General features: G+C 34.7%; 3 protein-coding genes and 1 long non-coding RNA gene across 23 annotated transcripts; 2 read left to right on the plus strand and 2 right to left on the minus strand.

Annotated features, from left to right (window-relative positions):
• Positions 1–85,775: 85,775 nt before the first annotated feature.
• Positions 85,776–106,201, minus strand: ALX1 (ALX homeobox 1). Its single transcript, XM_035338151.1, has 4 exons — positions 105,627–106,201; positions 103,067–103,371; positions 99,342–99,470; positions 85,776–86,700 (listed from the first exon to the last, which is right to left on the minus strand). The coding sequence occupies exons 1-4, from the start codon at positions 105,856–105,858 to the stop codon at positions 86,380–86,382; spliced, it is 987 nt and encodes a 328-aa protein (XP_035194042.1). The 5' UTR covers positions 105,859–106,201; the 3' UTR covers positions 85,776–86,379.
• An 11,199-nt stretch (positions 106,202–117,400) lies between these two features.
• On the minus strand, positions 117,401–229,196 carry LRRIQ1 (leucine rich repeats and IQ motif containing 1). 19 transcript variants are annotated; one of them, XM_035338010.1, is made up of 28 exons: positions 228,903–229,193; positions 228,376–228,538; positions 227,028–227,139; positions 225,914–226,008; positions 224,547–224,652; positions 223,576–223,805; positions 222,731–222,805; positions 221,353–222,552; positions 220,293–220,445; positions 218,689–218,839; positions 213,755–213,948; positions 212,892–213,019; positions 206,711–206,784; positions 206,311–206,404; positions 199,299–199,475; positions 191,157–191,630; positions 188,912–189,050; positions 186,999–187,118; positions 173,885–173,974; positions 172,924–173,048; positions 172,092–172,226; positions 171,707–171,792; positions 164,070–164,171; positions 141,638–141,770; positions 139,964–140,024; positions 134,490–134,610; positions 120,538–120,659; positions 117,402–119,362 (listed from the first exon to the last, which is right to left on the minus strand). In XM_035338010.1, exons 2-28 carry the CDS (start codon positions 228,514–228,516, stop codon positions 119,219–119,221), a joined length of 4,782 nt encoding a protein of 1,593 aa, XP_035193901.1. In that variant the 5' UTR covers positions 228,517–228,538; positions 228,903–229,193; the 3' UTR covers positions 117,402–119,218. The 19 variants fall into 19 exon arrangements, 16 of the variants coding, with proteins under 16 accessions (XP_035194012.1, XP_035193943.1, XP_035193901.1 ...); XM_035337992.1 differs by having other exon boundaries at positions 120,529–120,659; XM_035338004.1 differs by having other exon boundaries at positions 120,529–120,659; positions 172,924–173,045; positions 228,903–229,191.
• Positions 137,500–155,441, plus strand: LOC118173530. Its single transcript, XR_004754265.1, has 3 exons — positions 137,500–137,510; positions 142,908–142,914; positions 154,936–155,441. It is a non-coding gene; the product is annotated as an uncharacterized LOC118173530 (long non-coding RNA).
• A 331-nt stretch (positions 229,197–229,527) lies between the features above and the next one.
• On the plus strand, positions 229,528–243,137 carry TSPAN19 (tetraspanin 19). Of its 2 annotated transcripts, XM_035338174.1 has the most exons (9): positions 229,528–229,555; positions 230,919–231,096; positions 232,694–232,766; positions 233,692–233,822; positions 235,111–235,185; positions 236,965–237,075; positions 239,649–239,792; positions 241,149–241,232; positions 242,588–243,137. In XM_035338174.1, the coding sequence occupies exons 2-9, from the start codon at positions 231,049–231,051 to the stop codon at positions 242,657–242,659; spliced, it is 738 nt and encodes a 245-aa protein (XP_035194065.1). In that variant the 5' UTR covers positions 229,528–229,555; positions 230,919–231,048; the 3' UTR covers positions 242,660–243,137. The 2 variants fall into 2 exon arrangements, with proteins under 2 accessions (XP_035194065.1, XP_035194054.1); XM_035338163.1 differs by lacking the exon at positions 229,528–229,555 and having other exon boundaries at positions 230,901–231,096.
• Positions 243,138–273,982: the final 30,845 nt, after the last annotated feature.

Below are 273,982 nucleotides of genomic sequence, written 5' to 3' on the forward strand. Positions count from 1 at the left end.
CCCTGGGCAGCCTATTCCAGTGACTAACAACCCGTTCAGTAAAGAAGTTTTTCCTAACATCCAACCTAAACCTCCCCTGGTGCAATTTTAGCCCATTCCCCCTCGTCCTGTCACCAGGCACGTGGGAGAATAGACCAACCACCACCTCGCTACAGCCTCCTTTCAGGTACCTGGTCCAGGAGGCCTGAGATGCATCACCGGTGTAACTGGTTCTGGTACTGTCAGATTTCTATTTGGCTTTCCTGAACTGACCTTGGACCTTTGTGTGAGGCTACCTTGACTTTGTCTGATTGCACTAGCCTGTCAATGAGACTCATTGCTGACACTGTCTTGCTGTGTTCCCCTGCACACTGCACCCTGGCCAGGGGGTCATTGCCAAGCTGTGCTGGGGACAGCCTTGGCTAACAGTTTGTCTTCTCTGTGGAGTAGTCTCACTCCTGAAAATCTGTAAAAGTTCCCAGGTAGTTGTGTCCATCTCTTGATGATATATACCAGTATATGTTCAGAGTCATGAAATAACATATCTTACATACAAAAATAAGGAAAGAAAGAGGTCATTGGGAATATCACTCCTTGCTTCACTTATGAAAGGCACCAGTGTCTTATGAAAGGCTTCAGTGTCTTCATTCTTCCATACCACTAATAAATTTTGAAACTTTCAATTTAAGAAGGCAAATGGTTGTAGCAGTTTATTTTTGTTTTTTTTCACTTGCTTGTTTCTTTTTAAGAGATTGTATATCACTACTCTGTCCCATAGCCAACCATTTTGCTACCTGAAGTTTTTCAGTTTTACTAATTTAATGTATTTGATAGGTTTCATATGTCAGCCAGCTTCCTGCCAAATGTGTTTGGTGTATCCTGCTTGTCGCTCACTTCATTTTCAGAAGAGTTTAAATTGTTTGCAAGGAATAATTCTGGAAACGGAAACAGATGATGTGTTGTACAGCCAGCCAGGAAGAACCGTTAGTGGACTCACTCACCTCACTCATCTGTCTCCTCATGCTCCTTACCTGGATTTGTGATACCTCATGCAGAAGTGAAATAAAAAATAAATTACAATTGTGGAAACACTGACCAAAAGTTCATTTAGGATATTAAATACAAATAATTGCTATGTTTTCACAGCACAATTCATCTGACATAGCATCATGTAAATTATGTGATGGGAGCAGTAGATAAGTAAATAAGAACACCATTTTCCATTTTAATGTAGGAGAAAGACAGTGTGTCTGCCTTCAGATTCAGACCACATACTTCCACCTTTCCCTTTTCCCTCTATTTCCCTCTTTCCCTCTCCTTTTTTTTTTTTTTTTTTTTTTTTTTTGTGGAGGAGAGGGAGGGTTGAGCAAGTGGGGAGCAGGGGATGGGTCTTTCTCATGTGGAGGCTTCTGTTCCTCTTTTGGCTTTTAGCTGGTCTTGCTGGAGCCTTAAATCCTTACCTGTGCACAGAGCTCTCAAGATGACCCACAGAGAAATGAGTTAATTCAATTCATCTAGGTAATAACCCTGTATTAACTTTCAGCTACTTCTGTTTTTTTCCTTCTTGTTTATCTCTGCTTTTTTGTTTTTTATTTTTTTTCCCTTTCCACAATAATGCTTCTGTCAGAGCTCAGCAGAAAGTAAGACCTGCTGGATGCATTGATGCCAAGGAAATAGTTTCCTTAGCAACAACAACAACAACAACAACAAGTGAAAGCTCTCAGAATTTCTTTCTTTGATCAATGTAACTTCTATTCCCAGCTGTAGACTAGGAAAAGGTAAAGAGATAGATCCATGAATTACTCTGCCACCACATCCTCTCACGTATCTCAAAAAGCTGCATATCAATGTTGAGATCAATTTCCTATATTTTAAACCCATTTTATTATACGAATTCACAGGAATGAAAATACCTGTTAAATTAATTTTCATTACTTTGCCATTAAAAAGGCTAACAAAACTATAATTCTTAATAAATACGCATATGTAACACACCATTCACATTCTGTCCAGATTGCCATGGGAAAGAAGAGGCCTACAGATCCTACAGGTAGTGAATGTTTCATACTTTACTGCTAGGACTGCTAGGAACTAACACAGTTTCTAGTATCAAGCTCTTTTATAATTGTTCAGCACAAAGCATGATGAATGTTATTTGTCTAGGGACACAAACACAGAGAGAGAGAGAGAGAAAAAAAAAAAAGAGAGAGAGAGAGAGAGAGAGAGAGAGAGAGAGAGAGAGAGAGACCTTTTGGGGAAAATATTTCCATTCCATCCCTTTCACAAATCAGTTGTGACAATTGGAACACATTTCCAAAATGAGAAAAGTTAATGAAAATCATTTTGTCACAGAAACCATAAGAGCCATGCATAAAACTAACCATATTTTTGCTTCCAAAAATACTCACTTACCATGTGTGCTTTACAACAGGAAAATGATCCTTAAAAATTACACCTGGTAAATTCACTTACACAAGATGCCATTAGACTGTAGCTGCTTACTCTGCTGCCAAAGCTGGATATGAGAGCTGATGAAGAACAATGTTCATTTTCTTCTCCACTCTAGCTCTGTCAACATAATATTTCTTCAACTCATTGCTGGAATATACCACAGGGAAAGCAGCCTGCTTTCAAGACAGCAGGTGGAACATTTTTTTTCTCATACATTTTGATGATTACATAATAGATATGAAGCATAGAGATCATTTCTAACATTTCCTCTAAGGAATCTAATCCTCTGATATAAATGCTGCTCTGAAATTGATACTTTAAAGTGCTGTGTTTTATGTGCTGTGATGTGTAATATAGAGCTGACTCCTGTGGATTTGAAGAAAAAAAAAATGCCAAAATACCTTTGAAAAGGAAAAATGAAAAGTAATACTCATTTCTACTGGTAGAAAACTTTAAAACTAGGGACTAAACTCTTTCAAAAATGAAGGTGTAAATCATATTGATATCTAGTTTTTCTATCTAAACTCCTTTATGAAATTAAATAAATTCAGCAATTTTAACATCATAGAAAAAATGGAAATGGAATAGAACCAGAATGTTTTGTTGGCAATATGAAACTTAGGTCCATCTCACTGCATTTTATCAAGATACAAGGTTTTGTTAAGAGTCACCATACATATAATTTAGTTAGAAACTAAGTTCTGGAGTGCATAAAGTGAAAACACACCTATGAAAAGTATGCTATTTCTGTAGTGCTTGCAGAATTTCTTCTTGCTATGGAAATTTATTTCTTCCCTAGTTAAGATTACAGTTATGCTCAAGCATGTCTAGCAAAATCTGTTTTGGATTTTTTTTCTCATTTTCTGCATAACCTAGCATGGAAATTTGCATTTGAGCGACCTGGTCTTGTGGAAGATGTCTTTGTCCATGGCTGGGATTTGGAACTAGATGGTTTTCAAGACTCTATCCAATCTAAACCATTGTATGGTTCTATGAAATCAATAATCTTACACAAAGAAGTAAGGCCAACAACATAACACAATGTCTATCAATATTTGCCATCGCAAGCAGTTATGAAATCAGTGCAGCTTCCTCACATGCTTAGACCAGGAATTAACTGTAATGTCTCGAGATATTTCTGAGTGTATTAGCATTCTTTTTCAGATCAGTGTGTTTCTAAAATGGACCTCTTAGTTGTTTCTCTCTGCTGTGCTTTGGGCTTGTGTCCTGGAGGGTCCTCAGTGTGATCATTGGATTCCTTTCATACTAAATAAAAGATACCCTTCAGTACCACATATAATATAATCCAAAAATTAATGAGCATAACAGGGTTAAATTAGCTATTCTGAAATAAATATACCTGAAATCCGGCAGATATAATGATCATCTGTTCCACTGCAGATCCTCTTCTAATGTGTTGTATTTCTTGCTAAAGACAAAACTTCAGTTTAATGTCATATGCATTTCATCAGGGAGAAAAGTTTATCAATTTATTTTATTCTCACTATCAGACTGTAGAGGAGACATTGATGGGAAAGTGAATTAGGCAGCACAGGAATTGTCCAGGACACTGTAATTATTGTTCATTATAGTCTTCAGTTTTGTTTGTAAACTGTTTTCAGTCATTAGTAAGGAGAATTCAATCTCAGGATTTAAACCTGGGAAAATAATTTTAAATGTATTTATTAACTTTCCTTTTCTCATAACTCTTACATTTATATCTGTATTTAACAGGATATTATGCCATTATTTTCTTGTTATAGTAATATCAAGAAAAGCTTGAAGACTTAAAACTTTAACAAAGATGAGACTCAATAAAGTAACTATAAAATGTGACCAGAACAAGATAAAAAAAAAAAGAAAAAAAAAAAAAAAAAAGACAGTTAAAAGGACACTTAATAGTAAGAGAATAACAGATATTAATGAATCAGCAAATCAATGGCTAGCCACATTAAAAGAATAATAGAATAAGTCTAGATCTGGAGAAAGTATATTAGGAGAGTAACAGTACTTTTTCTTAGCTTACTCTGTGTGATTCTGTGAGCATCAGAGCTGCTAAATTGGAACAAACTACACTTTGTTTGCCCCAAACTTCACTTGGTCTCATGAAGTAGTTCTGTACCTTTACTTAAGATTATATAGACTTGTATTATGAAGTCTTCCAAGGATAACTTCCACTTCCAAGGATAACCCCTCCCCCTTCCGCCCCCCCCCCCCCCCCCCCCCCCAAAAAAAAGAAAAAAGCCAATGAAAATAACTTTATCCAAACTATGTAGGAATACTCTTTCACTCTTTTTTAGTGCTTTATTTATTTCATTAGCAATTCACAAGATAAGTTTTGTTTGTTTGTTTGTTTTTGTATTTTACAAAATATTTTTGGTTGGGTTTCACATTTTTGTAACCAAAACACTCCTGAAAAAAATACAGTCCCATCCATCAAATTGAACAACTGGTGCAAACCTAATTTTAACAAGGTCTCTAGATGTGCATAAATACCAGGTGAAGAGATAAACCTTTTTAAAAGTGAAAAATAATATATTTACAGGAAAAAAGAACGAACGAACGAACGAACGAAAGAAAGAAAGAAAGAAAGAAAGAAAGAAAGAAAGAAAGAAAGAAAGAACAAAAATTTAATAATCCTACTTAACTCAATTATAGGTTATATTGTGATGAAGAACATACACATAAGTTTATTACTTGAAGCTAGATATGTCTGGATAGAAGCTAGAAATGTCTTTATAAAAACATTATAAGCTCTGAAAAAAAAAAATATATGTAATCTCCCTAGCAAAAGATGATAATGTTTCCTTGCATTTCACTTACATCAGGGTTGTTTATTTACTATAAACCTGTAGAAGCATTCTGGAGTTTGCTAATAATAAAAATAAGAATGTCAAGAGCTGGGCTGCTGCCAAATTCCTTTGTTCCCTCCTATGTCCATGCACCCAGACTGATTGAGATTCTGTCAAGGTACAGTTAGACTCCTGAGAACAGCAATGGCTATTTTTGGTAGAGACAGTGCCTCCAAAAAACAGGTAATTCTGAAATGAAAGATTTCAGTACAGATGTGATGATTCCTCAATTTTGTTTGGTTTTAATCGAAACCTCATGCAAGAAATCCTACTTTATTTTATCTTTTCTGCTAATAGAGGAACTTGCAAATTATCCTGAAACTTTTGATTCATATCCTGTCATGTGCATTAGAGAACAGTTTATATCATATCTAGTTATAAGTTTGTTTGTCAGGTAGTCCTAGGTTCTCATTATATAATGTCTCTAACTTTCTAATTTGTAATGCTTCAAATGCAGTACTGCCAAGAGGAACGCTCATCACAGATGTATATTTTTAAAAAGGTTTGAGATTTTCTTAAACAATTTCTCATTCAAAGAAGAAAAAGGGAAAAAGGGGGGGGGGGGGGGGGGGGAGGGGAGGGGGTGAAGAAGAAATATACAAGTCTGAACCTGAGGCTACATTTTCTCCTGTTAAGTTTTGTTTTGTTTCGTTTCATTCAGAAGATTGCCAATGTTTGAAAGTATTTTCTGCCTTTTGTGAGAGAATACTGAATATACTACTAATTATATGGGAAGTCTCTGATTGGTATTGTTTCCTTTCAAATAATTGATTCCTTGTTGAGAAAGTTCCCAAGGGGATATTGTATTAAGAAACTATTTAAGTCAAGAGAAAGTGATTTGCCTGTATAGATTTTCAAGGAGTGATAAAGGTGACATGGAAGAAGGCATACATACAAGTGCAAGAGAAAGACTCAACGGGCTTATTAAGAGAAATGTCATAAGAGCAACACACATAACAGTAGAGAGAAAAAAAAAAAAAAAAAGAACAGAGATGGAATTAAATAAGGTCTTGCAGATAGCTCCTAGTACAGCAAAACATATTGCACAAGAAAAATTGAGCTTATGTTGCCATAGTGAGGGAACAAAGTGATACAGAATATTAAACATCCAGAGCCTGATTTTAATATCTTGTTACATTCATGTAAATAAATCACTAGACCAGGTCAGGTACAGCAGTGGTAGCTTTTCTGAGAACCAAATCCTCTCTTCCTGTTCTCTATAAAAGGTAAAAATATTTTAAATTCTTCAGCAGTATCTTATTACTCTTCTAATAAGTACTTTTGATTTTTATAGTGTATGACTAAATGAATAATAACAGTCTACCAAGGGTTTTATTTTAATTTAATTTAGTGCTGATTGATCATTACATTTAACATACTGGGAGCTTTGTACTGGAAGAGAAAACAGTGGCTGATCTTCTGTAAACAAACTTTAATTTTCTGAAGAAACGGGGGCTTTTCTTAGATTTATTTTCGATTTTCATAACTGATATGGATGTGTTTTAGATCCTAGTCTGCGCATCTGGTGTTTGTGGCTCGCTAGATGGTGCTGTGTTCCAACGTGCAGGAGCACAGTCAGTAGCAATGGGACAAAAGCCCCATCAGGCATGCAGATGTGAGTTGTTAGCTGGAGGAGGTCAGCACACTGCTCTTATTAGGTGACCAGATCATCTAGGAGTATGAATTCAGGTACCTATTTAAAACAAAACAAAACAAAACGAGGAAAAAAAAAAAAAAAAAGAAAGAAAGAAAGAAAGAAAAAGAAATAAACTGCGGCCTAAACCTGGAATTTGCATTTTACAAACAGTAATTAAGGGTTAAGAAATCAGACCAGTTTCTCAAAACACAGGGAGAAACTCTTGTTTTGTTAGTTCAAGTCTGAGTTTTCACTTAGCTGCAGAAGCTGTCCAAAGTTTTGGCCCTTTGAGCTTACTGTATGCCATGTGCATACAAAATCTCTATTTTCCTTTTGGTCTCATGATGGCAGTGATTCTGAATGTATTCTGAATGTATTGCTGAGTAATAAACTTGCCAAGAAACTGTAGAGCTACCCCCAGTGTCAGAGTCCAGGGAGTACATATAATTGCTTTGTTTTGCAGGAAATATATTTCTGGAGTGTGTTCTGTTTATCAGAAATATAGGTTTCAGTTCAGCAAAACATTGACCCATGGATCTAAAAGTCATGGTAAATCAAAAACATTAGATAGAAAGATGAGTGAATGAACATCAGTACAAGGTGCTCTGTTACCCCTCATTGGGTGTGCTTTTATCTCTTTCCAGTCATGTGGCAAACAGCTACTATGAAATTTATAGCTAGACAAAGTTTTCATTTTCTGACTGAAAATTCTTTGATCAGTCTGTTTCAGTCTAGAAACATGGTACAAATATTTAGGATGTGACCTCTCTTAAAGTCTTTTATATCATGGTCAACTGTTTTAATTACTTTTTATCTAAAATTATTTTTGACATGGTTCACATGAAGCAAATTTGCTGGCAAGATATGTGACTTGGCAGGGCTGTGAAGGCCACATCTATACTATTCTTGTTACAAGGTCTCAAACATCTGATACTAATTTCCCTAGCTATCCACACCATCTAAATTTTGGCAGCTGTTATATTGAAGACAAAATCTTGGAGTTGCTTGGCTCCAAAGCATGGCAGCCATCTTTCTGCACAGATTATTGGTCAGATTATTCAGTTTGTACAGTCTGCTTAGCCTGGAACACCACTGAAAGACTGTAGTGAAAAAGACAAAGTGGATTTATACTTAGGGCTAGGTGGAAACAACTGCTTTCATGAGGCAGAAGAGGAAATCTTTGAGGGTGAAAAATGAAATTCTGCAGGTGGTCATCAGCAAAGAAACTACTGTATAGCAAGTGACTACTGATGACCACAGGGAAGCCATTGCTCATAAGGAAGAGATAGGGAAAGGAAGGGAGGCAGTGAAACAACTGGCACATGGACTCAGCTGTGTCTAATGATCCTCTCTTCATTGGTACATGAGCAGCAAGTTCCTGTGACTCAGTCATAGCTGTGACCCATGGCTGTGGCCCAGCAAAATTCATTACCCGAAGTCAGTAAGCTAGATTTACAACAGAGTTTAGCAGCAACACTGAGCTTCCAATTGCAGAAGGGATTCCTCTAGGCCCTTTCATTGCTTATTTGGTAACCACCTCTTAATATCAGATGACCTAAAGATGAGAATACAGAGGTGAGCTATAGACAGGCTTCTCTTATCTGGGACAGTGAGTTCTTGAACTTTATAATTTCTCATGAACCATATGAGGAAGAAGGAATTGTTTCTCCCTTCTTTTCAGAAATACATCCTTCAGAGGAGCACAGTTATTTCCTTTGTCCAAGCAGAACATGTCATCCAGCATGTTACGTTACCCCCTTACTGTGGGTCCCTCGTTTTCTTCATAGACAACATTCATGTTGAAGGTAGAGATCCAAAAGGTCTAGGTAATATCTAGGTAATATGAAATTTCTAATGTAAATGGGTCTGGAATTTCTCCAGTTTATCCTTGAAGAATGTCCCAAGGAAGGAGAATGATGATTTAGATCATTGTACTGATTAGAAAGTACTTCAATAAGCACTATTTACATGAAGAATATTGTCTCTCTTGACCATTTCAAAAAGGGTGGTTGGCTAGATTATATTATAAAATAGCAACTAACACCACATAAATAATGTTGTCACTGCTTACCAGGGTAGTGCAATTCCATACATACCCCCTTTTTGCATACCAAAACCCATTGTCTACTCTTAACACTAATATAACCCTTCAATGACCTCTTTCTATAACATACTGCTGGGGTGAGACCAGTGTGGATGCTTCAAGGTAGTGATATCACGACCACATCTATTACATCAAGAATAAGCATTAGATAAGCATACGAGTGATATCTGATATCCCAAGCAGCAAACCCATAGCCTACATGTAGAAATATCTCATAGGATAATCAAGAATAGATCCAGCCAGCACAGACTGGTTATTTTTCAGGAACTTTAATAGCTTGCTGTATCAGGTGAGGCACTCTACTGTGAAGAGCCCTAGAAAGCAATCTATTTAACAAAGTACCACATCCATCCTGTTGTTTTTGTTTATAAGTTTTGTTGATCCAGATTTTGCTTTGTTAATGAATACGCACTTGGTAGAAATTTTAAGTAGTTTATCTGGACTTTTTGAGAGGGGTAGATTTTTTTACTTAAAAAGCTTTCTTTTCATGTTTGCCATCTCAAAGTCAAGCTGGATAAATGTTTAGAGTCGTTTACACTAACACAGTGTAAAAAAGTATCCACTGTCTTCATAGACTCCCGTTTTATGGACAATGAGAGAGCAGATCATAACAGTATTCTGCCCCAGACTACACTGACTTCCAAAACAAATTTTAGGTGTTGCTTTTTGTATCCAGAACCAATTTCCAGATGAAACATACACTTACTTTCAAGGTTCATCTTTTTTTTCTTTTTTTTCTTTTTTCATTAGGATATTTTCCCTGGAAAAAATAGCAACAGCAAGCACATCCATAGACTATTATGGTGGGCCAACAAGATGAACATTTCATAGAAAGAAAATTCTGTGTTCAGTGTTGCATCTTCAAACAGAATCAGAGAATCATTCAGTTTGAAAAGTACCGCCAAGATCATCTGGTCCAACCATTACCCTCCCACCAATATCACCCACTAGACCATGTCCCTGAGCAAAACATCCAACATTTCCTTAAACACCCCCAAGGACGGTGACTCCACTGCCTCCCTGGGGCAACACATTCCAGTGCCTCACCATTCTTTCTGAGAAGAAATTTCTCCTAATTTCCAACCTAAACTTCCCCTGGTGCTACTTGAGGCCAATCCCTCTTGTTCTATTGCTAGTTATCTGCCAGAAGAGGCTGACTCCCAGCTCCCCAGAACTTTGTTTTGGGTAGATAGAGAGAGCAATAAGGTCTCCCCTTAGCCTCCTCTTCTTCAGACTAAGCAATCCCAGTTCTCTTAGTCACTCCTCATAAGGCCTGTGTTCCAAACCCCTCACCAGGTTTGTATCCCTTCTCTGGACACAGTCCAGGATCTCGACGTCCTTCTTGCAGTGAGGGGCCCAAACACAGTACTCAATGTGCAGCCTCACCAGAGTACAGGGAGACAATCACCTCCCTGGTCCTGCTGGCTACATTATTCCTGATACAAGCCAGGATGCCTTTGGCCTTCTTGTCCATTTGGGCACACCACTGGCTCGTGTTCAGGCAAACATTGATCAGCACCCCCAGATCCTTTTTCTCTGCACAACTTTCCAGACACTCTTCCCCAAGCTTGTAGCATTGCATGAGGTTGTTGTGACCAAAGTGCAGGACCCAGCACTTAGCCAAGTTGAACCTCATCCCAATGGCCTCTGCCCATCAATCCAACCTGTCCAGGTCTGTCTGTAGGGCCTTCCTACCATCTGGCAGATTGACACTTCGCCCCAGCTTGGTGTTGTCTGCAGACTTACCGAGGATGCACTCAATTTCCTCATCAAAATCATCAGAAAGATATTAAAGCAGTTTGGCCCCAACACCGACCCGTGGGGAACACCACTGGTGATTGGTCGCCTGCTGGATTTCACTCCATTCACCACCACTCTTTGGGCCCGGCCATCCAGACAGTTTTTAACCCAGCAAAGAGTGTACATGTCCAAGCCATGGGCTGCCAGCTTCTCCAGGAGAACACTTTGGGAGACCATGTCAGAGGCCTTCCTGAAGTCTAGGTAGCCTACATCAACAGCCTTTCCCTCATCCACCATTCAGGTCACCTGGTCATAGAAGGAGATGAGGTGGGTCAGGCAGGACTTGCCTTTCATGAACCCATGCTGGCTGGGCCTCATCCCCTGCCTGTCCTGCAAATGCTGTGTGATTGCATTCAAAATGACCTGTTCCATCACCTTTCCTGGGACCAAGATCAGGCTGACAAGGCTGTAGTTCCCTGGGTCCTCCTTACAAACCTTCATATATGTGGGCATCACATCAGCAAGTCTCTAGTCATCTGGACCTCTCTGGATGACCATGACCACTGACAGATGATGGTAAGCAGCCCAGCAATCACATCCGCCAGCTCCCTCAGCACCCTCTGGTGGGTCCCATCCAGCCCCATGGACGTGTGACAGTCCAGGTGGAGCAGCAGGTCTCTAATTACTTCCACCTGAACTATAGGAGGCTTATTCTGTTCCCTATCCCAGAATTTCAGGTTGGGAGGCTGAGTACTAATATGTTTTCAGTATAATGTTTGCTATTAACTAACACCTACAACATCACAGAATTTGGTTAATAAATATAATGCTCATTGGCAAAATTTAAATATCTATGACTGTGATCATTGCTCTCTGTGGGAAAACAATATTGCGAGGAGTAGCCAGGAATCATCAATCAGTCCGACTCAATCTGTTTTTTGCATAATCTTGAGTTTTGCAACATTCGGTACCTTGCAGAACAAGGGCAGAACCTTGCAGAACAATTCTTCTCTAGGAGGAAGGCCAGATATTGTTTATAATATGTCTTCATAGATATTGCAGGAAAGCATCCCATTGACTTCAGTCATAGAGAATTTGTAATCATTCTGTAAATTCTACTGTAAATTCTGCTGTAAAAGTTAAGAACCCCTAGCAGCAAAACTTCGTCTTTTTCAAAATCATTTATATATATGTGTGTGTGTTATATACAGTGAGTCAAATTCTGAGTAACTAACTACTGAAGCTAGGATTTTGTGTTATATTTAAAATATTTAGTAGTCTTATTTGGTCTACTTACAACCTGGCAGAAGATTTCAAGGCAAGACATCAAATAATTTTATAAAAATTAATTTTATTTTAAAGATAAATGAGATATTCAAACTAAAGTATCCCAGAATCCTATTTTGTGTTTTGAAGGCAAAATACATTGTCTGATGCTGTAAACTATTGCAAGAACTATAATGTGTCCGGTCATCTTAATTAGTATATTCAGAAAGTGCCTTTGGGAGTCAGGACACAGACCCACACAGAGATTAAATAAAAGAGAGCCAAAGTTCTCCAGATTGCTGCTATGTAATTGGAAAAGAGTGCACAGCAGTGTTAGTGTCTTCGTAAAGCTGAGGAATGATAAAGACTTTTATTCTAGAAATAATCTAGAAAACAAGTTTTCACTGAAGTCAAACAAACAGACCTAACTTTCACTCTATATTCAGCTTTTCTTTCTTTTTAGGCTTTACTACTAAAAACATTTTCATAGATGGGAACAGCACTAGCAACTCTTTAAAAATACGAAACATAAAAATGGATATGGTTATTTTATTCTTTGAACCAGAATCCTATGACTAGAAATTCAATCCTTTGTTGCAGCCTAAGTTTCCTCTACTTTTTCCACCTCCTAGTACATTTACTTGTTCTCAGACTTCATGTTAACTAAAGGAAATTCCCACAACCTCTTTTAGTTCAGGGTTACTTGGAGCTTTGTGCTGCATTACTATCCCCTTTCCTTGTCATTTGCATGGATTGTGTGGTATTTTTGAGGTCATTGGATTTTCAAATAACTGAAAAGATCAGACCAGTAGCAGTGTAAATCACAGTGCTTACAAACATCCAGTAATGATCTGTCTTCTAAGCTCAAAGTCTTGTGAATTATACTCCTGACAGTGCATTTCCTGTAAAATATTTGTATTTGAAATCAAAATCACGTTGCTGTGATGTTTTCAGATGAATTTCTCAATTGAGGTTTGCACGGATTGTAAAATTCCTTTGATCTTTCTCAACACCGACTATGAAAAGTCTGGTAACAGAGCATTGTGACACCCTTCTGCCACTGTAGTTCATTCAGTGAGTTAGGATCCTTTAAAAAACATTTATATATCAGTGTCATTATCTTATATTTTAAGGTGGCTGATATGGTTCTTCTCCAGTACAAAGGGAAAAGAGCTAACTCATATTTTTTTTTATTAGAGTAATGCAAATGGTATTTACGACTGTAATTGATTAATGAAAAAAAAAAAAATAAATGTTAATTCAAAGCTACAGAGTTAATTAGAAAAGTAAAATGCTCTCTACACCACCCTACCCATGCTCAAGACCAGCACTCTTTCTTGGCCATCCCTTAAGGCATATACACACAACAGCTTCTGAAAGCTGTTGAATGTAAACCGAGGGTATATGAAAAATACCTGAACAGAATAGATAGATAACTCCTTTTGTGGGGTTTGGAGGAGACAGGAACAAATTTCAGAACAGATATTTCATTCTCAGGCATTAGCTTTTCAGGTAGGGGTCCTGACTATTACCAGCATTTCCTTTGTTTGTTCATGTGTTTTTGTTTTGTTTTGACTGTTTGGGTCGCTTTATGATGAAAGGTCAACACTTTTAAAAAAATATTTTCTCCTGTTCCTCAAAACAGTTCTAAGGGAAGCCATTACCTGGTGCCCTCAAAAACAAAGACTGAAGAAAATCCGAGTCTACACAGAAAGTGTGAAATTGTATTTTGAATGGTAAAGGCAAAACAACATTGCCTACTTTACACTCAGTCTGTGTGTATTCAAATGTGTTCAAATGCATTTTATTTTTGTGTCCTCAGACTTCTAGAGTTAACTCACCTTCAGTATAAAGAACCAAAAAAGTAAAGTGCTGTGATAGTGTGGGATGGATGGATCAAACTACAAGTTATGCCTTCAAATTTGTGTTTTCATGACTTTTTCTATTTTTGAATTTCCTAATTTGACCAAAAGTGTGCAGCAAGGAATCAAACCACAGAAATGGGCTGTGCTTTTTGTAATTACAGTCTGGCTAAAATTCAAATGTGGAGAAAGTTTCACAAAAAAACTCAATATTTTTTTCATAAAGTAGACTAGAGGAATCCTTAATAAGCATCCATAATAATAAAAAGTGTAACCAATTAGTGTCTAGACTGTTTATTGTGGCATCAAGTATTACTGTGAAAAATAAGAAATAAAGAGGAATAAAAACAAGTTAAGTGAATACAGCACAAGGAAAAAAAAAAAATGTAATGATACCTGCCTTTCTTCCCTCTCCACCGCCGCCCCCCTCACCTCCATCAGAGATGTAGCCAAAGTCCATTCAGGTGGCAATGGGATTCATCTGTAACTGTTGCAGATGAAGGGGGCAATGCTGTGATTTCTGCGTATGGGTCACCTGGAATTCTAATAAATTGTTATTCCATGACAGATGAGTGACACTTTGGAGTTAAGGGTTTTAATGGAAAAGGGAAGGTTAAAATCTTATAGATGGGTGAAACAATTATAATTTTTATCTGAAATCAGGTGAAAAGCTCTTCCTTACAGGAAGTGCTCCAGCAACAGTTGAACTCTACTCTCTGTTCTCAAATAATTATTATTTTTTTTAATCAAATCTTCAATTTTTCATGAACACTAAGGAATCTTAAAACTCACTTACAGACTTTCATAGAAACAGTCTTTTTGTTTGTCTTGGTTTCTTTGTTTGTTTGGGGGAGAGGTTGTTTTGTTGTTTGTTGTGACTTTTTTTGTTCTTGGTGGGTTTTTTTGTTTGTTTTTTGATTTGGTGAACAGGCCTGCTCTGATGTTCAGTGTGGTGTAGGTACCTTTCTGTTGATCTCAATGCTGGACCGGGTTTTCTTCAGTGATTAGCAAGTAAAATTATTCAACTGCAGCCTTCAGGACTGAATATAAAGCCTCTGTCCTAACAAACTTTATTTCTTACATTTTCAAATCCAAAGTCACTGACTTATGGTGACACCTGGTGGAGGAAAGAAACACCAGAGCTTTCAACATTTGTTACCGCCTTTAACTTGTTTTTGAAATGCAAAGTGCATTAAACCGATGTAAACTGATTAATATAAAATACAGATTTTCAAAAAAATCCTGTCAGTTTGAATTTCAGTAGAAAGAAAAACTATATTCCAATTTAATCCTAAGATTTGTTGTTGTTGTTGTTTTATGGCTGACAACTTTATTGAAAGGAATATCTGAATACAGATCAAACTAAAAATGAACTGCTTCCTTCTTCAAGGACCATGGAAGGGAATAATGGTTTGTCTAAAACCATAGTAAACCTAGCAGTTATATTTGTTTTCTAACTTAAAAGAAGTGAACTTAATTCTAGCATTCACAAAATCTGGCTGACAAAAAAAAAAAATAAAAAAAAAATCTGCAGAAATCTAGATCTGCACCAAAACTGGATCAGAAAGTAGCACCTTCAACCTTTTCTGTAATTTGGTTCAAAGATGTAATCCCTGTGCAGCTGAAGTTGGCTACAGAATTTGTTGAATCCCTTGTTTTGTTTTCAAAGCCTTGTATTTTCAAGTTGCTTTAGTTGTGTCATCCATTGAAAAGTGATATCTATCTATTTTCATGTTCATAGGATGAAAATTTCCTGGTTCCAGACAGGATGCTATGCTGTCCTTTGCTTAGCAAGAAGACAAGAGATACATGTGAAATCAGTGTGATCATCTTGTGCCAACTCAAAGGCAGCGAGGGAGCAGCAAAATTGCATAAAGTAACTACTATAGCTCTATTTCCTGTTTGTATTCTTCACTGTTTGCATTTTAGCTTTTTTCCTAGGGTAAATTAGAATTTAATCATACATAAATTTCTACCAAATAGATACTATAACACCAGACAGGAGTTTCCACTGTAGCTTCATATGCTAGTTATAATGTTATAATATAACTCATGTTTTACCTAGCTCAAGTCAGAAGTAACTCATTATTCATTTTAGCAGGAAAACTTTTTTTTTTTTTTTTTTTTTTTTTTTTGTACAGAGAAGTGCTACAATTTGTGTTAAAGGTGCTTAAGATGCTAAAAATGCAAATGGAAAGGATCTCCTAAGGTTTCTGCTTAAGTGAGGTCCCACATTACTTTCTCACTTTTCCTGATCTGATTTCTTTATCTTGGCAACTTCTCTCCTGGATACTGCTGTTAAAATTATTTTTAACTTAGCTACCACATTCCAAATTTTTTTCTGTGAGGAATAATGGTTGGTATGTCTATGTATTCTCAAGGGAGTTCAATTGCTAAGAAGTTATGTAAGACCAACAAGAACAATTACATTGCTTTTGTTGGCTGTGCATGAGTATGGGTTTAAGTTAACCAGAGCACACAGCTTGCAAAAGCTGTGTTCATACCGCTAAGGTAGGCAGGAGCTGCGAATGTTAAATAATATGAGACGATCTGAGAATGATTGCCTGAAATTATCCACTTGGACAACTGTCTTACACTGAGGGTTAGCTGATTTTTATAATGTGAGTACCACTGAGGTACCTGGCTTTAGACTTGAACTAATATAATATACATAATAAGGGGAGACTTCAGTTCTTTTGTGCAGCTCCAGGTTTACTCACACAGCCTCTGGTTGCCTGACTCCATTATTAAAAAAAAAAAAAAAAAAAAAAAAAAAAAAAAAAAACTTTCTGTCAGAGAAACAAAGTACTTGAGCTTCAGGGAAAAAGATATAATTTGCTGCTAGTGATTTTTTTTTTTTTTTTTCTTCAAAAGACATGGATGTAAAAAGTTAGAGTTTGACAAAGGGATACAAATAGGGATATAATCATACTCTCTGCTGTCAAAAAGCAGCACTCCTAGTCTCGTTAGCCCTTCAGGACATACCACATGTCCAGTGTCTTCAAAAGCTCTTTTGTAGTGGTTTCCTCACAGTCTGAGGAGAGAAGGAATGATGCTATATAAGCCATTCCTTTCGAAGCCCAGACTCATATATGCATCTGGAGTCATGATCCCTAGACACTATAACAATATGTTTACCTTTTGTGCAGTGGTTTGAAGACAGGTGCTAAGTAAGTTCTGTTTTTATGACTGTTGTATACTCTTAATTCAGTGGGACCCTGAGGGTTCAACATGACTGTAAATCAGGCCATTCTGTTTTAAAATTGCAACTCTGTCAGAAAGCTTTTTAAACACTTCTAATTCAAAAACTTCTTTCCCAAACCAAAATTATGCTAGGGGACTGGATGAGTCATGGGACTGGGAATTGAATATGAAGTCTTTCATCTCCAGATCACAAGTTCAAATATGCCCTGGGTCACTAAAGCTTTGCCATGTACTGACTTTTCAGCACTGTGTGATATGAGATGTGTGATACAATGCATATGAGAATGGCAAAATTCCATTCTTGGGGTATGTGGTGCAATTGCATCAACAGGAAGAAAAGCCCCACGGCAATAAAATCTGATTGCTTTGCCTGTAAAAGCAGACTATTTATTTATTTATTTATTTATTTATCAAAGATAAATCTGTCTTGTGAGTCTGCAATATATATATGTATATGCATATATTCACTTTTTTTCAGTTAAAATAAAAGACAGTGTGACTATTCTACAACTTCATAGACAGTTGGCATGACAGCATCAGGGAGCATCAGACCAGAATAGATCTGGCAAACAAGAAGAGTGAAATTTAGTTAGAACTATGTTACTGTTTTATTCTCTCTTCTCTCTCTCTTTCTCTCTTTCTCTCTTTCTCTCTTTCTCTCTTTCTTTCTTTCTTTCTTTCTTTCTTTCTTTCTTTCTTTCTTTCTTTCTTTCTTTCTTTCTTTCTCTTTCTTTCTTTCTTTCTTTCTTTCTTCCTTTCTTTCAGTCTTAGAAGAGATCAGAATAAAACAAGAATGTTGATTAGGAGTGTTATTATAGTTGTCCACAATTTTAGTTATAAGTATTATTATTATATGTTATCAAGCCCTGCAGACTACATTTTTATATAAGTAAAAGTAAGTCATTATAGATACATTATTTCAGTCTCCTCTTCCTTAAACACTAAAATAGGGAATGAAGATCTAAGATGGAGGACAAAAAGTCAGGACACAATATTTATGATCTCATTCAACATTCAAGACGTTATCAGTCTGGAGGAGAAATTTAATCCCGAACATAAATTACATTTCCTAAAAAAAACATAATCTTGCCTTAAGACACCAAAAGCACTGATTACAGGGAATGTCTGTGTTTACACATTTGTACAGAGCATGCTGACTGTATTAGTGTCCTAGGAAACAAACTGTGTGCAGCATACAGACCTGCTCCAAGCACTAAGCAAAAAAAAAGAAAAAGAAATTTGGAAATCAGACCCTCCGATCTCTAAATCCTTTCAAATTCCTGAAGCACATTAGCTTTACTACTGCATGATGTGCGCGGTAGTATTTCCTCTAATGAAATCTGACTAAAAGTTTAAATGAGTTTAATGCATGAAATGTATAAATAAAATGTGGCCTTGATTAAATTTAGACTTGATACATAACTTAAACGGGTAGCAAAAGAGCAGCTTCAGTATCATGTGTCCAGGCTATTTTTGGCTGCACTTTTTTAAAAAGGGGGTGAATTTTAGCATTCCACAATACCTTCCAAAGAAAAAGCAATACAGGGAAGCTATATGTAAGCAATAATCTGAAACTCTTTTTTTTTCTTTGTTCTTTTTTCATTTTTTCCTTTTTCTTTTTTATTTTTTCCCTTTCTTCCCTTCTTTCTTTTCTTTTTTCTTTTTTTCTTTTTTCTTTTTTCTTTCTTCTTTCTTTCCTTTCTTCTTTCCTTTTCCTTTTTTTTTCTTCTTTCTTCTCTTTTTTTCTTCCTTCTTTCTTCTTTCTTCTTTTTTCCCTCTGTCCCCCCTTTTTTTTAAGGGGTGAGTATCCAATATTTTATGTTTTAGAAGGATTTGCTATGTCAAAAATGTGTGTTTTCTCCACCCTATAAAGTTAGTCTAGGGCCAGCTGTGATGCCAAACAGACAAATCTCCTACAACCATCACTAGAAGTAGTATCAGTGTAAGCTCTGCCACATTACCTCACTAATGTGTCTGAACCCTGACCTGCAGGATCCCCTTCATAGTGAAGAAGGTAATTCACTTTCCATATCTATTAAATCTTTGGCTCCTGTCCAACATCGTACATTGGTTACTTGTACAGTCTTCTGTCATAACCTCTGAGAAACTGACAGTTAATTCAATTAATCTTATAGTGATCACAAAGAAGATGTCATTTCATCATTATGCCTGTAACCTCAGTGGTACCATCACTAGTGGTTTACACTCTGGTAGGATACTGTAACCAAATTTCCTCCAACAGCCAATTTTGTGCAGTAAAAATATTCATATAACCAATTTTCAGTTCACAATTACCATTTCATTTGTTAAATTTATATTTGGTTTATAATCAGCTACAAATTTCCCTAAGGGAAGTATCCCAAAAAGAGACAGATTTTCTGGGAAAGGCAGAAGGGTAGTTAACGTCGACATTTATATTTTCTCCTACTGTCAAACACATATGTGACAATCACAGTCCTATATTTGGTAGTCATTTATTGCACTTATGAAAGCCCACTGCCAGGACTTGTATTCTTCAGCAAATAAAGTTTCCTTCTGGTCTCCATCAGCTGTAATTTGTGTGGACCCCCCAAAAATATTATTATTCACTCCAATCTTCTGTTGGTCTATAGACCCAGCACTGATTTTGAGTAACAGACCCACTTTTGAAGTCAATGAGATTGAACCTCAGAATTGCACTTATTATTCACTGAGGTGCAGGGAAGAACTTATAAAGCAAATCTTACCTGCTGGAAATAGCATAGCCATTTCTTGCTTAATGAGCCCTTGATCTTATTCTTATGATATTTTCTGTAGGGTCTGCACCCTACAGGCAGTGGAAACACAGATACTAATAATGTAATGGTGGCAGACTTGGTAGGACAGTGAACACATCCATACAGATTGGCTCAGATGGCAGAGGTTGCCCCTACCACATATTATAGAAGCAGTAGAGATTGTTGGAATCTTTTGTTGAGGTTGTTCTACTAACAGCACGCTCAGAATAAGAGATGATACTGTATCATTCAAACTATTGTCAAGTTGTAAAGGTAACCAAAACTGCTCAACCGATCCCAAGAGGAGGAAGAAACAACGGTGATATACCAGCTGCTGTGTACTTACATACAGATGCAAAGCAATTATTCTACAATCTGTTCAAGAGCTTTTTTTTTTTCTTTTTTTTCCTGATAGTTTGAAATACTGTCTTCTTGTGCACTAGTTTCAATAGATCTCATAGGAAGAAATACACACGTGCAAATATACACAAGGTTTTACTTCAGTATTTTACCTATTTTGAATTAGAAACAATTCTTAATCTCAGAGTTATTCCTAAACAACACTTTCAGAAGCTTTTATTAGGTTACAGCTTCATGCTAAAGCTATATCTTAAAATAAAAATAATAAAAGAATATACACACAGAAATGCTTGAGCTTTTCTTTTTTCCTCTCTCTCTCTTTTTTTATTTTAAGCTCACTTTGGATTCTACCACTTCTGAAACGATGAACACTGTAAAATTGGATTTGAAACCACAACATTAAATGCTTAAAATCTGATCCTTCTGTTGGGACCTGGGATAAATTAAACTGATGTACATTATTTTTAAAGAAAGGAAAAAAATATGGGAAGTGGGTTTTGAAGCCTGAAGGCAGAGAACAAAACAAGTTATGCAGGTGATATAAGCCATCTTATTTTCATTCTTTTAATGCTTTTCTTCTTCCATATGGTTACCCATACTGGAAATAATTCTCTAGAAAACACATTTCAATGTGATATCTAAAATGATACATATATGTCTTATGAAATGACAGCACCTATAGCTATTGATTAAGATAGACATTTTTTCTCTACATTCGTTTGACTTTTAGCACCTAGTGTCTTTTAAATATGTCTTTATTATGGAGATTAATCAGGTGTATATACTGACTGGTAAATAACATTTAGTGAGATATTTTAAACAATTTCTCATGGAGATAAATTCAAAACAGAATGAAATTATCTGTGGGTTTTTTTTGTTGTTTTTGGTTTTGTTTTTTATGATTTCAAATTTTAGAAACATAAAAGAAAATGTACCATGTCAAAAACTCTGTTGAATTTCTTGGTGAAGTGTATGGCAGTAAATTTTTGGTTAGCAACAATATTTCTGGCTCTGTAAAATAATATTTATTGAGTTATTATCAGAATTGATAATAACTAATTCTAATTTCTTAGATAAGGGAAGAGAAAAATAGATTGGCCAAATTCCTATTGGTTGTTTTGAAAAAAAAAAAAAAAAAAAAAAAAAAAAAAGATCTGTAAAAGAGCACATTCCTCCTCCACCTATATACTCTTAACACTATGAATCATAAAATCATAGAATGGCTTGGGTTGGAAGAGACCTTAAAGATCATCTAGTTCCAACCTGTCTGCCATGGGCAAGGATGCCACACAAATGTCTCAGTATTTCTCAGTTATCCCTGGTAATGTGGTTCCAAATCCCGTTCATGTGCATCATGTACTATCTATAGCAAATATGACCCAAAGCTTGAAGAATGCACATTCACATCTTTCCTTACCATAATATTTGGTTCACATTCTGAAGACTCATTAGTGTTCCAGACAACGTAACTTGCTCTATTTACAGAGCAACTCCTGAGAGATACAATAAGTAAAATACTTCATGAGGCTATTGATGTTCACAGTCATCTCAGCAACTGAGAAAATTAACAGCTTTTAGATAACTGAAAAAATGCAAAATTAGCCATAGGCTGGAAATCTTTGTAAAACCATGAGAATTAGTACACCAGCATTCAAAAGGCAAATATCTGAGCCTTGTGAACGAGAACATACTGCAGCAGTTCTGTACAATAAGGACAGTCAGACATGCTGTTGTGGTTCTCATTGATCCGTGTAAAATGGTTTGTGCCCCTAGTCTAGTCCCAATTCCCCAGTCAGCATCATTAACATGAATACATTTAGCAGCTGTCCATGAGTTGGCAGAACTAGAAAAGATGGCAACAGCCTCAGTAGGAAGTTGGATGAGGGAAAAGAGAAGGCATGAATGGCCAGGGACAGACAAGGCACAAGACTGGTCTGATCCGACCTCAGTGTCAGCCTAGATTACACCCTGGGGCATACACTGTTGGAAGGATATGGTGCTGGAAAGGACAAGACACTCACAAGTAGAGAAAAGGTTGTGAAAATTTCAGTTTCCATTGAATACCAAAGATACATCTGAGATAACGTGTAGTCCATGGCATATCTTTTAACTGGTTCCCTATTAAAGTGACATCTTTTATATTAGTTTGGGATGCCTCAGTTTGTTTTATTTTTTATTTTTCCTTGGATGATAATTTTACAAATATTTTCCAATTTTGAAGAGCTCTCAGAGTGTGAAATAGAAATGGGCTTTCTTTTCTCTTTTTCAAAATGTCTGGATGTGTGTAAGGAACAAGCAGGGAAAAAACAAACAAACAAACAAACAAACAAACAAAAAATGCATATATAGACTGAAGCTGATCTTACCACTAGTTAAAAAGGAAAAAGGAAACATTGCAATGTTCCTTTCTTTCTTTCTTTCTTTCTCTTTCTTTCTTTCTTTTCTTTCTTTCTTCTCTCTTTCTCTCTCTCTCTCTCTCTCTCCTTCCTTCCTTCCTTCCTTCCTTCCTTCCTTCCTTCCTTCCTTCCTTCCTTCCGTCCTTCCTTCCTTCCTTCCGTCCTTCCTTCCATCCTTCCTTTTACATATGTATTTGTATACATTTTTATATATTTGAATTTCACATTGTTGGGACCATTTAAAAACTATTGTAATTTTAAAATAGTGTTCTCCAAGGTTTGTACACATTACATGACAACAATGGTAATGTTATGTATCTTAATGGTCATGATGTTGCCTCTTTTTCATAATACAACCCACATAATGTAATCACTTATTCATTGTTTTGTAACATGATATGTCTAGATGGCAAAGGAATTATAAAACCTAAAGCCAATAAAGTGATTCTCTCTTCATTTGCTTGTAATCCTATAACTACAAGATATTTCCTACAAAGAGTTTTACAATGAGAATTGTAAATTCTTATCCTGAGGAAGGAGAAGTTAGTAAGTATACACCCAGCTGACTAAAAAGTTCTTCTGAAAATAGCTAGAAGGTAACATTGAAAAAGATCCATGAGCTATTGATACTGTAAATATTCTAAAAGTTACTTTAAGAGAGAAAGAGACAGGCAGACAGACAGATAAAAATATACAGTACAAAGAAAGCTCGAATGCAAGTTTGACAACAGGAAAGTATACCATAGCTTAAGGATTTAATAATTTCTTACATGTTTCTAAATAGCTTTTTATACACTATGACCAAATATGAACTGTAGAAAAACTTGCTACACATACAGCATTTCTGTGGAGTGCAAGAGTAAAGTTAAAACAAAATATCTAGTTTAGGAGCTTGAGGTTTGTTGCCTTTAAAGTATTGTTTGGCACTGAAGTCACTGAAGAGTTTGGATTCTATCACCATATTTACGCTATCACCGGCAGTTCTGAAAAAGCTATACAGAAATCTATTGGGTGAAGTTTAGTGTTGTCCTGTTTCCATTTCTATCACTAGTTTTGTCTTCGCAGTCATGAGTAAAGGGTATTTTTTAATATATTTTTGAGGAGTTCTTTACACAATTATATGTTAAACAAATGATACTCAGCAATTACTTTAGCAATAATAATAATAATAATAATAATAAGGAAATTAATGAAATGAATGATTGAGAAAACATCTAAAAAAGTATTCTACTATATATTATGCCTCCTCAAAGGGTTTCATTTTTCAAGACTATAGTTGTCTTTTATTTTTTTTTTCCCAAATAAAAGACTAAGGTTGTCAATAAAAAATTGTTAAATCTCTGCAGCTTTAACACTAGTGACAGGAGCCATTCTGTAATATTGATGCTTGAATCATCATCGTTTGTCTTTCCAAAAAATAAACTGAAGCATGTAGAATATCTCTGCACTTATCTTGGTATCTTGTATATCTGTGTAGAACTGGAAAACTGTTAAATTGGAATTAAACATTTCTGTTAAGAAATTCAGTTTCAATAAAATGTACAATTACCATCAATGAAAATTCATAGATTTCTATTAAGTTTTATGTCTGTCATCCTATGGTTTTGAAAAACCCAAGTCTGCTTTGGTTTTATAACAGAAGTCAGAAAATAAATTTAGCTAAATATTTTTATTTTTTCTTCTAAAAACACTTTCCAAAATAATTTCTGTTTTCTACTAGTTTGTTACTAGTTGGTTTTATATGACTCCTATAATGCTATATCAGAACACCAGAGCATAACTGAAAGCCAGAGAGTTGTGAAAGGCCCCTTGAAATGTTTCTAACATTTTCTTGTTAAAAAGTGCTGTGTATTTTCCTTTTCTGTGTAAGAAAATGAAGAATTTTCTTATCTCACCATCCAGCCTCCTCCTCAAATTCAAGAACACTTAGGAGTAACAGCAACTTTTAAGGTAATTAATGAAATCTAACAGATTCAGTAAATCAATACAAAGAACTTGAACTGTTTAACTGTGCTGGGAAATAAATAAATAAATGGATAAGGCATGAACAGATACCTAACTCTGACAATCATTTTTAGAGTTCAAGGCTGCATAGTAACAAAATCTTTTTTTTTTTTTTTTTTTTTTTTTTTCTGCTGACTTTGCTCATGCCCAACAGCAAAATCTCACCTCTTGGGTGAGACTTAGGTGAGACCTTTCAGTCTCCTAGAGTTTCATGGGTTTAAATGGCAAAACATTTTTTTTCTTTAATTTTTTTCGATATAATTCTATATGTGTATGTGTGAAATACATGTGCCAAAATGAATGATCCATGATATATAGCCCTTCTGCATAGTTTATCACTCTGCCTTCCTTCACCATTTTTCCCTAGCAGATTTTCTGTAGATCCCTAGGATCTTCCTTTGTTTTCTCCGTAAGTGCATTTCAAAGTTAAGTTAATGGTTGTTCATTGCTCCCATGAAAAATGGTTAGTGAAAAACAGTGTAAGTCCCTTCTCATATAGTTTCTATATTCCAAGGGAAACTACACAGACTGATTTGCCTTGCTGCCATTTGTCACATATGATTATCTTAGCTACACTATGGTAACTTACAGCAAGGATGTGACTAACAGTAACCACATGTAATGCTACACAGTACCATCTTTTCTACTAAGGAAATCTAACAAGGCATGGTTTCCAGAGATCAGGACCTTTTTTCTAATTGCAGATTTTAGTGGCTAGAACACAGAGGCAGGGAGTCTTTAACCCATTAACAATCATCTTATATGCTTCAAAGGGTTCAGAACTATTAAGCCTCATGTCCATATATGCAATCTATTTGTTTGATATGGCAAATTAACAGTTAAAATTGAAAGGAAATCTGGAGTCTGATCTTGATTTTTTCTCATTTAAGTCAACCTGTGCAACTTCACTGGAAGAATGGTATCTCATCAGTCTTAAAGCCAGAAGCTCTGTAAATCTAAAGTAACTGTTACTTCACGTCTCTGACTACAAGAGCCAATAAGGTTTGAAGCCACAACAGACAATATCTGATTCCAAAGTGGGAAGGCAAAGATCTTCAGATTAATTAAAATTTGCATTAGTAGTGTTATACTGATTTACACCATGTGTTCTCTAAATTAAATCTAGTTCCATGAGTGCGTGGGAAAGCAAAATATTAAGTATATTCCAATTCCTAAATAAATCATAGAATCATAGAATATCACAAGTTGGAAGGGACCTATAAGGATCATCAAGTCCAACTCCTGGCACCACGAAAAAAAAGTCACAAAAGTTTAGACCATGTGACTAAGTGCACAGTCCAATTGCTTCTTAAATTCAGACAGGCTGGGTACAGTGACTACTTCACTGGGGAGCCTGTTCCAGTGTGCAACCACCCTCTTGGTGAAGAACCTCTTCAGCCTAAACTTCCAGCCTAAACTTCCCCTGCCTCAGCTTAATACCGTTCCCACAGGTCCTATCACTGGTGATAACAGAGAATAGGTCACATGCCTCTCCACTCCCGCTCGCAAGGAAGTTGTAGGCTGTGATGATGTCTGAAATACTCTTAATATCTGTCTTCTAGGCTTGTTATTCAACGTTAAATTTGGTTGCTTGTCAGAAGCATAAAATCAGGACTAAATATTTTTCAAAAAGTCTTGTAAAATTGGCTTTAAGTCGCTTTGCTTTCAGTCGGAGTTAAATTATTGTTATTTGATGAGTAGAGAGGAACAAAAAGACAGCTCCTGTATTTTGGAGAGATGATGATTGACAATGAATGCCAACTTGAGAAGGAAATGTACTTAAAACAGTCAATAATATTAACTGCTACTTTTTCAGGGTACTGATTTTTTTCCTTGAGCACAATTTTCCACCGTACATAGATTTTTATTTATTTTTTAACTATAAAAAGAGAAGTTTTGTTATAACCCTTATATTTTATAGACAACATAAAATAATGAATTTCATTGCAAACCATTTTAGTTTCAAATGTATCATAGAACAAATCAGAGAATCATAGAACAACTTGGGTTGGAAGGGACCTTAAAGATCATCTAGTTCCAACTTCCATGCTATGGGCAGGGATGGCACCCACCAGAACAGGTTGCCCAGGGCCTCATCCAACCTGTTCTTGAACAACTCCAGGGATGGGGCATCCATGTCTTTGGGCAATCTATTCCTGTGTCTCACCACCCTCTGAGTGAAGAATTTCCTCCTAACAAACATCTAATCTAAACCTCTCCTCTTTTAGTTTAAAGCCATGCCCCCTTGTCTGGTCACTAACTGCCTGAGCAAAAAGTTGCTCTCCATATTTTTTATTAGACCACTTTAAATATTGAAGAGCTGCAATAAGGTCACGCCAGAGCATTCTCTTCTTCAGGATGAACATCCCCAGCTCTGTCCACCTTTCTTCCTGGGAGAGGTGCTCCAGTGCTGTTAGAAGGAGGTCCACATCCTTCTTGTGTTGGGTGCCCCAGACCTGGATGCAGTACTCCAAGTGAAGCTTCTTAAACGTCATTAGATTCATATCAGCCTACTTTTATAGCTTGTCATTTGTATAGCATCTCTTCATTATATCAACTGCATCACTCAGCTTAGTGTCACTTAAAAACTTGCTGAGAGTGCATTTGATCCCATTGTCTATGTTGTTGATAAAAATATTATATGATACCAGTCCCAAGACAGACCCCTGAGGGACACCACTTGTCACCAGCCTCCACCTGGACTTAGACCACTGACCATCACTCTCTGGGTGCAGCCTTCAATAGTAGTTATCCACTGAATGGTCCACCCTTCAAATCCATCTCTCAAACTGGAGATCAGGATATAATGTGGATGTCATGTCATGTGTCAAAGGCCTTACAGAAGTCCAGGGAGATGCCATTGGTTTGTCTTCCCTTGTAAACTGATGCAATCACTCTATCATAAAAGGACACCATATTGGTCAGGGAAAATTTGCCTTGGATAAGCCATGCTGCCTGTCTCAGATCACTTCCTTGTCTTGCATTTGCCTTTACATTGCCTCCAGGAGGATCTGTTCCATCACCTTTCCAGACACAGATGTGAGGCTCACCAGTCAGTAGTTCCTTTGTTCCTTCTTTCTACCGTTTTTTAAAATGGGAATGATGTTTCATTTTTTCCACTCAACAGGGATTTCACCTGAGTGCCATTACTTTTCAATATGACAGCTTTTGGACATACAAAGTTTCAGGGAAATGTCACCCAATAGTATAAATTATCAGCAAAAATTTAACTGTGAAATTGGTAAGCTCTTTGGAAAACTAACCCTGACCGCATAATGGGCTTCCTGCAACAGGTCAGCAGCAGTACTCTTCTTACTTATTTACTTCCATCACCTTTGCAGTATTTACAATGCACAGGGATTGCTTTTCACATCCTGTCACTCTACATTACATGTTAAATTCATAATTTGATTATATTGAGATTCATGAGATTTCAAGAAAAAAATAATGCTAATGAATGTATGTAGTAGGATCTTGTTTTAAAATTGTAAGGCTGTTGTTTTGCAATGAAATGGGTACTAAGAACTTCACCTTTTTATATCTCTAGATATTTTCTTATTCCTGGATAAATATCATTTGTGGTATCAGATAGTTTATTGACTGTATTTAAAAAGCATGAAAGCAAATTATCAGTAATTCATAGTAGGCGATATATCTCCATTTTAATTTCAGTAATAATTAAGACTTTTCTTACTATTTTTAATGTAAGATAAGTAATGGAAATTGAAAAGCTAAAAATAATAATAACAAAGGAGAGAAATCTAATAACATCAGACTTTTAGTAACATCAGAATTTTAGTAGTCTAGAATTCTATGTACCTGAGTAAACTCTAGTCCTTTAAAGTAACTGAGGGACACCACTTGTCACTGGCCTCCACCTAGACTTAGATGGCTAACCTCCCTAAACAACCTTTTTCCCCCTTTTATTGATAAACATGACATTATATGGTATGGAATATTCCTTTGCTTAATTAGGGTCATTTGCCTGGTTGTGTCCCCTTCCAACCTCTCGTGAACCACCCATTCTATTCACTGGGGGGGAGGGTGCAAGTAAGAAGCAGAAGTGGCCTCTATGTTGTTAGCAGTGTTAGCATAGCTATAACACTGGTGTGTTATCAGCATCATTTTAGTCACAAATTTAAAACACAGAACAATACAAGCTGCTATGAAGAAAATGAAATCCATCCCAGCCAGACTTAGTACAACTAATTTAGAAACCCTCTTAATTTTGGAGAGACAAAACTGAGAATTCCAATCCTATGTTGGCATTTTCTATCATTATAGCTATTTGAACTTCTGAAAGTAAGGTTTTTTTAATTGCAACTACATTAGCAAAATACTTCATTACACACTGTATGAAACTGTTGTCATATGGAATTTTTTTCAACTGAGGAGCCAACCTAAGTTTGGAAGAAAGGTAAAAGTATCATTATATGTTTATTTTTAAGTTTCTGAGACATAAACTGTAATTACAGTAGAAAGGTCTGTTCTGAGTGTAAAACTGGCCATGGTCGACTTGGTAAAGGCAATAAGAGAGTTAATCCCCTCTTAAATGCTGCTAATTAGAAACAGGGACCTTACAAGAAAGGACAAATTAAGAATTCAAATGAGTGAAAAATCCCAAACAATCCTATGCAGTTTTTGTTTATCCAACAATACTGCAAATAGGAAGCTGACACCATCAGTGTTACATTTCATCAGTTATCTGATAAACCTAAACAAGAGACACATTGGCACACTGGGTAGCCCTGTCAGTCACCACTAACTAGTTCACAAGTAGCTCCACAGGACACTCAGACTATTCTGATATATGGTTTAATCTCTATTGTGGGAAAGAAACACTTTTTTAATTAATCTTTTAAATAAGTGTCTTTAAAGAAACATTTCAGTCCATTAAGCTAGGCCTCAAATTTAACTCTGAATAGATCACTGAATATTTTCTAACCAAAAGTTAATAATACACAGACACAGACATGCAGAAAACTTTTGTTTTGTTTTAACTTAAAAAGTTAACAAAACTCCAGAAAACAAAACTCCAGGAAAAAAAAAAAAAAAAAAAAGTCTACAGAGAAATACAGAGTGAGAAATAAACACTTTTACCTGTGCTTGGGAAAAATAAATAAATAAATAAATAAAAGGGGGGAAAAAAGGAGAAAATTTTCTACTTAGTGGTATCGGTGGATCTTAAATCCTGACATTTAATGTAACTATACACAAAAAGGTGTTACATGTAACATGACAGGATGTCCACAGGATCAGGAAAACTATTCAGATTGCAGGTTTTTGTTTGTTTGTTTGTTTGTTTTTAAATGTCCCTTGAATTTCCATAGTTCTCTTATGTATAGTAAATTGCCTTGGTTTATTGGGGGTTTTTACATATATTTTCTTTCATGCCCTAAAATATACCTTTGCTATTTAATTCTAATAATTTTATTAATTACTTAGAGTTCTCCTTGTTAGTAAGGAGCTAGTGCTTGCTTTAAATCTAAAACCAAAATCCATATTATAATATTATAATATGCCAAATTATAATTGAAAGGTAACCAGAAGTCAAAATGTTTCTGACACTATAGCTAAGTAAATGCTAGAGAACAAAATGTCTAGACTAACTTCAAAACTGCATGCTTGATATACACTTTTCATATTTAGTCAACAAGTAAAAAAATTAGATACTTTCCACTGAGATTAATATAATCTGTTTTGGGGGTCCCTAGTTGAAGGGTAAATGTAAATTAAACACATGTAAATTAAAACATATTGTATGTATATATATTCTTGACACAGCCTTCTGTTCACTAATATTTCCCATCAATGAAGAACCACTGATGTAATTCAAGACAAACACAAACTGTCTTAGGGTGGGTTTTTAACTTTATTTTATTTTTTAAATGCTGTCATCTAACCTTTTACAAAGCAGGTCTACATGACACAAAACAGTAAAAATGCCAGAAGAGACTTGACACTAGCAAATTTACCATTGTTATAATCCGTGACTCAGTACTTCAGCAGAGAAATCTAACTGCAACTAACAAAATGAAGAAAAGTAATGACCTGGAGAAAAATGTTAAGAAAGAAATATAGCAGAAAACATGAATATATCTATATGTTTTGCTCTATCTAGAAAGTACTAATAAATTAGATCCCTCACATATAAAATTATATCATTTATTAAAAAAAAAAAAGATAAAAAAATAAGAGAGTTTTAAAATAGCTTTACAAATTATTAATATTTTCTAAAAGCCACTTTCAAACTTCTGGCGGAAAACCTACTGGATTAGACGAATGACTGCTTTTTTTAAAAAAATCTCTGGATTTAGTGGGTAATGAAGAGATTTCTGTGTTAGGGAGATTGACATTTGTGACATTTGACTAGTCAGGAAAAAACATTCGATGATGTATAATAATAATCAATAATATTGTATCAAGAGATTTGTATGACCTAGTAGGTTTATTTCATCCATAAAATCTTATTCAAAACTTAGAATTGCATGAAGTTTTATCTAACAACATTAAAACACTTTTCTATGAGCTCTAAAGATCCATCATTCTGCACTGATGTAAAAGTTCTGCTATAGTAATTTTTTATATCCTATCTGTATGTGTAATAATGTTAATGAAAGGATATATATTATATATATATAAAGTATGAATATTCATTAAGTTTTAATTACATTGAAGGATTTATCACTGTTTTTCCACATTAACAGTAAAACTAGAAATAATATTGTATTTTTTAGTGGTTTGTTAGTCCTGAATTTTAAAAATATATTTATGCAACATTTTATTTACTATTCTTTTTTATGGGTAATATATATTTCAATTCATAATTATCAAAAACTTACTAAGATTTCTTTATAATATTGGATATTGAGTTACTGGGCATAATAAAAAATTCTTTAAGTTGTGTTTCATTATGTTTCTTTCCCAAGTCAAATATGAACTTTTTTCTTTCATTTTTTTTTTCTTTTTTACTATGATTCTTCCTAGAGAAATAGGTAGATGATTTGAAATCATTAAAGAACATTTTTTCTCTCATTAGACCAAATAATAAACATAAAATGAAATTCAAGAATAACCAAAATAAAACTTGAGACACTTTACATAGGGATTTCATTAGATTATAGTACTGTAAACCCTGTCATCCTCTGTTACATTCTCATCCATAATGCTGTTAAGTAGGAATAATTCTACTAAAGGTCTTCTTGCAAATTCCACAGGGCTTTAGCCATAGCATGTGGTTTTGAGTCTGAGTAGACTATTCCCTCATTTCAAACTAAAATGCTAGATGGTATACATTTAGGACTATTACTGCTTACAGTATAAAACATATCTATTGTTTATAGCTAGGAATTGAATAAAGGCCTTTTCCATAATATATTTTTTATTATTCCATAAGAGTGATCAGTAATTTCACAGTCTAATAAAACAGCAATGGTATTCCACACATATGTATTACCCAACAATGTTGAACATGTTATTTTCCTGGCATCAGCTGAAATTAATTTGAATCTCTCATTAGCAAGCACACTAACATAAACCAAAAACATAATGTTAAAAATTGTTTTTCCAGAAAATAAAAAGGATCTGTTGCCCAGTGGTGATTAATATTCCCATTTTTTTCTGCATCTGAAGGGCTTTAAAAACTTACCACTGCTTTGGAACTTATTGATTATGTAGATCTTTTCACACCCAAACTATGAAAAACAACAAATATTGTTTTTAATCCAAGCCACATTTTATCTCCTTTTACGTTCTTCAAATTTCAGTAACACCATAGATTGGAACGGAATGTGGATTTTTATTGAAACAAGAAGTTCTGTTGGTTTTGTGTTTTCACTTAAGTAATCACAGTTATCTGTACAGGCTAAAGCAGGATATAGGCATCTGTACAGGCTAAAGCAGGCTATAGGCCAAAGTTTGGTTGCCCTGAGTGGGAAAAAAATAAAAAATAAATAGAGAAATGTAAATTACTGGTTTTGCACTTTTGCACTGTGATCCCTGGTCTGTGTGTGAACTCTGAGGTCACTTTCAGTGGTCTGCTGGCCCATGAGTCCATATTGTACAGCATTTATAGTATTTTTAGCCAGAAAAGTTAAATGTTATCCAAGCTGATATGTGAGAAAAACTAAAAATCAACATTGTTTTGAAAGTCAATGAAGTGCATAATACTGGGGGGGGGGGGAGGGGGGCGGGGGGGGGAATAAGTAGTTAGATTTTACTAGAGAAGGTCTGGAGATAAATTTTTGAGACAACTTCAGACATTAAACACAGAGCACGACCAGAAATGGTAAATCAATCAGTTGATTTGGGTCAGGTTATAGCTACTGTAATAACTACACTTGAACTAGCCAGAAGCCTGATTTTGTCTGTGGCATCATATTGATTGAGTTGTCTTGTCATTTACAAGAATTGAATATAGCATTTCCCTGCTCCATATAATACATCAAAAAGATATAAATGGTTCTTTATATTTACAAGTCTGTTACATCACATCGTGTCATCTCAACCCATTTCTTTTAGAGTTAAGTGGTCATCTGTTGGGTTGAAACAAAAAAATATGTTATTTTGCCTGAGGGGGTGAGGTAGGGAAGATCACAAAAGTTTGATGTAAACTCCCATGTCATAGTTGAAGTAAAATGAGTGCTGAATTTTTAACAAATGTATCTTTTGTCCAGAGAATCAGTCTGCAGAAACAATAGACCTAATTGCTTTTTTACCCACTGAAGATCAAGATGACCTATTAAAGTTAATTCATTAGCATGGTAGAAAACCATGGAGAATAAGTCTTGCAAAAGCCCTCAAATTTTCCAGTGTTACACTGTAATTTGGGCAGTAATATTTGTTAATAGCAGCAATATGAAAAGAGCTGCAGATATTATCTGCTCTTTCCTCCAAACACATATCAAGCCTTTGTCAAGCTTTATGACCTGTCACTTAATCCAAATATCTAGATCTATGTTAGGCATGCAAATCAGTGGAGAAAGGCAGAAACATATAGGCCAAATTAATTCCATCATAAAGTAGGAATAGGTGAAAAAAAAAACCTGTCTTAGAATTTCTGGTTTTAATCTGTTGACTATAGGAGAGGTTAATGTTACTAACCTCTTACACTTAGCCATCAACCATCAACTAAGTATCCACCAGTATATTGTCTTTTAGGAGGCCACAATAATTCCGGATTCGGGGTCTCTCTTTCTCTCTCTCTCTCTCTATTTTTTTCTTTTTTTAATGAACCCTACCTTACTTTTTCTCTTTAGTCTATGGTTAGTACCCAAGGAGCTATCTCTGAATTCAGAGACATCAAGGTTAATACCTTTCCTGGAGTGGAAAACTATTTTTTTATTATTATTATTATTATTTATTTCTGAATAAGGTTTCTAAGTCATATTATCAAATCAGTTGAAAATGTCTTAAATCCCAACCACTTTGATGTAGTTCTGTTCTGCTGGTAATTCTCTTCAAATAGTCTTTCCAGAACAGTTCTATCATTCTCACAAATTAAGAATGCATTGAAATAGATAGTGTCCTGTCATGCTCCTCTATGAATGGAAAAGGACTTTTTAATTCATTGGCAATACAGCACTGGATATTTTGTCCCCTGTTAGCTTCCCACATTTTTATAGCTACCACATGATTTATTTGACAGATCATCTGCCTCAGTGAAGGCATAGAGGAAATGTGTTATTAAATGACTTTGCTGCACTTATTTCTAGTGTGCAAGATTTGCTTTTTACAAAAAAGAAGGAAAAATATGAACTGAGAATCAAGAAGTTTCATTTTTAAACTTACGTCATCTAATTCTGGAACCTATGCATGTTAGAATGAGTAACTGGTTAACCTGAAAATGTACTTGTCATTAGCTGAAATGTGAAAGGTTTTTAAAGCCTAAAATGATAGTTGTTGAAATACGTATTTGAAACATAGTACAAACTTCACTTCAAAGTGCATGTTGTTAGAAGTTAGTTTTACCTTCCCTATTACAAAATAAATCCCCAATTCATTTAAATTGTGAAAACCACACTCATGCAGTTCTTTTAGACAGATGTGCATAACTACACTATGATCTGATTTACTACATTACCTTGATATTATGTATTGTAAGAACAATCTCAAACTACTTTTTAATTAAAAGGAAAAATATGCAGACATGAAATTGGTTGTGTAGATCAGATCTGTTTAATTTAACCTTATAGCTTTGTCACATCATTTTCTGTCTTTGAAGCATGCTGGGTATGTGTAGTTTTCCTTCTATAACAGGGGTGATTCGTAATAATAGAGTGAGGGAGATGGTTTTTGGACTGTTTCTTCCCTCAGTTCTGTCTGTCTTCACATCATCGCATTTCCAGGAAGAAGAATTGGCTGAAAAATGACTCTGAGTAAGCCCTGCTTAGTGCCTTTTCAGTGTAAAACTTAAAAGTGACATTAAGGTATCAGGCAGCTGCATTTTTTTTTTTTTTTCCCTCAGCCAGATGCAAGGGCAATGATATGAAACTGAAAGAAACCACAGCTCAGTCTTTTGCCTTCCACTTAATTTTTCATACAAATTTAAGGTCAGGTTGTGGCCTGGTATCCAGTGAGGTGTATGTAACATTAGAACAGTAATTCTCTGAAACTGATTATAAAGAGAAACCAAGGAAAATGGACAAGAAGCTGCTATTGGTTAAACTAAAATTAGATCAGCTCTATTACTGTATGGAGTAATGGACTTCTTCAGATTTATAACACTGTCAAAAAGTGCAGAATCTGTCAGTGGATAATTATAACACACTTTGATCATACTTTCAAGAAAACAATTTTTATGTACGTGTATGTATTTTTTATATATTTTACATATATATATGTGCTTGTGTATAAAAAAGACAGAGATAACTATATAAAAGCATGCTAATGTGACACATGTCACATGTTTCAGACTAGATAATAAAATCGTTTATAATTGAAAAGTTATTTACACAAGCAAAAGCATAAATATCAATAGACACTTAAAGAGCTTCCTTTGTTTTTACCTTTATTTGTTAAATGCAAGACCTCTCCATGCTTGTTCTTTGTTCACATATTTACATATCTTCTGTTTGAGAAAATACATGTGTGTCAGACCTAAATATTCTTGTATGTTTTAGTGTTTTTTGTGTGTTTCTGTTGTTTTGTTTGTTTTTTTGTTTGCTTGCTTTCCAGAATCATACCTGCATTGACAGAAAAGCTGTTTGAATAATGGAATAGGACTTGTCAAAGTCTACCTTCTGTCTACTATAGCTGCAACAGTGTAGTAATACATTGCTGAGTCTAAGTTGTAGGAATGTCCACAGGCTGGTAGGGACCCTCATTAAAAATAAGACTCATGGTGCAGAAACTAATCTCAAATCTTCAATGAACCAAATTCTTGTAAAGTCATTGAGATAAACAATAATATTTATGTCAGAATTGGTAAATTCCTGGGGGAAAACAAGGAAGCCTCAAAACAATTTTCATCCTATGCTTTCTTACTTATCTTCTCCAAAGCAAATCCTGTGAGCTTCCAGCTGTGCAGGCTTCCTCATCCTTTATATAGTGGCTATATAAAGAGCTGTATAAAGTAGTAGCTTCTTAAGATCCCTACCTTTCAAGGCATGAAGATACAGCTGACCCAGCAATCAAGAAGAACCATCAGTCTCATCTCAGAGATCCCAGCTACTCTCCAGTCTATGACCTGATCTGTCAAGGGCTTTGGTATTTTTGGATATCCATGTACCCCGGCTCTGTAAACCTGCCAGATCATTTATATGTTTCTTGTCAGTTATTTCCCCATATGAAAACTCATAATAAGTCTAAGCATGCTCTTAACAAGAAAAATCTGACAAAAATTTGTGGCTGATAATCAGAAATGACTAACTGATTTTTATGTGTGTCACCATCAGGGAGCGGTTACCAGTCTAACATGGTCTGACAAGCCACAGGGTGTGAGAAAAGGATGCAGAGGACAGACAGCAAAAAAATGGTGAAATTTACTTTTTCTTTTTTCTTTTTTTTTTTTTTTCTCCTATATCAGACAGGCCAAAAATTCTAAACATGTCATTACTTTCAGTGAAGTGGTGAACTGTAATCCAAAAGTCCAATGGGTAAAAATATCATTGAAAACAATAATCAAATCTATGTTGTTTCATTGCAGGTAAATAAAAGAGCCGTGATATTCTGCACTGATTTGGTTCATTTTTAAGATTTAACTCTGAAGATAACTTTGTTTAAAATTCAGTGTTAGTATGAGCTGTATAACAATTTCTGATTCTTCAGCCAGTAATGGAGGGAGACCTTTGAATGAATCTATTTTTTAAATCCTTTGATGAGCAGAAAATAATAAACTAGATCAGATTTCAGGAAACATTTTAGATTTGTGTCAGTTTAGGAAAGCCTTCTGATTAAGGCAGAGAGCTTCAAAAAACAGTGTTAACTGATTCTACCACCACTTTGTTGACCATATATTTAAAGCCAAAACATCAGAGAAAAACAGTGCAGAAAAATAGACCTTGATAATGCATAAGATGAATATTATGACTGTCTCTCTATTTATTCTATCCTGTTACATGCATTGCTCATTTGGCAGGCCAATTTTTGTAATGGTGTTAATTAAACACAGTGAAAAGCATATTTGACTAACAAAGTACCATGTTTTTCTAGTGTCTTCTCTGAATGAGTGTTCTGATGGCAGAAAACTGGTAGTGTTAGATAATACTCATTCCTCTGTCAATGGGCAAAGTGATGGTGGTTTTATTACAAACATATTTCCAACTTAGCAAACCTCAACTTTGCTGAAAGCATTTTTAATTTTCCTATTAATTTCAGTGGGGACTTAATGGGCTTTTTGTACAATGGGAATCTTGTTGACATTCACAAAAGGTGAAGATATCAGTAAAAAAAATAACCCTTATATTGCAGAAATTCAATAAAATAATGCATCACAGCTGAGTGGAATAGCTCAAAAAAAAGAGCAAATAATTTCCTGTTTAGATATTGACGGAAGATCTAGGATTTCCAGCACTTTAAACAATACTGCATATAAACTGTATAATTATACAGCATACCTACTTGTGAAAGTAGTGTATTTTATGTGAAAATAAATAATAATAAAAAAGCACTGATATTTAATAGGTCAATAGTATTTTAGTATACATTCTTACTATTGCACATTTCATTTCTGCATAATGATAACTTTCTTGTCAATCACTGAATGTTCAGGAATGAAAATAAGAAATTGCATCTGTTACTTGTAATTTTCCCAATCAGTCTCTGAACTCTTTGCTTAATGTTTTCAACAATTCTAGCATGTGGTACTTGAGATAATCCTGAACCCAGTATGTTTTCCTGATGGCTAGATTTGCCTGTCACTAGTGTTTGCTTACCAGCAGTATCATATGAATGAGGTGAATTTTCATTGGAAGAAGCATATTGAAAACGTGTGTGTATCCTGCTTTGTCACATCTGTGTAAAGTTTCTCCCTCCCAATGCAATTGTTTTTACTTTCTTTTAATCTTGCAAAGAAATGTAAAAGTGGAATAACTGACCCTATGTTCAAAGTCATTGTCAGAGACAATGAAGTCATAGGCTTCTGTTTTTAATAATGTCTTGCAAAACACAAAGCATCATTAATCATATTCAGAGGATAAAAGACACACAGATTTCCTAGTCCCAAGCTTTCCTGAAGCCTTGAACATTTCAGTGCTGTAGATTCACATAGATAACATCCTACCACTCTGCACAAAAAGCTCAATCAACAAAGGAAATGTGAAATAAAACCGTTTTTATTCTAATATATAGAAAACTGAGACTGTCTTTCAGGCAAAGCAAAATAGCTTAGGATGTCTATTGTGCAATAGCAGTTCCACACCAGATGATACCCTTAAGAAGATTCTCTTATGCATTCCTTCCCTTTGGAGATGGATTCAGTTAAACTACACCTAGGAACAGAAATAAGGGTGTCGATGTAAGAAATAAAATAGATAACAAACATGCTGTTGCAATATTCACATTCTTACTTCCTTCCCAAACACTTCCACTTGCAGAAAAGCCTGCGTTTTATGGGATTTAGATGAATGGCAGAAGAAAACTCAGAATACAAATTCCTCTAAATATTATTGCCTTATCCAATCATCCAGATTTTCATATCAAGCCAAATTCTGCCAAATCTATTTAACTTCAATTTAAAATAAATTTTGTCTTAAAATACAGTCTTAGTTCTTTTGTGCATTAAGACTTCAGGAAAATAATTTTGCTCTAAAAGGAGAGAAATATAACAGTGCAGTTGAAATTTGGCTCTCTCCAACCCAAAACATGCTAAACTGGATCCAAAAGAAGAAATAACCACAGTATTGTGTTTAAAGATGTTGGTCTCAGTTCAGCAAAATGTTTAAGAATTGGCTGCATTCTGGCTTAAGTTTAAACATGCGCTTAAAATACTATGATGTTAGGACTATATTCTCAATATGCATGTAAACCAATAATAAATATGAAATATGTATTGCATGTTTACATGAGTATGAGAAGCAAGAAAGAGAAGACTATTTCTTGCCTAGAGTTACAGCTCATATGGTCCCAGACAAAAGGAGGACTCAATGTAGTCTGCAGGATGAAATTCAGCCTCTGTGAAGGACATGGAACATTTGCCATTAATTTCAGGTTAACCAAGATTTCCCTTTCAGAGTGCTATCACTTTGCAGTAGAATAAAAAAATGATCAACACTGCAAATAGTCTAGATAACTGAACTTTGGGGTGGGGCTGAGTGATAGTGAAAGGATGGGAGTGATGAGTGGTTAAAAAAGACGTGAAAGATTCAGCATCGTTTTGAGCAGGAGGTAAGGTAAGGTTCCCCCTGTACTTGGCTCTGGTGAGGCCGCACCTCGAGTACTGCATTCAGTTTTGGGCCCCTCTCTACAAGAAGGACATGGAGGTGCTCGAGCAAGTCCAGAGAAGGGCTACGAAGCTGGTGAAGGGTCTGGAGAACAAGTCTTACGAGGAGCGGCTGAGGGAGCTCGGACTGTTTAGCCTGGAGAAGAGGAGGCTCAGGGGTGACCTTATTGCACTCTACCTGAAGGGAGGCTGTAGTGAGGTGGGGGTTGGTCTATTCTCCCACGTGCCTGGTGACAGGACGAGGGGGAATGGGTTAAAGTTGCGCCAGGGGAGGTTTAGGTTGGATATTAGGAAGAACTTCTTTACTGAACGGGTTGTTAGTCACTGGAATAGGCTGCCCAGGGAAGTGGTTGAGTCACCATCCCTGGAAGTCTTTAAAAGACGTTTAGATGTAGAGCTTAGTGATATGGTTTAGTGGAGGACGTGTTAGTGTTAGGTCAGAGGTTGGACTCGGTGATCTTGGAGGTCTCTTCCAACCTAGACTATTCTGTGATTCTGTGATTCTGTGAAAGGCTTCAGGGAGATTTGCATAGATGAAATCATTCTGCCTTATTCAGAGAGACCTTATTGCTGAGACCTCAACAACCTTAGCTTAGTACCTCTCAGTTCCCACAGAAAACAGCACGCTACCCCCCTTATTGTCTTTTGTCTGTTCTCCAGTGACATTCACAGACAGACTGATCAGTACCCTTACAGCAGAAAAGTGAACAGTAGAGACAGATCATTTAGGCTACAGCATCCTATCCACATCTCTTCGGAGGGAGGGGGGGAGGGTGAAAGACAATCCACTCCACACTGTAAGCTGTCAGCTGACCTTCTACAGTACTATCTTGAGCCAGCTCAGGAATATGTTTCTTCCATTTTCATGACAAAAATATTTTAACCACTATTTATAGGTTGGAATTATTTCCACGTGGACGGTTCATATGTAGAAGTGCATTGCAAATTTTATTAACAACTTGGTTGAAGTCTGTGCGTAAATTAATGTTAAATATATGTATACTAATACATACATATCTGTGTGACCTTTTTACACAGTGACCTGTGTGATCTCTTACCACATATATGAAAAAATATATATTTTTATTTTCCTCCATTCTTCATAACAGGAAAGTACCTATCGTCTATAATTTTATGTGACTGCTCATTTACAGAAAATATTTTCTTTATTAAATTATTTCATTTTAATGTTAAATGAGCCCTCTTGATAAATGATTTCTCTGTCTATATTTAGTATGACTACAACAAATTTGCAGAGAATGTTCATTGAAAATAAAGCTTACTGGCCAGAAGTACAGAAGTTAAGTGTAAAGATTCTATTTATTCCCTCCAAAGATGGAATGGAAAAGAAATGCAGTATATTTAGGCAACAGTGTGTGTAGTCATGGATTACTGATTGGCTGAATGTGCCTCTCGACATTTACAGTATCTTTTCTAAACAGTGAAAAGAGCCTGTGTAGCTGTCATCAGAAATCACAAACATAATGTTTTTATACGTTTTATGTTTATTCTAATAAATTATTGTTTTTTAAGTATAGTGTTCAGTGACTATTAAAGAATGATAATGGGAATAAAAATTTGAAATTTTTAATTGTGACTTTCCTCACTCAATAACCAATTAGGAATTGCCTTCATGCATTAACGTAGTCAATGAGCTGTGTGATCTTTTGTTGAGTCAATTTTGTATAATGACATCCTCTCAAGGTACCATAAGTCATTTAGTGTAATAAATTTGTTGCCAAGTTTTTGAGATATACAAAGTTATATTTGGAAGAAACAACTAATAATCTGCTATCAATAAGCTAGTCAAATCATTCTTAACAAGAAGTGGGATGAAATGCAAAATAAAACCAGATCATTGCTCTATGTTAGCTATGTAACAGTTTATTTTAAACTAAAATATATACTTGGGGGGGGGCTCAGTTTTCTTTCCTCCTGAATGAATGAAGATACAAAGAATATTGCAGGGTTATAACATCTAATTTACAAGGATGAGATCTTTAGATGTGATCGAGATTCAACAGCAGAAACTGCTTTTTTCAAAGAAAAAATAAATCTGTCTCTGAAAGCTGAGTTTCTGGGGTGCTCAGACTGCTCATATATGTATTAGGGAATTGGCTAATTAGGATGGCTAAAAGAGGGATGAGAAATACTTGAAAACAGTAAAATGTCATTTTGTTTCAAATGTTTCTTTCTGGTATTCCAAAAAGTTCTTGAGACATATTGCAAATTAGGTGTTTCTATTTCAAAATATCTTTACTATTTGAAAATTGACTGGATATTTTTAGATGGAGGCAGGGATTTCAGGTTTTAGGGTTGTTTTGTTTTGTTTTAGTCTTTGCTAAGTTTGCCAAAAACTTTTAAAAACCTCTTTCAGTTTTAGTCAATTTTTTTGTTAATTTGGTACTAGTGACCTTAATGGATAAACTCATTTCCTCTACTCTTCTGGCTAGCGTGTGCACAACTACATAAATTTTTGTGCTGTAATGATTTCTCTTCTGTACCCACCTATTCACACCTGTGATTGAAGTAAAAAGACAGCCCTTGTGAGGCCATTTCTGTGCTTCTCGTATTTTTACCTATATGCATGAGAATTTTCTTGTGATTTTTTGCCTAGGTACCAAGTGTTCAACATCATTTTAAGGTCCAGTATCAGTTCATACAAAATCATGCCAGCTGTCATATCAAGACTGAGAATCATTCATCACTGTTTACTTGTCATCACAATTACATCCCTGTGGGCTGAGTACCACAACACAGCGTGTATGTAAACATGATAGTGTTTCCCATTTGTATGTATACTTGTGTGTGAGGTGTTAAATAAACATGTCCAAACATCAATGTACATTTTCTTTGGAAAAAAATGAATATAAACCACCTTTCTATATGGCTATCCAAATGCACTGCAAGAAACAATTTTGATTATTGAAGGATTGTCCTTAATTAGTGTTTTACTCTTTCCGAATTCTATCAAGATGTCTTTGAATGTTTTAGACATAACACAGATTACAAAAAGGTTTCCTGGGTCTCTCTTTTTATTTATTTATTTATATATTTTTTCTGAAATACAACCCAAACTATGAATGTTTGTTCACTATAATCAAAAACATACAAGAAAAGATAGGAATGTTGGGAGGGTTTTTGTTGTTGTTGTTGTTGTTTGATTGATTTTTGTTGTTTGTTTTGTTGGAAGGGACCTTAAAAATCATCTAGTTCCACTCCCACCCCACACCCCCCCATGGACAGGAACACCTTCCACTAGAATAGGTTGCTTAAAGCCTCATCCAACCTGGCCTTGAACACTTCCAGAGATGGGGCATCCATAACTTCACTGAGCAACCCATTCCAGTACCTTACCACCCTCTGAGTAAAAAATTTCTTCCTGATATCTAAATCACCCTCTTTTAATTTAAAACCATTACTCTTTCTCCTATCACTACATTACTTAAAGAATCCATCTCCAGATTTCTTGTAGCTTTCTTTCAATCATTCAAGGCTAAGGAACATCAAAATAGACTCTATCAGAGTAGAGATAGGAGATATGCTGTCACAACATATTTCTTCACCTTATTGTCATATGCTACTTATGAATATTTAATAAATATACTGTAATCGATTCATTTTTGCTTGTGTAAAATGAAAAAACAAAACATAAAATAAAAACAACCTCACCTAGATGTAATACCTCTCTAGCCAAAAAAAATAATGAAAATATGGATGTGATTTTTTTAGTGTAGAGCAAACAAGTTTTCACTCACAATATATTTACCTTTTTATTATATGGAGGATTGCAAAAAGTACAAAGAGAATAGATTACAGAAGTTGATCATTCCTACCCTAATACGAAAGAACATTTTCATTTTCACATTATTAATTTCCCAAAAGCTGAACATAACTAACATTCAGTTTATTAGCAGTGTATTACAATATTGCATAATCTTATCCAGAATTAATATAAAAAGCTAATATTATATTCAATAAGGTTAGTACCAGACTTAGAGTGATAGAAAGCCAAGAGAGTAAATATTTCTGAAATATCAGATATCTTCATCTTGTGAGGTTAGCTGCACTTTTCTTTTTCACATTAAAAATAATAATAATAATGATTCTGAGGACCTTTTGTGTAAGTTTACTGAATTTAACTGTGGCAGAGGTTTTTTTGTTGTTTGTTTGTTTTTTAACATATGGCACAAAGGTGTCAGTCCATTACATTTTTTTCTATAAATGCTTGATTAATACTAAATAATTTATTTAACCTTGAACCACAGAAATCAGTAAATCCATTTAGAAATGCAATGTTGAACATCTGTCTTTAGAAAAACTGTATCTTTATTTTATAAAGAGGCAATTCAGTATAGCTAATAAATATGATTTCATGCTTTTGTCTTCCCAGCTGGTCCTAGGTTCTAGAGTACAATGAATTAGTAACTTCTGAAATCCATTGTGAAGGAATAAGCTACTAAGTGCAAAAGATGTCTCTGAATAATAACCTTGTACTTTACAGAAGTATTAAGGTGTCCATTCTCACAAGGGCCACTAATCTTTGAGGATCTGAGTTGTGCTATATATCATCTTGAAACTTTTTCTTAGCTGGTGTAAATTCAAAAGGCTTCAGTAACACTGAAGCCTTCAGTGCACACTTCAATGACTGAATATTTAGCTCTACAGCTATATTTTGAATAACAGTTGCCTGTATATAGCTCATATCTTTATTTACGTACCATCTTTCATAACAAAACCTGGTAATAGATTAGAAATAATGACTGAGAGACCACAGCTGAAATTTTTGTCCAGACTGTTATAATCAGTAGAGAGGAACAATATCCAAGGTGTGGAGCATCTCATTCTAGGGGAGATACATGAAACAATCTGATCAGTCATACCATATAAATCCCTTTTCATTCTTCTCATGGCAAGAAACGAGCACAACTAACCTAGATATATACCAGGACCAGAAATGTGGACACCTACAGTTAGAGAATATGGATTGCTCAGTGTGTTGAGAATGCAGCACCCTCAATCTAGTTTTGTAGAGGTGCTGCGCTTCAGTGAAGGAATCTAAAGTAATAATAACTTATTTTTACCTTAGTCCTCTGGCATTAACCTTTGGTTCTTTACTTAGACTTCTACCACAAAATATGTTCATTTTAATTTTATAAACTAAATATCCTTTGAACACAAGTCATTGCAAACATTATTGTTAGTTTATCTGATACCTCTTGGAAAGTACTTGTGATGTGTGATGGTATTGCTAAGGAATCTTAGCAATTTTTTCTCCTCCTATTATAGGTGCCGGTGTTTTGGGTTGACTGGGTTAATACATTTAGCCATGCCTCTCAGTCTGCCAGATCATTAACCTGAATTTGTTGTCTTTGTTTTCCCAGAGGTGAACTATCAATTAGATGCATACTAACCAGAATAAGAGGATGGACTGGAGGCATTAGCACTTCCTTGCTAAAATGGGAGCACCTGCTGAGTGCTCAGTGGTAAACCTGAAATGGAGGAAAGTGTCAAAATATTTGCTGGATGGATACTTACTCAAAGTAGCCTGGGCTGCTCATTAAGCTTAATTGCAATTAAAGGGTGAATAGCTATCACTGTTCTTAACTCACTAAGAAAACATGAATTCTAATTAGCTTCGAGCAAAGGTAGAAGTCTCCCCAGAGGGGTTCTAGGTCCATGTAGAAGCTCCCAGTAGGATACAGCCTGAACTTTCTCAAGTCTCATAGCAGGCTGGAGATGAAACTTTATTAGAAACATCTCTTTTAACCCAACTTCTGTTCTTTCAATATCACAAATAATAGCACATGGAGTCCATTTTTTTATAAATCCTGGTTTCTGCTTGTAAAAAATCCAAAGGATATTTTATGCTAATAGCAACATCATGGGCTCTGTCTTCTCAAGGGTACTTATGACTTACACAGGCAAAATTCCCATAGACTTGAATAGGTGATTTGCATTTGACAGCTGAGCAAAGTAATTACTCAAATGACTAATTTAAATTTTCGGATTATCCATAAATGCGTTCTCATTGCATTACTCTAATCCATTTTAAGCGGTAGTTATGAACTAGTAATGCTTTTTAAAGCTATTCACTTTTTATTTCTCAGTTGGAACTACAGAAAAGTGCTATCTGAAGTTGTGTGATTGGATATCCAATGCTAAGGGTGACTCTGTTGATTGTTGACTGAATTCCTACTCCAATTTCCTGTGCATAATGCCTTACAAATATCTGCAGCTAACACTCAGGGAATGGCATATACACTCAGATTATCAAAACACTCTCAAGTAACTGACAGTCCTTTAACCAATATTATACCAATTCAACTTTCCAGAAACTAGAATTCCTCTAAATTTCCAAAGAGATTTGTGCATTTTAATGTTATCAGGACAAACATTCTGTGAAGCCTTTTCCGAGAACTAGTTTTGATTTTGAGTTTAGATATGTCTTTATCAAAAAATGATGAGGTCAGACATTGCTTGTGATTTTAGTTTTAGTAATCAGTGATTTAATGTTTCTTTAAAGGTAATGATTCAACTAAGATGGTACTTTATCTTAATTTAGGTATTAAACTGACATCTCTTCCTCAGCAATATCCAAAATGCTTATTTACCTGAAGTATCAGAGCATTGGCTTCAGCACTAGTGGATCTATGATGGACTCCATATGTGTATCTGACTGGTTTGGAGAACAAAGATGGAACAAGGCATTTGTGCTCCCCATCCTGGGTTGCTCTTGCCCTGGGAGAACAAACAGAAAACATGCCAAAGACACTTCCATGTCAGCAGGACAGTGGAAGCCAATTAAAGACTCAAGAAAGAGGAACTACAAGCTGGCAGGGTTACATCTTTGGTAAATGTTACTTTCTGTGCTCTGACCATTCAACAGTTAATTTGTCATCTCCAGACAGTTGTTTTCACACAAAGCCTACACTCTTCTAAAATGTCAGTTGTACCAAAATCAGCAAAGAAATAAAATATCCAACTATACTTATTGACAACCCTATTAAACTCTTCCTGTTTCTCAGTTTCCACCACAAGCTGTTGTCTTTCATATTCTTCACATTTTTTCAGGATGGAGGATGTTACATAGCATAGAGATATGACCTCTTGAATTGTTATATTTGTCCCATTCTAGACAGGCTCTTTGTTTCAGCTCTCAAAAATTCAGACTGGATGATCATATTAATGCAATACTTTTAAACTAGTTCTCGGAAAAGGCTTCACAGAATGTTTGTCCTGATAACATTAAAATACACAATCTCTTTGGAAATTTAGAGGAATTCTAGTTTCTGGAAAGTTGAATTGGTATAATATTGGTTAAAGGACTGTCAGTTACTTGAGAGTGTTTTGATAATCTGAGTGTATATGCCATTCCCTGAGTGTTAGCTGCAGATATTTGTAAGGCATTTTGCACAGGAAATTGGGGTAGGAATTGCCCACATGATGATCAAAATATTTTGCTGTTCATGAAGGACTTGACTTGAAGTCTTTCTTACACAGAGGTTCTTAATTGATCACTTTAGTTTGACAATAGAATCCTGTATCCTTTCTACATTGTTATTCAGACAGGAAGGAAGGGAATGAGGGAAGGCAAGGAAAAGGAAGGCAAGGGAAAGAAAATATTTTCCAACATAAAAAGCATCTGATATCAAACTGAAATTGGTTTTAAAGAGCAAATCAAGACAGGAAGATAGGAATGAATATTCTGCAAGTTTTCAGACATAGGCAAAGCAAGGCAAGGCAATGCAAGGCACAGCAAGGCATGGCATGCCACAGTAAGGCAAGTCACGACAAGGCAAAGCAAGTCAAGGCAAGACACAGCAAGGATATTACCAGAGGCGATGAATTAGATAACCTATCAAGCTCCTGACAGATCTAGTTTTTTCTCCTGATTTCTTCATCTAGAATTTGGAAAAAATAGTTTGAAACAAACAAACAAACAGCAACAAAACAGAAAACTGGCCCATCTCTTTCTAAGTACGTCAAGTGTTCTAGGAGTTGTCTATCTAGATACTTAGATAACGGAAGTAAATATGTTGTTGTTTCTGTTTACCTCAAAATTGAAAAGCAGCAAGTGTAAATATTTTGTGGGAAAAGGTGAAAGTTCTGTCACCTAGAAGGATAGGAGAATGAACTGTTTTCTTACTATCCCTTCTTTTCTTTGTGCTTTTGACAGAGACTTTGATGCAGCTCAGGACTTGGAATGCTTAAGGTATTCCAGGCAGTGATGGATGAATAGGGCAAGCAAAGGTGGATGATAAAATTTATTTCTCAACCATATATGTGGTAGGTACCACATATTTAGGAACAGTCTGGCAGGGTCCTAGGTATTCATCAGTACTTTGCACCATTGCATGAATGTACTTTTGTTTTCATTCTCAAATTGGTAATTTTAGAGACTAGACAAATCTGTAAGCAGTTTTCCGGCATATTTATTACGTAGCTATTGTGCTACGGTGAAGAAGCCTTTTGAAAAATTGATACAAACATAAAGCCAAGCATTTCTTTAACTTAGTGAATAATATCATTTGTTTCCAAATGAATAAAGAAGCATACGGGTATGTTCTGTTGTGTAGGAAGCACTGATGAAACTGTCATAGTCACAGTTCAGGACTGTGTCATCTAACTCTGGACCTGAACATTCCTGTTCCAATACATTTACATTCCCTGTTCAGGATGCCTGCACTGCACATCCTTTGTGCAGGATACATTCACTGTTGGGGATACAACAGACTGCAGACTTTTCATGGTGGTTCTTTGAGAAGCTGAAGAATCCAATGTAAAATGTACAGTAAGCTGTAAAATAATAATTGTCTTTTAAGTGTTGTGAGAAAACAAGAGGATTATGTACATGAAGAACACCAGAAATTAGTTCTTCATGGATGGAAAATACCTTCCCAGAGGCAATATAAACTGAATAAAATAAAACAAAATATAATAATTCTATAATCAGAGGGCAAAACCATATCATTTCTCTACTTGTATTTTTTTTTGTTCAAAGTTTATTTCTGTTTTGAAGGACTGCCAAAATAGTCCAGCTTCTCCATAAAGTATATAACCATAAAGTTATATACTATTCCCTCTGGAGATCATGGGGAAAGGGGAGTCAAATGAGCCATGTCAACAGGTAACATAAATAGTTTACAGAATTTTGAAATCATGGTCCCTCTATCTTATTAAGGGAATTTTTCCAAGAACTGACATTAAGAGCAGGAGGAATTTAAATAAGATTGACTCCTAGCCTGCCAAAAGGATGAATCTTTATGATTTCATAAAACCTGCAGCTCCATATTTTTCTTGAAAATATATTTTGGCTTCTTTCCATCAAAAACTCTTTCTGATCTTGGCATATTCATTTTCTGTGATAATTTTGGAAACAATTAGACATTGGGAAAAAAAAAAAAAAAAAAGAAGAAGAAGAAGAAGAAAAAAGAAAGAATATGTTTGTTATAGTATAGTTTTTCCATTATGTTGCATTACTGATAGCAAGAACCATTTCATTAACCATAGATGAAATGTAGGAAGAAATAAAAAAAAAAATGAAAGAAAAGAGACTATGATCTTTTCATTGGTGGTGGTAATGGTGGCTTTTTTAAATCATATCTGACTGCTTACATGTTACTGGATGATAAGACCTGACATTTCAAGTTATAATACTCACATTACTAGTAGAAAACTCTAACTTAATAAAAATGTATTTTACCAATATGGATGCAGCAGAAATTTCATAAGTTCTAAGTACTTTCATTATCTATCTAAGATGTTCACTGTCCATATCAGTAACTGAAGAATTTATTTATCACTCAGCATAGAGTTGTGATAGATGGGACCTGCTAAGGTCTATCAGCTATCTGCTTGTCTTCCACACATTTCCTTTTTTTTTTTTTTTTTTTTCTTTTTTTGTCTTATCTATTTCTTCTATTATGTCTTCTTTGAAGATTATAGATATTGCTCAACATAAGGTCCAATGGCTTGAAAGGGATACAGATGCTTATTGCTCATGAAAATCTTGGTTGCTATTCTAGACCATCTCAGAAGCCTATAATTACTGTTCACAGATCTCATGTTTTTATTACATGAAAAACAAACAACAAAATTTAGATTAAAAGAAGGAACAAATGGAACAGGTTGCCCAGAGAGGCTGTGGATTCTCCTTCTCTGGAGATACTGAAAACCCACCTGGATGACATCCTGTGTAACATGTTCTGGGTGATCCTGCTCGGCAGGGGTTTGGACAAGATGATCTTCAGAGGTCCCTTCCAACACCGCCCATCCTGTGATTCTGTGAATGTTATTCACTGCAAAAATAACTAACCAGGCCAATTCCTGTTGAAAAAAAATCTTCAATCTTTAAGTCAATACTCTTGCCAATAGAAATTCTGTTGCATGGTTTGGCCAGCTAGGAGGTTTTCTTTAGAGAAACAATGGCTTACAATACTTTTCTCAGCAATGTCATTAGTGATTTTATAAGGAAGCCAGATAGTAAAAATGAAATCTCAAAATAGCCAGTAACCCTACAAGTTAATGAAATTTTCCTGAAGAGTCAGGCTTGTGCATTTTTCTAAACTTACTATTCTAGGAAAAAGCACAGTCTGTTTCAGATTTCATTTTGATGTGAAATCCTTCCCTCTTGCCTCATATATTTTTTACCCTGGTTTAGCAAGTGAATTTATCTATCTTAAAAGTACTCTCATTGAAAAGATTTTGCTCCATTAAAAATGATAAAAATATTTAACCTATGAGCAAGAACTCCACACAACAGACATACTCAAGAACTTCCACTGAACCACACTGTGTTTGACCATGAACCTCAATCGATCTGCTACAACTCAAGTGAATGTCTACTGGCATCCTTCAAGTCTACTCTTATCCTTCCTTGTCTTAGAAATTCTCTTTTTTGAGATATCTTAGTGAAAAACAAAATCAGTGGTTAAAACCTCAAAATATACCTGTTACTCTTTACCAGGCAGTCCCGGAAAATGTCGAAAAGGTTCATTCTATGAGTGTGAAAGCAGCACTGACAGGAGGTGCAAAAAAGGTGTATAATTCCATGCTGTTGATGATTTTAAGTTTATTTGACTGAAATTGTCCTCAAAGACGATAATGGCTGATTTATATATAATAGTCAGTTTTCTGAACTTTGCGGCTTCCCACTCTTTTTTGAAACTGCAGGGGTGTTTTACATAAATTCACACAGAACTTGTACATATGATATGTTCTGTTACTCTGTGAAAACTGTCTTTGGGGCAACTGATGAAGATCAAATACGAACTCATTATCTCTTTCTACAGATTTCTCAGTACAACAGAGCTTTGAAGAAAATAAACATAATTCTTAATTATGGAAGGGAGAAAAGTTAAACCTATAAGACTACAACATTGCCCAGTTCTTAAATATTTGCTGCTGTAAAAATAATAATAATATTAAAAAAAAAAAAAAAAAAAAAAAGCAAAATGGGTCCTGAACCAGTTAGCTATGCAAGCCAGAACATGGAAGATGGAAGAAATACTCACTAAAATGTTCCAACAGAAAATTCTCAGCATAACAGTGACCAAAACAGGCTCCATCTTTGTCTTTAGATCTTAACTGCACCACAAACAGACACCTTCTTTGGGGTTCACAATTCCAGATTTTCATTTAAAATTAACATACTTATAGCTTTTCCTTCAAAATAATTGAATTCTCTTTTAATTCAGTTATGAAAGCCCTTCCTTGAAAGGCTTCAGTTCCAGCATCAACTTGAGAGGGTAGGAAAGTTTCTACTTCCACAAAAAATGTTACATCACTATAAAAGCTACCTAAAAGAGAAGATGAATGGTGTGCTCTTACTGTATTTCTATTACATTTTCCATAAAAATAAATAAATAAATAAATAAATAAAACTCATTAGGTGGAGGGAAATAAAGCATAGGAATGAATCTGCCTTACTTGGTCATTAGAAAGTGAGAAGACATCAGTTTCAGTTCAACCTCAAGGATGCATTTAATTTGCAATTGACATTTGACTGTTTGAGGATGACAGTATCAAAGGAAAAGGGAGCATAACATTGCTTTCTTAGTCTTGGTTTTAGTCAGTCCATATTTGAGAAGAATGTTTCTCTCATTTGATAAGGTATGTCTTCTAGACCAGGCCCAACAGGTGGTAGAAAGTCCACATCAGGACTCCTGGTATGCTTAAATATACAGTATTCTCTCTGTGTTGGTAAGTCTAGGGAAGTTCTGTGAACATACAGCTGCATCCAAACATAGGTAACATCCAAACATATATACATCCAAACAAGGGTAACAAAATATTTGATCTATACTAAAAAGTAGCTGACTTAGACACCTAAAAGGTGAATTAGTTGCCCTTGTTCTTTTATAAACTTAACTGCTGCATTGTTTACTTTAGAAAACAATACCCTGAATGTCTGATCAGGTCCTCAAGACATTACTGCAATTTAAATTAAAAAAAAAATAATATATATATATTTTTAAATGGCATATAATAATTTTCAAATAGAATTAACCAAAAACATAATTTTATTAGTTGTTGTTCTTGTTGTTTTGTTGATTGCTTGTTCTTTTTATTTTGTTTTGGTTTTATTTTCCCTTGTGGCTGACAAGCTTCATAAAGACAGCAAATAGATAATCACTTGCATATTTTGACTGTGAACTCAACAGCATCTCTCACGGAACCACCATAACAAAAACCAAACCCTTTAAAAATAAAAAATAGTGATATATAACAGTGAAAATAGTGATATCTTCTGTGAAGTTATTGCATATAATTATCACCACCCTAAAGAAAGACAAAATACAAAATCTGGGAAAGTATATTTCACGTTTCCAAATGCACTTTGATGTCTCAGTAGGAAATACACTTAGCATAATTCAACTTATGAATCATCTTTCAAATTGTTTATACTAATTTCTTCCTAGCCTTTTTTTCATTTAATTATTTGTTCAGTATTGTCACAGAAAAGGGGGGAAAGAATTATTTATATAACGGAGACCACATACTGTATAATGAAACATTTCATAAGTAGCACACTCACTCTTGTCCTTCATAAGCATGCACAAAGAATGGTTTTATCCTTCATAAGGCAGGTTTATCCAAAGTAAACAATGTCCTCCTCAAGGAGTGTATGTTGACATTTTTTTGTAAAATGCATGCAGTCTGTGAGAGAGGCATTGCTCTGAATTACAACTAAAAGCCAACAAAGATAGATATTTTCGCAGGAGATGGGGAAAATGGCTGCATTGAGAGTATAATTCATGGTAAGCTTATTAAATGGAAATCATTATATTTAGGAACAAATACAACATGTTGGTATTAATCTTCATTTAGAAAAGGGTACTTATAACAGCATTATGATAAGTGAACTGTGTGACTTTATTGTAGAACCATTTGGGAATTCATCAAAGCATTGCTTTTTCATTTCACAGTTTCTCATTGAGAATTAACTCGTGTATTTCTACATAGCACTGCACTATATAATGAAGTGAATCTATTTTATCTCTTAGTCCAACTTCTCTGGTGTATTTTTTTTTTCTACACTGGTTCACTGGCCCAGAAATTGTGTTCAGTGTGTTTAGAAACAAATTCTTAATTAGGAGGCAATTTATGGTCAGGATAAGATTATTCTGCAGTAATAATTTCAAAATCTTTGAGAAATATATATATATATATTTCAAACTAGAAAGCCTTAAATTCTGAACCATTATTTAAAACTTTAGATATTTTTACATTAACAAATTGCATATTTGGAATAAAAATGTTTCAGAGAATTGTGTTAATTCTGTAGAAAATGTAGATGAAAAGCAAGAAATAATATATTTTTTTAAAGTTTTGTCAAAAACTACACTTTTACTTTAGAAAACATTTTTTTTATTTTTATTTTTTTTACTTCCTGAGTGATCTTCATGTTCTGATGGAACATAGAAGACACATTCAAATCAATTATTTTGACTGAATTACAATAAAACTTACCTCCTCCTAACCATTTCTTTGTGGAGAATGTAGAAGTGCTGAGAGTTTGTCCTTAGTCAGAACAATCACAAAAAAAAAAAAAAAAAAAAAAAATTGCCAAATGATATTTTCATTCTCTTGCCAGCTTTTGATTGTGCCCAAAAAATTAATCGATACCTCAAAATTCTTCCACAAATATTCACATTAACAAAAAATAATGGAACTTCTGTTATATATATTCTAAATACATATATATATTCATATACATTCTTTTTTATTATTTTTGAAAATATAAATTTGTTGTAAATATGCATAAAAACAGATAAATTTATGTCTGACTTTTCTCTGATGACTTGAACATGTTCATTAAAATTATTGTTCACTTTGCAAATATAAGTAATCACAATAAGGAAATCACAGTAAGAAATTACTGAGTTTAAGTCAGCCCTCTCTAATATAATTCTCTGGTTTCAACTTTTTGTCTTCCATACTCTTTTCTGAAAAGGGCTGCCTTTTAACTGCCTCCAAGATTATCTAGTTTTGGATAGATGTAATGGGAGGAACATTTTGAATAGAAATGTAGACAGAAATAATATTTTGAAACACCTCCACGATATAATGGAACTTCACAAACCTATGTTTTTAATCTAGTTTTCTTTAATTATAGAAAAAGCAGTGGAAAAGCATTTACAATTCCTTGGTCCTGCTGAAGACCTCAGCTACAGCTAGACTGGAGCAAGAGCGAGATGTGAAACAGCAGCCCTTGCTTATTCCCTACTTCCCCTGGAATGGTCTTTCTGGACTTGCTGCCTAGTAGATACCAGTGTACTACAAAATGTGACTGATCTGGACAATCAGGCATCATGGGTTGAGATCTGGACAATCAGGCATCATGGGTTGAGATGTATATGCCACACTATTTACCTTTGTTTTCATCCTAAAATTCTGGTCAGACAGATTAGTTCCTTAAAATTACCAATAAATAAATAAATAAATAAATAAAGCTTGCAAAAAAATTCATGCAAAAAAAAATCTTTAAAACCTACAAAATAATTGGCAGCTGATTATGTCTCTCTTCCTTTGATGTTTAATATGTTAATTAAACACCACTTATCTTTAACTAAACCTAGAAGGCTGGAGAAATCAAGCCTTCTACTAGATACTATTTTGTTCATACATAGAGCATCTCCTCTTCTATTTTTTCCTGGGACGAGTATTCTGTGTACTTATGGTGGGAAATCTGTTGAGACATGTAAGAGATACACTTCATAAAAAAGTTGGCATAGTTCAAATGAAAAGAAACAAATGTCCTGAACAGCAACTTTTGAGATGGGATCAAAAGTTATCCACAGTTTACTTGGAAACAAACTCTTAACTAGGATGTGATTTATGATCATAATACAGATTATTATAATTTACTGTCAGAGGATCTAGAGTGCTAACTTGAGCAAAAAATCAATAAATGTATTTAACTCCAAAATAAAATTGTTAAACACTCAAAATGATGGATTGAAAGAGATTTATTTTTTAAAAAAACTTAGCCTCTTTGCTGTGAATACCATCAGATTTGTTTCCTGGTGCAGCTCAATATAGATAAGGATTGCACAGAAAGACCTTCACAAGGGTTTCTTAATCTTTGTTTCATGCACAACAAAGCTAAGATTTCCAAATGGAATTAAAAGCATGAGAAGCCCATCTGTTAGGCAGAAATCCTTATGGTGCCTTACACATGGGAATGAGTTTTGCTTGATACAAATAACTATAGAGATATTGTAATTAGCAAAATCTTTAGTCAGACAAAATAACAAATGAGAATATTCTCTTATTAGATTATATTTTTACAAGCTGCAATTTAGAATATTTTTATTTGATATGGTATAGGTCTGTTTGAACTTTAACAATGCTTCTAATACTAACCCTGCTTTACAAACAATCACCAAGCTTATTTTTAAAAAGCAGACTCTTCCACTCAGTTTGAGAAGAATTTATTGATTTTTAAAGATACTTTCTTCAAACCATCCTTTTGAAATATATGATATAATGATAATTATCCAAAGCTTTCAAAAATGATCATTGAGTTTACTATGCTGGATGCACAATCCCATGGACATTTGTTTTCATATTTTGTTATTTTAAGACAAGAATTATTTTTTATCCAAGGAAAATTTGTCTCCTTAGCTACTTCATGTAGTCACTTGGGAGAGAGACGCTCAAAATTAAGATTTAGTTCTTTTCTTTTTCTAACTGATGGTCTACCAAACCTTTAAAAATAAAACAAACAAACAAACAAACAACAACAACAAAAAGTAAGTACTGTATTATGAAGTGTTGTCATAATGGTTTTCATTTGCAGCCAAGTGCCATTTCAAGGTTTGTTTATTAGTTTTAAATTTGATCAAATTGATTGTTTGCTTGTGTGCATGTTTAGGAATTTCTGTATATAGTTTGGAGGTGTTTTCTGCAGGGGAAGGTTAAATGTTTCCAACATTTTCATGAACTACCATCAGATGTCTTCCAGACCACTACTGGTTCCCAGAGGACAGATTGAGGAATACTGCTTTAAAGGAGACATTTCCTTTTCCATTGACTGTAGAGAGATTCTAAGGGTATTTGGCACCCTAGGCTAAGGTTAACATTCGAGAACACCATCTGTAGTTTAATTTTAGACACACATTTTGTGGGAGGGTGTTATATGATCACAAATAGTTAATGTTCATGGGTAGACAGTCCTTAAGCAGAGTTCATATTAAGAAAGAAATGCAACACAGAGGACCAGTAAAAGCTGCTATACAATTATACAATTGTACAATTATTAAGACCTCTCTGAGGTCTTTGTGAGACCATAGATAAAAGTGACAGAAATTATTAGAAATATTAACTCTGCGCTGGTGCGGCCTCACCTCGAGTACTGTGTGCAGTTCTGGGCACCACAGTATAAAAAGGACATGAAACTGTTGGAGAGTGTCCAGAGGAGGGCTACGAAGATGGTGATAGGCCTGGAGGGGAAGACGTACGAAGAACGGCTGAGGTCACTGGGCCTGTTCAGCCTGGAGAAGAGGAGGCTGAGAGGAGACCTCATCACAGTCTACAACTTCCTCGTAAGGGGGTGTCGAGAGACAGGAGACCTTTTCTCCATTAACACCAGTGACAGGACCCGCGGGAATGGGGTTAAGCTGAGGCAGGGGAAATTTAGGCTTGACATCAGGAGGGGGTTCTTCACAGAGAGGGTGGTTGCACACTGGAACAGGCTCCCCAGGGAAGTTGTCACTGCACCGAGCCTGTCTGAATTTAAGAAGAGATTGGACTGTGCACTTAGTCACATGGTCTGAACTTTTGGGTAGACCTGTGCGGTGTCAAGAGTTGGACTTGATGATCCTTAAGGGTCCCTTCCAACTCAGGATATTCTATGATTCTATGATTCTATGATTCTATTCACTAAGGCAAGAAAATTGTTACAGTTTCTATATGGGAACCAGAGTACCATTTGGGTTGTCTTCTTGAATCTCTTGTATTTAGCTTTTGGGAACTATCTAGGCATCCCCATACATTTGGGAAGGGTCAGAACAGGGACCTTGGTTGTATATAGTATGCATACAGTATAAGATAATGAATAATATTGTGTATCAGAGTATTTTTGTATTAACAGACTTGACATATTCAAAGCTCTTTGCAGGTGAAACAAAGAAAGGAAGCTTTTATTACTTACAGGATAACTTATCTTGATGATACAGCAAGAGGATAGGCATGAAGTGTTGAAGCAGTGCAACTGTGCCAGAGCTTACCAGGATTCAAGTCCTAAACTACAGAAAAGGGGAAAGAAAGATACTTGGCTGGCTCAGTGGGCTTCAAAAATCCTTACCAATAATACCGTACTGATTAAGGTAGAAAAATTTGAGTCATTCTGTCTAAATCACTTACAAAACACCATGTTTGCTGTGATGCTGAACATTAAAGCAGGTAAAAGAAGAAGGAAAAAACCAAACCAAACCAAAACAAAACAAAATAAAATAAAACAAAATAAAAATGATCTCTTGAACTTTTCAACAAAATACTTGCTCCTAGGCTGCTGTTTCTTCTCATTATGACTCCTGTTTTTAGAGGCTGCCCCATCTCTCCTCATCCAGCTAACGTCAGAGGCAAGACAGATGGTGTGGGTTATCAGTGGCCAATACGGATAAGCTAGTGTTGTAACATGCTCTTTGTAGCTACATCATCTGACACTGCATTTTGGGTTTTCTCTAAAATCTGGACATGTGCTATACCATAGTTTCAAGATACAACATGTGGGAAAAGACGATAAATAACCAGAAGCCAAACCACTATTATATTTAAAATATCCCAAACTATTTTCAGTTCCTAAAAATAAAAATAATAATAATTAATATATATATTAGAGGAGCACCTGGGCCATTAAAGGAACTGGAAGTTTTATTCTGAAATGATAAGAAGGGAAGTGCTATCATTCTGACATGGGTTAGAGCTATTAGGGAGCTTGAAATTCTGAAACCAGTGGAAAAAGTCAAGTTAGACTGCAATATTACTTCCATAATTGCTTTTATATGTACCAAAGCCACATGCTGTTCCATTGATATAACGTCATACACAAAGGTGTTTCATTAGAGTGTAAGAGCTTCCATCTATGAGACACAATTCACCTACTCTTTAACATGTGTGTAATGTTTACTTACATGAGTAGGCTTACTAATCTTCTTGGTACAGTTCATAAGGCCCAGGATGGCATCCTGAGCAGGGATGTTTTCTCCTGTGGTCCCCTTTTAAGTGTATTTTATGCACACTGGAACCATTCCCATTTTCACAGGCTTTTGCATTTCTATTTACAGCAAGAAGCAAAGGTATAATTGTTTTTATTAGCTGGGAGAAAAGATTTGATCTGAATGATGGAAAAAAGATTTCTGCCCAGCATTTCCTCAGGTAATGCCACTTCAGTCTGCGTGTGTATGTTTAAACTCTACCAATAAATAGATTAAGAAAACTATGATTAAGTATTTGCGAAACATAAAGCAGACTTTTAAAGGAGACTCATTAAAGACAAAGAAAATTAGTCAGACTAAAAAAAAAAACAAAACACTGAGATATGTATGTCTAGCCTAGATACACACAGTAGCTGCAGTCTGGAAGTCCATTTATATCTGGATTACTTTTATCTATTAATAATATTTGAAAAATGATTCTTCCTCCTAAGTTATTTTCATGAGGCAAGTATAATGTAAAATTTTGTACAGCTTCTCAGATTTAAATAAGAGCTATGGATGGTACTTGAAGAACTCTCCATATGTCATATTCTCTGACTAAGATAGTTCATAAATAATTGTATTCCTTAAAATTTAGGAAAAAAAAAAAAATCAAATTTAACTGTTATGAACAATAGAGAAACTACAAGTTGTTGTTTTTTTTTTTTCTTTATCTTCTTTGCTGTTACTCACATTAGGTAGAGATGAAGGACACTTGAACAATTAGATGCACAAGGAATAACCTATATTGATATGCTCTGAAAAAGCATTTAACTCATAGCCTGATCCAAAACTCCATAAAAACAGGATCCTCTCACTCATCTGATTGAATTGTGAATTGGATCCTTAGCCACAAATGTACAAAATCATGCAGAGTTGACTGTTAGCTATTGATTTTCTTTTTCCTGATTATAAGAAACTACATGATCAGATCAACTGTGAGAGTATAGTAATGAGAGTGGTAAGGGAGAAAATCCCAGGAGAGTATATAATGTGGCAAGTCACATTCATTAAAAGATCAAAACCAAAGGAGAGTGCATAAATCAAGAGGCAGCCTCAGCTTGAGCTCTGGCTGTTAATGCAGGTTTTATTGCAACTCTTTTCTGTGACTTTCAATAAAAGAGCATCTGCTGAACTATCAGCAGGAATTGATTTGTACATTGTCCCCAAGATACAGAGCACCTTTTGAAATAAATGTGATCAGCCCTGAACAATTTGAACTGTTGAATCTTTTACCGCATTTTAAAAGAAAAATACGTTCTATGTAATTCAATCATTTCCCCACTTTTTACATTTTTGTTTCCTTTTAATGTTAGGCCTTAAAATGTAATTGTTTATTAAATCAAAAGCACACCTATTGTTCACAAAAAAAAAAAAAAAAAAAAAAAAAAAAAAAGGAAGGACAGCCTGCAGATGCAGAACAGTAGCAATAAGAAATATATAGCATTAACATTGAGATTATAGCTTTTAACTGTCCCTGTAAGCCTTTTCTCACTACAGCAATGGAGATGAAGTAGAGTTATATGCTCTTCAACATCTTTGAAGGAGAGAAGGTATTCTGTAAATCCCGGTATGTTTCCAATTCTACTTGTTCTGTCAAAGTAAGTCTGCTTTGCTTTTACATCCTATGTAAAGGATTCCATCCATAGGATTATGTAGGAAGATAGTGTCTTCTTCCTTTGTGAGCAATCTGAATAAACCAGAATACCATTGCTATTGTGAAATGTTTGGTGCTTCTTGATGAAGAGGCAAGGGAAGCACTCACCACAAACACAGTTAGCCACCTGGTGTTACAAGAGAAACAGAAAAAGCATGATTAGTTCTCAAGCTGCCAGTTACCTTTTTGCTATATTGTTAGCTGTCAACTTTTCAACAGTGTGTAAATTGTGAATGGGACCATCAGCAGTGATACTTTGGAGACAATCCCATGGAAATGAAGGGTAAAATTACTGTTATCTTCAGGCAGCATAAGATATATAACATTCCTAAGTCCAGAGGAAGCAAGTACTTTTGTGGTTATTTTCAAATAGGCCTGTTTAGGTACATATAACTGAATTTCTCCAAATGCACTTAATTATCACAGTATGTTGCATCTTTTATTGTAAACAATAGCCAGCATTAAAATAGTTTGAGAGAAGATCCTCTTCTGGCAATTTTGAGCTTTTTATGTATGAACTAGTTTGTAAAACCGAAGACATGGCTAGGATAGGTAGGACAGTAGAGAAAGGGTTGAGGGCCAGCAAGGTTGTTTCACTCTATTATAAAGAGGATTGTAGCAGTTAGCAACAGCCAGCAGGAAAATAAATGTACAAAACAATTTAGTAGCGACAGCTTCCTCAGATGTAACTGCTTTTCTTCAATGAGCAGGATGGGTTTAATACAACTTTAACAAATCAGAAGGCTAGAGTTTACTGCTGTAGTAAATGACACTTTGAAATAATATATTGGTGAGACAAACATGAAGTTGTCCAGTAACTCCATTCTTACTGCTACAGCACAAATTATCCTGTGTTATTGTTACAGGATGATTTAGTCTCCTTGAGCTGTTAAGTTTCATCATTTTTAATTTATAGTGGTTGTTGGGAGAAAGACACAAGTGGATGGCTGCTCAGAGAAGAGGACGATCTGAGCCAAGTGTTTAATAGATAACAGTGTACACACTGTTTATGTGCTGAGTTGTGAACTCAGGTAGAAAGCCATAGCTGTACACTCTAAAATAAAGACTGAGAGATAAATGTTGCACAGCTTAAACTGGTATTTGGCTTAGCTGCTGTAGGTAGTTAAACCATCTGATTAGATGTCTTCCACAGACATCTTCCTTTAAGAAAGCTGAAATTTGTACCTTTCATGTTAATATGGAGAACAAAATCAAAGATACCTCACTGTGTAATTCCCCTCTCTCCAAATGGAATAAAACCTCAATTTGTATAGTCATTTTACTCAAAAGTTAAAACAATATGATATGGATTATCCACAATGGTGGCAAACCCAGCATGTTGCAAAAATCTTCAATATCTATTTGTTATAAAGTGATATTAAAAATATTTAATTATACATCTCTAAACCATTGTGTGAAGTTTTATTTTATTCAGAATGAGAAAATAAAGTATATACGTACTGCTGTTATAATTGTTACAATCTCAAAATAAAGAAAGAAGTGTGTCTGAATTGTCCAATATTTTCCAAATTTATAAGTCAATCTAATAACTGTGCCTCGTCTCACATTTATGTTTCATAATTACTTTAGAAGAAATGAGACACAGAAAAAAGTGACAGGATTTTTCTGATATTAAAGTAGTATCAGAATATTCTGGTCATTATATAAAAAGTTGGATTGTGACGTCACATCTTTTTCTGGTTTTGTTCCATCCAATGATAGTGTCATGTATTTGAAGATCACCAGTACTCCAGAAAATGTCTAGAAAATCCAGAAAATCTGACACAGTCCCAGAACATCTGTCCGGCAGAAGCCTGGTAGAACAGCTTTTAGGGACATTTCAAACCATTTTGAGATCTGTGGGAAACTGTCTTTAGTCACATGAAGATTTCATCTTATATATCTCCATTCAGTGAATACACAAAATGTCTGAGGTTTTGTTTGTTTGTTTAAATATGTGTTCTACAACTATAGCTGATGTTTCTTTCTTTGAAGTTGTTTGGATGCCAGTGTGTAGGTTAACTTACTGCGATAAATGAGGTTCAACAATTGAATAATTACAGTTCAAATTTGACAAACAAGTTAGCTCATATAATTGCTTGTAAATCTCCGTTAGAAAGAAAGGATGACAAATAGCTAGAATTGCTGGTCAGTTTACTTTTTATTTTTTTTACAAAAGCATTCAAAATAACATCTTTTCAGAATGCAAATAGCTGGGTTCAATTTATAAAGCAAAGGAAATTTGTTCAAGACTAGAATGAACTGATAAAATATCTTTGTGGAAAATGTAGTAGCTCACATTTGCTTAGGAATTCTGTTGTACTAAAGTTCCAGTTTCATTGCTTAATCAAAATCTAATGTTTTATGAGATGATTACTTTTTCAGAATAGGATAAAGCCATTGCATAACATTAAAATAAAGTACTAAAGAACCCAGCAGCTTACTAATACATTCATTTTAGTTCAAATACTTGAGCAATCTTATTAATTTATGTCCTGTCTCCTAGCATAACAAACAAACAAACAAAAAGTTACTATATATATATATTATTCGGTATTTTATTTCCTCTCAATTTAGTTCCATACTTCCATATCACCTTTAGATGCACAGAACTAAACATATGGCACTTCCACTGATTATAAAGGAAAAGCCTTCTGATTTTTTTTCCCAGTATCTACAATAAAACAAACCTGTTTAACATGATTAAAAATATATAGCTCTGTTACTTCTCATGACATTTGAATTGCTGGAGACATTCTGCTTTCCTCTTCTAATGAGGTGCATTAGTCAAGAACTAAAGGACCTTTGACCCTAGGATCAAGTGCTTACCCTGCAGGGACAGAGCTCTGTATATGGGATTATAGGTTGACAGGAGACAGCTGGAAGAAATACCTGAGAATTCACACTTAGAGTAATCCCTGAAAATTGAATGTAGGTATGTGGAAATAGCAATTATGTTCTCTAGTGAAAAGGCTTATAAAAACTTAACTAGGGTTTTGGGACCCCATCAATAGCTGTACTATTGAATAAAGTAGTCACGCATATTTAACATTTTGCTCAATGGGGACTGAACACTTGTGAATGAGCTTAATCTCCAATTGATTTTATTGCTGACTCCTTTCCTCTGCTAATGATGTCCTGTGTTGTATATGAGTATAATAGCAAAGGATTTACCCATTATCAAATAACAAAATACCAAATGGTTTATTTGTAAAGTTTTTTTCAGAGGAGAGTGTTGACAGATACTTATAAAAGTTTGAGACATACAGATTGATGGATATATAGAAGAAGCAGAATAAGAGCATTGCTCATGTTTTCTGCACAGGAGAGAGAACAATCATTCAAAACTAAATGTTTGGTATAATGTATACTTAATAATTTCAATCTAAAAAATCCAGCTACACTTTTTGAGTTGTTTCTCCTTTTTATTCACCCATTAGCACTTTATGACAATAAATTTATATTAAAAAATAATAATAAAATTCAGAATGTATTTGAAAGAGAATTTAGTTTCTTATTGACTGAAAGAATGCAAATATAGAAAAAATATTTTCAGCTCAGCCTAAAAAATAATAATGACAAACAAAACTTTCAGAGAGCTTTAAAATCTTTGAGTGTTTAATTTAAATGTGTATATTTCCTCTATTAAAACCTACTTCTAACCAAGATATTGAAATATTTATCTTAGAACTAATAAAACTATTAGAGTTTTGTCAATTTTAATTCAGGGTTGTTTGTTTCTATTCAGGTTCTTGTATTCTATTAAATTGTTTGCTGCAGTCAAGAGAAGTTTGACAGTTCTGCCAATGCTTATCTCATTTTTATTTTTTTTTTTTTGATAGGAGACTAATTTTCTGAAAATATTTCAAAATTTTAAGTCAAAATTTGGCTTCAGAGGCAATAAAATATTGAGATCTCGAGACCTTACATAAGTTCAAATAAGACATTTCTGTCTACATCTTGAAACTATACTAGAACCTTCCATATAATTTTTTTCATTCCTTGTGCTCAGAAAAACTACTGCCATGACATTACTCTTTTGTGTGTTCTCACTCACCTGAGAAACTACCTAAAGAATTGACCAGATAAAGAATGTATTAAGCAGATTATCTATCTATCTACATTAATGGTACATTTATATATAGGCTAATTCGGACTTGAAACAGAGTCTTAGAAAAATATAGTTATATTGCTGACAATCAGAAGCCACCAAGTCCCTGGGAACATCCTTCAAACATGGCCTTAATCCTGCCTCCATCTTTTAAGGAAAAGGGTGGTGCAAAATGAATTTGGCTGAGTCAAGGACACCAAAGGTTTCAGGAGGAAATCTGTTTTCTTGTCAACACATTTTGGTCTTTTGTATTCAATTACTGTATGGCTGATATAAGCAGGACTCTTATCTTGATAGCCAAACTAAGCATTTAGACATGATCACCATGAACTAGTAGCATTTCTCATGGAAGAGTACATCATTTTTCATATCTTGTATATAATTTGTACTTGCAATTTTTAAAATGCAATTGTTTTAAAAACACAATCAGGATTTTGTCTTGAATGATAAATTACATTCTAAAGCTAAGTGAATTTGTTTTGTGATAATCCTTTAAGATCAACAGCTGCCTGGCTGTCTGGCTTACATTGGCTATAGAAACCTAAATACAAACATGTATTGGCCATTATTATAATTGCAGGGAGAGGAAGCAAATCTGTCCTTCTGGAAAACAAAATAAATTTGTTGCAAGGAGAGCATTTATTTACAATTTCAGCAATCACAAGGATAGTAATAAAATAAATACTGTAAACTGTGTAATTATTCTGTTTATTGTAAACTTGACATTGCAGTTGGAATGAGCTCCTGGGAGACTTCCCTTCCCTTCCACTACTAGCAAGATGGATGTTTCTGCACATGAAATGAAAGCTTCTGTCTTTGTGTAGTATATGTATATTTGGGTGTGGGTGGGTGTGTCTAAATTCTTGGTACAGAAACAAGTGGGTTAAAAGGCAATGAATTTAAACTAAAAGTAATCAAAAGAAACTGATTGAATAGTTATACTTATTTTGTAAAATAAGACAGTTTCAGGTACAATTATTAGTAAAAACATCACATATATGACATGTTTAGGCCACCCATTATTTTTAGGTTATCCTGTATAAACACTACTGTATAAAAAGGTAAACCAAGCCAGAGCGATAAAAGGAGGAAAAGCATGATCTTAATTACAAATTATCTTTATTATCCTCTCCACTTGTGAGGCACAGAGGTACATCGAACATGTAACAATTCATAAATATGAACATACTGAAAAAAAAAAAATAATAAGTTGCATTCATGCTTTAAGCATTCTCCTCTGAGTTTTCATACATTTTTTTTCCTATTTTTTTGTAGCTATGCATAGGATTACAATGAAAATCAGTGGGAAGTGAATATAGCTGTTGGGTTGTTTCATAGAAAAATAACTGAGGATTATTACAGATTTTACAAGTGTAAAGCAGGCAGCAGCAACCCAGAGGATGCCAACATGGTGTCCACAAACCCAGTTCAAACAATATATTTTTTTTCTAAGATTGTTCTATGTTTTGGACCTCCTAGGAAGCATAAGGACATGAGCTGTTCTCCAGCATCTTACCCTGTTCCAATCTTCACCAAAGGACAGAAACACTAAGAACTCAGCGAGGCAAATTGAGTGGGAATTTCTGAGGTGTTATTTTTTGGTTTTGCTGGACTGACCAGGTATCTTAGGCAATTAGAAATATACATGTGTTTTCATTCATGACACCAACTCAATGGCAGGTATCATTAGAGAAAATTTTAAAATATTAAATGATTTTTTTTATTTGATCTGATAGTTTTGAAAGTTATGTTTCCAAATTTTTATGTCCTGAATGTGTAACTTCTAGCTAAGTCATAGCAATTTTTAGGAATATAATCAGAATCTATCATATCCCCGAGAAAATTGTTCTAGTTGGTATCTGTCTTCTGTTAAAAACATTTTTATGTGTGAATTAGTGAAGGATGAAATTACAAATGTGCTTGAAGCAATTAAAATTTATGGGTGTCATTTAAACAAAACATGATATTTGAGATTCTAGTACTATCATAGACAGTTACATGAATTTGTTTGTGCATTACCTGTACAAGATGGATCTCTTTTAAGTGTAAAATATTTAGTACAAGAACTTTCCACTTACATGGGAGCCAAATAGAAGAGAATGCTAATGTCAACTTCACCATTCCACAGAAATCCATATAAGAAATGCATTCACAACAAGAGTGATGTCACAATAGAAATACATGCAGACCCTTCAGAAATATTGCAAAAATAGAGAGAGGACTCCTATTAATTTGTGGTTTACTTTAGCATTCTATATGTGCTTTAATTTTTTTTTCCTCTGCAAATATAAATGCTCCCATTTTTCTTCTTTCTTCAGTTTTTAGTGATCCCCCCACTCCCCCCCAGCTTTGTTTGCCTTTTAGAACTCTGATGTAAGTGCAGCTGTGGTTTTTTAAGAGGTGTTTACACCATTTCTTGCACACAGCTCATCAATCACACTCTGCTCAGATACAGCAAGAATTCAAAATGCAGCCTGTGGCACAGCCATTTGCCTTTCATGAATTGGCTTAGCTGAACCTGGAGCATCACAGTGTGTCACCAACAGCACATTCCTTACATGGATGCAGCAGTCTCTCCAATGTTCCAGAGTAAGTCAAAGAGCAGAAACACTCATGTTTACATATGCTATAGTGAAACCAGAGATTCATGTGCTGAAATAATACCTCTTGGTACTTACCACAGCTCTTGCAATGGATCTGCTTCATTTTCATCCTTGGTATTAGAAATTTTCCTTCCCTCCAGCTTCTCTTTTTTGACTGTTCCTAAAGGAACAGTTTTGATAACATACAGTCTTTTTTTTCTTTCATATATAAGATGATCTCTCTGGTTAGATGCTAGTTTCAGATATTTCATAATAAAAGCATAAGGTCAATTTCAGACATGACTCTACTTCCTTAAAGTTTGATCAACTTAGAGTTTTTTTATATCTGATGCTCATAAAGGCCAGCCAGGTCTATCCATAATGATGTTTATGATTGCTTTACCTTTATCGCCTCCTGCTTTATACTGATCAGGAGTTATTTTTCAGTTTATATCTGAAACAGCAGTTCACAAAAGCATTCCTTCACCTTTGTGAAGTGTATATGCATTTAAAGGTGCTACTGAATTCTTACGACCAGTGGGAGAAGATAGAGGAAAAATCTGTACAATTCAGTTATTGGATAACTATTGGATGAGTCTTGTAGCAGCCCAAAATGAATGTTGCACCTATCCTTGAGTGCCTCTCACCATGAAAAAGGCAGAATTTCACCTGTATTTCTTCCTCTCCCTTTCTAAACTAAATTAACATCAGTACTGAAAACAAAGTAAACAGTAGATAAATAATTTGATTAGTTCTAAGAATAGTACTTGATTAGATCTAAGAATTAGTTCTAAGAATACAAAATTGGCAAATATAATTTTTCAACATTAATTTGATGTGTTTACTAATAATAATGAAATAAAAAATGAGTGTTAAACATAAAAATATACAACATAACAGTATATAGTTCTACATAAACAATTTACTATCAAATAAATAGTGGAAAGCTTAATGGGTGTCAAATTGTATTTCTAGGCATGGGATTTCCAGTTTAGATCAGGACTGGATATGTTTTGTTTCACCTCTGCTCTCAAGCTGACAGTTTCATCCACATTTCGTTTAGAAGGTAAGTTGTCTGTACATCTTGAACTTTTAAACTTACATACTGGTTCTCAAATTCCTTCTCCAAAAACAAAAATCATGGATCACCATTTTTAAAGAAGAATATAAAAATTGCTTTTCAGCACTCAGAACAAGTAAGTGTAAATTAGAGATGAATGTGTTACAAGATTGTCTTGCCTCTACCAAATGACATGTGTCTGTTATAGGTCAGGCTAAGAACCCTGGATTTCTACATCTAACTCCATGAGCTCCAGTTTAATTCCAGGGTGCCAATAAATATACTTGCTGACACACAAGAATCATCTGAAGAAAATCTTCTATTTAGATAAAAGTAATTATAAACAAAAAAATAAAAATAAAAAAAAAATATGATATATTCACCTTAAAAGTTATAATTAAAAAAAATAATAATAATAAAAGATAGAATGTGGCTTTCTGATGTATTATTAACTCTCTTTCTGATCTTACTTCAGAATAAATACATGAGAATGTTATGAGAGGAAAAGTTTGCATATGGCCAGAGCTGCTTTACATTTCTGATGTGAACCATATATCACAAGGTAACATTAACAAGTTGGTAAATGTGTCTTTAAATAATATATTCTGGACAATAAACATGCATCTCTGAGTTAATCTGCCTAGCACTGAGGCAAATGCTTAAATCCTTGGCTAGTATTCTCAGTTCTACTAAGATATCTACCCAGCGCTCATCAACGTGACAAACTGAAGAAAATTGTCTGCATAGAAGGAAGCTATGAATCACTGTGGATACAGAGCTATATATGACACCTTCAAGCTTTCACAGAGCTTGGGCCTGTTTGGGAAAAGAGACTAACATTTATACAAAAATTGTCCTGTATGAACTAAATCACAGAATCACAGAATCATATAATACCCTGAGTTGGAAGGGACCCACAAGGATCATCAAATCCAACTCCTGGCTCCACACTGGTCTACCCAAAATTCAGACTGTGCTAAGAGCTTCTTAAACTCCGATAGGCTTGGTGCCGTGACTACATCCCTGGGAATCTTGTTCCTGTGAGTGACAACCCTCTGAAACAGGCTAACTAAAGAGAACAAAGAGAAAGAACGCAGAAAATATATATATATATATATATATAAAATCATTGAAATTTAAATAAATAAACTAAATATCACATCAGATAAATGTTTTTCATTGTCTGATCATGATGCTTTTGATCCAATACTAAGAGCTCAAAACCTGGATATCATCATACTGTAGATTTTGAAGAGAAATGTGAATTAAGCGGTACTATGTGGTACCTCAAAACAAGGTGCTACCTCTGAACTCCAGTACTTCTACTAATGATTATTGGTTGTTTCAGTGCTGAGCATTAAATGCATGGTCATACCCTGAAGAACTGTTTAAACTGAGTCTCATCTGGACATGGCAGGTAGTGTGCATATAATCTAAATTCAGCAGTGAAATACAATCCATGTTCTGTAGACCTTCAGGAAAGAACTGGGATTTGAAAACAAGTTCGAAACAAAAGGGATGGAGGAAGTGTATATATTTCATAGTGTCCAGAGAAAGTCCACTCATAAGAGAGGTTACTAAAAAGTTGATTGAGCTATATAAATCTGCATTCAGAAACACCAAAAAGAGATTCTGGGCATGAGAGCAAATTATCCTAAGTAGAAGAGAAATGAACAACTTTTTGCATTTGGCCAGTGGGAAACAAAGTAAACATTAGCATAGTAAAAATGACACAGAAGAAAAATAAATATATTAGGATTTGGGTGAGCGTTTTCTTTGATTTCATTTGTATCGGGATTTAACCTTCACTGTTTCTGTATATCTTTTGTAATAATATCTCGATTAAGAAGTACTGAAAAATTCAGACATATTTTATTCCATATTCTGGTGTTTAAGATTTTTTAGAGGTGCAACAGAGGCATAAACCCATCGATGACTTACAATCTGGCACTAATCTATGTAAGTATTTTAACCATTTCTTCTTTATAAAAAAGTAATCCCAGACTAAAACATGTCAACATTTTTTTGAAGTTTACTTACAAATATGAAGATTTAACAGTTTTTTATCTCCACTTGATATGTCACTTTCTTCACAACATCTCAGAATATTTCCAGATTTTGGGGAAGTTCAGGATTTGATCCAAACCTTGGCCGCTCTGGGTTTTAAAATATAACAAACATATATGTTTGTCTTATAGTATGGAACCAGTTCAAATTTGTGATTTAAGTTTACATATCTCTTAAATTTATTACCTAACAAAACCCTTTCATTAAGCCCACTCTGGGTTGCCAGCTTTTAGCCAATTTACTAGCAGTTCAGGATTTTTATTTATATTGTTTATAAATAATTGTTTTCTGCCAGCAACACTCCAGCAACCACTACTGTTTTCTGTTGAATATATCTAGAAAATACAAATATGAAATTACAAGATAATCACTAGAAAATCATTAGATGTCTTTCCCAGCACTGATAGCTGGGGGATGTCACTTGTAATGGGTCAAGAGTAGCAAAATTATTTTTGATTTTTCTAGGAGTAACTAATGTGAACTCTTGAAAGAAGCATGCACCAGCATTTCCTTCTGTTCTAGGTAACTTTGTAAACAGCTAGTCTCAGAGAGAATCAGTGTAGATAATTTTGGTTTATTGATTGCCAAAGGGATTTTTTTCATACTAATTTGACCCTTTAGAGCATTTTAGTTTTCCTTTTGTATTGCTTGCCTTTCAGGTTTGGTTTGTTTGGATTTTTCTTTTTAAGTGAAGGTATTTTACAAAAAAATGGAAAGCAGGAACTTGTTTCTTTCTTTTCTACTTACCTGTCTTTGGTGAACCTTTTCCTCTTATCCAGATTTATTTCTTCTGACACTGCATAATAATTATTAACTATTTTTTTTTTCTTTTAAAAAGTACTTACTGAAGAAGAAAAAGCAGGAAAATAAATATAAGATTAATGATTTACTGTCCAAGCCACTATCTTCTTGCTTATCATTCTTCCCACAGATTGCTCATTTCCCCAATCATTTTACAGAAGTTGCATTTGATTGTTTCTGTTCCAGCTAAGCTGTACTTAGCACATATATTTGAGAAAAAAAAAAAAAAAATATATATATATATATATATATATATATATATATTGTTTCCAAGTTATTACTGATGCTTCTGATTATCTGAACACAGCTTGGGGCCTGTCTGCCTGTCACAGAAATTAAAATAACCTGAAGGTCTGTGTGCAGCTGACAATAGTAACCTTAGATAACTTCCTCCACTGTTGTTGCAAAGGAGAAGCGGCATCCTTGATCAGATTTGTGTTAACTAAAGAGTAACCTTACTTCAATGGAGATCCACCAACTTTAAGATTCTACTAAATCAATGGAGCAGTTGAAAGGAGGTGTATGAAAAGTCATGCTTGTAGTTTTTCTCAAGCTGTCCTTTTATTGTTACACATGTATGGTACTCTATATATGTATCTGAATCACAGTTGCATTGAGGAAAACCTTACAAGTTTGGTAGTAGTTAATCTAGATTCATGGATTACAGTATCTTCACAGCATATGTCAGATACTATGCCTAATACTCAGTTACAACAACCATAATATTTTGTGTGTAGGCATATTTATTTTCCTTGAAGCAGACAGAGATCCTCTTTCTTCCAGTTCTCTCAGTTGAATTGAGAAGTCTGTGCAAAGAAATAAGGGGGAAAAAAAGCATCAGGACATAAGGAAATACTACTTTGTGAGAACAACGAACTGTTTATCCTGACCCAATACTGGAGCCCTAGCCTCTAGTCTGCTCTGTGTCTTTTAAATTTGGTTCTATAACTTAGCATAGTTTTAAATCTTTGTCAGCTGGAAAACTCAAATATATATATATAAACAAAGGAAGGATAGATAATGTAAAATGTAAAATGTAAAATGTAATGTAAAATTGTAATATGTAATCCTAAGTATTTAATCTACATACACAAGCTTATATTTCACCAGTCCTTAGGCCCAAGTGGCACTTTTGTGAAAGCCCCCATTTCTGAAAGACACTGGCAGAAGTGTATATGATTGTTCACAGGAACTTTGAGAGCTAAGCAATCATAAAACAAATCTAGCAAACTAACAGTGTCATGTTCATTATTGCAAGAGTCAAAGCACAGGATCAAAGGCTCAGGAAAAAACAAAGTTTGACAAAAAAGAATCATTTAAGAGTAAGGGTCACAGACAAACAGGAACAAAAGAATAAAGAGCAGAAGAAAACATCTGCAAGCCTTGCTTGTGGGGAGGGAGAAGGAAGTAGGAAGAGGGAGGAACCATTACACATACTTGTCCTCAGAGGTTTCCTACATTTGTGTACTGCACATTGTTTGAACCTGCTATATAAAATAGCCACATTTCAGAGATAACATATATCACAGATGACCTCCCCATAGGGGTTTCCCTTTCTCTAAAAAGGTAGAGGAAAGAACTTTCTTACCACAGAAGTATATAAAGACCTTTAGAGGCTATAACCACCCAAACCTTTGTCATATATGTCAACATATATGTCATATCTCCCAAACCTCTGTCATATATGTCAACATATATGTCATATCACCCAAACCTTTTGTGAGATATGACATATATGTTCAGGTCTGTGCATTTTTTAAATATGTAAGGTCTTCCCCTTTCTTCTCATCTCAATCTTTATGTGAGATTTCACCAAATACAGGAGCTATCGCTACATCAGACAGATCCATGTGCGATGAGCAGTGCCATATCTACAATAGCTCTTTGACAGAGAATCAGAGTGATGAATCCCAACCTGGCTTCAATTGAGTACCCAGATATAGACAGCATACAGTTTACCTTATGTTCTTTCCTATTGACAATATCCATTTGGGGATGAGATGCAACAAACCAGTACAAACCTAGGAAGGTTTTAATTTATACCAGAAGCCATTCTTTCAATCACCTTTGGTTCCCATGCCTTAAAGCCAGGAAAATATGTGTACCTTCCCCCTAGTGGGGATGCTTTCATAGAAACATCTCTTCCATAAAGTGTTCACAAAGACTGATTTCAGATAAGGCCAGGTTCCCTTGGCTTTTTCTGCAGCCAACGAGGTGAAAATTGTAGGTTAATATCTTGTTTAATTGAGTGTCTGAGGAGACTATCACTTTTCATGAATATGGAAGTTTCTTGGGCAGAAATATTCTTTCATATTACTATAGAGCATCCTTTCCATATTTTTTCTCATTTTTTTCTATTTTTTTCAACAGCACCTGTGGTGATACTATACTTATTTTCTATGGTTAATAGGATATTTAAACTAGTACATTCTACTCATCAAATAAATGGTTCTTCAGTATTCTTACCTGCCTCACCACTGTAAATTTTTGGAGCACACTATACAACTGCTTAGCAACAGAAATACTCATAACTGTTGTCAGTGATTTCCATTATATTGCAAACAGAGGTAAAAAGTAAAAATGTGACATGATCTTTCTGAGATATGACATTTTGAAAGACCCTTTCTCCAGATTCTGACTCAGACTTGTAAAAACTCTTTCTTAGCATTATAACTGGGTGCCAGACGCTGATTGTCCACTGTAGAAAAAATCCTCTATGAAATTTGCAGGCACTTCTGTAGTCTAAGTCTGGTGAACTGTTTCAAGAAACAAAGTAAAAATGTTTCACAATGAGAGTGGTGTCCAGCATGGGGCACCCCTGTGGCTCTCTGACAGCAGTTGGGCACTCACGTCCCTTACATTTGTCAACAAGGGAAGGGAGTAAAATCCAGTAGTTGGTACTACAGAGTTTCAGAACTGATGTTCTAATATTAAATTATTGACTGTTAATATTTGTTTCTGTTAATAAAATGCATACAAAATAAAGTGTTTTCAGTCTAAGTACATCTAAGTATTGGTAGTTTCTACACAGCACTTGCAAGTGCTTATACCATTTATCTGCAACCTCTTTTAAATCAGAAAATATGTGAATCATATTTTTATGAAAGAAAAAAAAAAAAAAAAGGATACAAATACCACTTTTGGGCTGGTAAATGTTGCAGACTTGGAGGGGAGGGAGGGTGAGACAACTGTTTTTTTGACTGAACACTTTTCTGTTAATATCACCCACTTTGAAACAGACACATACTTCCTACATTTTAATATCTTTCACAAAACTTTCTGCAGAGAATTTCACATGCAGTTTAAAATATAAGTAAAAGAATTCAAACAAGTATTTTATGACAGTTGAAAAATTTTGCCTGTATGTTTGGAATATATTGACAGCATGCAGTGTTTATGCTGTCTTTGAATATTGAAATATAAAAATACATCCTGAATATCCTTAATCATAATAACTCTGTTTCATAAATATGGTCATAAATATTAAAACCTATATAATGCACATATGGAAAATGTAGACTTTTTGAGACTCTCAGGGTCATTTCTGCTTTGCAAATCATGAACTTTAGGAGAAACATCACTGAAGAGAGAAAAAAGAAGGAAGAGTTTGGGGACAGAGTCAAGGATTATAGGAACTGTGGAAGAATTAGGCATTTATCTGTCATTTTTCATGACTAACCTAGAGATTAGGCATGTAAAATGCCTAACTTAACTGCCTTCACCAACTTCAACACCCTAGCTAAGATGAAGCCTAACCCAGGAGGCACTTATGTCTTCAACTTTAAAGCACTCCCGGTGAGAATTCTTTTCTGACCTTGATCTTAAAAGCTTTCTTCACCGTAGGTCTCAGCAACACAAAGGAAAGCTCATAGATAAACCTTTCAGGATTTGCAAACTTCTTTGCAAAAGGAGTATTTGAATTTTCAGAGCATGTCAAAACCTCATGTGGGATTATCACTGGCCACTGTTTTCTATCTTGAAAAGCCTTACCTGTATCTTTCTAGAAAGACAGGACAATACAGCTTAATATATCTTTAGGATAAGGCAAGAGATATGTGTTGGCTGGAATCTTTATTTAAAATTCCAAAATTAAAAAATATATATATATAATACCTAATAGTTATTAAAGTAACAGTAAATCTGTTGTATTCTGACGTGCAAAATCAATTTGCTCTATATGAATAGCATATTTAAAAAATAAAAAATAAAAAATCCCCTGACAGTGTGTAGTTCATGTATGTTCTTCCCTTTCCATTAATCTCCTCCATATATTCAATATATGATTTTTTTTTCATGTGGTGGTCAGTCAAAAGATAAAGGTACATTTAAAGGATCTCCTCATGAGATACTTCTGCAGTGAGAAAGAATCAAATGCTCTTTCTTCACTCCCCTTGAACTTTTCAGATGGTCAGAAGATAAAGGAATGGCCACATCCAAGGATATACTCATCATGGAAAAATATATAACTTATGGTTAATTCACTTTTACCATGGTTTTCCCACCACCAGTGTATTTACAACCAGATGATGATACTAATAAAAGCTAAGAGGCTGACAGCACTTCTGTAGTAAATGCTAAATGAATGAAGCCTTTTGGTATGAATCACATATGTAACAGCATCAGCAGGAGCAAAGATTGCACACCTATGAAGATAAACCTGTTGGTCGGTACAGTAAAAGCTATATTAAGGATCCTATCAGAAAAAATAAATAATGCGTGAGAATCAAGTAGCTGAATAAATGGGAGAGGTAACAATAGATACATTTCAGTAGAAATCCATAATGTCCTACAAAAACGAGGAAGAAAATTCAAAAGAACTAATTAGTAGGTCAGCCAAATAATTCCATGGGAAGACTCTAACATTCTATCAAGGCTGTGTAAAAGAAGGCATATAAAATGTCACACAACAACTTTACAAACATTGGTGAAGCAGAGACAATAGTTGACAGCCAGCCTGCATATTTACCAAAGAAAAGGAGAGATGTGCAAAGCCTTGAAGACTTACAGAAATGTGACATACTATAGATATCTAACTGAAATATTTTATGTAAAAACAAAGAACTCTAAGCTCAAACTGGAAAGTAACAGCAACACTTATATATGTATTTTGAATGCCAAAAAGGAATGGAAGTGGAGAAGTTAATATAAATAAAATGTCTTTTGTAACAAGCTATTGCAGTTCATAGAATTCTTGCCCCAACAACTTTCCAAGGTTTCTCAACTGAATATGGACACAAAATAAATGAAAAATAACACTTGCTATCATAGGTTGCAGTTTCCAACACAATCAATAATGCTAAAGAACAATCGAAATGTGATTAATCTAGATATTTACAGGACCAAACTTAACATAGCAAAATGTCTCTACAAATGTCCTAATGAATTTTCAGGTAGAGCAAAACTGTGAGGGTTGATTTCAGGATGAATTAATGCTTTAAGAGAAATTCTGAGACAGAGGAGAATACCTTTTATCCCATCTTGGATGTAAAAGTGGAGAGAGTGACAGATATGTTTTTGTTTCGTTTAAGGCAAATAATAAACTATATTTTCTTCTTAAAAAAAAAAAAAAAAAGTAATAAAAATCCTCTGTGAACCCTGATATTCGTCTTAAAGAGTGTAAACAGATGTATACTTATAAAAAAAATGCCAAGATAAATGTTACACAGTAATACTCTATCACTTCTTCTTTGCTGTGATCTTCTATTTCTGTGTGGCATATATTTTCATTGTAAGTATAATGAATCCAAGGCACAAGGTCCTGACTCTGTTCTTCTTTACACTTTTGGAAATCAGAGTGGAGATATGATTATATAACTAAGGAAATTAGCATCAGAACTGTGTCCCTCATCTCCATATATGACTCAGAAACACCTAGCACACATTGAAAGGTGAATTAAGAAAGAATAACAACTACAAGTAATAAGGGTTTTTTGTTTGTTTGTTTGTTTATTTGTTTTTCCACAGCCTCATATTGGAAGACCCTGAGAACTTGACCCATTGATGAATAAGGCATAAATCTGCTAAGCAGCTATGAATATATGCAATATAGTGGCTTCTAAGTACTTGGGAAATTCTTTTCATTGTTCTGACCTCAAAGGGTCAATATTCTTATCTCCTGGCAATGAAACATTGTTAACTGTTTTCTTGGTTTTTGAACATTAAAGAGCATCTAAGATGAAGCAGTCAAGACTTAGAATAGATTTTTTCCCTAGCTAAAATATATATCAAGATCCTGGCTACTCACATAAGACTCATAAATGATGAATGCTATTTTCCATACTTTCTGAAAATTTTGGGAGATTTAATGGCCTGAAGGACTCTAATTATCTTCTAATTGTCAGAAGAAAGAGCTCCTTCTAACTGTCATTGACCATAATTATGTCTTTTAAGGCAGTATCAACAAAAATTACTATAAAACATTGTCACTGTATACAGATCCATTACCACATACTTTGAGGTAAGCAGTAACTTCACCTTGTTTATGATCACAAAGAAGTAAAGTACATCACACTTGATACCATCCTCTACAGTTTCCTCAAAAATAACAGCCAGAAGAGAGAGAAACAGTTGAAGAGCTTTGGGCACCAGCTGCCTTAGGATACATGACACAGGAAAAGTGGGTCTACTTGAACAATGAGCACTTTAGTCAGTTCCCTTCTATAAATGATTCCCTTTTTGGAGTCAAGATGCAGATTATAATGTCATCTGGCTCTGCTGTCATGACTAAGGTCGATGTAGGTACAGAAATATGCCCTAGAAGTCATAGCATAGTCTTAACAATGATATGTAGCTTATACATCCAGTGAGACTTTCCTCCACTTCCTCATACAACAACTCCCTTGGATTGGCTCAGTCTTCTCTTCCTACACAAAAGATCTGTCTTTGAGCCACTGCATATCCTTGCTCTTCTGTCTTTCTTACAATTATTGGACAGGACAGGATGAGGGCCATTTTGCTTTTGTACCCGTTAAAATGCTGCTCCCACTAAAATAGCATATGTGGCTCAAACTTGAAAACTTAAAATTTCCACTTGCAATTTAAGAATCCTATCAGAAAGAATCCTATCACAGAAAAAAAAAAAAAAAAAAAAAAAAAAAAAAAGCCTGAAAACAAAACAGACACACATACTTAACTGTTTTTGTTATCATGCTAGTATTATGTTAGTATTCTGAAAAGTAGACTCCATTCAATTATATATTGGACAAATTACATATTGGTCTTCCAAAATGGCCCCAAACAACTATATAATAATGTCATATTTAAGTATAAATATGGTCTTTAATACATATGCTAAACATCAAGTGAACTTTTAATATGAGTAGTGAACAACTGATCAGTAACTTTTGGCAAGAACAAGATAGCAAGGTGGGTGGATATATTTCTATACAGCCTCTAGGGAGGGAAGTAACCCTGTGCTATCCCAGTGTTTCTAGATACATCTGTGATATCTCTCAGCACCCTATATTTCAGGAAGTCAGCCTGTTTGTGAAGTTATTGTAAGGTAGCAGCGGGCATAAGTAAAACACTGCAAATATAGTGCTTGGCCAAAAGTAGCCTCCCCTGCAGGAGTTTGTTTATAAATTGCTTTGGTCCACTTGACAAGGTCAAATCCATTCTCTTAATGATGAATCTCATCTGTTCTGGTGCAGAAAGAAATGTTTTCTTTCACTTCTACGTGTGGTAAGAGCTCATTCATCTCTGTATGTTCTAAAGGGAAATCTTGCTACATCAGAGAGAGAAGGAGTATTCAGAGGGCAACTGATGGCCAGGAAGATATATTGAATTCACTTTCCTGGGACAGACATTCAAATGGTAACAAGTGATAGAAAACAGCTCTATATTTCAGCATGATGTGTGTTCTCTCTCTTATGATTAAACCCCCTGTGGGCCATCTGCATTTAATGGGTTAGAACTACTTTGTAGCTGCAGTTTTTTCCTTCTGTGGCTCTTACTTATTTGAGAGGAGACCAAGCTGCATTCTTAAAAGTGCAGCATGTAGGAAACACTGCCAAAAGAATGAGAATGAAAAAGTAAATTTATGAGCCAGTGTTGTTTTAAGCATTTAGCAGCACAAATAGGAAGTGTAGATAAATCTGGACATATAAGTGACTCTCTGTTTATCTCAGTTACATTATTTTCCTGAATTCCTGAAGAGAATTAGCCCTATTAGTTTATATAAGGGTTAATGCTCTGCCTCTGGACTATCAGTTTAGCATATGTGTAGAACTTCAGAACTGTTTTCAAATTAAAACTAACACTTCTCCTTAGAACAGGTCTCCCTAAAAAGAAAAAATAAAACATCGTCCAGTCCATCCCTTTCTCTCCAATGCTTACAAAAACAAAATAATAACAATAATAATAAAAAAATATATATGTGGAAAATAATGTAATCAATTAGAGGTAAAACAATGATTTAATAAAGTTCAGTGTTTTTAAAATAGCAGAATGAACTAACAAGAAACTATTCATATAAACTAAATAAAGTTGTTTCAGGACAATTTGATTTAATGTTGTAATTGTATTATATATTTATTAAAGATCATATTCTGTTCTCAAGTCCCTGGCAAGATTCCCACTAACTTCAATTATTATTTGATCATAAGGAGATTTCTGAGTAGAGTTAGGAAAATTTTGTCCCTCTTTGCCAACACTGAATGCTCTGGCTCCAAAATTTCAATAAACTCTCAGCTAATGACTGCATTTTCCTCTTTTCTCATTGTATATATTACCTAAGCATTTGCTAAATAATACTCACTAACTCAGATCTCTAATCAAGTCCTTTTTTTTTCTTTTCTAAAAGGTTCCCAAAGTCATTCAGTATTTTATTTACCCTATCTATTTAAGTGACATCTGTTTAAGTGACATCTGATATTTTTCAATATGTAAATATGTATTTCATTATATATTAGGATGTTTATGAAGACTAATGAAAAAATCATTTCTAGTACTCTAGAAGCTGAGTTGTTCCCACTTTGAAATAAAAATGCAATGAGCATGTTTTGTAGTCTTTTTCACTGTTAAAGATCTCACGTTTTACATTTTTAATAGTATAAAAAAAAAAAAAAAATGACTAAATACACCTGAGTAACTATAGTCTTATAGAGATTCAGATACTTTTATCTCTCTTTGAGGACACTGTTTAACAAAGATTCAATTTTAATTGAACTCTTTTTGAAAAGGGAAAAACATGAATGTGTTAACGAGGACTTTATACCACCTACAAAAAATTGTTAATCATTAACAGAGTGGATTTTGCTCTGTTTTTAACATAAAAGGCTTTTAACCCTCTTAGACATCCTTCTCCATATCAATAAAGTGCTCATTCACAGAACAAATTTTGGGGTAAGAGTCTAATTGCAACTACTGGATTATAGCAGAAGACTTGGCACAGCTGTAATTATAGTGGGACAGAACTGTGGTTGGTAAGTACATATGGATATTCTCGCAGGAGTACAAGGCAGGCAGGATCAAACCTATTTCCTTTATTTTTATTAATTAAGGGAAACAGAGATCATCATTAATCTCCCCAGCTTCTGAGAGATGAAGTGGCTAGTTGCTGATGGAATATGAAAGTTTGCTGTAATTGGGATAGGAACTTGGAAAAATGCACATGTAACATCAAATTGTGAGCCAATCGAAAAGTACTAAATTCTTACTTCTTTTCTGGGGGGGGGGGGGAGTGAGGGGTAACGGTTACTCACTTTGATCAATATTATTGCCTATGCATTGATGATGCGCCACTTTCTCCCATCAAAAGAATAAACTACTGTTTATTCGTATGGGAATAATCATCGTAATGAAGGTGGGCAGCATGAGCTAAGTTTTGACGTGTTTATTGTGAGGACTCACAACAGCTGTTATTCTATGAGAAGATAAAATATTGTGAAAAAAATCCACTGTGTTTTATTTTTCATATATTGAAAAATCAATGGCATCTCATGTGTGAACAGTATTTTAAAAAACAGAGTTTTTCAAGAACAACATAATCTTTCTATTGTTATTTAGAAAAACAAAAACAACTGATAGAAACAGGTCAATATCTCAAATACATCTTATGTGAGAGTGTTGTGATATGTCCTTCACATGTATTGTAGTTTAATCCAGATGGCAGCTAAGCACCACACTGACATTCACTCACCCTCTCAGTGGGATGGGGGAGAGAATCAGAAAAAAAAAAAAAAAAAAAGGCAAAAGCTTGTGGGTTGAGATAAAGAGAAATTAATATGACAGAAAATAAATATTATAATAATAATAATAAATAGTAACAAAAAGAGTGATGAATAATGCAATTGCACACTCACTGATGCCCAGCCCATCCTGAAGCAGCATTGCCCCCCACCCTAACCAGCCACCCCATATTAATTGCTCAGCATGACAACATATGGTGTGGAAGATCCTTTTGGCCAGTTCAGGTCAGCTATCCTGCTTCTGTCCACTCCCAGCTCCTTGTGCACCCCCAGCCTCCTCACCGTCAGGGTGGTGTGAGAGGCTGAAAAGTCCTCTGCTTAGTTGCCATGGCTCTGCAACAATTAAAATATCAGTGTGTTATCAATATTATGCTCATCGTAAATCAAAAACACAGCACCATACCAGCTACTAGGAGGAAAATTAACTCTATCTTAGCCAAAACCAGAACAACTTGCATGCCACAGCTTTGTGGTGCGAGGGAGACTGGCCGTGCTCCAGAAAGTCGGTGGATTCACTGGTCTGACTATCACTGTACTTTAATGTTCTGCCCTCATGTTGCCTTGAAAATGCAGGGAAAAAATCTGAAATGCATGATTAGTGAATGTAGAGACTGAATTTCTCTCCCCAGAATAATCCTTTAACTTACCAATATGTTTTTATTAGCAGTGACAGTCATACACCTACAAGTCCTTTCAAGAGTAAATTTTTTGGATTCCTTATATCCTTCCCTAAACCCACGCCATTCTTGCAAATGGAGATAGGGAAGGTGGCAATAAAATAATTCTTAATTTCATAGGTACTGGTGAAATTTAGGTAGGGGGATTTACACAAGAGAAGGAAGGGCAGGACATGTGTTTAGGTTTTCTCCTTACACTATCACTTCACACTGACTCTCCTCCCAGAAGATTATTCTGCCATTTCCAATCATTCCTCCATACTCACTGCACACTGCATCTCTCATACATATACTTCACATTCAGTGTTCACCCAGTCTACTCCTTATTTTACATAATTTTAATCTAAAATATGTTCTTCCAACTACTCCAACTTTACGTTCTGGTTATTTACTTAATATATTTGCTTATGTTGCCAATATTTCAAATAATAATTCACCAGTTTACCACAGCTGTTTTGTGTTGCAAACCAAGTTTAACCATACGTGTATTTCAGCTTCTTTGGGCTGCTCAAAACTGATGTAAAATAACTGGGATAAATAAGTAGCCATTGGAATGAGCTTTCAGTACTTCACACATACTATCCTTCTGATAACAGACAAACACGTTCTAGATCACTGCAGAGAGATAGGAAGGGTGTATTCTGAAGATTACATGAGTTGACCACTTGTAACTTGGGTATGAAAGTGCTGGGGGGAAAAATAAATAAATCTTTGCCTAAACAAAGAAAGAACTTTCCCTGGAAACATCTTGAATTTTAGCAGCTTAATTGTTCTAAAATAGGTTTTACCTTTGATCAGACAGGGAAATATTTTATTATTTGCAAACAGAAGCATATATTTCTATCATTCAAAAATATCACAATATTAAATACACTGCATTGTTTGTATTTGTTAAATGATATACTTCAGGGCCTTACCATAAAGTTTACAGTCAAAACAAAATGCCTTTATTATATTGAACTGGAATTTTTCAACACTTGACAGCGTAAAATATTATGACATTAAAGAAGGCAAGTAAGAAATGAAGTTCATTTCAGTTTATTCTCAGCAACAAAAGTTGCCTTCATTGATACATTTCTGTGGTATGTAACACTGCCAATTAAACTTTAGGTAGAAATCAGTGGTGTCAAACACTTCTGACCACCTTTACGGTAAGCAGACAGGGTCTTTAGCTGCTAATTGCAGTGTTGTCTATCACTGACATGAGTCTGTACAAATCTTAAAAAGCACTTTTAATTTTCATAGATGAATTTACACCCATGGGGGAAAAAAAAAAAAAAAAAAAAAAAAAAAAAAAAAAAAAGAGAGAGAGAGAGATTTCAAACACAGGCTTAACATTTTCAAATTGTTGATGAATCAATCATAGGAGGAAAAACAGCTCAACACTATGTCATCACAAATTCTTCACAGCAATAATTACAACAATATTTCACTTTCTCTTTTAACAGGATAGGGACTCTTTGCCCAGAAGTTCTATAAATTTACTGCTCAGCATTACATGTTGATCACATATCTCAAACATTAGTTAAAGTACTTGGCAGGAAGGCTATGTAAATCACCTCCTTTTGTTTTTAGTGCATCTGCCACATGTTGAAGGAGCAATGAAAAGATTACTTGCTCATGCTAAGAAATCATTAAGTGGATAAAATCAAAGCACAAGAACACAAGTCCTGTCAAATGTGAGAGTATAGCTCAGTGGAAAATAAAATAATCTACCTTGAATTTAAACTTACTGGAATAATTTGCATATACTGAAATGTCTCTTTTCTAGAATTTTCTTATAAAAAGAGAACCCTACAAATAGCCTTGTTGACTTTATTTGCACTATTTCTGGAATAAGGAGCTACTCATCTTGGTTAAAAAGTCTGAGTCTGGACTTCTGCCAGTGTAGGCCAGATTCTGCCATCCTTACCAAAGCTGAATAGTACCTTAAGCTGGGCTTGATTATGAACCGATTACTCATGCTGTGGTGAGCAGCCCTTTGCCTGAATAGGGCCATTGTGAATAAACAGTTACAAGTGATTCACAATTTGGCCTATGTGAGTAGTCTCACTCATATCAATGCACCTACTCATGGAGTAAAGCACTACTAAATAAAAGTGGCAGAATGTGACCCTGTTGTAGTACTTGACATCTAACATGAAGATACTTTTTCATTAGCTAAATGAAATGCTGCAACCAACAGACTATCATTCATTCTTCGAGACGAGGCTGATGCAAGAGCATGACAAGCTAAATGCAGGTCTGCAACTTATCACACCTCAGGTTTAATGAAGGGTTGAATACCTGTTTGCCCAATGCATAAAGTTATGCTAGCAGCATGTAACAAATAATTTCAATTCCTAAAATTGAAGAAGAAAATTTAATTAGAACTCTCCCTTTTACTTAATTAAATCAGAAGAAAGATGACAGTCTTTTATTTTCCCCTTTGATTTTGAAGTCCTCAACCATCTAAAAATTGTGTGGTTTTGAAAATGGATTTTTATTTTCCCCAAGCATTCTGTCAGTGCAATAAATTCCTATGAATTGTTTAATTTTATTCTTGACATAAAATGCCTTGTAACAATGAACTTTTTTCCAGATTTCAGAAGACAAGAATTACAAAATCTGTTATCAAAATAAATAAGCAAACTGAATGACAGGCAAAAATTAAAAATGGCTCAAAGTTTGCCAGCTTTTTCTTCTTTATCCAGTAATGATGATCTAATAAATATTATCTGGAAAACAATCTGGCATGTTCTATATACTATATTAAAAAAAAAAAAAAAAAAAAAAAAATAGAACTAGAAACAGTTTGACCTGCTTAAAAGAAAAAAAAAATACACTTGTATTTCCACTTCTGTATGTGGAGTAAGTGTCTATATAAAAGTGGTATCTTTACCTGTCCTAATAAAATATTTTTACTTTAAATCATAAGGCTCATTTTATTACTGTCTAAACGGACTATAAAAAGGAAAAGATAAATTCTAACCAGAATGCTCTTTCCCAGTTCTGCAGGCTCAACTCAACTCAAATGAGTTGAAGCTCACTTTTAGAAGGAGAATAAAATTAGGAAACTACAAACTGTACATAATACATATGTTTATATGTATTTGTTAAGCACTGAGTTTATTACGAGTAGCAAATATGACCACCTTAGTTTCAATCATCTAAGAATTTGTTGTGAAATTCTCATTTTCAACTGATCCTAATAGTTTCAAAGTTAAGTTTATTTATTCCACTGAAAGACTGAAGAATGGACCCATCTCCTATTTTTATTTTCAAGTTTAGCCTCGTGAGTAGGAGCAGAGACAACCTGGGGGTTCTTGTGACTATGTTTGTATGAGTCCTGGTAGTTCTGCTTTTGCAGCAATGAAATGTGCTTCCCTGATCTTCCCTTCTCCCCTCACCCGCCCTCCCTTTCTAACTAATGGCCAGAGAGAAAAGCAAGAAGGAGCATGGGGTGCCCAGAGAGTTGTATCCTGTTCTAATCACAGCCATGCAAGCCCTTCTTTATTTCAATTAATTTACTTTGCCTTTATGAACCTGAGAGACTGACTGTTGCTTTCAAAGAGGCTGACATTTCACTCATCTGAAGGAGCTTGGAATGTGACAGGGGAAAGGGAGGAGAAGTAAATCAAAGCAGATAGCAATTCTCCAGATGTAAAGTATTTTTCTTCTCCTCTATTTCTTTTTTTTTTCCAAGAGAAATGTCAGAAAGTCTCCTGACATTTTAATTCCTTTGTGATAGGCTGGGAGCTGAGAGCCAAATTCTGCTGCCACTGCAGTCACAAAGATTTTTCCTATGGACTTTAAAGGGAGCAAGCCAGTCTTACATGCTGGAGAAAAAAAAAAAAAAAAAAAAAAAAAAAAAGGCAAAGTTTCCAAAGTATCAACAAACTGTTACTAAAATTAAATGAAATGTACTCTTATAATATCTTGAGATTAGTTACATACAAACTGGAAAGTCTTGTTGGACTTTTTCAATTTGAATGTAGGATAACAAAAAATATTGCAAGAAAAAAAAAAAGTAAGACTGAAATAGAAGCAAAACTATGCTGTTGTATTTTGTTTCTAAATCTGGATTCTCTTGAAAGTGTTGCAGTACTTTTCCATGCTAAGTACTTTTCACCTAAGTTTCACCTAAGTACTTTTCACCTAAGTTTCAAGATAGTCTATCTGCAATGTTACAGATTTTATTTAAACACTAATTGACCTACACAATCTGTGCATTTCTTTGAAACTCCATTAAACACTGTGATCCTGCTTTAAGTGATATCTTCAGTAAAAATATTTTTATCTTTAATAGGAATACACTCAGGTTCATAAAATAAAGGACTACCTTCTCTTTTCATTGTGCACTAATACAACAGTTGTGCAGTTGAGTTCCAGTGAGCTCAGCAAACATTGTAGCAAAACAGTAGAGCTCTCTCAGAGCAGCAGCACATTGCTGAGAGAGCTAGGTCTACAAATTTCACCTACAACATAAATGATCATAATCAAAATGATCATAATCAAAATGATCCTTCTCTGCATGGTGTGCTTAGAGATTTACTTCATGGATTTTGTCTAATAAATTTATTTTCCATTACAGAGTTCTTCCCTGATGGAGTATTTATTTGTAAAGTATTAATTTTGTATACAGGACTGATAAAAACCAATGGAATAGACAAGTTTGCTTAATAGGTTTATTCTTTTTTGAGTTTCTATAATCATATTTCATCAACTGGTACAACAAAACATGTTTCTATATATATATATATATATATAAAAAAAGAGGGTTTGTTGAGCTTGGTGCATGGTAGATCTATTTGGTTTATTCTTAAGTTTTATTGTTAAATACTATATTGTTGTTTTGTTTTGTTTTGTTTTAAGTAGACCATGTATATTGTGATTTCTAGCATTCCACACACAGCAGCTTATTGTTGTGTCCTTTAAATATGCAAAATTAAAATGTTTTCAGTTTGCTATAAACAAAAACAAAAACAAAAAAGCACCCGCCCCCCCCCCCCCCCCACCAAAAAAAAAAAAAAAAAGTAAAAACAAAACCAAAAGTTACTGCTATTTTACATGGCCCAGGAAATATTGGCAGCATGCTCTTTGGCTTTCATCCGTAGAACTGCAATGCTGGAGGACCTCCTTTCAAATTCCGGCTTGGTTTCAAAAGCATGTCCATTGGTTGTCCCAGAAAGTAAAGAGTCAGTGAAAAAGTTATTGAGGGGCACATGGCTGAACTGGTTCTGGTGGTTTGAAAAGCCTGTGTAGCCAGAATCTGTCCGGGGTGAATGGGAATAAGGTGTCATACAGGAGGAAGTATCTCGTGGTAGCATGCAGGAAGTAACCACAGAACCACTAGCCGCATTCCCTGTCCACAGATTGTTCTGAATCTGGAACATATAAAATGAACAAGATTAAATTTAGATATTTCACCTTTTGTTTTCTGCATTACTTAGCTTCACTTAGTACATCTATAACTAGTTATGTTCTAAAACATACAACAACTACTTATCCAGTTCTCTGCAGTCTTGTTAAAAACATACTATGAAGACACTATATGGATCAAAATCATCACCTGGGAGCTGGAGTTGCTAAATCATATTCCTTACTCCATCATTCATTTGCTCTGTGAGTCTGTCCTGCGTGTTTACCATTGAACCTCAGGATGCCATCAGCCCAGCCAGTCCATGGAATTAGGGAAGGCATACAATTGCCATCAAAGAAAAGGTGTCAAGAGTATACAGTACCATAGCTGTATTCATGATAAAAATTTCCCCTCAACAGAATTATTTTTTAATATAATGGTAGGAAACAGTGTAAAGTTGTGAACAAAACACAGTAGGCTTTCTCTAGCTACAAAGCCCAGCAAGTATTAAATTAATATTAAATTAATATTAAATCTTGAGTAGCACTGCATAATGACTTTAAAGCAAATGAAACCATAACTACTTTTACTTATATCTCTTTCCTGAATATTGACATAAAAAAACTACAAACTGCAGTAGACCAGAAAATATCACGATGTAACCATCATTTGTAAGCATCATTTGCACTTCAGAATCCTTTTTCTATATCCTATACCATATTCTATATCTTTTTGTTTTCTTCCTAAAAATCTGTTGTCTGTTGAGTATGTCATTGCTCTGCTGCATTGGGACTGAGCCCACATCTTTGTTCTCTGCTATACATTGGAGTAATTGCAATTATTCTTTGGTTAACACTGTAAAGTGAACTCTCACTTCAGACTTATTTTTTCTTCATGTTCCAAATGCATAAACAAAGGAATTTTGTCTTTAGTATGTGTAGGTTATCACTGTAGCTGATTTTTTTTTTCTGCCAAATTTGAGGTCAGTGGAAGTAATGAATTATGAGTCACACACAAACTGAAAAAAAAATGTTTCTAATTCTGAGGGTTATTTTCCCATTGTCCTATTACTTTGGAACAACATACCCACCGAACCACCAACAAGTTAAAGATATAAATTATGGTTCACTGAACTCATCTAGCTGAGATCTAGTGCAGATAGAAAGGACGATGTAATTAGAGTCTTATTTTAAAAGTTAGTACTTCAAACTGTTGCATTAGTAGATGTCATCAGGAGCTGGCAAACTAATTTGGGCTTGTTGGCAGTTCTGGCAGTAGAAAAAAACAAACAAACAAACAAACAAAAAAAAAAAAAACGGTAAATGCTTCATCTTGGTTTCGTGCAGAGGACTGGAGGAAAGTCAGGGTAGCAATATGTCTTCCCAAACTCTTGGTCTGCCCAGTGGTCTTGTTTACACATACATGCATATACACAGTGACACACCAACCCACATAAATGCAGCTTGATACACACACTGACACACCAACTCACATAAATGCAGCTTTCCTTTCCAAACATACACATATGCACAGCTATTTGGGCGCACCTCGGGCATCTTCTGCATATCTTAGGTGATCTGCTGAGAGGTAATGGAGTGAATAAGGTGTCTGGGGGAGGTGATTGAGAATTTTTCTTCCTTCCTTTGGGCCTCCTGAGATCTACAGGAGGAAAGAGACTCCAGTGAGAGTTTCAGAGCTCTTCATAGAATCACAGAACCATAGAATATGCCAAGTTGGAAGGGTCCTCACAAGGATCATTGAGTCCAACTGCATGGTCCTCATAGGACCACCCAAAAATCAGACCCTATGTCTGAGAGAATTTTCCAAACACTTCTTGAACTCCAGCAGGCTCAGTGTTGTGACCACTGCCCTGGGGAGCCTGTTCCAGTGCCTAACCACAGTCCTGGTGAAGAACCTTTTCCTAACACCCAGACTGAACCTCCCCTGTCTCAGCTCCATGCCATTCCATTGGGTCCTCTCACTGTCCCCAGAGAGGAGAGATCAGTGTCTGCCCCTCCGCTCCCATTGTAAGGAAGCTACAGACCAACATAAGACATCCCCTCAGCCTCCTCTTCTCTAGGCTGAAAAAAAAAATAAAATAAAAAATAATAAAAAAAATCCCATCCTTGCCTCCTAGCTTCAACAACTTTTAGAAGACCCAAACTTTGGCTCAGAAGAGAGCCTCCACACCTTGACATGATCTTCAGCTGCCTCAATACTCCTTAGCTACCTCAGTCTGTTTTGGCTTATAATCAGAAATATTATTTTTATTTTAGTTCTCAGTGAACAGATGTTTTATCTCAGGATTACATACAGTATCTGGACCTATTTGAACCATTGCCTTGGTTATGAAAGTTTGTTGCATTCAGTCACACATAATATTCCCAAAGACAGCAGTACATGTTTTATGGCTCAGGATTCAACGATTCCTGAATATCCATTTGCCTGGAAGGTTTCTCACATCCTTTGCAGAGTGTGAGAATTTACAGAATCTGACAAAAAGAAAATAAGTACCCAAAAAGAGTCAGAAAACATGGTAGGTAAGTGTATGGCAACTGAGAGGTCATCCAAAGCTTACTGCCTTTGCAAATTTGTTTTGAAGGAGGGATTTTGGAGCCATATGGCATGTGATTACAGTACAAAGGAAAGTAGTAAAGAAGATAGCAGGTGACAACCTGTAAGATTGAGAATATCTTTCACTTTTCTTGAAAGCCCAAACTGCACATACTCTGTTTCAATCATGAACTGACAAAAACAGAAACACAGTCATCCATTCAAAAATCTTGCCTTTCTTTTGTACAGGAACACTAGAATCTTTTAATTGTACTTTTTTGTATTCTGTGGTTATATGTACATTTCTTGCAGCAGCAGTGACAGATTAAGAAAATGTTGGGGTTTTCTTTCCCTTTCTTTCTAGAGAACAAGTCACCCTCTCTTATATCCTTGCTGTTTCACTCCAGTTTGTTTTGCTGAATTGGAGAACAGAGCTGATACATCTTAAAAGGAACCCAGCAAATATATACATATATATATATATATATATTTTTCAAACATGCACACAAAACACCGTTCTTTCTGATGGTGTTTTCAGGCCAAATTTTTAGTCTCAAAACATTCACAACAGGATGAATTTGTCGAGATAGAGACTAATGCATCTATGCAGGAGCTAATTCTGAAGGAGCTCATCACCCCCGGAGCTAACTCACAAGGGACAAAGTTTCATTTACCTGACCTACTCAGATTTCTTCTTAAGAAACACTATCCTAAATTCTGCAGTTGCCCAGATTGCACAGATAAAATTATAGGAAGAAAAAAATTGTAAATAAAAAATAAACTGCTTAAATGGAAGCACACATGAATTTGCTTTTAATGTGGTCATGGTGGGAAGATTTCAGAAGGTTCAGAGTCTCAGTTTGAAAGTGCTCAATAACCTGTGTGGTCTGGAGGTATCACAAAATCACCCTTTCTTTCTATATTTCTATTAATTTGTTTGGCAGCAAACTAAATTTAGCACCACCAGTTATTCTGATATTTTTATCCTAGACAAATCTCTTTTAATTTAACTTCCATGTGCTTGCACGAGTATAAATGAGGAAATAATTCAGCCACAAATCCTAAAATATATCAATGTCTTTTTAAAGAAATATGTGAACAAGCTTTCATTGCTAAAACTTTCAAAGTGATGCCATGGGTTTCTTCATTAGAGGAGGGAATCCAAATTAGTTAACTTCAGAACTTCAGAAATTCTTTAAGATGCTAGAAGAGCTTTACATCTTCTTTCAAGAGATAGTTATGGTTTTCAGACCTATGTTTCAGTCATATTAAATTTCCATTCATTTTAGTAGTTGATTGACTTCATTTTTGATATTAGGTTTTCATTTCTCAGCAAGGACAAATTACTTACAGGGAAATCTAGGTGCAAAAGATATTCCTGTATTAAAAATAAATATAGTAATGCTTTACAATAAGTCAAAATTATCAGGCCTTCTTCTGGTATGTTGGAAGGAAAAGGGACATTATGTACATGAATTTAAAGAAAATATTTTTCCTCTTAAGCTCTTGTGTGATCCATGAACTATATAAAAGGCAATTCAGAGTCTGTGAATGAGCCTATACATGTAGCACATCTCTGGTTTCTGTTAACATCACAAACAACTTGAGCTTTGCTCTTGTGGTTGCCATGAAATTACCAGAACCCTTCAATGTATTTACCTACTGTATATTTTATACACACACACATACACACATGCACCCTGCCCAATAGGAAGAAAAAAAAAAAAAAAAAAAAAAAAAGTTCAAATTTCAGGATTTCAAAGCTGTGACAAGAACATAACTGGAGAGTTATGGTTGTTAACATAGTTATGATGTCACTTCCTAAGCATATGACCTTCTGCTTGACACTGAAGAGGAAAATTAGCTGAGGCAATAGGTCATCCTTCTTAGTTTCATTGCTTTTTTTTTCAAAAATGCCAAGTTCCTAGAACTTTGGTCTTCTTATACAACATGTAGTTTGGTCTTCTTATACAACATGAACTCAGTTTTCAAAATTTTCTGACTTTTACTATCACTCACTTAGTTTTGGTTCTCCCATTACCAAATGTATTATATTTTAAAGTTTTTTGGTTGGTTGGTTGGTTGGTTGGTTGGTTGGTTGGTTGGTTGGTTTTTGGTGCTGCATTATATTTATTTTCTCATGTTTTATTCCCATGCCTATCCGGACCAGAGTGTCCTCCCAACAGACAACCACACATAACCACACACAGCTACTATTTGAGTGGATGTGTTTTAGTGCATCACATAGGGAAAAAAAAAAAAAAAAAGAGAGAGAGAGACATCACTTTTAAGATCTCTAAATACTAAATTGTTATTATTGTATTACACAATATATATTATTTGTGTTACATTATATTTTTAGATTATCATTCCAATATTTAATTATTGTTATTATTATAGTAATTAGATACTACCCGTTGGTTCTTAGGATGTTCCTGGACATTGCAAGGAAGTCAACAGTTAAGGATCCATCTAACTATAGAAAACATGCAGACAATAGAATAAAAAATAAAAAATAATAATAATAATAATAAAAAAAAGTATGAATGGGTAAGCTTGTGTCACTCCTCTCTTCATGTGAAAAAACAATCCTTGCCCAGACAGAAAATCTGAAACCTGGTTTTGCACAAGGGGCTACTTAGGCAGATTAAATTCAATAGCCATTAAAACTGCTCAAAACTATTAGTTTACAATTTATAATCTGTAGGCTGTTCCTAGTCCATCATCACAATTACTTTGGCCTGTCACTTACTACTTTTATTTGTTGGTTTGTTTTTGGAATACTGAAAGTATGGGCAGAGATTTGCCTGTACATCCTGAGTTTGCAAAATCGTCAGTACATATAATAATTTAGGCTGAAAAGAGCCTCTGGGATTATTATTCTAAACACCTGCCTACAGCTAACTGAATTTAGATCAGGTTACTCAAGTCCTATCCAGTCAAGTTTTTAGTATCTCCAGCTATAGAGATTCAATGACTAGCTTTGGAACCACCACACTCACACTGATTTTTTAATTTTGATCTAGACAAAATACTTCTTGGTGTAATTTGTGATCCTCTTTACACTAGCAGAGCCATTGAACCTAGTGAGCATGTAAAGATCATCTGTACTCTGTTGGGTCCAGGTTCATATGAAAGCTGCAACACACCATCTTCAAATAAGTCCATAAAATACAAGTCAGATCTTGGAAACTAGAAGCTTAATGATACAGCTATAAAATACAAGATATTTCTGTTCAGTCCACGTCAGCCTTGCATATGGTGAACAAAACAAACAAACAAACAAACAAATAAATAAATCTTCCATGCTTAACCAGTTTGCCAAGAAGCAAAATAATGTAGGATTTGAAGTTATCAAATTTTAATTCTAGTACAATATGTTTTGTAGATAAACTAACCTCTTGTTACTGCAATCTTAGGGTCATTTACAATAAGAATTAGTTACATTTCACATCTATGATACAGTTAAACACAATACTTCATACCTGAAAAATAACATTAAAAATAAGTTTTTGTCTCATAAAAAAAAAAAAAATGCCTTGTAAATAACCCCCAGCTAAAGTCACTCACAGTGTTAAAGTAATACATGTTTTCAGAAATAAACAAAAAAAATGTAACAAAATGTTGAGACTCTGAGGAGTCTCACAACATACAGTGATTTAGAATCAAGAAAAAACAAAAGCACAGTGCACAAACTACTTTGCGTGGAACAGACACCACCCAAAAGGTGAGAAGTGTTACTCTTGTTGAAAGATCAGCCACAGCAGTGCAACAGTCAGCACATTTGTGGCAAGAAGCATCCTACCCAGGTGGTGGCCCAGCCTGAGCTCCATGCCATCACAGCTAAACAGCATGAATATATGGTAAAGCTTCTTTGAAGATAGCTGAGATTTGTCCACCACATCTACTTCTACTTAATCAGTGTACCCATAGCCTGAATGAACTATTGTGATTAACTGTCATTTATGTCTACTACAGTTAAAAGAATTTTTAAGTCATATAACATGTGGTGTCTAATGCATGCCATATGAAAAATTTAATTGGAGCATGTAACTTTGATTATTACTAATGAGAATTACCCATATGTAACAAGGCTAGAGCAGAACTGTTATGATGATCCAAGGGCTTAGTACATAACACATGTATATTGATACCACTTCTACACACGTCGGCTGCCAAAACAAATCATGTGATGCCATGCTCTTCAACATATTTAATTTGATTTATCTTTATCATGGATGGAATGGAAACTTCAAAATCTTCACTCGTGTGTGTGTGTGTGTGTGTGTGTGTGTGATTTCAACATTCTCCTGTCTTTCTGCACCCTCCATCCTGTATCTCTGCAGTTCCAATATCTTTAAAATGTTTTTGCCTCCTTTTAGGATTCCCATCTACACTAGGTTGGATTTTCCATGAAAGTAAGTTAAGTTCTGTCCAACTCTTGCCTACATTATCAAGTAAATTTGAATGAACAAACAAATTTCACATGTGATAGTGCATGAAAAGTATAACAGTTTGAAAGGATAAAACATTTCAGAGGAACTTAGAAGGACAATGACAGGTGAACCAGACTCAGAGAACAAGAGGAAAAGATGCAAAGTGTAGGAAGAGAATAACAGAGGTGGAGATGGATATGTTGTCCCTTATGTCTGCTTTTCAAGGGCACTAATTAATGCAGCTGTTTATTTACATGCTGTTTCACTCACATTTATAAGCATAACAACTATAAATTAAATTTAACTTTTACAGGGAAGCTAGAGGTCTACAGATAATAATATAGGCTTTTGACCAAATTTCACTCAGGCAAATAAGGAGGGGATAAAAATCAGTTTATCTCAGGTTTGCTGGTACCTTTGTACTTCTCATACCAAAGTCTTGAATCTGACAAAGTCAGCCTTTGTAACATTAGCCTTCTAACAGGGCACAGTACACCAAAAGTGGTCAAGACCAATAAAGAGAAGCAACCATTTTGTTGTTCCTTTCCTAACACAAAATATATATGTCCATCTAAGACATCTGTAGATGTCTGCATCTGAACTAGGCAACGGAGACAAAAATATATAGAGATTGCCTTACTTATTTTATACCTACTTTAGGAATAGACTACTTCATTGACCAGATTTTCACCTACTTTTAAATGGAACCAAGATGTGTTATAAAAGTCTCTTTGGTTAAATTTCCTAAAGAGAAGTGTCTAGATCTATCTGACCAGCAACTAAATGGTGCTTGTTTCTTGTAAGTCTTTTTTGTCAGCACCATAACAGTGTCTCAGATATCCCGACATCTAAAATAATACTAGACATTATACTTAGCTGACCAAATTAAGTGTTTCTTGTTTACTAACATTTACTTAGGCAAGTTGAATCTGCATTCATTTTCCTCTTATTAGAATGCTTTCTCTTAGCTTTCATACCATCAGCAGAATGTTGCTTAGTAATGAAGTACAAAGTGTCTTGGATAATGGTTTTAACCAATAAATTATTTAGACTACAATGTATTACATCCAAAAGAGAAACTTGAAACTAATTAAACAGAAATCTTTTACTAAATCTAATGAAAAGTAATGTACACAATATTTTCCTAGAAAATATATATAGAATCATAGAATCATAGAATATCCCAAGTTGGAAGGGACCACAAGGATCATCGAGTCCAACTCATGGCTCCACACAAAACCACCCAAAACTCAGACCATGTGTCTGAAAGCATTGTCCAAATCCTCGAGCTCCACAGCTCAGTGCCATGACCACTGCCCTGGGGAGCCTGTCCCAGTGCCTGACCACCCTATCAGTGAAGAACCTTTTCCTGATATCCAGTCTTATGGTAGTTAATACATAGTTATGCCATCAAACTTGCATCATGCTACAGAGCTAATGGGTACTGTTTTCCTGAATTGTAAGAGAGATCAAATATATATATATATTTTTCAGCATAATTTTGTCACAAGTTAAATAGTTTTTCTGAGTGAAGTCTTATCAATGTTATGGTACTTCTAATGTTAAAACATCTAGGGTTTTGAAATTGTCAGCTACTGCTTGCTTTACCTATTGCCATTTAACTTAATTCTATTTTGTTCTTCCATTACTATATTTGCCATCAGTAGTCACAGAAGGCCTGGAAATTTCAGGTGAATAACAGATTATTGTTCCAAAATACTAACCGTCCTTCTCTGCAATCCAGGTGTTGCCAGTATAATTAATGGGACATACTTTTGTGCAGAATTTGGACAATTTAGGAGATACTTAAGTTCCTGACAGCCAATTAAGCAAGAATATTGCACAATAAGCAGCACATTAAGTCCACATGCTGTAAAAATAATTAAGGGGAACTGAATTAGCAACACAAACAAATATGATCTAGGGAAAAAAAAATGTTTATTACTACTTTGAAGATAAAGATTTATAATATAATAGCAAAATTAGATTGGCTTATAGAAAATTCACAGCCAGCCTTCTCTCTAAGTGGAAAAGATAATTTTCCCATAGGAAAACCTTTCAGGTTTATATAGTCACACACTGTATAGCAGCATCATGTTCTTAATTTGCACTTGATGAAGATAATTGGTGAAGAGACTAAGCAGGGGTCTCCACACTCTCTGTTGGCTGCAAAAAAGACTGATGTTTCTTCTGGAATGCAAGTTGGATGTCTATTTTGGGAACATATTCATGGTGGGGCTCAAAGCAGAAATCTTCAGACTGCAAATTCATATAATTCACACCAGAAATTCACATTTATTCTTTTTTTCTTCTGCCACATAGCAGTAAATAAATATCCCAGCTTGATTTTATCATTTTTTCAACATCATCCTATATTTTTGCCAAGAAAAAACTCTGTTTTCCTCCATGTTAGTAAGGGACTCATACTCAAGTTTGAGTAATCTGTGTTCCACAGTCCCCAGGATAATCTGGTTATTTGAAAATATAGCAAAACCTGTCTAACCTCTAGTGATGTCAGTGTCACAGTAAGAGAGCTTGTACACAGGAAAAAAATATAATAATAATAATAATAATAATAATAATAATAAAGTTTGCTTTACATTATTCCACTATTTTTTCCACTTCTGAGCATTCTCAGAGCACTGAAGTAATGGAATTGTTCTGGGTAATCATTGTGTAATGCTAAAACCAAACATGCAGGTCACAATTTTAAATATCTCTTTCCTTCAGAATGTCTATTTCTGTAGAATAGATTAATGAACTTATAGGTAAATCATGTATCATATATTCAGTTTGAGTAAGGCACTTATAAATATTCTAGTTCAAAAGATTTTAATTTAGGGCTATTGTGTTTTTAATATGGATTTTCATTTTATTCTCATTTATGTATAAATTATTCCCAGTGGAAATAAGCTATATATATGATAGTATATAAATATATGGTTTTACTGATCATGATGATTTAAGAATGTGAAACTACAAAGAATTACCAGTAGGTTAGCAAGAACATGAAATTGCATTGGCTGTTCTGTGATTTTTGCCTTGATAGCAATTGTTATTGCAGTATACAGAAAGGTAGCCACATTCTTTATTGAGGAGTAAGATGGCTTCTTTTTATCATGTAGCAAAACTATGCATATAAGCATCCAACTGAAACACCCAATATATAGAGAACTCTCACCTTCATTTAGCTCCTTGTTCCTATTCATAAAGTACAGTACGGTACAGTACAACTTTCTCTTGCAGGTGACTAGAGTTAATTATGTTTGAGCCTATCTGTTTATCTGCAGTGCGTTAGTATGTCATTGTGGGTGAGTAATATACATCTATGTTTATGAATGAGTATACATTTTATATTTCTATATATTTAAGATATGCTTTATATAGATTATGCTATCAACATTTCCATTTCATTCTCCTGTTTTTAAGAATTTATAAATCAGTGATAGAAAATTTTGCCAGCCTGAAACTTGATGTGTCATTAGCCCAGGGAAGATATTATTTAACAAATCCAAAAAAAAAAAAGAAATGCTGTGAATTCACTCATGTTTTTAACAATATGAAAGTACAGAATAGATGTTTCATTGTGTTTATATTTTTGTTAGTGATATTCTCCTATCTTTTGAAAATGTTTCTTAAAAAAAAAAAAAAAGTTTAGGACAACAATTTTAAGTGCTTACCAATGAGTTATTTATTTCCTTATTTTATGCTAATAAAACTTTTGACTGTTGTGAACATTTGTAGATGAAGTCTTGTTAAAAATACAAGAGCTTGGAGACAGCCAATTCAGTCTAGAAAACTGAGTCAGAGATGGGAAGCCCCAATCACTGTTCACCTGTTATGATGTCATAGAGAAGCCAGAAGGTCCTTCTAAAGATAGTTGGACACCTTAATTGAGATCTATCAGTGTCTGTGCATCTGTGTCTTTGTGAATCCTCCTAAGAGTCATTTGGGTTGTTGGTTTTGTGGTGTTTTGTTTTTGTTTTGTTTGTTTGTTTTTGTTTTTTACACACTATTCCACTTAGGTAGGTCTCAGACTGTGTCCTCCTTCTTAAACATACAGTATATCATAAAATCACAGAATCACATAGTGGTTGAGGTTGGAAGGGACCACTGGAGGTCATCATCTTGTCCGAACACCTCTTCTCAAGCAGAGCCACCCAGTGCAGATTGCCCATCACCATGTCCAGGTGGCTTTTGAAGATCTCCTGGGAGGGAGACACCATAACCTCTCTGGACAACCTATGTCAGTGTTGCATCATCTGCACAGTGAAGTGTTTCCTGATATTTAAATGGAACATGGAACAGTCTGTGCCCATTTCTTCTTGTTCTGTCATGGCACCATTGAAAAGATCCTGGAAATGTCCTCTTTGCACCCTTCCTTTGTGTATTTATAAACATTGATAAGATCTGCTCTGAGCCTCCTCTTCTCCAGGCTGAACAGTTCCAAGTATCATTCAATGATTTCCGATGTAATTTTCATTAATACGCTGTTACATTATAAATATTAACAGGTAGAATGATGGGTTCCACCATTTGAAATGTTTGTGACCATACTCTGAGCTGCTGGAACACAAGCCAGCTCTGGCTTAGACACTGAACCTAGTGTTCAACCTCCTAAGAAGTAACGCACATTAAGTAGAGACCTCTAGTCCAAAGCTAATCGTATTCAGCCAATGCAGAACATTAACAAAACAAGCCCACATATACAGAACCAATAATGTTTTTGAATATGAGTGTATTTGTAAGGCTAACAGAGACCCTATTACCTGATGAACTAGAATATAACCAAGACAACAGTTGTGGAATTACTTTGCCACAGGAACACATAAAAGTGACGCATTACTTTGCCACAGGGGCACATACTTTGTCTGGAGCCTTTTCTTTTTAAATTTTATGGTAAAAAAGGGGGGAAGCAAGAGACATGAAAAGCAATGGCTTCAAAACAAAACTATTCAATGTAATGAAACGAGCAGGAAAACAATGACAGATTATAACACAAGGCAGGAAAACAAAGATCTGGAGAATATAAACAGGTTAAGATCTTATTACATATTACTATATAATGAAGGAGAAGTGAGGAAGAGGAAGAGGAAGAGGAAGAGGAAGAGGAAGAGGTCACCAAATTACTGTTGTTCAGGAGAGCATTATTGTCTCCTCACTTCCCTCTCCCAGCTCTATAGATTCAATTCTGATCATTTGTGACCATAAAAACTTTCATGCTAGTAGAATACTTCTTACCTTTTGTGGTCTATTGAGGTCTGTAAAGAAATGGTGTGTGTTTAATATATCAGAAGGAAGGTACCTAGAGATCACCCGTCAATCTCAGTTGGTTTATACCAAATCCAGAATGTGTATGTAGACCTAGATCAAATCCACATATAATTTTATGTGCAGAATATAATTAGCTGCACAACCATATTGCCAAACATTTTTAGTACATAGTTTATGTGAAACTGCAGCTCCTGAGACCATTCCTTAAAAATTCTTGTATTTTAAGAGTTAGTTACTCCTATTAGGTGTCAGAACTGTTGTTCACAATTTCAACTCCCAGTAACAAGTCTAAAGAACACTAAAAATACAGAAATGTCTTCTTCAATCCTCTGTGTAGGTATATGCCTAGGAATGGAAGAGAAGATAAATGGAGAACAAAAATAATACTTGGTCTTCACTATACCTGAGGGTAGCTGTCAGTCCTTGGAAGAACAGATATATCATAAGTGGCAGCAAAATGACTCTTAGCTTGCTGGATCTGACCGTAACGTTCTCTTTTCCTCCATTTTGCTCTTCGATTCTGGAACCAAACCTAGAGTAAACAAGAAGATAATCATGAAGATAAACTTAATTACATAGTTTAGAGAGTCATTAAAAAAAAAAAAAAAAAGAGAGAGAGAGAGAGAGAGGAGAGAGAGAGAGAGAAAGAGACTTCAGCAGCTTTGAAAATGACAAAGGAATAATCAGATGATCAGATAGTGCTAATTTTGACAGACAGTTTAGTGAAAAATCTCCAAGTAGCAGCAAGTAAAGAGACTTTATCTTAATTTCACAAGACTACTGACTTGATTAAACTACCTGTGCTTTGTCTCCTAGAGGTACATGGGTACATGTAGACTTTATCAAGGGCTATAATGAAAAGGCAGGAAATGCTGGCACAAGGGCAGTAGTCCATGCTACAGAAAAGACTTTCTGTAAGCAAGGGTTACAGATAACAGTGAAGAAAGATGAAGAATCATGATATAAGAGACAGTTTAAAACTATTGTGACATTTTTCACATTTGTATTAGGAAGTATCTATGTTTCCAACAATGGAAGCAACACTTCCATTTAGATTACACTTTACATTTAGATTACAACATAATTTAGTTTTGAAACAATGTCTACATGTCAACTAAAAGCTGCCCTCTTGTTGCTTATATAACCTTTGGACTGTTCTATAATAAATTGAGTATTGTATGTTATTTCAAAATTTATTATATGCACATTTCTTGCTTTGACTAGTATCTGTCATTGTTCAGTGGTCTTCAATTTTTTTTTCTTTCAAACAGTTTAGTTTGGACTAGCTAAGAAAACTCAACTTGAATTAAATAAACTGCTAAGAAAAGTAACTGTTCTTTTATGAAACTAATATATAACTAAGTCTTTAGTGCTCAGCTAATTAATTTTGACTTTTTTAAAGAAGTCAGACTATTAACAGATTTTTTTTATGGAAACAATGTCATTGACAAGTCTTCCTTTTAAATGAACAGTGAACCCATTTGGACAGACACATATACTAATGGTTTATTTATTTATTTATTTATTTATTGGTAAACAGCACCTTTGAACATCATTTTGAGGGAGTTTCTGATCCTTGATGGTAGAATATTCAAAATAACACTATTTGTTTTATAATTCACTTTTTACCTTGATCTTCTGGAGAACTCAACTTTCTTTTGATGCTCCTTAAGCAACCAGAACATAAATATGCTTTTAATTCTCAAAGACTCATGGCAAATTTAGTATGTGCAATCTTTTAAAATGTACTTAGCAATCAAAGCAAGGCCGATGCATGTAACTGCTGAGTATATATTGTTAAGGACCTTGTTGGTAAATTTGTATTATTTATTATGCCTGAGGCTCAGCAAAAAAGAAAAGAGGGAAAAAAATCTCCTGTCTCCACAGGAGGCACCAAGAACACACTAAGGGAATTTAGTAATGAGGCTCTTTCATTGAAAAAAGACCTTGACAATCTCCTTAAAATGGGTGCCAATTACTTCACTGACATGAAGCAGGAAAGGGAACAAGTTATATAAATTAGGTTCAGGTTGGGTCTCTCTGCATGTATGCAGAATAAATATTAAACTGGATATTGAAGAAATGGCAGTTAAGGGAAATGTGGGTAAGGCATCCAGCTGATCACTCTGCTAAACTAAATCAAGCAATTTGCTTGAATATTTAGGGACTAAAGGAGAAAAACACTTTTTTCCGTTGACAATCCCCAAAAATGTTTCTGTTTACATCACTTTACTAGAAACTGACTCTTGGCAGAGATAAAGTAACCATTTGCTTCCACAAAGTAATGTAAAAATCTGCTGCTTGTTATCCTTGAATTGCCAGATGCTTGCCTCTAATGATGTAAGGCCTTTAAAATTGCTTAATCTTGTGATGGAATACTGTTGCTACTCTGGATAAAAATGATCACCATTTCCCTTCATATTTAGTGTATGAGAAATGCAAAGATCAGTTATCTCTTAAGAAAGGGGAAAATATGTAAATGAAATAGAAAGTAGATATTATATGAAAGACTGGTGCAGACATTTATGTTTTAATATTTACTCTCTTATTTCTAATACTTTTACCATATGAAGATTCTAAAGCTTAGAAAACAATGTGAGGAAAAAAAAAAAAAAAAAAAAAAGACAAATTTAAGTCATATTCTCCTCTTCCTGTTCTGCTTATTAACTTATTCTTGAAGTATTTCTCATGATTCCAGAATTATGCAATTGTAAGAGCAGAAATTTAACATTATGCAAGGTTGGTTTTGTTTGTTTGTTTGTTCTTTTTTTAAAAGTCATGAGTAAAGCCTAATTAATAGAAGTCATATTTGGAAGATTGTCCCAAATTCAGAAGGAGAAGGATTGCACAGAGCCTGAAGAGTTAAAATGCTATTGAACTAAGTTCCACTGGCATCACTGCTATTGTATCGATATAACTGACAGATGATTTTGGACTGTTTTCAGATGACAACAGTGTGTGTGCCATCTGGTTGAACAGACATGAAAAGAACACTTATTTATAAAATTAATTAATTGAATTTCTTTCTGAAAGTGATCATGGTTTAATTTCAGTTGTATGCATGTGCACTGACGTCTATTTCTCTATATGCATGTGGGAGTATGCATTTAATTACAAGTTGTGAAGCTGTTATTATATCCAAGTCACTAAAATAAAAGAATTAATCTCTGTCAGTGTGAGTCTACAGGACTGCTATTACCTAAATTGAAATGATGAGTATTAATAGAACGGGGAAGATCTCTTAACATATGATGAACTTGCAAAATGCAGTTAACACCTTTTTCTAAGGTAGGTTCTCTTAATGGGGGAAGGGTTTCTTTTCCTGGATATTTTAGCTTCTTTTATCACCATTAAAAATCCAAAGTCATAAATATCCTTGAGATTAGTAGATGTACACACAATGAATTAATCAACTTTGTATGCAGTTAGAAAGCTCAAACACTGAAATTAATGTCCACCGGTATGTTTTGAACCTAAAATTAGAATAACATATTTCGTTGAGTATTCAAGTTTAAAAACAAGCAAACCTATTTCCCAATTTTGCTAGCTTTAAGCATTCAGATGAGATGAGAGGATTATGTCTTTTCCATACACAGACATCGCACGCAATCGCATACACAAGCACTCACACACACATGCATTTATATATGTGCAGCTTCATTGCTTACTCTTTGGAATAAACAAGGAATTTGATTGCTTTTTAATTTTTTTTTTCATACCACAACACAAACAGAATCCTCTGCAGTAGAGTTCTACATCATCACCAATCTGAACTATCTAAAATGTATCTCTTTAATGGGATCTTTACACATTAACACTTTATGCATTCACTGCCTAGAATTCCGACAGTAAAGGAGGATGACCAAAGATGAAGACTGTTTTCATACTGATATTATTTTCTCATCTTTTAAACAAGTTTCTAGAACAGCAACACAAGCTATTAATAATAATAATAACAACAACAAATTATTTTAGCACTGCAATATATCAGCTTATATCTAAAAAGAAATAAAGAAAAATCATCTATTTACATTAGCTTTATGTGCTTTTATACAATCCCCAAGAGTGCCATTTATCACTTCTTACAATGAAGAACTTGCCATGCAAATGCTCGAATTTGGTTCCTACCTGGACTCTGGCCTCAGTGAGCTCTGTTCTCAGAGCTAGTTGTTCTCTTACATAGACATCGGGGTAATGAGTTTTTTGGAATACTTTCTCCAGTTCCTCCAGCTGCAAACTGGTGAAAGTTGTTCTGTGTCTCCTCTTCTTACTGCTGGAGACATTGCTGTCACACTTATCACCAAGTTCATCCAGTTCCCCCTTCTCCTGCATCCCTTTCACCGGAGACATCCTGAGATTGTTGCAATTGTCCAAGGGCCTGCTCAGCTCTGCGTGAAGAGGCTGTCCTTCCACTTTAGTAATCCCATAGTTCACTGTACACAAGGTGAGGGAGGGAAATAAATGGTTAAAAGGGGGGCTTTAGATTGAAGATTTCATACAAAACATTGTCATAAAGAACCAGAACCTGTATCTACGTGTATTCCCGTATGAGATGGAGGAAAAGGACTCTGCAACATTAATGACAAATAGAATAAAAGTACTAAATCACTAAATTTAAACTAAAAATTGTGTCTGAAAATATCATATAAAATCTTTAGTATAAGGGAACTACTTGAATATATTAATCTGCCAGTAAAGTATGTAATAATCCATAAAATCAGATTCAACTTGAGTTACACAGATAAGATATCTTAGCCCCAAACAGATTTTCATATAAGTGGTACAAAGCTATTGGCAAATGTACCTTTAAACTTCGAAGCAGATAAACAAGGCTCACTCTATTTCTGTGAAAATGCAGAATAACTTTAGAGTAAGCTAAATAGCTGTAAACCAACAAATTAAGAAGAAAATGAAACTGAAAATCAACCTCACTTTACAAACTCAATAGATTCCATATACCTTCTCTTGGATTTGTAAAGTGGAATTGTTTCCAATTAAGTTTGTTATGGTTAGAAAATGCAGAGAGTTTCTGCAAAATGTTAACTTGTTAAAAGAGATCGTTTCAAATACTTTGCATAGGGATCGCAGGAACTATTTGTCTTTATGTAGAATCTTAGTCGTAGAGATAAGAAATATTTCTCGGTAACTTTTTAATACGAAATGAAAATGTTTTCTATTTTTCTACTTTTACATATTTCACATCAGTTACCAAAAAAAATCATGCAGTAAATTACAAGATTCGAAAGGGATTTTTTTTCTTTTTAATCCCAGAAAAAAAAAAAAAAATCTATTGAATCTATTGAAATAAAAATTTACAAAGATGTCATGTAATATGCAATAAGGGGTTTGCTTTGGAGGATTTTTTTTTTTCTCGCATTCTCAACAAATTATTTACTTTCACTCCGAGATGATTTGAACCAAACAGAATTTTTAGATACTTACCATCAATACATAGATAGGAAATGCCCCAAAGCCCCCAAGGCACACATTAAATGAGCTAATTAACAAAAACTTCAATGGGCAAATCAATTTTATGCAGTTTTTCGAAGTTGCACTTGAAGAAATCTGTCATTATTTCTTACAAACTGTTTCATCCAAAAAGGATGTTCTCAAATAATAATAATAATAATAAATCCCTATACGAAGTCAAAAAATGTAAAATATTGTTAGTTTATTGTTAGTCTCATTATTGCAGCTGATTTTAACCGTATTTCCAACTCTGCTGGGATGAGCTTTTAAAATTATTATTTTTTTCTAAACACAAATTACATCATGGTGGAATAATGGGCAGATTTATAAACTCTTTATAAAATAAAACATTCTCCTTTGCCCACCACCTAGAAAATAATAATAATAATAATAATAATAATTACACTGACGCTTGAATTACCTCAATCGTTTTCAGTCAGTATGAACAATCACGCGCTACGTCTGTTGTGCATTATTCGGTAGCACAGCAAAAAATCGTATCAATAACAGCGTTAAATCCTATACCGCGGAGCGTTACTGGGCAGAACCAGACGTGACCAAACGATCCTCGGGTTTCATCCCGTGGCGGTACCGCACCAAGACAGCGCGTTCCGCGCTCGCGACGCCGCCGTCCCTGAGCCCCGGGGCTGCGTTTTCCAGAGTTTTGCCGGGGGGAAGCGGAGCCCGCCCGGCCGCTGTCTGCAGCCGGAGCCGGGAACACCGCACGCCGGCCCCGAGCCCCGGCGCGACGGGGAGCAGCACGGGCAGGCAGCACCCGGTCTCGATCCTGATCCCAATCCCGTCCCTTTCCTCCCCGCCGGCAAGCCGTGCCCCGTGCTCGGCGCTGCACTCCCAGCGCCGCGGTGCTCCCGGGGCACAACTGCTGACCCTGCCCGGGGCCGGCAGAAAGGGAGGGCAGCAGCCGGGGGGCGGCACTGAGCGGCAAAGAAGGCTTCCGAGCAAGAGATTGCCTTTTCCTGCTTTTTGATCATTTCTGTTGTTGTTGTTGTCACGATTATTATTTCTATTATTATCACCATCATCATCATTACCATTGCCCTTATTAGTATAATTTACCTGGTAGTGCCCCACATGCCAGCACCCCACTGCTGCACGGCTGCCTCTGGTCTCCCCAGGCAGGAGAACCCCCGGTCTGCCCAGTACGTCTCCAGGAAGGGTGAAGCAGAGGAGCGAGAATAACCGCGGGGTGAAGACTTACCGTTATTGTCCTGGCAGGGTGATGTCCTGTCCAGCCTCACATGATGCTCAGCCCTTTGCAGAGGGTTGAAGGCCTGCACACATTTGCTGCCTGATGATTTGCTATAAAAGGACTCATTGTCCAAAGTTTCCATAACGTGCTCCAAAGTGCCTCCTGCTCCCATGTAAAAGTCACTGTTTTTGCTCGGCTGACTCTTCAGGGCAAACTTCTCGCTCAGAAAATCCATAATCATCTAAGGCTACTTGAGAGCCTCTTCCCTAGACAGAGGCTGGACTGTGAGCAGGGGAGGGAGAGTGGGTGAGTGGATAGGAGGGAAGGAAGGAGGGACAGAAAGACGTTCAGAGCTCAGGGAGCTGTTTTGCCTCTGAACCTTTGATTTGTCTTGTCTTGAAAGGGGGAACCCGAAGTTGCTTTTATATCTTGAAGCTCAGCAGGGATCCTTATGCAACCTCCCATTTCTAATGAATATGAAAATAGGCAAGCACTGTAACTCCACCCCAGGTCCCCCAAGACCTAATCCCAACACAGGAGGGAGTTCCAGGCCCATTTTCGACAGACAGATCCGTTTCAGACAGATAGACACACACAGGCGTGCGGGGAGGGTGAGGGGAGACAAGGAGGGAGGAGGGACGGCACATGGAAAGGACATTTCCCTTCTGCAACGTATTCCCATTTCTCCAGGGATCCTGAAAAAAGAGTAATCCCAGGCTGCCCTCCCTCTTCCCCCAGCTCCCCGGGAAGCTCAGGGCATGATAATTTCTGGGGTACGTACCCTCAAGTAAAGAATTTTCTTGAATCGATCCGACTGGTAACTGCAGTACTGCTCTCTGAAACTGTAAAATTAAGAACCGGTGTTCCTTCTTTATTAAACAACTCCGAAGTTTGGTCCTAAAGCAGAAGAGAGAAAGAAATGTTAGAGTGTGTTGTTCATGTAGTGGGAATGGAAAATAGAGGAACTTAAAAGCAAAAGTCGCTCACTTCACAAGGTGGACTGAAGGCGAATATGGGAATGGGGCAGCTATGGAAAGGACCTCTGGTCCTACTTTGCGTGCACGTGTGCACATGTGTGTGGTGTGTGCGTGTGTGCATGTGTACATGAGGCGGTTAAAACAGAAAATAGCAAATCAGAATCTTAAGTAATAAAAAGAAATGAGCCGTGTACGTGTGCATTTCTATGGATATTGAAAAACTGTGTGGTTTTTACCCAAAGTATGAGCTTTGAAATGTTAAATTCCTTGGTCCTTTTGCACATGGGCAGGATTTAAAACATAGATGAGAGAGGAGGAACTTTTAGAAAAGGCCCAAATTACACAAAAGACTTGCTCCATGCTTCCTGGTGAAAGAAAGCTCACTCTCATATTCATTAGAGTAAGGTAAAAAAAAAACAGTTCTGCAATCTGTTCAGATCAGTATTGCAGCATCGTGGGCCCAAGTTTGTCCTATGAAGGATATTTCAGAAATGAGTTTGAAGGGCCCTTCCCCCATGTGGGAGAAGAAGCGAAGCTTTAATGAGCAGTTGAAATGTAGGTCTGGTAATGGCCAGCCAGGGCTGCTGAGCCTCTTAGAGACCTTTCCTGTGAACCCAGCCAAAGGTGAAGAGAAGGCCAGTTCAGGTCCTGTGTACTTCCCGGCTCCTTCTTCAGCTGGTCTTTAGCCTGATTTTTTTTTCCTTTTTTTTTTTCTTTTATTTTATTTTATTTTTTTTTTTTTCTGGAGAAAGAGAGAGCAAAGTGAGACGTGCGTGCTTCAGCGCTTTCTTCCCACCGCCCCAGCAAGCAGCTGCAGGCATCGCCCGGCGCGCACACGCACAGGCACAACCTGCCCTTGCTTCCCAGTGAGCCCGCAGTGCTGGCAGCCACCCCCGCCCCTCCGCCCCGTTTCGCGGAGCTGCGGCCTCCTCCAACACCCCCCGGCGGCCGCCCCTCGGACCCCCCGCCCCGCGGCCGCCCCGACGAGGGATGAGCGGGGGACCGCAGAGGCGGGTGCTGGAGGATTTGGGGCTGCTTGTGGGTGTGTGGGGGACGGGAGGGGGGTCTGCGCGTGGCGGGGGGGAGGTGGGAGCCTGGAGAAGGGGAAGGGGCGTGGGGGGGGGGGGAGCGTTGCCCACGGTGGGGGTCAGCCCGGCGGCATCGCCTAGGCGAGGGGCAGGCCCCGGTGCCCGGAACCTCTCCGGCGGCCTGCTCGGAGGCGGTGTGAGCTCTGCGTGTCCTTGCAGGAGCGGCACGTTTCCCCCTTGCACCTTTTGGAGCTACGCCTGCTCCAGACCCAAGGAAACAGATCCTCTCTCTGCCCCCCGATCACGCCGCCCGCATCTCCGTGTGCTAGCGTTTCGGCAGCTTGTTTATAACTATGCCTTAAAAGCACTAAATGCCTTGGGGGAGGCAAAAAGAAAGGGGAAAAAAAAAAAAAAAAAGAAGAAAAGAAAAAAAAAAAAAAAAAGAGCTCTCGGTGTCTCGGTGTCTTTTAAATGAAAGACACATGCAACTTTGTTGCAGCCTGCAATCCACTTTTATCCCAATAAATGTCCCTCTTTAAATGCAGCTAGTAAACTCTAGGGGAACCGAGGACAAGGAGCATCTCCAGTGCCCGTAAAAGCCTCATCTCCCAGCAGCAGCAGCGGGGCATTTTCAAGGCAGGCAGAAGGAAGCGCGGGTGCCCGTCCGGGACCAGGCGTGTCCCGCCGGCGGAGAACAGCCTCCTACACGGCGACGGGGCTCGCTCCCTCCCCGGCGGCCTCGGCCGGAGCGCACCCAGCGGCTGCCATCCCCCGACCCCCCCGCCGACCCCCCTCCCACTTCCCCCCTCCCCCTTCCCCCCCTTGTAACCTCCCGGCCGCTGGCAGCGGCTGCAGCGACGGGGATCGGGCTGGGGAGCGGCTGCCCCTCCGCTCCTCACCCCCCCCCCCGCCACGGCAGAGCAAGCAGCACCCCGCAGCCCGCTCCCGCAGCGCCTTTTCCTCGGTGGCGGCTCCACTCGATGTCGCCCCGTCGCCGTGAAGCACTCCACTGGGAGGGCAGCGCCGTTGTTACACCGGCACGGTCATCTCCCCGAGTATTAAAAATAGGGACCGACGCAAATTATAACCAGGTCTTAAAAACCGTCTCCGGCCACCCCAGGGAAAATAAGTAAGTAAGTAAGTAAACCACAGAGCGGTTTCACAGCATTGTTAGCTCCAGGGGCCAAATCCTGCTCTCATTTACCTCTTTGCAACCCAGCTGACTTCAAAGGGAAGGAGAGATGTAACCTAGGGGAGAACTGGCGCCACGTATGGCATTCGTTCTCCTTAAAAGCTTGGAAGGAGAAAGCTGACTTCAGCGGGCTAAAACCATTTAAAAAAGGGTTGGACAGGTCCCTGGAGACAAGGCGGCAAAGAAAAAAAAAAAAAAACAATCGTGTGCTGAGGTGCTTTGAAAAGCATCTTTCTTCAGGGACTGATTCCCTCCGCCAGGCAGCCCGGTTATTAAGAGCAGCGTGCAGATGTGCCGCTGTGTTTCCAGAGATGGAGGATCTCCTAAACCTTCTGTGAAAGGGTGTTATGTGTGATGGAGAGACGTTTCGTGGCCAGAGGTGGTGTGAAGGAGCTCGCCCCTGCAGTGCCTCGGGGCTCCTCGGGGGAAGCCTGTCCCCTGAGATAAGCCGGGGGGCGCGCACCGCGGGAGGCTTCCCCGCCCGGCACCCGCGGGCTCTCCCGCGGGAGCCGCGGCTGCCTCCCCCCTCCGCTCTCACATTCCTGACCTTCCTGAGATCAGAAGTTACTGACCCGAACGGAGGAATGAAGATCCCGCATAAATCGCATAAAGTGCAAGCGTCTCGCTGCTGAAAAATGAGCGTTTTGTGGAAAGAAACGCGAGCCCGGTGGCGGACCCGCACGGTGCGGGACCCACGCCCTGCGCGGGATAGTCGTCCTGGGCTCCTCAGCCCAGGCTGCCTCTGCTGCTCTGAATGCCGGGTCCCAGTCGAAACGGTGTCCTTGCATAGTCGGGGGATCTACTGCACAGTTCTTGTCATACTGTTGCATCTGCTAAAATAAAGTGAGAATGCCACGGCACCATTGAGGGCGAGGATCTCCCTTCCGAATGCCCAGGAGCTCCCATCCTGGGTCCCTGTTCCCATTCCTAGTACCGCGTTTTAGCTATGGATGTCTCGACACAGATAAGGTGTTTTTATTTTTGAATTTATTTTATACCGATACTTCTCTTCCGTCCAGAAAAGTTACAACACGAAATGTATGTAGGGGATTTGGAAGAAATCGATATTGCCTGGGACCGGACTAAACGAATTTGGGGGGTATTATTCGCTTCCTTCCAATGTCCTCTCCCAGTTATCCGGGAATGTGGGAAGGAGAAGCTGTGGAGATGAGAGCGGGGTATTTCAGAGGGGATGTTTTATGCAGGACAGCTTAGGACTGGTAGGGGAAAAAGCAGAGCTATGTGTTTCATCGAATGGGTCCGAATATGCCAAGAGCTGCGGGGGGAAGGAGGATCCATGAAATACAAAGGGAACGAAGCTCTCTGAGGACAGGTGCCCAAAAGGTGCAGCGTTTCCAGAAGCCACCTCTTTATTTGCCGAGGCTTCACCTAGTCACTCATTTCACGTCTAAATGCAAGGATCATTCCTCCTCCTCCTCCCATTATTATTGTTGTTTTTGTTGTTATTATTATTATCAGCTCGGGAGTAGGTTAGAACAAAACCCACCAAGCAATGAGTGTCCCGGTCCCCATTGCTCGGGAACTCTCACCCGGTCCTGGGAATGAGCGACCCTATCCGCGGAGGCGGCAGAAAGTGTAAGAAGACCTTCCGCACTCTTTCCACAACCACCCGTCCTCACCCCCCCCCCCCCCCCACGCCCCCCTCCCATCCCCCCAAGGGATGAGGGCAATCGCAAGTTACAGATTCAAAATATAGCTCGTCTGAGTTATAATTTTCCAGACATCATGTTTGTGAGAAAGAATCACTTGAAGCATTATTACTGCAAGCAAAAATTGCAATCCATTTCAGTGCATACTAAAACAAGTTGGGCTTTTTTATTTTATTTTTTTAATTGAGCATCCTAACCCAATGAGTAAAAGTAACGACTGTGCTTCGGGTCTCAGCAGCCAAGCTGCAAAAAGGGCCCGATCTGAATCCCGTTTAATAAACTTTCTTACTAAAGGGCAGTTTTTGTTCACCTAAGAAAACAAAAATCGGTTCTGGTGTAGGAGATTTTCCGCTCGGAGGGGAAGTGTTTAATTGACTTTGTTTGGAGTGACTTTACCAAGAGCCTGGGATCTGTAGCTTCGCAGATAACTGAAGGCATAGGAGCAAATCGACGGCTCTTCTGCTGGGTAATTCAGTGCATGGGCAGGGCAAGGGACCGCTGAGCCGCGTCCAACCCCGGGCAGTGCGCAGGGAAAGTGAAGTGTCGGTTCTCATTACGCCGGGCCCGAGCCTGGAGCCTTTCCCAGCCAGACTCGAGGTTCAGACGCTCCCAGATTTTATCCACAAACCAGCCAAAATGTAATGACAGCGATCATTTCACGGTTCCTGCAGTTTGGCGCGTTGACAATACCTCAGCTGTTTGGGAGGTTTCCTGCACGACACCTGCACAGATAAAATGAAGATTTCATGTGCCTCAAAGGCATATTCAGGGAGAAGACAAGCAATTGGTGAACAGGAAGGTTCCCCTGTCCCTCTTCTCCCCTTAGGAGAGCCGGATTGCTGTCAGGGCTTAACGAACTTCGACCATTTTATTTGTGCAACACGTAATGACTCTTCTTAAGCCATCTAACGTTTCTCTCAACAAAAAATGGAACGAGATAATATTTAGTGTGTGGATTTAATTTTAGCCTCATAGCAAATCTCAGCAGAGATGCTCTATAAAAACAGATTAATATCTTATCTTGATCTAGTTCAAAATATAATGAAGCCTACTTACATATGGACTATAAAAACAAACCCAACACGAATTTAATCTGTGCTTTATCTGGCTGCTATTACAGCCCTTTATCAAGTTTAGAAAGGATTTTGGAAGTTGGGCCGTGGGACTCAAGCCCCGTGCAGTTTGGCACTGTCGGGGGGGAAGAGTTCTGCCCTAACGACGCTTCTCGGATCTGATAGTTGCTCAGCACTTCGTGTAAGAGTAGCGTCCTGATTCCCACTCGGGAACATAAAGAAGACTACCACGGTCCTTCCCTGCCTTCAGTTGGAGACGGAGGGCTGCTGGAGGGGGCGTCTATCCCACCGCCTTCACGCGGGGACAAACCTGCTGGCTACAGCGGCCGAGGGGGGGTTGCTCCAGCAGCTGGATGTGCTCTTTGAAATCCAAATCCCGTCCCACCCAGCCCCCCTCCCGCTCCGCTGTGCTTTCCGGCAAATTATAGAGGTACACGCAGTGCAAAATACAAACAGCGTTCTGCACATCAAAGAAATAGACGCCTTAGGAGCAAAATCCAAACGTGAAAAAGAAACTCCCTAGCACGTTATGGCTGAAAATTCCTGCTTTTAACCTCCTCCCCCTCGCGGGAACTGATTTTCTATGTGGTTTGTTTTGTTTGTTTGTTTGTTTCCCGAAAATGAGCTCATTGTGAATTTTAAGTGCAGGAGACGTCTAAGTAACTAAAACTGATATTTTACCAACAACTTCTAGATCTACCATAGCGAACCAGCTCGGCTCTGACTATGGAGCACTGAGCATTAACGCACCTTTGCAAACGAGCAAGACAGAAGAAAAGCCCTTCTCTGAAAGCTACGCAGTCTTCCCTGCTGGCAGTTTGATTAATATTAGAACAATTCCGAAAATATACGGGCTACATTACCGGAGCGACCCCGAGGCTCTGAATGTATCGAGGGGCCTGGAGAATGTGTGGGGGGCTCTCTTGTCATTTCAGATGAATTGATTTTTTTTAAGGTATGAAATATGGGTCGACATTCTGGTTTCTAAGCACGAAGCTGAAGGAAGGTGTGAGACAGAAGGGACAGGGTCTAAGAAATAGATCCCTGTTCAGGTTGGAAGCACTAACAAACGGATGCATTGAGCTACTTTGACAAGGACTGCTGGTTTTTAAGACTGGCTGGTTTGAAAGAACCGTTGCTTTTTTTTTTTTTTTTTTTTTTTTTTCTTCAATGCGATGTGTGCTAGATCTGATTTTAAAATGTGGAACTCAGCGATGCTGAAAGCCACAGAGCAATTTTGTTCCCGTCTTTCAGCATTCGGCTCTGTACAGTCTCAGCCTTATTTTGTCCTATGCTGAGAGCTGCTTGTATCTTTCGAAACCTTAGTGTGCATTAAGGAGCATCTATTCCCGAGCTCTTAGACTCTCCGCCCTTCTTACCAGAAACGGCTAGATGAATACAAAAAAGGACTTAGTGGTTAACCGATATGCTGCTAATATTTCATTCATGGTCCTCCCCCTCCTTTCCTCTTAAAACTTCAGCTCTTGGAAAAACAACATATTTTAAGCTTTCCACACAAATATTGATATTGGCAAATAAAGTCAGCCCCCCGTCTATGGTTAGAGACAGTATTCTTTTTGTTTCTACCCCAGGCAATAAAAATTAATCCACTGTATTACAAATTGCTTGGGAGTATTTCACTTTATTTCACTTTTCCTGACAAAACCCGTACCTGGGATATGTCACCAAGAGACCTTTTCCCTGAAACGTTTGTGCAGTGCTTGTTTCCAGAGGGTATCGGGGAGCAATGGGCGTGGGGGGACCTGACCCAGCAGGAAAGTCCCTTATTTGTGCCTGCATTTATACCGGAGCAAGTGGGGGGGGGGGCGAGTTTGGCGTTCGTCAAGTAGCAATCAGGTAAAGCGGAGGTGCTGTAAGCGCGATGCCTCTTCGTCTCCTGCTTGCAGAGCAAGAGGTATTCGCGAAGAGAAAGCTAATTGCCCCCTCGACCGCATGGCACCCCATCCAGAGCATCCCTCCCCACCAAGCGACACGAGGACCGGAGCTCACGCCGGCTCATGGCCCAGCTGTGCACTGCATGGGCTCGGCAGCCCCCCGAGATGCTACCTGCAATTAAATGCCAATGAGAATGGTATAAAACACAGCTCGTCGCTATTGGCTTTTATTCAGGCAAAACTCGCACAGAAATCAATGGGACTGAGCTCGTAACGAAGAATGAACCCGCTGCTCGTAAAATGGAAAACGAATTTATTTAAGGAAATCCTTGCACAAACACAGATTTCTCTGTGCTCTTGCTGGAGCTGGTGCACAGCGCTACGGTTTCAGGGATCGACACTGAAATTAGCAGCAAGAAGCGCACTTGGTTGCATCAAGATGGCTTTCACAGAAGCTGCAAATTATGAATATACTGCGACAGAAGAAAGTCACCAGAAATTATCACTTAGATGAGACTGCGTTGTCTAAGTATTCTCTTCTCTCCTGGCGCTGGAGAAAATTCATGTTTTTTTTTTTTTTTTTTTTTTTTTTTTGTGGCATGACTTCTTTTCTCACGTTAAGCAAATTGTTTAAAGGAAAATTACTGGAGAACTGAATTAAATCGTGCAAATTACAACGTATTAGTCAGATTAGGGTCAAATTTACGGCTGACTTGGGTTCTTGCAATGAATAACCTCTAGAACCTTCTACACATGGTGATGGTAGCAGAAGACATGCAATTTTGAATGGACAACTCTAATTTAATGACAGGAATTCAGTAGGAAAATAAAGCCTTTTTTATTTTTTATTTTTTATTTTTTTCTCTATTACTTTTTCCTTTGCAGAGCGTTGTTCACAAGAATAGCAAACTGCTCTCACTTGAAATAGAAGCATTTATTCTTTATTAGAAATATATCTGATAGCTATAGCGATCTCCACTTAAAATTGTTTTGCCTTTGGCACTGCTGATTGGTAGTGCTTATTTGTGCTCAGACTTCCTGAAGTAATGTCTAAATAATAATAATAATAATAATAACAACCTCTGGTTTCTTTTCCTAGGAGTAATTTACCAAATGAATAAGCTAGGAATACAGAAAATCCAACCCTCAGCTATTATTAACAAACATTTCTGATCATATCTTAACTTTGTCAAATCATCATTGGTTCTTACATATTGTACATACATATTGTACATTTGTAACATAAAATACTCTTGATTTTTCTCTTTTATTACTGAGATAGAAACTGCATTTCAGCCAGAGGTCATTTTACATCTACCTGGGTATTTGGTCTTCTTTAGTGTTTGGATGAAAAACAAACAAATCAAACAAACAAAACAAAATCAAACCAAATCAAAAACAAACCAACAAAAACAACTAGCTATATAGACAGCAATCAGTCAACTAAGAAACTAAAGAATGGATGCTAATTCTAAACAAATCCATCAATCATTCAAGTGAAGACCAGGAGAGGAATAAATTCTAGTCCTTCTTGGCAGCTAGGTACATGCTAACCCATTCCATCAGCAGCTATGTCACCGAAATAACAGAGAAAGTCCTTCTGTGCTCACGAAGAACAATCTATTTGTCATTCTGCTCATGAATAACAATATAGTTCATAATGCCATTCATTTCAAATTCCAGCCTTCAACAGCTTGTCAGTCTGAGGCAGATACAAAATATTTCTTCTAAAAATCTCCTGGAAAACCCGGTCCCTGCACTTTGGCCATCATGGAACTTCATAAAAAACTCTCCAGTAGTTTTTTTCAGTGCTAACTGAAAAAAAAAAAAAAAAATCAGCCCAATTTGGCAACTTGAAGTTATCCTGAGGTTGGATGCAAGGAGGTATGATAAGCACTTTCCTTGCCCATTATCTTTCCTGCCCATTACCTTGAGGAACAATCACTTATCCACTAAAATACATCAGCTATTATTTTTTTTAGACTATATTGTTATTTTCAGGCCATACCTATGCTTCTTTTCTACTCTAATCACATTTCTCTGCCTCTCTGTGAGATGACAATGGCCCCCCATTCATACTTAATTATGGTACATCCATGAACAGTATGCACCTGACTTTCACACATCTCATACAAATGATGAAGTTCACTTTGGGCCATGAGATTTCTATTCTCTAAGACCTTATTCAACAATGAACTCAGAAGTGACTGTCATTCATCTGCTTCCTACAGACTAACAGCTGAAGAGCCAAACTCCTATGCTGGACTAATACTTTCCACAAATCCTATAAATAAAATTAGATAATTAGTTTTTCACTTAGGATTGTGAAAAGAAATAAGAAATAAACAAGAGAGAAAAGTTTTTTTTTTTTTTTTTTTTTTTTTTTTTTTAGCTAGTACAGTTAAATACAAACAGCTTGGATCTCAGATGTGAAATCAGGCTACTGAGACTTTTATATGGTTGAGTTCCTTTCCTGCTTTCTTGGGGCCATCCAGTAATAACCACTTTTCTAATGTGTTTTTCTCATTACAGAAAAGAGTATTAAGATATTGCAGTGTCCCAGAATATTAGCTTGGTTTCTATTCATGTTAATAGAATTAACTTCAGTGTATATCAAAGAAAGGCCGTGCCTCCAGAAATATACTTTTCCATTATCATGATTAAAAAAAAAAAAAAAAAAAAAAAAAAAAAGTAAATTTCCCACTGTGGGTATAATAGTTGTAGTTGTAGAACAAGTGGCTTTTTTGCACCCATGTGTCTGAAGAGAGACTTGGATGTAACCTGTGGCATATTTTTGAAAAATGTAAACATTTCGTACAGCAGACCCTCATTTAATGAACGTATAATTGAGTACTAGATTATTAGTACTAGATTATTAGTACTTAATTATAATGATTTACTAAACCAAAATGCAATACCAACTCATCCTGGACCACAGCAATGTCTATCCTAAAAGCACATTGGGTCCTCATTATTTGTAGATCTCTTAAAATAAGAAATCTACTTGAGCAGTAATCATTTGAGTAAACACGGCTACCGTCTGAAAAGTGTCAAAAGATGTAAGCAAGATAACTGGCCTGTTATTCAGCTAGAAATATTTCGTCATCGTGTTTTGTCATTCAAATCTGGACAATCTGGCTACCATTAACACCTTCTTCTGATTCAAAATGCATTTCTCTGTTGCACCAGGTAATGATGCTCCTAATGACACCTTTCAAACAACGGAGCGTTTAAAGAATATACTGGCGATCAGAGTTCATGTTCACATAAACTATACAGCGAAAGCCATCTCAGTGATCAGTCCCGAGGAAAGCTCAAAAAAAGCTGTTCGATTGGATTTGGTAAACGACAACCATTAAAGGGTAAATGATTAAACTCACTTGTGTTGTTTCATCCTTGATTTTGAATGAATGCTTTTTTTTCTACAGAATGATATTCTTTCAAGAATCGAGATTCACATAGACAAGGAAAGGAAGATTTTCTAAAGTATAGGTTTTTGTTGTTGTTGTTATTTTTTTGTTGTTGTTTTGTTTTTGTTTTCACATGAAGTCCTTCCTCTTTCCTACTAAAAGATATACAGGCAAAAGGAAAAAGTGCCGAGGAGATTATGCTAGTTACCCGTGAAGAGGTTTAGATCACTACAAAGGCAGCAGCACATTTAGAAATACGCAGTTTCAGGTATTTGGGATTCATGTTTTCCTGGGCTGTCACAGGGACTTGCTCTGAACTCAAGTTCCAAGCACTCTACTCACAGCCTCCCAAACATATCGAAATAGATTTTCAGAGGAACTTACTTTTAACTATGTGTTCTTGTCCTGAACAGGAATTGATGCATTTGACAGAGAGGAGATAGAGAAAAAAAATATATAAATAAATAAAGAAAAAAACAAAAAACAAAAAAAAAAAACAGAAACAAATGAAATGAAAAAAAAAGAACTACAAGAAAGAAAGAAAATAGAAAATATAAGGGAGACAAAAAGAAAGCATAAAACAGCTTTCTGCTGCTTGAAGTAGTCATGTCATAAATATATCACCAGGTGTAGCATTCATGTTACCTCTGCCCCTACATGCTGTAAGGTGTAAGAGCAACAGACATTTGCCCACATTTAAGGGTGCTTCACCTTGGTCCTGAAAACAATAATGGTCTTTCTGCTAGTTTAAACAGAAATTGCACCTTGGACTTTTACCCATAGTTTACCAGACACACTGTACTTTCAACACTGCAATTCTTAAAAATTTAGTGGATATAATAACAAGACATCCTATTACATATTCCAATATTATCTAATGAAAACAACTGTATATTTTGGCATACATTGTAACTTAATTTCTGTTAGGTATGCTACTTAACGTATTCATGACAATATCAATTTATGGAATAGCAGACTAAGCATATTATGAAACTCAAAAGGCATGTCAGCAAATCTTGTCACTCCAACTTGTAATTTAGTAAGTTGTATGTTATAAAGCTACTACCTTTTCTTTTCAAAATAAAATGCCTTTAAAAATGTTGCCAAAACATTTTACTTAGGCTTGGTATTTCTCATCCAGAAACACCTCGAAAGCAAAAGAGATCAGGTATGAAAACTTTTGTAAAGTATATTTTTATTATAGAATCTAACATTTATGAAATCTGAATAACAAATATCCTTGTTTTACTTTGCATCAGTTGCATTGATGTGCAGTATATTATGCACAGTCTAAATAGAGGGAACATTCTGCAAGGAGTGTTGAATTGTAAACTGCTTGATTTTGCATTTTGATATCCAGTTAGAACCCGTAATAGTGGTGGATCTATTTACTGACCACACTGCCACATACAATGGCAAACATTTTGAACTAACAAAGCTTTCTTTCAAAACTAATATCCGTAATGACACAATTGAAATGACAAAAGCTGCAGTCTTTGGGGGTGATTTTTAAAAGGTATTATACAACAGATTTAGAAATTTAGAATACTGGAAGTATGCAGTACACTTGCTACATACCTTGGGAACCTAACTAGACTGCAGAACCATCTAATGACATTTTATATTCTGCTGAAGACAACAGAATTTCCACAGTCAGGACAAGGAACTGTGCTGATCAACATTCCTCTAAAAGGGTATGAAATCTTCTCTGAAGTATGCTGCACTGGCTTTTCAAATTAAAATGATAACAAAAAAATGCACATTAATAGGATATAAAAAGGATGTGTCCAAAGAAGGGCAACAAAAGGACCAGGGGGTATGACTTACGAGGAGTCAGTAAGAATACTTAGTTTATTCAGCTTAGAGGAGACCGAGGAGTGACCTCATTATAGTCTACAACTTCCTCCTGAAGGAAAGTGGGGAAGGAGGTGCTCATGTCTTTTTTTTCTGCTCACTGGTGACAAGGATCAAAGAGAATGGTTTAAAGATGCAGATGTTCACATTGGATATCAGGAAAAAGTTCTTTACCAAGAGGATGGTCAGGTACTGGAACAGGCTCCCCAGGGAAGTGGTCATGGCACTGGGCCTGACAGAGTTCAAGAAGTGTTTGGATAACACTCTCAGAAATATGTTTCAATTCTTAGGTTGTCCTGTGTGGAGTCATGATGAGTTGGACTCAATGATCCTTTGGGTCTCTTCCAATATATTCAATGAGTCTATGACTATGATAAGAATGAGCAAAGTTATTGAATGATATCAACTGCAATGCTGGAGGTTTTGCATGGTATCAGCTGTTCTTGAATGTGAAAATAGATGTGAATATTCACAAAAATTGAGATAATTTCTTTGAAACAAGTCACATGTATGTATTAGCACATAAAAGCACCTCACAAAATAATATCATGAAACTTAAGTACGTTTTGAAGACACAACATAAGAATTTATCTTCTGTAATGACTGAATTTTCAAGCCACATTATCCTTCCCAACTCTCTCTCAGTCTGTAAGGAATTGAGGCTTCAGAATACTGGACAAAAACAGATGAGGAAATCCAAAGACAGACTTCTCTAGATCTGGTTAGCAACTTCAACATTCAAAGTGGAAAACATTAAAATGTTAGGCTTTGAAATTAAAATAAATAAATAAATTTAATTTAATAATAATAATAATAATAATAGCTTTTCTGTTGTGTATACCAATGGGTAAAGAATTCACTAGAAGTAATGAGTTAGATATCCACCTCAAGTTTTCTACCTCAAAGTAGTATTAATAGTTTATTATATAAACTAAAAAAAAATATTTTGTTTCTTTCTCTAGACCTCTTTGTACCACAAAACTTCTACACATGGGTCTGAAGGACTCTGGCTACATGAACAAATAGAGTTAACAGTGTCTTGTAGATGTAGGGTTATACTACCCCAGCACAAATAAGATCTTAGTAAATTTATTTTTCTTTAACCATCTAGGAAAAGGTTAGAAATAATTGAAAGTATAAAAGTTTATCAGGTTGCTTTAACATATTGTTACAATAATTTAGGGTGTAAGTTCAAGAGGATTTCTCACACTGTTAAAAAATAAATAAATCTGCATCCTCACCATTTGTATGTTTCCAGCCTGCTGTGAATTTTTGCTGCTTCAGTAAAATAATCTAAACTGACTTCTTTAAGAATGACATTATTGGATGTTCTAGTCCATAACACAGTTTATAAGCATGTATTTTATTTCTGAAAAAGGAGTATTTAGAGATATACAGCATACATCATATGAACATGAACTATTACTATGTTTGCACATCTCAACCACTTCTTATAAGCAATCCTGAACTTGCTCACTGTACAATTAGTGTAGAGTTCATTGATTCTGTGTTCTAAACCACACAAGTATATATGCAATTGAAAACACAAAGTATGACAATGTACTAACAGGTATAAAGTAATTTGACCAAAAACAAAACAAAACAAAACAAACAAAAAAAAACCACCCCACTGTAACTATGTATAATAAAATGTTGCATTTAGTTAACTGAAACTATTTATAGTTATAGTAAGCAAACAAAAAATAATACACGTATATTCACAGGCTTAAAAAGAAACAGTTCTCCACATGCTTTGGAAACCAAAAATTTGATTAAATCAACTAGTCAAACAATCTCCAATATTCAACTAACATTTTTAACCTTTTGCCTCTTTTTTCCTGTTCCCCATCCTCCGCTGAGCTGCACTGGATGGTCTCGAAAAGATATCCATTCTCTACAAGATGGACCCAGATGTGATTTTTCTGGTGTAGATACATTCTTTTCTAAGCAACAAACACATATATGAAATTAAACAACAGCAAACACTAAATTTCACTGTTTCGTGTTCCTTTTAATATGACAAAATATATTGCTATGTCTAAATTGATAGCAAACACCTTTTCTAACTCTGTATTCCTCCCTGTTTTAGAAGTTATTAAAGTATTTTCAAAAAGCAGTAATTTATGGGGAAAAAAAAAAAAAGCCTTTATGAAAATAACCAGTAAAATTACTACAGAAAATTATCCTATTTTAATAGGGCCACTATGTGTCCATTCTGAGTATATTTTAGACAGGTAAATTAGCATCTTCCAAATTGACGTAGGTCTAATTCAGAAGATATATCAATTTAACAAGTTATTGTTTTAGTATGTTAGACCAAATGAAAATATTTCTTCTTTCAAAGGCCAGGAATACCTGGCCTTTGAAAAAGCTGAATGATGCCAAAGCAAGTTTAAGCACACAGAGAAATGTATTAAATAAAAATAATTGTCATATATACAGACAATTGAATAATTTAGCCAGTATATACTGGCTATATACTGTCTATATACCAATTTAATAAACTAAACAACTATTAGAGTCGATTCAAATAATTATATTTACTTTAAACAAAACAACATTTTATATATGGAAATGTCTTTCTTAGACACCTATTAGCATGCTAAGTGTCTGTGGAAAACAAATTAAACTTGCCGAGAGGATGATATGATGTTCACAGTATAGCAGTCATATATATATATAATTAGTGTGATGGATTATCAAATACAGAATTTACAAATATCTTTTTGCCAGCTACCAAAGGAGAAGATTATCAATTACGTAACTTTAGTAAACATTTTTGATATTTCAAATTCTTGGTACTTTGAAACAGCAAAACTAAATTTCTCATAATAAATAGCCACCCCAAAATAATAATAATAATTAAAAATGCTTAAATTATATAATTGAACATGTTTATTTAGAAATATAGGCAACAATAGTGATACATTTTCAAGCAGAACCTTTCTGTTTTCTTGTGGATACTTTTCTGTAGTCAGCTAGATCTAAATGTCAGGAGCTTTTACCAGCTTAGTGTTCCCTTTTTAACAACTTTTTAATTATTGCAAATGCATCTTATAAATAGTTCTCTCTTTTTGTTGTCAAGAGTTTTCTAGTAGCTTTAATGTGATACCTGTCTGTTTACTTATGGCTCTATGGATGTAGTCAATTTATTATTATTATTATTTTTTTCTTGATATATTTAATTTACTCCAGGTCTACTTGATAAAGGTCTAAAATGCTACCGTCTTCCCTTTACAGGATCCCCAGTTTCCTCGTCTTTGTATCCTTTTATTTGATACCTCAAATGGTAGAAGATATCTAGTACAGAAAGGCTTTTGTTAAAGAGCAAAGGATAAAGTTATTTAACTAAGCAGTAAACATTCAATTAATTATTTTGACTGGGAACTGTAATACATTCATTGAAAGCTGAGACCTTCAAATTAGTTAGTTGATTAAGGAAACCTGAAAATAAATCTAATATGGTGATAATATTAAAAAAATTGTGTCCCTCAAGATTTTTTTTTTCTGAATTTGGAAATGTTGTTAAACCATAGAAAGATTTAATACTGTGGAATATAAGATCCTTTTTTTTTTTTTTTTAAAAAAAAAAAAGAAAGAAAGAAAAAAAAAAAAGGAAGTATCTATTACATATTTAGACTGGAAAAATATTTTGGGCTAGTGTATGCTTGAGACTGACTCTTTAATACTTTCATCTTCAATATTATATTAATGATAAAGGTATATTAGAGATAGCAGGTATTTCTGTATTTTGATGAAACAAATATTTGAATTACCTTTTGAATTATTATTGAATTATTTTGAAGTATTTTGAAAAAAGACATATGTCAGAACAAAACCAACAATAATAAATTTGAAAATTAGTTTAAAAGTGACAGAGCCCAATGAAAACAGAAAAAAGAAAGTCAAACACATCCTAATTGCCTAACCTGGATTATTCCTGGACTAACAACCACACTTGTTTATGAACTTATCTGTAGCGATAAATATTATTTTCATGATGGATTTCAGAAATCTATAAATATAGTTTTCTGGCTTTCCACTTAAAACTATATGCAATTCATTGCAAGGGATATATTGTCCTTCCATTGCTATGAAAGGTTTATTATTCCATAATAAAATCCCTAAAGACTTTCTGTAATTTGCTATAAGATACTTGTGAGAAGTCGTTACAAATTAGTAATATACCTTTTTATTTTGGCAGAATGATGGCAGTATCTGTCATAGCATGAATTGTACTTGTCTAAACTTCACGGTCAAGAGTTCACATATTTATTTTTTATTTTTAGTTGTAACTGATTTATACATTGCTTAGAGGGTAGCATAGTCAAATATTTTGTAAGTAAAATGTAACAATTTATTAATTCTGAGTGTATATAATCTGTCTGACTAAACAACCTTCTATGTGAGAATCATAGCTCAGAATTTCTAGACCCTGTGGTCTCAGTAGCAGGGCAGGACAATTTCCTCAGCCTGAAGGTATTTTTGCAAAATTGCAGATACTCACTGCTCCCTTGAATATGGGTTTAACAAATCAGAGGATACCCCAAAGTATGGTGGTCATGGCGCTCTTTTTCTTTATGCAGCCTGTAGTGTTGGTTAGACTTTCTGCTGTCTGCTTTAAGCTTTACCTAGTATTGATCTAGAGAAAGTATTGATCTAGAGAAAGTTATCAAAGCATAGGCTACTCTATATCCTTCCTTACCATCATTCATATAATTCTTAGCATTTTCAGACAAATAAAATGAAATCATTGCAGGGAATGAACAACAAATTTAGAATGAAAATATCACCAAGTTAGGCCTGTAAAGTGTGCACACTGAAAGGCATAAAATCATTTAGGTTGGAAAAGACCTTCAAGTCCAACCATTCACATAACATTACAAGTCCACCACTAAACCATGTCCCTAAGGGACACATCCACACATCTCTTAAATACCTCCAGGGATGGTAACTCCCTGGGCAGCCTGTCTAACCACCCTTCCCATGAAGAAATGCTTCCTAATATCAAGTCTAAACATCTCCTGGTACAACTTGAGGCCATTGCCTTGAGTCCTATCAGTGAGAAGAGAGACCTTCCTCATTACAAGTTCCTTTCAGGTAGTTAAAGAGAATGGTGAGATTTCCCGTCAGCCTCCTTTGCTCCAGACCAAACAACTCCAGTTCCTTCAGCTGCTCACTCCCTTTGTATGTCCCACCTTCATGTGTTTGAAGTGGATATAAACATGCTTGCTTTTGAGAATGTACTTCTGACATCAACTCAATTGAATTGAGACTATTATTATCAGCATTGCTGTTCTAGTTATTGGTCTAACTGGAGTGATGAAAAACTTCCTCTGAGACAAAACAGCCTATTCCCTACAGAAGAATTCTGAAATAGTTATGTGCCAGACTGGCATAGATGCATAATGAGGTTTGTTTACTTCTGTTATACCTAAGTACCAGACATTATATTTACAGAACTACTAGTTGCTTAAATGTTTTATGATTGAGTGTTGTAAGGCAAAGAAACAGTTCATTTATGATGAAGGCGTAAGTCAAATATAAGACATCTTTTTATTGCATCTTTCTCCTTGAGCTTAATGGAATAGCCAGAAAGGAAAATTAAAATATACAAATGGAATGCATTGCAAATATAGGACTTAAATAATTTATCATACATGTGCCATTAAATTTCTATGCTTATTTTTAAGTCATATCTTTTTCTGTTTCATTGAGAATCCAGGCAAGAATCCACTCTTGAGGGAAAGTAAGAGAAGCATTTCTAAGTAAATATAAAGCAAGCATCTAGGTTGAGTGTTGCAAGAAATAAAAATATCACGTACATTAAAACTAACTCTGCTATATTATTGTGCCTGTGTTACAACAGGTCTTCTAATTCTACATTATTAAAACAGGCATTTTTTTCCCCTTCAGAAATATTCAATAAAGACAGGTCTGTATCAAATGGTTAAAATTTTGTCTAGATAAAGGGAATGAGGGAAGACAAGAATCTGGGGATGGTGATGCCATTTTGAACTAAGAGACTGAACCTCCAGATGTTCCTTACAAATACAGCCTTGTTTTATTGTTTTATTTTTAAAAATCATTAAAATGAATAGTTAACTGAAGCATTATTATATTTGTTCCATTTATTTATGCTTGTTGTGCTTATTTATACTTATGCTTGTTATACTTCTCCTTGGAGATTATACTTGCTCAGAAGTTTTACAATTTTACTGCTTTGTGAGATTCTTTATTTTAAGAAAAGGTGAGAAAATAACAAAAAGTGGGGAAGATACTTGGTTCAATGAACAGAAGAATAAAATAAGAGTTCACTAACAATGGTGGCTTGCAAATGCAAACATTTTGCATGTTCTACTAAAAGTATCTAAAATGCTGCAAGGTCAGATTTTCATGAATTATTAAAATATTTTGAGACTGTGAAACTTTACATGTTCTTCAGAGTGTAGTTTATTTGGAAGTCTTACTTTACAATCCTTTTTTATTTTTATTTTTATTTTTTTATTTTTTAGAGTTCTCTCTCTTACAGCATTAGTGACAGCAATATAGATAAATGGCTTTCACAGGAAGCTTAGATTTGCGATTATCTTATTTCTTCCCTAAATTACAATGTGTGTCTTGCAAATGAGTGTTTTGGGTATAAGTACATATGAACAAATAAAATTAATATTATCAGAACTTTATTGGAAAAATAAAAGGTGAAATTTAGTTTTTGTTATAAAGAAATCTATAAGGCATATCTTTCATTTAGCAAGCATACATACATACACAGTACATACATACATGCACATGTATATTTGTGATTTATGAATAGTTGTAAGCATATAATAACTTTTTTTTTTTTTTAATGTTATATTCCATAAATGTAATGGTACTAAGCAAAAGGCGGTAACAAAAAGATTCATATTCCTTCAAGCCCATATGTAAGTATCTTGGCTAAACAGAAATTAGAAGTAATACATTGTTTTTATTTTGTAATGTACTGATAATTTTGCAACTGTAACAATAAATAATAATAACAACAGTAACAACAACAACATTTTTACCATTTATGGGCACTAAAATGAAATAGAACCTGGTATTAAGTATAATTTAACATGTTATATAGTTATTCTAATACCCCCTCATATGGGAACAAATTGGAAGCCAAGAAAAACAATTTAATTTCTCCTATTTTCCAAAGGTTTGGAAAATTCAGGTTGTAATAGTAATTTACTGTACTTTCATTTAATTGTAACTTTCGACTATATGAAGCTTGAGTATATCCTGAAATATACCATATCAGGTGCCTGTATATATCAAATAACTATTTCCTTTGACTACCTGCTGAAAGCTTGTCTTGGGTTTGGTTAACAAGCTTCTACTTCCAAGCAGTTACTATTCTGTTGTTTAATCTGTTTTCTGCTATTGATTTGTTCTGGTCTTTTTTGGTTAAAGCCTGGGTCTTTTAACAAATGTCAAGGTTTACATATTCTCTGTTTTGATAAGTAATGCAATATGTAAAATGCTTTGAATAAAATTCTTGGTGTCCAAGAAGAAAAGCTTGGTTAAACAGGTTATGATAAAAATTTTATGATGCATAGTAGACGTCATAGGGCATTTATCGATCCACCTAACATTGTGTGTCTGGAGAGATAATTTATTTCAAAGTCTTTACCATATTGTATTACTTAAGAGCAAATACAGCATAAGAAAGCATGGAAAAAAAAATCAACATTTTAATGAAAGTGACCAGAACGAATCCTTAGCAGCAAAGCGTTTACATCAATTTAAGCTCTGGAAAGAAGCTAGGTTCAGCAGGTCTACGAAAAGGTGAATGCGACAATCTCAGAAGAGTTACTTCGTAATATTGTTATTTATGGTATTTATGGCTATATTGAAGTCAGATCACAAATTTTGTTCTTTTTTTTTTTTTTTTGGAATTGCATTGTTTACATTAAAACAAACAAACAAAATATTGTATTTTAAATTTACATTATGTTTTTATATTTCACACATATATTTGAATAGTATTGAGAAGCCTCAGGAGCATCTTATATGTAAAGATATAACTCCTTTCCCTATAGAGAACTGAAACTGAAACATTTTTTGGGGGGGGTGGAGGGGAGGGGGTAAGCAAACGATTAATTTTCTTTGCAAATCTCCCTGTCTTCAAGTTTGTAAGACTAGAGACTAATCTTACTATTTTATAGAAACAACAAATTTAAATTGTTTATCAAACATTGATACTATTCTAACCAGATCATACCAGCAATTACATATTTATTTAATCTCAGCTCTTCAACTCTTAACATGAAACTCGGACACATAAAGGAATTCATACAGATAAACATTTACAAGAATAGTGACATAAGTTATAAACATTTATTAATCACCTTTCTACACATAGAGCTAAAATAACATAAAAAACATAATGTTCCAAAGATGTTCCTGTAAAATAGAACATTTTCCTAACTATAAACAGGACTTTAGGACCACTGGTTATTAAAGACCAATATTTCCTTTATATTCCAGCTTCTTATCCATTTCCCAAGTTTTGTCCATTTAGGATGAAATTTTACAGGCTGACTTACTGGCTTTGGCTGAAGTTTTCAGAAAAGTCAGTCTCTTCTAAGAAAAAAAATACATGAGATATTTATGTTGCCCATTGAAGAAATTACTTGAAATTTGCCAAGCAACAGAACTTTGTTTTTTAGATCTGTCCAAATTTGATCAAGTATATACAAATTGTTTCTACATGATTGGAGGTGATTTTGCTTATGTTCCTTAAAACATCAGGCAACATGGAAACATGCTTTAGCATGATGTTACAGGGAGCTAAGCATGTCTATTCCTAAAAACAATCTTGAAAGTCATGCTAGGTCAGGGAACTTAAGAGCCTGCTTGCTCTATGCTCTCTGTGACAGACAGAGTCTAGCTACAGGAGCAGTAGAGAAGAGAAGCATGAAGGAAAGTGAGAGAAAGGCAGAGGGTTATTAAGTTATGAAGATGGCATACTGCAAGAACAGGGAAACACTTGGATGTTTTATCTGTGGATAGAGGAAAAGAAGGAAAAAAATGATTTTATTTTATTTGTGTATTAGATACATGTATCATAGTGAAATCTGGTTTACTAGTCTGGTTTACTGGGTTTGATTAGGACTTCACCTTAGAAATTCATTTTACCTTCATGATCATAGACTTCATGATCATTCTGTCCATTTTTTAGAGAAGCCTTCTTCTCAAACAGATAATATTGATAAATAGCTCTCTGAAAATGAATGGTGACACTTATGCTGATTCACTTTCCTTGCAAATTCAGGACTTAAATTTATACTGGAAAGAAATTTATGGCATATATATTTTTATTGTTTTTGTTTGTTTCTTTATTTTCCTGGTTTTATCATTGTAAACTGCTTGTTCAATTTTTAATAACTTTTCTAGCAGAAGTTCTGCAGTTCTGTATTACTTAATCAAACATCTTCCCAGTTAGGAAAAAAAAAAAAAAAAAAAACAGTAACTGAATTTAAGAAACTCTCAAAGAATGATAGATATATGCTGTCACTAATTAACTTTATTTTGTGAATCAATCAATTCCTCATTTGACACATCCCTTGATTTCATCAGTCTATTTTAACTAATCTGTGGTTTGCATGGTTGTACCTGTGTATATCCATCTGTAACATTACTCCTTTGTTGACATGGCAGCTTCCAAATAGTCTACCCAGTTCACAAATGAGGAGGAGGCCCTTTGCCTTTCCTAACAGTTAAATATAATGATCCTTTCAACAGTGGGTATATAAACTTTACATAAGTATAATACATATCTCAATTGTCATTTCAGCAGTTAGAAGAATTGATCTATGGAAAGTCAAAATGACATTCCTAATATCAACAGGCTACTTACAGAAAAAAAAAAAAAAAAAAAAAAAAAGCCGAAATTCTTGAATCTGCTGTTAAATATTTACTCTCATGTGGATAAATGTATACTATCAGGACCATGTGCTGTGTATTTTTGCATATAGGACATCAAATAAAGTTCAGTATACTGAAGGATGAATATAATGAAGAATATTGTACAGATTTACTCATTTTTATTTTTTTTATTCATTTCCTTTTCACAGCTTCTTGCCTAAGCACCATTCTACCCTAATGTGGCTAAGAGTTTCCAGACTGAGGTTATTTTGCATTTTTTTGCAGCATACAACATAGGCTTAATCCATTTCTTTTTTCCTCTGACCATATAAATATATGTTATGCAAAAAAGTGTGGTGGAATATCAGCTCTTTTCTGAGGCATATTTTGTATTCTGGTAAGATGTACAGAGGAATCTCAGTGGAAAAAATATTATGTTGAAATGATGTTCACAGCAATAATCACAATTCTCTAGTAGGTTTCAAAACCTGGTAAATTTTAACTCCTTCAGAACTGTGGAACCTTTTTTCATCCATTCTATACATTCATTTCCTGAGAACAAAAATATTCATAGTATGGAATTATCCCATAATCTTTTTACTGGACAAAATGCATGTCTTAACATTCATGTGGTTATACTACCAGATGTGGCTTACAGAAGAGATAGCTTTATTCCTAATACAATGATAGCAGTTGTGATTTTTTCAAGTAAATTGGGTTCATCATTTTACTAAGGACAAGTAATTAGTACTGTAAATATCCCTTATACACTTACAGCATTTCTACATATTTCTAAGGAGAAAGCATAAATTTTACTGTTATCTTCTATAAATTCTACTAAGCAGGTAAATAGCAAGAAACTGAAAGGACTACTAAATAAGCACTTCCATATTTGATCATATGTTTCTAAAATGTTTCTTAGTTTCTGTAACATGGCAAACTTCTAATGGAGACTGTATGAGAAAAAAAAGAAAGAGAAAAGAGGGAAAGAGGAAGGAGGGAAGGAAGGAAGGAGAAAAGGAAGGAAGGAAAGGAAGGAAGGAAGGAAGGAAGGAAGGAAGGAAGGAAGGAAGGAAGGAAGGAAGGAAGGAAGGAAGGAAGGAAGGAAGGAAGGAAGGAAGGAAGGAAGGAAGGAAGGAAGGAAGGAAGGAAAAATACCAGCTGAAGTTTCTCAGTAAAACATAAATGAGAGTAAAGCATGAGGAGAGATCTTAAAAATGAAATGTTTACTGCACACAGAGTTTACAAATCCTAAATGAAAGACAGCGGTTATGGAACTGGAATATATAGACAATTATAATGGTAAGGGGAAAGGAGCAGGAAAGCAGATTTTTTTTTAAGTAAAATAAGTAAATATGTATCACACTCCTTAAAACAAAGCTGAAAATTTTCTTAGGGATTCTGATTTATCAAAAGAAAGGGAGGCAATAAAAAAAAAGGGATTCTGTCAAGAAGAAGAATAAGAATTGAAAGGTGTAATAAGGAAAGTGAAAAAAATGAACAAAGTTAAGGGAGGTTTTTATGTTTGTTTGGTGTTTTTTTTTTTTTTTTGGTTGATTTTTTTTTCTTTTTTGGTTGATTTTTTTTTTCTGAATTGTCAGTCTTTCCACTGTAAGAGCAGCTTTATTAAACTTCATTAATTTAATTTCACAGAGTATGAGAATGGTAGAGTTGGAATTTATCTGAGAAATTAAACCGATACATGTCTCACAGTGGAGATAGCAATTAAAGGTCATGTTTAGAACTAGGGGTGATTAAGGAATTACAAGGTTGAGCTCCAAGCTTTTTTGTTTGCTTTGTTTTTTAATTTTGTTTCCCAAAAAATAATATTTTATGGAAATCATAGACTCTCTGAAAGACTAAGATTCAGGGAAGAAAAGAATTAAGAATAACAGGTAGCATTTTAAGTAACAATGAGAGGCCCAGCTCTCACTACATTCTACTTTCAAATTCTGGTGCTTCTGGGAAGTCCAGTCAAAAGATTGCAGGTCACAAAACAAGAAAGGAAAAGAAAAGAAAATTTAAGATTTGTAGAGTACAGAAAAACACAAAATGCTGATGATAGGTAGACAATATAGTTTTAAATCTCATCTCATCTCGTTGTACAACATTGATTGTATGTAACCAGTCTTGGATGATAGAATCGAGTTTATGATTGTCATAACCTACTCACAAACTCTGGAACAGTATTAAAAAAATACTGTCTAGCTTGTTATCAAAAATAATTACTTGATTTCTAATTCTTGCAAAAAAAATCAATGTCCACCTTCTAACTTAGTGTTAACTACACTAAAAAGGAAAGTATTCACTAACAAATTTTACAACCAGTAATTCACACTAGTATTCACACAGTTAATAAAAATGTTAATAAAACTCTGTAAGGCACTAACCACATCACAGACCATGGATATGTGTTACAGAGAAGGTACACATCAGGGAAAAATATCTTTCTTTTCTGCCCTTTTTTACAAAAGCAAGGTGAGTTAATGTAAAAATCTTAAAGGCAGAAAATACAACCAGCAAAAGGTCTTTTAAACGTGCTTCCTTTTGCAACTCTTTGGCACAAAGTATCAGAAAGATCAAGACCTTAGCAGTTTGACAAGAATGGACAAAAAATGAACAAAATAAAAATAAAAGCCCCCTGACATCAAAAAAATAGAAAAGAAGAAGAAATAACCAGAGAGCAGAAAGAAATAACTATGATTTTGGGAAGGAATTTAAGGTGGTATGTTTGAGAACAATGTACTGGCCGTCAATCCAGGCAAGGTCTTAAACTGGACAGATAACTAGTCTGACCGAGCACTTTTTATTTTTTCTTGAGGTTATATCTTTTACCTACATTTTGATTTTTTTTTTGTTGTTGTTAATATAATTTAATTCATATCAGTCAATTTTCCCTTTGAAAATGTAACATGGAAGCACATCAAATATTAAATATCAAATAAAGTGCTATACAGAAATGCTTTCCTTTACCTAGGTCCACAGCATTTCCTTTATTATTAAATTTGTTTTTGTGTCAAGGAACAGAATTAAGTTAGTTTGGGATTAATTCATTCCATCATTTTTTTTTTTCAGAAACACCTAGTAATTTCTGGTGATAAGAATCTTTAAATTCTTTAACCTTAACTTCAGAAATGCTAAGAACCTATCCTCGGCAAATAAGGCCTAATAAATGTTCATTGAAAATTGGCAGTTCCCCAAAATATATTTGAAAATGTTGACTTAGCCTTTCTAAATCGCCCTCTGAATTAAAGCACTGAAGCATTACATGTTTTGTCTTTAGAAAAACATGATCATTCATCAATAGTCATGACCCAGCAATATATGAAATGTATTTTTTTCAGTATCAAACATATTTGATTTTTTTTTTTCAGTAAATGTACCTAAAATAATTTATTCTGTATTTTTAGAGCTGCTTTTTCAATCTGGAGGATCTCAATGATTTATTGATGCAATTACTGAATTGCAAATTATATATAAGAAATATACGATATCCCTAACATCTCTTATATTTGGTAACATCTATCAGCTGCACAGCACAGTTTGCTGAAGACTTCCTACCAATAATTAGGATGTAAAGTGGTAGTGTAGCTATGTTTTGTTGATTAAATCTTGTCAGATCATTGAGGTCAAATTCTCCTGAAAAAAAATGGTGTAAGGACTTTATTTAATAATTAGTTAAAATGGAAACACCTCCAAGGTCACAGTCCCTTTTCAAATCTCTTCAGTAATACCAATTCATTGTTAATTTAAAATGAATACACCTACTGAATCACTAACACACTTTCCAGGCTTCTTCGTTAAATATTTCAGAATGCAAAACCAAGAGGGAATACAGCAGGAAAGTATATATAATGAATGTATTTTTCATATAAAAAAAGAGGCAAACATTTAATGTTTTCAGATTAAGGCCCACATTGAGCTAATAATTTATTGTAAATTATTGAAGAGCAACAGTCTTCGGCAAACTGGACTAATACAATAAACATGCTTATTTACTTCATATAAATTGTAGAAAAATAACAGTAATGTCTGGTTTTATAAGTAATATGCATTTCAGTTTAATGTATCATCACTGTTTAGCCTTCTCAGATCCATGATGAAAAAAATTATATAGCCAAATAATAATAATACAGAAACATATATAGAAAAACATAAAACCGGTGCTCTTTTTTCCTTAGTTGCTCAACTACAGAAAGGAGAATGAATGTGTAAATGTGCTTATATAGATATGTCTTTTGTGAAAATACATATATTACCAGACATGGTACACTGTCTGTCTCTCACACTTATGACTCTGCCAGTTGGATTGTTCTTCCCTGCTTCTTTCCTAGTCTCTTCTTTTTGAAGGCATAATACAATGGCACTTTTTATTTACTGTACTAAAGCTCCTAAGGCAAGTTCTGCATAACAGTTCTCTCTTCAGAGAAAGAGCTGATTCTTATTTATTTTTCTGGATGGCAGGATAGTGTAGGTTACAATCTAGACAGCAGTTATACATTAATATGAAAGTGGTGTATACTACTTAACTCAATTATTCCAAATATGCATACATTCTATTCTGAACATATGAATATAATGATAATTTTGCCATTGACATTTGCAGCTCAGCTACTAAATTCAGGATCTTAGTAGTCATCAATCTCATCTAATTTAAATGGTGGGGCTTCATTAGTAGCCAATGGAGAGAAACTGGAAAATTCAGGATGCAATTCAAGTTTTTCTAAGATGGCAGGCAGACAAAGATTTTTATTCTTTCTTGATGGCTGCACTTAACTGAGACTAGGATGCTAAATTTTATCTAATCTAATTTTAGGAATGTAAATCTAGTGCATAAGCATGGACAAATTGTACTCACTGTTATTTTTGCCTGTGGTAGACTAATAGAATGTAAATAAATCTTTAATTCAAAATTATACAAAATATATCATAAAACAAGAGATTGAAAATATTTTACATTTTCCTTGAATTTTAATTTAATTTTCCCTGAAAGTGAAAAGTTAACATTTATAAAAAGAGAATTAAAAAAAAATCAGCAATTACATATAATTCATGAAATAGCCTGATTTCTACTTTGACACAAAACATTTCAAGAAACTGCATTGCTTAAATGGTTTTATGAATTCTAATAATTTTTCCATAGTTATTTAATACTGCTTATATTTTCTATAATGAAAATTTTCGGGCCTTTGAATTTCCTTTATTTGGATAAGTCACTTTGTACACAAATGACAAAATAAAGTACATCGTATTAGAAATATGCTAACATATTCTTCAGCTACATTACGCAAAATATGAATCTGAAAATGGTATCATTTTATAACTTTCAAGCATTATTCTATTTTTTCATATACATGTTCTTCTTTTAATTTGTATGATATTAAAGAATGATAAAAATAAAGGGATCCTCTGCCACTGAGGTTAAAGTTCTGTAGGATGCATATCCTACAGCATTATTGGTAACTAAAATGACTGAAATCTATGGCTTGATTAAGATACGTGTTATGCTATTTAGTTAACAGAAGTTGTATTTTTCAAACCAATTTTGGGAAAAAAAAGAAGAAGAACATAAAACAATAATATTTTTAGCATAAAATATTCTGTTTTGTAATATAAAGAAACAATATTTTATGAACTTGGGCATCAGAAGACCTAGTATATGTCACACTGCCTGTGGGTTAAAATTACAAGAAGAAAGTCCATTGATATTAATGATGCATTTTTTAAACAGAACCATAGAAAATATATGAAAAGGTTTCAGGTAAGAAACAGAAGAATAATTAGCATGTGTTATTAGTGATTCCAAGCATGCTTAGTTTCACCAAAGTATTTTAAAGTGACCTTTAAAACTGTTATTGAAAAACCCCATAACTTACTTGAAGATCTTGCTGAGTGTCTGTGTGGCTGCTTATTTTTTTCTCTGTTCTTAGTCAAAGCACTTCCACTGGCCATGGAAACAAGATCTAAATCCGTGTCTTCTCTGCTTACAGGGCTTGCCTGGAAGCAGTGGGAGAGAATGTACACAATCATGAAACAAAATGTAACATTTTCTGAATGCAGCTCACATTACCCCAAATAAACAAACAGGGCCTGTCAAACAACCTTCTTCAAAATGATACCACAATCCTTTATTGTTGCTTAGGCTGAACAAATGCACTATGTCAAAGCATTTTTGTAAATAGGAGCCGATCTTAAAATTGTGGTTTGTGATCTGAGTCAGTGCAGCAACAAAAGAAAACATTTTAGTACAGTAATTTTGAAGAAAATCAATCTTGCAGATGGCTGATGAAACCTTAAACAGCTTAAGATCATTTACTGACCAGTCTATAATTTAAGTTATAGCTGAATGTCAGAGATGTCATATTGGATTATTTTCTGCAATATTTATGTTTTATCCAGGACATGTATCACTTCAATCAATCAAAGACCGAGTAAGTAATTTAATCTTTTAGTTTTTTGCTACTTAACCATATCCATCAGTTAGCATTTAAATTATACTTTAGGTAAGAGTATTTTATTAATTATGAACTTCTACATTTTGGCATGAGGCATGTTACCTGCAGCTCAATACGGCAAAATAGAAATGAAAATCATCTTTTAGATTAGCCAGAGGTCCATGGAGGGCAATCGTTAAAAATATTGACCTGGAAGATATCACACACTGTAAATTGTTGTGTGTAACCTTTTTTTTTTTTTTTTTTTTTTTTTTTCCTAGCAATTACTACATACTTACTCAACAAGTCCTCTCTTTCCTTGAAATTTCCTTGAAAAGCTATTCAATGTCTAAAGCAGTTATCCAACCATACTATTGATTAGATTCTGAGGACCAGGAAAAATCAGACACTGGAGAAGAGCGATCTACAAAATCCCCAGTGTAGACCTAGTCAGCTGAAGTACTGCCCACAGGGATATACTTAAATTTTCTATTTTCTGTTACTTCAGAAGTGGAGTCCAGAATGCAGATTAAGCCCTTCCTCCATCTGGGCTGAAAAGCTACAAATCCTATAAGAACCTAGGTGTCTGAGTAGAGTCCACTTTTTCAACTTAAACAAACAAACAAACAAAACCAGAGAGAGAGAAAGAAAAAGAAAATGCTGGTGGCAATGCAACAAAACTTTTACACAATATACTAGTAGCTAGACTGCTTGATCAGGCTTTGGGAGACTGGGTCTCAATTCCTTTCTCAGGCAGCTGAGGCCTGCAGCTCCCTTTTTCTCAGGAAAATGCCATGACTGTAAAGTTGTAGGCTATTCTGGAGGAGACAATCTCCAGACTTCCTGTTCAAACCAGCTCACTGTACCAAGAGAAGCATTGCTCCAATGTAGACAAGCTTTGTAGTCCAGTCTAACAGAGAATTCAAATGAAATGGAGACCTGTTTCATTTCTTTGTCTTTATCCAGGCACTGTTTAATGTAAAATTCATTAAAAACTTCATGCCATTTTCAAACCAACAACTCCAAAGATACAGAGATTTTATGCTCTTCCTTAGTGACTGTGTACCCTTTGTGTCAGCACAGAAAGTTTATTCCTTGCTTCCTGATGTCTGTCTTTTATATATTTAATGACCATTATTTTAAAGTTTCACTTTGCACAGGTAGCAGGATGCATTATTGTCGTTAATATCAATTTTATTTGCTCTTCCATAGCAATATTAAGAAACTTTCAAGGGAATAATAGTTTTATCCTGACAATTCTCCATATTTTTGGCCTTACTTTTACACAATCCTCTTAGGCTTCCGAGCTTTGCATGTTTAAAATTTTTAAATTTAAACTTTTAGTTTCTCTTTAATTGAAATAATGCAATCAGTGTGATACTCAGAGAGGTTCAAAACAATGGAATTGATCATTCTTATTTCCATTTAAAGTGTTTCAATGCATAGCAGAAGTTACGTCACAGTTTGCAAAGACCCAGAAGGCCACAGCATTTTAAGCAACTTACTTTTACATGGAATTATTATCTACCTACCTACTGTATCATCATAGAAGCTGAGGTTTCATCACCTTATAGACTACATTATTTAGGGTCATGTGCTAGATTTTAATTTGGCTGTCTGGCTCTCTCATATAAAATATTCGTTATATACTTTCAAATAAAGACAAGTGTTTTCAGCCAATTACAATCAAAGTAAATTTTAAAGCTGTATTAATCTCTGGAGAAAATTTAATTAATTAAGGTTTGTAAAGAACCTGATTAAATGTTCTCTGAAATTAATTAAAACCTTCCCTTTTACTTTTATAGCTTAGAGCCAAAATTTAGAATAAATTTAAGATACTGGTACACTTTTTCAGAGTACAGTATTGGACTTCAGTCTGTAGTGCTCACCACATTTAAATTTTTGGATATTTTGCCCTTAGCTTTATTATTACAAAATATTTTTTTCCCATTAGTTGAAAATTAATTTTATCAGGAAGAATATTTGCCTTGAATACAGTTCTGCATACAAATATTACCTATTCCTACATTAAATTATAAAGGTATTCTGTAATCTTCTGAGGTAAAAAAGTGCTGCTAATTTCAAGTTATATAAATGATTTTGAGATGCTGATCAGTAGTGAAGTGGTTAACTACATAGATAACTTCTAGTAAATATGCAACAAAGATGAATAGGGAAGTCTATTCTACTTTAATTCAGGAAAATCATATTTAATTTAAAGTTCCCAGCTTAAATTGTAAGTCAGCATGCCTTCCACTACCACTTATGTGGTAGTATTAAGCAAAATTACCAAGATTAATAAAATAAGATCTTAAATTTACTGCAGGCTACTAAATAGGGTTCATTCTCCAATGAAAAGGGCTAAGACTTCTACGACTTTATTGTTAATATGCAAACACAGAAATACTATTTTGTGTCAGCTAAACACGAAGTCTTAAATTCTTGGAATGCCTACAGATATCAGTTAGAAAACTACATTAATCTAGTATGTTCAGAATCCAGGCTTATGTAACACATACAAGTTAGGGATGCTATTACACACCAGGAAACTCTATAAACGAGCATATGACATATGCATAGATGACTGGAAATGCCCAGGAATGTTTTCCTGTTCTAATTCTCTCTTTGCCTCTCCCTCCCTCTTCCTCTTTCTCTCCCTCCCTCCCTCTCTCTCTCTCTGTGTGTTTGATTTGGTGAATGTATATTTTCATCTTTCTTTCAAATTACCAGCACTTTTCCCACTTTTTGGTAATGATTACTGCTGAATGTTAACTTAATTATTGTCAGGATTTTGTAGCTTTTAACTGAGTTACTTTGCAAAAGTATTAGGATTATGTTCAGATTTCACATTTCAAACTTGAAAAGTTAACAGAATATATATAAATTTTAAAAACATAGTTCTCCATCCATCCATGTGTATAAACCACATTATTATTTCATTGCCTATATAAAGCTGCTTTCTACATTAGAGATACATTTTATTCCTTTATTTCTATTTTTTGACCTATTGCATTTTTCACAGTATTTCATTTATGTGTAACAGCTGTGTAACATGGCACAGGCTGTGACAATCCCACAACATTGCTTGTTATGTGGGTACACCACATAATAGTGTTGTGGGATAGCTGTAGAATTTTGTGGACAGAACTGCTTACTGCAAACAGGATACAATCTACCTATGTGCATATATGCTTATTGATAATTATATAATGTGTAATTTAGATAACATTACTAGATTATGATTTGTTCAAATCACAGCAATTACTTTTTTAGACTTTATCTAATAAATATTAGTTCTGCTGCATCTAAACCCCATCAGAAGTCACCCAATTCATGATTTCAACCAACCCTCCCCCCTCCCCCAGCCCCCCAAGAACTGCATTAACATCATACCAAAGAAAAATCTTAGACAAAACCTGAGTTAAAGAAAATAGCAATAGTAATGTCTAACTCTTAAGAGCATTTATTCTATCATGAATTTTAGAAAAGTTTATAGAAGCATTTCCAAAACACACATATTGCATAGTTGGTGAAACCAAGGAATATAGGTGCTGGAGAGGGCCAAGATTGCTCCAAGTACAGAATGAGGTATGTAATCTTAGAGGCACATGTCACATCATGGAACTATGGAAATTTGTTTTATATGTTATATATATATATAATATTTATATATATTATATTTTGTATATGAATAGAAGACACAGACTTGTCAGTTCCTGAGGTGAATTAATTTGGAAGTAACTCAATGCAGTTCAATATGAGCATTAGCTCAATACCAGCAGTATAAACAAACACACCAAAAAAGCATGTTGCCATACTTTATAAATAGACATAAAATAAATACACAAGACTTGTGTTTTCATACTTGGTACAAACTGAAATCAATAGATGAAAATACTGTATCTATATAAATACAATAAAATTCAGTTTTTCATTGTTCCTCTGATACCGGTGGAAACAAGGAATATGTAAATAAATAGATACTTGCAACCAACACATTAGAATCAAGTACAGCTCAAGCATAAGTAAAATTACAATTAATATTCCATATAAAGCTAAATTCTGTATTGTTTTTAAGTTCTTTTTTTTTTTTTTTTTTTTCACCCCCACATAATTATGTCAACAAGAATATTGCTAACTTGGCAGTAAGATGTGAGGTCATACACTATAAATTGGTGTCATACCACTGCACGCTACCAAAGAAATTTTTGGATATTTCTGACACTAAGTCTTTTCAACTAATAAATTTTCATTATGATTGTTAAATCATTTGTATTCCCCCTCCCGTCAGCCAACAGAATTACCCATTTCAGAAAATACTTTTTCCTTGTTTTTAATGATGCAAAGAAAAGAATGAATCACAAGAAGACTAGAGGCCATTTTATGAAAAAAAATAGTAAAGAAATTGTAGAAATAAATCTGACTTTACACTATTTTTAATAATGTTACTATATTAATATAGAAGTCTAACTTTCTTTTAGTAAATGACACTGTGCATATCAGAATGTTTTAGGTATGTGACTTAGAGAATTTAACAACGTTTAAACTTGTCTGATTGACAAAAATACATTTTCAGTCAATAATGTAATTGGTGCTGAACCATATTTATTGCTTTAAAACGTTTTTAAAGGCTGATTTAGAAGCTTTAAAAAACATAGTTATATTTGATATCTTAAGAACAAAAACAGTATCAAATTATGAAACCAGAACCCTATGTACACATGTGGGTTCTTGTGCCTGAACCTTTTCCTCTGATCTCTGTCAATGGTTGACTTGATTGCCAAATAGAGACGACATTAAAGAATTATATTCAATCAAAAAAAGCTCCTGGTTGTTTTTATACCAAATATGCATTTGAAAACACTATCAAGCCTCAGCTGAATTCTGCAAAAGTCCACATGGAAACAAGTTCTTACCATAAGTTGTACTTGTCCACTGTTGCAGATCACAGGATCCAACTCAGGCAAAAAAGAACAGCTGGGAAAAATGTAAAATGGAAGTTTCAATAAATATCACTGTATTGGGTTCATTAAAATACCTGTGAGGATCTCATCCTGGAAACATTCCTGCTCATATGTAGCTAAGTAGCAGTGACACCATTTAAAATGATTCCATGATATGGTTAAAACATTTGTTAAAGTATCAGAGTAACTAATATTACAATTAATAGTACATAATATTAAAATTAAGAAATTATTAACAACTATTATTGTTTATTCCAATCATAAAACACTAATTTCAAAACATAGATATCAATAAATACAATACATGACTGTTTGCATGTACTGACATAAATTATGACTAAATTAGTTATCACACTATATAGTCTGTTTTCAGTTGCATAAATGTATCAGGTGTTCTAAATAGCCTACCACTGATGTTCCAGTGTAGGTCAGTGGGAATTTTGCCATATGCATAAATGGTATCATAATCCTAAAAATGCCAGTACAAATATTAGTGCATAGCACACACCCACAGAGGTAACAAAATAATATTTAAATAACATTTTAAAAAAAAGCCTTTACAAATTTCTGTGTCTTCTTACTTTCAAACATCATTACATGTTCTGCTCCATTGTTTTCATTCAAATTAAAAGTCATGACAGATATCTTAAACAATCTCTTGGAGTGTTTCACTGTTATGGAATGTGACTGACATTTTCTGAAGAATATCTGCTGCATAGACTTCCTTCAGTCATTGATATAGTTTAGAAATGTGGAATATTTTCCCATGTAAAACATAACAATATGCAGTCTATTTCATTATGAATTAAATACATTTTTAATGAAAGTCAAGTTCACTTATAGTAAATCCATTGCTTGCTTATTGACCCCTTGTTTAGTCCTATTAGAGATGCCCGTGTCTATTCTGCCCATTAATGGTTTCACTAAGGTATCAATAGCTTGACAAGCTTATATTGATAAGTATATGAGAGGCATATACTCACTCTTTTAAAATTCATTTAGGGAATAAAATTACATTTTTCTTTAACTGTATTGATATTTTACCTGTTTAATAACTGAAATAAAATAGAAAGCATATTTACTATATGCTGAAAGCATATTTACTATATACTGAAGTATATATACCGTGACGATGAAAAAAAGAAGGTTTTGAAGACTACATATTAATATTAATATTAATATTAATACATAGCATATAGTTAAAAAGTGGGTGTTTTACTTCCTTAATTGAATCAAACAATATAGGTAATGTGACAGTTGATGTAATTACATAAAACTGTTAATACATACCAATAAAGTTACAAGGTATATAAAGAACAAGCACTTTTTCCTATACTATTTACAATACTAAAACCTTGCTTGCGTAAACCTATGTTTATACTTTATCATAAAGTTCTGCACTGTGTATCATACCATTATCACTGTGGAAGAAGTATCTATTCAATGATTAAAACAATCCTAAAAGGTACTGTGTTTGGGACCCGGAAATATGGTGTACTGTATGCTAGCTACAAAGTCATGTTTGTTTTAGAACTATTAACCTAGGTTTCACTTTACAAGATAAATTTACAAAAAAAAAAAAAAAAAAAAAAAAAAAAAAATCTAATTTAAAGGCAATGACCTCACCTCTTAGTATTTTTTGAACTGGCTGCTTCATAATCTGAAAGCTGTGTATGAAGCCATTGGTATGTAAAGTCTTTTCTCTTTTGTAATTTCTCATCTAAAGTAGTATCCAGCTGAGAAAATTCTTCTTTTTCACCTGGGGAGGAAAAAAGAAACTCTTGTATTTTGCTATTATTTTGAAATATCAGATTGTAAATGATTCCACAGAAAAACCTGAAACCTACTGCCTTTTACAAAAGAAAAGCCACAATTACTTCATTTTATTGCAGAGTCCAACTGACTCCAGAATATTTTACTCTTCAGATATATTTAAGAAATATTTTAAAATTAATTTTGCATTATATGGTTTATTTTCTCTTTTAGGATCAAACAGAGGCCTTCTGAATAAATTTATTTTTTTGGGGAAATAAAATTTTTCTTAATGAAATGTACATAGAAAAATATAGATAAATTGCTTATCAAAACATCTATGAACGCTGCTCACTGTACTATCTCTATGGTTAAAAATACACATTAATTTACAATTACAATTCTATTTACCAATACATAAGGTAAAAACCGGCCATTATATGTAAAAGTGGACACACGGCAATTCTATTCCTCTGATCTTTTAGTGATACTTTAATGACAGCTTCCAATATTGGATTTCAAAGCAATTGCATACCTTATTATTACGTATATTTTGGCACATGAAAGAGACTCCAAGAGAATAAAACATCAACATTACAACAAAAAGCTGCATAACTCTGGAGGTTCTTCAGTCTTTGGGAACATTCTGGTGGATACCTGACATGTTTTGAAGCATAAGGAAGAGGATGCCAGAATTGGAAGAACCTACAGAGGAAGCATCATTGCTGTGTGTGGACAGTCACGAACAACTTTTTATTGTCTGCCTTTATACATTAACTTTATAGGCTATGTCTTTTTGGTACCTGCGACTTAAGAGACATAATTTATGAGACATCAGAACATTTTTTTTTTTATTTATTTAACATTTGGTTTTGCCTTTTTTCCCTCTTTAATCTCACTTCAGAAGACATTACCTTACTGCTTTCTGATGATTATTACTTTTTTCCCTTTCAAAGATTTTCCTTACTCTCCCTGACAATGAATTTAGCAGTGACTGAAAGTTATTTAGTAAACTGTAGGGGTGGACCTCTTGCACTTGAACCAGCAAAGTATGTAAGTCATTCCACTTTGTATAAAGCCCATTTACTCACTAGGAATGATTTAACTATCAATAACTATAATGGCATAGAATATCACAATTGAGGTGAATGGTTTCCTTACACTCTTTATTTTAAGCCTTTATTGACATTCATGTTTTGACAATATGACCTGCAGATACAGGCTATTCACAAACGTTTTCAGAGGGTTGCTATATTATCTGTAATATTTTTATTCTTTTCTTCCATAAAAATTATAATTTCATTTGCATGAGCGGCAAACTGTTGTTTCTCAGTTCCCTTTTACCTGACTCTGCAGTATGCTTACTGCTTTCATCTTTTAGCTTTAAAGGAATATTGTTAAAGTATCATAGCTGTTTATAAAAGCTGGAAATAAAAATGTTTTTGGTTGTGCTCTTCATTTATCTCAGTACAGGGAATGTCTATTCGAATGAAATCCATTCCTTGGGCTGAACCTGTTCAGTTGTCTAATCCATAATACACAGTCATAGATGTCTTGGTAGTTAGACAGTCTAGAAGTTAGATGGAAGAATATACTATCTGCTGTTGTAAGGTACTCTCATGTACCTCCTTGCTATTGTATATACTGTCAGGAAGAGAGAAAATTAAAAGCTTAGATGGAACATCACTGAATTATCCAAATAAGGTTGTGAGGTCTGCCTAGAAAAGATCAAGCAGTGAACTGCTGGATCACTGTCAGATATTAAATTAGAGAGTCATAATAACAAAATTCATCACCTTCCTTGAATACAGCAGAAGCCACTTCTTTCCTAAGTTTATGATATTCTTTTCCTGTGTTCCTAGATCAGCAATACAGCTTTTTGAACATTTGTAGTGAACATTTGCTCTCTAGTGAGAAATAATTCCCCAAGACATTAGCTTTACATCCCATCTTATTTATATTTACAGGAAAGTTTGGTTCAGTATTACCCGTATTTCTCAGGAGAATTATTTCTTCCTAGCAAAATGATCAGTATTAACTAAGCATTTGCTAAAACATAGCCCTTTACCTCTATTACAAGGCAAATCTATGTATGGATTTAAAACCAATATTAAAATCATAGAATCATAGAATATCCCAATAGAATATTGGGATGTTACATATAATCTATACATAATATGTAATATATGTATATATAATACATACATACATACATATATATATATGATAGAATATATCCCAATAGAATATTGGAAGGGACCCACAAGGATCGAGTCCAACTCTTGGCCTGCCCCTGCCTTGCATGGGAGCTCTGCAGGCAGCCCTGGCCTGCCAGGGCCAGAGACAATGGTTTATTTCCAGCAAAGATTTTTAATATTACAAGTTCATGTCCAAGTCTGTGTATCAATGACAGTCAAAAGAGAATGTACGTAAAATAAGCTACAATAAAACTTACTAAATATATTTTTAACTTGGCAAGTTATTTTTCCAAAATGATTGCTTATCATTCACCTTTGTTGCAGTTTGGATTTCTGATGGAATTCTGTTTGAAACAGTTTTGTTTATTAAAATTTCATTATATATATTCATACTAGGATTTTTAAAAAATATTGAAATGAGAAAGTGATCAAGAGAAAAGTGCACCAAAAATGCAGAAAACAGTATTCTGTTTTCTTATTTGGAACATATCCATAGTCTTATATTTTAATAACAACATAAATCTTATTAAAAAAAATACTGTTATGAATTAAAACACAGCATTACCACTTTCCTGTTCCACTTATGAACATCATGTGTTGGAGGATCTTGGGTATCAGTATCATTAACAGGCATTTGCTTGATAGCTTTCTTAAATTAAGGCTCTGTTTTTTTTTAAAACCTGGACATGATTTTGTAGAAGTACTAACACTCACAAATTCCACAGAAGTTCATAAGAGCTGAAAGCATTCTGCAACTTTGAAATGGATCAGACCTATAATCTTTAATTGTTAAACCCAGAGAACTCTTAGAATATCAAAGAAAAAAGGAACACATCAAAGAAGGAAGAACCCCATAAAGAAAAAAAAAAATCTCAGAGGTATTTAAATTAGTGTACACACATTAGATTATCATTTCTAAGCTTTCAATCTATTTTTTTTTTTTAACAACACAAGTTAATAATTTACAATTGGAATAGTCTTACATTTGGCATTTGTGCAATAATGACTTTTAAGTGTTACCAATTAATCTACACAGATGCTGTGCGCTTAGGTCAGACTCCACCACAGTTTTCAGGGGAACCTAATGCCATTTTCTTGCAGAATTTGAGTACCTAAGTAGAGAGAACCTATTTAGAAGAACCTGGGCACCTGAAACGTCCTTGAAACTAAATATTACAGGAAAATAACAAATTATTTCCTAGGTCTCCAAATCCACATGCAAACCCATAATAACCTGAACTTTTGGATCCAGAAAGATGTCAACCTCAGTCTGTCAAATTCTGTTTGCTTGGTGTGCTCTGAGGCAGCAGATCTCATGTTCAGTTTAAAATATAGATGCTGTTTACATATATTATGTTAGACTATCTCTGGATAATCTATTAAGTTAGTTATAGAAGGGCTAAGAATCTGTGAACTACTGCTGGTGAAGTGCCCTAAGTTGTAGATAGAGTCAGGCTTTTTTCTCCCAGGATTTTCTTCAAGTTTGTTGTATCTTGTGCCCTCAGTTGTAGCAGTCAGCTTTAAAAAGGGGGTTAAAACATCCCCAAAGATAATAGCTTGGGATGTAAAAGCTGGAGATTCAAATCTCACAAGGCTAAGGAGTACCCCAACCCCATGTTTCCCACTGCCTAAGGAGTCCCTCATACTCACATTCCCCACTGCAAGGTCATGTGCTATTAACAGCAAGCCAGTATACCAAAGAAGATAGTAACACAATGTCTACATTCAGAGAAATCCTTCAGATTCTGCATTTGCAGATTCTGATCCTGACTGTTTTCAACCCCAAACTCTTTGTCATTTTTATGCAAAGGGGTGCTGAGGCATCCAATTCAGCACTGACTTTTGTTCAAATCTATTTGTTGACGATGGGAAGATAAATATTCTACTTTTGATATGACACGTTTCTTGACACAGAGAAGTATGTTAAGTCTGCACTGTATCTAACCATCTACAGTTAAATTTTGAGTTTAGAGGGTTATTTATTCACTTCAAAATTTGCTTCATACAGAGTACAATACATATAAAGTTAGAGACTATGAAAATTAAGACCCATAATGTGAAAAGAAGGGCTTGGAATTTCTTCAGTATTCTAAGTTTTCCTCCCTTAATATAAAAAATCTGTGATCAGAGTTAATTTTCTCAACATGTATTCTGGAAACGGTGCTCTTAATATGGGAATTAAGTAGCTGAGTTGGATATAAACTTCATGTCAATGCTATTAATACATTGATTTTTTTTCTTATCTGTCAGTATTCTGGTATAGATTAGCAGCAGTCAGCAATATAAATTCTGAGAGTGCCTGCATGTGAGCCTATATTCAAATGTACTAACTATGAATACATTATTCTGAATAAAAATTAAAATGATGCATACCCACTGAGGATTTTTATTATTTCTCATATCTTCTATAATGTTTTAATAAATAATAAAAAATCTCAAATTCCTAAACCTAAAACCCATCTTTTAATCTCATCCTCTCCAAACTTTAAAATAAAATACAATAATAAAAAAAAAAGACATTATTTCTGTCACAATCTGTACAATACATACAGAACTGAAAGCTAGAACAACACAAGCAATAACTCTGATACTAAGGCAAGAAACTGAAGAATTTGGAAACAGACCAGAAAATACTTAAAACAAAAACAAACAAACAACAAAACAAATAACCAAACATAAACACCCATAAATTTATCCTGGAACATAAGAGAAATGTGAGGAATTTCTTCACCCCCACAAAACTTAACACATTTCTCAGTAGTTTACTTTGTCAGAAGTTACTACATTCACTTATGTATTACTACATGCCCATAATACTGTTTTAAGAAAATAGATGGTAGTTAGTGTGGTCTTTAGCATGTACACAGGTATTCAGTATATACATTAGTAATATTTATAAGATTTCCAGACAGTTGTTAGCATCATGTAGCAGTAACTGATGTGGAGTTTGCTTCACTTAAAATTATAAGATCACCAGATCATGTTTCTTTATCTACAAGTCAGGTCTCGAATTTTCTTTATTTCTACCTTAAAAATAAAGAATCTTGTCTGTGACATCAAGAGATTAATTTTAGATTTCATTTTCCAACTGAGTAACTTTTGACTAAAGTAATTAGCATATCGGGGGGCAGAATGAATGAAATACAGAGAATATTTATAGCAGTGCCTGAGTGCACAGATGAGTAAAAGATGAAACAGACATTTTTTCAAATGAATACCACATGAGGTTACAACCTGAAAAAAATCTTGATGCTACAAATGCATTATCATTTATGTCCAAAGAGTTTTGAATAAAGGAGTGCTGATCAAGCCACAGGAGTACGTGCTTCAAAAATCACAAAAACAAATATAGAAAGGAAGAAATACTTTTTTAAAACAACTTTTCCTATTTTTCTCTTTTTTACCAGATATTTCAGATTCTTTCAGTCAATAATTAAGGTCTACTATATTACTCTTCCATCTGCAAACTTCCTTCTTCTCTCTAACCTCATCTGCCATAGAAATTATCTCCTTTTCACCACGCAGCTGTTCTTGACCTCACCCTCACACTCATCCTTCCATTCTGAAATTCAGGTTTTTACCACACTCTTAGTCATGAATAAAATGAGACCATAATCTTTTTTTTTTTTTTTTTTTTTTTTTTTTGGCTGCCCTTTTTCTCCCTGTTTTCATTTCTATTTTTTGTTATGTTCTACACTACGGTCTGTTTTAGGGTGATTTGCACCACTAAGAAAGATTCACCTCCTTGGTTTATTCTGCTTCAGTAGTTAATATATTTCAGCCTCTCTCACCTGTGTTATCTTTCTGACCTCTTAATATTAGATTATGCAAAAGCTGAATACTTTCACTGAGATTCCTAAACCACTGAAATTTTACAAATTTCAGCTTCTGAATTCAAGGAAAACAGAATTTTATACTTAGAACTTCCCGCATTCTTTTCTATTTCACTGCTTGTTCCTGTCTCTGCGTAATACACCACAAAGACTATTTGTCAGTATTGATTAGTATTTATACACAGCTTATTGGTTATTCTCAGTTTCTTCCTTTCCCAACCTTGAAACAATTCAAGTCTTACTTAATCTTCAACAAAATGCTTTTCAAATGCTTCATTTAAAGTTATTTACATCTATCCATATTACAATATTGCTGATTAAGTTCTCTTGGTATCTTCTAATTATTTAATCTCTTTCACAGCAACACACTATCATTTATACATTTATACAACACACTATATTTATTGAAAATGACATAATTTCATTCTATATAAAATTGCAATTGCTTAAGTCTTTCACTCTTTTGTGGACATGATACCTTTCCTTTTTTTCCTATTTTTTTTTTTTGTTGTTGTTGTTATATGTTTCACTGACGTGGCATTAACTTCAAGGTAGAATGAACTCTGTTCCTTGCAATTTATCCAACTTTCACAATGTTATGGGCTGTCACTATTTTCTCTACTCCACTATTTATGTTAAACATGATTTCTCATTTATCTTCTCTAACTTCCCTTGTTACAATATTGGTTTCATATCATGCCATTCCTTAAGACATACAACACCTTTCTGAACTGATTTATAAGCCTAAAGAAATATTTAATCTGAGGTGTGTACACGAAGATTTCACACATGCAATTGCTGATTTTATTTTTTGCTAATTTATTACTGTTCTGATCTGATTCAGGCAGTTAATCTTGTGATAGGACCTGAAGATGTCAGTGGGAAAAAGATTGTGATCAAATAGTGGAGGACAAATAAAAATAGTAATACAGGAATACGCTACTTGGGTCAATTAGAAAAGTCAGGAAGAAAAAATAAGGGAATACTAAAGTAGTTGTTTAATGAAGGTCCACGCCCTCTAATATATTTCATGACATTCCCTTGTCCACAAAAGTATTATTTCTTTAAAATTAACTCAAAAACCAGAACCAAATTCTGCCAGTTGACTAATTTTCTACCACTAAAGCTTCTATATTTACAATTATGTAGACTGTCCTTACACATTAGTTCAAATTAATAGCAAAATCAAAATATTACAACTGTCAACACTGGAACCCAATATACGATTAAGGTTATTTTAATCTCAGTCAGTGACAAAGGCCATCTGAATTTTAGAGCACAGAAAAAGCGGGACAAAACAAAGGAAAACAAAACACTGTTTTAGTTAAGTCAGCAATCAAAAATTGTGAGGTTAGGTGTATTTCTGATCAACATTGATCGATATTTAGCTCTGGTTACTATGGTTTGCCATTTATTAAGTTTTGAATTAAATGCTATATAATTACTGACTCCACTCAGTTGAAATATATCAATTGTTCTGTGTATTTTTGTTTGTACTAGAAGAAGCACTGAAGGCTCTCCAAACATCATCCTCTTCGGATCCATTATGCTGAACAATTATAGCTGTGATAATAATATGATAAACAGTATTATTATCACTGTAGCCAGAAAATTTCATATTAGTGCTATATTTTAGAAGATGTGGTGATAGTGAAGATGAACTTCTTTAGGAGTTAAGTGTAAAACAACAGATGACCGATAAGATGGAGAGTATACAGAAAGAAAAGCTGGCCCACTGCCACAACCAATAATGATATTTGCTTTATCAGGTTACTCAAACTTATAAAAAATAAAAGGTAAAAAAAGTTGCATTACATCTGAAAACAACTACAATAAACCAAACCAACCAACCAAACAAAACCAACCAACAAACCAACAAAAAACAAAACAAAACAAAACAGATTAATATTTCTCAGCCCAGCCACTAAAGATTTGTTTTATATATAGGTTTGGAAGTAACATGAAAAAGTTTCATGTTTGCTAGACTAAATTGGTTCTTGCTAAAAAATATAAAACAATTTTAAAGAAAATGAAAACTATAGGCATCATATTAGCCACACGAACACAATGAGGTGAATTCCTGATGTAAACTGCTGCCTCCTGCAAACAGCACTCTTCAAGATCCACTTGGGTTTTTACGAGTTCTGAAAATACATACACTTATAGCACTACACTGTTTCTTCACATTATTCTTGTTTATAGTCTTCTATGAATATTGTGTTCTGTAAACTATATACTAACTGCTTCAGCCACATAAGCAAATTTCATCAACAGGTCTGCTGAGGAGTAAATTTTGAATACTGTTACCAAAATATCTTTGGGAGTCAAGGCCCTTGAAGAAACAAAGAAATTAAGAAGTAAAAATTTGAAATGATATGTCCAGCATTTCCATGCTCCGTTAACTATGAGGAAATAGGATAGAAGTAGATTGAGCCTGTTATGTTTATGCTTACTGCCTACACTCATCTTCTGTCTGTTCACCCAAATCCACCTTGTAAAGAATCCTCCTCTAGTTTTTCTAATGTTATTTTGGAATTATTAAACCCCTTAATGAAGGATGTTTTCCTTCAATGGAAATGGAGTTTATATTGCTCAAGAGAAAATTAAGGAATGTACAAATATTTTTAAAATAATTATTTTGATAAATTTTAATTCTATACATTCACAGTTTTTAAGATTAACTGACAGAAACAATCAAGAACATGAACAGAAGTGCTTAGCTGCTCATTAATGAAACAGAATTTCCAAGCAAGAAAATATTATCACTTTGTATGGAGGGCAAGCAAGAGGATTATCTTTCTTTACATTAAATAAACCAACCAAAATTAATTAAGATATCAGATTTTCCAAAGAAATTCTCAAAATAAATAAAAATAGATAAATACAAGAGAGCATTTTTTATGAGTGCAGGAGGTTTCAGCTACTGTGTTGCTCCCTATGATGTGGGCAAAAAATACAATAAAACAGTAAATTTTATTGAGTGGGACAACTATTAAGGTAGTTTTTTTTTTTATACTGACAGACTTAAAAATAGAAGAGAGGGACAGAAAAATTCAAACCCAATGAAAGATTGGTTCAAAATAACAATTTGAGACTGCTATGTGACATCTATGTCAAGTATTAAAAATAAATACATAAATCATTAATGAGGAGCAACATGATGTTAGTAAAGTGGACTTAAACCACATTAATAATTATCTCATAATTTTATGCACAAGTAATTAATGTAAATTAACTACTGTAAAAAAACATGTAATGGTCTATCACAGCTTGGGAATGTACATTTTAAAAAGTCTTAATTATGTTTACCCTTGAGAATAAACGTTTTCTCTAGATAGTTATCTGAGTAACATATGAACTTATTTTTAAGAGCTTATGTTCATCAACACATGTGATGTGCACAACATGAGTTTCACTCATTGGTACTTAGTGCAGAGTAACACTGAAACAATTTTCTGTAGTTCAATTTTGAATACATGTGAATCGGTCACGTACTCTATTACAGATACATATCATTTTGGATTTAAGTGTTTTATTTTGTGTGGGTAAAACTATTTCTGGCTTACTTTCTGATGTAGACTAGAAATACCTGTTGGCATTTGATGAGGGTACTGTGACAACACTTCATAGTTTTGTCAGTGAGGTAATGAGTAACAGTAGAACAACTTTACATTGTCAAATACACACACAAAATCTACACAGATTAAGTCCAAGGTGGCTGATTAATTTACTTCATAGTCAAATGCAGAGGTATCACCGAAGATCAGGTCTGCCATTATGTCAAACGTAAACATGGCTTGATTTAATGCTTATTGAGTTAAATGGCGAAAAAAAAGTCTCAGACTCTACATCTAAAGAGAGGCAAACCCCAAGCAGATACAATTCTTATATATTTGTCTTCATCTTAAAAATAACTATAAATAATAGGGACTTACAAAGGCAATAAATACAGATAGATATAAAAATACCAATTCTTCTTAAGAAGTTTTATTTATTTATTTATTTGGTTTGTTTATATGTCATGGAAGAAAATAAACAATGTTAAACTCCAGACCTGTTCAAAAAAGGGAATCCCCTTTGTAAAGGATGGGTGAAAACAAAAGCAAAAACATGATTTGCTGGCAAGTTGCCCCAGACTAATTCTTAATTGATGTTGTTCAAAGTGCTTAGTACTTTTATAGACTTCTTTACAAACTAGATTGAAATTTTCAGCTTATAAACACTTGAAAAGTGCAATAATTTAAACACAGCACATCATTTTAGTTAAACCAACACACATTCAAGAGTATTTAGCCCTAGGGGAATTGAACTTAATTATATTGATTTTGAATCAGTTATTGTTACAACTGCTTATTTTTTTCTTTCTATACAAAGAAGATTCAAATGATTTATCTCACTGAATAATGAAAAAGGAATAATTTTACCCTGGATCCTCCTGTTCTGTTAGGGAATTTTGTTTTGACCTTTTTGTAAATTATTTTTTAATGAGAAAATGAACACGCTTGATATATTATTCTTGGAGTAGGTTTTAGTTTATTTATTACTAAATTAGTTTAATTTAGTTTAATTAATTTATTTAATTAGTTTAATTAATTTATTACTAAATTAGTTTATTTATTACTAAACTTCTAAGCTAAATTGTTCACTAAACTCTCCACCTCACTGACATATACATAAGTTAAATACCGTGATTCTGAATAGTTGAATTTGCCTCATGTGCATTCTGTTTATATTTGCCATAACTTTTAAGACAGCCATAAACAATAAACTTAAAAGTATAATTTGTTTTGCTTGTTGTTCAACAACAAGTAAAACAGTTGTCCAGTCCTAACTTTGCTTATTTGTAGCCACTTATCTAAGCTTATGCAATTAGCACAGGATTCAAAAAGGACTAAAAGCACATAAAGTCCAATTATATAAGTGAATTCACACTTGAAATTAAAGAACTTCAATAGATAACCTTATACATTTTACATCAGAATAATGAATCAGTTAAGTTTTACAATCTTACAGATTAAACTACTCTATTAAAATTATATTACCTTACATGGGAATTCTTATAAAAGATATAAAAATAAAAAATTAACTGACCAAAGCAGTTAGGATTTGTAACAGTCACTGTCATGGAAAACGAACATCATATTTTTAGCAAGTTTTAAAGTAACAAGACAATGTCTGCTTTTTACCTTATATCAGAGAATGTTTTATAAGAAAAACACTAATATAGTTTCCTTTTTTTTCATACAAAATATATAAATTATAACAAAATATTCTGAGCGAAAAGGTGAACAGAATCCTTTAAAACAATGGAGAAATATTAATCGTAGACAGAAAATCTTTATAAAAGATATAACATTTCTATAATGTAGCAAGATTTTTCTGCTTTTCTGCTCAGAAAAGCTAAATACAGTACATGAAAAGCAGTACATTAGAGGTACTGATACAGCCACTGGAAAATGGTATATGAACTAGCAATAAGAATACAAAAAATATACATGAGTAAATACACATTTTTTTCTGTATCTTGTAACACAGTTCTTGAAACTCTGAAATCTTTGAACTTCTCCAAAGTCTGGTTCAGTGAACGAATGCATCAAGGTATACTAAAACTGCAGAAATGTCTGAATAGCATCATCATCCTCTAGGCAGTCAGGTCTCTGAACAGATTTTCTCTCAGGATTCTGGTTAGAAGAGGAGGAAAAGAGGAGAATAGAATGCAATGAGGTAGCAAAATAGTCACTAAAACCAATATATTCAGTTTTCCTTAATACTTAAGAAGTCTTAGTTTTACTTACCCGCTCCCAAATTCCAAACAGATTCTTCAGTTTTCACTTGACTAGTCCTGAATAACTGTACATCTCATAGTGCTCTGTGACATCAATACTGTCTCCTTGTGCAACTGTATTAATTATGCAATGAAAAAAGAGAATTCATCCCTACTATTTCTATAATGAACAAACACATTGTTGATGGGAAATCTCAAAAAGATATAGCACTCTTAGGAGAAATAAAGTTTAAAGTCAGGAATTAGCATGACACATGGATAACATGCATGTTGTTAATAAACTGAAATAGTAGTAATTATTTGTACAAAAGTATAAAAAAAATATTGAGCAGTCATAGCTATGGAAGAAAGAATTATTAAAATTTATTCCAAGTAAGTTTTTATAAATATTTCCATTTGCAATAAATGAAAGATGTTTGAAAGAGAATTTTGAATACAGTGCACACAACTCACATGGTATGATGACAGTCTATGCAATGTTTTAGCATATGTAGACCAGAGTACAAGTAGAGTCTGACAAAACCTAAGAAGGCAGACCTGGCTAAGAGTCAGGAGTCACGCTTATTAAATTGAACTCTCAGGGGTATCATGCAATCAGAGGTCACAATCGAGGCAACAGAAGCAATGTCACGATATCAGAGAAAGGGCCAATTCAGACCTGCTCCCTGACAGGCAGTGAGGTCAGGGCTTGCGGCAAATAACTGTATTAAAAGGGAATATTCTCTGCACACTTTTAGAACTGTCATCTGAACAAACAAAGCCAGGTCATTGGTAGGTTAAATCAGAACTTTCTGCCTTAGTAGCACATAGCTTCTTTTCTTTCTACATTCACTACTAATTTCTCAATTACAAAATATACACCCATCAGATGCTAAAGCAAATTCTCAGGAAATTTAACTTTGAAATTAAAAAAAAAAAAAAAAAAAAAAAAGATAATCTATCTTTGACAAAAGAAATCCCTGTTCTCTTCATAAACTGAAAATTACTGAGCTTGTTTCATATCAGGAAAACAAAACAAAGAAACATGAAAGTGGTTTAGGGTACTGACTTCAGTTTCATTCAGTTTCTTAGTAACCTTTACACTTAACTTGGTCTTAAAAACATTCATAAAATGTAGTTATTTAAAATCTACTTCTTTAATAATGATTGTGAAAGTGAAATAAATTTCTTCTTTTGTCTAGCTACTTTAATTTGTTTATCTGGTTACCTGGACTGGGTTATCTCTAAGATTCTAAAAATGTAGTAAATTATGAAATTATAACCATACATCAAATTCATTAAATTGAGAAGAAATCTACAACAGAAGAACTATTCTAGACTGTCGTGTTAAAAAAAAAAAAAAAATGTAGATTTTAGATTGTAGATTTTTATTACAATTTTTAAGGTGTTCCTACAATTCCACATCAAATCATTTAAGTCTACCATATATACTGTCTCCTTTTATAGATTACATGAAATTTGTAAAAGTTATAGGACTTACCTATACTATTAGTACTGAACAATATAATTTTTTTAATAACCTGACTTCGACTTGAGTGATTTCAATGTTTTGCCTGAAAAAATGTTGCACATTATTGAAATATATTATCTGTGTGATCCACAACATTAATAGCTATAAAAAAGAGAAAGACTAAGACGTACATTCAATATTAAATACGTTATCATATGAAAAATAGCATTTTTGGATAGCTGTATATCTCTGACCTCATTAATGCTACCAGTTCTCCGTAACACCATTGTTCACCTTATAGAATAGGATAAAAATGATTCCTTTATAAGAAACTTTAATCAATTTTCAAATTAATTAAATGCTCTGGGATAAAGGCCTTCCTTAAGTCCACCTTTGAGAGTACTTGAAGTATGCAAAGATATTGCTATTAAACATAGCTATGGGAAATATTTCTTTAATTGTGATTTAATATGAATCCTGTTGTGCAACTGAAACAAGTATTTATTCCTATAAAATGTTACTAAGAATCCATTTTATTCCTTGTTCTTAGTTCCAAACAGAATGGAAATATTTCTGTAAGATGAGCTGTTGTGTAGTGCAACAGTTGTGATATTTCTAAGGACGCACAGCACACTTTCCATAAGTTATGTTAAAATACCATTCACTTACCAAGATAAATGTAATGTTTGAAATATTCATTTTGCATAATACTTAGAATGTATTTGAAAATGCACTTTTAATGACCTCATCATTAGCATTTTTTTTTTCATGTAAAATGAGCACCTTTGCATTTTGTCTACTTTTGAGTAGAAGCAAGACAAATAAACAAACCATTCCAATATTGACTACAGTCCCCAGGCATCCAAACAAGTGACAACAAATTCAATAATTACTTTTACCTACACTTTCTAAATCCAAGTGCTTTAACACTTTATTTTAGAGGAGTTTAGCCAAACTTATTCTCCCTCACCCCCTCCAACCAAATCCATTTGGATTTAACTTGTTTCTAAAATTATCTGTCTTTTGCACTCTAAGACCTGGGTCACAACCTTACTTAAGGACAGGAAATAGTTATCAGGTCACTGAATGGTCAAATGGAAAAGGATTTGAAATGCTTCAGGACTCATGGGGTCTTTTCATCCAAAATGATTGCCTTATGTATTATAAAATGTTGTGGATCTGAAATGGAGTCAACTTATCTCTATATATATAGGCTGAGAAGACATTATCTAGCTTTTGCACATAAAGTTCAAGAAAAGGAGAGATAAAATTTCAGAAAACGCAAATGAAACTACCAGAAATACTGTGCTTCCTTATTCAACAATGCCATAAACTAGTTCTCAACCTCCGATGAAATTTTGGGTGAAATCTCATTCCTACTGAAGTCATCACAAGGTAGTTAGTTAGTCATTAGCAAAATAGCAGTAAGATTTTTTATTTTTTTTGCCCCAATGTGCACTTCCTTTTAACCACTGTGCTAGGAAAGCACAGGTGACATAGCTTATATGTTGTATAAATTTCAAGTTTCAGAAGATTTTTGGAACAAACACATTTATTTCCAGTGCATTAATAAAGTCCTGATACCACCACAAATTGCAACTCTGCAAAACAGTAGAGGCAAGAACAAAGAGATAATACACGAGCAGGTGAAATATGTGGTCAAAATCAGAAATATTTAATAGTAGAATAGTGGAATACTGAAGACTAGAACCACAGTGAGATTTATAATACTAAATTGGAATGTATTCCTGAACTTCCTCTTTAGGAACTTCAGGCAAAGAGAAAATCTTTTTCTCTCTCTCTTTCTCTTTTCATCTTTTTTTTTTTTTTTTTTTTAATTGAATGTAAAAAGCAAAAATTGTAATAAAAATGTCATATGCCTAGATCATTTATAAATATCCAAATGCTGAAGTTTACTACATGAATGCACATAAATTACATTTTATTTATTCATTTTTAAACTTACATTATTTCAGGATTGCTTCATTCTAGGAATAGAGAAAAAGCCTACATTATCATTGATGGACAGGAGACTGGAAAATTAGGCACAGATTTTATTTTTTAGTTTTGTTTTATAATAAGAAACTGGGCCACTAAAACTATGTAACTGAAGCTTGAGTGCGTGCACTGTAAGGCCCCTGCAGTCTTTTACAACTTTTCAGTGTACCGCTGCTGTGAACTGGGTTTGCACTCTGCCAGCAGAGCAGCTCTGACCCATGGAGAGCACTCCTTCAGATCAACACTGCCTCAGGCTTTACTGCTTTCTCCAAGAAGTCTTACATTTCAGGCATCAAGTTGAATTTCTTCTGGAGATGATTAACCCAAACCCATGACAGATTTTTTCCAAGATATCCAACTCCTTATGTTTATTTTATCCTGGCTCTTTTTGGATGTACTGGACATAAGTAACCTACTCATTTTACATGTTAAAGGGCTGGTGGAGAGCCATTAATTCCTTAAAATGAGAAAATATTTCAATGTGAGAGTTCTGTTGTGTGAGCTCACACTAAATAATAAGAAACAAAGCCATAGAGTTCTGATTTTAAAAGATAGATTTCCTTCCACATTACAGGTTTCTGTAACACATTTTCATCACATTTCAGGATAGACCTTAGATTCTCTGGAAATGCATTATTCTGTCATTTTTGTCAGTGCCACATGGTTTAGAAACTGCTTCCCTAATCTGGCATACAAATTTGAAGCCTGAGAGATATGTAATAAGTGCATTTTACTGTAAACATGGCAATTCAGCCAGTAGAACTGCAGCAAGACTAGATTTAGAAAGTGGTTATTGATCCTTTTCAGACCACAGCTAAATTAATGATGACTAAACTTAAAAAATGGATGTTTACAAATAATGTATGTGTTTCCTGGGAGCTGATGCCATTTTTCCATTGAAAATAGCTCATTTAAAAAAGATGAAAACAGCTAACAAATGCCTATTAACTACAGTTTAGTGTACATTTAATTTTGTTGAACACATTGGATGTCCTTAAATAACACGTAATAAAATATTTAACGCATACAAAAAGATTAATATTAGCATTTCACTCTCAGTGCTTTCTCTTAACTCTCATGCATATATTTAAAAGCATCAGTGATTAGAATCAGTATCAACTCTATTTACCATATTTTTTTCTTCAGTGTTGGTAATACAGAATATCTAAGAAATTGTGTTTATCATTACGTAGAAATATTTCAATAAGCTCATATAATTAACTCAAATTACCACTTAAATTACCACATCTCAAAGTCTCAAGTTCTATTTTTCAATGAGCACTGGTAATAATGAACTATAAGAATGCTTTGCTACATTTTTTTCATCTGAAACTGCAAAGAATTTCATAATTGTGAACTATCAGAAAGCTGAAAAACAGACAAATTTAAATGCATTCTTGATACTTATCTTTCAATCATATGACATAACCAGAAGATCGTTTTACCTCTTCTTCTTGTAATAGTATAAAAAAATAAGTATTATTTCTACTGACAATCTGAAGAGAAACGAATAATTAAAAGTCACCTGAAAAAAAATCATTATCAAAGTCATATTTGTGAAATATTTTTAATATAGTATCCATTATGTTTTTTGCTTTTTACTGGTTAGTCACCAGTATGAATAAAATGACAGGAAATATATTATTGCCAATCAGAATGACAGGTTCCCAAATTACAGTAAACATATCCTGATAATATAATCCAATGCATTTTAAAAAAAGTTAAAGTTCCTGGCAATGGTCACTGTGTACATTCCTGAGTAAAACCAAGTTATATTCTTTCCACTTCTTTAAACTGTATGGTATAAATGTGTCACTGATGGATATGCATATGGCTATGACTAAAAATAAATATATGTGCTAATAAATCACTTTACCTACAAAATTAATTAGAACATAGTTCATGAAATTCTGAAAAACTGTAAGTGAATCATATACAAATCATACACAATTTAGGTAACTTGACTGGACTCCCAGGTGATCAACTGCATTCTTCCAACTTGCTCTCAAGATTGGAATCCAGCTTCCAATTCCACTGAACAGGAATTATTTGGATAACCCACCAAAATTGTTGAGGTATATGGAATAAAGATTACTCCAAAAGTTGTATACTGTTTCCAAAGCTTGTAGCAATAAATAAATAAATAAATAAATAAATAAATAAATAAATAAATAAGTGCTAGGCCCAGGGGCTCCTTCTGTGCTAGGACAAAGCAGTCACACTGTTGGTTGGTAAAAGTAGATATCCGTCCTTTGTATGAATGGAATTACACACCCTGTAATTACAGACCCACAGCTGGTGGAGATGCTCTGTTACACATACAGCCAGGACTAATTGGAACTTCCCAAGAAAAGAGCTGTCAAAGATAGATTCTTCCTTCAATTCCTAATCTACTTTGTCCAAAATCATTTAGAGTATTTTACATTATATCAATGACTGAAATAGCCTCCAGATAACAAAAGAAGCAGTTAGAAAGCTTTCTAAAAATATGTTTTGCTGCAAAATAGGAAATGATGAACATTTTCTGTGTTCCTTATAACTTTTCCAAAATTTTGAGATCTTTGAAATGTCATTATCAAAAAAAATATACCAAAATACCCAAGCATGTTCATCGCAATAGTAAACAAGCATGTATTTTTTTAATCATCTAACTAGTGCTAACTGAAACTTAACAACTTGGCTGGAAGCTTAACCCCATCACACCAAAAGAAGCAATGTAATACATATAATCCCAGGAAATGTCCACCAAATCATTGGAAATGAGGTTTTCATTTTTTGATCAAGACATAGTTTCTTAAGAGAAATAGTAAGCACACTTGCATATTCCGTGACTTACATTATAACCTAATGAGGCTAATGTCACAACATATAACTATGGTCCAAAAATGCTATTTATTTAAATAGAAGTTTTCATAAATCTGTATGACTACATACAATAAATTAATTTTAAAGAAACCGAAACAGCAGCTTGAGAGAAAGCAATCACATTGCAAAATGCATGTTGATACTGCAAATGATATTAAAGAGTAATTGTTAATAATTTACTACACTATTCAACTCATATCTATTATTCAGAATATATGCATATATGTGTGTATGAACACATGTGTGTACATATGTTAACGCATACATACATCTACAGACATACATATAAACACATTTAATTACCATCCCATGGCCTGTGCCTTCACATGTTGCTTGTATTTTTAAATTGTATATTGTCTGTAGGAACATTTCCATATGTGCTGATGAAGCATGTAATGCAAAGCAGTTTGTCTCTGACTAACTTGTGTGCTATTGGACTCAAATGTGAAATAATGGTCTCCTTTTGGGATTATCATAACATCCGTGAGCAAAACATGAGGACTTCCAAAATTTAATAAAAATTTATGATGTCACTCAAGTTTTGAAAGATGTATTTTCATATATCTCTTCAACCATGCTGTTTTCCTACAATGCATATGTCAAATTAAAGATATGAATTGTCCCATGGGATAAAAGCTTTCCACAAGTTTTCAGAATCTGATGTCAACATTTATTTTGCATATCAGTTCCTCCTGATTTTTGAAGCAGTATGATCTTCATAAAGAAATAATTCTTCAAGCCTATTTTGTAAAAGTTTAGCCAAATAAGTCTATACGGTTATTTCTTTCACCTATTGTTATTAATTTCTCAGAAATCAAAAATAGATTTGAAGCGAGAAATAAGCAAGAGACTTAAAACTAAAGCTCCAGCATATATATTTTTAATTTCAAAAAAAATATAAGAATAATATGCATAAATTATCAACATACAGTGAACAATCAGAAAGCCTGTTTAAAATCTTTCATATAGCATCACTATATTTTAGGTTTAATAACATCTTGTCTGTATCAAGATTTGGAGAATGAAAATTTTTATTTCTAGGGAGTATTTTCAAGAACTAAAAAAAAAATTAATAAAATGATAATTAAACATTTATTCATTTCATTTGTTATTCATTTAATTTGAAGCAAAGAATGTTGCATATTAAATCAACACCGTATCTTCACTATGTTTAGATATTGCAGGTATATTATACAACCCTGTAGGCTGGATGAAAAGGCAAATTATGATTGAACATATCCTTTATCTCAGAATTGATTCATTTTAATAAGTTCAGGAGAGGATGACATTATTTCATTACAAGGTTTTCTCTTTATGTTCAATAGATTCATATTCAAACAAAATCCAGGTTTTCATTTGCTATATTTCCATTGTCTAATAAGTGTATACCATTCATTAATGTCTAAAACAATAAACATCAGAAAATCATACCTGTACAAATACAATAGTTATATTTGCAGCTGATATTTTATTACTTCCTCAAAATAACATATAAGAAAATATAAATGATACCTACTGTTTAATTAAGCCATAAAGACGCTTTGCACATAAAAATCAGATATTAAGCTCATTGCTTTCTACCCTTTACTTTTAGCTTCTATTTTTATTTTTATTTTTCTACTTGTATAGTTAAACACAAACTGAAGACACAATGAAGACGAAAGACATTCATCCTACACTTTAACTAGATTACCTCCTAAATATTCATTACCATGATGTGTTCCAGTTTGAAAACCTAAAACTGGTCTAATTGTTTCACTTCCGAGGGCATCCCCTTTCAAAAGTAGTGATTCTGCTATTTAACAGATAACACATGTGTACTTACTATTGATGCTAAGGTCTCTTCTCTCATTTCCCTCTTTAAAGAAAAAATGTGGGAAACTTTTTTTTTTTTAATATATATATATTTGTTTAGTAATTTATGAAGGAGATGGAGTGGAGTTCTGCCAGAGTACTAGCTACCTGTCTGTAAAGGTAAAAGGGCTTAAATAGAGGAAGTTTATTTCTACCATGCAATGAACTTGTCTGTATTCTCTCTTGATTTAGAATATGTCGTCCACAAGATTTATAGATACAGAGTAAAATCATTCCAACTTCTTGTTGCAGAAATAACTCCCACTCTGGAACAGACACAAGGCAATTTTTTCCAAGCAAGAGAGGAAGAAATGGTCAAAAGGTGTTAGAGGGGAAATAGGAAACAAGTTATTCTGTGAATGAGGGCAGAAATGCCTGGTAACACAACTCTGAAATCACTGTACAGGTGGATAGTGGATAACATACAAAATGTTATCCAAATTCTAAATTTAGAAGCTCTGAATTCTGGTCGACAGCATCTCAGGTTGACATTATCTACATATTAGTAAACACTCTGTACTGCACCCTTGATTCTAATTCACAACCTAGTGTTTTCTGGCCATATCATCTATAGTATCAATACCTCAGGTAGAAGAACAATTTTACATTCTGATCAAGCAGAATAGCATTGCTTGTCTTCTTGAAGGCTCTGCAGGTTGCATGTAAGCTCCCAACATAAAGTTACTGACAAAAAAATAATGTTTATCAGCTGGCCAAAGGAGTACAATCTTCCTTGACATTAAAAACGAAGCATGCTTGCAGTGCTTGCATTTTGATGTAAATTTTGATGTAAATTTCAATAATATTTTGCATACATACACTGGCTTTCCACAATGAACCAAATGCCTAAAGGCAGAAACAGATAAACCAGTGGCAGGTAAAGTAGGCTAAACCTGCATTGACTTCAGGGTACGGAGCCTGAGATTAAGTTTCTCTCTTTGATATGGCTTTGAACAGTCACACTACTGCTTCTAGGCTTTGGACATCCATGTTTCTGTTTGTTTGTTTCTTTGTTTCCAGGCAGTCTGTATGTCCTATTTATTCAGCATATGATGGCTTTTGCATATGGTGGCATATGAGGATATGCCACTGGAACAGATACGATAAAATGGAAATACTAAATAAGGCACCATATACACAGACTCTTCATATTCTATGTAAATTCATAGAATCATAGAATCATTAAGGTTGGAAGAGACTTTCAAGATCATCTGGTCCAACCATCACCTTACTACAAATGTCCCCCACTAAACCATGTCCCTAAGCACCAGGTGCAATCTTTCCTTGTACACCCCAAGAGATGGTGAGCTTGAATGCAAGGCAAACATAGGTGCAAACTCATTTTTCCCCTTCAGAATTTTCCAAGAATTGCTTCCAGACAAATCTGAGCATGGACTCGTGAATTTGAGGCAAATTTGGACTTGCATATGGCTAGGTTAATTGACAAGATTCCAGTTCAGGTATACTCAGCTCAGTTGCACACCTGCCTAAGTAAAGTTCTAACTTCTATCACCATTTAGACAATGTATTATCAGAGTATTGACAATGAGAGTATCAGAGTATTATCATTTTTTCTGTTACCTTGTGGGGTTGGGAATGATGAGGCATTATATGTCTATGTCATTGAAAAAGATACAATGACAGAGGTGACAGCTTGCTGAGCACAGGATTGAGTTGCAAAAGGAACTAAAATAGCCTAAAAAAATGCCTCCAGAGATGCTCAAAGGTATTTTAAATAGCCAAACTAGGCCTTATCCTAGCCATATTGATATCAAGGAGAGTTTTACCATCCATCTCAACAGTAAAAGAACTAAAACGGTATTTATGGACTTTTGGAATCTTATATTTGCATACTGAAGTTTTTATTTTTCTTGTATTCTGTCAAATGTTGGATTTTTAGGGAATATTTATTAAATTAAATTCCTTTAAATAATGTTATGAATCATCAGGAATTAACTAGTTTGATAAAAAGGTGACTATGAAATAAAGATTTTGAATTGATATTTCATTAAAAATATTCCAGCTATTTTATACTTCTGTGGCATGCTCATATGTTCTTGAAAGTAAATTAATAAAAATATTAAAAAAATAAATTAGGCACCGGTTCATTATGAATTAATTTCAAGGAGCACACCCCTTCAAATGAATTGAAATTGAAAAGCTTCACTGCTGTAACTTGAGACACTGAGGAACAGATAAGGACCTTAAACTCCTGCCTGCTTCGATTTCTTCACATTGTACATTTCAAGTAGGCTTGCTTAAAAGACATTACAAGATATATATGCTTATATGCATACAGACAAAGTGAAATTCTTGTTCATACCTTCAAAGTAACCAGCATTTGCAGGCCATGTCTTCCTTGGTGGTTTCACATGGAGATGTTTATTTTCATTGTTTTTGAACAACGCCAGGCACACAGCTGGGTCTAGACGACAAGAACAAGTTAAAATCAAAGGTCAGACCTGGCTCCTTCATTCCTTCAAGCAGTTTTTCACCTTTTAGCCACTTAATAAGTGAAAAGACCTTTAAGAGTAGGTTTTATATTCACAAAGGATTACATTTTCTAAAATAAAGAAACATAAATACATGTGCAACTGAGAAGCAAAGTCACTATTCTTCAGGTTTTTAACACAATTGATCATTAGCTAGCTAGCTAGCTCATCTCCAAACTAAAATAAATTCTAAAGCATATATTTGCACAAAATATTTTAAAACCTGTTTTTAAAGCTTGAAATTCAATCAGAAATATTAACAGAGTATATACCAAGGTTTGTTTCTATAAGCTTTTTTTTTTTTCATAAGCATTCAAAACAAGTTATTTGCAGCTAAAAATGTTATTTGCACATGAGACACTTTACTAGTTTATTTTTGAGGTTAAACTAGCAGATAATAAACCAACTCTCTTCCATGTCCCCTCCTTACCAAAATAAAGACTCCAAAAGTCTATAGGCTCATCTAAATGACATAGAACTAAATCTTGATTACTGTCATGTGTTATTTTGAAAACGTTGCAAAGTTGAGCACAGAATGTATATAAATTCAAATAATACAGGTTCCTAAACTGTAAAAATAGAGTAATTAACAAAGCTGAACTAACGCAAAATCACACATATCAGGAAAGGCAACTTTCATGAATTTCTTAAGTGAAGGAAGAACTGTTTGTTTTACACTGAGAGAAAGTAAGAGTTTAAGGGAAACACTGGTTTATAAAGAATGTGAAAATTCTGTGCTGAGCAGAAGAAATCAGTGAGTTCAAGAAAAAAAAAAGTAAGAAAAAATAGAACTGGGAAGAAAAGCAGATATATAACAAGGAGCAAAAGCATCTATGGTTTTGTAGGTATGACACTTACATGAGTCAAAGAAAGACAAAGGAAAAATGAAAGAAAAATGTTTCAAATCGTTAAAATAAGACAATAGCATAAGCAGACAAATACACACTCAATACTGTCTGAGAAACAATGAGGTTGAAGTAATTTGTCTACAAAGGTGACTGCAAGCTTTCAAAAAGACTAGAACATAACAACAATGAAGGAAAGCCTAGCAACACAATTAAGCAAGAAGTAGACGTGGTAAGGAAAGGATCTAAATTTTCACTAAGAATGCAAATGTAGCAAAACTGAATATGTGAGACACTGCCAGAAAAGATGGCAGGAAACCAGAGGAGATGGGAAGACTGAAAGAGCATTCAGACAGAATAAATTTACAAGACTAATTATATCTGATGCTCCATTTTGAGCTTGTTACTTGGATGACCTTGTAGCAGATCATCCATGTTTACTGAGAGAGGTTATAAGAGCATCTCTATATGGATATATCATGGCCCATAATACTGCAGCAAAGTCAATAGTGTTTTGTTTTGGTTTGGTTTGGTTTTTGTTTCCTTATTTATGGAAATTAAGAATTGGAATGCTCTGTTAAGTCAGTTTCTTATGAAATTTAACAACAACTTAAAAAGTTGGTTTTGAACAGATCTCTGCATTTCTAGTACACATTTCAGTTACAAAGTAATGTAACATAAAGAGATCCTTTTTAAAAAATGCTCCTTTAAAAAAGTGGAGAGTTCCACTTTTTTTTTTTTTTTTTTTTTTTCCTTCAGAAAATTGCTCTCTTGACACAAATAATGAAGATGGAGACATAATACATCTTTACCTTATAAGCCTGCATAAATAAGAACTCTAATGGGGTATAGAAACTTTTAGAGATAATACATTGACAAAACATGTCAAAAATGATGGTATTGGTCAGTCCACATTGTAGCAACTTTTGGCTGAATGAATGCTCTTGATAGGGCTAACCTCTCATCAATCAGAAAACTGGACTAATCAAAGAATAATGGAAAATATGGATGGAAGTAATTTAGTCCATGTCATCTTTCCAAGGCAGAATCAGCAATACCTTACATTTGTTATCTCCAGTTGTTAAAGTTAAAAATATATTGTAACTAAACTACAAATTACTATTGTGTTTTCTATACTTGCAAGATACATGGCTGTATGAGCACTATGCACAGATGAAACTATACTAAATATTTTGTTACTCCAATTTTTCTTACACTCATGATACAATGTCGATCAGATACAGTTGACAAAAATACTTCTGACTTACAAAGGTAGTTGCAATAACATCAACTGTCTTTCTTCAATGGACAACCAAAGACAAAGTGTTAAAATTGATTAAAGCCATTTAAGACAAAATATAATTGAAGATTTCCAAACTATTTGCAAGTAACAAAATAATTTCTGCAAAAGCACACTATTTTCCTTTGGGGGTTATTGAAGTTGTTCCAATATGTTTTAAAAATGTCTCCTCTTCTCTCCTCTCCCCTCCCCTTGCCTGGGAAGGGAGGGATATGATAGAAATTATTCTACTAGGAGATTTCTGTCACAAGATTTATCTTCACTTCTTTGCAAAATGATTAAGTAATCTGCTGGGATTTAACACAGTGCCAGACTGCTTGAATTTGTACCTACCTGGATCACCTCAACTACTGCCTACAGCTGTTTTGTTATTAAAAATGAGTCTTCTTCTCTACCTAGATCCAAATGTAGGCAATATTATAAATATTAGTTTATAATACCAGTACTTTTCAGTCTTTGAGAGAGACAGGGAAATGCTTTGATGACAGGCAATCAAATGTTTTAGATTTCACACAGAGAACTGTGAAAGCATCCAATAGTTCAAAATCATATAAATATCTTCTTGGATTCTGGCACACTCATTTAAATGTGGCTTACTAGATGATGATCTGAGCTGGCAATCTAAGAACCAAGGATATAATTTAATGCACATTGCTTGGCAGACTCCAAATACAGAAGATAAGTTCGACAAACCCAATAAATGTTATAGAAACAATATGGAAGGAATAGTTACTGCCTGATCTGGCACCACATTTGCTAAACAACTTCATGATAATATGTTAAACTGAAAAAAATTAAATGTTTGTTGTTCATTTTTAGTTGTGCAATATCTGTAATTAGAAAAACATAAACATGTATCTGTGTCAACTTTAAAAGAGTTGATAAATCAAAGTAGCACAGTGACAGATGTGCATATATGAGATAATTCAATTTGTAAATTCCTTGGAAGAAAGACCAAATTTTGTTCCATAATTGAACAGCAATTAGAACAATGGGATACTCATCCCTCGTTGGAGTTCCCAGATTATTCTGCTACATGGAACACAAAGCAATAACAAAAGTAGCTTTCCTTCTGCTACTAGGAAAATATAGATCAATGGCCATTTACTTAATGTGTAATAGGGAATAATAATATCCTGTCTGTTTTTATTTTGATTGTTGTTAATTCAACAAATTATGTTGTACAATCAGTTCATCTGTTCTGGGGCTGTGGGCTTCGTGTTTTTGTGGTGGTTAGTTGTTGTTTTGTTTGCTTTGTATTGGTATTGCATTGCTGTCTTAAATTCTAAACTAGAAATAAAAAATTATTTGCTAACCTCTATGAAATATCTTTATATTTTTTCTCTTTTTCTGGGAGTCAAGGCACACTTCAGCTGCTTTTTGCCTTTTTTTTTTTTTAATACCCATATGACATCAAGAATTATCATATCATGCTGTCAGTCTCTCCCAAGAGAGTTTTCCTTTGGAGAGGGAAAGGTTAAGCAAGACTTAGTACGGCACTGTAGTAGTGACAACTTGAAAACCAGACAAGGCTTCCAGCTATCTTAAAAGAAAAAGAAGTTAAAATTCAGAAGCTAATACAAAATCCACATAACCAAAGAAATTCAAAGTTAAGCAAGAAATTCTGTACTGCTGTGCTAATGCACCTTGAGGAAGCTACAATTGTTATTAGAGATTTTTTAATCACAGTGAGTCCATTAATGTCTACTATGTTTAGATTTTTAATTAGAATTTCTTTAGAATTTTATGCACCCATTATAAACAGGATTATTTCTGACTTCATATCAGTTTTACTTGGCTGCAAAATTTCTAGTTTCTTGCCCACACTTTTTGTATTATATTACTGTAGAGTAAAAGTAGTTGAAGTAGACACAGTCTACATTTGGTATGGTTAAAACACAGGCCACAACTTTATTTAACTACACAAACAAGCATACATTACTGTAGTGGATTAGGGTATAACAGGCCTTAAAGCCATTAGTTGTTGGGACGGGCCTATTGTAATATAATCATTGCCTGAATCACTCCCTATTATAAGGTTAGGCTACTTTAAGCTCTTCCTTGTTATACAAACCACAGGATTCAGTCCACTTGCTAGTATTCTTATTTTTTCATTACTGAAAAGGTGCATTGCCAGACATATGAGGTAAGATACTTCTCAGTTACTTTTACATCTCTACAGTTTAGACTCTGTATTCCAGCCAGTCACTCTAGGTTTTGTGTATAGACAGTGGAGAATTATAAATTTTTTCACAGTGAGATTCAAGTAGCCTGTTGATTTGGAAGGAAATTAACAGTCTTTAATGTGGCTATTTGTTTCCGTAAAGGAAAGCAGATGTTAACTTCTATAATTAACTAAATGAATCCCATTGTGTTTAGCATTGTTGTACTAAGAGACGATAGAAATTTACCAGGATAAAGGAATAAATACCCACACCTGAGGATGTTCAGAGTCCGAGTTGTTCATGGCTGTCTGATTTAAGTTTCAAACCAGCAGATGTCTGGCCATATTAAAGAGGAATTGCAAAACACATTGAATGGATACTAACTCAATACATTGCATTTCTGAATTTCAGGCAAAGGAGTTTGATGGCATTTGGAATCAGACAACACACTCTGACAGGCCGTGTATTCCTGCAAAATCTGTCGGCATCTGATAGATCAGTTGCAATTAATAAGATCATTACCACAGAAGAGCTCAATCACACTTAAAAGATGTGTGGAATGATCCTAACATCTTAGCATAAAAGCTATCAGTTTATTTGTTATTAGTTGATAAATTTTTGCTTTTCTCTGAACTTCAAATTTTGCTTTTGAGTCAAACATATATACCAGTAAATGGATATTGCATGGAAAATTGCCTTTTTTCCTTTTAATTCACACTTAAGCGGGTTCTGGTTACCTATTTTTTAGAGTGTAGGAAATCTATATTGCTAACAAAATTATTTTACTGTCATTACTATACCTTTAAGAATTTTTAATCAGAAAGCCAAAAAGCAAATGATTGTAATATAACACAGAAATGTAAATTCAAAAGAAAGAACAGAATTAATAATAATAAGAAAACCCACAAGATTTAATATGAAGCTTCAATAAGGAAGAAGCTCATTTCAGAGCAGATGAAGCTGTTAAGATACCAGTTATCAGGAAATACTGGAAATTTCCTGATCTAGAGCTGTCTAGCTTAAGGATAAGGTGTATCTACTCTACCTCTGTAAAGTCCCCAGACACTACATGAGACTATGACGCTCCCTGCTCTCACTGCTTCAGAAGAGGTAGTTGATGTAAAACATAACTGTGGAGATCCTTCTCACATGGGATTGTCCCATCAGGATAATTTTCTGGTGTAATAGCTGAGTTTTAGCATCACTTTAAGATAAAAATACTTGTTTTAATTGATAATATCTTATTTAGTCCTTACTGACCAAACAAGTTAGTGTGCCTTATGACAAAGAATGGTTGGATTGATAATCTTTGTATTGAAAAGGGCTTGACTGTGCAACACTTCAGTCATGTTTCCTGGTTCTGGAAATTACACTTCCTGCTTATCTGAGAAAAAGAACGTTATTTTAATGACTGTCAGAGAATTCTGTACAGGAAAACTATATAAAAAGTTTTTTTATTATTATTATTTTTTATTTTTTTGGTGCTAGATGTAAATCACAAAAAAATTCCTAATGAGTTTGTGTCAGGAAGAGAATATTTGAACCTATAAGAACATTATGCAAGGGTTTTTTAAATTTTTTCCATCACTACTGGTATACTTCGAGAATATTCCAAGTGATACATTAAAAACCTCAGTGCGTGCCATATTGAATAATCTGAACAAAATGAAAGTAAATGTTCAAAACACAACAAAATACACAAATTACAATAAAAATAGGATAGTAAATTTGCTCTGGTCAATCAAACATTTATGACTGGATTAATTACTACTAAAATAAACCAGAGAGTATATGGAGAAAAGATTATTTAACCTAATAAGCTCTTTTCATTAAAAAAATTATACACAGGCCACCAAATGGAACATGTCAGAAACTCATCTGCACACCACATATTCACTACTTTTTTTTTTTTTTTTTTTTTTTTTAGGTTAAAGTGGCAAGGCATCATGGGAAGCTTTCAAGATTTAAATAGAATCATTTAAAATTTTTATCCTTTTTTTTTTTTTTTCACTTTTCACAGCAATAAAGCATGGCTTGTTCATTTCATATTTTTTTTAACTGGATTTGTTTTTATCTATTAAGTCTTAGGAATGATAATTAAATTGTAAAAAATGTACAAAGAAACACTTCTAATAACTTTATTTGTATGCTGAAGTTTTTCCCTTCCAAGAGCAAAATGTCTTTGAGTACTTTCAAAACCTAACACAGAAGAGATTTGCAGTTATACAAAAGAGGAAAAAATAACTGTAGCTTCTGATAAAGTTTTAACAAATAAATGACCACTTAAAAAAATAAACATAAATAAAAGTACACTTTCCAAAGGACATTTAACATAATCATTAATTTAGAGCTCAGTCCTATTGTCATCCAGGCTCTTAAATATTTCAACATTTCTTATACTAGTGGTATTGTATTAATTATTGTTCTTAACACAGTCCATTGACATTTGTATTAGCATATCGTAATGTATATATTGTAGCATATTCTAAGAAAGGTTCCTTGACATAAGAAGAATCTGAGAAGAACCAAAAGTCAATTGCAGAAAGCTGCATAAGTACTATTTATTTCTCTAGTGAATATTTAAAAACAAAACAAAACAAAAAATACAATTTCATTTCATATGTATCAAACTGCCATTTTCATATGTAGTTCTTGCACAATCAAACAAGCTAATTATGGAGATGTGAATAACACTACACAAATTTTATTTTAAGGACAAAATTTTAGTCCTAGGAAATAAAATTAAAACTAACCTAAATCAATAATTTTAACCTGTTTCCACCAAAATAAGAACATAAGAAACACAGAATACAGAAATAAATATTCCACAACTAGAAAAGGAGATACATGAGCAAAAAGAAACAATGTTTCCACTTAATATAGCTGTCAAATGCTCATTTGAAAATCCACCACAGAGTTTTTAAAAACCTGTTTTTTTATTGCTGAAACAAATTGAGGTCTTTATGGAAACTTAAAGTGTGATTTGTTTGCACTGAATCACACTCCACCTTTATTTAAATAAATGTTTACTTATGGGCAAACAAACTTCTTGAAAGAGGAAGTCTATTTTGAGATTTAGGAATTACATCATTACATTACATCATTACTAGAATAATTACTAGAATCATTACTAGAATAATTCTTATCTGTTGACTTACCTACTTTCTTACTACTGTACTTTCTGGGTTCCATTTTATGAGCCCTCTTCAGCATTAGCTGTGCAGTAGAAATGTCTTTAAAACCCCTAGGGGAAGAAAATAAGTCACTAAAAATTTCAGATAGTATTAGATCTGCATCGTATCATATAAATCACTTTTCAAAGAGAATACAAGTGTTTTTTTTCTTAACTGCATGGTATGAAACATTCTGAATTACATAGAGGCCTGCAACATTTAATTTAAAATTACAATATTGCAATATAATTAAGATGGTCTCTCAGATATTTGTGAAAGTAACAATAATTTTTACTTTGGTAGAAAGCAGAGATTACTGAAAGGTGGAAGTTAAAAAAAAAGCAAACCACAACAACCAAATATACTGTACCTATTTCTGGAACAAGCAGAATACTGAAGCTTAACATACCATTCTTCTGAAATTTTTTCTTCTTTTCCAGACCTGTACGAAAATTTCTTTCTTTCTTTCAAGTCGAAGAGCTGTGACACCGTTCCCTTCTCTGAGCTGAAAACAGTATAGGAATAGTACTGAAAGGTAGGGTCTTGGGAGACTGTTCTGAAGCCTTCATTATTCTGGAATTTGTTTGTGCCTTTTAAAGCTTGTCAATTATATATATATATATATATACACATACACACATAATTATATATATATATACATAAATATACATATAAATATGTATATATGTACATATAAATCTATTTCAATACTCCAGGAAGACTTTATCTCAGAGACTAATAAAAGTCTGCTATTAATCTGAAATGTTTACATTTCAATTACTCAAAGCATATTTCAGTTCTTTCTCCCTGAAAGAATGCAGCTCTGTAAAGAATCCTTTTTAATCTTTATCTAGTCTTAGAAATCTATTTCAACATCTACATTGTTATGATGTATGTGAAAAAAATGTTTTATAATATATTACCAAATCCATAAAATATATGTATATATTCATATACTCTTAATTAATGAAAAATAATAACTGTTTTTAGTATACCTGGTTTTAACCAGTGAATACGTTTTAACTCTAGTAATGTCACTTTAACCAACAGCTGCAAAAGCATCAGAAAACAGCCTCAATTTATCTTCCTTTTGATTTTTGTCAAATCCAAATCAACTTAACTGGGGAAAACACACACACACAAAATACACCCACAAAACAAATACCTCTTCCTCCCCACCTCCCCCAAATTATGTGACTTACCTTCTATGAAAGTGGAGATTTTCTGGTGAATATAAATGTGGTCTGTCAACACACTGCCAAAGTGCTTGTGGTGACAACTGCAAACTATTTGAATGTTCACTGGAATTTAAGGGCCTAGAATACTTCTAAGCAAGAGAAGTAATAATAATATTAAAAAAAAAAAAAAAAAAAAAAGTTAATTCCTACAAGTTTGTCACAAACCATGAAAACAATTACTCGAAAAAACATCAGTTATGCATATGAACAGACTTTTGAGCATCACTGAGACTGCACATGTCTAGGACTTCAAACCTAAAAGGGTTTGTAGTCCATTACTGTAACAGAACGGATTCTTTACAGTGCTATGCTCATTAGAAACCTTACCTTCAATTAAATAAACAGGGCAAAAAGGTGACTTTAATTATACTTAAAGTTCTTAAATATCAAAAATTATACATTTATAACATTTCTCTCTTTTAATTGTAGGAAATAAAACATTAGGACATTGGGAAATACTGTTTGAGCAAGAAGAAAACAACAACAACAAAAAACTTCCCAAACAAAAAGCTAAAACTTTAAAGTTTATCAAGTAACAAGCAGACATTACAGCTCAATGACCTTTAGCTGTTCTGAAAACATTCAGCTGTTGTCATATAATGCACATCTCAGAATTTTTAATGTAGGGTGACAACTAGAAATTTTTAATCCATTGCCAAATGTACAGATGAAGAACATTGTCTTTTTTTTCCTGCTACTGTGAAGTAAAGTGTTGAAATAAATCCAAAACAAAGAAAAAAAAAAAAAAAAAAAAAAAAAAAAAAAATCTAGAAGAAAAAATGCATCTGGGGGTGAGGAGGAAGTCCGAGACTTCTAAAAGCAATTGTGTTTTTTCAAGTCAATAAATTGTCTTATTAATCACCTCAGAATAGCATATCTTTAAGGAATGAATAAAGATAGAATAGTAGTTGCTGTGACACGATACCTTTGGCCAGTGCAGCTGGTTTGAGAACAGGAGTGTTTTTGAAGTGAAACGTGTGGAATCTAGAGTTAGCCATTCCTTTTCTAATGCAGCCTGTATAAATGAGTAAAGTCAAATAGTGCACCAATAAAATCAGTTTAGTTTTGATAACTTTAAAAAAGTCTCTTTTAAACTGTTTTAGAGACTGTTCCAAGAGTTTTCAAGTCATATATCAGAACTGCCACCTGCAGAGCAATCACACTCAAAACACCTTTGGAGATGCTGTGTTGTATAATTTTATTTAAAATAAATCAGATTAAGAGTGTTGTTTTGTTTTGTTCTTTTATTTTCAATAAGATGCATCCCCTAATTCTCATTTTTAATTTATTTTAATCCCAACATTGTCCATAAACCCAAGTTATTAAAAATGACTGCAAAACTCCAAAAAAAAATACAAATTAGAGGCCTAAAATACAGAATAAAGGCCTAAATAAATATTAAAGGCCACGAATAGTCTCATTTTCTGGTTTTGAGTAAATGAGTATTTTATATCTTGATGAAGGTGCCAGATTCTGCCAAACTTGTTTTTGCTGAGTTGTACAGAATAGATTAATATTCTTCATTGAAATCTGGGGTTAAAAAACTCAAAGCTATTTGAAATTATTCTTCAGTTAATCAATTTCATTTTTTGATATAATAGAACCATTCACAAACTAAATTAATAGCTTGGAACGAAGAAGGATGCCAGAATTAGGTCTTGGTGTCTCTTAATTCTTTAAGACAGAATTCAGTTTTCTCTCATGAAAAAAAATTTAGATTATGTTTCAAACTCAACCTACAGATAACCTATTTTTCTTATACATCCATGAGTTCTTTGACCACGTGTTCTTTCAATACACTCTGATAAGTGAGAGTAGTGCTTTACTCCTACCCAGTAAGTAAATACCTCTGAAGAATTTGGCTTCACTTATACAGGGTTCAGTCATTTAGGCTCTCTTTACTTCAACGGAAAAGAGCTTGATGTTCATTCTTTCAAAAATGGCTAATTTATAAAACCAGACTACCTTTTCCAATTCACAGACTATTTCAGATTGCACTAAATTCTGACCTTGAAAATTTGAAGCAGTTATCCTAAATCTGGATAATTTACTGTGCAACCTGAGTAAAGAGGACTTTGCACAGCCTTAGACTACCAAACAAGAAGGCCTTCCAAGACCTTTGAAATTCCGAGAGAAAAAAGGATGGTATTTCAGTTATTTTGAAAAGCTTACTTAGGGTAGTGGTCACATCATTTGGTGATTCTAAAACCAATCTTCTTATTTATAAGGTAACTGTGAACCAGGGTTATTCTTCTTCCATTCAAATTTTCAATAAAATTTGATTTCAAGTCTTAAAAAGGATTCATTTTTAATGTTTCATTCCTTGCTTCTGGAATTCTCTGTTCTTTGATTATAGTATTTTGTTTTTAATTTTTTATTTAAATCCAGACAAATTCTATGCCCTTGTCATCGATAGCTGATGTCTTTTTACCAATCTTTCTATTATTGTTTCATGATTAAGATATGTTACCCTTTTTACCTCATCTCCTCTTTCAGATGGTTGCATATGTTAAGGAATTATCTACGCAAACAAACTTTAGAGGCACGCAACAAATTAAATGTATCATTATCTGTTATGCCTGCCCACAAACTACTATCATATCTCATTGCAGTGATTATTTTCATATTGATAACCACTACATATTTGATTCAAAAAAAAAAAAAAAAGTTTAAAATTAAAGTTTTTTTTTTTTTTTTTTTTTTTTTTTTTCCAGAAGAAGACTGTAGTAAGTTGAATTCCAAAGGCAATCATTTAAGGTTGTGAAGTTGTGAATTCGTACAAGTCAGATATAGAAAACTGGTAAGTTTGTACCTCTGCAGAGACAAAACAATTACATAATAGAGTTCTGCAGTTGCCTGGGGTCTGTGGGTAGAATGGTTGAAATGAGTAACTATGAAAAAAGGAGAAAGTCTGACGCAAAACAGTGAAAATCAGTGAAATTAGACATTATTCGAGCTAGTCCTCTTTGAATTTATTCTTCAGTTGCACTATATAAATCATATTTCTAGCTTTTCATGTACTAGTTTTTAAATTATTTTCTAAGTATGGGCATTTAATCAAATTGCAAGTAAACTCGGTCTGTGAAAGATTGATTACATCTTTGTTGGTATATAAAGGTATATGAAAATGGCACATTTCTTAAGTATTTTTCTCCTCTATTTGCAAAAGAATCAATAGATCTGGGAGAGCAGTAGTTTAGTACTTCTTGCAAATATTAGTCAAATTAATTTGTGTTGTACAACATGTCCAAGAATGATTTGGGTATTTAAATATCTTACATTAATAGTGAATATAGAATCACAGAATCATTAAGATGGGAAAAGACCTCCAAGATCATCTGGTCCAACTGTACTCCTATCAATATCACCCACTAGACCATGTCCCTGAGAAAAACATCCAAAATTTCCTTAAACACCCCTGGGGATGGTGACTCCACCACCTGCCTGGGCAACCCATTCCAATGCCTAACCACTCTTCTGAGAAGAAATTTCTCCTAATTTCCAACCAGAACCTCCCCCGGTGCAACTTGAGGCCATTCCCTCTAGTCCTATCATTAGATATCTGCGAGAAGAGACCGAACCCCAGCTCACCAAAACTTCCTTTCACATAACTGGAAAGAGCAATAAGGTCTCCCCTGAGCCTCCCCTTCTCCAGACTAAACAACCACAGTTCCCTCAGCCACTCCTATGACTTGTGTTCCAGGCCCTTCACCAGCTTCATAGCCCTTATCTGGACACACTCCAGAGCCTCAGTGTCTGTGAGGGGCCCAAAACTGAACACAATACTCAAGGTGGGGCCTCACCAGAGCAGAATACAAGGATCACCTTGCAGCTCTTGCTGGCTACACTATTCCTGATACAAGCCAGGATGCCGTTGGCCTTCTTGGCCACCTGGGCACACTGCTGGCTCATGTTCAGGTGAGTGTCGACCAACAACCCCTGATCCCTTTCCTCTGCACAGCTTTCCAACCACTCTGCACCAGGCCTCTAACGTTGCATGGGGTTGTTGTGACCAAAGTGCAGGACTTAGCCATGTTGAATCTCACCCCTTTGGCCTCTGACCATCGACACGTTCTGTCTAGATCCCTCTGCAGGGCCTTCCTACCTTCTGGCAGATTGACACTTCCCCCCAACTTGGTGTTGTCTGCACACTTGCTGAGGGTGCACTCAGTTTCCTCATCCAAATCATCAATAAAGATATTAAAGAGGATAGGCCCCAACACTGACCCCTGGGGAACACCACTGGTGACTGGTTGCCAGCTGAATTTCACTCTGTTCACCACCACTCTCTGGGCCCAGCCATCCAGCCAGTTTTTAACCCGGCAAAGAGTGTACCTGTCCAAACAATAGGTCTCCAGCTTCTCCAGGAGAACAATGTGGGAGACCGTGTCATATGATCCAAGCCTGACTGTCAGATTTCAATTGCAAGCTTGAATTCTAGCTATTTGAGTTTCTACCTCTCTGGTGGATATGTCTGCAAAATAAATCAATAACATCATTAAACATGAAAACTAATATTCCACAGTTGTACTCAATTGTGTGGAACAAGACACAGATCAAAATGCAGTACACAGATCAAATCCTTTTGTTTTATACTTGCACCGTAACCCAATTAAAGTTCTTTGCTTTTAAAATTCAGGTTGAATTTTTTCTCACAAATATTTTCTTAGCACAATATTTGCCAGTTATTAATTTAATATTCTCCACTGTGTTTTTGTTTCTTACACAACCTATTAAATGACTTTTAGTGTGTTAAGTGTTGAAAAGAAATACCACCGAAAATAGAAAAGCACGATTCAAAGGTATAAATATACAAGACCAAAATAAAAACAAACAAACAAACAAACAGATTTATCATTAAGATTATATCTGCTGATATAAAGCACATTTGGCACTTGTATGTATATATGTAGCATATTATAAAAATATACCATATTGTCTTTTGTTTTGGCCAACAAAAATAAATGCATAATTGATTTTTGAACATATGCTCTATGTTTATGCCTAGAGATTTTGACAGTACTAACTTAAGGAGCTTCTGTCCATATTTTCCCATAAATACAGTCCTAAATTATAACTAATGCAAAGGCTATAACAGATTAAACAAAAACTAAGGCTAAAAATGAGATCAATTTCTATTAAGATTATCCACTAACAGAAAAAAAGATGCAATCTGAGATGAATTACGAAACAAATAAAATGATAATGCTTGTTTTTATGTTCTGTGTAAACTGTAGACGTATCATAGGCATATGACTATATTTATATTTATTTCCAAAGTCAAAGAACTAGTTTAACTCTGAAAGGCCAATATGTTGGCTGTGATGGGGGTTGAAGCTAACATTTCTAAACATGATGGACCTCAGAATCACAAGATCAATAATCACCTGACAAAACTGTGAAACTACTTTTTAATACTACAGAAAACTTACTCTTTATACCTACTTCCTTTTTTCTTTAATTTCCTCATTAATTCACTAACTGTTTGAAGGACTCCAACAGTTTAGCCAGAATAATTGTTTTATTGGTATTTATATAGTGCTTTTATTCATATTGCATTTTAAGATAAAATAGCAAAAATAGCCAACAGGATATAAATAAGCAAAAGAAAATTAATATCAAAAAATCACGCAATAGACTCATGACTAGCCCCTGGAAATGACAATAGAATATGGAGAATGGGAGGATAAAAAAAATCAACAATTTTATTTTCAAAAATATTTCCACATTACAATTTCACAGAATAGTGTGTGGAATTCTTTGCATTTTAAAAAAGATTCACCCAGCAGATCACCTGCCTGGATTTGTTTAACTTGTTTCTCCAGACTTCTGCTACCTTCAATGATGCAGGCGATTTATGTCATTCTCAGTCTTTAACATCATCAGTAAAGAAGGAAAGGTTGGACCTGGCACTTAAGGATATGGTTTAGTGGGGGATATTGGTAGTATATCATGTATATCAACCATATATATTGGTATTATCAGTATATCAACCATAGATGGTTGGACCAGATGATCTTGAAGGTCTCTTCCAATGATTCTATGATGCTATGAGAGGAACACAGCAGTTTCTATGATTCTATGAATGGCCCCTTTTCCAACAGAGTTTACAAAATAGCTCCCATGTCTACATTCCAAATAGTTTTTGAAGAATAAGGCAATATGCAATAAGAGTAAATAAATAAACACTTAGAATTAATCTTTCGAATTGTTTTCTTTATAGAATACAAGTGATGTCTTTGCTTTCTACTTTGTTAGTTTTCAGTGAATATATTTGTATAGTGCAGTTAAGTGCTTGTTTGCTCCAAGAAAGTAAATCAAAAACTTAAGACAAATGAAACACTACTTTAATCCAAAGTACAATGTTCAATAGCATTCTATGATTATTTCAAATAGGCTGACAAAGTCTCCTTTTGAGCAATGTGTGCCACAAGAAGAAATACTTCTCCTACTGTAGGCTAAATCCTGTAGGTTAAATGATTGCTCAGGAATTTGGGGTGGTGGGAGTGGGGGATGAGTGGTGAGGAAGAAGGCATCATATGCTGAATGTTAACCCTGTGGATACTCACAATATAAAAGGACATATGAGAGCAAGTACTACGGTCTGGCCAAAAGTTATAACTATCTGTTGATTCCTGTCAAACACTTCACTCTGTGGTACATTTCATTCAAACACCATGCCACTCCAGGACAAAATATTTAATTTCTTTCTCACTAAACTTCATTTCTGCCAAGTCCTAAGTATTCCATGCTAAAATCTTCTCCTCTAAAAGCATAAATGATTTTATAAAAACCTGTAAGGGAATTATAAATTTTTAGCTTTTATAGCTGACATAGAAGGACCACGTCAGTTTTTTCTGCTTATTTATGTATGTTTGATAGACTGTGATTAAAAACTACCTTTGAAATTGAAGATCTGAATATTTTTGTTTATTTAGCTTTTTCTTTCATCTGGTCTTGGGAATCAGATTACACTATGGGCTAGTTATTCTGAGCAACTTGAATTCATATGTAAAGCTTAGTTTAACATTAGAAAGTTGTCAGTTCACAGTGTGACTTTCTAAAAAATTACCAAAGATAAGATAGTATCAAATAAGAACATCCTTAACTGAATAGTCTATTTGTTGAATTATTTTTCCATTTCCAAAATGACTCAAATTCAGCCTGAATTCTGCCACTTTAAAACTACTTGTAAATGTGTTGATTTGACCAACTTTACATAAGAAATGTATACAGGCTTCTTAGCCGGACAGATCAGTCCAGCTAAATACAGATAGATTTTATAGAGAAAATATCTCTGAACTGCAAGTAGTAGGAAAAATAGCCTTTTTCTATGGGTTTGTCTTTCATGCTTTTTCTTAAAAATATATTATATGGTGAAGTTATCTTCTTCACCATAAATAGGGTGAAGCATAAATAGGGTAGCACCCTAATAAAGGTTATTTTAACCTCTGGCAATGCTTCTTTTTCAACTCTATGTAGGACAAGAGAGAAGGAAAGTTGGGCATTGCTTCATTCTCATGATTGCTAAAACCAAACAGTGCTGCAAGCCAAAAAAATAGTAGTGCTAATCCTATGGATTCCAAAGAAACATCACAACAATGAATTAACCCCAAGAGATTTTAAAGACTTAAGAAAGCAGGTTAATTATTAGAGTACATTCTTGCAGGAATGTTAGAGGAAAAGAAGAGTTGTGTAGTTGTCCATTTATAAAAAGGATGTGTTAGAAATTACTGGAAAAGTCACAGTATTCTTTAAAGAAAAACAACAGATTTTTATTGAAGAATGTCTTCTCCAAGTGTATTTTTTTTCCAAAATGTTTAGGAAGGTCAGAAAACTAACTGTTCTCTCAAATTCTTATATACATATGTATATATATATGTATAAATAATACACATAAAATTTGTGCATATATGCACAGATGTGATTTCTCTAAATACATATGAGTAAAGCCATACAAATAATTGATTTGGAACTGTACAAAAATAAATGAATAATGAAAACTTCATGGTCCCAGAAAGTTTTCTTTCACATGAAAAAGTTGTATATCTACATACATACTTAACTCTCAAGAACCCTGAATCTCGTTGTTTATCAAACTCATTCATGACACACATTTTTTCCAGAAAAGCATTTCTGCCTTAAGCCTGACAGTTTTCAAAGGAAGCTTAAGATGTCCCTACGTTTTTTTTTTTTTTTTTTTTTTTTTTTTGAATATACAGATATGAAGTACAGATGGGTAAACAATAACCACAGTAACCTCAGCTTCTGAGGTTACATAGTTCAAGTAAGGACCAGAAATGAATGCTTCAAAAATCTTTTCAGATGTATATCCCAACCCACCTCAATAAATATCAGGCTCCTGGCACCTTCAGGCCACTCCTAAAATGGCTCTCAGACCCCAAACACACTCTTCCCCTATTAAAATGACAATAAGTTCCAGGTCTTCCCCTGCCTAATTCTGCCACATTACACAAACGTCCACCTTATCTATGGACTTTAGCTAGAAAGTCCATAGAAGCCTTTTTCTAAATCCTCCTACCTCTGAAGAAAATTAAAATATAAAAAATAATCAAAAAGACAATGAATTTACACAAACAAACAAAATCCACAAAGCCACAGAAACCCTAATTTCTACCCCTTAAATAATGTTTGTTGAAAGAACACACATTTTCAAAGGAAGATAACCCAAATTGTTCTATCAAGTTTTATAAAGAAATTCTAAAACCACAATGCAAAAGAAAGCTATATTTCAATTTGCAGTTTTGTCAAAGAAAGGGAAACTAAAAATAATTTCAAAAAATATATATAATTTAGCTAAACACAGATTCCAAATTATATCTTTAGTGTTATACATCATTGAGCGGGCTTTCCTCTGGAAAGTATTTTTTTGAATCTGGCTATTTGACCATTAATTAGATAGAGACAAGCCATGAAGATAGATTCTATTTAAAAATTAAAAGCATTTCAGTGGTATTATAGAACTGATATCTCATAGTAGAAGGCCAGAAAGCAAAGAGAGCATATTTAGCACCAGCTGTGAAGGGGGGGTGTTAGACATGGCTACAACTCCTTATATCTGTGTTTGTATTCATCAGAACCAGACTGCAACAAGCTACTTCCAGTGCTAAGGATATCTGTCTACTAGATAGCTGGAAAATATTTCAACATTTTATATAAGCATAATTGCTGAAACAGGTAGGAAAGAAGCCTTATGTATCTGATGATGTCACAGACTAATATGCCATTCATTAATGTAGCAGCTGAAGAAACAGAATCATATCAAGAGATCCTTTGTATACATTCGTTGAAAAGACTGATCTCCCAATATGTTACTCAAGACAGTCTTTTTTCCTCTACTCTTCAATGAAAAGGATGAATCTGAGCAAGTCATCAGACACTTTTTTGCTTTTCTGCTACACAATAACTTCATAACAAATTTCATATAAAAAGGAGATCATATTCTTTGTAGCATAAAACATAGGAAGGCTTGATTCTGGTCTGACATTTATAAGCAATTACAAGAGCATTCCTAAAAGTGTCAAGCTACAAGAAATATTATGGGGACCTTACAATCTATAGGATAACTATTTCCTGGCATAAGGCAGAAATCACTGACACAAGCACACAGTCACAAGCTCATGGTCTGAGACAAACCACATCATGAAGCATTCGTTATCTGAAATGAAAAAAAACATATTGCGTGTTTCGAGAAATTATATAAATCCACTTCAGCTCACCTCAAACCCAGTTGACTGGGCTCTTGAGAAGATCTTTAAGCAGTCAGACTGTCTGAACAATAAAGTGCAATATAGTAAGGATTCATCACCTTACACAAATACATTATAAAGGCAACTATATACTCTAGGAACACAGATAATTGATACCCAGCTGCTCTGGAAGGCAAGCAAAAAAAGGCTGTGTGGCTGAGTGTGGTTATATAAAAAATGTGAAGAAAACTCCCAGTCATGAATTTCAAAAGCTGTTCAATAGAATGGGATTTAAATATTCTATTTAAGCAAGCGCAGAAGAAGAACAACCCGTTGTCTCAGAGCAATGGATCTATTCCTTTTGATGAAGGAAGGTGTGATGGATTTCTCTTTAGTTTGGTTGCAACATATAAAGTTATTTGCTTTTTGAAAAAGTATTACTAGATATCCCTAACAACAACAAAAATAATAAAAAAAATGGTTTTAAAAATGTTACCCAATTTCTGTCATGTAACTGTCAGTATTTACATCTTGATGAGAATAAGATATATGTCCATATGCTGACTCAGTGTAGGAAAACAGTACTTTTCAACAAATTCTGTTCTCAACAAACTTACTCAACAAACTTACTCAACAAACACTGTTCTCAGCAAATAATTGTCTTAAAAGTGATCATACTCAATTAGTTCAACCTACTGACACTGACATTTTGGATTTTACTCTAATCATATTCTCATCAAAAAAGTAACAATGCTCATGGTTACATAGTCCAAAACGTAAGAGTTGTGTCAAACAAATGTGTTGTCAGATTTCATCCACCAGAGGTAAGGAGCTCTGCCTTGTAGAGCTCAACATTTGCTACATGGACGGAGTGTTGATGAAAAGTTGTCTTAAGATCGGCCTTCTGGAGCATACAGGCTGGAATTCTGCAAAGTCCACATGAAAGACAGGAAAATATCACTGAATACCAGGCTCATACTTTCAGAGACATCTGCTGGCCAGATCTTTCATATCATCTGGAATAGCCTGTTTGACATTGCACAATACAACAGACATAAAACACTACTGCTTTCAATAGGTTCTGAATACCTTTGGCAATGTATGGGAACTGATATGGCTGCAAGAAGATATCAGTAATTGTAAAGGTGAAATGATTACTATTCATGCTATTGTGAGCTAGATAAAGGTCTTTCCTCCAGCTCAGTCGCACACAATTCATTTTTCACATGATATGGTGCCAGAGACTTGTAGTAATATATCACTGCTCAATGTACTTAACTGTAGAAAACAGGTCTTTGGAAAAGACTACAGTTTTCCCCATGCTGTTTTGTAACCTCAACTTCCACAAAGCACTTTGTATACAGAACTTGTCATAAAGACATAAAACAGTTATTTAATTAGGACTGGTACCTAATGAGAGACCAGTCTTCATCAGCATAGTAATATTTTAAACAGTTTAAACAGAAGCTTGCACACCAGTGGCTTTGTGAATTGTTATATAATACAAAATGAAATAATTACAACAGAAATATTTCATAATGCTGGTATAAAAATAATGACAACATGACAAAATTATTCAAAACTATTCAAAAAACTATTCAAAAAACATTTGGACAAGATTTACTATGTTTGCATTAACGTGTGATAAGAAAATATTTTTCTCCCAATTTCTCCCAGCACAAAATGGTTTACATGCATTTTTCTCCTCTTTCACACCCTATTATATGGGATCTCTTTGTCCAGCAGTATGTACTCCTCCCTACACACTTGTTTGAGGCCCAACACTTGTTTTTGTTATAACACAGGCCAGAAAGGATCACCCATCCCTATTTCATAATACGTTTTCAGTAGGTCTATTATAGTTAAGCCATACATTTCTTACAATCTCTTCAGTGAACACAGGATACATGCTTGAAACAAACAAAGGAAAAAATATGACAAACATCACAGGGCATAAGAAATTTCTGAATTCCAGTTACAGCCAATCTTGAAAATCAAAACAATCACTGAACAAAGGATAACTTTTCTGGGCCTATACATTTAAAATTTATCACATACACAGCTATGTAGAAAAAATATATTCTTATATTTTTCACCACAAGAAGTTAAGGTTTTGAGTAATTTGTTTGACAAGAATTTCCAGTTCAGCCTTTGGGCCTGGTGTGCAAATTAAAATGTCAGTTCATGGTTCTCCTATCATGATCTGAACAAAATAATTTTATTCAAGCACTGTTTCCTAAAAACATGTTTTTCTTCCTTCTTAATACACTAAACTACAATTTGGAAAAAATCACGCCAGAGGGTGATACAGTGCAAGGCTCTCTCAAATTACTTGGCCTTTTTTTTTTTTTTTTTTTTTTTTTTCCTGCCTCCCTGACTCCTCCCTTTTCTCCCTGGCCTCAGAAGCACCTGTCCAGGTGTCAATGCCATGCCAATGGATGAACAAAACTACTCATGTAGTTTTCATTTTTTTTTTTTTTTTCAGAAAAAAATGAAACAAAACAAGTAAAAAATAAAATCACAAGATTATTGGCAGGACAGAGTGTAACAACCATGGCTCAACTGACACATGGCATATGAGACTCTGGACTACAGGCTGAATAATTCAAAACAGGGTATTTTCCTTCATTTGTACATAAGAACAGATATTTCTTTACTGTGTGAAAAAATAAAACCTTCCACTTTCTGCTTTTTATTATTCTAGAAAGAAGCCAAGGATCAGAGAACATCAGCTAATGAGACTCTTCTTTTTTGTATATGTATATTTTAAAATTAAAAAAAAAAAAAAAACTAAACTAAAATTTATGCCAGATCTCTACATTTACACACACACATTTCCTGTCTACAAATGATTCCTGCAACTCTCCAGCATTTTGCATTATCTTACAATAGGATAGTAATTCTGAAAATCTATCTTAAAATAGATGCTGAAAGAGGGAAGACAAAATAATATTGTAAGCTATCAAGTCACCAGAAATCAGTTGGTACAAAGTCCAACTATTTTCTAATGGGGACAGGGAAATGGGACATAAGAAGGTTGATATTCAGATGACCAAAGACTGATGAACTTTAAATCGTGCTGCTTCAACTAAAAACATACTTGATTTTCATAACTCTCTATGAGCCACACAAGCATGTGATAATAAATAGGATCTAATCCTGCCAGTAGCAGAGCTATCACATCAATCTCCATTGCAAAATTACAGTGGACCCTTGGAAAGATGCAGCAGCTGAATGAGCAACTATAAGCACACATAGACAAAGATTCATTAAGAAAAGCCCTCAGTCATATCCACTTAAGTCTCAAATGATATCAGTTTGCTTTGCATTACCAGAAAGCACAAATAAAGAGAACAAATGTGAACAATTAGAGAAAGCAGTGCTCCAGACAGATAAATAGGTGAATAAGTCATTAACAGCTGCCTTACTATGCATACTGAGTCTAGAACAAATGGAGAAAATGTCTATTAAGTCTACAAGGGACAAAATTAGCTTAAAGATTATTTTCCTTGCTTACTGAATGATAATATTTATCTTGTGAACAATTTTATTTTCTACCTTATTATTCCTAAATAATTACAAAATTAATTTGAAGCTTGTTTTTATTTCTTAGAACTGAAACTTCTGGCCCAATTTAAATGCTTTGAAATTTAAAGGACTTTATTAACTCTATATAATTTGCAAAAAAAATAATAGTAATCATTTCTGGATTTTTTTTTAAATTTTTTTCTTGATTTAACTATATTTTTTTCCTTTTTTTTTTTACCACTGTATTCAGACTTAAGCTGTTTTCAGCACTTTATTTCGGAGATAAATGAAGAGCTAATAAGCTCACCGCTTCACCTCTGTTTTGGGGGAGGGGGTTCTTTTTACTGGTATCCTACAACACTGAATCTCAGCTGTATTTTCTGTATTTTCAGCTATATTGTTTTCATTCTCTCATGAACAAAAAACATATTAATACATTGTTGGCATTATAATCAGTTACTAAAATACTAAAAAGCTAAACATTTTAGAACAAAAGGTATTTTCCTTATTCTCATTTGTTTGTCCTTTAACTGTGAAAATATATGGATTTCTATAGTTGTTTTGACATTAATAGCACAGTAACTATGAGAGCATCTCAAAGAGCAGGAAGCAATTAATTCATGACAATTACATTTAAATGAGTTATAGGTACCAAATGCTTCTTTATTTCTGGACATCCAATATGTTAATTCTTGTCCTGGTAGTCTTTTCAATTTATTTTATTTTCAAAACTCACACGATTGTTTTAGAATAATATTTTTTACATGACATGTAAATTTTTATGCAAATGACAATGCTTACTTCATAAAACATGAAATCATCCACATTTATTTCTTCATATTCATCCTCCACTTCATCTCTTTTAACAGCTGCAAGAGCACTGGCCAGTTTCCTTCGCAAAAGAAAGCCCTTCCAAGATGCCTAAACAAAAAATTTAAAGCATGTTATACAAAGTCATAGATCAAACCCAATTCCAGATTCTCTATGTTATCCCATTAGGAAGATAAAACATCTTGGGCCCTGGTTTAATAGCTCAATGATCTGTTTTTTGAACTTTATGTGACATTTAAAACTACAAGACAAATTAAATGCCAGCACATGTCTAAAGCTTAGAGTACTCAGGAGGCTCTCCACAAGTAAGCAGAAAGGAATCCTGCAACTCCCTCAACTACAAACCTGGGTCAACTAATTAATTATTTGACAATTCCTTCAGGGACTATTATAAACTGAAAGGAATGACTACGTATGAAAAAGCTGAGTGTTAACTTTCAAATTACTGAGAATAAAAATACACTTATACTAAATGCCTTATAGTTTACAAGTAGCTATTCTGGGAGATATCTCATGCAATTGACCTAGGTCAGTCACTCTCTCTTAACTGTCTAAGATCTTTATTAAAAAAAATATTACCAGTAGGAATAACTGTATCTAAGAAAAAGAAGCACATTAGGAATTAAATGCTAGAAAAAGAAGGTGTTCCAAACACATGACAATCAAACCAAAAGAAAACATTTCAGAGATGAAAATTAAATAAATGGAAATAGGAATACTAAATTAGATTACACCCAAATCATTTGATGTAATTATAATCCAAGATGCCCTAAGCATTTAAATACTGTGTAAAACACTGTCCTGAAGAGTAGTGTTGTCGGAGTAGTGCTGGCAACATTTAAAGGCTTTGTAATGAAGGCACTAAAACAGGAAGGGTAAATCTCATATTCAGACTTAAAATTTAGCTTATTAATTTTTAATAAATGATTTTATAATTGCATAAATTATTAAAAACACTGCTGTCTTTACACATACAATTCCCGATCTATATACAAATTATTAAATGTATTAGATCTGCTTTCTTATCATTTCATTGGTGTTATTTTCCTACAGATTTTCTTAACCATCCAGAAAGAATAGCCTGATATTACAAAGCAATCAAGTAAGAAATACATTTCATTCAATAAATGCAATTAGTTTTTACAAATGCAAAGGAGAAAACAAGTCGTAATGGTACATACAGAAGGATAAACTGTAAGGCATCTGTTAACACAGATCTATGAATGCACGAGATCAGTGCTCAGTTGAGATCAAAAATGACAAATTATAGTAACTTTTAAGAAACGACATGAAAACTCCCTTATGGATAAATTCATGATATACCTACCTCTGGAATTCAGTTCTAGTCACTTCTTTAAAATAGGATATAATAGAATAAGGTAAAGATATAGGAATAAAAAGATAGGAAGCACAGAGTAATGTGAAAAGAGACTAAATGGACTGAGGTTTTATTAAGGAAAGATTGAATAATGGAGATGGGTATAAGAGAGACATACAAATCCATAAATATTAAAAGGGTATTTATTTCCATATTAACTTTGGAAATTAAATTTGGAAAAGGTTTGAAACAAACAAAAGAAAGTAAAAACATTTTATTCAGTATATAATTTTGTGGATCTCTACACTTTAATATATAGATAATACTTGGTGTATAAAGGGCATTTTTTTAATGCTTCTACAGAAGCTTTTTTTTTTTTTTTTGTAAAGAAAGCTTTGAGAAACTTCAATCTTAAAATTTTTAAATAAAACACACACAAAAAAACTTTAATTACAGAACTATTGATAAGATCATAAGTAAAAATAGACAGAAGATGACAAGTACACAAAATTAGTTTTTTTTGTATTTAATCTGAAAATAAGTAAAGAGAATGTCGCAAACTAACCTGGATTAGAGTGGCAGCTTCATTCTTCCATCTTGAAACCTCTGTAAAATGATTATTCCTTGTTTTGGTGCAGTTAGTTTTCCTCCTGGCATGGTACTTCTTCCAAAGGGACTGGATCGCTGATGCTGCCATATGCAGCCTAGTAAGGAATAAGTACCGTTATGGATAACACAACCTCACCAGAAAAACTGGATTGTCATAGCTGCCTAACTATAACCAAAAAAAACCTGAAAGAATAGTGTTATGCACTGAGAAAAATAGAATGCTCAACCATTAAACTGTAAAGAAATTACAACACGGATGTGATACACATGTACAGAAACACAGGAGGATATTTACAACATTTGGAAGACCAATTTAACTAAGAGGACTACCCTCTACTGGGCATTGTTCCCTATACATTAATTAAAGAAGAAGTGTCTCTTCAAAGGAAATATCAGGAGCAGAAGTAGCTTAATAATGACTGAATAACCTATTGGAAAGATCCACTTGTCTCCACAGTCTATATAGAAAAATACTAAAGTGAGCTAAGGTGAATAATTCCAACAGAGCAAACTTAGCATTTTTCTAAGATAGGAATGTTTTCTAAGTTACTGTTTAAAAAGCACTGATTACAGGTTACTTAGGCTTGCTAAGTGATTGAACTCCCTAAACATTAATTAAATGTTAATTAAATTTAATTAATTAAATTTAATTAATTAAATTTATCTGATGGAGAAAAAGTTTAATGGGAGCTTTGTATTACATTATTATCTTGGAATACTTCTCTCCACAAAATCCTCATTTCAGCTTCTTAGTGGGTTTAAGAAAACGTGTCTAAATTTCCTCCAGACTTTACACATTTTACACTTTACAGTGTATAGTGCATTTATTAATATAGTACTTTTCAGCGAAAAAGATGCTCCAGCACAAGTCACAGCACACTTCAGAGGTCAAGCCAGAGTAAAGGAGATAAAATATTCATTTTTTAAAGCATTTTTTTCCTTAAAATGTGTTTATTAAGTTTACCTACCTCAAAACATGGTTTGCTTACAAGCTTTGCATCCATAAAAATGAGCTGAGTTTAAAAAAACTTCAATTAAGTTTGTATTCTGTATTGAAGAGAACTGTTCAACAACTGGCTACAGGATGAATTTGAAATACTAACTAAGAACTCTAAACAAACTTTTCAAAAATATTTTTTTTGAGGCACTCAACTGCCATAATCGACTACTGTAGTCTGATTTTCAAATTCCTGAGAGGCAATGATGAATTCTATGGTCTTCCTGAATAATAATTTTTATGACAAACTTTTAGTGTCTTAAAAATCAAACAACTCACCACTACTGCCCATTTACCATAAGTCTAACCAGAATGAAGAAGCACACCTTCCCATGCTTGATTCTCACACTGTATTCAAGACATGTACTTTTGAAACTGAATACTTATGAAGCTGTAACTAAAAGTTTGTATCTCCAGGGCAAAATCTCTAGCTTCTATTTTTCCTGGCTGTACATCCAGAACCATATACCAGCAGCAGATACATTCTGAAGAGGTAATAAACCAGTCTGTTTTATGCAAGAGAGTATTTAGGGGCACAGAACAAGTTGAACTGGCCCTTCACCCCTGCCTCTACTTGTAAGAAGTGGGTTGAGGCATGTTGGAGGAGTACCAAGAGCAGGGCAGACTGTTAGCTCTTCAGTCATCACAACAGCAGGAGCCTGGCCTAAGGTCAAGGGAGTCAGATGGTAGATTTAAGCAACTTTTCCATCTTGCTTTCTAAATGATATCAACTGTAAACTTTACACAGATGAATCTTGAGTGCCTAATGAGCAGTACAGCAAAAAAACTTACACTAGTTTATAGTTCAAACTCCCTCAAAATTCCAACAAACCACCAAGCCTTTTCATCCTTAATGTTGTAAATTACTTGTGCATTTATGAGTTGATGTCATAAATGTATTGCAAAAAATAAGGAAAAGTTAGGAGGCCAAGTGAAAGTTTCAAAATTCTCTGATTAGACAGTATTTTAAAATTATTTTAAGTATATACTTATCTATATTCTAATCTACTGACACAATACCATATGGGATTGTTGTTAATATGTTATTCCAGTGTGCATCACCTTAAAGTACTTTGCTGTCTAGTAAGCTTCAAAATATTACTTTCACACTATCTGATCACACATCTATGTTTTAAACAGGAAATTCTCACTTATTGCCTATCCATCTAATCTATCTGAAAACAGCCCAACATCCATGTCTTACCTTTCTGTATCATTATCAAAATGCTGAAGATCTCTTCCCACATTACTTGATATAATTGACTGTTGCAATTTGAGCTGGGCTGACATGTTATTGTTGCCTTTGCTCTCCTCACTGTAATTAATACAAGATTCAATGTTCTTCTGCTTCACTCTATGATCTTCCTTATTTTCCTTTTGGTGCACAGGTATGGAGGAGTTAATGAATGTGGCCTTAATATGGCCAGTAGTAATCCATCTTTCAGAAGGATCCAACAAGACCTGTTTATTTTCTGTCGCACCCATGATAAAGAGGTTATTTTCCTGTAGGCAGCCAGTGGATGTTTGCTTTAAATGATTTTGCAGTGCTTCTGGTCTATCTCTGTCAGTAACGTTTAGTTCACCATACTCATGCGCACATCGATGTTCAATGCTAAGTTTCATCAACTGATTAAAATACCAGCATTGTCTCTGTGCAGCATCAATGGAAGAGGCAATTCTGAAGAAAGATAAAAATGAGATCACATATATTTCAGACTGTAAGAACACTTTAAAAATATATATTCCCTCTATTAATTGGTAAACTACTCTATATTTTCATGTATCCTACTTGTTTTCTTATTCTTATGGTTAACAGTAATTACTCTAACAATTAGTTTCAGCATTTAAAAATTTTAACTACACTCTTTTGGTAATATCTCAAATATACTAAGATATATTAGCTTTCTTGTTTTATGTCTTTTTGTTTTTTTTAATGGTTTCAGTCTGAAATAGCCATTATGGCATGCATTTCACTGTTCATTTTCTATGTGGTTACAAAGCCAAAATTTTTAGAGTATTTGATGCAAGTTAGTTATAAATCCCTTAATACCTTAATAGTCTTAATAATCTTTTATAATCCTTTTTTTTTTTTTAATTTTAGCAACTAATACAAAAATAACAATAACTTTTAAATTTACATTAGAACTATAGCAACAATACCCAAACTTAGATTCAAACCAACAAACCACAATGCCTAAAGTGAATTCAGGAAAATGGAAACTTTTAAATGTCAATACTTTTATTAATATATAGGAAGATGCCACACTGAACTTCAGGAAGAGTTAAAATTCTCTGCATTTTTTTTTTCCTGGTTAAATACTAGTGGAGTTCCTTTGTTCACTTTTGACTTCTAATTTTATAAGCTGTATAAGTCTGGTATAGTAATGAAATGGAGTAAAAGAGCCATACAAAGCATCTGCTTTCCTGTCTGATTGTCAGAAAGAGCCCTGCAACATTAACCTATGAAGTCTGGCTCTGATTAGTTGTGCTACACCATCCAAGTGACTAGGACAAGTAAGAGCAAATATGGACTAATTGTTACAGATACAGAAGGCTGTCTGTATTTAGACAGTGTTTATCTATTGTAATAGATAGCAGGTACTTTTGGAACCCACATAATGTTTTCCTTTGATACTACAGATAGATGCAGAGATCTGTAATCTGGAGCTATTTTCAGAGGAGCAAAAAGTCAATTCTAAGTCAGCAACACAAGATAAAAAAGTTGAAATAAGATCAATTCTCTTGGGGGTCTGGAAAAATTAGGTCCTAAGATAATAGTTTGAATAACAAAATTTCCTGTTCATCATTCTTAAAAGGCAAAGCTTTTATAATATTTTACCGTGAAAAGTCTATTTAACTAAATAACTATATCCTCTAGTAAAGTTTAACTAAGAACTTTACAGATTTTTAAGAACACATAGATCTTACTGGAGGAAAAAAGACACTAATTCTTTCTCTGCTAGTGCAAGTTCAGTACTGTCATGTAAAGTAAGAACAGCTAAATTTGAAGCCAGATTCACACAGCATAATTATACAACTCATGCATTAGCTGTACACTGGATTGCCTATTACACAGTATTTTCTTTCCTGTTAATTCCACAAATATAGCAACAATTCCTCAAAAGATTTAAACCACCACAAATATTTGCTTGAGGATCTAAAAAGTTCTAGCTGTCTCCTCCTACACAGTAAGTACAGTAATTTATTCAATAAGAAATACTAGTAAAATATTTCAGAAGTTTGGTTAGAAGAGGAAAAAAATAACATGGGAAAAAAACATGTTATTTTACATACTGGGCAATATAAGCTTTTGTATGATGAAAAGTACACTCCTAAAAGATTATCCTAAGTATACTTATTCATTCTAAACCAACAAAAAAAGAAACGGAAGGGGAGGGGAGGGGAGGGAAGGGAAGGGAAGGGAAGGGAAGGAACTTAACAGAACCGGATACTTGTGCATCTTCTCCCTTGTCAGGTCTAACAGCATCATGAATAGCTTTTTCACGCTTTCAGTGTCTATACACGTGGCAAGTAGAAACAGCAGGGGAGGCTGAAGACAACATGAAATTCATATGGGAAATAACTGTGTGGTCACCAAGGATCATGTGTTACTTTTTTTTTTTTTTTTTTCTATTTTTCCCACAAGCAGCTTTTGCCTTCCAAAAGCTGATTGTGGGAAAAAAAAATACTAATTAACTGTAATTACTAATTAACTGTAACTGTATTTGGGATTCTTCTGCAAAATTAAACAAACAACAACTATATATATTTATATATATAAAAAAGTAAAAGGGAGGGGAGAAGAGGGAAGAAAGGGGAGAGGAAGACAAAATACTGTTCAGTAGGGTTGTGGCAGGATCATCCTATCAAAGCACTGCAGATTTCTCAGTGTCTTGACTGCATTCTTGATACCAGAGACTTGGTCCTGAAGACCACTTACTCAAAACACAAAAAGGAAGCAGCTATTATGGAAAATATGCAGGATTGATTTACTTTTTTACTGGGGAAAAAATAAAGAAAAAACAACAAAAGTAAAGCCAACCACATACTAAGGAGGAGAGAAAACAAAGAAAGAAATATATAAGTATTAAGACTTTTGATACTATATTTCCTTTTCAGTTACTGTAAATTTGCCTTTGAGACCTTTTTGGCATTATAGATCAAGGGATCTTGTCACACTAACTCTTCTGGAATTGCTTTTTAGTTGAAGTACAAACAACATTTTTAGTGTAAGTTGGCATCTAGACAAAACAAGAACTGTGATTGCCCTGACGGAAGCACCAGTGTCCCTACTCTCAGGATGCTTACTAAGTCACGTAATGTTGAACACGGCAGACTAACTACAGCAAGTTTTACAGCTTCCAGTTTTGATGAGCACATTCCCTTGTGTTTAATGGCCAGTCACCCACAGTCTTGATAGAATCTTAACCAGGGAAAGCTTATTATATCCCATGTAAATTTTAGAACAGCCACAAAGCTTCTGCACTGCTGGGAGAAGGGAATACTAAAACAGAAGAGGAAGAGATGGGTCTTCATCATAAGCTTCACAAGATTTGATCTTCATCACAAGATCACAAGATTTTAATGTGCTGGTACAGCAGCCGTGCTCTTACTTAAGGACCAAGATACTACTTTCACAAACAAATGCTACAAACAGAAAGCTACCTGTAGCTTTCTAATGAAAAAAAAAAAATCTCTCAACTTGAGTTAAGGTTTTCCAGAGACTTCAAGGAAAGATAGAAGCACTAGAATCAGATTGTAATCCACATGGAAGTTTAAGCTTTGAAAGCTTGCCTACAGAGCTGACACATTTTACATAGAATTTCATCCTGCAGTGACCACTATGTTATTCAAATAACATCATTTTGTCACAATGAGATAGTAAAAATGATATGGAAAGGTCAGTAGAACAAACCTCTTGGAGGCAAAAAAAGCCAGCTGACAAAAAAGCCAGTTCTACCCAGCACTGGCAGTTACCTCCTGGTCACTGCAGCCCTGGTGAGGCCACACCTGGTATTTTGTTCATTTCTGGATTCCCCAGTACAAGAGGGACATAGAACTACTGGAGCAAGTCCAGAGGAGGGCTACTGAGATGATTATAGGACTGGAGCACCTCTCATAAGAGGAAAGACTGAGAGAACTGGGCCTGGTTAGCCTGGAAAAGAGAAGACTGAACAGAGACTTCATCAATGTGTATAAATATCTGAGGGGAGGGTGTCAAGAGGATCGAGACAGTCTTTTCAGTTGTGTTCAGCAACAGGACGAGAAGTTCCAGCTGAATATGAGAGGGCACTTCCTTACTGTGAGGGTGACAGAGCACTGGCACAGGTTGCCCAGAGAGTTTGTGGAGTCTCCATCTCTAGATTTTAAAAACCCACCTAGATGCCATCCTGTGTGACATGTTCTAGGTGATCCTACTCGGCAGGGGGTTGGACTAGATGATCTTCAGAGGTTCCTTCCAGCCTCAGCCATTCTGTGATTCTGTGATTATTCTACCCTTAACTGTGTGCTAGTTAAAATTATGCTTAATGTCACTTTGCAACTCTACGGTGATTTTCAATAGTCAGTTAAACTAACTTTTTGTTTAAAATGCAAATTGTCATTCAATCATGTTTGTAAGTCCTTTACAAACACATGGAAAAGACCATTATTTACATATTCTCTCGTGCAGACCTGCTTATGAAATTCCTGTAATTTTCACTATATTATACATACAAGTATTTATAAAGTTCCACTAGCCAGACATCAGAATACCTGATTAATGAAAACAAATTACTGTAGCCAAGGTATCGTATTAGTTTTTTATATGATTACTCACTACATGACAAGCATGCTAAGAACACTGAACTTGCATGCAGAAACAGCACAAACAATTGAACTGAGCAGCAGTGGTGTATGAAACATGGATTAGGGAAACAAGCAGTGATTACTTTTGGCAGCTTACATACTTGAGGTCGCACCTACAGGGGCTCATAACTTAGCAAGATGTGAAACAGACAGAAGTTTGATATATTTTTGGCCTGTTCTTTAGCAACGTCACATTAATTCAGTCTGTTTGGAGAAAGTATTGCCGTATGTACATATAATAGCTGTGCTTTTAAGGCTTACAAACAAACCGGGTTTAGTTGCTTTCACAAACTGCAGTTTTCAATGGTTATTAAATCATCCAGAAAAAGTATATTTAGTCAAAATGAAACATAGAGGGCTTTAACACAAAAAAAATCATTTTAAGACTAAAGTTGATGCAATACGCTTCAACTATCTCAAAGTTATAAATTTGTAAGTTTTTGTGGATGAACTGTTGAAACCTGAAAAAAAAAAAAAAACAACACCAAAACAAACAAACCTAAAAAACAACAACAACAACAACAAAAAGAAACATACACTCAGGAAAGAAAATACATTTACATAATCTCTTCTTCTTCCTGCTATTGCTCTTCTCAAACATCTGAAAGCTCCTTATACAAAAACTTAACACAGTATCATAGACAAATTCTCACTGCAAGAAACATCAGTAGCTCTCTGGTCCAATCTCCTGCTTCAGAGCAAGGTTAGCTCTGAGATCAGACCAGGACTTTTTCTGCTCAGGGCTTTTTCCAGTCATGTCTTGAAAATCTCCAGGAGTGGAGACTGTGCAACCTCTCTGAGCAAACTGTTGCAATGCATCACTATCCTAATGGTGAAAAGGTTTTTCCTTATGTCCAGTTGTATGGGGTCTGGCTGGGATGGAGTTCATTCTCTTCATAGCAGCCTGTATGACACTGTGGCTACAACTGTTTTGATAGCACACCAGTAAACAGTGTGCTACCAAAACCATTGCTGAAAGATGCTTGTACAGAATCAAGACCTTCTCTGTTTCTCACTCTGTCACCCTGAGTGGGTAGGCTGGAAGTAACCAGGCCAGCCGACTTGAAATGACCAAAATGATATTTCATCCTATATGATGTCATGCTCAGCAATAAAAGTGGGGGTGTAGTCTTTCCAAGGCAGCCATTCCTTGGAGAATGGCTAGGAATTGGTCTTTTGGTGGGGGGTGCTGAATGATTGTTTTTCCATCACTGGGGTGTTTTCTTTTTGTATTCTTCTGTGCCCATGCCCCCTTTATTTCTCTTATTAAACTGTTTTTATCTCAGTCCATGGGATTTTCTCACTTCTCCTTTGATTCTCTCCCCTATCTTTATGTTGGGAGTGGGAAGGAGTGAACAAGCAGTTACTGTGTTCTTAGTTACTGGCTAGGATCAACCCACCATACCAGTCTGAACTTCCCTTTTATCAGCTCTGGTCCATCCTCCTGCTATGCACCACTGCAAAAAGCTTGGCTCTGTCTTCTCAGGCACTTGCTCAAAACTTCTGACTGTCTCAGGGGCAATGCACTGAAATTGTTCCAGTTTATTTTTGTGTTTTATGCATTGATGACACCCAATACTGGAGGCTATTTTAGATGCAAGGGCTAAATATAGGGGGATAATCACTTCCTACGATCTACTGTCCATGTTCCTCCACATACAGCCCAGGATGCTGTTAAACTTCTTTGGTATCAGGGCAGACTGCTGTCTCACATTCACTTTCTTATCCATCCAGACCCAAAGGTCCTTTTCAGCAGAGATGCTCCCCAGACAGCCAATCCCAACTTGTACTGCAAAAAGGGGTCACTCCTTCCAAAGTAAAAAAAAAAAAAAAACACTTTGCACTTGTCCTTGTTGAATTCACAGGCTCCTGTTGGTCGCTCTCTCCAATTTGTCTAGGTCCTTCTGAATGGTAGCCCTGCACGCAGATATATAAATCATTTCCCCCAGATTTGATGTCATCTGCAAGCATGGTAAGTGCATACTCCATCTCTGGCTCCAGGTCATTGATAAAGATGTTAGAGGGACAAGTCTAAGTGTCCAGAAGGTAGCATCAACTACCACTAATGGATGGTCTGAGCCTGACTATCCAACAGATTTTAACCTGTATAGCTGTACATTCTTACAGACCCTGGTTACATAAACAATTCCATTTTGTGGATATCACTTTTCTCTCCCACTTTTTATTATCTTATAGAAGTGTATGTAGAAGTGAGGTATTCTACTACAGCTCTATCATGATCATATAATAATTAGAGATTACCATTTTTTTTCTGCAAAGGTTGTCAATTAAACAGGTCCTAAATTCTGGACGTAAGAAAATTTTCTCTACCATAAAGGAGAAGTAACACGTTTTTTTTTTTTTCTTCAATATAATTTCAATATAATACTTAAAACAAACATCTTTTCAAATAAATCTCAGTTCTGTGAGCAATGAAGATTCTATTGTAGCTCAATAATATCAAATAATAAATGAAAGTAATAATCCTTTAGGTATTAACAAGACCCCATGGACATAGAGGCTAATATGTAAACAAAAAATAGCTAGGTTCTGAAACAATGCGGGTATTTTTCCTGACCCAACAAAGTACACAAGCAGAAATTCAGACTAAAGTATTGTAAAATATTACATGCTTCACCTGTTCTGGGATAATGTTCGGTACCTGGCAGGATCAAGAAAACTATCTTTCCAAACACCAGCAGACAAGTCGGATATTAAAATGACTACAGGGATATTGTAAAACCTGCTAGGAAATGAAAAGGAACTAAGAAAGAAGGAAATGGGCAATATTCCCAAGTGCAAAAATATGAGAGGTCTGGGATATATAGATATTGCAAAATGATGAAAAATAGGAGGTATAAATGAAAAATTACCACTTGCAGTATCTAAGTTCTGGACACCTTGCAATATCTAAGTCACTGGACAACTAATCATAATAATGAAGTAGCATTTATGACAAAATCAAAGACCTATAAACAGAGCCATATGATCCATGTCTTTAAGAGGAAAGAGGACAGCTTTTGCAGCTTTCTAGTCATTTAGAATGAGAATAATATAGATATGGAAAAAAAAGGCAGGAAAAAAATTAGAGCGCTGTTACCCAAACTAGGTTTGAATAAGTTGAAACTGTAAATTAAGCTGAAACTTAATTAATTGGAAATTAATGATATGATTATACCACTTTGTGCATTTAAGCTATTATCTCAACATGCCACTGTACTACGTTGTGTGTATGAATTCATCCAACTACTACTACGTCAAGAATTTTTGGATTTGAACCACCTGTTTTCCCAAACTTAAAACAACAAAAGTCAAGGCCCACAGATATTATAATATCTGTCTGAAGTATTCCTTGCACTGAAGTCAATGATTCTAATCTCTTTCTTAACATAATAATGTTTCCAGGCAAAAGCTAAGTAAACTTCATAAGAAAAACATAAAGAACTACACTAAGGGTATATTAAAACAAAAGCAATTTATATTCATATAAAATGCCTACCCGAGTTCAACAGCCTTGTTTTTCAGTATAACATTTTCTTCAATTTGAACTTGACAAAGTTCCAGAAAAGTTCTTGATTCTGATCTTTTGATTCTTTCAGTTGTGGTTAAAGTATGATAGTTTAAGTTTTCACCATCAAGAAATTGTAAACTAGGAAGTTCCTTGCATAGGGAAGGCCTTAGAAAAGAAAAAGTCATAATTAGTTTTATGAAAAAAATCCCAGTGCTAAAACTCCAATTTTACTATAACAAGACATAACATTATGATATTTCTCACAGTATTTGCATATATTTGTTCTTACTTCATATGTTAGTATATTAATGAAAACTTTATTCTTAATAAACCACAGAACTGGTATGAAAATGTCGCTTTCTTAGCATAATTTCTTAATATATTGTTGGTATACAGACCACAGCTGAAATACCAGACACAGGGAGGTCAATAACAACTTTCTCAGGTCACAGATGTCTAGTAGTTCACCTACTTGAACAACAGGAAAATCTAACCTGCAATGCATTTAATTAGTAGACAACACAGAAAACTAAGTCTTAGGATCATACAGCACTGGTTTTGGTGACACATTTAAAGGCCTAGATTTAAAAACTGCATTGAAATCAAAACATTGCCAATCTTCATACCTTCACTATCTGTATATACTGCATAAAGCAATATGATATTCAGCTTGACAGATGGGAAAAAAATTACCTTTGAATTACTGAATTTGAGTCTCTGCAAGGGATGACGATAGAGATAATCTTTCCTTTTTATGACAACGACATTCAAGGTCACTTATGTAAGAATAAATATACATGAAAAACATACCTCCTGTTTTTAAAAAAAGTGTTATCAATGAGCTCTCTTTTAGGTTACTGCAAAACATAATCTAAAACTGCAACCTTGTTTCATATATTTCTTATAGCAGTCCAAGTTTCTTTAAAGTTTTAAGACTGAAAGTATTTAAATCAATACATCAACACTCAGTATGTTCATTATGTTTGTAACACACGTGAAAGAACACTTATTATAGGCTATAAGTCCCCTTGGTATTAAAAAAAAAAAAAAAAAAAAAAGTTTTCAAAATTTGAGAACTCCCTGACTGCTCTGTGATGGTAAAGGACTAATACTTAGCTCCTATATTATATGCTAAGTTTAAAATTAGTGGAATTTTTTATTACTGAATTTGAATATTCCAAAATGTGGTTCAATAGAATAGAAAGTTAGTTTTTTGCAAACAGAAAACTTTCCTTTTTTGTTGCCCGTTAATGTAAAAACAACACTGCCTGAAATGCATTTCAAATGAAATGATGGGTTTAGATGGACAGTCCCTAAACACACATAGAGGAATTACCAAAGCTAATGTTGAATAGTGATACATTAAAAAAGTGCCATATCAAAGTTGATGGATGCTGGAAGTATTGTGTCTTAGAGCTATGGGATCTCAACATTAGTTTTTCCAGCTGGGTTTCTCCTGGTGAAGGGCTGAGTCAATATTTCATTTAGTGAAAACTTCCTGGTGAATTTTCTGTCACTTAAGAGCCTCTATTAATCATTACAGCATTGAAACACATTCCCCTAGGAGTGCTCAGACTGATCCCAGGGTTTAATTTTTTAAAAGCAATTTCTTACTACTTCACTTTTGTTGGTGTTATCACTGGCTGGACATGAAAGTACAAAACTGATTGGGAAATTTTACAACTAATTCCTTTGTTGGTATCAAGGGGTTATGTAAAGTTCACTGGGACATATTGCCTGAAGTTACGGTCAATGCTGTATTCAGCAAATCCATATTTTATCGTATCCCGTAATTCAAATCCTTTAGACAAATGAATCTCTTGTCTAATCATAAAAGTTAGATTGGGTCAAGCAAGCTAAAGTGTCAGTACATATAGTTAAATAGGAATTCAGAAAGCAATTCCCCTTAAGGTTACAAATGACGTACCAGTTCATTGTATAAAATAGGAGGAATTAAAACAATGCAAATGGAAATATAAAATATTTACACAGTCACTGAAATTTATTCATAAAACTATGAACAATGGGAATCAAAGTAAGTCTGTTCACTGAAAGGAAAAAAGAGAAAACAGGAATTTATTTGTACAGCTATCAAACAAGTACCTTAAAAACTACTGTTCTACTCAGGTAATCTAAAGTATCAAATTAAACACATTCTTGTGTAACACTGCAATGTAAGACCTCACATTTAACTGACTTGAAATTAAAGAAGGACCAATTTTGATTCTAAAAAAAAAATGTTGCAGAAATGAACAGTAAAGTATTTGTTTGTAAAAGTGATCCTTATATACTACTATACACGACGACATTGTACTATGAATGTGGTATTTATCACATATACCTAAAACTACTAGGGACGTATTTCTCTAGTTTGAAAATAAATTGTTCAGATCTGAGAATTTAAGAAAAGGATCTGATCACATATTGGTAAATAATAATAATAATAATTTTATAAAGTACAAACTTTGGTAGCACTTTTGAGAGAAATGGTCTGAAATATATTTCAAACGCTCAGAAAAAGCATATTTTTAATCAAAATCTCAGTCACCTGTTTTAATTACATCTGAAATAAAAAGTTGTGTTCTGTTTCATATCTTTAAACATTTTACTATGTTAGCACTTTCCTATGCTAATACTTGATTTGTTTAGCTGAAACAATTGGTAATGATTTAAATTCTTATAGATTAAAGATTTTGTACATTTAATGGAACCACAGTAACAGTTCACTATCAGACAGACATTCTACCATTTCAATATATGAATTCTGGATTATCACCTAAAAATCTGAAATTGCATTTCCAACTTTTCTTACTGCTCTCCAATGCCTGTGGACTAGAAAACATTAATTCTAGAGAAGATAGATAAACTTTACATTCAAAGAAAAGAGGTACTGTACTTTTGTTGAACAGTTCTTCTAGAAAACTAAGTATTCATAGATTGGTCTACGTATATGATTTCAAACAATATAATTACCAAGAATTCGGAAGATTTCTAAAAAAAGCAACCAAACCAAACCAAACCAACCAACCAAACAAAAAAAAAATGACAACCATAGCATACCAACAACCTATCAATGAGTAATTTTCTTAATAAGGCTTACAAATACAATCCTATCACAAGTACCCATTGTGGGATTATAATGTCCATATCTCATTACATGTCAAGTTTTCTTTCTACCCCATCCACTTTTTATGTAAACACATATAATAGTCTCTAAGACCAGTTCTTCACTTACATTTCAGATATGTATTATAGATCACCAGGGGGCAAAGAACAGCATTATTTTTACATCTACATCTCATTCAATAGCATAAAACCAATTAACTTTTGGTGTAAAGATAAGGAATTCTCAGAACAGGAAAAGAGATTACACTGGCTACTGAAAAAAGAAAAAATAATCAACCATTCATCCCAAATTTTTCTTCCAAAAACTCTTCCCTAAAAGTTGCTAAGTCAAGGATTCCTTTATACAGACTATTCCTAATTAAAGACAAGAATGCACCATCCTTTCTCTATGTGCAGTGTGAACCTACCACATCAGCAAGTCTGTTAAGCAGAGGATTTATAACATAGTGGAAGGGGGTAAATAAGAAGATAATAATAATAATAAAACAAGAGCAAAGAGGAAGAGAAACAGTCAAAGAAACTATGTGATGGACAGTCAGGAACTGGTGTTTCTGAGAAGGGCAAGTAAGCGGTGTAAGTACATAAGTAATCAGAAAGAGAGAAATATTTAAAATAGTGCAGATGTAAGAGAAGTAGAAAAAGGATGAATGGATGGTCACATCCATGCAAATGTTTTAATGAAATATAAAATATGATAATAAAGGTGAGACAAAAGCTCATTCAGAAAGTTAAAGTCACCAAAGGTGATAAACTTGTCAATAGAGAGGACAAGTAGAATTCATGCTGAAAACAATGATATTGTGGAGAAGTCAATGGACAAAGAAGTTACAAATTAGCACCACAGAGAAGGCATTTATTTCTATAATTTATACGTTTGTTTAAAAAAAAAGTCATATGAAAAAATACGATAGCAGTGAAAAAGCACAGAATTTTGGAACAAACCACTTCATATAGAAGCTCCAAATGCTTGGCCAAACATCAAGGTTTTTGTTTAAACAAAACTACAAACTAGGATTCTCAGGAAATAAAAAATAAATAAATAAAAAAAAAAGATCACAGAATACAATTCCATTTGTTATTTTCATATAATTTTCTTCCAGTTTGTGGTAGTGTTTGTCCATATCTCATTTCTTTTGTATATACTTTCACTGTTCATTTTCATTTCTTTATAAGTGCTGAACTCTACTGGTTACAAAGCTTCCAAAAAATAGATTTGCTTGGCATGGATAATCATAGAATCATAGAATGGTTTGGGTTGGAACCTTAAAGACTGTCTAACTCAAACCCCCCTGCCATGGGCAGGGACACCTCCCACTAGACCTGGTTGCTCAAAGCCCCTATCGAACCTGGCTTTGAACACTACCAGGGATGAAGCATTCACACCATCTCTGGGCAACCTGTTCCAGTGTCTCACAATCTTCATGTTAAAGAATTTATTCCTAATATCTAATTGAAATCTACCCTTTTTTAGTTTAAAACCACTAATCCTTGTCCTGTCACTACACTCCCTGACAAATAGTTCCTCTCATGCTTTCTTGTAGGCTCCCCTTAGGTGCTGGAAAACTGCTATAAGGTCACCCCAGAGCCTTCTCTTCTCCAGGATGAACTTGCATCTGACCAAAAGCAAGAATCTGAAGACACAGGGACATATTTCATAAGAGTAAAAAATTAAGTTGTTCATTCGCTGGACACTTCAAAGATTTTTTTTTTTTTTTTCCCCAAGTTATTTCTTGTCATTAAAAGAATGGGAAGAAATGAAACTGTATCTCCATATGTTAATATTAATCTATACTCTCAAATCTGTAAAAATGGTGACTGCAGAAGTAGTTTTGTTGTTGTTGTTGTTTTTAATCTAGCCTGTTTTCTTTCACTACAAATCTTTGAATATAAAAGGACTGGAGGATTCATGATAGAAGTTTCTTGTGCTTTTGCACTTGATTGTTATGAGGACTCATTTTTAATTTAAATGACTGTGTGTTTTGCATTTAAGCTCTGAAAATGGAATTAGGGAAAGAAGGAAGAATTGTGGTGAAATAATTTTGAAACCATTAGACCTGGAGCAGCTCAATTTTCAACCAAGTCCTTGCACACAATGGAATGGAGTAAATTTGACCCTGCATACAGTAAAGACAAAAGGGTATCCTTTGTATACATCATCAAAATAAATGGAAATGTTCGTCTATTGCTTACATAGAGTTTATTTTTAAATAATAATTTTAAAATATTATTAGGCTGGTACATACTTTGTAGAAGAAATGTAAATTTATGTATAATGTAGTGATTTATGTATTCCCTCAAATTAATATCAAACAAATGTAGCTATTCCAACAACCTGGACTATTTTGTGATTCTTCTCCTGTTTCTCCCATACAGTGAACAAATACCTACCTTTTCTCATTTGAACTAGATCCAAGTTTACCATTTGAATTTCATTTCTTTGTTACCTATCATGAAGTAAAATCAAAATAATGACTGTGACTGACATTTGATGCCTGATGCAAAAACCAAAAACAAACAAACAAACAAGCAAACAAACAAAAAAACACCACCAGGAACAACAACAACAGCAAACCACAAACCCTCTAGTGCTAAGAGATGGACCCTTTTGGTGAATATAGCAAGCTGTGGTCAACTTACATCTTATCTTACATTGTGACCAAATAGGCTATTGTGACCAAATGAGACTTTCTCATTTCTCTACTGGTTCTAGAATATGGCAGGCAAGTGCTCAGACAGCAGAACAGATTTCTCTTCCTTTTGCTCATGCTGCAAAAAATCCAGCAGATGATGGTGGAGCTTTTCATGAAGCTATGCACTTTAGATCAACAAATCTCTATAGGCTGAGTATCAAACTAAATGATTTTTCTTCCTTTAGCTGCAGAAGGCAACATTTTTATCTATTCCTTTTTATCCATCTCTTTTGCTCTCTCAGAGCACTCACTGTATGCAACTGGATAATCTTAACTGTGCTCAGGCTGCTCTTTAAGCATTTGTATGCTAAGAAGGGAAGAGAGGGATCAAGAAAAGGCAAAGAAAGCCCTTTAAACAGTACTCATTAAACACGGTGCAGAAATTTCCTTGTCCTAAAAGGTATTTGAAAACACGAGAAGGAAAGCAAATAGATGATGGCAAACAATTTGAAGGGAATAACAACAGTTTGCAACTGAAGATACAGTCTTAACTCATTTGCTACTGGCACTATGTTCATTTCTACTACAGAAATGGGACCTAACGTTTTTAGTCCCAAAGTTGGGTGGCATATTTTTCCACAGTTCCGGAAGAATCTCTGGTCACTATTCACAGAAAAACTAACAAAAGATCAGCATCATTTTGAAATTAATTACTAGTTTAGAATGGTTCGTACTTAAAATAATGTATATGTCTCCAAGATGGCATGCCATACTGGGTCTCTAACCACTCTTATGGCCACATATTTACATATGAATTTCTGTTATTAAGGAGACAGAAGAAAAGATAGAAATTTACAGCTGATAGTTTTTCCCTAATTCACAGAAGTACAGCTCAAATAAAAATCTCTAAGAGGATAAAATTGCCCTAATATTTTTTCATATGAAAAATTATTAATCCTTTCAATTAAAATTGCATTTACATTTAAAAAAATGTTAGTGCACCTATATAACTACCTACATTGTGCATTGTCACTATTGTCACAGGCCTGGAAAAATTATACTAGAACTATTTTTATAGTACATACAACGAGGTGAAGAGTGATCTGACCATTTACTTAGTGAACTATAAATTTAGGCTATTTTGACAAAACAAAACAAAAACATATTTGCTAACTGGATTTTTTTAATTATTTATTATTTTTAATTTATTTATATTTATTTAGCAAATCCATTTATTTTCTTACTTGCAATTCCTTTCTTGGAGGAGAGGATTTCCACTCAGTGACAACTCCCTTAGATTATTGCAGCCACTTAACCATGCAATTACACTTTTAAGGTCTGTATTGTAAAAGAAAACAAAATTAAATACCAATTTGAATGTAGAATCATATTATTTTACTTAAAATCACAAATAGTACCAAAACCATGAATAATTATAAACAATTCTGTTACCTGTCTGTACAGTTATTATCAATATGTATAACATCCATATTTGAAAAATATTTATGTTTTCTGTATGTCTCATAGATAATATTTGAATTTTATAAATATATTTGGAACAATCCAAATATAAATGAATTTATAATTTAATTAAGAACTTCTAGTTTGGATGGGCATTTGATTTATGTTTTCTATACAACTCACCTGACAAGCAGTTATTTTTGATGTCCAGCTTTTCCAAAGATACAAATGAATTTAAAGGCACAAGCTCAGTTAAACTAAGAACAAATCAGAAAAGTTTATTTTTAACTAAAGAAAAACTGTAGCTTATAAACAGGCACCAGAATCTTTTACAGTAATATCAACTTACTTATTTACATGAGAAAATACTCATTTAGCTATCCAAGGTGCTAGTATTAATTACCAAAATTCCTCCTTTAACTTCAAAGCATTTCTTAGTCTTCTCAGAAGGTCACTTTTTGCTTGTATGTGTTACTGTTTTTGTTCAACTGGTAAATACTTCATTCTATTTTTCTTAAATTTAGTTCTGAGGATCCAAAGTCTTGTAAAATTTACAAGTTCAATTGGCTTTTCTTTAGTCAACTTGACTAGAATAAAACAGAAAGCCCTGATTTTGGAGAAAAAAAAAAAAAAAATCTGCTTTTCCCCTTTCCTTTTTCTTCATTTATCATACTTCTTGTCAGTTTGTTTCTCTTCTCCACTCAGCACTCTCCACTTCCTAGACCCTAAAACCAACATAATTGTCGCCAAAGTTGTATTTCTTAACCATTCAAAGCTGCACTGTCCTGTAAAAGATTTTTAGCACTTCCTCTGTCTGAGTACTTCTGTAAGTGTCACAGAAGTGCCAGTTATACAGACAGCTACAGAATTGCACTTCTTGCCTATCAGAGCTTTTCTTGTGGAATAAAACCAGCAAAGCAGGGCTGGAGCCACTACAAAATTCCTATCTGTAGTATTGAAGAGTAGATGTGAGGAAACAGCTGACACTCATCTGTACAAAGGATTTAGACTGTGAGATGTGTATTATCATAACTATTAAAAACATTATTACCCAGTGTTATTAGAAGTTTTAATTACAAACTTGCATTGGTGGAACTACCAGTGAACGTTAAACTATTCAGTCAGCTATTTCCAAATATTACCTTTCAGATTTAAAAGTTTATTTTGATTTATAAATGGGGGAGGAAAAAAATAAAATCAAGATGTTGGAATTGTGTTTAACTAAAATTTTAACTAAAATTAGAATGTTTGTGTATAAGCATATACTAAATAAACTATATCTGCTGAAAAACTTACTTTTAGGTAACTTATTTCATTCCTTTAAGGACAAGGTTTAAGCATAATGGGAGAATGGCATCACAGATGGCAATGCATGTCTTCACTTTGTAACTGTCAATTTTCATGGAAAGCAGTATTTTCTGAGGGCAATATTTATTACCTTTGAAAGCTATAAATCAGAGTTCAAATGGTCACACATATAACCACTGAAAATCAAAAACCTACTCACTTCACAAATTTACAATTGGCCAGAGCCAAAAAATGCTATTCTGTTGTTGAAATCTGTTCTCCAGAACAGACTGGAAAACATTACAACTGAAAGACAAAGTTGGATTTAATTCTGGTTAACAAATTCTGGACCAAGTATTGGTGGTCGATGCTTTATTCTTGTTGAAAATTGGCATGTAGGAGGGAAAACAAACAAACAAACAAAAACCAACTAAACAAATAAAACACATGTTAATAGTAAATTCAGAGAAACGGATATAAAGCCAGTTGAGTATGTGCCACTATACTTCCATTTCCTTCTCACTCCATATTTTAAAGTTGTTGTTCTAATGCTGTTTAGTTCAATTACCTCCCTGCCAGTTTTCCAAAGTATCAAATAAATAAGAAGAAGCATTAACTCTAAAAACCATTAACCATAATAAATACTCTTGTACACACTGCAAGAAGTATCAGCGTTTTAGGTTCTTATGACCAGTCAATAGCACAAATATTTTTAATATTTGTAACAAATGTAACAGTGGCAAACACTCTCACTAAAAGACTAAAATCCATAATACATATTAAAGATTCACATATTCAGGAATATCAGGAAAATAAATGTCATAAAAAGCATGAGGGACTTGCACACTACTTTTACAAAGCCTTTGTTTCTACAAGTCATAATGGATGTTTTTTTTTTTTTTTTTTTTTTTTTTTTTTTTTTTTTGTGAGTTGGTTCTGGGGATTTTTGTCTGTATACACTGTGGTGACTTAGAAATTTTATTTGACTACTGGACTATCCTTGCCTGCCATTGGCATTATGAGAGTTAAAACGTTTGCCCGTCATTCTATAGCTTTGCTTTTACTGACATTCTTTGTTAATTTTTTTCCTAAGAAAATTCAAACCAGAAAGACAAAGGACATTACTGAAAACTTAATACTACTTGACCTTGTCACATTAGCCCAGGGCATAAGAGAGATATAAATTACAAAGAAGACACAAAAGTAAAAGATATTTGCAAAAAAACAAGCTATAGCTTCCTCTTTCTGCTCCCATTTAAGGTTGTAGCAGGACAGGACACAGATATCCACAGAAACTATATGTCAGAAAACAAGATTTAAGAGCCTAGAATAGTTGTAAGTATGTACCAGAGAAAATACAGATTGCTTTTTTAAACACAAATAGCATTAACTCCTCAGTCTGGTCCAAATCTTGCTGTGCATCAGCTTTTCCCCAGAAAGCTATCACTGATGTTAATGAGCAATAAGGAGAGAAAGATCATTAAAAACAAATTTATGTTTATCTAGATCTTTAAGCAATGTTTATTTCTCTTTCATACTTTTAAAAAATAATAACATTTTAATTTGCAATATTTGCCATATTTGTAAGTCAGAATCAAACATAATAAAGGAAATCTAAAAGTCACTTGTTTCTTGAATACTTTGTTAGGCAGTACACTTCACCAGTATTGTCCATGGTGTTATATTCTTAGAAATAAACACATGACCAGCAAAGAATTACTGAAAATGATAAACAAATCTAGACCAATAAGGGGTGTTTGGGGGTGATGACAGTATAAATACAGTGTACATACAATATAAATACAGGGTAGTTTATTCATGACTGACTGAATTCAACATCCAATTACACTTATATGTATTGTGACAGCTCTGGAAAATCTGTCAAATTCTGAAAACAGAATGGCTTGCCGTGAGAGTAAGAAATTAAGTTAAAAACACACATACAACGTATAGTTAAGTAGTGAGAACAATATGTATCAAGAATTCAGAATTCAGTTGCTTTTTAGCATTTCTATAATAAGCCTATTAAAAATGGCATATATGTGGTTGCAAAAAACATGTGCAATAAGTTCACAAAGAATTTGATCCTGGTCAAAGAAGTTTCCCAGAAAAGGAATTTTTGCAGCTGACTGCATTTTTTTTTTTTTTTTAATATCAAATTATTATCTAACACACTTAGGTTACAAAACAAAACAATAATAAACTTTGGAGTATTATAACAGAAATTAAGAGGGATAAATTTGTCTATTCTCAAGTTGCACAAAAAATATAAGGACTACTTGAACAATAGATTGTTTTGGTGTCTCATTGTAAAACTTTTATATGAAGAAAAAAATAACAAGTAAGCTACATAATTGTGATTACATGTAAATATAAATCTCACATGAATTCTTACTGCATATTAAATATGTAATAATTTTAGTTCCAGTGGAAAGATTTTTCTCTCCTACACCTAAACCTTTATCTACCCTATAAAAAAATAAATCCTTTTTTACACTAACTTACTGTGTTCTCCAGCTGCTCCAAAAGAGAGCACAGATCTTCACAGTCCCAGTTCTACAGTAATCAAGTCAAGAGAACATTCACCTTGTACATTGACCTGGTATATGCTTCATACATGAAAACCACAGCAAAACACTTAATAAAAGCAGAGGTGGTAATATTGTTGCCATTTTTATATTTGATGAATATACTACATACTACATGAACATCACTACATGCCATCATTCCTTGTTCCTATATTGTAGGTTTAAAACAATTAATTTAGAGTTTTATCTTTAGCAATTTTGGGGTTTATGACACAGACAAAACATCTCAGAAATAAAAAATATTGTAAATTAGCATAAGATTTTTCTTTTTACAGTACTATGTTTTTAGAAAAAACACAGATTCACAGTATTATCACTATGTGGCCTTCCTGCAACCAGGAAAAAGGAAATGGCACTAGTGTACGCTTTAAAAACAAAAACAAACAAACAAAAACCAAAACACCCCAAACCTATAAAATTGCACTAGCTATAGTATAAATGTTAAAACAGTTTTTCTTTCAACAGCTTACACTATTACATTCACTGTTGCTATATAGAACATCAAGTTACTTAGGTTATAGCACACACATATAGAGTTGCTTATAAGTGTACATAAAGTGAGTGCAACAGAGCAGGCTACTGAAATCCCAGGAATCTGGAGGCCTTTAATGTGCATTTAAGACTATCTTGTCCTGTTTGTCCCAAAGATTTGAGATAAGGTATAGATACATAAAGGAAATAAAGGGATATTTTTGTTGTTATTTGTATCACACCCAGTTTACTCATGCATAATTACGTGCTTTCTCCTAGAAAGAAGACATTCAGCATCTCAATGTAGGCACTGGACAAACAAAGTAAGCACTGGAATGGAGAATAAAAAACATAAGATCATGGGATGGGCAAGTGGTACATCTACATAGCCAGCCCAGCACAACCTAGATCTTGAGGCTGCATTCAAGCTATGGCTGAAACTGTGCTCTTAGTTTTGCTGTCTCACTAGCGGGCACATCGGGTGTTCCAGCAGTACTGTAAACACGTCATTACACACAATGTAGTCACATCTTAATGTGGGAAGAAAAAAAAAAAAAAAGGAGAAGAAAGCTACAAGAAGATAGAGCCACATTACTTCCTGTTCCATAAAAAGCTGAACAGGTCAGGAAAAAAAACACCACACAAAACAAAAAGAACAAAAAAAAGAAGCAAAGAACATGAATGAAATCAATATGTGTGATTTGGAATTTTACACTTAACAGATAATGACCTTGCTAGTCTCAGGCATTAAGTTTCTCCAAACTCCAGAGGAACTTAAAAAAACTAAAAAGCTTTAAAACTTAAGTACTATATTCTGTAAATATAAATAACTAGGTGTTATGAACTTACATGCATTCTACTTCATTAGAGATGATTGAAAACAATCTGTTTATAAAAAGTTATAAAAATATAGGTTGCATTTTCTTAAATAGTATTCATTTTTCATAAAGGGCGTTTCTTATAAAAGGACTCAGAGTTATAGATCTATTCTCCCACAGGCTCACAGATATAGCTGACTCTGATGAACTACTGTCACCAAGGATGGGATTCTTCTGTTCAAATGTAGACACACCAACTACATGTGATCTAATCATTCAGACTCTGTCAGTAGTCAATGAAGACGAACAGTCACTTGTAGGATATGATTTGTCTCAAAGTAAATGTCTAGAAATGGTAGATGAATCGCACGCTAAAACAACTCCTCTTCATTAACTCGAGTGCTGAATGATTAGTTCAGAGTGTATATTCAGAGTGTATCATGTGTAAAATGGTATATTCTATGTGTTTAGGTGAGAAATCCCATTCAGAGTGAACACATCACAATATGGAAAAAAATAGTAATTTACTAGCAAAATTCATTTCACTACCAACACAAAGATTTTGACTCCTGAAAATACCATAATTCTAATTCTGCAGATGTACAGAATATTTTATAAAATGGAAAAGAAACCTGATTATGTAGTACTTCAACACATGATCTACTTTTAGACTGCTTGTCTTGACTCAGCTTTATTATTCTGTATCTTTGAACTGAACCATAACAGTGAAGAATAAAAGCAGATATGCAGTACTAAAATTTGGTTTTGGGGGCATTAATATATCATGTATATGAAATAAAAAACAGCCTAATGAACATTCTAACTTGTACTATTTAGCTCTAGCAGTTATACTTAAAATAGCCTTCAAAGTCTGTTTTGAATAAACTAGATGAGAAATACAAAGTTTGACAGACGAACTCTAGAAACAATTGCTAAAAAAACACCGTGGTTTTAATAATGCTTCAATGCTCAAAAATTATTTTCATATAACATCTAATAGAAAAAAATTACTTTTTGTAGTTACTGCTGTTTCAAATTTTCTTAGCTGAAGGTGGCCAATGCCATTACTTGTCAACCACATACTTTCAAAGTATGGAAAAGATGGTGATATTTTAAGCATACTGAGAATTATACTTTTTAGATAAGTGTTAGAAAATTCCTCTGTATCAACTTCATAAAGGGAAAATATTTCTTGTTTACCTATTTTGAGACAGTGAAAGAATCTGCAACAGAGGCAACCAATACAAAGAAAGCATTTTCATAGCAGAAATGCTATTGTCATCCAAATATAGTTCTCTTAGCAGAACATGATTTTCCAGCCTTGGAAGCTAAATAGAGAAGAGAAGGTTATTTAAAATTAATGTAAATTAGAGAAACAACAATGGAATGCTTACCATATGCTTTTCATCAATCATTATTAAACAGAAGTAAACTACACATTTTGGATATATGTATTGTTTTCTTATTATGTATATTAGGTGTTAAATATTTTTCAATGTCCTCTATGTAGTCTGAATAGTCAATATGATTAAAAAAAAAAAAAAGTGGGGAGTCAAGAGCCACAATCTTACTATTTTATTTGTGCTGATTATTGAAAATAGTTTTCGGCTCCCAGATGCATAAAAGAATCATTGGCAGTAAAGATTATTAATTGTCCATTTAGCAAACTACTTCTCTATTATATATGTTGCAGCAAAAATTTCAACTTCTGGAGAATCAGCATTCATGAAATTAACCTAAATTACTACTTGTCTTTAACGACAATAGTATTTCATGACATTTTAAACAGAGAATAACACATATTCCACGGAGGGAAATATAACAACTGAAGGGCAATTTTTCAAGGACTTAGGAGCAAGAAAAAACTTTACCACTGCTAGCCATTTTTACCTTTGAAAAATCTCTAAAAGGAAAACAACACAAAACAACAAAAAACAACACAACACAAAACAAACAAAAAAAACCACCCCAGGCAAACAGAGCACATGATGAGCATTGTGAGTAACATTACTGTTAACGAAGATGTATGTACAATAAACAGCCACTTAATTCAAAGCATTTACCTCCTGTAGGTTATTGCCTTGTAACTTCAGAATTTGAAGTAGTCCACAACTCTCAATGCCTTCAATTTGTGTGAGATGATTAAAAGAGCAGTCTAGGTGTATGAGAGTAGCTGTTTCACTGAGACCTTTTGTGCTGATTAATTGATTATGATCCACATTTAATTGCTGAAGGTTTTTCAGTGACTCCAAACCACCTGAAAAATAAAGATTTTAGCTGAGTTAAGCCATTCTGAAATAATAAAAGTCTGTTTTTTGATTACCAAGAAAATTCTAAAATTTCAGCATATTCATATTATATATAGTAACAATATTAGTCCTATACTTCAAAAGATACTCTATTTTGACACTATCAAATACACAGTGTGTACAGGTGATAAACTTCTGATCCTATTAAGTAAGCAATAATAATAGTTCACAACCCCTAGGGCAGACAAGCATTATTAATGTAAATGTCTCCTGTTTAAGGAATTACACTACAAAGTATATTTTTTTTTTAATGAAAAAAATAATAAAGAACCTTTAAGAAGTACCTTTAAGTATAAACCTACAATTCTACAGCCATTACACTCACAACAAACTTAGTCTTACCAGCTAGAGATCAAGAATGTATCTCTCCTACAAACAGATGCAAAGGAAAATGTTCTTTTGCCCGTATTTATTTCAGAGTTTTTCACAAATCATTCTCTTACAATGGTAAAATCATACTTGTTCCATGGTCTTACTATATGCTAAATGTTCTGTGATGGCTGCCTTTCTGGAGTACCAATGTGTCAGACTTGGTACAGGTCAAAACAGTTTTTTCCTATATCTGTAGTAAAACTTCTTTAAGGGGGTATGCCTTAAAAAACACACTAAAAAAAAAAAAAAGTTTCTGATTTTACACTTCTTTCAGATATTCTTCACAGGATTGTTTTATGTAATACTTTATCTCATCTTTATGTCACCAAAACCTTCCCAAGTTCCCATAAGCAAGTTGGGCAAATTTTGCAGAAGTAAATGTCTTTGTGATTATCCTCTGAGAATCAACTAGATTATAAAACCAAAGACCACATTGCTACTGAGAAAATTCTTTACTCAGAGAGTGGTGACACACTGGAACACATTGCCCAGAGAATCTGTGGATGCCCCATCCCTGCAGGTGTTCAAGACCAAGTTGGACAAGGCCCTAAGCAACCTCATCTAGTAGGTGGCACCCCTGCCCACGGCAGGGGGTTGGAACTAGATGGTCTTTGAGATACCTTCCAACACAAGAAGTTCTATGATTCTATGATTATTTAGAATATAGTACAAGTAAGAGCAAAACAGAAGTAAAAGATTAACTGTACTTCTAACTTTGACATTTAAAAACAACAGCAACACAAACTACCACCATTGGATTTCAACTCATAGTAATTTAAAAATGGGAATCATGTAGTTGAAATAACATATTCACCTGAAAAAACACTGGATATTAAAGAGATAACATCCTATATCTAAAACAAATGTTATATATTCTAACTTCAAAATGGTGCTTTAGGAAATAAATATACAACTCTTTAATTAATCTGAAAGAATTTCAAACATACACAACATACAATCCTGATTGCAAGATCCTGTTCTGGATTCCCCCCCCCCTTTCTTTTTTTCTTGGATAAAAACAAAAAGGGAACTACCACCATCTAGTGGTCTCAAAACAATTTCCTTTCAGACAGTACTAACAGCTTCCAAGACTTCCTCACATGAACAGTTTTTACATTTCCACTATTAAGTTATCAGCATAGGGGTACTGGTAACTTTAATAGCACTGAATTACCATGGAGTGGGATTAGAGGACAAACTACACACAGAGGAAGAAGAGTCAAAGAGTTAATAGAGGATCTGGAAATTTCATATTCTGCATACTGCACTAAGCACCTTTTTATATCTCCTTCTGTCTCGTTTAATTAGACTGGAAATAATTCTAAACAGACATGCCAAGGCTATATACAGTGGGATCAAAATCTATTCTGGAACTATCAAATACAGTCCAAGAGAAAAAATACAAGAGAGAGGATAATATAATACATGGTAGTTTAATGTTTCTTGTATACACGTGCGAAATTAAAAATAAGCATGCAAGTTTCCAGTAGATATTGTCTATTTTCCATGATACAACCAACAACAGCTATAGTGGTAAATGGGAAACTTTGTTCTGTTAAAAAAGCATATGGTTTCAGAAAGATGTGTAGAGAACCTTTACGTAACTCTTAACAAATTGCTATGCACAGCTCCTGTCTATTAGCTATCGGTGCAGTTCTGAAGTAACTTCTAGGTGCGACAAAGATGTGCTTTCTTAAAAATAATAATTCCAAAGTGGCATTTAAGAGTATCCATAGTTACTCATTGCTATTCTTAGCACTACCAGGATTTTAGCCAGCATAGTACAACAGACATCCTAAGAAAGCATAATCTATAATTAAAGTCAAAATGCTATTTTTTGTGTAAGAAAATTTTTATATAAAGCATTCATCTTCCAAATACAAATGCACTGAAATTAAGTATATTGCTGACACGATTACCTAGTTTGTGAGCATGCAACCTTAAGTGGAAAACCATAACATACATATTTCTCATACTTTTACTGTTAAGGGTTTTCTGGCAACTCTCATTTTTCCCTCTACTGATGCTATATTTTAAATGAGGACAAAAAAAAAAATAAAAAAAAAGGAAATCAGAATGTGCTTGATGTTTCCAACAATAAGTTAATAAATCACAAGTATTACAAATATAAATAAGTCTTTTTTTTTAGGGAAAAAAAATCACATACACAAAAAAAAAAAAACAGACAAGAAAACAGAACAAGCCCTTTGTGAAAGCTGAATGAACAGACAATACTGCACACTGTTGTAACTGTGAAAAGCAGATTCTAAGCTGATTTTTGTGAACATTTATTTCGCCACTCAAATTCATTAGAAACTTAGTACACATAGCACTACATTGCACAAAATGGAAGGTACAAAAGTATTTTTACAGGATTTCCACAGGAAGATACTACATTCCACACAGATGCCACAGTCCTTAATTAATCCACCAATACTACTAATTACTAATTATTATTACTACTAATAATTCTTACAGTAATCTTGCTGACATTTCTATCAAGTGTGGTACGTCTGTAAGAATCTTACCCAGCATTATTGGCCACAAGGATACAAAGCCAATATTTATATTCACTTTGTTTCATCTTTCCCCTTTAGGATATTGATACGCTTTTGTAACAAGCATTGATATCCCAGCACCCTTATTAACAGGTAATATAAATTATTCATAAACATAAACATTTCATATTTTCACAAATTAGCAAAAAATATTCAAAATATCACTATCGAACAGCTAAATTTCCAGACTGTCTGGGTTGGCTTTTTCTTCCCCAAAATTTCCTATTTCTCTTTCCTATACCATTGCCATTTATCACGGAATTACACTATTCATCTTCACACGGTTTCAATTTTGTGTTTTATGTTTGTGGGTTTTTAACACAATTGAAACCACTTTATAAAAATATTTCATGTAAATGTGTTTTATTCATCAGCTTAAAAACAGTTTTATGTTGTTTTCCCACTGTCCAGGTAGCTCTCTACTACACATACTTTAAAGAGAAGTAATAGTCTAAATCAGGACAAAAGAAATCAAAAATTACAATTTCTTTATCTCCTTTTCACTTCCAGCTCAGATTCCTTTTCAAACAATATCTTCAAACTCAGCACAGACCAAAAATACAACTAGAAATTCAGCTTTTTAGTCTTCCCAAAACATTTTGCAATTCATACAGAATTGTTTGTTTCATCACATGCAATTTTTTCTTCATCATAAGAAAATACAACTTTATTTCAACTAATGAATCTCTGAAGATTTACTTCTGTTAAGATTATAATCCTCAAGTGATATAGTGATCTGGCTTTTACAAATTCCACAGTATATCATGTACCAAAACCCAAGTCCCTACAGCCACAGGGAGGCTGCTAAATCTAGTTCCATTCTATCTGCTGCACTATCCTGGAGAAAATTTGCTACTTTCTTTCTTGAGAGCTCCTTTTCAAGTAATGATCTGGTAATTTACTACTAGCTTTTCCCAGCTGTTAATGTTGCTTTTGAGGGACCTCTGATGGTTTTCCCTTCGTATATAATTCTAAAACAACATCAATAACAACAAAACTAGCTTCTCCACTGAGGTACAGCAAGGATCTCAGTTATTCTCACAGCACTGCAATTTCCTGACCTTTTGTCAATTGAAAAGGCTCTGGATCCTCATTACATTTATACCAAATCTACATAACACAAGGCTCACCATACAGTATTTTTGGCTTGCCAGAAGCTGACCCACAATATCTGCCCTATAGGCACTTCACAGGAGAGTGGGAATAAAACAGGCAGAGAGGTAAATAGCTGTTCACTACATGAAAAATTCCTGTATGACCAACAGGTAACTCCTAGTCCAAAGTTTTTATGTACTGATGCATCTGTTGAGGTGTCTGCAGTTATGTGAATTCTACCTGGTTGACTGCAGATAAATGGTACACTTGTTGCCTGCCATCTGTTGAACCTAAAAAATATAACTAATTGTAAATATAGCAAGTGTTGGCATACTTGCTATGTCTATATGATTTGCATGACTGTATGCTAAACTCATTCTTTTCTCAGCTTTTGACCATTTATTTCTCATATTTTTTTCCAAATTTTTTTGACCATACTTATTGGATCTGGGGGATGGAATACATGGCAGTAGCTAAGCCATACTACAAATAAATGTGAATTTGAGTGTGATTTAAAATGCAGGAGTGTTCTAATCCATTTCCTCATTCTCCTTGGGCTTAGCAGCTGGCCGACCCTGAATCGAAAGGAAGCATAATCCTTAATATAAACAGCACAAATATTCTGCGATACAAATTGGAATAATTTATCATTAATATTCTTACCAATTCGAGTGATTCTATTGTAGGAAAGTTCAAGATTTTGGAGATTTATGCAGCCATCTAAGCCACAAACTGATGAAATATGGTTCTTATTCAGAATCAGAATACAGAGATTTTCTAGGTTTTCACAGTCAACCATCTCAATGCTGTTTTCCTGAAACAAAGGAAAATAAGAATATAAATAGCATCTGAAGTGAAGCAACAGAATTAAGTCTAAAAGTATGGTAGATTATCACCACTGCTTATTTTTTTCCCAAGCTACAAGTAAGAAGATCTCTATCTTTTTCCATTAAAACAATAATGTGTTTCTTTTGTGTTCTACTGGGATTGAACAAAGATATATTTTGCGCTGCATTCTGGCTCTGAAAATGCCCAGTGAGGTAATTCTGTTTATTATTTAAAGTATAACATTAAAACAAACAAACAAACAAACAAACAAAAAACAGTTTTGGAAGAGGCAAAATTTTATCTAGATTTTTTTTTGCATATAAATACCAATCTTAGAAAGACTGGAAGTTTAGATATGCATATTATGTTCTCATATTAGTATTTTGCTCTTATGTTTTGAGGTACCCCAAATTAATAGATCTCAAACATTCTGAATAGATAAGCAAATTGGGAAAAGGACACAAGTATTTCAACTTACCCTGTTGCCCAGCTCTAATCACTGGACAGACAACACTCCTTTTAAGTACATTTATTATTAGCTCTCTTCTCAGAATTATATTATTTAAATAAATAGATAAATAAACAAAAACACAGCAAGCAACTGTTCAAGAAAGAACAGCAGTTGCTGAGTAAGTAGAAACATTCAAGACTACTATAAATAATAAATAAGTAAACAAGTTAATAATAATTAACTTTCTTATGAATTGGTGTTGTTAAAAGACAAGAAAAAAAAATGTAAGAAGAGTTGTTTCATATAAATTGTAAAGTTCCAGAGCCGAGATGTGTCATATAGTGTTTTCTTCAGTCATTAAAAGTTAAATTTACAATGCTTTGTTAGACAATGTAAAAAGTACCCAGAGATTATGCCTCTAGTGATATGTCATTTCATTGCTTGAGTGTGTATGTAATTTTCACTAATATCCATGGTATGTATTGCAAAGGACTCTCTCCTACGTACTCCTCCCTAAGCTGTGCTATGGTGAACATCACCTATCCATTCATTAATCAGACAGACTGACATAATGAAGATATATCACCAAGCCATACTAATTCTAGACTGATACTATCATGCACTTTTCTTAGTATACTTTGACTCTTTTGTGGGATGTTGTTTTAGTAATCCATATGTAAAATGCAAATCTGCTGCTGTAACTGTTCACTTTTGGGAGTACATTGCTGATATTCCTATGCTTTTAAAGCACTAAGGGCTACATGCTGTCCAGGGCTGCAGCAGGAGCAAACCACAGATTTTGAACTTTTCCAGGTAGAAATGGTCAGACTGATGCTTGGACTTGGTGATTTTGAAGGGCTTTTACAATGTAGATGATTGTATGTTTCTATGATTCTAAATTCATTTGGATGCAATTGCATAACCACCTGAGCAGTAAAATCAACAGTTTTCACTCCAGTTATGATAAAGAATGAAATATGCCTGGTACCTCCATGTTGATATACTTCAGGTCTTTGCAGCTACTTAGTCCTTCCAGTGCAACTAGTCCACAGCGTCTCAGAGTTAAAACTTGAAGATTTGAACACTCAGACAATGTTGAGAGGCTACAAGCTGGCAAATCTTCAAGTGTTATTTCTGTGACCTACATGTATTTGATGATAAATAAGATTAATTTTTGCTATATGGAACATATCATTATACAATGTCACGTCTTTAAAAAGAGAGACAAAAGCTACATTTTACTAGCACTTTAGAAAATGAAAGCAACAAATATATTAACCCTGTTGTACAGATGGGTCTGATCTGTTAAACAGGAAAAGATATTATAAAAACAATCAGTTTGATTTTAACATCCACACTAAAACAAATAAAGCTGATGTTCTACTAATGATACTGAATTTAAATGGATGGAAGATTAAAACTAAGAAAAACAATAATATGAATTGCTTCTCATCACGCTATCATAAATAAAGAGTGAGTGTGCAAGAACAAATGAAAATAGTTCAGTCAGAAAGAGTATGTAGTCTGGTATGTCATCTCAGACTTGATATAAAGAGCACAGAGCAAGCATACAGGGATACTCAGTTCTGGGAACCAACAGGTGTTCTTTATAGCAAAACACCATCTGCAAGCTGATCAGCAGTGTCTTGCTTCTGGAAGAGACTAGTCTTCTCAAGACTCTGAAGAGCATAAATGAACAAGATATGAAATACAGAGCCTCATACAAAGGCAAAACCATTTAAATTTAGCTGAAAATAGGAGCTTGAAGCTCCTGCCTTTTACAGTCTTAAGATGCCATCAGTCATCTGAAGACACACTAGTCTGCTCCACAACGCTCACAGGAATTCAAACATCATTCTCATTGCCCTTATCTTGCATTAGTGGGAGTTGTTCCTCTGCACAGAGATCTATATCCTACCCAACAATAATTTTCTCCTCTTCCAAAACAGCATTCTGCTGTAAAAACCATCAAACAAACAAACAAACTAAAAATACCAAAATGTAGTGAAAGTTTAGCTTCCCATATCATTCTAAATCTGTATAGTTACCTGCTGCAGAGTACTCCAAGGGCCGCTATACATAATCTTTTGTATACTTAATGGAGGCATCTTGCTAACTGAAGTTTTCCTTGGTCGTTTTTTAATATTTGATTTATTTCTTTTGTTTTCCTCATATATTTTATACCATGGTTTACATGTGTTCATCCAGTTTATTCTCTTTTTTTCAATATCATCAGGCAGAATTAGTTTATTGGAATAATCAGTGACCTCTCGAATTGTGTCCCATTTCTCCCTGACTTCCTTATTAGCATCTTCCACTAGAAACACAGATTTCTTTGTTGTTCCAGACTGATAACATTTATCTTTGACTTCTCTGTTACCAGCATTTGACTGGATGTTTGATGGACTGCTGCATATATCATTGGTTGTATTTTCTACCACGTCAGTAGCTCCAAAATCAATAGATACATGCTTCAAAAGATTCACACTTGAAGCTTTAAGTTCTCTAGTTTGTGAGTAATTTTCTTCTATGCATATTACTGAATGCATATGTATGTTTTCGTTATTTACTTGAGAAGAGTCTTCCTTTTTCTCAGAGCTTAGCATATTTGTTGGTATCAATTTTCCTTTTGTAGGAATCATCCAATTATTTGTTTCATCCATCAGTTCAGTCTGTTTTTTTTCCTCTACTTGCTTATTTAGTTCCTTTTTCTCTTCTATTATTACTTTCCTATGTTCTGTCTGTTCCTCTTTTATGCTTTCTTTGTTGTTTTCTCCAGTTTCCATCATCATAGCTTTTGCTATTTTTTCTGTGGATCTTCTCTGTTCCTCTCTTCTTATTTGCAGCTGTTTTTCTCTTTCAAGTCTCAGGCTTGCTTTCTTTTTCTCATATTCCTCACGTCTCCTTACCTGTTCCAAATATTTATCTCTTTCTAGTTTTCCTTGTCTCCTTTTTTCCTCTTCTTTTTTTTGACTCCTTTCTTCCATTCGCCTTTTCCTTTTTTCCTCTTTTACCTTAATTTCTCTCTCAATTTCTTCTTGTGCTTTCTTTGCCTTTTGTATTCTATCTTTCCATTCTTTTAAGATAGGAACATATTTTTTACGGACTAAAAGTGTTCTGAATCTAGCTTGGATTTTCACAGCCGCTGTATTCCTTTGTTCTGCCAGGCGTTTTCTTTCTTTTTCTTTCTGCTCTTCAGAGGCCTTTTTCTCCTCTTCCATTTGCAACTGTAGCTTCATGATCAATTCCTATGACAAAACAACAACTGGGAAAGACTTCAAACACTTTTAAAATAAGAGACATATTAGCATGGTTTTACTATTAATAAACAGCATCTGGTGTATTAACTGTTACAGATTAACATTCATTCTCTAATACGACAGTAGCTTCACAGTCTTTTGACAAAATCTCATCGTACAACCTTACCTCATGTTGCATCATTTTGTCTCTCCAAGCTTTCTTTCCCTTCTGTAATTCAACTTCCATCACAGTTTGTTGTCTCTGTACAATAAATCAACTAAAATAAATACTGTATAAAACCTATTGTACAAAACATCCTCTATTCAAACTCCCATAACTTGACTTTACAATCATCCACTTCAGTGAATGTCTGAATTCAGAAACTCAGGTGTGTGAGTATCAAAATAAACCTGACACTCAGATCAAAGCCAGTAGGCTGCAGGTGGGCAAGAAGTGGGGAGGGAGATCACCAGGGCAGCTAACCAAAACCGACCAAGGGGATAAACAAGTCAAAATGGGAGTCATGTTCTGTTTTGATGGAACTCAGTAGATGAAGCCTGACTCAGCCTTCCAGACATAGACAAGAAAAGGGAGCATAGTAACTTCTACTCAGATGAAGAACAACCTGAGCTAAACTGAATGATTTTTGTTCAGATTACTTCAATCTAAGATTTAGATTTTTCATCTAAATTTGAAATCAGGGTTAGAGGTTAAAAGTATTTTCCAATAAGGCACTGTGACCACTGTTTGTCTGTGAGTAATTCAGCACATTTCCAGTACTTTTGCTGGTATCATATAGTAAAAATTCAGTACAGGCAAAGCCTAAAGAATAATTTACCCTTTAACAGTAAATCAATTCACTGTTTATCAAAGAAAAAAAAAAAGGAATCCCAACAAAAGATGGTACTTACGTCTTATGCTTTCCTTTGGTATCAAAAGCGGATAGTTTAGGATGGTCCTAGAGTTTGTGATAACACTCTCTTTATTAATCTAGGCGGCAACAACATATTGGCTTAAGTATCATTAATTACCTTGTGCAGAAGCTCTAACTCCATTCTTTCAGCCTCAAATTTCTCCAGACGCTGAACCCTTCTGGCATGTTCTTCTTCATTCTCTTTTTCCTGTGCTTCCCTCTCAGCTTTCCACTTTCTCCTCTTCTCATCTTCAAGCTCACTTTGTCTTTTCTCCCACTGCTCAAATTCTTGTCTACATTTTTCTTCTATTTCAGGATAAGTAAGGCTTATGCTCATTTCAACATCAGCTACAAATTTGTAATCAACCAAGCAAACATTTTATTTAATTTAATAATAAGCATTGGAGGAGAATAAATGGTACTTATGCATTAAGAAGAAAATACAACAAAATTGATCTTGTGCTGATATAGCCAGCAATATATATCCCCATGGGAATCGGAAATACAAGTCTTTTCTATTAGTGATGTCTTTTATAATCATGATGTACACTTACTATTGCAACCTCTGATTCTGCCACGATCATGCCTATTCGACCAATGCATATATCAGGATTACACATTGGCTTCAGAATAAATGCCTTCTATGGCTATCAGAAGGTTGTGTTTTGTTTTTTGTTTTTATAACTGATCCACTCTACATCAAAATATACAAAGGCCATGGTGAAGGGAAACATTCCAACGTGACTATAAAAAATAAAACAAGTTGCAGCCAAAGCACAACATGCTTAGTGCCTCCAATCCAGCTACCACTTGAATTTTTTTATATATATATATAATTATTTCAATCATTTTGGGGTAGTATTTTTTGAAACAAATTTCTATCAAGACATTGAAAAGAAAGATTGTATTGTGATCGTTAAATTAGATAAAAGCACAAGCATTTCTCATGTACATCCACTCCCTGAATCTATTGCATATTGTAACATGCAATTATTTACAAAAAATATTATGATACTCATGAAAACAGAAAAGCAGAAAATAGTGATATGATGCTAAAGATCAACACAAACAAATAATGCATTTGCTTACCTGCAACAAAATGGTCATGAGTGACCACTTCCTCATTGGTAGACCGACAGTTATACCTAGGTATTGTAGCAATCTGCAAATCTTCATTTTCAATTTCAAATAGTACCTAATATGATTTAATATTGTCATTAAGAAACAAGCAACAAAATTTAAAATCAGAACATTATAAAAATCCTCCAGAACAAGAATAATCTTTCCATCATATGACAAGTATAGTAATATGAAACTTACTGATGAATAGCATCCTTAGAAACTGAATAATACAAGCACATCAATCAAAAAATGTTTTACAGAGTAAGAAATATTGGAGCAATTCCCCAAAATCACAGTATTTTGTGAAGGATTATTTATATAAAAATATTATTATTATTTTTAATGTATTTTGCATTTTGAACTGGAAAAATATGTGTTTTGCATTTCGGGTTTTTTGTTTTACTTTCTATGGAAGTAAGCACTACATTTATGCATCAATGCTCTTCTAGACATAGCCAAAGAACTAGTTACTTACTAAATTATTAAGTAGTCAAGTAGTCTATTTGAAACAAGGTTTGCTGTATTTCTTTTTTTTTTTTTTCTTTATTGGCAAGAAGTAATCTATTTCTGCTTATTTATCATCTGTTCATCACATGCTTGGGATATACATTAATATTTGTAATACAGCTGAAGTCACATTAATTTAAAAAAAAAAAAAAAACACAACACAGTAATTTTGCTGTTTTAAACAATGGTCCTCTGAGAATAAAAATTCATGTTTGCAAAAAGTGCTCACATTATAAAAACAGGCGACAAATTAAAAGTGATTAAATTAAACACACATTTGTGTTTTTCTACAAATTTCAGCAAGGTATTCACTTTAATCCCATTAAAATATAAAAGAACTGAGGTTCATAACTTTTGATTTGTCCTTGAAAGTTACAGGCTTTATTATGTAACATACCCTATAAAATAACAAGATATTTTAGGTACAAGATTAACAGTAACACATCCTCCAGTCATCATAAAAATAAGGTTAGAGAAGTTTAAAACTGTTCTAATACTATTAAGATAATATTCTGGGAATCAATAACAAAGAATTATTTAGATTTGTTGTTGTTGTTTGTTTGTTTTAATTTTGTTGATTTTTGTGCTCAACATCTCAAGCACTGATAAAGAAAATTGATTCCAGATTTTAAATCTTATGGTGTATTACAATTGAGTCCCAATTTTGAAGAATAACATACACAAACTCGGTACCATATGGTTAGTCTAATAGGAATAAAACTGAACACATATATATGTCTCTTTAGGAGGCCAACAAAATGAGCTTAAATTATCTAAATTATGGAATAGAACTTTGATCACTATAAATATTATTAAATAGAGAATACCCTTTCTTTAATTTTTTCGAGATCTTCATTATATTCAGAAGCCAACTCTGACAAGTGATCTGAAGCATGGCAAGGAACTACTTCATAATTTTTACCTAAAGAAGAAAGAAATATATAATCTAGTACACACAGAGAAATCACGTAGCAGTACCCAGTTCTGCTTAGCTACTATATTTTTTTTTACACTATAAAGAAATAAAAGCATATTTTTTTATTTAAATAAAAAAAAAGCCACAAAGCATTCATCAAACATATATGGGAGTCATTCTTACAAATTAAAAGCAGCAGATACATATAACTGGAACACACACAATGTTTCTGTACGAACTTAGTGTGTGCAAACTGTATCTGTAAAAAAATTCGACAGCATAAAACAGTGGAACATATGCTGGGTAGAAAAATACAGGAGAACTTAAGACAGGTCAAAAACTGACCAAAAAAAAAAGTGAAAATAATGAAAAAGAGTAACTGCCTATTACAAAAAGGATGAAAAGAAACATTCCCCAAATATCAAATCGTAGAGACAACATTGAACTTTTGTTCACAAAGACCACTACACTAAATGATTTTGAAACCCATGATGCTGTGAATAACTAAAACGGACCAGACAATTCCAGGTGTCTAATATAACACATAAACTATGAGCTTGGCTTCAGTCACACAGCAGGCACTGGAAGATTGCTCCCAATTACAGAGCCTTTTCATTCAGTGATGGCTTAAATATTTCTACAGACAGACTTTAAACATCCTTTGGGCCTCCATTGTATCTGCACTTTTAATTTCAGCTATAGTGACTGCATCTCAGATTCTCATGAAGAACCTGGCCTAGATCCTGTTTCAGAAAATGATCCTGTAACTTGCCTTTATCTATAGATTAGCATCAGATGAACTTTTATGAAAAAAATAAATTCATACTGAAAGGTTAACCTGAGAAGACAGTATTGCATAATTCTATTTCTAGAGATTCAGCATGCTTTCAGAAGCTGGTGAGTTAGGTTTCACTACTTGCTCTACTTAGAAGTTTGTATTGTTTTACTGATGATTGTATATTGATAATATAACTTCCATGGGCAATATGAGATGAATACGTATTTTAACTCTGATCCCTGATTACCTGTAGTTTCATCATCTTCTAAGTCTTGCAGTATAACCTTTTCAGCATCTTGATTTCTGTTTTTTATGAAGTCTAAGTAGGAGACAGTCAATTCTGGCAAGTCATCTGAAATCTAGAAAAGCACGATGTTTCACATAAATTCTACATTTTCAACTGACTGCCACTACTATAAGCAAATACATAATATACCAGAATGTAGACTCCTATAGACCTCTCCTTTAAAGCACTGATGAAAATTTACTAGTAGCTGCTACAAAAATTTTTCCCAGTTTTTGTACTGGGAATTCCCACTCTTCCCATTGCCTTGTCATCCACTCACTCAACAATGAATAATTTTCATTTTTACTTACATTTTAATTAAAATCAAATCAGAACACATTTTAGTTACTTATTTTCTGCTATCTCCAGAAACATTGTTTAATTAACATTTTATTTGTAATTGGCATGGAAAATAAAGAAATTAAGAAAAGCATCAAGATAAAAATTAACCAATACACATGCTGCATAGAATCTTCTTCATACAGATATTACAACTCTTTCAAAAAACAAATCAATTTCAAAATTGGTGAAATAAACATTTGAAGTATGAATATACATCAGATGTTTCAAATTACTTTATTACATAGATACTTTCTATTCAGCAGATTGTCTTTGCAAGGATTTGGGAAAATGGACTGCCTTCTCTAGATTTGTAAATTGCTATAAACATTGCTGGCATTTAGCATGTGAGAGCATAAATAACCAACACTGATGTCTTGGCCTGCCTTTATTCATACCAAATATATGACTAATGGTTACATATGCACAAAATAGTCTACTCTAATATCCTGCAGACATATTTATTTTGCTATGAGTCTGAAATATCAAAGTAAATGAAAAAAGGCCTAAATAACTAATCGGATTTCAGAGGAAAATCTTTACCTCAAAAAAGAAGTCCAACAAAAAAAAGGGACTTCAAGTACCATTTTATATGAAATCAATAACAGGAAGTCTTCACACATAAGACAGTCTCTTGGAGCATTTAAATACAGATTAAAATGAATATACATGGGTTTATTTATCGAGGTTTAATCTTTTTTAGATTTTTCTTTTTTAAAAAAAAACTAGTAAAATAAATTTATTATAAAATAATTTATATTTACATATAAAACAGTATTTTTTTATAAATAAGCTATCAGTCTGTTTTCTCACTTAAGCAGAAGGTTACATTTTTCACGAAGCCATACTACTTAGACTACTTTGGAGGAGAAATCCTCAGGTTTGGTATGTCATTCACCAGTTAGGCCTTCTGAAGCCTGTATTACTTTCAAGCATAAATAGAGGTAGTGTGAGCCCATGGAATACTTACTGTGTCAGTGTCACTTAAAGCTTCCTCTGATACCTCTGCGTTAGGATCATCTGCTTCAAAGGAAGATACACTGATTCTGCCTAGTTTGATTTCTATTTCTTCTTCAATTCGTTCAGTGTCTTCTGACATTCTGCATTCCATAGCATGTTATCTACTTTCAGAGCTCCACAAAGAAAACATCAACTTCTAGCACTGCATGAACCAAAGTAAAGAGGGTGCTCATTTAGCATAAATTTATTCAGGTATTGATATTGAACATTAGACTTAGAATATGAAAAGAAATAGCATAACTTTGTTCTGAACACTTCAGACTATTGAATAAACAAGCAAAATGTAAGAAAAACGTTAGTTTGTGGTAAGGGAATATCTGGAGCATAGTACAACCCAAAGCTCGGACAGGGGAAGCAGCTCACGCCCGCTCCTTCACAGGCACCGAGCATCCCCGCCGCTCGCCGGGGATAGGACACGCTGAGCGTGCCTCAGCCGCTCCGAAACTACAACTCCCAGAGGCCACCGCGGAGAAGCACTTGCCCGCTGCCGCCGCTGCCCTGCGGGAGGGCGGGGCAGCCACCCCTCTACATGCTGGGAGCTGTAGTCCGCCCCTCTGCGTACCCGTTCCCCGCGGGTCTCCGCGACCTGCGGAGAGTGGCTACTCACTTCTCGTGCAGCCAGCCTGCTGCCGGAGCCAACACCTTCCCGGTCGCCGCGGACGCAGGCCGATCGGCCCTCCGCCTTGAGGCCCCGCAGCCACAAACTGCGGCAATAGGCGAGAGCGCCGCAACGCCGCCGCTGCCCTGGGAGCGTCACCACAGCAACGGGAAACAGACGCTCGGAAGACAAGTGGGAGGGCCCAAACTTGCTAGCATTCGGCGTTTCGCGGCCGGGGTGTAGGGTCGCGCCTCGGAATTCAGCCGTGCCAGGGTCGGCTGCGTGGGACGAAACACTCGGCCACCGTTTCCGTCGTGTCGTTGTTTGTTTTTATAATCGTGGACAGGAACTTGGTTTGGAGAATAAATTAGAATAAAAGCAGACCAAAGACAAAAAAAAAAAAAAAAAAAAAAGTTTAGCAAAGACGACTTCCGGTCTGTATTTTTGCTTCCATTTTACCTTGAGAACTCCATCGACATGGCAAATGAGGCCAGTCAGGCAGCTGTGCTTCAGAGGTGCGCTGGGGTCCCAGGTTGGTGGGGGGCGCTGACCTGGCTCACTGGTTGGGGCTGAGGGGGAAAAGAAATAGTGTTTTTTTTTGTTTGTTTGTTTTGTTTTTTAAAAAAATAGGAAAAAAAAATGCTTGCACGCAAATTAGTCCAGAGCTAGAGAAAATATCAAGTCACAGAATTAAGGAGTCCACTGTGGTGGTTTTACCATGTTGGACAGCTGGGTTCCTCCACAACCACTCTTTCACTTCCCCTCCTCAGAAGATCAGAGAAGAAAGTATTCTGGAAACATAAAAAAAGAAAGGCTTACAGGTTGACATAATAATTAAAGGGAAAAGGAAAATGGAAAACAAAACAAAACAAAACAAAAACAAGCAAAGGCTGCATGGAAGCACAGAGAAAGAAATCCCTACTTCCAATCAATCAACGAGCAATGTTCAGCCATGTTCTGGGAAACAGGGCCTCAAAACGGGTAGCGGTTGCTGGGGAGGACAGCCATTCCTCTCTTCCCCTTTCCCCCCTTTTATTGCTGCGTGTTATACCATATGGTATGGAATATCCCCTTGGTCGGTTTAGGTCAGCTGCCCTGATGATGTCCCCTCCCCACTTCTTGTCCAGCCCAAGCCTGCTGGCATTGGGGGGGTTGGGGGAAATCTTGGTGCTGTGCCAGCACTGCTCAGCAATAGACAAAACATTGGTGTGATACCAGGGCTGTTCTAGCTACAAGTGCATAGCACAGCACTGTATGGGCCACTGCAGGGAAAGTTAACTCCATGCCAGCCAGACCCAGTACATCTGCATCATTCCATTAAGCGGAAGTAATTTAGGTCAGGGAGAGCACAGACAATATAGTTTTAGTGTTCAGAGCAATATTTACAGGGAGGACGTCTGCTCTTAATGCCTGATTAGGAATGACAAGGAACAGAGACATGTATAACAGGAAAATGAGAGCTGAAATTTAAAAGACAGGCAGGTGTTGCATAGAAAATTTGTGCTTTTGTGGATACTGTGAAGGATCTACAATTCACACTAACCATCAAGGGTAGAAGGTTTTTCTTCCATCTCCCAGTATCATTAAAATAGACTGAGTACCTTTCTGAAAGACCTATCTATGTCAGTTAAACTCAAGATACTGGATTCAACGGCATTTATTTAACCTTTTCTTACCAGTGTTACAGATCAGTATGATATTCAAATCTTAAAGCTATGAAAACATCCGTTTGAAACCCACGCCGTTATGTCTGATTCTTTGAAGAATCATGTAAACCAGTAAACTTCTCAGTATGGTCATGTTAAAAAGAGTTTTCAAGCAGTCAGGTGAATGCACACTTGATACTTGTTTTGTAATGTGAGTTCTGTTGTGATCATGGTGACTGAACCACAAAGCACTGTGTCCTGCATTTGGCCAACGACTTTACCAACAGAAAAAGAAGTTTCTGTAGGCCTGCCTTCTGTAACCAGGAAGTAATGGATGATCAACAAAAGAAAACTTCCATAATGTAAATATGTGGTTAAAATGCACAGAAGTAAGGAAGAAACATATTATGAAATTGTGCTCTCAAAGGTAAGACACAAAGGTGATAAAGATTTTCTTGTAGCCATTGAATGTGAAGTATATATCATTTTATAAAGATAATATTTATATTTTCCAGATAAATGTTTTAAGAGAAATTGAATTGCTGTTAAGGTACCTCAAAATAAAGAATTGCAATCACATAATCATTACAACAAAACAATTTCAGATGCCTGTTTTCACAATCAATTTGTAACCCTTTTTTACTTTCCTATTTATTTATTTTTATTAGAACTGTGCACCAAGACAATGTTTCAATACTTCCAGCTTTGAAAATTCTTATGAAATGTAATTGTTCTTAGAAGCAGTGGATCTTCTCCAGGGAAAATGCAAAAGACATTTACCTAATTTGTCTAATATTGTTTGTAAGTTTACATGGTGCATTATAAACCCAAGCCCAATGTGAAGCTGGTTTGAGAAGCTTTTATATTTCTTTGTTTTGTGATTCAACAGCTAAATTTTTATAACCCAGGCAATGAGAATCTTACCAAGAAAAGAAAAGATGGTGTTTGCTGAATCTTTTATTCTAATAAACAAATTTGATATGTGTATAATATTTGATATGTAACATTAGTAATAATGTAAGATAGTTTTTGACCATAAAAGCTTCATCTGTATCATTTTCTTTGATTTTACAATCAAACAGTAATCAATCTTTAGTAATTCAGACAAAAGACGAGAACCTTGCAGAATTCATTTTAAACACATCCCTTTGGATTAGAAAATACTTTCCAAAGAGGATGCACATGCTGGTTATGCACACAAGCCTGTGCATGTTTGTGTGCCTGCCTACCTTACAAGTGAGAGGAGCAGGACAGTCCCAGTTGGCTGCCATTGCAGAAGCTATCTCTTAACACTGCTCTTTGACTCTTTTCAGCTTCTGTCACCAAGCCAGGCAGACCAGAATGCTGGAGTATGTTTACAGAAGATACAAGACAGGTGAAAAGGAACCGGTGGGGGGCAAATGTATGAGTTTCACTCTCAGTGCAAGAATCTTGATAGACCCATAATATATGTTATCCAATAATGATATTAATAATGATGATATTTAGAAAAAGAAGTCTTGCATCAGGGACCTTACAGTGCTGAGGGTCTTTCCTGCTCAACTGTCCTGGAATATGCTCAAAACATCAATGCTTATGTGGCTTCCCTCTTCAATAGTTAATTAAAAAAAAAAAAAAAAAGTTTTTTAACAAAAGTGTACAATATAACATTAGAGGCAATTGAGGCCAGATACGATGTTGATGCTTCTGCTGATCCTTCCATTTTTTGTTCAATATATCAGGTGACTGTTTAAATTTCTAAAATAGTATCTGAAGGAAATAAATCCCTTAGTAATCGATAGGCTTAGTTATATGTTTCATACTGACTGAATATATGATTATATATTATATTTTCAGCTACAATTCAAAACAGAAAACAGAAGAAAGAAAACAAGAAATAAAGCATTAGCATGGAAATATTACTTAAATGTCTTCAATGGAATTTTCTTGGTAAATTTTTTTTTTCTTATTTAGCAACTTCAAATTAATTATTTAATAATGGTTTGAATTAAAAATGTAATCCTTTTTTTTTTTTTTTTCCCAAGACTCTGGGTATTATACTTTTGACATTTGGCTTGTGGCTTTTACTTGACAGAAACAATTTATTCAGTGTGTTGTGTGAGTATAAATATATTTTTTTAATTTCAAATAATTGTAAGATACATCAGCAAAAACAGTGACTTTTTTTTTTTTTCACAAGGTGGCAGTGTTGAATTGAAATGCATAGTTTATTCAGTTGTGTATATTTTCCACCATTAGATAATATGATTATTAAAATAGAAGAAAATACAGCATGTATTGCAGTACATCTATATGCAGTACATCTACAATTTATATATGAGTACAATTTATACAATTTATTTATCTCACTTGGTGTGTGGCTTGTAGAAGAATCATTGAAATATAAATCAGCTCTATTGATCTTTTCTTTCTATAATTTATCAGAATACATTTGGCCAGCATTTGGCAATATTATTTAAGTGGGTATTTGGCTGGAATAAACACCAGTTGGCACTTGTGCTCTCCATTTTCCCAGAGCATCTATCAAATTTTTTTCACAGATAAGTAAGTTTTGAGCCACATGACAATAGCTGTCATCTTAAGGAGTTGTCTTTCTTGATTCTGCCACGGAGCACCAGTGTACCCATCCAATGAGGAAACTGTGAGATGAAGCATTTGAGGTGGAAGCAATGAGAACACCTGCTACTTTCTATATCTATACAAAACCAAGTAAAACAGAAAGGGGAAAGTAGCCAGTCACAAAGAAGGAGGAAAAAAATGAATTGGAGTCAATTAAATGAGAATTCTGTGTCCAGACAGGATTTGTACATGTCATAATAATTTTTAGTGACTAAAAACTATAACTAAAATGATAGCATCTATAACTTTTAGTTGTTCTCTGATCTTATTATGGGTAGTTCCATTTTTTCAGTAATGGAATTGCAAAAGTTTATTCTTTTTTTTTTTTTCTGGAGTAAGCTTTCTGGAGTAAGCAGATGTATTAAATAAAATGAATTGACGATGTGAATGCATTGTGTTACAGTTTCTTCAGGTGAGAACCAAGCAGTGTCATGTATTTCTTTTATGTTACTTGGAGCTGGATCTCTTATTACTTTTACGTCAGCAATGGGATTCCTTGGAAGTGTTCAGGAAATCAAAAGTCTCCTAGTTACAGTAAGTGAAAATCAGACTCCAACTTTCTAGTAAAATATGTGAAAATGTGAGTGAAACCTGTGTGATCCTGTCTTGATGTTTTCCAGTGTTTGTATAATTGGCTGTTAGACATTTTTTGATACAATCCTGGCTCCAAAATAATCAGAACAAATCTGATATCACTGCATGAATGTTTGCAGTGAGAAAAACAATTGCATTTTGTTGAAGCAAAGATTTCTGTATTTATTAAACTAGGAGCTTTAAAATTAATTTGGCATTGAACTTAATGAGAGTAACTTTCAGTATATGCTCACATGCTGGGATGTGCTGAAGAAGTACAGAAAAGCCTACCCCAAAATATTGCAGGTTGAAGGCACAAGTGTCTGCAGTGTGGCTATGATATCAAAAAGGACAGTATGATTAAAAAGCAGAATTTAAACAGAACAGGAACAGCTGTTACCTCTGTAGACCTGCAGGTATACTTCATGTTTTTATATGATGCATGCTTTCTAAGGGAAAGGCGTTTTCATTTCTGAAAAAAAATATATTCTAACTATGCATTCTTATGATCACTTTGATTACATTTTTTCCTTCTCTTTTTTATTGTCACAATTTTTGAACAATCTCTTTTAGGCTATGTGAAGGCTGAAGCAGAGAACTTAGAGAACTTTTATACTGAGTCATGTGCTAAGCACTACAAGTATCAATGGGCACAGCAGTGAGAGGAATCCAAGAATCTTGTTCCTTTTGGCTATTACCCTAGGCATTTACTGTTTGCCTCACAACTTATTAGATGATGATAGAGACAGAAATGTCTAATTTCTAACTTCCATGGCTTTGAAAATTAAACACTGTGGATGAGAATTTGGTCTCATTGAAAATGAATAAAATGCATGAGTTTTTTGTTTTGTTTTGCACCCTCTAGCTTAAAGGAGTTCTTGCCTAAGCATGAACTTTTAGGTCTCACCATAATTCAAAGAGGAAATAATGAAATAACTGTTTTCTTCAGTGGAGCACAGCTGCTTGCTGCTTACCAGTATCTTTTGTTCTTTGCTTCCATGAAAGTTGTGGCTTTGTCATCAACCCCAAAACACTGCGTTGTGCTTTAGTTGAAGCCTGACTTAGTCAAAAATTCAGTAACTATGATGTCATCTTTTGAGGGTTTCCAGGGGAAAAAATATATCTTACTTTTATTGGAAAAACTGTGTAATATTCATGAAGGAGCTTCTGGAGTACTTTATTCGCTGCTTGCTTATTCAATATTATATTTATCCATAATCCATAATTTATTTTTATTTTTACTTTTTAGTATATGTGTTTTCAAGTCCTGGTATTTGTCATCCAGATCACAATACCAGTGTTGGTATTTCTGAAGAAAGAAGTGGTATGTAAATAAATTGTTACATGGGATTGCAGTTCGTTTCAAAATACTTTCTTGCAATTGATTTAAAAAAAATAATAGTTTTCTCTGCATTCTATATCACTATTAGTTTGAACTTGAACATTCTACGTGTCCACCAGGCACAGCAGAGGACTTGGAAAATAATTTGAGGAATTCAGCATGGTTGAATAGTTATAAAAAGGAATACATGAAGATAACATTTCTAATTCTTCCTTCTCTGATTTTCCACAAAACATACTCTTCCTGTTCAGGAACGTAGAATCATCAGTGGCAGGGACACAGGGACAGCTTTTTTATTTTTACATTTTTCTATGATTTTGAGGAATGACCAAAAAGTCCCTCTTTCCTGGACATGAGCAGACTTAGGAGAAAGTACCAGATGGCAATCTGTGTCTGCTAGAGGATAATAATAATATCAATTTTGCAATTGATAGTAGGAGTAATTGATATTGTGACATTTAAAGTATACTACTGAACTATGAATGCTATGATTTTTATTGTTTGAGCCTGTTTAATATCCAAGTAGAGATCTATTACATGGAATATTTACCTTTGCTTTTAACAAAAGAAAGGAATGATAAATACAAACATAGCTGCTATCACTAGTAACTGTACTTCCTTAAAACTTTGGTCAGTCATTAATTTTTCTATAAATACCAATTCCAGTAGTTTAAGCACTCCTCACAGTACTGAATGGAATCTGTATCAAATTCATAAGGTACAGGAGGTCTTTTCCCTATTCTGCAATTCAAAAATTGGTGGTTTGAGAAAAAAACCATGACACTGGTCTCATAAACTTTATAAGCTTCTCTAAATCCCACTATTGTTCAGCACAGCACAAATAAATTTTTCTCCATCAAAGTGAATGTGTACAATTAAGATTTCTTCGTTAAATGTTAATTTATAATGATAGTCCTCCCAGTTTTATATTGTATTTTTATATATTGAAAGATTTGAACTGTCAGGAACAGTCTGGAGCCAGTTATTTGTGCTAGGAAAATTGGTTGAAAGATTGCAGTCAAATTTATTTTACATCAACTGTTATGTCAGTAGATCTCAATAATTAAAGTGCTGCTGAAGTATAATAAATGATAGTAACATCATCATTCATGTGCCAGCTTTTAAACTTTGTTGTTAAATGGCTGTAGCAACTGCAATGAATTGGATAAGCCTTTTGTTGTTGTTATTTCATTTTGTAATCAGACCTTTCAATGGTCTAGGAGTTCTCACGTGCATCTATTCCCTGCTACACTCTGTATAATCACAGTCTTTGTGATCAGCTTATCTACTTCAATGACTGTTGAAGGTGTATTTTAACAGTCTGTACAAAGATTCTTTATCTATGGCCAACATGAGCTGCTAACTTCCCTACCTTCATATCCAGGAATCCATTTTTTTTCCCCTGCTTATTATTACGTGGAACTGTGCTTATTAACAATTATGATAGCAAATATTTTCTATTTCAGTACAGCTAATGTGCATCTAAACTATGTTCCCTGGCTTTTCTGACTCCATTTGGGCTAGTCGCCTTGTGTCTGCCTGCCTTGTGTATGTGCTTTGGGTCACCTCATTTTTCTTCCCCTTCTGCTTTCAACTTTATTATTAGTCCAATGACTATGACATGTCTTAGATCATATTTAGCAAACTGGTTGAAGTGATACTCCTTGCAAGTGACCATGAAGAAATCTGAATATCAATAATTATACTATCTGTCCACACATCAATATGCATGTACCAAATGCTATAAGTATTTATGAACAGGTCCATCGTCAATGGAACAACAGAATTGATGAAGTTATTTCTGAATATGGGAATAAGAGTCTGGCTGAGAAGGAGCTCGAGTGGAACATTCTGAATGCTGTGCAGCACAATGTAAGGAGAAAAAAAATCACAGATAAAATATCACCAATCAGAATTTACTTAACAAATATAATAAATGCACGCCTTTAATAAAGGATTATTTTTGCAGGATCTGCTGCTAATATGTAGTGGGGGTTGGGAGAGGATGCAGATTCCTTGCTGTTACAGTGGTATGGATGAGATTAGCCATTTGTCAGGCTGTCAGTGTATGTAGGAGCAGAAGCAGTTCTGATCACTGAACTTTACAGCAGCTGAAGAAAAGTATGAGTTTCCTAATATCTTGGGGAGTGTGTGATAACATAAAACACTTGGTCTGTTTATGTCTGAAGGCTGACCTGAACCATCGACAAGTAGCAATGTTATGAGGTCAAAGCAGAGCTCCTACTGCAACTCTTCTTTTCAGTGAGCCTTTCAGAAATAATGCTTAAAGCCTCAAATTAGCTTGCAAGTCAGTACTTTCAGCACACACATTTAACTGTTAATCATAATCATTTCTATGGCCTGGCAGCATGTAATTTGGTTTCTTTTTCAGAAGTCCTTTAAAGCATTTTTATGGGATCAATTATTTTTGAAGTTGCTAACAGTTTTTGACCAGCAGGCTGCTACTCTCTCATCAAATTAATTCTGAACCACGAGCTTCTAGTTACAAACACTACAGCTTTACAGTTTAGTATGGTTTAATACATTTTTATAGATCAGCTGTGAGTCCCTTAATATGACTTCCTGTAGAGGTGAGTTCTGTGGTTCTTGACAAATGTTGAGTATAATTTATGATTCCAGATAACTGGCAAAGCACGTATGTCTAGACTCAAGATTATAAATGCATTTGTAATGTATATTTAAAATCTGTTCTTTGAAAATCAAGTCTTCTTTCATTTGATTCATGATTTCTGTAGTGATTAATGGCCACCTCATTATGTCAGTGGTACAGTTGGACTATATTCTGGCTCATACTTGAGCTCAGCTTCATTGAGCTGTTATGGGCTCACAGATTTCAGCAAAGCTACATACCCTAGTAAGTACTTAGTGGGCTTGTTTATATTTTGTCAGTTCTCAGAGTCCTGTAGATATTTTGCTGTTGATGTCTAAGACAAACAAAATGATAACAAATCTGCCAAGATGAAGATGAACTGTAATCATACTTTTGAATGAAATACTGCCTTCCCCAGGTCATGTGTTACTTATTTCCAGCATGAGGAAAAAAAAAAAAAAAAAAGCTTCAGAATATTATTAGAGAACTACATTTTAACTTATTCTTCGTAAAATATGAAGTACTGGTTAAGCTGGTGATTTTTTTAACTGAAACTTTTATATTAAAATGACAGTTCTAGCTAAGTTATCTTTTTTTTTTTTTTTTTTTTTTTTTTTTTATATAATTTTTCCAAAATTTAAAAGTAGAATATTCTGGACTAACTCTTCAAAACAGTACAAGGAGGTATTTTTGTTTAGCAGTCTCCTGTGCTGAAAATCACACTCTCAGTCAACATGGTTGCAGAATGAATGTGAGTTGAGTTGGACTTGGTGATCCTTGTCGGTCCCTTCCAACTTGGGATATTGTATGTATGACAGATTTTTCATTAAAAAAAAAAAAAAAGCACAAACAACAACAAAACAACACAGAAGTTTCTGAAGTTTCACCCTGATTCAGAATGAAAAATTGCTGGAATTTCCTACATGGCAAGAATTCTGTTATCCAAACTATTTTACAGTTTGATCTTTGGTTTAGTTTTATTGATATTATGTCATATTCTTGGGAAGTGTTAGCTGACACTTTTGAACAGTGCACAGTATTTGTTTAGTGTTTAATATCTGAGCTGTATTTTCACAAGAGATAAATTCCTACAAAAATACAGATTAGGACAGGGAGACTTTCTAAAGATCTTCCGTTGCTGAGAACAAAGGACTTTTGCAAATCCTTTCATTTTTGTAAATGACCTTAGAAGTGAGAAAGGAACAACTAAAAGCATTTCTAATTTCAGTTCTTATTTAGGTTCCTAGGTCAGAGTAAAACATTTTTTTTTTTTAATATTACTATTTTTAATGTGTTTTATAATATATGTCTGTATTTATTGAATTAATTGTGGAACATCATTCATTATGTTTTTCCAATTTCACATAGATATCTTTCTTCTTTTGCTGTACTTAACAGTGAGCTTGCCCTTACTATACTTATTACTTAAACACAATTTCTGAACTGAAATTACCTGTTAACATTGTAAACTGCAGTGTTTGCAAAAGTTAAGGATAATTGTTAAAATTTAATGTTTCCATTTTTTTTTTCTATTTACATGTGTACTAGAATCATTTCAGTGTCTAAAAGAATGTTATTTTCAAAGCTGTGTTTTAAGAACCTACCCTTCATAAGCTTCCAGATATCCAGTGCATGTCTTTGCAAATTATATGTACACAAGGTTGAATTATCCTTTGCAGAAGCCTCTCTCTACTTAATATAGAGGGAAAATATCTATCTAATTTAATCAACTAAATCAAATATGGCACTGGTTTGGGGTGAAAGTTCCTCTATGTGAAGGAACGCAGGATCTTTATAGGTACTGGAATTACAAATTATAGGATTTATATTCTAGATGGAGTGCTGTGGAAGATATGATGTCACACAGTGGGAAAAGAATAAAAACAAGGAAAGTAGTACTCAGATCCCATGTTCATGCACCAAGTCTAGTCGGAAGGAATGGTTTTGTGATGTCCCTAGGAATTCAACATACAGTATGGTAAGAAATAAAAAAAAATAACAACAACAACAACAACAAAAAACTTGTCTTGAAGAATATAAATTTTGCTACCAGATGGACAGATGGACTTTGGAAAAAAATATTCAAAACACTTTTTCCAAATATTAAAGTATTAGTAATGTTCATTAGTTTGTCACTTATCACTGAAACATTTTTATTTTTTTTTTACTCATTAGGTGTAAGTCCTGTAGGCAATTTTATATTAAGGATACTTTAAGAAAACAAGTTGTGAATTTCAGAGAATCAGTATCAGGGATATTTACTAAGGGTTTATGAAGTAGTAAGCATCTGGGCATTCAAAAATCAATGCTGTACAAATCAATAATGATAATGGAAAGTGACAATATATAAAACGTATGTAGCGCCTCTTCCACTCGTAATTATTATTCATTAATTATAGAATGACAGCAATTACTTTACCTGTTTGCATTATTTTTTCCCAAAGCATCTTCAGTACACAGTAAGAGAAATGAACAAGACATTGAAATTCGAGATGTGTTGCCCAAGACCAGTTCATGTTAGCATTTACATGTCCTAATACAAAGGGACCAGTTTGCATAGGTTGATCAGATATTATCACCTGATAAGAGAAATATGGAGCAAGAAGCATACTCTTGTGAAAGCTCTCCAGTATTAATAGGACTGTCCAATGGAAACACGAATTCAATGGGCAGTTCAGGACTGTAATTAATAGAAAGCATGTCGCTAAATGACATCTCTTCCTTCACTCATCAGTTTGGAATTTTGTAATTTTGACTGTTCCTTGTCATTAAAAGATAATTTCAAGGTATAGGGCATAGGAACCATTATTATTATTGCTATTCTTATTATTTATAAGAAAAGTTTTATTATATTTACAGCTATTTTATGCTATTTAATAATTTATAAGTTCTTAAAATAAACAACATAATAAGCATAGACTGTAATCGGCAAAATTTGTATCAGGATGCAAAAGGTTCCTGAAAACTTGAACATATTATTTCATTTATTTGGAGAGTAATCTCTTAGTTATACAAAAATAAATAAATAAATAAATAAATAAATAAATAAATAAATAATCCCTTTTTATTAGGTCACAAGCTCTGGTACATTTCCATTCAAAATTATCAGATTTACTTCAGAACAACCTGCTTAGTTTAGATCATTTAAAAAAAACTTTATGGCTAACTCTGCAGTATATGTTACTATTGAATTTGATTTCTGGTAAATAAATATCAGAACTCATCATAAGCTGCAGAAAGTTTTATGCAATATATTCTAACAGCATGTTCTTATAAATATGCAAAGGGAATTCAAAAGTCAAAATGATTTTTCTTGAAATCTATTCTTACTTAGGGATGCGAAGAATATTTAGATACATGGTTTGAAAATAATGTTTTGATCTTAACTGGAATTAATATCAGCCTGCTAATTACACAGGTAAGATTATTTTTAAGAAAAAAAAAATATATTGAAATTCTACTGGGGGTAAAAATCAGTTCAGTGCCAGTTGGTTTTGGCATGCTGTCTGAAATTTTGTGAAGCTTTCCATCAATTTTAATTAGAAATAAGATCTAGCAATGTTTATTGACACCCCACTCCCCCCAGCTCTCATATTCAAGCACCATCACGGGTGGAGGTGTCCAATGTTTGTTGAATGAAATATTCGACCTGACTTGTGAAAACAAATTGCTTTGCAAAGACAGGAAATGGTTAAGAGAATAAAAATTCTATGGAACAAAAGATCACTTTTTTTTTTTTTTTTTTTTTTTCTGTATTTGGACAGAGTCCAGTCCACGAATGTGCTACAACAAACAGTACAAATCACGAAACCCCTCTCCCCACATATCTATGAGAAAATTTTATTGGGTAAAAAGGAATAATGGTAACAAAAATTTCTTCACAGACATCCTGAAGGCCCAATGCCATCAAGCAGGTAGAAGGAAGTTTTAATAGTATCTAAAACCATGGGGTTGAAAATTAGATTAGTTAATTTTTACTCAAAGAATTAAAAGTATACCTATTTTACCTCTTCCATATGTAGTACCTTCCCACAAAGGTAGATAGTAAAAGCATTCTATAGAGTGGACCAGATCAGTGATGAAAATATTTGTTAACACAATCACATAATCCTCGTTAGCACAGTATATGAGTATCTCATGATCTTTAATGTACAGTTCATAGAATCATAGAATCATAGAATATTCTGAGTTGGAAGGGACCCACAAGGATCATCAAGTCCAACTCCTTGCACCACACAGGTCTACCCAAAAGTTTAGACCATGTGACTTAGTGCAGAGTCCAAACGTTTCTTAAATTCATACAGGCTTGGTGCAGTGACTACTTCACTGGGGAGCCTGTTCCAGTGTGCAACCACCCTCTCAGTAAAAAATCTTCTCCTGATATCTAGTCTAAATTTAAAAAACTTTCAATTAAAAACATTTCAATTTAAAAAACTTTCTTGTCAGGTTGGAAAGAACTGTTATGCCAATTCAAGAGGGTAATGCTAAGATTCATAGGACACTGAAGCATTTAACTAAATTATGTGCCACTTGAACAGATTCCAAGATAGTTCTATGATGTGGGCCTAAGTGATTTTCTCAAGGTCACATAGGAAGTCTGTTCCTGGGCAGAGAATCTGGCTTGTGTCTTCAGGCACATGTCCTGGTTATTCCCCTTTATATCCTTCTGCATTGTCATTCATAGGAGCCAGGTCAACAATCAGATTGACTCAATCATGAGCAAGCATCAACACTTTCTTTGTTATTTTTAATTCATCCTTTCTCCTTTTTTAGATATTTGTGATCAAGCTAACCATACAGCTATTAAGAAACATCAAAAAGAATAATATTTGGCCAGATGAATGATGAATTCTTCTGGGCATTGCTGTGGTGCAAGAAGATCTGATTCATGCCTGTGACATCAACAAAATTACTTCCCCTAAAATGTCCATTGGGCTGTATGTATTGTAATCAATAGTATATTAACATTTGGGCTATAACTTGTTCGTTTATTGATCACAGTTATAGATAAAACAGTATGCTACAAAAGTCTGTGGCAGCATGCCATGTACTAGGTGGTGGTTAAAACTTCCTGAAAAATTGAATATTAGTTTTCTGAGTCTCCAGAATATCAATGAGAGTGTTATAAATAGTACTGTATAGTATACTGCACCTTGAAACAGAAGGATTCAGTTAAGAAACATACTCAGTAAGTCTTGCTGATATTCCTTCAGGCCTTTACTTTTTCTTCTAATCTGTCTTTATTTTGTTGTGGGCTCTTGTGCAATTTAATTTCTGTTAATTTCACCAAATCATATATATTTGACCCTTAATAGTTCTTTTCCTTTAAGTGTTGTAGTAGGAATTGTTCCTTCTTGCTGAGTAGCTCTTACCATTCATTTAATCAAATGGCTTCTGTGGCTTAAGTGGAGTAAGCTTGAAACCCTAAAACTCTTTTTATCATCTGAGCAGTTAGATGACCTGGAATATCCTGAGGAAAACTGATGCAGACATATTACAAGTGTAGGTAATAGCATGGTTAATTATTGTTGGCCATTTTAGTAACCCATTTTCCAATGCTTATTAATTTGGTAAGTTTTATTAAGTTATTCTAAAAAATTTCCATGTCAAGAGTCTGCCACAGACTGAATTTCTTATTTAGAGAACTTAAAATAAAAGTGCCAGTTCAGAGATGAAGAATGTGCGTGGAACTGCATTTGAATTTCAAACTTGTATCTTTTTTTCTAACACCAGTAAAAATCTAAGAAACAGAGTGATGAAGTCTCTCCGTCTGTCATGCCAATCTTCAGTTTATCAGTTTAAGAATGGCAGCTATCTGTTATCTTGAAGTCTCTGATGGATCAAGAGTTTTTGAATGTATTACTGGTGTAATTCAGTCTGAGAATACAATCTGAGGAGGATTTTAAATAATAACCAAAACATATTTTTTTTTTTCAGTAATCTTCATTTTGTGACTTACAGATTACTTCAGAAAACTGGGATCAAAAATTTGAATTTTAGTTCATATGTATAAATTAAAATATAAAAATAAACTGACTTCATTGTAACAAACAATCCATTTAGAAATCCCAATAACCTGGTAAAATAGCAGAAGCTACTTTTTCATTGGCAAGTAGACCCATTACCTTGAATAAGTCTGTGGTACAGAGCAGAATAATAACAACAATTTTTCACTTATTTTTTCCATAGATCCAATGTTCAACATGAAAACAAAACTCATAATTGTGAGAAACAATGTTGTGTCTTTGCAATAGAAGGTGTTTTTGCAGTGTAAAATTCCACTAACCTTGCATATTCAAAAGTGATTGTGCATGCAAGACAGTAGCATAGCAGTGGGGAGTATGTTAAGAAGATAAGAAGGTCCCACTCTCCCAAAATAAGGAAGATAGCTAAGAAAAACAGGACAAGCAGTGTGAGACTAGTTAAAAAAAAAAAAAAAAAAAAAAAAAAAAATCATGAGCCCTCTAGTCACGAGAGAAGAAGGAAAAAAAAAAAAAAAGGAAAGGAAAAATTAATGGTTGGTCAAATAAAATTGTACATATATTGTATAGAAGTGCGTCAAGTACGTTGTAAACCTGTAGTAGTCAGCCAGTGAGGAAACAGGAGAAATCAGGTGTCGGGTAATAGGGAATATAAGGTTATAAGGTTATTTTTACTGTGCGCTCCTGCTTACAGTACACCTGCCATTGCAATCACGAATAAAAAAGCTTCGCAGAAAATCCTCTCTGAATAAAATTATTGAGATTTTTCTCACAATTTGGGGGCTCATTCGGGATCTTGTTGCCTACCCGAGAGTTCTTGCCACCACAGGCAGGAAGGTGCACCCTGCTGATTTCAGTGGTCCCATCAGGGGTAGTGGGTTCTCTCGGTATGGCTGACGAAGGACTGAGACTGTTAATCTGAAGACAGGCTCTGTGAAGCACTGGGGAGAAGGGAGGCCACCACAGGCATGGCACAGACATACTACAGACACAGGACAGACACAGTACAGGCACAGGGATAACTGCTGATAAACCAGACTGGCAATTCTGTACACGGACCAAGGTAAGGCAAACTTTACTGTATGCTGCCTTGGGGTGGGTTCGGGGAGACTCTTGTGTGGAGTGTGAATGAGATGCACTTGCGTGAAACAAGTGTGGAGTCTCAATCTGTGGTTCCATATTCTCACAAGTGGTGTGGCCGGAGATGGGTAAAGAGAAAGATAGAAGGGGGAAAGAGAGTCTCGGGGGTTTAGGCCCTTAGGTGTATGGTACTCAAGCACGGTGAAGTGCTTGGCAGTACACCCCACCTCTGTCCTAATACTAGGTACCCTGTATACTAATCATGTGGTACCCTGTGGGTGGTAAAGTCCACAGCAGCGTGTCAGGAAGAGATAGGGATTAAGGGTTCCGAGTCAGTAGGGTGGGGGTGGAGACCCCAGTATTGTGCCTAAATTAGTCCTTTGGGGAGAATGATAAGGAATTGGAAAAACAACACAGAAACTAGGGAAAAAGATTTTTTTTTTTTAAATAATAAATGGTTAGATATTGTCTAATTGTCTCACCTAAAAAGCCAATATAAGCAACTAAGCAACTTCAGTACTTTGGCCAAAATATGGGTGTGATGAAAATTCAGGCTTTAAATTTATGTGTAAACAATAAGACTCCTTTTTTGGAGGAGGAATCAAGATATGTTCCATATAATCCTAATATTGCACTAGAGGCAGCAGCAGCTGCTCCAGGACTAAAATTGACGCTGTCCCTGGAGAAAGAGCGCACTCCAGGCTCTGGCAAGAATTAGAACAATGTAGAAGAATTATTGAGAATTTCGCCTTCCCTGATAATAACAGTACTAGCACTAACTGTGTAACCTCTTAGGGAGGTCCAGTGGGACAAGGACAAAAATGTGTTTTAAGAAGGTTTTGTTGTTGTTGTTGTTGTTGGGAGGGGAATGATTCAGCAGGCAGCTATGCAAGAACAGGAAAGAATTAACCCCCACCCCCCACACCCAAGAGTAATTCTGATAGAGCAGAAATACCACTCATTCAACTGGATAATAACCCACAACACAGAAATCATATGAGAGACGTGGGGTCAGAATGGGAAAGTACTCGGGGATGAATCCTGAGAACCCAGTAGCCCAAGGGCTCTTGAAAGTTCATTTTGTGATTAAAGCCTGGCCATTTACACAGAAAAAGCTTCAGAAGCATCCAGAGGATGGAGTGAACAGTGTAGGTAGTATGAAAGTGTATGCCAGGAGGGGAGATGAGAAGGAAAAGTAGAGAGTGAAACAAACAGTATTCACAGCGCACTGGGTAGTGAGGCAAACGGTTGGAGATACAGGGACTTTCAGGAGGGGCTGGGCCCAGGATGGAAAGGAGAGGAAGAGAGATGAAGAAATGGCAGGCAAGGAAAGCTACCTGTGTTGTAACCTAAATCCTAGCAGGAACAGGCTTTGAGAACGTGTTTTAAGTGTAGCCAGGACAGCCACTTAAAATAGGAGTATCCGGAGTGGAAGAAGGAGGAGAGATTGCTGTTACAAATTCAGAATAGGGAAGTCGGGGCTTCTTAGAAAGCTAGTCCCACTGAGAGCCCCTGATAAATGAAGTGTACCTCAAGGGTTGAGTTAAGGATATGAGGATCACTCTACAATTATTGTTACAGGCAAAACAACCTTAGCATAGGAAGATTAGTAAAATTTATTATGTATTGCTGAGGGGCTGGAGTGGTGAGAAACTCCTCCACCTTTTCCCTGCCCTGAGTGGCGCAGGGGGGCTGGGAGTGGGGGCTACCATCAGTTCATGGTGCTTTGTTTCCACTGCTTCTTTGCGGTCGCTCTCTCCTCTCCTCTGTTCTGTTGTGGGGTCCCTCCTGCGGGGTGCCAACCTTCCTGGGCTGGTCTTATGTGGGTTTCTCCACAGGCAGCAGCTCTTTGACTTTCATCAAAACAGTACCATCAACACACTCCAGAAATCTGGATTGCTAGCACCACGCCATATTGCCCAGACATCCGGTGGTTAGAGTTTCCCTGAGTGCAGGGGCCAGCAATCATGAGGCTTCCTCCAGTTACAGAAAGACTTTGTGGACTTCACCTTCTTGGTCCAGAAGCCTCTGGTAGATACCTACTATGACATCACCTGTTTTAGTGTGCCCTTTGATCCTTACCAATCATCTTCTGAATGGCAAAGATCTCTGTGTTCTTCCTGAGATATCAAGTCAAGTTGGTAGCAGGGTGCCTCCTTCCCTCCAAGAGCTACAATTTCAGAAATAAAGAATACTTCAGCAAGTGTGAAATGCCATCTGCAGATGTACAAATACTTATATCCAGTCCACATAAGATGTTTTTTCACTAGTACACTGAATTCCATCCAGATCTAATAAACACCTATTCACGTTTTACTGGTTTGTTACACTTTAAATTCAAGTTACTCATGCAAACCTTCCCTCCCCACCCCTCAAGGATTATCTGGGTAGATTCAGCCAAGCAAAAGCTGGGTGAGTATGTGGAGAGTAAGGCATTCCCATAGGGTTAATTCATCTTACCTTTCCTAGGTAGGTATTATATTGAAATTCTCTAGAATGATGTCATATACCTAATTTTTTCTGGCTTGAGTGGGAACCGTTTCACCAGTTTATAGTGTTTACAACTTGAAAGAGATAAACTAGGTTAATTGGATCCCATTTTAATATTATAGAGTCAAGAATTCAGAAAATCCAAAATAAAGTCACCACTGGAATCTGAAATTGTTCCTAATGTATCTGTGTTATAAAATGGTTGTGCATGAAGATCATATATAAAATTGGCCATACCGCCACAGATGCTGCTAGTGCTTACAAGAATAATTATAGAAATATCATTATTGATATGCCATCTATTAAAGAATGTTGGAAAGAGCAGAGGATATAATCTATAGGATAGAAAGTTTTTTGTTCCTTTTTTTTTTTTAAAAAAAAAAAAAAAGATAAGAAAATGGAAACAAGTATTTGTTTTATCTGCTAATTTCTGCAATGCTGATAGGTGGACACTAGAGGACACAGGAAGCTAAAGGATTATACAGGGCATAGAAAAATAAATACAAGATTCACATAGTGCCATAATGTACATACCTTGTTCATAGTCCACACTTTGAAATACATTGAGTAAGTCAGAAGGTTAGAGCCATGTGACACTGCACTCTCAGAGAAAAGGGTGTTCAGAGACAGTATGCTTCACAGGACTGCGACACAGCAAATGAATTAATGCAGCTGTTGCTGTTAAAGTTCAGAAAGGTAATGGGTGAATGCAGTTCAGATAATTTAGAAGTTGTATCACCAGAATAAGTCCCTAAAAGGATAAATGGTGGGAGAGAGCAGAGGGAAATCATAACTACCTAAATTTCCTGTGCAAGTCAGTAAACAGAGGAAACACAGACTGTGGTTGCTCTTTCATGTGGCATAAAAGCTCCCTACTGCTATAAGAGACTATCTTGCAGTCTTCAAATTCTTTGCCTTGTTTCCATCCTTGCACTGGCACTGACACTGGACTGTACAGCTTTGTTGGAAATTAGTTCCCAGCCCTGCCTTGTCTGAAAATAATCCTCCAAAAAAAGCAGTCTGTTTAGATGATGATGGTGACAATGATGATTACTATTAATGTTTATTTTTCTATGTAAGTATGTATGTATGTATTTATGGGCAATGCTAGTCAAGTATGAAATACATAGAAATTTCAGGGCTTTGAATTTTAGTTCTGTCTGTTTGTACATAAAGTACTCTAACCCGTATGCAAAAAAATAAAAAATAAAAAAAATCTCCCTCTTTGTTCTCTGTATCTGCTCCACAGTGTTATGTGCCTAGATGAACAATGTTACACCTTCACTAAAATCACTGAGTGCTCTCACTCACAATGCCTCACGACTAGGATGCTGTCTTGAGATTTGTGGGCTCAAGCTCCTTGAGGAGAACAAACCTGAAACCTTGATTTTCCTCCCTCTGTAATAGATATTTTTATGGATGGGTATCCAGTTATTAGACTGCTGTAGAAGATAAAGATCTAGATTATTCGCTGTCACTATTACATTAAGCAAAGTTAGTCATAGGAGTAGTAATAGTCATAGACAAAAATTAACTAATTTTTCTGGGATTCTCTTGGGGTCTTAGAGAGAGCTCTGGATACATCCTGTATTGCTCGTTTTGAACTTGAATTTTCATAGAGACAGAGGTACAAGCTAGATGCTGGGTACCAATGAAACAGGAGCTTTAAAATTGTGTGGTGACTGAAGTTAGGCTCTCCCCAAAATTCTGGATGAGGTAAGGAGGCACAAATGACAAATGTGCCCGCAAGACTAAGCAATTCTAGAAAAACAGTGGTGTGAATTCCATGTGGTTATATTGATTTCATATTCTGGAAACAAATAAACAAAAACTATTTTGTTTCCACTTATCACCATACTGCTCAGCTCCCAAGGGAACAGAATATGCAGTTCCAACAGGACATTTCTAATTAGTGTCTGGTACTTATTCAAAGATAATTTAAGTCAGCATCAGTTCTGTGAATGTCATGTCTGTGTTCTGAATGGGAAGCTATTGTAACCCTGTAGATAAAGCTACTCCAGTACAAAAGTCTTGGGGAACAGGTCCAGATATTTTAAATACCAGTTAGGACTAGAACAGCTGTGATAATTTAAGGCATGACCTCCAAGAATTTGAACATCTAAGCTCAAAAGAACAAAACAGATCAAAAATATAATTTCTCTAGAATGAAGAGCTTTTTGTAATGTAAAAGTGAAACCACTTCTTAATAGAAGAATACTAACTGTTAAAACACTATCATCCATTAACAAACAAAATAGGAACACCTAGCATGAAAATATAAATGAAAAATGTTGTCAATACCTATTTTTTTATAGTGACTCAGTCTCTAGCTCTTTGAATAATCACTAACCAAGCTCCTGTTCTCCGTTCTTGTAAAATATTTAGAATTTCAAAAAGAGTAGAATAAATAATATTCTTTTTGCTTTAACAGAGATAGTGGCATTAACATATGATCCCATCTCTCTAATGATATTTCAGAATGAAAGGTGACCCTTTTTTCTTTAAAAACCATTCTTAAGCCTCAATTATGCTAAATAAACATGCAGACAGTCCTGCACCGTGCTTTGATCACAGAACTTATGAAATTTATCCCTTGTGACAACAAGATGATTAAAATGATCTGTATATTTCATATTTTGTTTATATATTTATATATATATGTATATATATAAATCTTCACAACTAGATTCCTCTCATGTGTTTTCCCTTGGAAGTAATACATGTTTATATTTTCCCAATCCAAACTTTTTTTTTTAACTTATATTTTTTAATATAATTCTTAAGGTTTGTCAAATATGAGGTGATACTTGATTTATTTCTTAAAGTTCTAGATTCTCATGTGAGAATTTTGGCTTTCATTAAAGGTTCACTTATACTCATCTTATCTGAGAAGAAAAAAAAACAGCAAGACATACAGGCTTAAAATGCCTGAATGTGGGAGGGAGGCACAGACTTTTTTTTTTTTTTTTTAAAAAAAAAAAAAAAAAAACTTGTAAAGATTGATCAAATCACATATTTTGTGGGCACTGGGCCTGGTTGGAGTTGGTAATACTACATATCTTGGGGTCTGGTCTAGCTATTTTGAATTTGTGTTAGTTATGGTGCCTATCTGCATCCAAATGTTTTTCAGGCACAACTCATCTCATTATTACAACATCCAGCAGGGCAGCTATTGAACTGCAAGTACAAATCCAGTGAATGAAAATTAAAGCTGCAAGAAATCAGTGGTTAATTATGCCCCTTTGTCTCTAAAAAATAGTAGGATTATCATACAGATCATAAAATTCTACCCAAATTCAGTTTCATTCCCATGTGCCCAGTAATCATGAAGTGTAGGGGAACTTAAAGGTCCTCTCAGGGAAAGGACAAAGGTCATGACAATTTTGGAGGAACAGACTTCTAATACTAGACATTTATGAGGCCCATGGGAAGTTCGGGGATCATCAGACAATCCCCACCTCTCCCCTGTAAAGAATACAATAATGTCCCATATATCTGGGTGACACAACCCTTAACCTCTCCACTATATGAAATAAATGCAGATGGTTTACTCTACTCTTTTCAAGATGTAGTCCAATCTAGATCTGTGTCTATAGTTCTACATTTTCCCAGTCCAGGGGAAGCTAAAGGTATACTACCTTACTGTGTGTCCTAATTTAATATGGATTGAAAATGTCAACCTAAAGTGTTAAAGCCTAGTACAGCATGTGATTCTTAGATACTATATTACTTGCTAACACCATGAATTGACAGTGAGTGTATGATTTTGAACAATGTTATTCTATTTTGAATGTGGATAGCAACGTATATATTTTTGAATTGCTATGTAGAAACTAATTGTAATTGCTGAAAGTCTGCTGCAGTTTGACAAAACACTGTTTTATTTAATAGCTATAGTTTTTGGAAACAAAATACTGCTGCAGAATGTAAATGAAGCATTTCTCACTGTTTCTTCAGTCTGAATGAGGATACAGTGCTGAATTATTGGATGAACATGACTGCTACACCCTTCACTACTTCTCCAGTATTCCTGGACTGATTCCTGTTCCCATATCACACCCACCATACTCTTATTTATAAGTTATTACATTCACCAGTCACCAGCAGTGTGATGGATATTTTAGGTTTTCTGTCTCATTTTGAACGTTTCATGTGCTTATACGGATTAGATGCACTTTTAATGTTTCTGTGATCCCATGTTGCCTCCTTAGCTAATTCAGGCACAGCTACCTATCTATCATTCCCAGAGGAAGGACTGAAGTAAAAACTCTTTTGGTAACATCCCCACATTCACCAGAGACTAAAAGCAACAAGAAGTATAATTTAAATGTTGTTAGACTCAATCTTGCATGCATTTTGCTACTCTCTGAAAAGCTCCAGTTGAAGCTTTTCCCATGCTTAGGCATTCTTACAATTTCTTTTCTGTATCATGCCTTACTTATGTTTCTAATCAAGGGTATGTTTATGTAGCAGTCCTTCCTGTAAGAGTCTTCTCTTCTCAGTCATCTGTTTTATTTACAAGAGCAGGAACATGAAGAAAGTTTTCAGGCCTTCCTCTGGCAATTCTGGTTGAGAATGTCCAACAGATGCAAAAAATATGGGTAAGGAATGAGAGATGGACACTCAGACAAGGCATAGTTGCAAATCCCTGCAGGCAAACTTGTAGCCATGTGCACTTACACAGACATACCATTACAGCACGGCTATGCAATCAGGTCTTTTTTTTTTTTTTTTTTTTTTTTTTTTTCCTGAGAAATGCAGCTGAAGTGTTAGACTGTCAGAGCACACTTCCTAAATGTGTTGCCCTATAGCTCTGAATGACATGATCTCCACACTGGAGTATGACTGTATGTAAACAGCTCAAAATACTAACAATATTTCCCTTTACTAGAAAGCAAAGCATTCTTTCTCATTACCTATGAAAGACAGCTGTGGGCCCTAATAATTTTCAAACCCTCAATGTAACTCTAGCACATTCAGTTGTCTGTGGGAATTCACTCTAGCTATGGGTCTGACCCATATGTTAGAAAGTACTTATGCTTTAGAGAAAATAAACAAGTAACAAAGACAGTAAAATATTTCTAAATGCAAATAGCACAGTCACTGGTATGCCCTTTCCAAAGTGCTGTGTCATGCCACTGCTAAAATCATAGATTTCTTAGTGATTCTTGCTTTAAGCACCAGCTCACATCCTCCAGGAGGTGATTTTATTTTTATTTTTTATTTTTATTTTTTTCTATACAGACTTATTATGCTTTGAAAAGGTAATAAATACAAATGAAAAAATCTAAGAGTAAACACATATACAAGGTTGGTAAATCTCTGTGAACACAAAGGGAAAAAGGTCCACTGAAATATTTCTACACATGTATTCATAGCCTTTTCAATTTCCTCCATCAGAAAGACAAAATTATTTTAAGCACATCATGAATATATCTTTCAAATTATACCATAATTGGCTTGTTTGCATAGCACACATTTCATTGTGCTATGTCTGGCTGTAAAAGCTGAGGAGGAATTCTTCAAGAGAAAGGCCTGGTTCTTCTTTACCTCCTACCAATTCACATGGGCCAAACTCCACCATGTTTTGTGGTGATCAAGAATGCAGACTGAATTACAATGCTTTGCCCAGCTTTTTTTTTTTTTGTAGAAGAGAGGAATGTGTAAAGAATTGAAGATGTGTGTTTCTTTTGCTGTCTTCATATCAATATACGAATATTTTTTCATCTGTCAAAATGTGTTGAGAACTGGTTTGGATTGTATTTTGTATTGATATAATGTTTAACATACTGAATGTGCTATGTATAGATAAGATAAACTATTGTGAAGTTTATTAGAAATATAGAAAGAAAGGAGAGGTTTAAGCTAAAAGGTACTTGAGAGGTACATTATTTGGATCTTGATTTAGATGTAAAGCATTGTAATCAGTTTGGGAGGGTTATACTTAGAGCAATAGACAGACAAATTCTTGATTCATTTTTCTTTTCTGCCACTGACATATTTTGTCATTGTAGGCAAATCTTCTAATTTCTTATTTTTAGAAATCCCCCTTTGTAAAATGGAATAAGAACACTTTCTTTTTGTCTTCATTTGTGTGACTCAATCTGTTTTGAATTTTATGCTATAGGGCCTATTTTTTAACTGGATATTTGTTTAGTGTTTTTTGTTGAGAGTCACTGGGTGCTCTCTAATAAATAGTTCTACTGTTACTATTAAGGTTACTTGAGTCTGGTCCTTGAAGTGTAAAAGTCAAAATTCACATGCTAGGATCATAATAAACTCATTTATAAAATTCAAGTGAAGCTGCTTAAAATCCAGCCATCAGCAGGCTATGTCTGCTCCTATTAGCAACAATCAGCTCTTTTGCTCTCAATCAGTGAGAAAGGTGTTCAGCTCTTTTGTTGAATCTGCTTAAATCCAGACAAGGGCCAGACAGCTTCATCCACAGATTTGCAAAAAGCTTATACCATCAATAGTAAATCCAGTCCAAAAAGACACAAGTTTGGATAGCATTTCTGTTTATATTACCAAGGCATTTTTAACAACTGCATTTTAGTATTGTGTTGTTAGGGGAAATGTCTGTAGACATTTTCATTAGTGTCTGGCAGAAAAACAGGGAATTTATGAAAAAAAAAAAAAAAAAAGAAAAGAAATTTCTTTTAAAATATGTACTGACAGTGGAGTAAATTTTGAGATTAATTTGTGCTCCCTGGTAGGAATCTACTATTGTAAACTGCTTGCTTTGTTATGCAAAAGTGCCTTTAAAGAACTTTTTTTTGTCATTAAGAGATATTGATAGCAATATTCCCATGCTGACAGGATTCTGATGGATGTGATCATTTGAATGTTAAACTAAGTTATTTGTGTTGGGTGGAATACAGATTGGTTGTTACTGAACTTAGCCCTCAAAAAATAACCAAGAGGAAAGCCCAAATCAAAAAGGCATATTTTTATAATCTGTAATTCAAAAAAGTTACATACAATATATCAAATGATGCATGATCACTTAGTCTTGTTATGAATTCTGACATCTGATATGGGCAAGAGAGAGGGAGTTTCAAGGTTAAATCCGAATCCTTACATTTTCATAGCTTAAGTCAGACTTGTGATGTCATGTTTCATAGAAATTATGAATATTCTTGACAAGTTAACCTCAAAAGCTGGAGAACTAGGTCAGCTAAATTGTCCAAAGTACAAATTTTTAAGATCGTTGTAACTAATTAGGATTACAGATTTTTTCTAAATAACTCCCGAGTCATGAGAACTCCTTTGAGGGGTATAAAATACTGAAAAACTGGGAAGCACCTTCTTTTATGTATCAGCTAACCATGTTAGGATAACTCTGTTCATAATGGCCAGAGCTGGTTCAAATCAGAAAAGCTTTTACCCCATCTTTCAAGTCTGTTAGATTTTTTTTTTCTTAATTCTTAAACAGATTATTATTTTTTCTCCACAATTAGAAAATACATGATCTCAGAAGAACACTCACACAAACAGTTACCTTCCTGTCTTCCTCCCATTCTTTTGTTTAATGAAGGAAATGGAAACCAACAGCTCAGCCCTGATAGTTAAGAGGTAGAAATCACCAACCCTTTTTCTTGCTTTCTACTTATCTGATCCAAGGTGGAAACAAAGCAAACACTCACAATGTAACTAGCAGACATAGGAACTATAATCCCATTGAAATTTTACTGTTAGAACCTGCTTAATCTCAGGTGAAAGTCTTGCATAAGTGATGGCGGGCTATAAACTTACATACCCTTTCCCTTCCTTACTCACTTGATTGTGCAACAGCAGGACAAATATTTCTCAAATCAAAGATGTTTTATCTCCAAGCTCAGCAGTTTCAGGTTTTTACTATAGTTCATCACATGACAGTGTTTTTTTTTTTTTTCGTTTTTTTTTTTTTTTTTTTTTTTTCTTTTTCTGTTTGTTTATTTTGATTGTTTTTTGTTTGTTTGTTTTTAAATTCTACTCTTTAGGAAATAGAGACATTAGTTTTTTATTTTTACACCTTCTAAATTTATTTTGTTCTTTTGACATTTAAATGAACCTAAATATGCTGTTTCATAGATTAGCTATATTTATGTAGTCCCAGGAGTTTTACTTCATGCAAAATGGGGGGAAATACCTATGAAATTTGTATGAAATAAAGCTTCTATATTTGAGAAAAGTCATCAGTCAGCAGCTAACTCAACAGAATGGTTTATTCAGTTGTGGTGGAAGATCACTAATCTTTAACATCTTCATCGATTATCTGGACGAGGGGATCGAGTGCGCCCTCAGCAAGTTTGCAGACGACACCAAGTTAGGTGCGTGTGTCGATCTGCTCGAGGGTATGAAGCTCAACAAGGCCAAGTGCCGGGTCCTGCACCTGGGGCACAACAACCCCAAACAGAGCTACAGGCTGGGAGATGTGTGGTTAGAAAGCTGCCTGGCAGAGAAGGACCTGGGAGTTTTGGCTGACAGTCGGCTGAATATGAGCCAGCAATGTGCTCAGGCGGCCAAGAAGGCCAGCAGCATCCTGGCTTGCATTAGAAACAGTGTGGCCAGCAGGTCCAGGGAAGTGATTGTCCCCCTGTACTCGGCTCTGGTGAGGCCGCACCTCGAGTACTGCGTTCAGTTTTGGGCCCCTCGCTACAAGAAGGACATGGAGGTGCTGGAGCGAGTCCAGAGAAGGGCTACAAAGCTGGTGAAGGGTCTGGAGAACAAGTCTTACGAGGAGCGGCTGAGGGAGCTGGGACTCTTTAGCCTGGAGAAGAGGAGGCTCAGGGGTGACCTTGTTGCACTCTACGGGTACCTGAAGGGAGGCTGTAGCGAGGTGGCGGTTGGTCTATTCTCCCACGTGCCTGGTGACAGGACGAGGGGGAATGGGTTAAAGTTGCGCCAGGGGAGGTTTAGGTTGGATATTAGGAGGAACTTCTTTACTGAACGGGTTGTTAGTCACTGGAATAGGCTGCCCAGGGAAGTGGTTGAGTCACCATCCCTGGAGGTCTTTAAAAGACGTTTAGATGTAGAGCTTAGGGATATGGTTTAGTGGAGGACTTGTTAGTGTTAGGTCAGAGGTTGGACTCGGTGATCTTGGAGGTCTCTTCCAACCTAGACTATTCTGTGATTCTGTGATTCTGTGATCAGCTCAGCTAAGTCCTCAATAGTCATCTACTAAGACCAACCCTGCAGACAAATTTTAAATAGACATTATAAGAAAAGTTTCCCTGCAATCCTTGCTGGCTATGAACTGTTGTTCAGAGAGTGTAGATGATTTCTGCAAAATCACATGCAGACATTCAGGCTGTGGGTGCACATTATGCAAGAGTTTCTGCAGCTGGCAGAGCACAACAAGCAATGTGGCATCAAGAACAAGCAGGTTTGAACAGAGGTTGGAGAAGCAAAAGAGATTTAGGCTATCACTACTAATAGATTGCTCCCCAACATACACCTTAACAGTAGTGAAGGGAATTGGAACCTAAATCTAATGATTTTGAATCATTCTTAATCTACTTGGCCATGACTGTAGTCCAGTACTATACATGAGACGGTGTGTTTGTAACATCAGAGAAAATTGCCTATGACACAAAAATAAGGTGCTGGATTGTTTCATGCCATTAATGAAAATAAGGTTTTATGTGGTTTCTAATGAGTTTTAACCTGCTCAAATAACACCGTATAATAATTTAACATATCTTGTAATTGTCTTCAATAATTATAAACTAGCCTTAAGGGCAGCTGACTAACAGCACCTCCTAACGAATTTCTTGCATCAGCAGTTATAGAAACAAATTCAAACCCTATGATGAGAAGGTCATGTCCACTGGAATAGATGAGGCCAAATTCAGACAAGGCTTCATGCTTAACAAACAAGCATTTATGTGTTTACTCCCTTGCTTCAAGTCATCTTCCTAAACAGGAAACTGTCTTTTTTTTTACTTTAAGTAATGTAGAGATATAAATTTCTTGCTCAATTCTTTTTCACATGACAGACAGTGCTTTGGGATTCTTTGCCATTAAACTCATCATGTTGGAGGGTAGGAAGGCCCTGCAGAGGGACCTGGACAGATTGGATTGACAGGCAGAGGCCAATGGGATGAAGTTCAACATGGCTAAATGCTGGGTCCTGCACTTTTGTCACAACAACCCCATGCAACGCTACAGGCTTGGGAGATAGTGGCTCAAAAGCTGTGCAGAGGAAAAGGATCAGGGGATGTTGGTTGATGCTTACCTGAACATGAGCCAGAAGAGTGCCCAGGTGGCCAAGAAGGCCAACAGCCTTGTATCAGGAATAGTGTAGCCAGTAGGACCAGGGAGATGATTGTCCCCTTGTATTCTGCTCTGGTGAAGCCACACCTTGAGTACTGTGTTCAGTTTTGGACCCCTTGCTACAAGAAGGTCATCGAGGCCTTGGAACATGTCCAGAGAACCTGGTGAAGGGCCTGGAACACAAGTCCTATAAGGAGTGGTTCAGGGACCTGGGGTTGTTTAGTCTGGAGAAGAGGAGGCTCAGGGGAGACATTATTGCTCTCTCCAACTACCTGAAATGAAGTTGTGGGGATCTGGGGTTTGACCTCTTCTCACAGATAATTAGTTATAGGACTAGAGGGAATGGCTTCAAGTTGAACCGGGGGAGTTTCATGTTGGAAACAGGGAGAAATTTCTTCTCAGAAAGTGTAGTCAGGAATTGGAACGGGTTGCTCAGGGAGGTAGTGGAGTCACCATCCCTAGGGGTGTTCAAGGAAAGGTTGGACATGGTTCTTAGGGACATGGTTTAGTAGGTGACATTGGTGGTAGGGGGATGGTTGGACCAAATGATCTCAGAGGTCTTTTCCAACCTTAATGATTCTATGATTAATAATTTTAAGATTTGCTAAAAATTACTTTGAAATGAATATACGCTATACTTGTTCTGTGCATTAATACAAGATTTGTTTTCCACTACATTTTGTTGAACCTTAGCATATGACAGCCTGTGATGCAGTGAGACCTTTGGATGCTGACATTTTGAAATGGCTGACAAAAGTATTGGCCACCAATAAATAAAAATATTTTCCCAGGAACTTCTTAGCTATGAAAACAACAATTTTCTGTTGTTTTTGGATATCTCCTGAAAATTTTCAAATCCTAAGCATTTCTGAAATCTGGTATAGTAAACTGCATTTCCCTCAATGAGTCCGAGAGTCTAAAATAAACCCCAAGTGTTTATAAAAATTTGAAATCAGGTATGCAAAGACAGTGATGTCTTCTGGATCCTTCTGCTACAGTCCTAGACCCTGTCCTTTCTTCATGAAAGGTGTTGGGAGCAATGGCAGACAAGGTATCCAGTGCACTCTTTCTACCACCTACCAGCAGTTGTCCTGGTTTAGCTAATGCTGATAGTGAGGTGATCCAACTGTTACCTCTGAAGATCTTACAGCATATGGAAGGAGAAGTAAATCATTTTATTACATGGCTCAGGTGGATCAATCATAGCTAGTTAGGAAAGGCTCACTGGAGTCTACCCACTGAACTACTGGTTTTAGACAACAGGAATCCAGAATGATAACTTACCAAAAATGAAAGACTACCACAATAGAATTATGGATTTTAAAAATAACAGCAACAGTGATGCTAAGCTGTCAAATAATTGTCCCATTTCTGTAGTTTGTAGTTCTGTTTTTTGTTTGTTTGTTTGTTTTTCATCAGCAGACATACATGGATGGTTTTCTTACCTAAAATTTTTCTCTCCATCTGGAGATCTTAATGAAGCTCTGGGACATTTTTTTCTTTGTTCACCATTGGTGTCAGCAACAAACTTCCTCATCTTTGGGGATTTAAAGACAAAAGAATATGCTTACCTAAAGTTGTAAAAGGTCAGGTTATAAATAGCTGACAGGAAGAATCACAGACCATTTAACTGAGGAAGAGTTCTGCTTTTGGTCTCAGCAAGGCAGCATATTTAAAATAGAGTTGAAATAAGTCAAAAATCAGAAATTATGCTGACTCATGGAGAAAATGCTTAAAAAATCTTGAGTATTAAAACTAAAAACAAAATCAAGAAAATGTTCTCTAGGAAATACTTTCCTAAATTCATTCACAAATTTATTTACAATTGATTTAGGAGTTCAAATGAAATAAGAGTTTAACTTCTGAATTTCAAAGAGGGAGATCTTAACTTCAGTAGCTTATTATATTAATGTTTTTGAAAGATTGGATGACAGCATACATAATGAATTCTTAGTGTTTTTTCTATCCTTTTATCAATAGTGTTGTATAAGTCTCTTAATATCTGTGCCTGTAGTAGCTTGATGAGTTTTAATTATCATTCATGTAGTCTCAGTTATAAAGAATAGAATAGTAGTAGGAAATGCAATTTATTTTTTAAAAAAAAAGCCCCAAACATTTGAAAAAATGGACTATAATATGCCCACTGACAGATGTGTCATGAGACACATAGTTTCACAATGGTTCAGCATACCATTTCATATTTGACAATTATAACACTTGTAAGTACAGGAAGAGTCTTGTTATTAAACAGATCAAGCAATAACCAGGGATCAGCTGAGTGCCCTCAGGTTAACAAATAACATAATTATACAAACCTTAAAAAGAATCTACATTTAAGTAAAGTTAAGGCCAGGGAAAAAAAATGAAACAAGCACAGACACTTTGGGAAACCAAAGCTGGGGGTCTGAAAAATCACTAGAAATTTCTTGCCTTATTTTTAACTATTTTTTTTTTTTAAACTCTGTCTTGTGAGCTCAGACAACCAAAGCTCAGATTGTTGCTTGTATATAAGCCTATAAGTCTGATCAGAATTCAGCAGCTAGGTCTTGTCCCTTGAGAGGTACAACCCAGCCAGTGTCCTCAGAGCTCCCTTATAATGTTGGGCTCTTGCCAAGCAAATTTACAAGTGCAGCCATACACTCACCCAGCACATGAATGATTTGTGTGTGTTTGCAGACTCGATGCTGTGGAGACAAGATCAAGGAGCAGAGTTCTGCATAACAGGACAGAGAAAAGTAGTGAGGTTATAGGTATGTTATGTGCCAAATAAGTGACTTTGTCCTTTCTCCACTTTGCTGCTGCTTTTACCATGTCATTATCATTTTTGGCAGCCGAAAAGGGAAAGGAATGAATAATCTCAAATTGAACTCAGGGGGTAAGTAGATGCAAGCCAAGAGTGACAGAGTTCAAATAAGGGAAAAATAAAAATGATTATCTCATTTCTAGCCAAAGAATTTTCAACACTTGAAACAGTTGGTTTTGTATTTTCTCACTATGAGAGCCAGGCTGTTTCCAGTGGTGCCCAGTGACAGGGCAAGAGGCAATGGACACAAACTGAAACACAGAATGTTCCCCATGAACATCAGGAACCACTTTTTTTACTATGAGGTTGACCAAGAACTGGCACGGGCTACCCACCGAGGCTGTGGAGTCTCCCTCCTTAAAGATCTTCAGATCCACCTGGGACATGATCCTAGGTAACATGCCCTAGGTCATCCTGACTGAGCAGGGGGGTTGAGTCACTTAACGTCCAGAGGTCCCTTCCAACCTCAGCCATTCTGTGATTCTATGAGAATGAGGAGAACAGAAGTTTCCTATGTGACTCAGTACGCAGAAGAGGTGAGCACTGGAATAAGATGCAGTGATAGCTGGAAGTAAATAAGTAGGTTTAACAGCCAATTTAGAAACTAGCTATAGCTTTAACATCAGTTTGAACTACCGTAGGTGCTCAAATCTTGTTGCTGTTGCAGGGGAATCAAGTCCATAGCTCTCAGCTTTAGAGCAGTACTCTAATAGCAGGTTATCTGTGAAGAAAAATGAGGAAGAACATTCTCCATTCGTGTATTAAATCTGTTTTCTTATTGTGGATATAATCAAAGATTACCTGGGCCGTAGAGCCTTAGAGCAGAAGTTAACAATTCTCCCTAGCTCAGCTACTCATCTGAGGGTGAGCCTCCTCCAAAGACTGTTTACCTTGAAATATACTGTGAGGGTAAAGATCAGACTAGGCTTTCCAGCTCCTGGGAGTGTCCCAGTTACTGGATGAGAGAGTCAAGCTTTCACTTGTTGCCTGTTGCCTCTTGTGGTCCACTGAAACTGGCATTATTTTCTTTCAGAGAATTACTCTTCCAAAGGCAGAGGTGAAGTTTGCCCTCCCACACACTCTTGGAAAACTTAATGAGTTGTGGGTAGTTTGCATGTGGAGGATTGGCAGGTTATAATACAACCCCCAGGCAAGTGAGTTTAAGTGCTCTAACCACTGAATTATCTACATCTATGGCTGCTTTTTATGAGGAAGAAGCAAACTCTGTTCCATCTTTGAAAGAAGTACATAGGAAACTATCTTCAGGAAAGGATTCAGAATCGTTCTCTCCCATGAGGAAGAAAATGCATTTTGGTAGTGTAAAATAAGGTGATAACATAGCCAATCAGACTTCTGACTTTCCAACATCTTGCTTTGGAGACTTCAATTGTGAGGGGATCTAAAGCGTACCCTTGCACTGTGCCTCCATGTTTGGATCTGTTCTGACTCATGTCCTGCAAGGGTGATAATAATACACATTATAAAAACTAGCCTCAGACATTGTATCTTTATCACGAAAGGATTGTATTGTAAGACAGCAAAATAGATTCCTTATACGCACTGCAATGACAATTAGTATTTCAGTCTGCTTTCCATGTGCAGATGGCAGTTTTAATTTTGCTTCATCTTCAGTTGGTTGACAATGAAATGTTTTGAACTTATCACAGATGTAAAGAAAAATGAGATACAGAAAGCCCAAGTAGATTTCTTACATGTTTAAAGTTAAGCAGATAATTACAGCAGATAAAGTTGAACAGATAGTTTTCAGAGTAAGAAAATATGCAATCTGCCTGTTATAATAAGAAATTCTGGCAGAGTGCATACTCTGGAATGAAAATTTAAGCATAGAAATGAGTAGTAAAGCTTTCTTTGACTTCAACATACTTCAGCTTTCACCACACATTTTTTACTCCAAGTACTTTGCTTTAATGTCATCATCCCGCAATGCATGTGTGAGAATGAAGTATGTGTTTATGTCCAAAAACTTGGTTTATAAACCATTTTAAATATATATGTATATAAAGATTTAACATGTACAAGGATATTCAAGTAAAATGCTAGCATTAGAAGATTTTTTTTTTTTTTTTTTTTTCCCTCTATTCAAAATGTGTCATATTAAATCATTCCATTAAGGAGAATCTCTTGGATTTGTTTTCTCTACAGCCAGTGAATGTTCACAAGATAATTTTTGTCTTTATGGAACTGATGGTGTTGCCACACTATAGATTTCCTGTGACAATGACCTACAGCTATAGCCTTACAGTGTCTCCCATTTCCAAGCAAAACCTTAAAGCAGAATTAGTGAGAAAGTTAGCTGTCCTGAGCTGCAGAGGCTGACAAGGGAGTAAGCAATGAAATGACACCTATGAAATACTTACTGGTCAGCTATCATTTACATGAATGCAGTTTAGGTTTCTGACAAATAATATTAAGCCAGAACTATTCAGATCTCTTTATGCTTTGTTTTTCAAAGGGTTCTTTCTGGTTTTCAGAAGAAATAGAAAAAAGGAAAAAAAAAAAAAAAAGCAGCGATTTAACCTTTCAATCCCTCATCTGACATTGATTAGACTTCTGTATTTCATACTTACCTTCCACTTTGAATTATAGGAATAAAATGTAGTTTTGTCTCAGTATTTTTAATTTGTAGAATGTGTCTGAGCTATTATTCACTATTATTCACTAGCAAAGTATAGTCAGAATTAGACTTGTATATTTTCCAAGGCAAGAGCCATTCCTGTGAAGACGAAGCAGTACTGTTCAACAATTTGAAACAAGTTCTCTTACTAAACTCTATTCCCTGTCTGTGCTCAAGTTTTAGGTGTACCTTGCATCTTAGGAAATCTGTATGTGCTTGGGATCAGGAAAAGATCAACCTCATGCTGGCCCTTCAAGGCAATATAATGCTGTATACTGGATAAAACAGTAGTGGTATACCTGCTTCTCCTGAAGCAGCTGGTCAGGAAGTGGGTGGGTGGCAAGGGACAGTAATTTTACTGGCTCCAAGCATGTGAGAATCATGAGTGAGGCCTGAAAATATCATGCATCTGATGTGAAAATCACAGGATTAAAATTAAAAGAAAGAAAGAAAAAAAAGAACAGTTTACATTTCTTTTTGATTTATGATTTCTGAGCCACCAGACTACACACAGGCTATATACATTGAAACTTTTTCCATGCATGGGCACATGGGGTAGGATTAGAGCAGTGCACTGTCATAAATCAAAAACTTAAATTCTCACCTAATCATATAATTTTGGAGGAAGAAATTAAAAAAAAAAAGCAAATATGGTGTTTGCAATAATGCGATAGGAACTGACAACATGGAGAGGATGGAGAAACAGGCTTCTAGCCAAGCTAAAATGTCAAGAAAAGGGGAAAATTCATCATCACTACAGTACATCGCTGTCTCTCAGTAAGAAGGAAAAGTGAAAAGCCATGATTATCAAACTCAAAGGAATTTCTGCAAGATCAGGAAAAAAAAGTCATGGCTCTGCTCTTTCCTACAAGCCAGCTTCCAGATGTTCACCCCTTTCCTCTGCCAGGAACCTTTTCTCCCTTGGCTGTAGCAGCAGAAAACAGGTCAGCCATCAGCACCTTCATGCTGAGTTACTGAAGCAAGGGTACATGTCCTATGTCTACACTTGTCCTCATGGCAGACACGACAAAAAACAAGACATAGAATCTGGAGCCAACACACTTCCTGCTCTCCTTCAGAGTCTGTTCCACCCACTTCAGCTGGAGCAGCAAGCAAAGAACCACTTCTGTACCTCAAACACAGAGCAGAGGAGAGGAAGATATATGCCATATTCTCTGCTGTCCTAGCTGCTGAAGTAATTACTTTCAGCAACACAACAGGACAAATTATATTTTATACCTGCAAATTCAACCTGGGGTACAATTCGCGTGAACTTTTTTTGTTGTATCCTTTCCCATACTTACATGGAAAATACCTGAGAAAACATTATTCATTATTCTAATTTGAGAAATCTTTCTTACTTGATCAATACTAGAAAAAAAGTAGTGATAAAATTTTGCTTTTCTTAATGAAAGCTTTATTAAAACAGTATTATCAAAAAGGCTATGGGTTTATTTTAAATTTTCCCATTCTGTCTTCTTTCATCTCATAATATATTTTCACTGAATGAGGCAAAGGTTTATTTGAGTGTGTTCAAAAAAAAATTCACATTTGTAAAATTACTTATTTGCATATAAGAGTGCATACATATCTTATGTAAATGAAGAACTGCAAGAACTGGAATTGTATCCAGTGATGTATATTTTCAAGTGCCTTACCATCTGTAGAAGAATTTTAGTCTGACTGTGTTGTGAGTTTAAGTATTGCAAAAACACAGGTAGATGTAGTCCTTAGTCCAAAAGATACATAACGTGAAGGTGGATTGAATATTCAGTACTAGCCCCTAATGAGAGAAAGCATAAAATTTCTGGTTCTGAATATTTATGTTCAAATTAAATTGTTATTTTTATCATTTTCTGTTTTCTTTCAGAAAAGGTATATTGCATAAGCATGTGATATGACTGGTGGTGCTTTACCTGTTTTAGTTCCTGACTGAGCTGTAATGGTTGGTGCATCAGATTGGAGAAGAATCGTATTTCTCTTACACCTTGCCTGTACCTGCAAATGGAAGTTGATGTCTTCACTGTGTGAGGTGGATAATCTTCATGTAGTCAAAACAGTAAAGGAGTCATTGGGGTTAAAAAGTAAAAGTAAGGATTTAATTCCATAACAATGAGCTTTAGTAGTTATACCCAGGGGGTGGTATCAATAGCTCAAAAGGTCCATTCCAGGACTTTCTTTGCAAAAGAACACTCCAAAGACAGAAAGTACAACATAGATTAGATGTAAAAAGAATTGTGAAAAAGCAACAAAATTCAAAGCTAGAAGTATTGTTCTTAGAAAAAGCTTGTGATAGGTTTCTGCATTAATCTACTAATATCATATAAGTGGCTTTGCCCAAGGCATTTCTGAAACACTTCTATAAAAAGAAAATAGGATATATTTATCTTAAACTGAAGATTATCTCAGATTAATCCTTGAAAGAAATTCTAATTTAGGAGGCATTTGGACTTGAAATTTACATCTAAATTACAGATTGATCTAATTCATGTTATGAATCTAAAAGCATAGTTCTAAAAATACTTCAAGTTTTGGAGAAGCACAATAGATTGATCCAAAACAAAATTACCTCTATATTACAATGTTCTTCTTAACTCCATGTAATAATGATTGTAATAATGACTGGAAAAATATAGACTGTTGTGTTACAGAGTAGCTTAAAATTAATATATATATATATCTTATATATTTTTATTTTCTATATCTTCCATATAGATATATTCTAGACAGATAATAGATATCTCCTCCATTTTGTTTCATAACAACACAAATCAGGAAAATTGTGTTACAAAAAAAAAAAAAAGTATCTCACTGAGGAAGAGTGAATTTTTAAACCAATACCTTCTTAAAGATTCAGCAAACCTGTTTCTGAATATGAAAGTGGTGGGGGTGTCATGATTTTTTTATTGTGTCTGTACTTTTGGCAGATATTTTAGGTACTGCTTTGGACCACGGTAGTGCATACACATACTCTTTCCCAAGTTCTTTCATCCTTCCTTCATCTCCAAAGAGTTATTTGTTATTTTCACCCTTTCCTAACCAGTATTAACTTGTTCCAATGTTGTGAATGATAACCTTCTCAACCCCAAATTTTTCTTATGCTATCCCAAGAATATTCCTTATATTGTTCATGAGTTTCTCTCTTCATGTGTTTTCTTTAGAGCACTTAATGAGCCATCAGCTTTCATCCCATGCTATACTCTTCCATTGAAATACCTGAGCTCTTTACTAAAACAAGAAGTACTTCTGGAGATCTATTAGAGTCATGGAGTGGAGCAGCAGGACAAGGAAAGAAAATATAACAGTAATTTCTCAGATATTACAAATTATTTGTCTTAATCAAATATACAAATCACTAAATGAACTGAGAAGGGTGTCCCCATGTTTGTTTTCACACACTGTAATCTCTTTGTGTTCTGTGCATTTGTGGTTGTTTTTCTAAAGGAACATTTAATTTTCAATTAGATTCATGGTATTTCAGTCAATTTTAACCATAACTTCTCAGTAGAGAATTATAATTGTGTTAATCCAGGACATTAATCCCCTCCTTAATACTTTTGCTGGGAAGGTTGTTTAAAAATTTACACAGTTTGCATTTATGTTGTGAGCTACTACATCTCAGGTTATTGACCGGTTAATACTTCTCAAGTCTTAGACATGCATGAAATGTAATACTCACCTTTTACAAAGCAATCTCTTTCACAGTCCTCTGTTATTTTCCCAAGATTTATTCTTATTCCTTTAATAGGATTATAATCTGCAACACATTATCTGAATTTTTAACTGCTATGACCCTTGAAAATGTCTGGGTTCATCAATATTGTCCAACTTTGTACCAATTCCTGAGTAGGATGAGTGGGCTCAACTAGTTAATTGTGTCATTACTAATATAAGCAACACTATTCAAGCATGGTTTAAGTGTGGGTGTGTTTGGATTATAAGTGTATAATATGAATTTGAACTTGTTTCTTAAGGATGCTGAGTAACTTTAATCACTGCTGCTTTCAGTGAGATTTGAGAGTGCAGAGGAGCCTTGGAGAAGTACCTTGTCACACTTCAGGATCAGAACTTTTAATTCCTAAATTACTAATTTCTTAGATTTATTAATCTAATACAAAAACTGTGAGTCTGATGTTTATAAGTTCTTCACAGAATTTGTTAAAATTTCATCTCCTTATTCATAGATCATATATGTATGAACATGGATGAAAAGTAAATAAATAAAACAAATACAGCAACACCAAACACAACTTGCCCACAAAAACATTATATAAACAAAAAAACAAACAAAAACCTGTGTAGGCCTTGGTCAGTTACCCAACTGCACTATATGATTTCAGGTTATTGTGCATTGTATTGGCACAAGTCTTTTTTCAATATTTAGGTTTACTAGAAGTTTACTAACTTAAAATATTTCAAATGAGGACAAATTTCAACACTTTTGTTCATTGGCAACAAAAAACAAAAGATCAATAAATGAATTTTAAAAGGTTATAAAATATTTTTAAGAGGTCTTTTTTAAAATTTCAGGATGTGTTGAATCCCAGGAAATTATTCTTGATTGAATATTAGGGTTAGAAGAGTAACATTTTAGATACCTTTTCTATAGAAACTTGATGTATATGTCTTAGGGCAATAAATACTCATACACACTTGCATAGGCATACATATAGACATATAAAATGGTTTTATTTTCTGGATTAACCATATTATGTCTATTCTATCACTCATGAACCTGCTTTAGGATGTATCTAAGAGCAAACAAATACTAATAAGCCACGTTTTGTGCCATCATATCTATTGAAGGAAGGCATGGATATCCTTTTGTTCTGTATTAAAAGTAGATACACTCTTTACTTCTACTACAGTATTTGGAAAATTGTTGCAGAAACCTCTGTCTAACCTACATCCAAAACTTATTTCTGTCTGTTGGTCTTAGGCCCATGAGCTTTAGATAATAGCTCACTAGCTTCTCACTGTACTGGAACAAATTAAACTAGTAAGTATAATAGACCCTGGGATTTTTTTTTTTTTTTCTCCCTTTTCTTTTCCTGAACTATTTTTTTGCCTGAAAATTAAAAAAGTGTTCTTGAAAAGACAGCTGAGCTAGAGGATGCCAGGAGTTGCATGAAGAGACATACTTTCCTATACTTTTTTATTATTATTATTATTATTATTATTATTATTTTTTCAAAGGCTGCCTAATGGGGTCCCTCAAGGCTCTATCTTAGGGCCAGTCTTCTTCAATGTGTCCAGAGGAGGGCGTCCAGAGGAGGGTGACGAAGATGGTGAAGGGCCTGGAGGGAATGTTGTATGAAGAGTGGCTGAGGTCACTGGCCTGTTCAGCCTAGAGAAGAGGAAGCTGAGGGGGGACCTCATTGTGGTCTATAACTTCCTCGCGAGGGGGTGTGGAGAGGTGGGTGACCTATTCTCCATAAACACCAGTGATAGGACCCACGGGAATGGGGTGAAGCTGAGGCAGGGGAAGTTCAGACTAGATATCAGGAGAAGATTTTTTACTGAGAGGGTAGTTGCACACTGGAACAGGCTCCCTAGTGAAGTAGTCACTGCACCAAGCCTGTATGAATTTAAGAAATGTTTGGACTGTGCACTAAGTCACATGGTCTAAACTTTTGGGTAGACCTGTGCGGTGCAAGGAGTTGGACTTGATGATCCTTGTGGGTCCCTTCCAACTCAGAATATTCTATGATTCTATGATTCTATGTCTAATGGAAAATAAAATTGAAGACATAAATCAACAATCAGTTTCTTTCTGTAAATTAAAAGGTGTTCAGGAAATTTTCTAATACATTTGGACATTTTAAATATACATATTTTATTTGATGTTTATTAAAAAATATTCCTAACAATCAACTTCTATGTTAAATCTAGGTAACCATCCACGTGGATAGAAAAAACTCCACCACTAGAAAACCCCTAGTAGATACCAGGCTATTTATTCTGAGAACTCTCATTATGTCTTTAAACTACCTAAATAAAGATGGCATTTCAAATGGGATCCATTTCTTAATGAAAAACATAAATACCCCCTTTGGAGACTTATGATTCGATTCCTTGCACAAATGGTTGGATAAATTATTATTTTTGTATTTTCTGCTCTCCACTGTATCAATAGAAGCACACACATAATTTAATATTTCATCATATTTAGACTTAAAAAGGAAAAAGAATTGTGAAACATACAACCAGTAATTCAGAAAATGGTTCATATATCATTGAATAACTATTCTGCAGCTTGACAGTCATATACCAAATATCAGTGTCATGATTCCCTGCCCAGTCCCATCCATGCTACAAATAAAATCATAGGGTAACGCAGCTCCAGAAGCCAGCCAATCAGCACATATCTGTTCCATTCTTACAGCATTATATATCTGCATTTCCCTCCTGCCCTGGAGATTGAAGGGAAGATATTAGTAATCAGCATTGCCTCTTTTGGAGAGTCCACCTAGGTGGGGAAATTCACACCAACACTGAGTCCTCCACTCCAGCTCTCCTTATGTCACTTTCTGAAAAAAAAAAAAAAGAAAGAAAGAAAAAAAGAAAGAAAGAAAGAAAGAAAGAAAGAAAGAAAGAAAGAAAGAAAGAAAAAGAAAAATTCTTGATCCTTCTGACAGTCATGTCTGCATGCACTAAATCTCCCAATATCAAACTCTCTGAAACTGTGTGGGACAACAAGACACTGCCTCTGAGAAATTATTTTTAGTTATTTATTTAGTTATTTTATTTAGTTATTTATTTAGTTATTTATTTAGTTATTTTTAGTAATGTTCAGAACATTATTTCTATGTTCTGAATGAGAGTGTCTGTGTAATAAAGTTAACCTCTGAATTTCTTATTGACAGTGGTATTGTGACTTATGAAAAACCCAAGTACTGTGAAAAACACCTATTTCTTTCATATTGAGTTAACCTCTGACAGTTTCATGTCAAATGGGCACATACAATAAATAGGTACCATTATTCCATAAAAACAGGCAAAACCCAGCTGTGACAGTTGCAGAGCTGTGTCAAAGATGGTGTCTGAATTAAAAGTCTGGGAGTTGCTCAATGTTTCTTAGTATTCTATAATTTAATTATCTGATACAGCATAAGGTAGTTGCTAATGAAATTACAATGATTTTTTTATTATTATTATTATTATTTTTTTTTTTTTTCTGAAGGGTGACAAAATTTTAGGCAACAATTTTACAATTCTTAGGCTTGCAATGTGTTTCTAAAGCTCTATCTCAATCAGTGGAGACTGTTTTCCCTTTCTGTTTCCTTACTGTGCTTTCAAAGTTACAGGTAAGAGTGAAAGATATTTTATTCATTTTTATTTATCAAAGAAGTTTTAAGACTTCTCTTCCCAAGAAAAACAGATACTTTATGCTGAAATTAAAACTACTTTTTTAAAATAAGAGTTAGAACTCCTTTTTATTTCTCCCATTTGCATAGCACTATTCCCACTTTTGTAAATGAGTAGTGTTAAATGCTGTGCACTAGTTCCACATGAGCAATATACTATGCTTTCCTGACTGTAATGAAGTGTTTTAAAATTTTCCTTGTGAACAAAACAAGTGAATGATAAATGCCCAGCTTTGCTCTTATAATTATTTCTTTATTTATTTTTAATTACCTATGAGCCCTTGAACACTAGATTCTCCTGTGCTCACTGAATTCTTTGGTGTGTACATAATCTAAGGCAGCCAGCCAGGAGCAGAAAGTGACCATGCTTCATCAGAGATGCAGTTAATGCCAGACTTTTCCCACTGTCTGGCTTAGAGCAATGGGTGTATCTATGTTACAGCCACTGAAGGCTCACTAGTTACTCACTAGTTGCTTCAAGAGAGAACTCCAACATTTAGGACTACTGTGCTGTCAGGAAAACAATAAGTTAAAAGGATAAATCTAGACTGCAATTATCTACACTACCTACTTTCCAATAAATTTTATCATTCTGTGCACTTAAAATCATTGTTATCCTGCTAGTTCTCTAGTGTATAATTTTCTACATCTATGCAACAAGTAAAAATATGATATTGAAGGGGTTAGGTCATGTCTCCAAGCTAATAATCTCTATGATACACATCGAAGCACACATCCAATGGTATTCTGCTCTCTTTTGTGGAGAAAAAATGAGTTAGTTGCAGTTTATAGGAAAAAAATATTCATTGTATTAATTATGCTTATTAATTCAGAATCACGTCTGCCAGGGGAGATGACCACCTTTGGATGACATTAGAGCAATTAGAGATCAATTATGGACCCAAGAAAAAATTAACTCTGTTGTGAAGAGGTAAGTGTTTTGATGTTTTGGAACATGGACTGTGATATCTGGGACAGCGACCAAAATTTCAGGTATACTAGTAACTGGTTATATAGTTGGTATCTTACCCAGATATTCTGGAAGATTTGTAAAATAAAACTTATTATTTTATATAACTTAGTTAAGTTATATTATTAACTTAATAATATTTAATAATTTATAATATTAATAATTTATTAATAATATACTTAAGTTATATTATTAACTTAGTTAAGTTATATATTAAGTTAATTATTATTTTATATAACTTAGTTAAAGTAGTTGGTGGCATGTTACGTTACCATTGTACTATAATGAGCGACCAGTCTGAGTGCTGGAAACAGAAACAAACACAAAGGGCACATTTTTTTTTTTTTTTTTTTTTTTTAAATCTCTTCATGACTTGTGGTACGTTTTTAAAATATTTAAAAAAAATCTTATTGTAATAAGCACAATCCTGTTGTAATAAGCACAATTGAAGGTTAGTAGAAAAGAATATACTTAATCTTTAGGAAAGGATATAGAGATGACCTGTGGAGTCCATTGTTATGTCAATCTTGATTCACAAAATTTCTGTACAAATCTGGATGCATTATCCCGATTAGTTATCCATAAAGTAAAATAAATCAGTTTCTTATGTAGTATGCATTTCTAATCAGACATAATACCATTCTGAACACTTGAGTTTGACTTCTGATAGCATTTTTAAAAAGTTATTTGCTCTATAGTAGAATGTATTTTAACAGTGAAAATTGAAAAGTTAAGTGTTTCTTTCTTCTGTTGTCACTCAAAGCAATGAGAACTGGATTTCAATTTCCTCAAGGAAAAAAGTCCTGTGCATTTACGCGTGTGTGCACTTCTGGGTGTATGCAGGCACATACCACACTGTTATTTTTGAATCCATTGCTTAATAACAAATACAAAAGATTTTTTTTATGTTCATAAAAAATCAAATATTATGAAGATAAGCAACATGCACAGAGGAAATCCCCTCAAGATTAGGAGCTATTGCTCCTAATTAGATACCAAAAAATCTAATGCCTGTCCACAAATAGATAAGAAAATAGACTCCGTATCTTTCATTCAGATAAAATATTAAGCATTAGTACTGGGCCATCAGACAATACTTGTGAACAAATCCAGAAGTGCTGCTCTCTTTATTCTCTCTTTTTCCACCATTTCTGAGCAGCATGAATACAATATCAAAATCAGAAAATTGATACAGACTAAATATAGGTAGCATTTTTACTACTTGGGAGTGACAGACTATTCATATCAAAAGAAGTGGCTGGATATAAAGACAGCATAAAAAGTGCTCTAAAAGACACTTGCAATTAAAACAAAACAAAACCTCCATTAAGCAATACGGAAAGTTTTTCACCCTCCTTCCATCTTACTTTTCATCTTGCATAGGATGAAAAGCCTCGGTGTAGTGAAAGAGCATATTTCTCATTGGCAGGGACAATGAGAGATTCTCATAAGGTTTCCTCATGAGAATGTATTTGCTCTTTTACAGAGGCTGTGTTAAGACTGGACAGAGAACTACTAGAATGAGACAAAGCTACAATATATAGCTGTACAGATATTTCACCAATTACTGATCTGAACAGTATAGCCTATCAAATTGGTTTGACACAAGATTATGAAAATAATAAGTTGATTTACAGAATCACAAAACTGTAGGGGTTGGAAGGGACCTTCCAAGAGATCATCAGGTCCAACCCCCCTGCCAAAGCAGGTTCCCTAAAGCAGGTTGCACAGGTAGGCATCTAGACGGGTCTTAAATATCTCTAGAGAATGAGACTCCACAACTTCCCTGGGCAGCCTGTTCCAGTGCTCTGTCACCTTGACTGTGAAGAAGTTCTTTCTCATATTGGTGTGGAACTTCCTATGCTCCATTTTGTGGCCGTTGCCCCTTGTCCTGTCCCCACAGATCACTGAAAAGAGGTTGGCCATATCCCTTTGTCTCCCACACCAGTATTTATAAACATTGATAAGATCCCCTCTCAGTCTTCTTTTCTCAAGGCTGAACAAACTCAGGTCTCTTAGCCTTTCCTCATAGGGAAGATGATCCAGGACTTGTATCATCTCTGTGGCCCTCTGCTGGACTCTTTCCAGGAGATCCCTGTCTTTTTTGCAGCGGGGAGTCCAAAATTGGATACAGTACACCAGGTGAGGCCTGACCAGGGCAGAGTAGAGGGGGAGGATCACCTCCCTTGACCCGTTGGCCACACTCCTTTTAATGCACGCCAGGATCCCAGTGGCCTTCTCGGCCACCAGGGCACACTGCTGGCTCATGGTCAACCTGTCATCCACCAGGATCCCCAGGTCCTTCTCTGTAGAGCTCCTCTCCAGCAGGTCATCCTCTACCCTGTACATGCAGTTGTTCCTTCCCAGGTGTAGGACTCTACACTTGTTTTTGTTAAACCTCATTTGATTTCTTCCTGACAAGCTCTCCAGCCTGTCCAGGTCTTGCTGAATGGCAGCACAGCCTTCTGGCGTGTTGGCCACTTCTCCCAGCTTTGTATCATTGGCATACTAGATGAGGCTGGACACTGTTCCCTCATCAAGGTTGTTGATGAAGATATTGAACAAGACCAGACCCAGCATCGACC

Source organism: Oxyura jamaicensis, chromosome 1 (genome assembly GCF_011077185.1).
Source record: "Oxyura jamaicensis isolate SHBP4307 breed ruddy duck chromosome 1, BPBGC_Ojam_1.0, whole genome shotgun sequence".
Classification (NCBI taxonomy): domain Eukaryota; kingdom Metazoa; phylum Chordata; class Aves; order Anseriformes; family Anatidae; genus Oxyura; species Oxyura jamaicensis.

Excerpts from the sequence above, each read along its gene's own strand:
- LRRIQ1 (XM_035337992.1), bottom strand. The coding sequence starts at position 228,516 with ATGGAATGCAGAATGTCAGAAGACACTGAACGAATTGAAGAAGAAATA. Across the intron at positions 222,553-222,730 it reads ACAAAATGATGCAACATGAG|GAATTGATCATGAAGCTACA; the intron begins GTAAGGTTGTAC and ends GTTTTGTCATAG. Across the intron at positions 189,051-191,156 it reads TTTGATAATGATACAGAAAG|GCTGCATATGGCAGCATCAG; the intron begins GTAAGACATGGA and ends ATTCCTTACTAG.
- ALX1 (XM_035338151.1), bottom strand. The coding sequence starts at position 105,858 with ATGATTATGGATTTTCTGAGCGAGAAGTTTGCCCTGAAGAGTCAGCCG. Across the intron at positions 103,372-105,626 it reads ACCCTGCCAGGACAATAACG|TGAACTATGGGATTACTAAA; the intron begins GTAAGTCTTCAC and ends CCTTGTGTACAG. Across the intron at positions 99,471-103,066 it reads TCACTGAGGCCAGAGTCCAG|GTTTGGTTCCAGAATCGAAG; the intron begins GTAGGAACCAAA and ends TGTTTACTCTAG.
- TSPAN19 (XM_035338174.1), top strand. The coding sequence starts at position 231,049 with ATGCACAGAAGTAAGGAAGAAACATATTATGAAATTGTGCTCTCAAAG. Across the intron at positions 231,097-232,693 it reads ATGAAATTGTGCTCTCAAAG|ACTCTGGGTATTATACTTTT; the intron begins GTAAGACACAAA and ends TTTTTTCCCAAG. Across the intron at positions 232,767-233,691 it reads CAATTTATTCAGTGTGTTGT|TTTCTTCAGGTGAGAACCAA; the intron begins GTGAGTATAAAT and ends ATTGTGTTACAG.